Source organism: Balaenoptera ricei, chromosome 14 (genome assembly GCF_028023285.1).
Source record: "Balaenoptera ricei isolate mBalRic1 chromosome 14, mBalRic1.hap2, whole genome shotgun sequence".
Taxonomy (NCBI): Eukaryota; Metazoa; Chordata; class Mammalia; order Artiodactyla; family Balaenopteridae; genus Balaenoptera; species Balaenoptera ricei.
In genome coordinates this window covers 22,387,458-22,625,113 of record NC_082652.1, presented here as the reverse complement: position 1 = coordinate 22,625,113, position 237,656 = coordinate 22,387,458, and the positions used below count along the sequence as shown (strand labels likewise).

Below are 237,656 nucleotides of genomic sequence, written 5' to 3'. Positions count from 1 at the left end.
AAAATATGTATATATACATATATGTTTGTTTGTTTTACAGAAATGGAGTATCTAACCATAAGATACCTCCATCTCATGACCCTGCCTTCCCCCATTGAGTTATTCATCTTGAATCCCTGGCTTTCCTTTTATATACTTTAATTGCATTTATATATAATGCTGAGTTTTTTCCCAAATTAGTTACTTTTAACTTTATAAAAGGATATCACAATGAATATAATCTTTGGGGATCTTTTTTTCACTTAATATTATATTGCTAATATTCATCCATATTGTTCTAAGTCGTTGAAGTTTACTTGTTTTGACTGGTATAATATTTCATTGCATAGATATGTCAGAGTTTATTCATTTCGTTCTTATGTTGATGTGCATTTGGGCTATCTCCCAAGTTTTTGCTCTTGTGAGTAATGCTTCTCTTAACATAATTCATGTCACATTATACAATAGCCTATAGGTTATTTTCAAGGTCCTAGTTTTCATTTCATCCAAAATGAAATTCAGTGGGATCACGGGTAGTATTCTATTATTAAAACTAATTAGCTAACTAAATAAAAGTGGGCCATGTATGGACCAATAATGTGTCCAATAATGTGTGTGCTAAGGCTAATTTAATTCTATATACCTGAGGACCAGAGAGAAAAATAAATTGGGAAAATACTGTGTATGTTATAATGCACCCTGTATTTTGTATGTAACAATATGTCTGGGAACTCTTGCTGTATCAGTGCATATAGCACATCCTATATAATTTTTAACTGTTACAGAATATTCTGTTAATGGACATATCATAATTTAAATACTTAAAAATTTTCATCATGGAAAATTTCAAACATATACAAGAGAACAGCAAAAGGGAGTTCCATGTATCCAACACCCTGCTTCAGTAATTATCATCATCTGGCCAATCTTGTTTCATCTGTACCCCATCCCTGCTCCCTCCCCCAGTGCATTATTTTGAAGCAAATCTTGGCTATCTTATCATTTGTCCATAACTTGTGCTCTATTGGTGAACACAGGTTGTTTGCACTCTTTGGCTTCTATGAACAGTGCTACAGTGAATATCCTTATAAATAAATCTTTACAGCAAGTGTAAGGGAATCTGTAGAATAAGTTTACACTAGTGGACTTGTTTGATCCAAAGGGCAAATGAATTTTAAATTCTGATAGATTTTGCCAGATTGTCTCCTAAAGAGGTTGCCCCAGTTCCCACTCTGCATCATCAATTCTTTGGCATCTTTTTTTAAGAAAATATTTATTTATTTAACTGCACCAGGTCTTAGTTGTGGCATGCGGGATCCTTTAATTGCGGCATGAGGGATCTGGTTCCCTGACCAGGGATCAAACCCGGGCCCCCTGCGTTGGGAGCAGGGAGTCTTAACCGCTGGATCACCAGGGAAGTCCAGTTCTTTGGCATCTTTTAAACCTCTTTCTCATTCAATAATGAGAAATTCATTTCAGGTTGCTGTTTCTTGATTTTTCTCTTCTTCCTTCTATCTAAGATGAAAAAAGGAAAGATGCCCAGAGGCAGGAAAAAGTATAAAAGGCAGATGTAAGGCCACGCATAAAGCTGTTCTTGGGAGAGAACTGTCAGCTCCTTGGGGCCTGAGGGCTGTGGCTTCCAAGAGCCTCAAGGCTCCAGCTGACCAGGGTGGGAGAAAGTGGCACTGCTGCAAGCCAGTGCCCCAAACACACAAACAAATAAAGCAAAAGTGTGGGATTTCTCTCTTCCACAGCACTTCTGTGCCCAGTGTTTAATTGTTGCCAGACAGCACCTGTACATAAATGAGGAGATGTCGAAGGCTGGGGAAAGCTGTACTCTATAATTTGTGTCCATCTATTAGCTTGTTGTGGGTTCTAGGTCTTGGTTTTCTTATCTGTCAAACAAACAACACTTATATGATTTCTAAGGTGCCTTTCAGCAGTAAAATGGGAGGCCTCTCTGAATTCCATGTCACATTTTGGAGATTACAGTTTTGTTGTTTTCTATGTAGTGAGCTATTTCCGTTTTCTCAAATTGAAATGACATGAACTCTAGTCTGAGTATGTAGTCATTCATTCATTCATTCATTCATCCACTCAGTTAATATATTGACTACTTCTTTATTTTAGATCTTTTGTTTTGGAATTCTTTCTTTCATTTTTCTCGACTTGCAAAAATTTGGGGGGGGCGGTGATAGATACTAGAGATCTCAAGATGAAGCTGATTGACTCAATTGCTTTTAGCAAAATGTGGGTTTCTCGATCTACCTCAATCTCAGAGTTTCTTTGGTTTTATGGGTGTGTGTGTGTGTGTTTACTTCCTATTGCTGCTGCTGCAGCTATCATTGAACTAGGCGCCTTTTTTTACTGTTGTATTCGTCATGAGTCTTTTTTTTTAAAAATATTTATTTATTTATTTTGGCTGTACCGGGTCTTAGTTGCGGTACGTGGAATCTTTTTTTTTTTAGTTGCAGCATGTGTACTCTTAGTTGCAGCATGCATGTGGGATCTAGTTCCCTGACCAGGGATCGAACCCAGGCCCCCTGCATTGGGAGCGTGGAGTCTTACCCACTGGACCACCAGGAAAATCCCATGAGTCTTTTGTCATAGGGATGGATCCAGGGGATCAAAGGATGCAGCCAGTACCCTTCTTATTCTTGTTTGTCTCATCTCAGCTTGCCTCTGCTTCTCTTTCTTCTCCTACAGTAGCAGCATCTTCTCTGTGCTTGGGGAAAATGGCCACAAATACCTTAAATTTACATAATCCTTAGGGTTTGAGATCCCATGGGGGAAGACAGACCTTCTCTCCCTCAGTTTCCAAAAAGATCAAATTTTAGGGAAGACTCTGGTTGCCTCTGCTTTGGTCACATGCCTACCTCTGAACCAATCACTGTAGCTAGAGGAGTGGAGTACTCTGGCCATTCTGGGTCACATGCCCACCTAAGCTGGGGAACTGAGTCCTGTGTTTGACAGCCCCAGAGAGATGGTATGGGCCAGGAAGAGGTGGGTACCCACAGGAAGAGATGCTGAGTCAACAATTCCTGTTCATTACCACTTCTCTGCAAGCTGATGGGGCTTTCCAGCCAGGGTGAATGGAGTGTGCATTTCTGCATTCTCACCCCAAATCCCTCTTCTCTCTTATTGACTCACCTCTGTTCTAAGCCACCTTGTCCTATACAGTTGGAGAAAAGCAAGTGATTGGCCTTTACTTTCTTCTAGTGTTTTCACTCAATCCCTTTTTACCTTCAAATAGAGGTATAATCAATGTTAAAGCCACCTGACTCATCTATCTTTCAAAGCTCCAATGACCCCCTTATCTACTATCAGCCTTTGTCAAGTAGGTACGTGATTACATTTCCACCTAAATTAAATATTGCATCCTGAAGATAGGTTCCTCCTGTGGTCAGAGGTGCAGCCTGCACATACAGCTATCTCCTTTATATAGTGCAGTATTTATACTTCTCAGATATTGGGGTTTCTTCCTTTTCCTCTACCTTAGCAGCCTAGAAGCAACAGTTTTACGACCTGGCCCAATCAGCGTTTGCTTTGTCACTCGTCTGTGTCTTTTGGGCACAAAATATGTTGCTTTTTGGACCTGTAGGTGTGTTTATTTGGCCCCACACAGCAATATAAATATTTTAAATCTATTGTAAACATTTTAAAACCAAGAGACACTACAAATACATTTGGATTTTTGCTTGTTTTGAGCAACTCGGAAGATCTGTGAACCTGGGCCCACGTTCCCCAGAGCAATGATGTTCGGGAGTGGCCCTCTGGACTGGCCATGCGTTCCCAGGCCACCACTCCCAAGGGTGTTCCTGCCTGAGGCCCCTTTGCCATTTACCTTCTTACTTGCAGTTTATTTTTGCTTACACCTGGCCCACCTCACTCAGTCACATTCCCTGCCTGGCCCCTGGAGCATTGTTTGAGTTTGTGACTCCTGGTTGGGTGGCCATTGCAAATCAGGGACAGGTTGAAGCAGGGTTTAAACCACTGATGAATCGGGCCCAGATTGGCCTTCTGCCTCAAGGCTCAAAGTAGACGTAGATTGATGGTATACTTCAAAGGCGGAAGAGACACTTCTAAGAGTTTTGAAAGAACTGCCGCTACTTGTCCGTGTAACATCTATTGTACCTTTCAAGAGAATTATATGATCTTTAAATACAATAAATTAAAGTTTCCAGAAATAGATATAAATACTGTGGAAGAATGCTAGCATGTCTTAAATTTGAATCGCCTTAAAGAAACAAGATGAGATTCAAACTCTTAAAATTACTTTGTAAAATAAAGTAGACTTTATTGTAATCTTTTATGACTTCTCTAACTGCCCCATAGAGACATCAATGTTTGCAGAAGGATGGAAGGAGAGAAGAAAGGAAGGAAGGAAAAAGGAAAGAAGCTACTTGAATACGGGGACTTGCCAATTGATTTTTTTTTAAGATTTATTTTGATGTGGACCATTTTTTAAGTTTTATTGAATTTGTTAAAATATTGCTTCTGTTTTATGTTTTGGTTTTTTGGCCACGACGCATGTGGGATCTTAGCTCCCTGACCAGGGATCGAACCCGCACCCCCTGCATTGGAAGGTGAAGGCTTAACCACTGGACCACCAGGGAAGTGCCATGGCCAATCCATTATTAAAATTTTAATTTTTACTTGTAAATAACTAGAAGAAGAAGTTGCAAAAATAGTACAGAGAGGTCCCGTGTTCCCATTACTTAGATTCCACTAATGCTAACACCTTCCATAACTGTAGGCCAATCCCATTTCACATTCCAGTGGCACGTAGAAGGTGTTCAATATAGTTTTTTGAGGGGACTTCCCTGGTGGTCCAGTGGTTAAGACTTCGCCTTCCAATGCAGGGGGTACAGATTCGATCCCTGGTCAGGGAGCTAAGATCCCACATGCCTTGCGGCCAAAAGCCAAAACATAAAACAGAAGCAATATTTTAACAAATTCAGTAAAGACTTTCAAAAAAAATTTTTTAAAATAAGGTTTATTGAATGAATATGTTTGCATATGGAAAATGAATGTTATCTGTTGACTTAGCGGGTTGGTTGCTCTATTTTATTTTGTTACCTTTGAATAGGTAATATATGTGCAGGGAACAAATTCAATACGTTCAAAGGGTATACAGGGAAGAGTACGTCTCCCTCCTTTCCCTGACTCCCAGTCACCCAGATGCCTCCAGAGGCAACCATTTATTCATTTCTTATAGCTTCTTCCACACATTGTTCATGTTTGCAAGTTCATACCTCACGTATCTGTTGCCTCCTCACCACCCCCCTCCATTGTAGAATACCATATGCACATCTTCTTCACTGGGCAATATATATTGGAGATCATTCTATGTAAGTTCATAGAATGCTTCTTCATTCTTTTTAATGACTATTTAATATGTGTTCCATGATATAATAAATGGATGTATCATAAAAGAATTTATTTAACTAATCCCCTATTGATAAGCATTTAGACTGTTTCCTGTCTTTTATTATTAAAAGCAATATGGCTGTGGGACTTCCCGTGGTCCAGTGGTTAAGAATCTGTGCTTCCACTCTTCCACTGCAGGGGACGTGGGTTTGATCCCTGGTCCCTGGTTGTTGAACTAAGATCCCGCACGCCAAGGCTTGGGGTTAGGGGGAGGGGAGACAATACTGCTGTGAATATCCATGTCTGTTTTGATTTAAGCAGATACAGTCTCTCTCTTTTTTAAAAATTTTATTGAAGCATAGTTGATTTACAATGTTGTGTTAATTTCTTATGTACAGCAGTGACTCAGTAATATATACATATATATATTCTTTTTCATATTCTTTTCTATTATGGTTTGTCACAGGATATTGAATACAGTTCTCTGTGCTATACAGTAGGACCTTGTTGTTTATCCATCCCATATATAATAGTTTGCCTCTGCTAATCCCAAACTCCCATTCCTTCCCTCCCCTCCCCACCTCCCCCCTGGCAACCACAAGTCTGTTCTCTATAACAGATACAGTCTCTTTAGGTACTAAAGCATATGTTTTATGGATCTGAAATCCCCAAACTTCGCTATTTGGTCATGTAAATAGAACTTTGATGGCAGAAAATTTCCTGAAGCTTTGTGTGGTTTCTGGCCTAAGTCAGTGAGATTTGTTCAAGGTCTGGCTGGCAGCTTTAACTGATGCTGATGCACCTGTTCTCCGTTATTTTCATCTGAGCTGTGTCTGGTAAGTAGAGAAAGGAACAAGGTAAGTTATACTCGGGATGATTAGGGATGTGCCTTGAAGGATAGTGAATGTGCATTGCTTCTCTTCACTCCTATCATTCGATCCAGCTCGCTGATCCAGCCCTTGCTCCTGGCCTATGTGTCTTCCCTCTTATTTGAAGTTATCTTCTATCTTCCCTTACTGCCCAGCAGATTTTGGTGACATTTCATTACTCAGTAAACACCTCCATTTCTAAACAGCTTTACACTGCTGAGATGAATCATATTACCTCTGTGTTGATGATCTGTGTCTTATTAACTGTACCTTTCTTTAAGCAGATTTTTAAAAATCTAAACTGGTTTCTTTTTTGACCCTTCACTGGGTTTTCATCACAGTCCCTTAGGGAAAGACTGTTGCTCTTCTCCATGTTCAGAGTTTATTTTGGTTCCATGAAGCCCAGTGCTCCTCAACAGCTGTTAACAAGCTGCCCCAAATGCCTGCAAAATGAGAGGGTTACACAACAATGAGCTTATCACTCATTCATTTAGTCATTAATTCATGCAACAAATATTTATATTGAGTGTGGACTCTGGGCCAGGCAGCCTCAGCCTAAGTCAGTGAACAAGACAAGATCCTTGCCATTATAGAGTTTGTTCTCCAGCATGTGTGTTTATGGGGCATGGAGGAGAGACAAAAATAAATAAGCAAATTATTTAGTATGTTCGGAGGTGATAAATGCTACGGGGTGGGGGGATGAGCAGGCCAAAGGAGGTTGGGATTGGGGGGACAGGGGGCATACTGTTTTTGCTGAGGGTATGAGATTTGAACTAAGACTTCAAAGAACACAGAATATCCTTACATAGTATCTTCTGTGTTACGTGTATGTTTGCATGAAAAAGACCACTAATGACTTTGTATTTGTTGAACAACTGCAACTGTACTGAGATATAATGCTCATACCATTAAACTCATCCTTTTAAAGTGTACAATTCAGTAGTTTTTAGTGTATTTACAGAGTTGTGCAACCATCACCATTATCTAATTCTGGAACATTTTCATCACTCCCAGAAGAAACCCATTAGCAGTCACTACCCATTCCTGCCTCCCCCCGGTCCCTGGCAACCACTAATCTACTTTCTGTCTCTGTAGATTTGCCTATTTTGGACATTTCATATAAATGGAATCATGTACTATGTGGTCCTTTGTGACTGGCTTCTTTCACTCAGCATGTTTTCAAGGTTCATCCATGTTGTAGCATGCGTCAGTACTTCATTCCTTGAAGAATAATATGCCATTGTATGGATATACCACATTTTGTTTATCCATTCATCAGTTGATGGTGACCTTGAATTTTAAATATTGCAGAGTGTCATGGATGGGCTGTAGTGATGGACCTCCCTGTTAAGGACTGGACTGTGCCATGTAGAGGGAGCCCATTGTCAGGACTGATGTTGCCCAGTCCAGTCAGCACTGGTTAGGCTTGGTTCTGGAGAAACTAAAAAGCCACCATACTCAAAACCCTGCTTTTCCAGGTGCCTCCCTCCTGAGCAGTAGCTCTGGGTGGTCCAAATGTGGCAACACAGACCTGTGGGTTTTTTTCAAGTGTATTTTCTATTCCATATTTTTTCTACTTTAAATTGTAACCTTGGTAAGTTGTTTACCCAAGACAATTCGCAATGAGTTTTCTTTTCTTTTTAATATTTTGGGTGTGGTAGCAAGTAGAAGCAGATCATCCTAACCAATTATTTGCAAATATCTGAACAAAGTCATTCTGGTCATACAGGGAAGACTCCACGGAGGAAATGGGAATTGAATCTGGATTTTGAAAGAAGGTTCGATTCTCAGAGAGGAATAGATGAGGAAGGAAAAGGCATGTTCCAAAGAGAAATCAAAGTTTATCTTTTGGGTGACTGGGAACCCCTGGGCCCTGGAGCACGTGTCTTAGGTATGATAATTTAGCATCTATCCTCTGCGCATAAAGTGCGATGGTGTTGGAATCCTCTGGACTCCTGCACAGGAGACAATCAAAGTTTCAGAACTTCTGTCGAGGGGGATGTTTCAGTTACAGCCTCCGGGGCTGCAGATTATTTCCATCAGAGTCCAAATGACTTAATGGCTTTCTCACCCCCGCCCCGCTCCTACACACACAGTTGAGAGTAACTGTCTAAGCGACACCAGTGCAAGACCCGGACACGCCCCGTCATGGCCCAGCGGCACACCTCCCCAGACCGCCGGAGTCGTTCCCGTTCAATCCTGGGGGTGGGGGTGGGGATGGGCGTGGAGGACCAGGTGCGGTGGCTCCGCTCCCAGGAACTGCAGATTGGGGCGGGGGAGCCAGGAAGTACAAGAATCTAAATCTTGCATGGGAGCAGGAGGCGTGGGGTCTCCATAGAGGACGCACAACAGCCCAGAGCAGAATGCGCTCCCCATTCCCGCCGAACTTCAGCAACCGCGAGGAGAAATGTCTGCCGCGGAGGGCGGAGCTCGACCCAAGGGGTGGAGCTAGAGCGTGGGGGCGGAGCGAGGATGAGGGGGCGGAGCGAGACGGTGGGCGGTGGGCGGGGCTACAGCAAGGGGAGGAGCGCAGACGGCGGACGAGAGGCGGGGCTGGGGTGAGGGGCGGAGCGAACACGGGGGCGTGCCCGGCCATCCGGCCCCGCCCCCGCCGCAGGCGCGCCCGCCCCGCCTTCCCGCTCCCCCCGGCTGCAGAGGCGGTCGAGCGCTGAGAGGGAGGGGAGAGTGGGTCACGACGTTGCCGGGGCGGGGATAACCCCTCACGTGGAGCAGATGAAAGGGCCGCGGCGCGACGCCCGGGGGAGCCGAGCAGAGCCTGCGACCCACAAAGCCGCCGCTGCCGCCGCCGCAGCCGCGATGGGGCTGTGAGGCGTCCGCCCGCGCTCGGTCCTCCGCCGGCCCGCGACTATGCCCGGCCGCGCCCGCCCTCCGCGCCCTCCCGCCGCAGGACCATGAGGCCGCGCTCGGGCGGGCGCCCAGGGGCCCCGGGCCGCCGCCGCCTCCGCCGCCGCCCCCGCTGCCCCCGCGGCCGCCGCCTGCCGCCGCCGCCGCCGCTGCCGCTGCTGCTCGGGCTGTTGCTGGCGGCCGCGGGGCCCGGCGCGGCGCGGGCCAAGGAGACGGCGTTCGTGGAGGTGGTGCTGTTCGAGTCGAGCCCGAGCGGCGACTACACCACCTACACCACCGGCCTCACGGGCCGCTTCTCGCGGGCCGGGGCCACGCTCAGCGCGGAGGGCGAGATTGTGCAGGTAGCTGCCCGCCGCCCGGGCCCCGCGCCGCCGCCGCCACAAGATGGCTCCGGGGGCTGCGCCCGCCGACCCCGCCGCGGGCTGGCGGGCGGGCGGGCGGGAGGGGCGGCGAGGAGGCCAGCGGCATCCCTCCCTGGCTGGCGGGCGGGACGCGGCCTCCAGGGCGCCGCCGCGGGGGGCGAGCGCACGTGGGGGCTCGGCCTCCTGTGGGTCCGGGGAGCGGGAGGGGGACCCCGGGTCCGGGCACCCACGTTGGGGCAGCCGCCTCGGGCCGTTGGGGCTTTCGGTTTGCCTCAGGTGGAAGTCCCGGGAACTACCTGTTGAATGCCAACTTCGGAAAGATAAGTGATGAAGGATGGGGTGGCTTGTTCCAGGTCGCAGGCTGTCCTTCCCACCCGTGCATGTTCTTTTGGGGAGTAGCCAGCCTTGTCTGAGGGGCTGCACAGCATCAGGTTCTCCCCTGGAACCTGCCGCCAGCCTCACCTGGGCGCTGACCCTCCTGTGGGGTTCTGGACAAGCAGCGGCGGGAGGAGAGCAGCGGGAGCCCGCCGAGGACTGGGGATCGCGGGTGCCCTGGAGTGGACGAAGCAGGCAGCCCTCGCTGCATGCCTCAGATTACAGAGGGTGGGAGGGAGGCAGCCTGCCCGCACCTCGGCCAAGGACTTCTGCAGAGGGCCTGCAAATCGGGAGACGGGGTCGCTCACTGACAGGGCCTCCACCTTGCTCCAGATGAAAGAGGTGTGCATTCCAAAGGCTAGGGAGAGCTAGCTTTAAGCTGACCCCGCTCTTTCGAGGAGGAACTCTGAGCCCAAGCCTCTGCAGATGGTGAACTGGGTAGATGCCTTCCTGCTTCGGGGCTATGATTTTATCAACTTGTTAGTAGACAGCCAGCGCACTTACTGCGGTTAATATGCGTGCCTGGGAAGGGGGCGATTTGAAACGGTTGGCTTGTCTTTGAACCTTTTTGGGGGAGAAGAGTTGGCTGCAGGGCTCTAAGCTTTGGGCCTTCTGCACTTCACTCTTGGATGAGTTATGAATGAAGAGAGGGGGACCGAGTGGAATAACTGCAAGCAACCTTTCCTTTCCCCTCTCCTGGTGCAGACTCAAAGCCCTGCATGGTTAGGACAGGGAGCCCTGCAGCTTGGCCCTTAGAGGTGTGTCCTTACATCCCTATCTTAAACTTCTGCAGGATGAATAGAAGGGAAAACACATGTTGTTTGAGTTCTGTGACTACATATATGTTAAAGGATTTTGGACATTTTTTTTTGTATAATGTTATAATTACAGTCTTTATAAGATTTAAAGACCATGATGTGCTGAAGATTCCTACACATTTCATTCGCAACCTTCAAGCACAGTTTGAATCTTAAAACTTACTCGTTGTGACTCCTTGTTTCTCTTTGAGGCTTTCACTGTGGCCTGATGCCTGTAGAAAATATTTGATTTACAGCCTTCTAAGAGAAAAGATGTTTTAACGTGGCACTTCACTTTTTGAAGGAGACTTTTGAAGTTTGCGATTTTTATCTGCAGTGTTTTTTAACTTGTACTCTTTCTCCCTGGTAGTTTGTCTGGCGAGCTATCCGTTATGAGTAGTGCTGTGCTTTGGAGATAATCTGGGGTTCACCATTTAATACAAAATTAGCAGTTTAAACACACCATTTGTAACTATTTTATCCTTGTGAGTGGAGAGATAATGTGTGAATTTGGCAGAAGGAATCTATTCTCTTTTAAAACTTTTTGAAGTGCTTATCTAACTCCTTTGTAGTCCATTAGCCTCACCAAAAAAAAAAAAGTCAACAGTTGCTAAGTAAAGAAAGATGACTTAAATGGTATTTAATAAGTTTACCTGTTAAGCAATCACTAATAGGTGTCCTTAATTCCCTTATAACTGCAGTAAGGCTGGTGAGTTTATCTGAGCTGTCTGAATAGTCATTTCTTGGTGTTCTCACTCTATATCTTTGATAACTTTATTGTGAGGCCTACTTGCCAAACCTCTCCGTGTGCACAGAAGGAGCTCAGCGTGGCTTCTAGGGCTGTGTGTGTACAGAGGCTGGCATGCTTTTATTATTTCTTCGAATACGGTTGAGTGAAGGAACTGGTGTGGCCCGTCAGCCCTGAAGAAGGTTTTTGTAAGGAAAGCTGATGTTTTAGGACTGCTGAGAGGGAACGTCACATTTTGCGTGAGAAATGAGAATGTACAAGAAACAAATTGGTGTTCAGCTTCAGATTAATCAGGTTTTCTAAGTGCCCTTGTTGAACTTTTCAAGCCTCCTTCTATTTACTATCTTGAAAAAACTCTGCATAATTTGCTATTTAATATTTTATGGTTTTCAGAGCAGAGTTCATTTTCCTTTAACGGAACCTAAATAGTAGCCCTTATAGGATTGCTTTTGTTATTTCCCGTGGGATTCCGCAGCTCTGTTGTTCATGCTTTAGGGGAGAAAAGAACCGTTTTGGGAGACTCTCTCCTTTAAGAATTCTAAGATAGGAAATTGGTTTGTATCACTGATTTTTTCCCCTCCCTGTTGTATGCAATGGAAGTATGTGTGTGTGTATGTTTATAGAGTAGATACCTTATCATAGTCTGGTTTGCCCAGATACTCCTAATTAGAGTACCTGTTCATTCATCTGCATGAGTTGGAGTAGGGGGAGGCCTGGTTAAGAAGGGTGTGTGTGTGTGTTTGTGTGTGTGTGTCTGTCTGTGAGAGAGAGAGAGAGGTATTCAAACCTTGGGATTAGTCACAGGAGTCTTGGTTCTCTCCTTGTGCATTTTAGGCTTAAATAACTTTCCCAAGGTCATCAGTGTGCTCTGGAAAAAGAGAGATTTTTTTTTTGACATCTTCATCTGTGAAAGTTGTGGAAACAGTGTGTCGGTATGAAATGCTATTCATTACTTTTATTATCTTATTTATTCATACAGTATTAAAGCCCATTTGCTTTTAAGTGTCAAGCATACAGTGTGAATGATGGAGGAAGTAATTACACTTCTCCCATAGTTCTGAAGTGTGGAACTTTAAAGGGTTCTTAGACATATTGATACATATTTCATCTTTGAACCAATTTGTTGCTATTAATGAGATCCTTATCTGAAACTTCGAGACTTGGTTGTTCAACTCACATGGTTAGTGATGTTAAATAAAGGCCCAATTAAACACTGGCTAGGGGTATGTGGATTGGTTAAGCAAACAAAGAAAATTTGCATAGAGGTGAAAGATTGTTTCAAAGTGGAAATGCATCTTTTCCCCTCTTGAAGTCAGATATTTGGAAATGCTTGAGAAATTCATTTGTAGAAGAAATCTGAATGGTAGGTTTTGTGTAACTTTAAAATCGGCCTCTGTGGATCCTGGGTTAAGTGTTGAATGGTCTTGAAAGCAGAGCTTGCTGAGAACATTTAAGAACTAAGCCAGTGGGACTTCCCTGGTGCAGTGGTTAAGAATCCGCCTGCCAATGCAGGGGATGTGGGTTTGATCCCTGGTTCGTGAAGATCCCACATGCCACGGAGCAACTAAGCCCGTGCGCCACGACTACTGAGCCTGCGCTCTAGAGCCCGCGAGCCACAACTACTGAGCCTGCGTGCTACAACTACTGAAGCCCGTGCGCCTAGAGCCCGTGCTCTGCAACAAGAGAAGCCACTGCAGTGAGACGCCCACGCACTGCAAGGAAGAGTAGTCCCCGCTCGCTGCAACTAGAGAAAGCCCGCTCACAGCAACGAGGAGCCAAACGCAGCCAAAAATAAATACATTTATTAAAAAAAAAAAAAAATCACTAAGCCAGTGCCTTTAGCCGAGGGGTGAGAGGAGAGCTGAGTGGTGGGTTAGAAAGGCTGAGTGAGGTCCTTAAATAGCCAGTGTTAACTAAGGGTATCAGAGAGAATAATTTTAGGAAACTAATTCCTCTGCCTTGTTTCCCTGTCAGTTTGTTTCTGCAGTTTAGCGTTTGATCAAACACTTTCTTTTCATCTCCATTTTAAGTTAACAGGCCTGCCTCTAAAAATTGACTTGGCCTAATAGAACAATTGCGTGCTGACAGCTGACCTGGATTTACACAAAAAGGGACTGCTGACTGTCTTGTCAGAAGGGCCTTCATAGGTTAAAACCAAGCATTTGATTTTGGGAAAAACATTAGGGCTGTGTTTTGTGACCTTGTGAATTCTTAGGGGCTCTTATTTTCTGTCTTGTTCTCTGAGATGCCCTGGGGGTTACTAATACAGCTCTGTATGGAGATGAAAATGGGAGTGGGAGGTAAGTGTGGGGTCTGGAGACTAGAGAGGGTGGTGATGGCTTCCATTTAGGAGCATTTATTTTGTACCGGGCACTGTGCCAAGCATGTCATGTGTTTGCTCATCTAATCATTACTTTAACATGGAATCAACAACTGTTGTTAACCCATTTCACAGATGAGGAAACAGGTTGAGAAAGGTGATTTGACTTATTCAACCTCACACATCTGGCGCATGATAAAACCTGGGTTGAAACCCAGGTCTTTCTGGCCCCTTGCTTCCTATTATCGCCAAATAAATAGGACTTAGCTGGCTAGGTCTTGACATTAATTCAAGTCTAATTTTTTTTTAATTTTTAAAATTATTTATTTTATTTATTTAATTTTATTTTTTTGGCTGCATTGGTCTTAGTTGCAGCATGCGGGATCTTCGCTGAGGCATGCGGGATCTTTCATTGCGTTGCGGGCTCTTCATTGTGGTGTGTGGGCTTCTCTCCAGCTGTGGTGCTGGTTTCTCTCTAGTTGTGGCGCTGGGGCTCCAGGATGCACGGGCTCAGTAGTTGTGGCGCGGAGGCTTAGTTGCCCCATGGCATGTGGGATCTTAGTTCCCCGACTAGGGATTGAACCCGTGTCCCCTGCATTGGAAGGTGGATTCTTTACCACTGGACCGCCAGGGAAGTCCCAAGTCTAATTTTTAACAGTCTAGCATAGGGGTTCTTAACCCGAGGGACACAGACTTCCAGAGAGGGCCTGTGAACCCCTGAAATTATACATACAATCCCGTGTATGTGCACTTTAATTTTCCTGAGAAGATACATAATTTTTCCCCTTGGTGGGTTCTGTGATGCCCCTCCTCTCCAAGAGGAAAAAGAGAAGCACTCACCTAGTACCTGTCATCAAGTAGTGCATCACTGAGGATTTGAGTGGCGTGAGTTGTAGAGAGGTCTACAGGTTTATGTGTCTCCATCGAGCATGTTCATTTGATAGATTTCTACCAAAGCACTATTCTGTACCAGATACTGTATTGCTGTTGTCTTCTGGAGTTAACAGTCCCTTATAGAGCCAGACATGTGTGGATAAATGATAATTCTTCCCAACTGGGTTTCCCTACACAATAGAGCTCTTGGTCCTGAAGGCATCCATTGTCTCTAATGGATTAACTTCTCTCCTGTGCATCTATCTGATAGTAGTTAAATGCATCATCCTTGGGAGAAGTGAGAAGATAGTCACTCCAAGAATTTTGTGCATTTAATATCGAATCACTATGTTGTGTACCTGGAACTATACTTTATACTTAAGTTAAAAAAAGAATTTTCTGCATTTAGCTGGTGAAGGGCAAGAAGGTGAGGCTCAATGCAGGGTGTGAGAGTGTGAAGTGCAGATGTGTGTGCCTTTGCAGTAATTCACTGGAAGATGAAACGGAGTGTCCGTCGATGTTGAAATGCCTTAAGAGCAACTCCTTACATCTTCCTTGTGGACCTGGGCACAGGCCTGTTTGCTTTTGTTCATCCCTGGGTCCCCGGTGCTTGCTGCTTAGCAGACACTCACTATTAGTGAGTGAATGATGGATTCAGAGTGGACACCAGGCAGGCAGTGGGTCTTAATGGGCTTGGATTAATTGATGAGAACAACGTCATTTGCTTTGGCTATACATTCTGGGATTAGCTTTCCTTTTTGGTTGTTATTTACAGAAACTTGCTTGATTAGATGCAAAGAATGGTTCTGGTGGACCCACTGATACTATAATACCAGGTTGTATGAAAGTGACCTGTGTGTGTGCACATGTTCAGGGGCAGGGTACCTGACATAAAGGTCTGAAGGCGTGCTTTTCGTGGTAAAACACTGATTATTGAGAAAGCCCTAATGTGGACAGCTGTTACGGATGGACAGACACATGGAGAATAGTTCACAGCCAAGCCCTAGTGTCCCTGGGAATAACTATAAAGGTTTGGTATTCAGAATCATCATTAACCTGAATACATGTCATGTGAAAACTTTGCTTCTTGATGGCGTTTCCCACGTCTGGACGATGCGGATTTGCAGTTCATGACAAAAATGACTTTTAAATCCAACTTAATAATCTGAAGAACCAGACTCAGCCCTTTAATGTGTTCAGTAAGGAGACCAAGGTCCAAAGAAGTGAAGGGCCAGGGCCATGTGGTGAGGTAGAGATGACCTTGGAGAACTGTCTGGGTCTCCTGACTTCCAGGCTTGGGCCTTCATGTCATCCTCGGCTGCACCTCGGCTGAGTGTGCCAGGGAGAGCCAGTAGAGAAGCGTGCTTCATGATCAGGTGTATAATTGGGGAAAGCCAGACCTTCTGAATCTGCACATTGGGTTTAAGTGGTTGCTTTTCTCCTTTAATTTACATTTTGAGTAGCTCAGTTTTCCTCTGTCAGAGCTTTTAAAAATAGGTAGTAATGATCATATGCTTTTGCATGCCAGGCCTTGGGCACAGTGCTGTGCTTACACTTAACGGACGAGGTAAATGGGATGCCCCGGGTTTTCAGATGAAGAAACTAAGCTCAGAGAGGTAAAGTCACTGAGCAGGTCGGTAGCAGGGATCAGATTCAAACCCAGGTCTGTGTGATCTAAGCCATTTCTGTTTTTACAAGACTGCTTCACTTGGCACTTTCTTCTGCTTGGGATGAGATTATGGCAACTGATGGTGGAATTTAGAGTCAGTAATCCAGACTGATGGACCAAGAAATGAGTCTGTAACTTCAACTGAGAAAACCCTCCGCTCTTAGAGATCTCTTCTCTCCCTCTCTCCCTCTCTTCCTTCCTTCCTTCCTTCCCTCCCCTTTTCTCTCTTTCTTCTTTTTTTAATCACACAGTCTCATTCTACCTTGTTTTTTCCACAAAGAGCCATTCTGCCAAGGTTGGGAAGAGGGACCAGTGACTTGAGTACACAACTGTCGCTCTGTGGCACGTCCGTTGTTTTTTGGCTTTGGGAAAGTTGGAATGGCCATGGCGCTCTGGCATTTAAAGGGATTTCTGACGTGAGACACACCTCCTTCCTGTGGCCAGCTTTTTAGAGCCATTTCGGAGCCTGCATGGCTTTCTCCAAAGAGGCCCCATCCTGTGTCCATCGCCTTTCTTACTTTACAGTCTGTATGTTCCCTGTGATTTGAAATTTGATTTAAAAGATTGTAAGAACCTAAAGCTGTGGCTTCTCCCTGCTCATGCCATCCTCCTGGCTGTTAAACCTTCCCATAGGTCTGCATTTCCGCAGTGGACAGGCATTCATTGCTGCCTTCTGTCCCCCAGACCCTGTGCGGGGTGAGGCGGCAGGTGGGGATGAGTGAGACACTGGCCTTGCCTGCAGGCAGCTGAGTGGAGGGGGCAGACAGCGTGCCAACCACAGGTCCTCTGGTGGAACACACCTATGGGATACTGAGGGTACGCCTGGCCCAGGTGCTACGTGTAGGCCTGGGCAGCCCATTCTGAAGAAAAACGTCTGTAATGACACAGTACATGGATTTGCGCCTTCTGGCCCTTTCTGACTCATTTTTACCTACCTTTGAGGTTAAAGCTGATAACCCCTTCGTGGAGACGTGCCTTTATACCTGTCAAACAGGATGGGGAGGCCGTAAAGAGTAGAGGTTCTTTGTTCCATTTGCAGCTTGAATGAGATGTTTTAAAATCTGACTTTTAGCGGCTCTGTTGACTCATGATAGTGTGAAGAGAATGAGGTCAGCTGGCCTATTGTGGTTCAAGGGAGAGCGTTTTATTTTTATTACCCTTAAGATGTGTTGTAAGACTTGATATTAACCCCCTTCTTTCCCCAGCAGCCAGTCTGTTATGGTTGTTTAGAAACTCAGTGTGTAGAGCTGATTTGGTGAAAACAGACTTTGATGATTCTAGAAGTTTCACGGGGGAATTTATGTTGGAATGGGGACTTCTGGTCTCCTGGTGTAGAAGCTGCTGCATTTTAAAAATAGGAGAGTAGGGGTGGTGCTCGATTAGGTGTGTGTACGGGAAGCCATTCAGTGCTGTAAGAATTTAATTAAAACTTGATTTTCTACTTAAACTGAGTACCCTAACTTGTCAGCAGACATTTATTGAGTTCTTACCATGAATACAGCCTAGAGAAGAAACATATACACCCACAATACAGTTTGTGATTTACAGATGTCATTTTCATGATTTCTCCCATACATATTTGGGCAGTTGAATTAGCTGCACTTAACAGAGGAAACCAGGGCTGAGAGTGTAAGTAAGCTTCTCAAGGCCACAGAGCTGGGATTGAACTTGGGTCACTTGAAGACAAAGCTCAGTGATCCTCTTGCTTAAGGACCTGGGTGTATTTTGATACAATTTGGGCAAAAATGTTAGAATAGACTCGTTTTACATTACTTCTTGTCAGGGCCAAAATTTTCCTTTAAAAAAAAATCATCTAACTTATTTTTTAATCATAAAAATAATACATATTATAGAATACTTGGAAAATACAGAAAAGTATGAAAAAGAAAATCAGTCCCGCTGCCTACACATACCTCTGTTAACCTTTTGTGTTTTCGTATAGATTTCCTTTCTTTTTTTCCTATGAGCTTGGAGGGATTTTTAAGAAAATTGGAAAAAGCATTACATAGTGTTTATAACCCTTCATGTACCTTAATTATTTTCCTCTTACTAATAAATACTCTGAAACATTTTTAGTGTCTTGTTTTTCTTTATTATAAGTAATGCTGTGAGGAACATCTTTTCTCTGTCTCTTGATTGTCTTCAAAGAATCAAGTTCTAGAATTGGGACCACTGGGTCGAGAGGTATAAACGTTTTTCATGCTCTTGTTATGTATTGTCAGTTTGCTCTGCAGAAGAGTGGATCTAGTTTACACTCCCCAACCAGGTCAGCACACGTGTTTCCACACACCCCCACTCACAATGGGTAGTATCTGTTTCTTAAAAAAAAAAAAAAAAACCTACATCAGAAAACAATTTCATAAAAGTGAAAGGCTATATATTCCTATCACTTAGTAAGTGGTAAAGTACTGGCTTTTTCCCTCTGCCATGAGGATCTGAGTTATGACCAATGTCTGCATCGAAGGGAAGGTACCTGGCGTGGTACCTGGATCCCTCCCTTGTAGGCGTATCTGAGCACAATCCAGGAGCTGCTACCCTAGCATTCTGGGCAGGGTCATATCGGCTGGCCAGGCAGATGGCCATGCTCCGAGGCCTAGAGGCGGCCTCAGGGGAGGGACCACTGTGCTGTCGGCACACCCCGTGGCAACTGATTGTGGCCCAGGTGGGTGCTGCTGCACTTGATGTTTTCTGCCCTCTTTCCCTGTCCTCTCATTCAGAGTGACGCCGTCAGTTTGTGGTGGGCAGAGATGCATTAGAGCCAAGCACCAGACCGTCAGGGTGCCTCTAAACAGCAGGCCCATGGGCTGAAAATGGCTTCCTGCTATTTTGTTTGATCCCTGTTAAAAAATCTAGAAATTTTACATAATAATCTGGAGCTTTGGCTCTTCTTGAAAAATGAAAAGATCTGGCAACGTTGGGCCCACATTCCCACGTGGCGACAGCCTGCCCCAGTGGAATAACAGCTGCCCTCTTCAGATGGGACACAGGCCCCAGTTTATAAGCCTCTGTTGCAGTGCTGCGGCTTGCTGCGCACACTGTAACGATCCTGTGTCTACCAGTGCCTGGGCCCTGTGGGCATTGACGTTTGCCATCCATTCTATCGCTGGAAGTTCTGGAGCTGAAAGCTTTTAAGTTGCGCTTGGCAGGTCTCTGTTCTCTCCTTTCTCGGCCATCTGCGTGTCAGATGGCCATTAGTGGCTTTATGACACTTCACCAGACCATGTGAGCCTCAAGTTCTGCTACCGGGGAGGGCTGCACCGGCCCTAGGGTGACCAGAGTGTTCTCTTCACTTTGACACAGGGGCTTTCATTTTCTAGAGCCATTTGGCCTGTGCCTTCATTATGATCTTTGTCCCTTCTCTCTTTTTGCTCCTTGGTTTCTTTTGACTGCGAGAGTCCTTGATTGAGATGGAGGGCACCCTGGAATGCTGTGGCTCTGCTCTCCTTTTACAGTGAGGGCACTGTGGGAAGGTTCCTCAAGCCTTTGGTCACGAGAGGAGCTGGGGTTAGAACTCGGGTCTTGGTGTTCCCAGGTGCTGGTCTTTCTAGAGCGGCATCCCACTCTGATGCTCAGGTTCCAGCAAATCTTCCACATGCTTTAGGGGCCCCCATGAACTTCCACCCGTATTATCTTGTTTCATCCTCCCAGCTAGGAGCGCCTTCCCTGGATTCTACCCAGAAGGCTGTCTGCTGTTCAGGTTGTCTCGGTTGCCAAGGCTTGTCCCACACTTGACGTAGAATGCTTTTCTTTGTACCTATTGTATGCTTTTACTTAAATGCATTTGACATTGTGTGTTCAGCACCTTTATGCGATTTTTGGAACCATCAATGGGTACTCGGCGACTTGGCATCTTTTCAGAAAGTGCCTCAGTCTTGGAGTAGGTGGGAAGCAGGCAGCTAATGGCATGTAAACAATGTTGCAAGCTTGACTTGCAAAGCCATTTCAAAATTTAAATCAAGGTAGCTTGTGGCCAAGTCAGAGGAAATGAACTTGTTCTTTCCTTGCTGACCTTACTGCTTCATGCCAGGTGCTGCCTAAGCATCTCCCTGCCTCACAGTCTCACTCCTCCCAGCAGTTCTTCCCCTCCCCATCAGATTCATCTTTCCAAAGTAACCTCTGATCTTGTCATTCCCTTGATCAAAATCTTTCAGTGCCATCCTGTTTACTAGCGAGCTGAGCACAGAGATGGCCTGGGATGCGGGCCTGGGTCCTGTATGTTCCCGCCCTTATTTCCTGAATGGGTCCTGGGCTTTCTTCCCTTTGTGCCCTTCGTTTTGGATTGCCCTTCTGCGGGAATATGTTTCTACGCCTCCACGTTCCTGACCCCCACCTTTGCCCCCTACCCTCCTACCCTCTCTCCCAATGCTTTCACCTATGGTCAAACTTCCAGCTCTTCCCATCAAGTGTTTCAAAGTTCTACTGGTGGGTTCCTTAGACTGAAGCACTCCATTTTTCACTTCTCAGCTGGTCTTCAATACCTTATTCTTTGTTTTCTTTTCCCCACAAAATCACAGCTCCCAGCAGAGCGGGCTTGTGTCTTACTCATCCCCCTATTGCCCTGCAGTAAAACTCTTAAATATTTACTGAGCTGAAATTCCTCTAGATCATGATACTTTGGGATAGGGTAGTGATGGAGATGTTAGTGTAGCCAGAAGAAGACTTGGCTTTTTGAGGGAGAGCTTTCTGTGATTGTAGAAACAATTCACAAGACATGGGTATGTCCTAGGGCTATTCCAAGTAGTTGGGAATGGACCAGACTCTGAAAATAATTTCACCTTGCCTCTGTTCTCCAGGCCTGGAAAAAGGAGGTGGGATCAGGATGTAGCACCATCTGACTCCTCCCAGGCTGGCGTGTGGCTGCCTGGGTGCAGTGTTCAGAGCATGCTGGGGAAGAGACATCTCAGCCTGACAGTAGACTTTTAGGGGGTATGTTTTATTTAAATATGAACAATATTTTGGTGTCATTTAGAAAACTGGCATTTTGGGGAATAGTAAAAGTTACATGTAGTTCCAGAATGACCCATCCTTACTTAAATTTATACCATATTGTTTCCTCGATCCCCCTCCCTCCAGCCTTGGAAGTTCTGGCTGAGCCTGTGTTTAGGTGCTGGATGGGAAGCAGTTTTAAAGGACTACAGTAGTATTTCTAAAGAGACCAGCAGACTGCAAGTGGAAGAAATTTAGATTTCAGTTTAATGAATGTGATTTTCTACTCTTTAAGGGCCCCACTATAAGCATTTGGGAATTATTAAGTTATTGCTTCGTTATGTACATGTTGGCATGTTGAAATTTTTTTTGGTTATTGTTGCTGTTTGTTGTGGAACAGTGGTTATTATATGGGTGCTGGGGCCTCCAGGAATATTCCAGAGTCTATCCATGATGTGTTATAGTTCACTTGTACTAGAGGGTTGTCATGCCTTTTCACGGCCTGTCCACTCCGGAAATGTTCCAGTGCCCATCAGTAAATGTCACCCTCACTCAGGGAGTTAAATGAACAGCTAATGTGTAGTTTTGAAACTTTGGAGTTATTAGGTTTAAATCTCTAGGACACATTTGCTTGGCATTAAATGTACCGTATGAGTGATTCAAGTTCGAGAGGCAATTTTTGCATTTCCTGACTCTTGTGTTTAAATTTGCAGTCTCAACATTGCATCACCGTAGGATTTCACATTTAATGAATATTTATGTTGAGCCGAGTTCTATACGAATGCGATGGTTTCTGACTTGATTATAGCTTGCTGTGTGCTGTGGCCAGGAGTGCCCTACAGACAACAGAGCTGGCACACGTCTTAGCAAGCCAGGCCCTGGCGGATGTGGTTAGGGACCACAGTGACTGGTGCTCTGGTTGCCATGCCAACCTTGTTTTTGGAAGGGGGAGGCTCTGAAACAGCAATGGGATGGGGGTAGAATAGTTTTGAATATTCCAAGTGAAATTATTCCGTATATGTGTTCCTACAAGAAGATGTAGAAAACTCTAGAATTCTTACAACATGCTCAGATGACATTAATTTTCTTAATAATTAATTTTTAAAATTTACTTAGGCAAGGCTGTTTTAATTGTCCTCTTGCAAACTTGTCTAAGTTCACGTATGAATGTCTTCCCTACTTGCTGCAGGATAAATAAGGAATCTTCTGTGTCTTACTATTTACAAACCCTCCCACCTCCTGCCAACATCCCTTGCCCTCTGGTAACTCTGATCCAGTGATGGCTGATTGGGGGAGGGGAAGGGAAAGAACAGTAGGCGGGATGGTTGGGGGACTCCCCCTCCCCAGCTCCTTATCCTCATTCCTCCCTACTTCCCATTTCAAGAAGGCTTATCCTCTCCCCTCCCTGATCATGTATATTCAGCAAAGACCATGGTGGCAGGTGCCATCACCCATAAGTGGGATCTTAGGATGCCCAGCTCTCAAGGTTTGGCATTCAAGAGCTGAGAGAGGAAGAGGAGTGATGTGTCTTGGCATCCAGCACTGGAATTCTGTCGACCCCTTTGCATATGGTATCCCGCATAATTAATTCTGTGGTGCTTGGGGTTGTGCAGTGAAAGGTCCAGAAGGGAATTGATCAGGCCTGGTAAGCCAGATGGGAGCCCCGGATGGCAGGATGGGATGGGACGCTTGGGCACCATCCTCTGTCTTAGAGCCCCTCTACAGAAGGAGACCCGAGCCACTGGAGGCTGGGCTTGTGCAGCTTCAGTAGCTCAGGCAGTCCCATGATGTAGAGGGCCTGTCCTCAAGGCTCATCCCGCAGAAAAGAAAGCACCCCACCCCTTTGTAAATTTATTTATTTATTTATTTATGGCTGCGTTGGATCCTCGTTGCTGTGTGCGGGGGCTACTCTTCGTTGTGGTGCGCAGGCTTCTCACTGTGGTGGCTTCTCTCGTGGAGCACGGGCTCTAGGCATGTGAGCTTCAGTAGTTGTGTCACACAGGCTCAGTAGTTGTGGCCCGTGGGCTCTAGAGCGCAGGCTCAGTAGTTGTGGTGTACGGGCTTTGTTGCTCCGCAGCATGTGGGATCCTCCCAGACCAGGGCTCAAACCCGCGTCCCCTGCATTGGCAGGCGGATTCTTAACCACTGCGCCACCAGGGAAGTCCCTGCCTTTGATGAAAACTTACTATTTCAGAAGTAGATGCTGACCACACATCTAATCGTTGCTTGCTGACTTGGAGTCGCCTGTGTGACTTCCCAGTAGATTGTCTCATCTTCAGCACAGGGCTGGTGTCTCAACCTTTTAACATTTCCCCACTCCAACACAAAGGGTCCCTCTGTGTGAATTAGGAAAAGCTGTCCCTTCCTTAAGATACCTGACTTCTGTTTGCCATAATGTGGATCTAGGATGACTCCAGAAGTGGACGGTGCCCCCTAGAGTTGTGCAGGCTTGAGGCACCTCTCTGCAAGTCGTTCCCTCCTCTCCAGCGCTTCTCTCTCAGCAGTTGTGATTTGCCGCTTCTAATTTCTGTAGTCTATTCCTAGAACACCAGGGAACCACGTTTGCCAGAATTGAGTGTAACGTTAAAAAACAAGATACCAAGGTGAGTAAGGAGTTTAGTACACGGATTCTTGACATCTCCTTTGGCTGCTTTTTTGCTTTGTGCTGACTGGAGCGGGGTCCTCAGGCCTTGGGTGCATTACAATTAAATGGATAGGCCTTTTGTGGAGCAGAAATGGCACCACCATTTTATGGGAGAAGATACACATGTCTTCCTAGTAACCAACTTAAAAATTAACTTTCCGTCTATAACCTGATTTGGGTGTAAGTTCTCTTTAGTTCTGTGTTACAACCTTGAACCAACTGTATTTGGGAGGAGTTGGGACAGCACTTCCGTGTCATGGGACACTGGTGTGGCTATTAGAAGCAGGAGTCTGCACCTTTGCTATGGAGACACCCAAGGTTTGTCGGGTTCCTTAAACTGTGTTGTAAATTTTGCAGAACAGAGTGGTTCTGGATTTCCTTTGCTGATGGGAGAGGCAGCAGAGAACCAAGTCTGGAGCCAGACTGCCTTGGCTTGGACCCGACTCTGCCAGTTACCTGCTGTGGAAAGGTGACTTTGCCTCTCTGGGTCTTAGTTTCTTCATCTATACAATGGAGTTGTGTTACTCACACCACACTCTTTGTGTCTAGTGATGATAACGATGATGATGAAGAAAATAACATACAGAGTTACATAATGTTCGTCACATATACCAACACTTATGTTGTAGTTCCCAAATGGCTGGAAATTTTTATTCTAAAGTCGTAGTTTATCAAGGTTAAAGAATCCAAAGATGCTAGTCATTGACAAGAGGAGTGATCATATTGTAGGTATCATTTCCAACATGCTCAGTGCTGACCACTTGCATCTGTGTCCTTTCTCCCCTGGAAGCGCTCTGCGAGGGGCCGGGGCCGTTCACACCTTGCTGATCCCTGGTTCCCTCCTTCAGCTCTGTGTCCTGGGTGGGGGCGGGGGCGGGGGGGGTTGTGGGGGGTGTTTGCTGCAGCTCCGTCTGCTCATCCCTGCGCGCTACAGCTAGATCACCGTCCAGGCTCTGAGCTCTGTCACTTGGGCCCGTGTACACACACACACACACACACACACACACACACACACACACACGCGTGTGAACTGCAAGTCCAGTGCACAGGAGGCTGGGTTTCTAGGCCAGCCTGTCTGTTGTTCCTGAGGCCGCTTGGCTTGCACATGGGCGTGACTGCTCTGAAGGGAAGCAGCGTGGTGGCTTGCTTCTCTGGATCCAGCCAGGTCATGTGGAATGTTGTGATGTGCTAAGGCTGTGCTCTGGGGGCCTAATTATGTGGGACCTGTGGCAGGCACAGGTGACTTCAATGCTTGATTTGATCCGCTGTGCAATTAAGCCAATGCAAATACTGTATTAATCTTAACCCCCCAAGTTAGGCACATGGACTTTTTCTAAAAATGGGAATGATAGGAGTGCATTGTGGGTTTGTTTGTTTTTTTTATAACTCCCCCCACCCACTCTGCCAAGGCTGTGCAGTGCATTCCTCTCCTTGAATGGAGACGGTAGTTTCTATCTCTGTCTACCCCCTTCTCGCACATTCCTGAGACTGGGTGACGGAAAGATGCCCCTTTCCCTTCTGTGCAGGTGTGTTTTCTCCTTGCTTTCTCCAAGAGGTACCGCTTCTTTCTACTTCAAGGCCAAAGAATCTTGCTCCTCAAAGGATCTGCCGTCCTGATGGAACTTTCTTAAATGGGGACTCTTCTGGTTTCCTTAGGATCCTGTCCTGAATGTGTGTAGGGAAACTGCTCGGTGACTTCCTGCAGTGACCTTGAGTGTGCCTGGCGGGGCTCAGCTGTAATTTCTCGTGAGGCACTCGAGCGAGGTCAGGGCTTCCACTCGACACCCTCGCAGTGTCTTAGGTGAAGGGCCCACTCACAGGGTAAGTAGAATGCATCTGGTATCAGGAAGTGAGGTCGTTCTTACCCAGTCCAAACTGGAAAAAAGAAAAGCCTCTAAATAAGCAAGCAACCTAACCTCACCTTGAAAACGATTCTGGGCCAGCCTCCTCCCTTCTCTTCACTCAGCCTCTGAGCAGACCTGGTGGGATTTACCAGCTTTGAAGTCCTAAGGTGCTATTTTAATACTTTTCTTTTACACTGCAGGTTTCGAGACCGATTTAACTAGATTCTGGAGGGAGCTCACTTTACAGTATTCTTAAGAGCTCGGACAGTCTTGAAAGAGTTAAACTCTAATTAGCTCATTCCTAAGGTATTTAATGCCCTTATTAAAACTCAACTGCTCATTCGCTTTTTTCTTTAGTGAATCAGATTTCTCGAGGAGCTGAGCCCTCACTCCTCAGATCACAGGCTCACATGTTGAAGCTGGCAGTGCTAGAGGCTAGTTCCTATCTGTGTGACAGCATTTTTAATTTAACAGGACCGCCTTTGATGTTCCCAAATATTTATAGGCAGCTTTAGATCATTTCAGCGTGTGCTTTCTTTTTCTTTTCTTTTCTTCTCTCTCTCTCTCTCTTTTTTTTTTTCAAACTGGAGCAAAAGTTCTTCCTCATGCAACAGCCTTCCTTTTATCCTGTTAGTTTATTTTTGTTTCCTTTGCAGCTTTGGCGAAGGCTCTTTGGCTGCATTCACACACACAGGATTGACTCTTCCTTTTGCTCCTTTGGTAAAGGCTACCTCTGTGTATCATCTGCCTGCTTGAGATTGCTTAAGGCGCTTCTCTTTGTCCCTCGACTTTCTAGAGACTGAGGTTTTTTCTGATTTGTCTCAGGAATCTGCTCTCTGGCTGACCTGAAACCTTTTAGATCCATGCAGAGACCTGGGCAACGTGTGTGAAGGTGTCTCTTTATGGATGACCAGGCTGCGCTGTCCTACTCTGCCTGTGCGTCTTGACCGGGCCTCAGCAAGTTACGATTTATGATGTAACTTTGGCAGAGACTGTTGTAGCTGGGGCAGGAAATACAGATAGACAGAACTCTGTTCTGATCATTGCAGGCTTGCTCCATTTGGCTTTGCTGGACTTCCTGGCCGAAAGTAATAGAGAATCGTCGACTTCAGACTCAGGAATGGGAAAAACAGAGCTGTGATGTAGATTTGTTAAACCATTAAGGAAAAGGAAAAGGAAACTTTGTACCAATCAAATCAAATGACAGGACAGAGGACAGTGGTTTCTCCAGCCTGGACTCTGGGTAAACATTCTGCTTGTGAAACAATCTAAGCTTTTTTTATTACCTCTCAGCTGCTGTCACTTACCCGGGCCTGGAACCTTTCCGTGGCTGCCTTCATCGCTGCTGGCTCTGCCTCCTCCTATATGGAAGGTTTTTGGGGCTGAAGGTCACATAGGTGGTTGGTGAAATATTTGAATGAATGAATACTGTCAGACATTGTCCTTGGAGCTTTACATCGTTGGTCCTACTAGATCCTCAGGACCATTCTGAGCGATAAGAGGTTCCATCCCTGTGTTTCTAGATGAGGACACCAAGGTGCAGAGAGGTTTAACACAACTAGTGAGCGGAGAAGCTGGCCTGGAGCGCAGGACTGTGTTTCCAGCCTCGCCATAACGTAGTCTGAGGTGGGTAAATCCGATGGCGGTCTGCTGATCTCTTACGTCTAAAAACCTTTTACATCTAACATCAGCTGTGAGTTGCATTCTGAGAGTTCAGAGTTGACCAGACTCTTGCCACGTAAGGGGCACAGTAGTGGAGAGAAGGGTCCTGGAGTCAGGCCAGCATTTGCATCCCGGCTCTGCCACTGCCAGCTCTGTGACCTTGGCCAGGTCACCCAACCTCCCTGAACTACTGTTTCCTCATCTCTGACATGGGACAGTATAGCTTGTACCTCCAAAGGATTGTGAGGATTAAATGAGATAATATATGTAAGGCATCCAGTAAGTGTTTAATACATGTAGTACCCATGGCTTTGCTGCTATAGAATCGTCACCCTCAAGGAATTCACAGTCCTGCTGGAAGGACAGTCAGGTAAAGCAGGTGAACGTGGTAGCTGCAGCAGAGATGTGCTAGTGCTTAGCACGGGCCCAGGACAGAGCCACCGGCTTGGTTTTCTGTCTTCCTTTCATTCAGCAGATGCGGATTGAGTGCTTGCTCTGTGTGCGAGGCAGAGCTTTGAGTCACACTCCCCTCCCCCTCCTGAAATTTCCCTTTCCCTTGGGGGAATTTGAGTTAAAATGTTAATTGCTACCTGGAGAAAAATTTCCAGAAGTCATTTTCACATAAAATCCTAAGGTGCCAAATGGGCATTTGACAGTTTATCTCTTATGGCTTTGTGTTATCCTTCAACTGTTATTTTAACCTTATCTAATTTTCCCGGTCTCTCATACATGAAAACGGTACTGTCCTTGAGAATGTACAAGCGACTTGCCGAGGGAGCAGGTGGTGATCCTTTTGTTCCTCACAGTGCCCAGATGGTGTCCGTGCCTTCTCCAGGTCTGGTTCCGTGGGGATTTTGTTGATAAGATTTTGCTTTGATTTGGTGTTCCAACCCAGTGCCATATTCGGATTTGATTACCGGCACTGTAGCTTGTTTCTCTGCTTAGTTTCATTGTCTCTGTCATTGGCTGTCTGGAAACATAGGTCCCATTCTTCACCTCCCCACCCCTTCACAAGCCGCGGGGATGGTTGTGCAGGAGAACTTTTTAACTAACCACCGTGTGCATGGTCCAGAGTGGATGGTTCATAACTTTCATTTGTTGAGTTGATTGATAACATATTTAACCAAATATGTTAAATATTTTTAACAAGTAGTACAAGTGAACAAAAGATACAGTTGAAAGGCAGTTGGTATTGTCTTCTACATACTTTAAGAAACCAAATAAGCCTTTTTTCTAAAATAGATTTAAGGTCATTTCTGTGCCTTTCTCGTAGAGTTAGCGAGCTTTCAGTGGGAGGTGGGTGTTTTCTAAATACACTGTTGATTTGAAGCTAAGATGATGATCTAACTACTTTTGGACCATGAACATAATGTTAATTTTTTACCTGGCTCTGTTTGAAGGTACCACCAGGGTGGGTCAAATCTATTCAGCATTGTTGGTACCCATGCTTTCTTTAAATAGCATGCTTAACTTCACATTAAAGTAGCTTATATTCAGCTAAATCAAGCACTGATTGATTTAGGAGGAGGGTTTGGAAGAAGGGTGAATGAGAGAGAGAAGACAGCATGCGACTGAAATTTGCTGCAGGTCAGCTCCGTAGTGTCCATGAGAATTGAGCAAAGCCGATTTCTTTCCAAAGAACCCCCAACAACCCTCGATGTTTAGTTACCTTCTCTTGGGCATCTTGGTGGCGTCCTTTTGTCCTTGGTCCCCAGTACACTCCAGCCATGGATAAGGATAAGGCAGTAGTGTCTGGAAGCACATCTCCAAGCAGTGTTGGGTAGTGTGCAAGGCTGTTTTGGAGGGGAGACATGGGCATCACTAACACATTTGGACAGAAAGAAGTCCAAGAGGGTTGAATTAGTCCCCCTGGGGCCTGAATGTGGCGATGTTTATGTTTTCTAACAGTACTTATGGACCATCCACTTGCCCCATGTCCTATGGGGTGTGTCTGCCCCCACTCTGGTTGTCAAAACTAGGAGCAAAAGCCATTCCACATCGCACCCCTTCCTCCGGCTCAGTTGGACTGCCGCTTGCACAGTCAGTCGGATGCAGTGTGGTTTTGCTCAAGGAGGGGAAAGCCTGCATTGATGATACAGTGATAGGACCTGTGCTTGCAGTTTGGGTGTTTGTAATTGGGGATTAGAGCTGTCTGGGCAGGGAGCAAAGATGAAGGTAATGGTCGAGTAGAGACCACGGGTTCCCAGGCCAGGCCTCGTGTCTCAGTTGGGCTTTTTAGGCACCCTTGCCTGCAGAAGCTTTTTTGGTTTTGAACCACTTTCCCAAACTCTGAAGCCCTTCCTGGTCTTAAGTCTGTGGAAACTTGCCCTTTGGGGATGGGCAGCACCTAGGAGCTGACAGCCTCTTAGCCTCAACCGTCCTGGGGCCTTCCTGTTGGCCTTGTTCACTGCCCTGCTGTGGACTCTACCTCTAGACCAGGACGGTTTTCACTTGTACTGATTTTCTCAGAAAATAATCAAACTAAAATTTGCTCTTGCTGGTATAGGATGATTATGCAAATCAGGTCCATATGCTTATGTTCCTGGAAATGTTCAGCAAAACGAAGAAAAGGCCTTCCTCTGGCTCATGTACTTTCCTCATTTACGCAATGAATTTAATGAAATCTGGTTTGTGCCCGGGAGCCTCAGTTTCTCTGTTAGACTTTGGGTCTGAAAGGTAGTAAGGGGAAAGGTGAGGTAACGCAGTGCCGTCTTCTGTGGATTGGAGCAGCCCCAGTGTCTTCACCGAGGTCTGCCCTGTTCCTGTGTTCTTGGGTACGGCGGTGAGGAAGCCTCGGGTGTATAAAGGTGTGTCTGGCTGTGCTTAGTGCCCTCTTTCCTGGAGCGGTTTGATGGATGTGGGCTTGACATCTTCTGGATAGTGTTCACAGAATCACTGCCGGCCTCCTTCTGAGTGTCTGGGGGCAGGGGTGGAGGGGAGGGCTTATGGGCCAGTGGGAAAGCCAGCATGTGTCCCTGAGATGGTGACATGGCTGGACTGAGTACCACATGCCTGGGGTTGCGGGAAAGTGCCTAGAATTGCTGAGAAGCTCCTGGGGGCGGGCCTCCAGCTGGGTTCTTAAAGAAGGCTGCTGCTTGGATCTTAGCCCTGCCAGCCCGTGGGAGGGTGGGTGGGTAGGTGGGGGGCATTCCTTGCTGAGACCCAGGCTGGCGTGGCATCCGATGGGGCTTTCCCTAGCTTGTGGGGCTAACAAGTAGACCGGAGGCCGCCTGGCGTGGAACGTGCTCGTGGCAGAATGAGGCATGGTTAGGAGACAAGACGCCCGATCTGCTCCCCGATCTGTCACTTAAGTGAGACCCGAGGGGAGCCAGCCTCCCTGAGCCTCAGCCCACACATCCGTAAACTGGGTGAGATGCCTGGGGGCTTAGATCTGTGTGCCCGGGGGGTGGGGCAGGAGCAGGAAGGGGAAGAATCACCCAAACTGGAGAACCAGGGAGGGAAATGAACTTCAGAGGGTGAGTAGGGGATGGACAGGAGGGGCTCTCAATGCCAGGGAAGGTGTTTGACTTTTTTTGTAGAGACTGATGGGTCCCACAGCCATGTGCGGTAGATGAGGTCTATGTGCACGGCCAGATTTTTGATAACACGACCTCCCCCGGTCTGTGTTCCCCAGCAGCACAGTTTGTAATCACACCAGCCGGGAGGCTCAGCTGGGAGCTGTGCTCTCCTCTCCCGAGAACAGCCTGGAATGTAAGGGAGTAAGTGGCATTCAAGTGAAAACCTTGAATTCGCTTTATTAAAGATAAATAAATTGCATGCCAGCTTTGGCCTTTAACTGTTATTACTAACAAATTGCTCTCCACCCATACTCTCAACCATTCATGACACCCTGGGGAAATTTGCTGTTGTGGCTCTTTTTTCCGAGAGTTTTTTTTTTAATATACCATGAGTGCGTAGAAACTTCGGGAGGGCGATTCATCATCTGCCATTCAGGTTCTGCCCATAACCCATCAGTTGGGGCTCCATCTGTTGACAGTCCTGGGTTTCAGAGGAGAGATTTCGAGGTCCGTTAGGATTAGGCAATAGAGTGACAGTCTGGTTTGGACGTTTTTCTGGTTATTGACAGGCCTTACTGTGGCTTCTCCCAAATGAATGAGGAATATATTTTTCTAAATCCAGCCACTGAGCCAAATGAGCCACACTAGGATAAACTCTGTTTGTTTACAAATTATGTAAGAGAAGGGCCTGGCCATTAAATTCTTCTGGGCCAGAATTCCTACCCCTCTTCAAAGTTGTAATCAAACTAAACAAACACTTTCCACAGGAACTAACTCCCTCCTGAGAAACAGGAGCAGATGCTCCTGGGAGGCCTTTAGCAACTTTGGAATGTTTAAAGTAGAAATATGTAACCAAGGTGAAGTTGTTCCAGAAACGTTGCTTGCTCTAGCCAGGACCAAAGCACGCGTCAGCTTTTTAATTTAGGGCAGGAGGTGCAGAATGATCTGGGCCAGTCCAGGCGGAATTTTCTCTAGGATGTTTAATTTTCTATTTTCATCTTTCCCTGCTTCTCATAATTTCAGCTCTTTGTGACCTTTATTCCTTTCTGCTTAAGTAACTTTTTTTTTTTTTTTTTAGCTTGATCCTTATCTCTTAGCTATGCTGGATTACATCTGGGGATCAAGGAACCCTCCTTCTAACCAAAGCACTTAATTATTGCTTCTCTGTCCCTAGGAAAGATGTCAGGTGCAGAACAAACACTCCAGGGGAGGGAGACAGAGGCTGCCTTGCCTTTGTTGTTGTCCCATAAGATGTGCTTCTGGGGATAGGCAAAGACCATCAGGCTCAGGGACAGAGTTTCCCAGCTCTTACTGATTTGGGTCTTTACCGGCTGGCTTGATTTATTTTGGTTTGGGAATGCTGTGAATTTTTAGGGCCTCAGGCACACCTGTATTAAAATAGAGGTACAGTTTCTAATGCCAGATGCAGATTTCTCTGGATTATGCCTCAAAATGAGCTTTCTTCAAGGCGCCTTCTGAAGGATACGAGTCCTACAGAATGCTCTGGAAAGGGTTCCTTGGTGAGCTAACTTTGAGAATGCTGTTTATCATCATTGCCTCTTGGAGATTTAGACTGCACAGTAATAATGGCTCTGAGAAATGCTGCTGAAAAGGAATTTAAATGAACTCTATTCAAGCTGGCATTTCGCAAATATCCTTGATCCCAGAATTCCTTTCAAAGGCCCCAAGGTGCTGGGGAAACTCCACTCTCAAATAGCTGGTGTTAGGTTGGTTTAGGGGCCGCGCTTGTCCAGTTGGTGTCCCACTGGATTATGAGCGCGGAAGCCCAAGACTGTGTTGATTTCCAACTTCCCACAGGGCCCTGGGATACAGTTGTGCCCACCAAGAGCGGTCAGAATGCCTTTCAGCTGTGATGGGACCTTTTCTCCCATTTGGGCTTAGCAGGTTTGTGGTCTTCTCTGTACTTGGGTGATGGATGGGGTAGGGGTCGGAGTATAAAAGAACCAAGAAACAGCACCTCTCTTTGAAGAATTTAATTTCTACTAGGATGGGAAGATTCATGAAAGAGTTAAACAGAAATACCTTCCAAGCGGATAGGAAATGATACCAAAGCAAGCTTAGCACCGGGTCCAAGCAGGCTGTCCTCTGGGCGCTTGTCAGGGGTGGGAAGGAGTGCGTGTGTTGCAACTGAGCGAGCTGTGGGGAGATAAGATAGAGGAGCACCCTGGCAGCTGGGACGTCCTAAATGACTTGTTGTTAGACTCGGCCCTGTGTTTAGCACATGTTCACGCGGAACAGTCCCTTAGACTCCCCCAAGGTTGGCGTGTTAAGAGTTGGATGAAATGCAGCTCTGAGAGCTCTCTGGAAGGGAGCTGTCTCTGGCTGCTCTGCTGGATTTGGGGTTGGCCACCCTCCCCAACTCTGACTCTTAAGCTGTGAGTTTGGCTGCTGGGTTTTGGGGGCCAGCTGCCTTGGAGGCGCTGGGCTGAGGTGAATGGATGTGCATTTTTCAACTTTGTCTACCTTGGTTAATGCACAAAAAGATTAAATATGCTCTTCTGGCTCTAGTTGCCTTTAGGAAGAATGTGACGTGAGCAGGGCTGAGATGCTCCTCCCCCTGTGAGGTGCTAAGAGGAGACTCCAGATGAATTTAAATTCTTCTCCAACAACGTGTCACATTTCATAGAGTGTTGACATAGGGCTTTTTTTTTTTTTTAACTTTTTAAAGTTGGGTTGACCTACCTGATGGATATTGTCAGCAGCTAAGTTCTCTCCGTAGCCTTGGGCATCCAGCCCTTTGCCTCAGTGGCTTTTGATGAGGCCCCAGGCTCTGCTACTGCACTAAGGGTGGGGCTCAGCCCCTCCTCAGCTTCCCCCCTCAACACACACATACCCCTTAAGGAACCATCCCCTTCTTGCAGGGTGCTGATTGTCAGAAAGTTCTTCCTTATACTGAATCAGACTTCTGTGCCTTGGTTCTGGTTCTGCTTTCTAGAGTATATTAGTGTCCTAGGGCTGCCAGAACAAAGCACCACAGAGTAGGTGGCTTAAACAACAGAAATTAGTTTTCTCACAGTTCTGGAGGCTACCAGTCCAAGATCAAGGTGATGGCAGGGTTGATTTCTTTGGAGGCCTTTCCCTTTGGCTTGTAGACGGCCAACTGTCTTCTTCCTATGTCTTCACATGGTCTTCCCTCTGTAACTGTCTGTGTCCAAATTTCCTCCTCTTAAAAATGACACCAGTCATTATTGGATTAGAGCTCATCTTTAACTTAATTACCTCTTTAAAGACCCTGTCTCCAAATAGTCACACTCTGAGGTCCTGGGGGTTTGACCTTCAATATAGAGATTTGGGGAGACACAATTCAACCCATAACATAGAGCCACTAAGACATGATGGCCCTTCAGATCTTTGAAGGCGGTTATCCTGTCACCCCCTACCCACCACCACCACCAATGAAACCAATAACATTTGTTTTCTCCTTGCTGAGCACCCTGGTTCTTTTCATTATTCTTCACATGAGATGGTTTTGAGGTCCCTGACTGTTTTGGAGTCTTCTAGACTTGCTTTCAGTTAAGAAGAGACAAAGTCAAGCACCCTGGACTCCTTGCTGTATTCTAGATGGAATTCATCCCAATATCTGCTCCAGCAAATGGTTTTGATGATTTTTTTGAAAAATTTAAAAGACTAAAAATGGACCTGAGTTTCAGTGGCAACTTTTATATATTCATCTTTAATTGTGCCTGAATAGGTCTGACCATTGACACATGCACACGTGTATACACACACACACACACACACACACACACACTCACGAGAGCAGTGCTAACCATAAGTCTTCTGAGTCAGGCATTGATGTTTAGAGTTAAGGGCTCAGGGTCCAAGTTTATTCACCACTCTTGTCCTTCCTTATACTTCAGTTTTAGGAAAGCCAACGCGGGTAGTTATTTCAAAAGAACAAATAAATGTAGAGATGTGTTTGTTCTTTTGAAGTGTAATTGCTGTCTGGAGAGTCTAGAAGTAACTCAGTTACTTGAATATAACTCCTTTTAGGTACAGACTCTTATGCCAAGTTCTAGTGTAATTAGATTTAAAATTATAAGTTATCCTCTTCACTTTTGGAGATTGTTTTACTTCTTATTGCCCACATCTCCTCCACCAGAAATTAAGTGTCAAAAGGCTTATCTGTTTTGTTCTTCGTATTTTCAGCACTTGGCAGAACGAAGTTTAAAAAAAAAAAAAGTTTGTTGAATGACTAAATGAAGCCTCTGAATCATCTTGTGCTTATTTAATCAGGAGTGTCCTGTTGTGTCTCAGAGGCCTAAATGTGGCAGAAATATCAGCTTGGGGTTTGGGGGTTATTCTGGTTGCTTCCCCTTTTGCTGTTGAATTGTCGATCTTTCCACGAAGAGACCCTCAGTGCCATTCACTTTTCTGCTAAGTAGTGGTTTGTAAATCCTGATGGATAGTTCTGACAGACTTTCTCCCTCCACTGTAGTCTGTTCAGATGGAGTGCGGCACTCTTGGAGTTCCTTTCTTTGAAGATGCTTTGACTACACTACCCAGGGTTTCCAAATTGTAGCTCTGAGATGCCCAGAGCCCTGGCCCCACACAGCTGTTAGGCCCGACAACATCAAAAACACCAACTATTTATAGCATACTTTTCAGTGTCAGGAAATTACAGGATGCTCTTGCCAGTGGGACAGGGCAAACACCCACCTGCTCGCCACTCCACTGCTGCCCAGAAGCTTGCAGCCAGGTGGCAAGAGCTGAGTCCCACCTGAGTGCTGCGGGGGCCTCCCTGGGCTGAGGCCTGCTGGGACGCCAATTACACTTCAAAAGAATAAACACACCTCTACATTTATTTGTTCTTTTGAAATAAGTATCCCCACTGGCTTTCCTAAAACTGAAGTATAAGGAAGGACAAGACTGGTGAATAAACTTGGACCCTGAGCACTCTAAACATCAATGCCTGAGTCAGAAGACTTATGGTTAGCACTGCTCTAGTAGAGCCCAGGTCCTTGGAGATGGTGTGGCTGGGGGTAAAAGAACAAAGGATGCCGAGGTATGTGGACTCTTGAGAGAAGCCCACGCTGCTCTAACTGCCAGCCCCCAGGTAGCTGTGTCTTCAGTGGTCTGTGCAGAGAAGCTTGTTAGGTTAGATCAGGGTGCAGTGCAGTGTCTGTGTAATCGTCCCTGGAAGGATCCCTCAGATTTCAACCCAGGAACTGAAGATGCTGGCTTTGGATTTGGGTCGGTACAATCTCCGGAGGGTGAAGAATCTGGAGAGAATGTGAAAGCTCTGGAGAAGGCCTGATAGGGTCTCGGGTCTTAATCTTCCCTCACCTGCCCCTGTGGAAAGCTTTGCAGGCCGCCCTTGAGAGTCCAGGGGAAGGGGCAGCCCCCCTCAGGGCGCTGCTTTGAACGTTTAGAAAGGGCTCAGCTGCTAAGATGCTGCTGAGGGCGAGCTCTCCCCCGGCCTCCAGGCCTGAAGGGGTCGGACTTCGGGGGGCAGGTTTCACGGTGCTGGCTTTTGAGCCCTTCAGCCCCTCGGCGGCTCAGGGAGGGACTGGGCGTGAGAGAGAGGCCTGTTCTGTCAGTTGGAGTTGCCACTGAAGCGCTGGCTGCCGGAGCCTCTGAACCTCCAGCCGGAGGGGATTTATCACGGGCTGTTTGCGCGCTCGCGCTCGGAGGAAGCGGGGCGGCCTGGCTGTAGGGGGTGAGGAGCCGAGCCTCGGTGCCGGCTGCGCGGGCGTGGCTCCGCTCCCCGCGACCCCAGCAGGCCCCCACGGCCCTCTCAGGGTTAACGGCTCTGCTTTGGAAGCAGCTGGCCAGTTTACACTCCTCCCTGGGCTGTACAAAAATACTTCCTTTGAAGTGTGGGGAGAAGCGGTGAAGGGTAAAACCTGGTGGCGAACCGAACCTGGAGCGGGGCCTGCGCGCATGTCTCTCCCAGGAAGCTGCCGGGGGACCGAGCCCCCAGGCTTCCTGGTGACCCGCCGGCTGGTAGGGTCTCCCCACACATTTCACAGCTCACAGCCGGGTCGCAGCTGGCTTCCTCTGTGTGTTATGTGTGTATTTGTGTTTAAAGTCTCTGCGAAAGGAGTGTTTCTTCGCGAGAGAGATGGTTAGACTGCAGCTCCTGGCGCGGGCAGGAATCCCTTTGACCACACGGCTCCCTGGGGCTGCTCCAGTCGGGGTGGCGGGGTGGCGTCCTGGTTCATGGGAAGCCCTGGTATCTCTACTTGGTCCTCAAGCGGTGAGCGTGGCTCCTTGCCCCCCACACTGGGGTAGGACAGCCGCCACAGATCCTGCCTCTGATTCAGATCAGAGCAGCTCAGCCCAGACGACCCGTGGGCTCAGAGCAGGGAAGTTCTGGTTCTGACGCTTGGGACTACTTGCTGAGACCCAGCACGATGCTCTGACTCCTCTTAACCTTGGGGTCCCATTCTGTAAAGTGGGGCTGGCAGCTCCTGCCACCAGGATGTTGTAAGGATCTGTGGAAATAAAGGGTTGGGGGCACCCTGAGAAAGTACAAGACACTTCTCCAGTGCAGGGCCTGCTGTTGAGCAGAAATGGCATTTAGGAAAAAGGGGCCGAAGAGAAGAATGCCAGAGCAGAAATGAGACGGAACAAAGCTTGAATGTCTTCTTAATCCTTGAGTATTTGCAGCCGAGGAGGGGTCAGGGCGAGATGGGAGGAGAGGCAGCTGTTATATTCTAGAGAAGAATGCCAACCTGTTTCTCCCCACAGATGGGGCCACACAAGTTCTTTCTGAGCTGGGGTTTGCAGTCCTTTCTTCCTTGGGAGATGCCCTTATCATATGGATTTCTTACTTCTCATGACACTACTTCCTGTCTCTCTTAGACAAGGCGTGAGGGCCACAGATTTAAAATATCACAGGGCTAACATTTATTGCTGACTTGTGCCAGGCGTGACGTTAAGCACCCAACACAAACGATCATATTTAGTCCTCATAACAGTCTTGTGCTGTGAAGCACTTGTCCCCGTTTTATAGATGAAGAAACTGAGGCTTAAAGAAGTGAAATGACTTACCCAAGGTCTTACTACCTACTTATACAAGTATGGAAATACAGACCCACTCAAGCTGATTTTAGACCCTTTACTCTTCATAGCTCTAAATTACAGTAAGTGTTGAAGGATGAAATTTAATTCAGTGCCCCAAGCCCAGTCAGAAACTGTTTTTAGGGAAAGAAGCAGAATGTTGAACTCTTCGGACGGTTACGTTCATCTGTTGATTCTTGCTGATCAGTTGTATTTGAATAAACGTAAATGCTTTTTCCCCTTGTCGTTTCTGAAAAGGAACTTTTCTAATTTCTAACTCTCTGTGTTGTCTTTATAACATAAATGCTGTTTTCTTTCTCATTGGGAAGGAGGGACGATGGTTGTAGGGCTCTGTAGTCGTGGCTTTCCTATAGTTGAAGTTCTTGGTGTTAGGGATTGATGGTTAGTCTGTACCTCTAGGAATCTTAGCTTTAGGCTTTTGGTCTTTCCCCAGCCTAGATCCAGACTTGGCATTTACTGCAAGGGACTTGAGATCCCATCCTTGACCTTCCTCAGTTAAGGAGGGAGAGGGGGAGCGAGCTGGGAAAGCTTGAGTGATTTGCCCGCTATTGCACTTGGGGCCAGACCCAGGGCTGGCCAGCAGGCCACTGGCCACATGCTTCTCCTTTTCACCTGAATTTCAAACAGGAGGGAAGATGAAAGGAATAGAAATGACAAGTCAGAGGAGTAGGAGGGCTGTCGTTTGCAAACAGTTTCTTTTGATCTTCACCCCCTTGTTACACACACACACACACACACACACACACACACACACACACACACACACACACACACACACACCAAAAAAGCCACACTGGTAGTAGCCTGAGCAAATGATTCTCTCTGGTTCATTGAGTGAACAGTCATTTTTCTTTTAGCAGGAAGCCCCCCACCCTCCAGTGGTCTGTTTCAGTTAGGGCCCCACATCCCCTCTTCGATTCTGCTACTTGGCTGCCAGATGTCACGTTGCTCTTCACAAATCTTTAAGAGCTTTTTTACTCTTTATAGGATGGAGTCTAAACCCTGTCTTACCCTAATGTTAAAGCCCTTGGCATTTTGCTCCCCATCTGTCTCTGCAGTTTGATACTATACTGTAGAACCACTCGCCTCCTCCAAGCAGGCTCTGGCCTTTATTTGCCTCTTTGCTCACATTCTGCCCATCTTTCAAGGCTGCCACCTCCAGGAAGCTCTCTTGGACTACTACAGCACCCAGTCATCTCTGCTGCCTCTGAACTTGAGACAACCTGGTCTGGTCATGCATTTGACACTTCATAATATGTTATTTTTTGGTGTTTAATTTGTGGGTGTGTCTGTCTGCTCACAAGATTGCGGGCCTACTGAGGTCAGAGGCAGGCCTTCTGAACTGCTTTACATCACACCAGCACTCCATTGGGCCTAGGCTGGATGCTTCATAAGGATCTGGGACTGTAATGTTAACTTTTTTCTGTTAATAGGAACGAAAGACTTGATAAATGAGTTTCCAAAATAAAATAATTAGCAGAGAGATTTTTATGCCAGAAAGATCTTGAGATCTTGCTATGCCAGAATCAGTATGCTTTTAAATCAGGAGTCCTTGAATGAATCGGGGAGTTTGTGTACATTTTTTAATATGTGTGGTTTTACTGGGAAATGGTCTATAGTGGGGATTTTGGACCTAGACCCCTTCAGGATGAAAGCTAACAAATACGTGCAGTTTTAATCTGCTGTTGATGTTTTGCTCCCCAGTTAGTTGCCCTTTTATTTTTAGGCTTTTACTTCAGTGTTCTGATAACTTCTCCCCCAAACTCATTTCTTGGATCTCTTCTCACACTGTTATAGTTGTGTTCTTCTCTTAAAAATATCCCTAATCTTTTCTTTCTTTTTTTTTGCTACGTGGCATGGGGAATCTTAGTTCCCCGACCGGGGATCAAACCCTTGCCCCCTGCAGTGGAAGCATGGGGTCTTAACCACTGGACCACCAGTGGTTAGATTAGAAGTCCCCCTAATCTTAGCTATTATGATACTGTGTCTTGTTTCCTTGACCCTTTCCATAGTTTGTGGTTTTGCCCTCGACTCTGAGGGGTGCAGGTAGGTTGGTGGTCTTCACTGGATTTTTAGTTTGACCTCCCAAAGGTGGATCCACCTGTATGGGAAGGATATATTTTCCCTTCTCCGCCCCCTCCCATTCCTTCCCTCTGCCTTCTGGCCTGTGTGTATGAAATTCTGGCTTTGAACACACCTAACAGTCCTGGACCCTTCCTGCTTCTGAGTTAACTCTTTTGTGCCTGGTCTGCGTGTGGCTTGTTCAGCTGCAGCAGTGGCTAGAATCGTGTTTGCATCCCCATATACCTTTTCCTTCTTGGCATTTTTTCCACTTCTTACTCCCCAGTTAAGCGTGTAGTATAAGAGGTGGTGGCAACACAGGTCGTCATTAATAGCTCTCCATTTACAAAATGCAGGGACCGGCTGGGAGTGGTTCACGACTTACCCAAGGCCACAGGGCCAGTAAGGAGCAGAATTGGCCTTGTGAGGCAACTCAGAGATGTGCCATGCCCCATGACGGCCCTGTGTGGTGGCATTGGGAGGCCAGTGACTGGTTGGGTACCTGTAGCCCTTTGAGGGAGGGAGTTGTCCAAATGGAGCAACCTGGAGTGCTTACTCCAAGGGCCATTTCTAATCAGATTTCTATACATAATGGATTTTGAGGGTGGGTTTGGTATTTCCTCCAGGTTCTCCTGTGTTTATGGGTGTTTTTCTGGAGAGATGAGTTTTACAACATTCATCTTTCTGTTAAAGAGGGCTGAGATCCTTCAACCAGTGAAGAGCCCCCATGGGGGGGGTGCCATTTGTGCCCCTCCCCCTGCAGGGATTGCACTGGGGAAGCTGGCCATGTGGGCCTGCTGCGCCCTGGTAACTCCAGGGACTGCCCTGGGGGCACAGTTGGAAAGTCTGATGTGATCCACCCTCACCCCATCCAGTGTCAAACTGCTGTTTTCTTTCCTAAAATAAAAGTCTGTGAGGAATAACCTTTTAAAATAGCAAAGAGTTAGAGGTTGGTTTCTTTTTCAAGTTCTTATTATAGAAAATGTTACATGTATTCACAAGTAGACAGTAGGTGTCCTGTACACAGTGTACCTCCGATGTCACGCCCCACCCAGTCACCATCACCTGCTTTAGAAGTTGTCAACTCCTGGCCCCTCTTGTTTCATCTGCACCCCAACCTCTCGTGTTCTTTTGAAGCAAAGCCAGCATTATCATTTTTTAATCTGTAAATATTTATAAATCTGTAAATATCTCTGAGTTGTTTTTTTTTTAAACGTAATCTCAGTGCTATTCCCACAACAGGTTAACGCTAAGTTAGTGGTGTCCCCCCAAAGGGACAGTACCCCTTCCCCCCACTTCGTAAGCCGTCAAGTGTCCCTGGCACTGGCGCTCTGATCGGGCGGGCGCTGGCGCCCTGATCGGGCGGGCGCTGGCGGGTACGGAGAGCTGGTGGGGACAGAGGCGGGCGCGGGCCGGATGGTCCCGGCGTGGACGGTGGGTCCCTGCGTGGGCGCGCGATGGTATCAGCTTGGCCCCAGGGCTGGAACCTCAAGATCAAAAGGCGCCGCGCGCTCAGCGCTTCAAAGCCGCCGGAGCAGCCCGGATTGATGCAGAGAATGAGAGCGCTCTGCTGATGTAATCATAGCCTGTGAGACAGGTTCTTTTTTTTTTTTCTTTTTTTAAAAAATTTAAACAAAGACACCCCTTGTTTGTTTAGAGAGGTGAAGCGTGTGCCGCGGAGGGCAGGCGGCATCTGGAGGCTCTAAGCCGGGCTGGGGTGGGCGCGGGGGGTGGGAGCGGGGGCGGTAGGGCAGGAATGCCCCAAGCGGAGGGAGTTTTCTTAGATGGACTTGCAGATTTCTCCGTAAAAGACAAACTGTTTCTCTTAAGAGCAGTTGATTTTTGTCCCTTTCTTAGGGTGGTCGGGTTTGTTTCCAAGTGACCCTCCTGAGATTTTGAAAGCAGCCTCCTCTGGTGGGTGAGTCAGGCTTTGGAACACACCTGGTGAACCAGGTGGGAGACAAACCAGGAGTAGTCAGGCGGGGGTGTGGGCTGCCTGGGGTCGTTCCTGCTTATCTGTTCCTTCCCCAGTGGGTGTGAAAGGCTTGCCCGAGGCTGGTGAGCAGGGCTTTCTGTTGAGGGGGGGGGGGTCCCCAACAATATGGCAGAATGCCAGGATCTCCACCACCCCCAGCCTGAATATTTTCCAAGTCTTTATAAGAATCACAGACGGGTGGCTGATTTTCTAGGTCTTCCCAGCTTAAGCTGGTGTGTCTGCCTTAAGCCGTTTGTTCAGTACACACATTGGCGAAACCCTGTGCCATGCATACCTCCATGATAGCCATGCCCCATTGTCTTACAGACAAATCGTTGCACAGATAAAGCAGTCTTCCAAATTGAGCCAGCTTGCTGGCCCTTGAGCTCCTTCCCAGGATCTTTCTTACATCAGAGGTCGGGATCAGTGGGGTCTGAGGCACTCAACCAGGCTAAGTCATGGTGACTAACGTCCACCTCGTCATCTTATGGGCACACCGAGCAAACCAGCACCTGTAAAACCAGATTTCTCTTCTGTCCCCAAATCCTTTTCTCTTGGGTTCTTGCCTGTAACTCAAGCTCAAATCCTGCTGTCTGTCTAGACTGTCTCCTCTCTTCTGGCCCCAAAGATGCCTCTGTCCACGCATGTTGAATTGTCTGTAAGCTCCTTGACAGCCAGACTGGGAGGCTTTTTATCCTTTTTTAAACTATAAATCAGATTTCCCCCATCTTCTACACCCCCCCCCCCAGTATTTTATCATGAAAAATTTCAGACATATAGGAAAAGTAGAAGAATTTTATAGTGAACACCTATATACTCGTTGTCTGTATTCTACCATTAACATTTTACTATACTTGCTGTATCACATATCTATCCATCTGTTCATGTGATGTGTCTTTAATATTTGAAACCTGGGTACATGTATATGGTAGGTGCTCAGATGTTTTAATGGATATGACAGGGTTTTTTGAGGTTCCCTTTTTATTCTGGTTTTACAACTTTTAGATCCAAATATCTGTCTTTCTCTCTCTCTCTCTCTCTCTCAAGTTGGAGCAGCCCCAGGGATTTTGCTTCTTGATTTGGACACTCAAGGGAGAACCCAGAAGCTTGCAGTGGCCAGAGGACAACCTGGGGCATGGAGTTTGCCTTGGAGACCTGTTGTGTTTGAATGACTTGCCTCCTCATGCTTCTTGGAACGGAGCCCATTGCTCTTTCTCCATCTTGTCCCACCCTTTGCTGCCTGATGGTTGCAGGGCTCAGAGACTGTAGGTTTTCGTACAACAAGGGTGCTACTGTAGAGTGAACGGTTAGCCAGCTGGGTGGAACTTCTGGTAGGTTTTTAAACTGGTTTTAAAGATCTCTAGCTTGAAGAGTATTGTGTTTTTTATTTTTATTTTTGAGTAAGTAAAACAAGTCATGTTTCTTGAAATATCAGTATGAACATGTGCTTTGGAGGGAAATCTCATTGGAATTGGCAAAGTCAGCTTATTTGTATGACCCTTTCAGTTGAAAGGCTTTAGCTCTCACTTGTAAATCTGCTCAAAGGATCCTGGAATCCTAAAATATTTTGACTTATATGTAAAAACTTAGATGTAAAAAGCTTTGCAAAGTTTAGATGAACCACGGCTTGTTGCACTTAAACTGGCTTCCCGTGAGCTTTCCTTTTTCTTCGCTTTGCTCAGCTTTGTGTCTCCTCCGGAACAAGCCGATGGGATTGTGGGTGTGTGGAAAGTCTTCTAGAGCAGAAGCCCTTTCTTTCACTGTTATAAGCAGGAAATGGACCAGGTCTGCAAGCTTACCAGATTCTTTCTCTTCAAAGGATGGGTAAGCTCTTCAACTTGCGCATGGTGAGCATATTTTCATTCCAGCCTGTGGTTTCCTTGCTTAAGGGGTTGGGTTCAAAGAGGTTTCAGTTTTAGGGGTGAGTGTGTGTGTGTTTAGAAGAACGACCTGACTTTGCCATGGTCTCCATGGTGCCTCCAGGATGCCAAGAGGTCTGTGACATGGGTTGTGTTGTGAATCTGCTGGGTGTGCCTTTTTTTACTCCAGGGTTATACCTATTTTATTTTGCTGTAGCGGTAGAAGGCAGCTATGCAGCCTTTTAATAATGAAGCTAAGACCACCGTCTCCAGTTTGATTCTGTTTGGAGACCTTTTTTTTGTTTGGTCTAGATCCATGATCCAGCGGTACTTGTGATTTGATTGTCTCCCTAACCCCCGTCTTGGTCTGTGTTAATTTTTGCCTAGCTCTTTTATTTTGAAGTTTTTAAGCATTTAGAAAAGTTGAATGAATAGTTGAGTGTGGCAAAATGTTAACAGTGGCTCAGTTTATACTCTAACATATGCTCTGTGTGTGTGTGTGTGTGTGTGTGTGTATTTTTTTCTGTTTTGGCTAGACCATTTGAAAGATGCCAATACCATGACTTTTTACCCCTTAATACTCCAGCATACATCCAGCTAAGATTAAGGACATGCTCCTAACCACTGTGTCATCATCACGCCTGTGAAATTGACATGTTTAGATTTCTCTAAGTGTCTCAGACATGTCTGAAATAGCTGGCCTTAAAAAATCCAGGATGCATTCAGGCTTCTCTCATAGTATTCAACTTTTAAGTAGTTATATTGTGTTGATGCACAGATACTGTAATGCTAATGGGAAAGCAAAATAAAAGGAAAAGCTTCTTCCACAATCCTACTATCACAATAAACCAAACGAATTTCACTTTTCCATCTTCTTATATTTAAAAACGAAGCTCTGGACAAATTTTTTAGTTCATTTTTATCGTCATCCATGAGATAATTGGCGGTATTGTGGAATGTAAAAGAAAAAGAAAAAAGAAAACTGACCAGGACTCTTGCGCAGTTTCACCACATAACCAAAAATTGTGGTCTTTGAAAATTCTTGCTGAGAGATTGAGAGTTTTACTAAGAATGTCAGGAGGCCAGTGGCCTTTGAGTACTGTTTGAATCAAGAGGGAAGAAATCAGCTCTTCCTTTGGTTTGTTCAGAAGGCTGGTTTTTTCTGATGATGTAACAGTGTCTGTAGGTCTTGGATCTCCTTTTTCCAGAGTGGCTTCTCTACTCTTGGCACTTCAAGCTGGATCATTCTTTGTGGTGGGGGCACTGTCCCACGCATCAGAGGATGTCGAGCAGCATCCCAGGCCCCTACCCACTAGATGCCGGTAACAAGCTTCCCTCTCAGTTATGACAGCTAGAAACGTCTCCAGATATGTGTGTGTGTGTTGGGGGGCAGGGGCACAGCACAAAACTGCCCGTAGTTAAGAACCATTGTTCTAGAAACTCTTTAGGGTTAATTATTGAGTTGGGGTTAACTATGCTACTGATGAATTTCTGTGGAGAGACATTTCCTATTACAGTGAGAATTAAACTATGTTAAGCCCTATCCCTGTCTGAGAACCCAGAAATTTCTAGATGTCACTGGCATCTAGAAGGGATTGAAATCACTTGGCAGATGACAACAGAGTGTGTGCCTTTTGTGATTTTCACACTTTAGCCGGAGCTTGTTACCTGATATTATTGGGACCTGTGGATAGTTGGGTGATTGAAAAAGGTCAGTTCAGTTGAAGCTGGGAATGATTTAAAAAGTTTAAAATTATATTTTAATTAAAGTCTGTGAGCAGACGGTCAAACCCAGGCTTTTGTGAATGGGACCACTGAACTGTATTCCTTAGAGTCTTACTTTAGCCTTCCTCTTGATTTAGCACTTAAAATTCACAGTTCTGGGCTTTTTTTCAAAGTGAAGGGAAAACTTGCAAGCACTTGCAGACTATCAGGAGCCTTCCAGAAATTTGCCGTTTTCCCCCATTTTGTCTAGTCTTCAAAAGTTGCACTTAGTTCTCAGCCATTTTTAGTTGTCTTCGTTTAATCTTTCTTTCCAAATTATTTGACTTAGTTTTCCTAGGATAAAACTCAACTTTTTGCATCATTTAAGAGTTAGTTTTGTTCTAAATTTATATCAGATAGAGTTAGCATAAACAGATCTACAAACACTTACAGCCTGGCTGGTGGGAGCAGTGGCGTGTGGTGGTCCTGGTGATGGTTTCCTGGCCAGGCATCTGCAATGGGAGCAGGTACCGGCTCACGGCGTATTGGGCAGGTTTGTCAATAGCCCCTGCTCTGTTCTGAAGTAGCGGAGAGGCTCCAGACAAAGGCGGTGCCCTTTCTAAGTGTGGGCCTCCTCAGGAGTTGGCAGATCTGGGGGCAAGATCTGCCTTAGAGGCCCCAAGCTTCTCGTTGCTCATCTGTCAGGTGGGAGTGACAGTTATGCTAAACTACCAAGCAGGTTATCCTGCAGGTTCCACACAGGTCACCTAACGGACACACAGGATGTGCCTTTGCAAATGTGCTGTGGGCCCCTGGGGTGTTATTAATGAGTCAGCTTTTGCTGAGTCTGAGAGTGGATTGCTCTTCTGAGGATGTGTTGGCTGCTTCTTGCTCTCTGACCAGAGGACACTTGAACCCTCACACTGAGAGCTTTGGGCCAGAGTAGGAAACAAGCGACTTTGCTCAGTGCATGTTCATACCCATCCCTGAGGAAATCTCTCTGGGCTCCTACCATGCTGATGGCAAAGCCACATGGCGTGACTGAGTCTTTGTTGCAGGTCTTGCTTGAGCGGAGATTACTGGCTTCTCAGTGATGAACCCAGAGAGCAGGTGGGAGTGAGGGGGCAGGAGGTGGGAGGACAGGGGCTCGGCTGGGGTGTCGGAGGCTGGCAGGGTTCTCATCACAGGTCCTGTACCCGCGCTTTGATGCGCATGCAAAGCAGTGACTTGTGGATACTGCACCACCCCGGAGGAAAAGAAGTCATCGTTGCGGTGCAACATTCTAGGGTCTTCTGGACGGTAAAATTTATTTATTTTTGCCAGGATGCCACTTTCATTCTTTCATCATCAGGCTGACCAACGCTGGATATGTCAGCAGAGTCTTGTGCTGTTGAACGAATGGTTAGATAAATCTCACACTGATGCTCAGACCTTGAAGGACTGCTTGTTGTGGAGTGTCACCAGTTAGGGAAACTGAGCCCATCCAATTGCTCTTTTTGTAACCTTCCTCCTTCTCCCATCAAGGGAAGCTAGAATCTTCCCAGTAAGTGAAGATGTTACTTTATAAGTATGTTTGTAGCTTGAAGAATAGCGAAATTGTGTTGCAGTTAGCATTAGGGAAACCCTGGAATTATTGATGCAAATTGTTATTAATACAGCACAAATTCTGCCCTGAAGCTAGCACTAGTCTTTTGAAATGGGAAGTGACAAAAGGAGAATCAATCCAGGAGGCTACTATTGGTTAGGGAGCCCATCCATCCTTGCCAGGCACTAGGTCAGGCACTAGGAACACTGCAATGGAAAAGGCACGGATCCAACATCGCACTAGGGAACCTGTGTCCCAGTACAGTCATTCTGGAAACAGAGGGACTCTTCCTGTCCAGTTCCCCGGGGCTGTATGTGTAGTACATGTGTGATCGAGAAACAGCTAAGCTTTGGTCACATGGCAAAATACAGGTGAGGCTCCTGTGGTCAGAGAAGGCGTGATGGGGACATGCCGAGCTTGGTGATGCATCAGTGTGGAGAGCCTGGGAGACCCGAACTCGGTGACAAGTGTAGGCTGTCAGCCAGGCATGGGGCCAACTTGGAACAGAGGCTGTGGAAGGGACAGGGGTGTGTGCGGTACCTATAGCTGAGGCTCAGGTGATGACCTTACCCTGCTCAAGCTCAGAGAGGACGAGTTGAGCCACGCACACAGTCATCCCTGAGCACCTATTTGAAATCAAGGGTGAGAGCCTAGATCAGGGAGGTCTGCCTGGGGCAGTAGGGTGTGGAGGAGCTGATGCTTATCTTAGCTGGGGAGAGGCCTGACCCTCTCCTGAGCTTGGTTTCCTCACCTGTAAAACTAGGCCTACATCTCAAAGGTCTCTCCTGGTTTGATTAAAAAAAAAACAACAAAAAACAAAAAAAACTTAACATTGTTGAGTAAGAATGTAACCACTTGCCTCTTTGATCTTTGATCAGTGATCCGGGTGAGTGGAGGGGACCTGGCTTTTCCTGGCTCCCGCTACCTTTGGAGTGAATGCAAATCGTCTGTTTATAGATGGCCAGGCCCCTGTTGTCATGTACAGAAGCTCAGGCAGCGTGAGAGTGCAGGAGCCACACAGCAACACGGGGTCATTGTGTGCATGTACTCGTAGTCTGTCCCCGGGCCGCTCTGCCCGGCAGTGACTTGAGCTGAGAGGCAAGACTGAGCAGAGAAGTGGTTTCTGCAACTAGAGCCCTGAAAGCTGGTGCAGGGCTGATCCCTATTTACTTCAGTCCTTGTCTTGGGTGTCTCTGGCTGTGGTTGGCTCCCCTTAAGAACCTGCTTGGAGGAGGTTTACCCGGTGTCCGCCTTCTCTTTACCAGCAGTAGTGAATCTTCAGTTGCATCCTTTCTCAGATGTGCTGTTCCCTCTCGCCCCTCGTCTCCATGCCCCTTGCCTCTCCCTCCGTCTGCCTGAAAGACAGAAAGCAAAACTTCTAATTATATGGAAACAAAGATTGCCAAGGTTTATTAGAATGAAGTGTTGTGGGTGTGTGTTCCACCTATAATAACAGCCAAATCTTCCAAAGTACATCATCTGACATTTTAGAATATAGACCTTCTTCTCATGGCAAAGCTGTATTTTAATAGCTTATGGTTTTAAAATATCACCTAAACTTACGAACAAATGCATTCTTCTCAGCTATACCCTGATTCTACCATGATCTTCCCTTTCTTCTCCTTAATGTCTCTAGAAATTATTGGAATCTACTTATAAAAACTGGGGGATTGTACATTATAAGTCTTCAAAAATGAATCAGTTCGAGTCTGAGCAGTATGATAGTTAAAAGGAGTTTTAGGTGTTATTCTGATTCTCTTTTTTTAAGGAACATTCCAGAACTTGATTGAAGCCATCAGTGTTCCTGATGAGCCATGGGCCCGTGAAGCAAACGTTGGAGTCTTCTGGTGGGCATCATAACTGTTAAGGAGTTAGTGTTACCCCTGCCGTGTTTAAACATTAACCAGAGGGCTTCCTCTGCTGTTATCTGTTATCAACAATTATTTGGAACATTTTCTGGCAGTCGAGCTTTGTTTTTCCTCTGAGGAGATGCTAGAACAGGATGAGAATAGACATTAGGCCTCAACAAAGGAAGATTCTTGATTATATCCAGAGAAACAACTGGCTTTGCGGGTACATAGAGTTTGCCTTCTTAACATTTTGTAACCTCCTGTCAACACCCCCTGCCCCCCCAATACACAAACACACACACACACACACACACACACACAAACACGAGTTATCTGGATCCGGGGGAGAGGGCTGTAGTAATTATTTTATTGTATAAAAATGAATGGTACCTCTTTTCCTATTAGGGATACTCATTAAAATTGCTTCGTGGAGACAGAGTGATGGCAAGGTACAATGAGACACAGTCGAGTGCTCTCTGACATATTAATGCTCTGAGGCCACTGATATTTGGGGGGACACATAAAGGGGGTACTGCTCTATTGCAGATGTGTTCATTTGGTTATTAACAAAAGGCTGGGGTGACCCAGAAACTTAAACCCGGAGAAGAACAAAAGTACTTTCAAACTCACAAATGGGACGATGTTGGAGGCTCCTGAATAGCCCCTCTGGAGTGCTTTCTCTGCCACCTAGCTGCTTTGGAGCTGTGGCTTCTAATAGCTTCTCAGCCTAGAGGGCCCCATAAAATTTTAGCCTGTTTCTGTATAGAGTGCTTTGGAGTGGCCATTTCTCTCTGCCTCTTATTTACTCTCAAATACCCTCTGGAAAAAGAGCTGATGAGGTGCATTGAGAGTTGACATCAAAGGCCATTCATTGATCGCCATCGCTCAGTGCTCCTGTATTTTTGGCCTTAAATTTTGTTTTAAAAAATTGTTTTAAGGCATAACTCCTATAATTCAAGCAAGCATTAAAGTCTAATCAGTGAAAAAGTATATAGATTAAGAAAGGAGAAGCCTTCCCACCCTACTCTTCCTCCTGTAGATGCTGCCATGACCAGCTGGGTGCCTGGTTTTTCTTTTTGGCAGTTATCTGTGTGCCCTGTTCCTAGACTTGCTGACCCAGGGCTTCTCCGAATGGAGCAGGGGCACCGGAGCACCATAACCAAGCCTCAGCGTGGTGTGCAGTGCGGGTCGCGTGAAACAGGACACACTCGCAGGCATTTGTGGGGCAGTGGTGCTTACCTTACGCCCCTGGGTTTCATGTCTCTTCTGTACGCTTCAGATGTTGCCCCAGTTTCTGGGTATGGCTGTCAACGATTCTTGATTCTTCTGGTGTTGTTCTCCTAATAGGGCACTTCCAGAATGGAATTTCTGAATATCTCAATTCCTTCGATCTCAGATACAGGCACACAGACCGTCCCTGTACCCGTCCTTTGTCCTGAGAGGCATCTCTGCGGGAGCCCGTCAGAGGCAGCCCACCTTGGGTCACAGGTGATAAAGCCCCGTTGTTTTCAGGTTTCTAGTCACTCAGCCTCGACCTTGGCATTGCTTCTCTGTGCCTTGGGTTTCGGGTGCCCTGCCGGTGCCCTCGGTTCATCTGTCTTTATTCCGGGTTCTTTGCTTGGCGTACATTCACCAGGCTCCGCTCCCTGAGGGCAAGGCTGCTGTCTTTGCACCTCGGAGGCTGGCCTGTCCACTGTTGATCCCCTGTGTGGGTGAGGTACCCACCCCGACACCCCACACATCTGGCCAACTGCCCCGGGTCAGCCTGCCACCTCCTCCAAGGTTTGTTGGGTTCTGTCCTCCAGTGGCTGCAGAAAATGATTTTCTACAATTCCATCACAGTGATTTATGAGAGAATCCATTTTCCTAAACTGGATATGGGGGCCCTTCCACCAGCAACAGAGTATTCCCTGAGGGTCTCAAAAGAGGCTCCCCACCTGAATTCCCAACCACCTCACCAACCCCAGGAGTCTTGGGAAGATCCAAGATCTTTTTATTAGAAGAAGCACTGCTTGTACTTTTTGTCCTTCCCCACCGTGCACTGAACCCCACCAGGCCTTTCCTGGTCCCCTCCTCGGTGTGGGAGACTCTAGGGGTGTAGACCAAAGGCCCAGTTGAGGTGATTTAGGAAGCCAGACCCTCGCTTCTCTGGCCTAGGTTTCTCTGCATCTGTCAGGCTCTCCCAAGAGCTGTTTTGATTCACCCGGCACCTTTATTGCTGGTTTCCGCTCACTGGCTGGCCTGCTGCTCCCAGACTCATGTGAAGGTCTTTCAGCTGTAGGTCCCTAATGGGGAGGACAGTCTCCTGTCGGCTCTCCAGTGTCATTCTCCTTATCCTCTGGCTGAAAGTCCTGACCTGACCCAGCCATGACCCAGATTCGGACCCTAGGTGGTCTTTCTAGCTTGGTCGACCTCCCATCTCTACTTGTGCAACCTGGGTTTTGTGGCTGTCATGCCCACCCCGCACGCCACACCTGTGCAGTCTCCTGCCTTGAGGACGTGCTGTCTCTGAGCCCTGGAGTCCGTCAGCGGCAGGCACGACACCTTTCAGGTCCCAGTGCCTCGGCACCTCTCTTGGGTTCCCAGGGCCCTGGCAGAGCAGCAGGCTCAGTGCCTGGGAGTGTGGCCCTCGGTTCCTGGGCCTATGAAGTGCCCTGAGTGGCTGCTGGGTCGTGGGTGGCTCACTTCTGATGGCTGTGGTCTTGCTCATCTCTCATTCCTCCTCCCCCTTGGCTCTAGGAGGTAGTAATTTTTTTTTTAATTAATTAATTTATTATTTATCTTTGGCTGCATTGGGTCTTCGTTGCTGCGTGTGGGCTTTCTCTAGTTGTGGCAGGTGGGGGCTACTCTTCATTGCGGTGCGTGGGCTTCTCATTGTGGTGGCTTCTCGTTGCAGAGCACGGGCTCTAGGCGCACGGGCTTCAGTAGTTGTGGCTCGCAGGCTCTAGAGCACAGGCTCAGTAGTTGTGGCTCACGGGCTTAGTTGCTCTGCAGCACGTGGGATCTTCCTGGACCAGGGCTCGAACCTGTGTCCCCTGCATTGGCAGGCGGATTCTTAACCACTGCACCACCAGGGAAGCCCCTCTGTGCTTTTCTTTACCATGGCTTTCCAGTTTCTCTTTTTTACCTTTTAAAAATATTACTTTTTAGGAACATTTGGTATCATGTGCATAAAATTATTTACTGATTTATGGGCAAAATGATACAAATAGCATCTTTTTTTTTCATAAATTTATTTATTTTATTTTTGGCTGCACTGGTTCCTCGTTGCTGCGAGTGGGCTTTCTCTAGTTGTGGCGAGCTGGAGCTACTCTTCATTGTGGTGCGCAGGTTTCTCATTGTGGTGGCTTCTCTTGTTTCGGAGCATGGGCTCTAGGCGCGCGGGCTTCATGGGCTGTGGCACGCGGGCTCAGTAGTTGTGGCTCGCGGGCTCTAGAGCACAGGTTCAGTAGTTGTGGCACACGGGCTTAGCTGCTCCGCGGCACGTGGGATCTTCCCGGACCAGGGCTTGAACCTGTGTCCCCTGCATTGGCAGGTGGATTCCTAACCACTGCACCACCAGGGAAGCCACAAGTAGCATCTTGACTGAACATCATTTACCTCAGATATTCAACCAGCAGTACATTTTTTATGCAGTCTCAACCTATATCCTATTTGTTACCTCTCAAAATATTGGTAAACAATTATTTTAGCTTTATTCTGTATTTCGTGTCAGTGTTTTGGGCACAGGTTGTTGTGCTACTGTCAAATTTTACTTGTTTTTTCTGCAAGTATTTAACAAAAAGTTAAAAAAAGAAAAAAAGTCCCATAAAACCCCACCTTGGGTAAGTGATTAAGTATTGTACAAATAAAATGTATGCTATCCCCATTCCATTCCCAAGTTAAAAAAAAAAATTGTATGATTTGCATATGAAGTTTTTCTTCAGTTATATATTCTTAAAGAGGGGAACAGTAGCTTTATAATTTATAGTGAGGCTTACACCTTGAGATTTGCAAGAATGGGAATAGGTGAAAGGGAGGTTTGTCAATTGTGGCATTTCCCTCCTTTGTTGTATAAGCAGATTGTATTCCCACAAAAGTACGTATGTTGGCCCTGTCAATTTTAAAAGAGGCTAAATGGCATTAGTTATCTTGTCTTTTCATACAGAGATTTTTAAAAAGTGGCTTAGGAAATAGACATCAAAGATATAAACTACACTTCCCAGCTATAACTAGTTTAACAATTGAACGGAAGAATTCTGGTATTTTCACTTAGGGTAATCAGTAAGAGTGATCACCAAGGAAGCTAGCTTTCATTTACATTTTTAGTGTTGCAAATTCTTTCGTTTATCCCGTGACTTTCAAAGAAAATGGGGGTGGAGGAGCCCCACCTAGTCACATTGAGTGTCACAGTTCACACCAATGGATTCTCAATTTTTTTAGGGTAAAGGTGAAGGAAGGGGCAACACTTAGGTTATGGTGGTTTGAAAGAACCTGCGTTGTCTTCTAAAACCAAATGAAAATGCAAACCACAGTGGAATCAGCAAGGAATCTCTGCAGAAAGACCAAAACTGTTTCCAGAGTGCTGCTCTGCAAAACAGATTCTTCAGGAAGTTAATTGTATATAATCATCATATATAGCATTATGATGTGGTAAATTTGAACCAACAGCTCTTAATTCCTCAGAGCCATTCACATGCATGTCCACAGAATTGGAAAGACTTTTTGTTTTTGTTTTGTTTTTCTTAATAAGATCCTGTTTTTGGTAGGGCACTTGGAGGGATCACATGAGTGAAAACTGCACCAATGCCGCTAACATTCCTCCTCACCTGTTTTTCAATCTTTTGATTGTGCTGTTAACAGGCTACATTCCTCCTCTAGTAAATGAAAATATCTTTAAGCCGTATTTGTTTACATTATTCTCAAAAGTTTTTTGCTAGGGCTTTTTCAGATTTGGTTTTTATTTTATTGATGATGGTTTAAACAATTTAAGAGATGAAGTTAGGTTAAAAAATTTAAAGTACATTTTAGCTTCTCTGTATTAGGGAATATGGAAAGGGGAATTTCAACATTCCTTCTCTGAAAAAATGCCTTTGAAATGTAGGCACGTGCTTCATTTGTATGACTTTTGCTAACCTATTTTTTCTAGCTTGTTTTATAGCTCTTTCCCTGATGTTGATGGATTTTCTGTAGCTCTTGTGGAGCCAGGGAGGCAGATGAGCGCTCTTAACCTTTTAGTGGAATCTTAAGCTGATAAAAATTTGCAATCTTTTTTTAAAATATTTATTTATTTATTTATGGCTGTGTTGGGTCTTCGTTTCTGTGCGAGGGCTTTCTCTAGTTGCGGCAAGCGGGGGCCACTCTTCATCGCCGTGCGCGGGCCTCTCACTATCGCGGCCTCTCTTGTTGCGGAGCACAGGCTCCAGACGCGCAGGCTCAGTAGTTGTGGCTCACGGGCCCAGTTGCTCCGTGGCATGTGGAATTCTCCCAGACCAGGGCTCGAACCCGTGTCCCCTGCATTGGCAGGCAGATTCTCAACCACTGCGCCACCAGGGAAGCCCAAAATTTGCAATCTTCAAGCCAGTTCTTTAGGTACTTTTATGGTCAGTGCCTTTAAAGCAGAGGGTACTTCCCTAAAACAGTTCAGAAAAATTTTTAAAGGGACAATTTTAGCTCCAGTGCAAAATCCTTGCTTCTAGTAGTAGTGAATCTACCATGGTAAGTATTTTGGCAAACTGTCCCCTAAAAATCTATAGACTATTGCATAGAACCAGAATGCAAGCCTTAGCTTTCATGAGACACTGCTGAAAAGTAATTGACAGTGATCTGAAAACTTAGAATGCCTAAGTATGCAAAGAATAGGTTGCAACTACTGAAGAGCTATTTTTATGTGCAGAAATCTCATATTCCATTCTAAACGCAATACTTCTTAAAAACCAAGTAAATAATTTCTTAGAGTTTTAAAAATACATGGTAAGGAACATGTTACTGAGCTTTGGTGTCAACGAAATGAGTTGAATTCCAGGGTCTGTCAATCCTCTGGACAGGGCCACTACTGTGTTAGTTTTCTCACCTGTAAACAACAGTAACTAAATATCATAGGGTCTTTGACAGTTAAAAGGATTACAAACTGCACAAGTATAGGGACTCTCTCTTTTGTAAACCTTCCATGAAAATAATAGGCAATCAAATATTCTTGAATAAATGAAGTCACAACACTTAATGCTTATTAAATTTCACTTTAAACATATACCCGGGACTTCCCTGGTGGTCCAGTGGTTAAGAATCCGCCTTCCAGTGCAGGGGACACAGGTTCAATCCCTGGTCGGGCAACTAAGATCCCACACGCCTCAGGGCAACTAAGCCCACACGCCGCAACTACTGAACCTGCGCACTCGCCCGCAATGAAGATCCATTGCAGCCAAAATAAAAATAAATAAACAAACGAACAAACATATACCAGTATTAGTTCATGGATTCCTGAATTTATAAGGTGATGCTTTGACATTTCCACATTCCTCACAGGGGTCTACTTTTTGTTACAAATAGATTTAGTTAACACTGTCGTACACTTTCCATTATTTGTGGGAGTGGTTTTACAGGAATTTCCTACAGTGCCTGTTAGAAAGACAAATGCTAGTCCCTAGAAGAGGCCCAAAAATCTGTATTTAAAAGCCTCCTACAAGAGATTCTTCTGTAGATGGTATGAGTACCATATTTTAAGAAGTCTGGAAGAAAATGTTCAAACTTTTGGCTTTTTTCTTCCATGTGAACCATCTTCTAGCCAAACTGATCAGTCTCCTGAACTAGAAGACCTTGGTCTGGGACAGAAACCCAAATTTCCATGAATACAGAAAAACTGCAGCACCCCCCAATGGACCAAACGATTACTCATTACACCTCAACTCTTACCATTGTTTCTTTACTGTTTTAAGGATTGTTAAAACATCTGGCTGCTGGGTTGAAATGAACTCTTCAAATGTACCACATAAATACTTCACAAGTGTTAAATAAGCATGTGGTTCAATCCCTAAAATAGTCATGCTTATTTTTTTGAACAACTACTTACAAAATAATCTAAATCACTGGAATTATAAATCATGTAACTGCTCGTGATTCAAAGGCAAGGCACAGCCATGATACTGCATATGTAACAGTCTCCCATAAATACAAAAATACATCTTTATAAATATAGGAAAACATAGTAACATATCTTGTTAAAGGACAATAGCTTTTAGTTCTTTAGAGAAGTATGCCTGAAACTCCATAACTGAAGCCATGGTTATATTTATAACCAGTTTAGGGAGGATGTTGCCCACTGCCTAACATCTGTAGGACAGTTAGGGTATTTCTGCAAAGCATTCATAATTTGTGTATTATCCAGAAGTAGTTTCATCAGCTGGTACTCCCTCTGTGCATTTACTGATGTTCTTTCCAGGGGCCTTATTAATTCTAATTGTTGTAAGTATTCAAAAGCCTTCATGACAACAGGTTTCTCAAAATTATAAACAGAATAGGCCCTCCTTTGAACAAACTTCTGAAACTCATTATAAACCATTTGAAAATTAAAGGGCTTCTCTTCACAGATGTCATTTAAATGTTTCATTGCTATGATAAGACAGATTTCCAAGACCGACAGACCACGTACAATATTTGCTTTAGAGTCCACGCTACACTGCTGATTTGCCTCCATCAGATCTGCTGCAGTCATAAATGGTTGTGATGGTGTTACGCGATTTAAAGCAAGCCTCAATAGCATGTGTAATGACCGCAGGTTTTTGCTGACATTGAAATGCTTCTGCAGCACTTCTTGTACACTTCTATCTTCTGAGAGACTCTGAACCTTCTCATTCCGCTTCTCAGCGAAAATCTTGTCTGGAAATACTGCAGATAGAGATAATTGTTCTTTAAATATTTTAAGATACTGTGGAAAACCAAGTGAATTCATTAAGTGTATCTGCCAGTGGGAAAATCGTGACTTCACTCTTTTTTCTAAGAGTTCCAAAATATCCAATCTACGTGTAAGACCAATAACTGCTACTGGAGTCTGTGCAAACTGAGAAATGTCAAAAAGATTATAGAGGAGTGTTTGGTTTTTATGATGAGCAAAAAGATCAAATTCATCTAATATGAAGATCGCTGGGCAACTACTAGTCCAGTCACCTTTTTTTAAAGCTTCCAGAAGAAATGAAAGGTTTTCAGCAAAACTTCCAAAACTTTATCTCCAACTACAGTTTCCAGATTTAACTGCCTTTAGGGCAATTTTGTCCTCGATCTGCAGCAGTCCATTTAAGTGAACTTGTAATACATTTTCACTCCCTCTTCTCCTTCTATTAGTTCTTTCAAAGCATGGTTTATTAACATAGTCCTTCCTGATCCTTGGGGTCCAATAATGAGAGCAGAGTTACTTTCTCCATGGATAGCAGTTCTTTTCAGCAGCTCAATTAAGTGTTTATATTGTACTTGTACTCCAAATAGGTTACTATGTGGACTCTGAAGACAAAATCTTTCACATAAAATTCTTTGTACCCGCGAAAGGTATTCTGCTTGTATTAAGTTGTTACTCTTTGATTTACGACTGCTCATTTCAACAAATTGAAATCCAGGGCAGAGCAGGATTCTGGGGACCGCGGGAATCCCTTCACAGGCTCCTCTCGCCGCGTACTCTCCTCTGCCTCACCTGCTGCCGCTGCCAGCGATACACCCATACTCCCTTTACCAGGGCTCTCATGGAGCTGAGCCAGCAGGCAGAGCAGCCCCTTGAGGGCCTCTGAAAGCAGAGCTGAAGTACAGACTCCAAGGGTCTTCTGCACGAGGTGGAAGGAGTCTCAGGATGTAGCTGGAGGGAAGGAAGCCAGCCGGGCATTATAAATACTCCCGGGCCTCGGAGTAGGATGGCAGAGGACATCCGGGGCTATTCCAAAGGCAGGGCTGATAGGCTCACACCTTGTTCATTTGAGCTGCTACTACATTCATGTTTAGGAATTTTTTTTTTTTTTTTAAATTATGAAGATGAGTCTCTACCTCTTAAACTGTTAGTTGTCATGCCCTGGCTGGTGCTGTTAATATACAACCAAGACCGGAGGCCATAAATTTGAAGATGATGAGCTGGTGCCAACAAACTTTCCTCTTACAATAAAAAATTTTTTAAAAAAGAAACCCTCCCCCCATGCCAGATTTGTTTGTCTGAGACTTGTCTCTGTAGGTATCCCAGGGGCTCCCATGGAAGCTGGCCTGGGATGGTGGGGAGACAAGGGAAGGGACAGAGCGGGTCAGTCTGAGTTGGGACTGGCCTGTGCTTGCCTCCCGGTGCACGTGCTGTGTCAGGGCCTGCATCTGGGCTTAAAATGCTATTCATTCGTCAACATACCCCCTTTTCAAGTTTCATTGTTCTGTTGTTTTGACTATAAAAGTGACACTTTTTATAAAACCAGTTTCTGTGATCTGGAACAGGGTTCTCAAACTCTTGTGTGCATCAAAATCATCTGGCCCCCACCTCTAGAGAGTCTGATTCAGTGGCCCTGGGGTGGGGCCTGAGAATTTGCATTTCTAACAAGTTTCCAGATATCGCTGCTACGGCCGATCTGGCAACCACCCTTTGAGAACCACTGATCTAGAAGGTACAAGGAAATGAGCACCATCTTCAGTCTTACCACTCAGAACCATTGTTAACATTTGAAATGTAGTGAATATATACTTATGTATATGGACAGAGTTTTAAAAGCAAAGATGGTTCTGTGCTATACATATTATTGCTTTTTAAAAAAAAACTTTTTTTTTTTTTTTTGACTGTACCTTGCAGCATGTGGAACTTCCCCCACCAGGGATTGAACCTGCACCCCCTGCAGTGGAAACATGGAATCTTAACCACTGGACCGCCAGGGAAGTCCAAAACAAACTTTAAATTTTAGAATCGTTTTAGACTTACAGATAAGCTGCAAAGATAGAGAGTTCCTATATACCATTCACCCAGTTTCTCTTATTGTTAATGTCTTACATTATTGTGGTACATTTGTCACAACTAAGGAACCAACAGTGGTACATTACTGTTAACTCCACACTATTTTTGCTTTTAATGAAAATATTACTTTTAATGTTTTTTCATAATAAGATTCAAATATCAGAACTGCATAGTGACAGAAGGAAAAGACCTCTTTACTCCTCCCATCTCATTACCTATATATTTCAGAGTATTTTTCTGTGCACTTGCATACCCATGTAATCACACACACACACACACACACACACACACCTTTTTTTTTTTCATTTAATGTGTCTTGAAAGTTTTTCTTTATCAGTATATCTAGATCTGTCCCATTGTGTTTCAATGGATAACACACATTGTTTGGTACCCTTTTAAAACTTAATAATATCTTATCAGTTTCCAGAATTTAAATCTAGTGGATGAAAGGTGAGGTCTGGCATACCTCCCTTTTATCTTGCATTGGAAGTTAGACATTATTTGCCCGCCTCTGTGGAGTACTTAGCATGTTCCAGGCACTGCCAAGCCTTTAGCATACATTATCTAACACACTTATCAAAACAACCTTACGAAACAGGTATCATTATTGTCCTTATTAACAGATGAGGAAACAGGGTCAGGGAGGTTAAGCGAGCAAAACCCTTTGACGACTTTCTAGCTGAAGCAGGCTCTCTGGTGTTTTGAGTGTCGTGAGCCACTCAGTTTAGTGTGACCATGGCGTGTTTGTTCAGCTTTCCTGTGTGCCACACCCAGTGCTAGAATATGAAGGTGAAGGATGTCGTTAAGGAACTTGGGCTAGTTGGGAGGACATGCATGTAAACAAATAATTATAGGCTAAGAATCACACCGGAGGTTTTAAATTACTGGTGGGGTTTTGACACCTTAAAAAAATCCACTGGAGGAGGGGATGTGTGCTCGGAACTGTTGCATTGCAGAGGTGCAGAGGGAAGCGCAGCATCAGACTTGGCAATCTGACCTGAGTTCGAAGTCTAGTATTACTTTTCAGCTGAGTGACCGTAGGTAAGGCACTTAGCCTCTCTGAGTTTTTGTTATGAGTATCTTAAAAAATACTTCTTATGGTTGTAAGATTAAATAGATACATAGTAAGAGCTAGCTATTGTTATGCTCAATAAATACACAAATATATATTAAGTATTTTATATATTTAGTGGGCTTAATAAATATAAATGTGTAATCTCTGCCACATCAATTGCTGAGTGGAAACTTGGAGGACTTCCGTGGCGGTCCAGTGGTTGGGACTCAGCGCTTCCACTGCAGGGGGCACAGGTTTGATCCCTGGTTGGGGAACTAGGATCATGCATGCTACGCGGCGCGGCCTAAATTAAAAAAAAAAAAAAAATCCTTGAAAAGTTCTAGACAGAAATAAGTAAGGAACCAAATCTCACAGTCTTTTATCTCTCGAGACCAAATCCTGAAGGCCTCCCGGGATGCCTCATGCCCCCGTCTTGCCTTCTCTTGATGGGCCTCGCTCTTGGCACTTACCCCTCACTCCCACGTGCATTTTATTCTTTTCGTGCCTTCTCTCCTCTGTGTAACTGTAGTCTCTTTGAAGGACAGGATCCCTGCCTTTCATTCTTGTGTCCCCTGAAGTTAAATGGAAACACGTTGAACATCAGTTGCAGAACCAGGTGCTTTAGGAGGGGAGGCGCACGCTCTCCTTGCCAAGATGGTCGAGCTTAAACAGGGTGGTCTTGGAAGAGTTTTTTCATCTCTCCCAACCATTCTTCCCCCCTGGGTTTTTCAGACGTTGGCCTTTTACACCCAAACTTGAGTTTTTAACATGGATGGGTCACTCAACATTTTGTTCAAGATTTTTAATGAACTGTATCTTAATATATGAGTAGTCTGTGTTATGAGTTAACTTAATCCTCGGATCTTTCACTGGGAAGAAAGATTTATGTTGATATTCCCCGCCCCCCCCCCCCCCCAACTTAGAAAAGCAGAACAAAACCTCAGCAGGCCTGTGTCTTGTGTAGCCAGGACAATTCCGACCAGACTGCCATAGGTTAGATAAAATGCCTTTTTCGTTTTTCCTTTCCTACTTATGCTTGGGGTAAAGAACCTTCTGGCAAAGAGTCTGGACCAGCAAAGCTGGAATAATATTGTAAAGAAGCTTTGGTTGAAGATGAAGCTAAGTGAGTTGAAGGAAAGACTAGCTTCTTTGCTATGTAATGGCTTGGAGAAGTTTCTAAGTTTGTCTTGGGGGATTGGCGGTTAAAACATGGTCCATGTCAACCTGAACTGTCTAAATAGTAATCTTGAGAAGAAATAAGGCAGTGTTATTTTTTTTCTCCTTTCCCTTGAAAATTGGCTGAACCTCACACGTTGGTTGGAAAGTGGGCTTGACTTGAGTATGTGAAAATCCACTTTCCTAGATCCGAAGAGCAGGACTCCCATTTCTGAAGGGTAGTAACAGAGAGCCAGGCGAGGTTTCTGCCGTTTTCTGTTTTTTGTTTTTTTTTGAAGGAGTTTGCTCCCCCTAAGAGAGCCAACTATTCAGAAAACTTAATCACAGGTTCTTCCTCCATTCAGACTTAATCTGGTCATTCAGAGGCCCTTTCCCTCCCCTTCAGAGGCTGCTGGCACCTGACCTGGGGCCACAGAGGTCTTCCTCTGGGCCTTTGGAAGGCTGAGAGGGCAGGAGCAAGTTCGATTCTTTGGGTTAGGGGGTTGAGTTGGGTCTCTTAAACTTAATCTCCAGTTGTGAACTGTAAGGGAGACCAACCATCAGAGACCAACTCCCCTTTATCATTTACCATTGCAGCCAGAAGCTTCTAATGGTTTCAGCCAAAAATATTTATGAAAATGACCCAATATAACAAAAATGTATTTAACTGAGGTTGTTCATTTTATGGACAGTTGTTCCTTTTCAGGAACTTGAATCACCCTCATGAATTCCTTTTTTTTTTTTCCCCTCCTCTTTTTCTGTCTTCAATTCTCCAACATGTTCAGTGACAGTGGAAGGTACTGGAGAAGTCTTTCTTCATATAAATAAGTGCCTACATCTCTCCTCATACTTCTCTTTTGTTTTTTTTTTAAATTTTTATTGGAGTATAGTTGATTTACAATGTTGTGTTAGTTTCTGCTGTATAGCAAAGTGAATCAGTTATACATATACATATATCTACTCTTTTTTAGATTATTTTCCCATATAGACCATTACAGAGTACTGTACTTCTCTCTTTTCTTGACACTAAAAAACAAAACAAAACAAAAAACCCACAATAGTGGAAGTCGGGTTCTGAGAAGTCCTGTGTTAGTGGTAGCATTGGCAGCTGAGGACGAAAGTGATGAGACCCTGGCATGCTGATTAGGAGCACTCGCTTGTTTACTAGCTGGGTGGCAATAAAAGGTGTCTGGAGTACTGCAGATTTATTTTTGTTGATTTGAATTCAGAGTTTATTTCATTTTTATTTTTTTAATTTCATGTTTACTCTTTTCCACTTGGCTGAGGACAAATACAGATAGTCTTGGCCTATTGAAAGAGCCATTTAAATTTGTTTGATTTTTGTTTTTAACACAGCACATTTTATATCCACAAAATGTGGTGAAGACAGAGCCATTCATAAAAACAGATTGCACAAGTCTGTGACTTCTGAGTGTTTACCCTGGAAGAAATCACCCGTGCCATTTTAGCCTTGCCCTTTCACATGGGATATGGTTCTGTGATTGAGTTTCAGGCCTGAACCCTTTGTGTGTGTACATCTAGCCCCATGAACCTCTCACCTGTTTCAGGAAATCATTTTGAGCAAAATGATACCTTCTTTGAGAGTCTGAGCACTTTCTCAGCAGAGCCATGTGATACAGACACGGAGAGCAGGGTGAGGACATACAGATGTGTCCACCTGCCTGTGGGCCTGACTTCTGTGAAAACCCGCCAAAACCAACAGATGGACTGTTCTTTGGGAGCACTTTGTTTCAGAACTTTCATATAGCACATCAAGCCATTTAGTAGCAGCCAGAAACGAAGACGAAGCTTTAGCCCCTCTCCTTGTCCCTAGACCTTTATGGTTGTCGCCCATGACAACCAAGAACTTCAGCTTGGGAGTTGGGAGACCTGGCTTCCAGATGAGCTGGGGGAATGTCCCAAGGTCTGTCTTCATTCGGAGTGAAGGAATGGGACTTGATTCTCTAGCGGTCTCTTCCCCCTGAGTCCTGTGTGATTTCGGTGCACCAGTGCTACATCTGGGGTTGGAGAGCTCAAATGCAAAAGGGACTATTTGAGATGTCCACTTAGGGGCTGTGAAGCCTGTCGACTCTTGTGCTATTTACTTGGAAAAATGAGGGCAGCTTCTACCCAAAGTAAAGGCCGCCCTGAGATTCCCCTATTTGGATTCTGTGGACAAGTGGTTGGTCTACTCTTCTTTGTGGCTGCTGTTGCTGTATTGGGAAGGGGGCATTTGGACCAAGGATTTAGAAATTTTTCTGCCGGGAGATGATCACATTTGTACTGAGATGGTGCTTAAAGCTGGTACTTGCCGTTTTATCACTAATGGCTGTGTTTCTCTTTCCATAGACGTGGGTTTTATCTGGCCGTCTCTCAGGTACGCTGACAGTTTTGACTAGTGCTTAAAAAGGCAAGTTCAGGAAATGCTATTTTCTGTGTTTCTTCTTTCCCTACTTTCCCCCTCGTTGAGCAGCACAAAACTGCCAGGTTTTATGTTCCACTGGGCAGTTGCTGCTGGTCTGATGTTTTTCTATCCCCTCCTTCCTCCTCCTCCTGTGCCCCCTCCCCCGGAGACGCCCCTCCTGCATCCGTGCTCTGCTCCGAGGGGAGCTGTACCTTTGTGGTTCTTCTGCAGCTGCCGGACTTTGATGGGGACATGCTTGCTGCCTCTACACTTGCTTCCCGTAGCAACCGGCTCTTTGAAGATGACCTCTTGCTGTTTGCCTGTTGTCTCTTGTGTTGGATTATAGATGAGAGATTTACCAGGCTGGGGGTAGGAGCCTGCTGTTAGCACATTTCTTTTAGGGTTCCCAGCGTCCCTCAGCCTGTGCTTTCTCTTTCCAGAATATGAGGTTTTGCGGGGGTGGGGGTGTGGAGGGGATATTTGTGCTGAATCAAACACAGTTTTGAGTGTGTAGGATTGCCCTAGTTGTGAGATAATGTGGAAATAGTTGCTGCAGTGATTCCTTACTGAAGCTATTTGGTTTACTTTTCATTTTTATTATAATGTGATTAACACTCATTAGGAAGGGAGGGCACTCTTTGACCCCCCACTCCCCCCAGGTGTTGGTATGTTGGCACTAAACTTGCTTCCCCATATAATCTGAGTGCTGGGAATTGCCAAGTACCTAAATCTCCACACACTTGAACACCCGTGTTTTCCCCCAAAGCATCAAGTTTTCTCTTTCTTTACAGCAGCAGAATCCCCTGACATGTGGCCCCTGTCTTGCTTGGACAGCCCCTGATGTGCTGTGCACAGCTAGTGCGTGGATTTCTGTTCAGCTCTGTGAACTTGCCTTGGACAGAATGAGGACATTGTGGAACAGCAAGGATTCCAAAGGAACCCTGGATTAAAACAAAAACTAGCCTTTTTTTTTTTTAACCTATCGAAGTGACAACGGCTAAAATAATAGTAGCGCCCATTTTAGTAAAAAGGTACAAGAAAATAGACATTTTTATGCACTGCTGGTAGGAGGGTTGTTTGTAGCAGCGTATGTATCAAGAGCCTTAAAAATATTCATACTCCTTGACTCAACAGTTTTTCTTCTAGGAATTTATCCTAAAAAACAAAAAACAAAATCAGAGGTGCATATCAAGATTTTTGTGTGAGGATGTTCTCTAATATGTTATTTATGATAAAAATTGCCAACAATGAGAATATCTGGCTGGCAAAGTGATAGTACTTTTGTTCATATAGTAGAGTGCTTTACAGACATTAAAATTGTTTGAGAGTATTTAATGTCAAGGGAAAATGCTCATAAGTGGAAACAAAGCAGAATATAATAATGTAGTTTAGGGAATTCCCTGGCGGTCCAGTAGTTAGGGCTCTGTGCTTCCACTGCAGGGGTATGGGTTCGATCCCTGGTTGCGGAACTAAGATCCCGCATGCTGCGAGGTGCAGCAAAAAAAGTGTAGTATATCATATGATCCTACTTTTTTTTAATTAAAAAATAAGAAAAATTGTATGGCATACATAGAAAAAGACTATAATGAAATACTACCTCTCAGTTTTTTCTCCAGTAATGAGATTTTGGGGTGTGTTAATTTTCTTCATATTCTGAGTTCTTCAATGATCAGATAATTACTTTTATAAGCTGAGAAATTTAAAAAATTGATTCCCTACCGATTAACCCACAAAGTACATTGATAATGTTTTCTTTTAAAGCTAAGTATTTTTTAAATAGGTGAACCAAGATAATACATCTGTTCTTTGTTTTTTTATCGTTAGAATGTGCTTGTGTTTTTTTTTTTGTTTTTTTTTTTAATTGATACCACCATCATTCTTTGTGTGAGAGAAATGGCTTTGCAGCTTTAAGAAGTTGTGGTTTTATCCAAAAGGAAGTTCTATCCCTTAGCAGGAATTCAATAAAATAATATATCATCTTTTGTAATCATGCAATGATGCCTGACTTCAAAGTGACTTACTAGTTTATGGGCATTGGTGTTTGGATTGGTTGTTTTTGGCAAAGTCCAGGTGGACTGTCCATTTGTTAAAGGTGGATGCATGGCAGTGGGCTTTGGAAGCCCTTCTGTTTGTTAGTGGTTGAAATCACTAGTTATGGACCTTACCCTTATTTGGAAATATTTGTGATTTGGGGGAAGAATGAGAAGTATTCGCAGGTGATGGTTCTATGAGCAGGTTATCTAGGGGCATCAGGCTGGTGGGAGAGCGTTTTGGGGACCGGAGGGTGGGTTTCATTTGTGTTTGATAGTAGCAGATGGCGGCTGATGGTAGGAAGGTCTGCGCTGTCCGTTAAGGTGAACTTGACTGTGAGGTTGGTTGAGTTACTCAGCTATGCTACAAGCCTTATGCTTCTTCAACCCTCACTGTCACCAATTACTTGGGAAGCTCATAAAGCTGGGAGGAAGAGAAGTATAGCAGTCATTTCTTGGGAAGGCATTGAGAGGCAAGTCTAGAAGGCTGGAATATGGGTAAAACTAGCTTCTGTTGGGTTCATCTTGTGGGAGGGACTGGTGAAGTTAGGGTTGGCTCTCCTGAGAGGGTTTAGTTTTTTAATACTCTCTTCTATTTTGAATCCTTTAAATAGGCACATGTGGGAATCCACAGGTGTCTAGATGGAGTTTTCTTTTAACTGGTATCCTGTTATTAACCATAGATTACTGAATAATGTTACATTGTATGGACACCACATTTTGTTTATACATTCATCAGTTGATGATCATTTGGGTTGTTTCCACTCTTTGGTTATTATAAACAGTGCTGCTGTGAACATTCATGTTCACGTCCTTGTGTAGACATGTTTTCATTTCTCTTGGGTGTAAACGTACCAGTAGAATTGTTAGGTCATACGGTAACTCTGTGTTTCATATTTTCATGAACTACTAGACTATTTTCCAAGTGGTTGCACCATTTTACATTCTTATCAGCAGTGCATGAGGGTTCCAATTTCTCTCTGTCCTCATCAACACTTGTTGTTGTCTGTTTTTTTGATCATAGTCATCCTAGTAGATGTGAAGTAGTACCTCGTGTTCTGATTGCATTTCTCTGGGGCTAATGATGTTAAGCATCTTTCCGTATGCTTATTGGTCATTTGTATATCTTATTTGGAAAAATGTCTACTCAGATCCTTTGTCCACTTTAAGTGGGTAATTTTTTTTTTTTTTTTATTGTAAGAGTTCTTAACGCTCATAAAGTTTGTTTTTTTAATATTTATTTAGGTTGCACTGGGTCTTAGTTGCAGCACGCATGCTCCTTAGTTGTGGCATGTGGACTTATTGGTTGCAGCATGCGGACTCTTAGTTGTGGGATCTAGTTCCCCAGCCAGGAACGAACCTGGGCCCCCTGCCTTGGGAGTGCAGAGTCTTACCCACTGGACCACGAGGGAAGTCCCTCATAAAGTATTAAGGTGCACAAAGAGATTTTCTTTATGTGGGTTGTATCTACTGATATTTGCCAGGTGAGAAATTAAAACAAAAACTTTAAAAATATTTAACTTTAAAATATGCTTTAAAATAATAATAAACCCATTACATGTTAACATAGCTAATATTTTTTATGAACAATATTATGCTTTGGAAAATATAGTGAAGAGTGGTCTTTTTAATATTTTTGTCTCTTTAATATCTGGCTTAATAGAAGATAGTTGGATTCTCACATCTACTTCTGTACCCAGTTTGTTTTGATATGCTTTGGTTGAAGTATATGAAGAAAATCTGGCCTTACACAGATGTGTAGTTGGAAAAGGGAGAAGTATTTTATTAGTTTCTTAAGATAATTGTGGATATCTTTGATACTATATCAAAACTCAGCAAGAGGTAGTTTCTTGAAGGTTAATTGTAATGTGGAACCTGAAGCCATATAAATGAACTCTTCATACTCTTTTACGTTGAAATCCATTGGTCTTGCTTGCACTTTGAATGGGTCTGTTACTAATGGATGATTTTGTATTATCGTGCATTGGTTATTTAGAAAATACTGATTCACTGAGTCATACGGCTCTTTCAAATGCTGACACATTTCATTATACAGTATTAAAAAAATCACATTTATTAATATCCTCATCATCCTCAATAGGAAAGTCTTTAAGTAGTACTGGGATTCTGTCAAGCACATGGTGGTAGATACAAATTTCCCCAAATTCTAATTTTGCTTGGAAGCTCAAATTTTATTGTTGGCAACAAATATTGTCAATTGTTTTCCTTGAAGTGGCAGGCTCCCTTCATTCATTTGTGAGAAAATGTCTGCCCTATACTTATCTGTATAACCATACTTTGTCAGTGATTCTTTTAAGTAAAAATGGTGACCCATAAAAAAGTGGCTAGTTCAGCTTGCAACTCACAATTGCACAAGTACTTTATCATGAAGCAACCATGTGCTTTGGTATGCAGCAGAAGTGCTCTACGCATACTTCCTTTGTCACACAGAATAATAAAAAGTATGTACTCAGGAGTTGGGAGCTAATAAAATAAAAAATAATAAAATAAAAATAGTTTTTATTCATCAGTGTTCTTCATCAGTATTGCTTCGTCAACATTCTTAAGGAAACTCCTTTTTCTGATTGCAAGTATACAGTAGTCAGGAGTGCAGTCTGGCGCCACTGCCTTGATTCACTCAACAGTATTATCCCACTGTTACATTTACACAATCAGTGCAAATGTCGGCACAATGTAAAAGGCAGTTGTTGTCTTAGTATTATTACAAATATGGTATTGCCCTCGCAGATTCTCTTAAAAGGTTTAAGGACCACCCCCACTGCCGCCCCCACCAGGAGCTTATAGAGTGGACTTTGAGAACCCATGGGCTAGATGGCATTTAATGGAAATTGGGGTGAAATTGTTTTGAAGGCACTTGCCCCTCTGTTATCTCAGATGTTAGCACACATTTGCATGATGATAGTGACAGTGTTTGTGTGTGTATTATGCACCTTGTAGTTGGACATTCTTCCTAGTCTTCAGCAATATTCAGAATCACAAAGCTATTACCACTGAGGCTCCTTTGAAAATAAAATGCCTTCCCATTTTCTTTTCTTTTTTTTTCTTCCAAGAAAAGGCCTCTCTTCATCACCCACCTTTGCCAGATGTGATGTTTCCTTATTTCATGTTTTGAGTTTGAGAAAGCAGGGGCCCTTTAGGGCCTTCCTGCATATGTCCGTTTCTCAGGACACTCCTTACTCTGAAAACCCTAGATGGGTGTCTAGCTCAAGTCCAGGCCAGTGGCTGGCAATGACCTGATCCTTGCCATGTAAATCCTCACTGAATGGCATGAGACTCAAAGTTAGCAGTTCACGGAATTGTAAGGTGAGCCCCGTTTCCCAGCCAGTTATGACCCCGATCTAAAGCCATAGCTGGACCATTAATGTATTTTGGGCCTTGTCCTCTTTTATATCTTGCCAAACTCGGAGAGTCTACTGTATAGCTACTGGCAACAGGCCTCTGCCAAAACTGTTTATGAATGTATCATTTTACACCTCATTTTTCCTGTTTCCCCTTGTGATGGCACCTTGCCTATGTTTCTCTCCCACATCTTTCTCCCCACTTAAAAAATTATTCATTTAACTTATTCCTGCATTGTGATACAGACTTTTGGCTTCTGTAGTTACTTACTGTGCAAGAGATGCTAAAGAATGAAAATGCGGATTTCTTACAGGACCCTTTCTTTTTCAACTACCAGTGATTCTCCAAGGGCCTTCTTACGGGGTTGAATTATGTCCCTTCCCCAAAATTCATGTGTTGAAGTTTTAACCCCCAGTACCTCAGAATGTGACCATTTTTGGAGATAGATTCTTTACAGAGGTAATCAAGTTAAAATGAGATCATTAGGGTGGGTCCTGATCAAATATGGCTGGTGTCCTTATAAAATGGGGAAATCTGGACACAGACACGAACACAGGGAGAACCATGTGAAGATGGGAAGCAGTGATGGGGTGATGATTCTACAAACCACGGAACGCCAAGGATTGCCAGCAGCCCCCCCAGAAGCGAAGGGAGAGGCGGGAACAGAGTCTCCCTCAGCCCTCGGACACCTTGATCTCTGACTTCTGGCCTCCTGCACTGTGAGACAGTGCATTGGTGTTGAAGCCACCCAGTCTGTGGCATTTGTTAGGACAGCCCTAGGACACTGATCCTGGTTTCAAGGCTGACTGCTCTCCCTCGTGGCCCCGTGGTTCTGTTATTCACCTTGGACCTTTGTTCCATAGGTCACACCATGGATGGTCTCCCAGGGCAACCTGTGCCGCCCCCCCGTGTGAGGGTCCTGCTCAGAGCAATGCTCCCTTAGTGCTCACACTGATGAGGCATGCAAGGTTGAGGATGGCATCTTCTGGAAGGATGGAGAGAGATGGTATTGGACCCCGAGGCAGGCAGCTTCACGCATCTGCACCCATCCTTTCCCCGGCACTGATGAGAGATGTTGAAATCTGCCTGGCCTCCTCTTGCTCCCCTTTCCTGCGGAGCAAGGAGTGTTGAGCCAGAATGGGTATATTTGGCTTTATTTTCTCCAAGTGCTTTCTCCCTGCGACCCTCCTGTGGGTTCCCAGCTGACTGCCTGTTTGCACCACACTGCAAGGAGAGGTGGCCAAGAAAAGCGAGCTGCTGGAATGCTCGGGGCCCCGAAACATTGCTCTTCATGGTAGTTTGGTTCTTGCCAGGATGTCCTTGTAAAACTTCTATGAAGATGTTGTTGTACTTGCATTGGAGGTTGAGAATTGCTGTTAACTTTGCTAAGTCCCGTGTCCCCCAGGAATGTGGGCCACTGAGGAAATGCCTCCGGCCCTCCCTTCTGGACGGGCGCTGCGCTGTGGCAGCTGCCTGCGTAGAAAGTTGAGCTGGATGGATGGATTAAGGGACATCAGCTAGGCCTTTGTTTAAAAATATTTAAAATATGTTTGAACCTCCCTTTATCAACAAAGAACAGTTCCTTTCGGCAGAGAGAAGTTTTTCATTTCCATGTTTTTTTTGCGATTTTGTTTGGTCCTTTTGTATATTCGTGACTTTGGAAAAGTGTTCCCATTCACATTTTGAAAGCCGAGTACAAAAGGCGCTGCATAATGTTCTATTTTGCTTAAGGGAAAAGAGCAGTTTACTTCTATTAAGAACATAATGTTTATGAAGATAATCTTCTCTGGCTTGAGTTAATTTTTTCTGGTGCTGAGCTTTGACGATTAAAAAAAAAAAAGAACATGTTTGAGAATGTATGTATTTTAAACTTCTCTGGAATTAGGAGTTAATGGAGGCATATCAGTAATGAGAGTGAGCTTTGCAAGTTACAAAGAAATAAAAATGAAAGAGGTTCCTATGTCGGGGTCTGTGCTGCTCTTAGAACCAGGAGTATTAACTAGCTCAGAGTCCTTGACTATTAAGGTATTTTGAGTTAAATGTCAGAATAAAGTATTTTCCTAAAATAAGATCCAGGTTTTTCCTTGCCTTCCTCCGTGATGATCCCAGTTTTGTGTATCAGGTTTCTGCTTTAGATCTTCTCTGGGCATTTGCCCAGAGTTATTAGAAACCTGAGCTCCTTCTCTACATATGTGCAGGAAGGGCCAGCATGTTGCACAACTCTAGGGGCCCCATTCATCTGAGTAGATGAGACCAGGGTGTGAAGGGTGCCGGCTGGAGCCGGCTGCGTGCAGCCCTGAGTGCAGGTGCTGACAGGAAAGGCATGGTGGGTGGGGGCCCTTGCTTTTGGGGTCATTTATTACATAATTACTTTTAGAAACAGACCCTGGGCATAACCTTTGATATTCTGTGCCCTTGATGAACCAAATCATTCATCTCGAGAAGTATTTGGCTAACCCTGGCTTATGGCTTTTGCCCTCCAGCTACTAGCTTAGCCACAGCTTGACAGGGGTGAGGCCACAGCTTGTGAAAGATCAATCCAGAGAATTATCAGTTGTCTCTTAAGGTTGTCCTGAAATTGCTTGCAGGCCAGCCCTGAAGTTTAGGAACAGAACGTACTTGCATTTCTCCTTTTTATACCTTTCTCCTGCAAGTATTCCTTCCTGTCCTTCAATTGATTCTGGAGACTGGAATCCAAGTGAAGAAAATGAAAGGGGCTTTAGGTAAACATTCTAGAATGTTTCAAAAGTTTCAGGGTTTTGGATTGAGGTTAGGGATGCGCCGCCCACGACCGAGGTTCCACTCTGCCCTGAAAGGAATTCTCTCTAGTCAGTCACGTTTCAGCCGTTAATCAGACATTTAACAAATGGCTGGTGCAGCTATTAGGTTGAATCCTTTGAACTTGCCAGTTTTGTAAGTCAGAAATAGTTGAATATTGGCGATTTCCCATGATCCTACCCGGAGTTCTCTGGAGAGGCTCAGAAGAGCAGGGAGCTGGGACCCACATGCCTGGTGCTGGGCTGGGCTTCTCACCTCGGCACCACCTGTGTGTGACATTGGGCAGGTCACCACCCCCATCGTTCTGCAGTTCGCTGCTCTGAAGACAGGCATGATGTGGTACCTCGTCGTGGAGTTGTTTTAAAGATTAAATATGTTCAGTTCTATAAAGCACTTAGAGCAGGACCCGGCACACGGCTTGCTCTGTGTGCTCTTGTTATATAATGTAGTCGTTCTTGTAACACCTTCACAGTTCCTCCCATATCTGTGTGCCACAGTCATTTAATATTTCTCTTTAAAGTGACTATAATTCTAAAAACTGAAATAACTTATTTTGTTGATTCTTAGATGCTTTGCTTTTTTTGTGTCTTATCATTTCTGACATTGGAATGTCTTAAAATCCATTGTGTGTCCTCGTTTAATTTTTTCCTTGCGACTCAAAGATGTTTGGTTTATGGTGTCTTAGCTTTGGTGAAAAAGGAGATTTTATCAAGAACTTGTGCTTGTCTCTTCTAATTCATGGTAAAATGAACATATGTATATTTATGTATATGAACATAAAATATATGTTTTAAAAAGTCCACCTGTCCACCACCTAGAATCCTCTGTGGATTTACTTAAGGGTGGGTTGATAGAAAGGACTTCCTGGGGCTTCCCTGGTGGCGCAGTGGTTAAGAATCCGCCTGCTAATGCAGGGGACACGGGTTCAAGCCCTGGTCCGGGAAGATCCCACATGTCGCGGAGCAACTAAGCCCGTGTGCCGCAACTACTGAGTCTGCTCTCTAGAGCCCGTGAGCCACAACTACTGAGCCCACATGCCACAACTACTGAAGCCCATGCGCCTAGAGCCCGTGCTTCTCAACAAGAGAAACCACCGCAATGAGAAGCCCACGCACTGCAATGAAGAGTAAGTAGCCCCTGCTCGCCACAACTAGAGAAAGCCCACGTGCAGCAACGAAGACCCGACGCAGCCAAAAATAAATTAATTAATTAATAATTTAAAAAAAGAAAAAGAAAGGACTTCCTGTACTATACATGGCTTGGAAACCAGCAATAAGCCATCCTTTCATTTGCCCCACTGACTGCCTGCTGAGGTCCTGAAGGCCGGGCAGGATGGGGTGCAAAGTGTTCTCTTCATCCCTGGGACAGGAAAAGCACGTTGGCCCACCTGGCTGATGGGTGGTGGCTCTGTCCATTGTTGGAGCATATCAAGTACCACAGAGATGGTCAGAGACAGGGATGTCCGCCTTGGCCAATAGTGCCTTCAAGTAGGGGGTGTGTTCTCTGCAGGCTGCTTTCTGGGATGGAAATGGGCTGGTAAAGTGATGTGGGAGGCCAACCCTGAAATACAAGGGACCGGACAGGTGTGTAGTACAGATAAGGTGGGGAGGGGTGAGGGATAGTTCCTGCTAATACCTGTAGATCTTCCTGCTAGCCATAAGTGTCTGATGACATATTTTAGATTTTCTGAGCAGCCTTTGATTTCTGTTTCCTTGATTTTTTTTTTCTTTTTTTAGCAGCAGCTTCTTGCATTGGATGAAATCCCGAGCTTCCTAGAAACAAAGGGACCTCCTGATCTTCTTTCCTTCCCTTTTCTGGGGCTGGTGTTTTCTTCATGACCGAGTGTGTAGCATGGAGAATTTGGGGAAGCTGATTTTGCCTTTTCTCCTCCAGGAAGAGAGGCATGTCTACAAAGCATGGGGCCTGTCTTTCAGTCCTTTGAAGTCATCTGCTCTGACTGAGACCGTTTCCCCACTAGCTTCTTGAACCTTGAGCGGAGCAAAAAATTACTTAATCGCCCCCAAAGCAGTACATGAGGTGTGTGCGGAGGGCTTCATGCGTTCCTGCTTTAACTTTATCTGCCAGAGAGCTGAGAACTGAGTAGGGCACTCCTGCTTCTTAGACCTCTGGGCATCACAGGCCTCCTGTAGAGGGGGGTCTGTAGACCTGCCTTCAGGCCTGGGGGATGAATAGTCCCAGAAGGCTTTGGAATCATGCTGGGTCCGTTCTGGAGGAAAAATAGAGCCTAACAGCCATGACTGCTTTTCACCCCACAGTGTATTTAGCCCTGAGGGTCTCAGCAGCCAAGTGGGGTCCAGGGGCGCCAGGAGTCCTGAGTGGCACTTCCCCCTCCCAGCACATCTTGATTTGTTAACAAGGAAGATTTGAATTAGGTCTAGAAAGGTAATATGCATATTGGGCAGACCACAGGGCTTTTTGTTCAAGGCTGTCTGCATTTGGAAGAGAATTGTAGAGCAGTGTAGATTTGTGTGTAGTGTCTTTGGTTTATGACAATTTTTGGTTTATTACAGTGTTATGGTTTGGAGCCAGGACAGTGCTTTCAAAATTCCATCTTTGGAGCCAGGACAGTGCTTTCCAAATTCTGTCTTTGTCGAGGGGCTTTGCAGTTCTGACATTCTGCTCTGTTGGCACCGGTTACAAGATAAGACTGACAGTCACAGAATTCCAAGCCGATTATCATCTGGAGCCCCTCCAGCATGGGATCCTTGGTCTGACTCTTCACTGTGTCACTCACAGCACCTGTCACAGTGCATGACACCCAGAGGGTGCTCAGTAAATTTAGTGAACGGGTTTATATATATATTTTTAATAAATTTATTTATTTATTTTTGGTTGCATTGGGTCTTCGTTGCTGAGCATGGGCTTTCTCTAGTTGTGGTGAGCGGGGGCTACTCTTCGTTGTGCGCGGGCTTCTCACTGCAGTGGCTTCTCTTGTTGCGGAGCATGGGCTCTAGGCACGTGGGCTTCAGTAGTTGTGGCTTGTGAGCTCTAGAGCGCAGGCTCAGTAGTTGTGACGCACTGGCTTAGTTGCTCCATGGCATGTGGGATCTTCCTGGACCAGGGCTCGAACCCGTGTCCCCTGCATTGGCAGGTGATTCTTAACCACTGCGCCACCAGAGAAACCCTGAACGGGTTTATAAACTTACAGATTGCTTTCTTTTTTTAAAAATTTTATTTATTTATTTATTTATGGCTGTGTCGGGTCTTCGTTTCTGTGCGAGGGCTCTCTCTAGTTGCGGCAAGTGGGGGCCACTCTTCATCGCGGTGCGCGGGCCTCTCACTATCGCGGCCTCTCTTGTTGCGGAGCACAGGCTCCAGACGCGCAGGCTCAGCAATTGTGGCTCACGGGCCCAGTCGCTCCGCGGCATGTGGGATCCTCCCAGACCAGGGCTCGAACCCGTGTGCCCTGCACTGGCAGGCAGACTCTCAACCACTGCGCCACCAGGGAAGCCCACAGATTGCTTTCTGATTGGATGATAATGCTTACTGTTTCTGAGACCTCGTCCATTGCGCTGCATCCAGCAAGATCGCATACTGCCTCCCCCAGGTTGCACCACGTTTAGAGGCGGGAACCAATGTTTGTTCTCGGTCTGGCAGTGTGAAGAACTTTGGGATATGGGGTGGGGGAGCGGAGTGCAGAAGGATGCTTTGAAAAGCAAGTGACTCTTCTGTCTAGTTGTTAATAAGAACTGAGGCTCCAAGTCACTGGAATCAGTTTGGTCTTTGCTGAAACCAGTTGATCTACCAACAACTACTTGAGTGCCTACTATGCAGGCAATAAATCAGTAACTGATTGATTTGGCGATGGGTAAAAGTTGGTTTTACTTTTGTCTCTCTCAAATCCAAAGAATGACTAAAAAGTCATTTATTTTTCCTGTTGGGGAAGGTGTATGACCCAGTGACTCAGGGGCCTAGTTGGCAGAGGGGATCAGAGTGGCTGGTTTGAACGTGGGTCCAGCTGCCTCCGTGTCTGTTTGGATGTGTCGCCTCCTGAGTGCAGGCTCTTCCTCAACACACAGGGACAGTAATCTCTGTCATGCACACCTGCAGCGAAGGAGTAGATATGACCTTCATTAAGGGTTGTAAAGACTGGGTACCCAACGTGGTTGCCACTCACGGGGGGAGAGGATGAAAGAGTGGCCCTTGTGGGGCACAGAGACTCCAGGAGCCTCAGGCTTGTGACGGGCTGCATTTGGTGGGTACCGACTCATCCAGTTTCCTTCATTTGGCCCATTTCCCAGTTTGGCTTCTCTCTTAGCTCTAGGTAAACAAGTTACCGTGTTCAAAACTGAATGACTTGCACCTGGTACATTTTGTCCTCGCATCTTATAGCAAGAGCTAAATGGTACCCTGGCAGCTTGGCAGAGTGAGTGCCGACTTCATCAGCAGAGAAGAACGCAGTCTCGTGGGAAGGCGAGGCCCTGGAGGAGAGTGCCCTTTCTGGTCTGGAATTTCTCACCAGTCACAAGTGCTCATGAAAATTACCTTTTGGTACTCACTCTCCCATCCTTCCCAAGGGAAGCTGAGTAGCTTCTCAAGTATGTCTTACAACCACAGGGATGAGAATCCCAGTTTTGTTGAAAAACTAGACCTCAGAAACAGGAAGATACAAGCTGGTCTTTTTGGAGGACGAAGGAGATTCAGCTTACACAAGGCTCTGGCCCAGCAGCTCCGTGGCTCCCACATGGGAAGTGATCCCTTAGCTGTGGAACCGGGCAGCTGGAGGGATGCCATGCCCGCGGACTGCCACACACCCTGGCTGGTGCCACCTCCCCTCTCCTAGGGGAGCAGTGCAGTTCACAATGGAGACAAACCTCTGGCCTGAGTGGACCTCTTATATTGACAAATTAAGGTTATCCTCTTCTATGGATAAGAAGATGCCCATTCGCCAAGGTGCATGCTTGCATCTAGAAGTAATAGTACCTTATTACCATATGCAAGTGCAAGTTTTGTAAATAAAGAACTTGGCAAACAGTGGCCATTTCATATCATTTTTTCCACTACTTGGAAGCATTGAGTTATGATTTCTGTCACGTAGTCAGTTTCAGGTAGAAATGGGAAGCCTAATTTGAATTAACTTCCTCGTCTACACTTGACCTGTTTTCTTTGGCCTAGGCAAGTAATTTTCAAAGTGTTCTCAGAAGTTCACCTTCATCAGAATCATGTTAAAATCCCTAAGTCTGTGTCCCAGCACTAGAGATTCTGATTGGCGTTCTGTGTATGGCTGGACCGTGCAATTTCTGTTTCTTTACAGTTCTTTCTTTGAGGTTAAACTTTGCATGGAATGAAATATACAAATCTTAAGTATTCTACCCTGTGGGTTTTGACAAATGTGTCCCCTTATGTAACTCAACCTTTATCTTTTTTGTCAAGATAAAGAACAATATGACCATCAGTCCAGAAGATTCCCTTGTGCCCCTTCCCAGTCAGTCCCCACTGGACTGTGCATCTAGCAGTGCCCCAGGGCTTCTTGTTAGTAGTGGCTGAGGCCAGAGAGCCACTGGTAATTAATGAACTACAGCACGGAGTTGGAAGTTTGATCTAGCAGGAAGGGCTGGGGATTGGAGTTACCATCTGAATTCAACGTTCTTGAATTCTGTAGATCTTGGATCCTATTGATAAGGACTATATTTTAAAAAGACATATTTTGGCAACTTGCTTAGGAGTTGCAGGCAACCTCTGGGCCTGCCTTGCTTCTCCCTTCCGAAATCAGGGTGTTTTCAGTTCCAGATGTGGCGTCTACATTGTTGCTTGGACTTTCAACTCCTTTGGGCTGTTTTAACAAAATACTACGGACTGGGTAGCTTATAAACAACCGAAATTTATCATTCACTGTCCTGGAGGCTGGAAGTCTGAGCTGTGGGTGCCAGCATGGTCGAGCGAGGACCCTCTCCTGGGTTGCAGACTTCTCATATCCTCACATGGCAGAGGAGGCCAGGGAGCTCTGTGGAGCCTCTTTCATGAGGCACTGATCCCATATGTGACTTTAAGCACCTCCCAGAGGCCCCACCTACTTAATACCATCACCTTTGGGGGTTAGGATTGCAACATAGGAATTCTGTGGGGAGACAAGCATTCAGACCATAGCAGAGCGCATCGCCTGTCAGGCTCCTGCAGGCTCCAACCCCTTCTTGGCGGGGTCCCCTGCAATTCCATGGTTAGTGTTTCCCAGCTACTGGTTCTTCTGTGGCTGTTCCCAGTCATCCTAAGTGTAGAAGACCAATGCCATTCTTGGCTTCTTCTTGGTGACTCACTTGAGTGCATCAGCTCCCTTTCCTTTATGATGTTGCTGTTTATTTTTCATAATATCAAGGTTTGTCATTTGATCCAGAGCCAGTGATTGACAACCCCCTCCCCTCTCCATGGGGAGAGAATATACATGCAATAGTTAAGCTTAGAAGAGTCCAAACAGGGTAGGCATTCAGAAGTGGGAGCAGTAATAGTGAGTGGAGGGGTTCTGGAAAGATCAAACAGAGGCAGTGGGGTTAGAGCTGGACCATGAAGAGTGGATGGAGCCAAGGAATGGGGCATAAGGACCTCCAAGTCACTTAGGTGAATTTACGGTAACATCTTGCTTTTAGGTAGCATTTGGTACTCTTCGGTACTCATTACTTTTTCTTCTCCTTTCTAACAGCTCTGTGAATTAGATGTATGTATGTGAATCCTATGTATTGCTGAGAAACTGAGGTCCAGAGAGAAGAAGTGATTTGCCCAGGACTACCCAGTGAGATCACTGGCAGCCTGAGCTCTCCCTCTTGCTATCTTAAGTTTCCTGTGTCACCTGACCTCCCACTGGTCTCTGACCCCAGAACACCTTCACTGCTCATTTCCTGTGGTGTTTTGTTTTATTTTGCATTGCCCGGTGCTGCCAAAACAAAATCTTTTTAAAACAACATTTCCCCTGTTAACCTGTAGCATCAAACACATTTCTTTATCTTCTAGATTTGAGCCAGTCCTGATTTTAATTTGATACTTTTAAGATAACTGGAGGTGGACAGGGTAAGAGTATGTTTGGACTTTTGTTTTCCTTTCTTTCTTGAGATTGTAGGGGAGTGTTAGATTTCAGAATCTAAAGTTAAGATTTCAGAGTCTAAAGTTAACATAGCAGTCACTAGCCAGATTTGGCTTCTTAAATTTGAATTAATTAAAATTAAGTAAAACTTAAAGTCCAGTTCCCTGCCTCCAACAGCCACACCTGGCTCACGGCTCCTGCATTGTCAGTGCAGGAACAGAGCTTGCCCATCGCCGCGGAAGGTGCTGTTGTTTGCCAGCCCTGATCCACAGCTGCAGCCCCCACTGAGTGACTTCCCATGACCTCTGACCTTACGAGGAAGGCTCGGAACACAGAAGGTGTGATAAAGCTGTCCGTGGCACTGACACATGTTCAGGCCATGTTCTAGCACTCTCTGGTTCAGCTCCCTAAAAGACACAAGCAGTCGCTTGTTCTTCACAGAGAGGGAAGACCTCTGACCTGAGTTGTACTGACTCCGGTACAAGTGCTCCTGTGGTTGGGCAGCATCCCACGATAGAATCTAGAACCAGTGTCCGTCGGCCCAGTGTAACCACAGGTTCCACATCCATGGATTCAACCAACCGTAGATTGAAAATGTTCAGTTGGGAAACAAAATTCCAGGAAGTTCCAGAAAGCAAAAAGTGAATTTGCCTCATTATGGCGACTATTTAGCATTTACATTGTATTTACAACTGTTTACATTGTACTGAGTATTATAAGTAATCTAGAGATGATTTAAAGTATACGGGAGGATGTGTGTAGGTTATATGCAAATACTGCACCATTTCGTGTAAGGGACTTGAGCATCCTCGGATTTTGGTATCCGCAGGGGTCCCAGAACCAGTCACCCGTGGAGACTGAGGGACAACCGTATTATCGTTTGTCCCATGTTTATATGTGGCCATATTACATGTGCTGTTAGTGGTGCGTATTTACACGGTTGTGTGTGGGTGGATGAATGCATACGTGTGAAGATATCTGCCTGTGTTGGGAGAGGTATGGTGGGGAGAACAGCTGTAGCCAGAAAAGCTCCTGTGCAGAGGAACGAGCTGCCATGTTGCCGCCTCCACCCTTAAGAATGTTCTTTGTTGCCGGTCTCCGACTGGAATTTGGTTTGTACATACTTTGGGTTTGCAAGAATAAAAACCTGAATGCAGAGTTACAGGTAAGGGGCTGGTCTTAGTTCAAGTGCATCGAGGTGAGTCGTTTTACGCACAGTGGCTTACACTGGGAGTGTCCTTTTGGAAGAGGGAGGCAAAGAGGGCTCTTGTGTGTCTCAGCATGTACACTGCCTCTGACGGGGTGGTTAGACATCCCAAGGGCCCTGCTCTGAGTTTTAGTCTTTATTCTACCAAGACTAGGGTTTACGAAGCATGAGGAGCCAAATCCATACTAGCTGTCTAAAAAAGACGTTGTCTCATATTGGTTTTCATGGCCGATTCTGAGCTAGACCTGAATCAGAAAAGGAAAGTTTTCTTTTTTCTTCCCTGGGTCATCATGTGTTTATGAATTAAAGCCCACTTACATAACTGAGTGTTGACGCTGGGATGCTTGTTACTTTGGGTTGGGTTGGAGAGCTCCATGGTAGAGTTGTTGACTCTCTTTTTAGAACGCTGTCTTTGTTTTTACACCGAATTCAGCAATTTCCTTAAAAAAAAAACAAAAACCCTTTTAATTGAAGTATTTATTTACCATAAACTAACCATTTAAAGATGCAATGTAGGGTTTTTTAAAAAATTAATTGATTAATTTATTTATTTTTGGCTGCATTGGGTCTTTGTTGCTGCACGCGGTCTTTCTCTAGTTGCAGCGAGTGGGGACTACTCTTTGTTGCGGTGCGTGGGCTTCTCATCGTGGTGGATTCTCTTGTTGCGGAGCACGGGCTCTAGGCGTGCAGGCTTCAGTAGTTGTGGCTCACGGGCTCTAGAGCGCAGGCTCAGTAGTTGTGGTGCACGGGCTTAGTTACTCCACAGCATGTGGGATCTTCCCGGACCAGGCCTCGAACCCGTGTCTCCTGCATTGGCAGGCGGATTCTTAACCACTGCACCACCAGGGAAGCCCCCATTAGGGAATTCTGATAGATGTATACACCTGTGAAACCAACACCACAACCAACATTTTCATCACCCCTTAATGTTTCTTGTCCCTTGGCAGTCCATCCCTTCCTCTGCCCCAGACAATCACTGCATTCTGTCACTGTAGATAACCTTTATTTTCTAGAATTTTATATTAATGGAAACATGCATTATGTACCCTTTTTTGGGGGAGGGGAGTAAGTCTGGGTTATTTTATTCAATGTGTTGATTTTGGGGTTCATCTATGTTGTAGCATGCATCAATGTTTTGTTGCTTTTTATGGCCGGGTAGTATTCCATTGTATGGATGCACCACATTTTATGTATTCATTTACTTTGTTGATGGACGTTGGGTTGTTTCCACTTTTTGGCTTTTACAAACAAAGCTGCTATGGCTATGTGAGTACAAGATTTGTGTGGAAAAATGTTTTCATTTCTCTTGTATAAATAACTAGGAGTAGAATGGCTGGGTCACCTGCTAGGTGTATGTTTTACTTTATAAGAAACTGCCAAACTGTTTTCCAGAGTGTCTGTGGCACTTTGCATTCCTGAAAGCGGTGCATGAGAGTTCCCGTTGCTCCACATTGTCACCAACGCTTCGTATTATCAGTCTTTTAATTTCAGCCATTCTAGTGGGTATGTAGCAGTATCTTGTGTTTACTTTGCATTTCTCTGATGACTAAGGATGTTGAGCATCTTTTCGTGTGCTTGTTTGTCACCCCTATCTCTCCTTTGTGAAGTCTTTATTCAAATCCTTTGCCCGTTTTTAATTGGATTGTTTTGTGTTTCTATTATTGAGTTTTAAGAGTTCTTTATATATTCCGGATAGTAGTCCTCAGTCTTCTTTTGAGTCTCACAGTAATTTTGGTGTCTTTGTAGTAAGACAAGGCCCAACTTTCATTTTAGTGTTTAAAACTGAACTCCTTCCAAAACAAACCTATTCTGTCATTCTTTCTCATCTCAGCTAATAGCATTTCTATCCTTGGAGTCATTCTTGACTCCTGTCTTTCTCCCCCGCCCACATCCAGCCCATCAACAATTTCTGCTGCTCTACCTTCAAATTATATTCAGAATCCATCCACTATCACCACCTCTACCCTGTTCTCACCCACCCTCATTTATCCTCTGGGTTCTTGCAGGAGCCTCCTAACTGGTCTCCCTTCATCTAACCTCCCACTTCCTGCCACTCTCCCCTACCCCATATTTTCCCAAGTGTAGCAGCCAGAACAATCCTGTTAAAATCTAAGTCCAACCTTCTTGCTACTCTGTTGAGAGTTTCCCATTGACTTATGAGGGCTCGTAACCCTCCGTGGTTTGGCCTCCTGTCCCCTCTCTCCCCTTTCTCTGCTGCGCTCCATCCCCTGTGCTCACTCTGTTCTTCAAACATTCCAGACCTGCCTCAGGCTTTTTGCACTTGCTGTTGTTCCCTTTGTCTGGAATAATTTTCTTCCTCCAGGCGTGACTCTCTCCCTTACTTCCCTTTACGTCTTTGTTTAAATATCACCTTCTGTTCAGTGTATATGTTTAATTTTGGATCACTTCCATTTGCCCCCCAGTTGCAAACACCAAACAAAGTTAAAGATGTAATTATGCTCAAAAACAAGATAAACATATCTGTAAAAAACAAATACAAAGCAAAGATTGATGCTGAAGCCACAGCCCCGCTCTGCTGTGAGTCTGGAAATAGGCGGTGGAGCTGGGAGCTCCGCTCTGCTGGGGCAGAGGGAACTAAAAGTAGCCCATGAGCCAGACTCACTGCTGAAAACAAGGTTTGGGCTGGGCTGCTCCAGCTATGGAAGGAGGCTAAAAACATCCAAGACAATTACTGCTCAGGGTGAAGTCTAGGGCGGCCGGAAGAAACAGACACAAGCTTGCAGCCCACTCATGGGCCAACATCACCTGGAGGCATGACTGAAGTTTACCTGTGTCACTGTGTGTGAGGGGTCCTGGTCTGTCAACACGAGACTTGTTCTAGGCTTGCAGATCCTGGGAGTAGTGACCACAAAACTGTGGGGGAGGGGTGGTACGGAGAAGACGTCCCCTCCCCCCACCCTACCTCGCCCCACTCCACCTCCTCCTGACCAACTCTGACCGTATGAATTTGCAAACCAAAATTCCAGAACACCTAAACTACTAAAGATAGCCAACAAAATCAACAGTGAGAGATTAATTTGTTCAGGATTAAATGAAAATAGAGGCCTCTGATACCAAGTGTAAAATGCGTGTTTAGAATTATCAGAGATGAAAGGCCTTATTACAGCTAAAAGAGAATATGAAACACAACAGGCAGAAAGGAAATATTAATAGGTAGATATGAACAAAAACCTGTAAATGCTGGAAATGAAAAATAAGCATCGAAATTTAAATCTTAATAAATGAAGCTCCACACTGGCCAAAGATGAAGATAGGATTAGTGAATTGGAAGATATGCAGAATGCAGGCGGAGGAGTAGAAATGTTTTGACAGAGTAGTTGGGTCACGTGGAGGGCAGACCTACGCCTCCAACCCTGGTCTGATAGATGTTCTAGAGGAAGAGAGATGGGGCAGTGGCAGACAAGCACTGTTCAGAAAGATGAAGGCTGAGAATTTTCCAGAAGCAAAATAAGGCATGAGTTTTCAAATTGAAAACACACACAGTGCTTTGTTTAACAAGGTGAATTAAAATAAACCCACAAGTCCACCCCTAGGCATGTTGCAGTGAAATAGCCCAATGTAGGGATAAAGCAAAAATCTCCCAAACCACCGAAAGAGAGAAGGCAGGTAATCTACCAAGGAGCGGCAGTTTTAAGGTAGTCTTTTTTTCTGACCACATCCTACTTCATCGCAAGCCTCGATCCTAAATGCTAAGGCAGTAGGTTATTGTTTATGCCCTTAAGCAGCCACAGATTGCCTCGTTGAGCGGGAAGGGGACCTGTGCTCAAGTGGCCACCCTCTGCTACACACTGTATCCGAAGATGTACGAGCTGGGGTGTTTCTTGCCATGTTTTATAGACGCAGAACCTCGAGGCCCAGAGGGGCTAAATGACAATGACATGTTCAAGGCCATGGCTGTAAGAGACCGAGTTGAGGCTGTGACCCAGAGTCCGTGCTCTGTCCGCCTCTCCTCAGGGTGGTAAATCAGCTAAGCAGACGTCCCGGGCGATCTGGAATTATTTAGTTCTCCAGGCTAAGGTGTAAGTTAAAGTTCTCTCGCTGGGCTCCTGTTGTGGCAGGTGATCTTTCTCGCCAGGGCTTCTGGCTGTGGGTCCGCTGCATCCTGGTGAAGGAGAAGGGCAGACTGGCTGCTTACCCTCCTGTGCCGACACACAGACTAAATACCTGGTGCAGTCCCTGCTGCTTTGGCCGCCTCCCAGTGTTCTTTTTTCTTTAAATGACCTATTTCCTTTATTAACTTGTTGCTGGACCAAGTTGGTACACTTAACGATTTGCTATTATGTGTTACTTTTTTCTTCAGGTTAGGAAAGTTGACACAGATTGGTAGTTTTCTTCCTGCCAAGGTATTTTTGGTACCCTGTTGAATTTCAGACGTTTAATTTTTTTACACCTTTCCCCTTCATTTAGATAAGGACCTAAGAGCTTTAAAGAGGTAGGAATTAGGCTTTTGCCACTCAGGGCTTTGGGAAAAATATCTGAAAGTAGACAGGAGACATACTAGGGAGATCACTGATTTATGGAGTGGGTAGAATGTGCTTGAGATGGGGGTGCTATGGGTGGATTTCTTACGTAATAATGTCATTCGGTTTATGCTTTCGTAAGAAATCAAGGGATTGAGATGTGAAACAATATATCAGATACTTGGGTATTTCTTGGAACAAGCCCAAGAAATAGTATTTCCCTCTCCTTTCCTGCAAAATGTGACCCCATCTTGAATTTGGTATTTTTACTTCCATTGCTACAGCTATCTTACATGGGTCCAGTGTTTGGCTGAATTATTATGGATGCTTGCATATTCCTAGATTTGGACCTTTGGTTTGTGCAGGCAGAGGGTCATGAAGCTCAGTTTGTCCTTCTTAACTGGGAACCTATTTGATTCTGCTCTGCTCCCCCCTCCCCAATCACTTATCACTTCTACAGTCTCTTGTTATCTACATCCCTGCCAAGCCTTCTCTTTTTCTCATTGTTTGTTTGTTTGTTTAAACTCAAGGTTAATCAAATAACTAAGAGGGTATCAGGGCAGGCACCATTCTTAGCACTTGGATTAGATAAAACATGTTACTTTCTTTTCAGCACCAAGAAGGTAATGGGAGTATATTTCATGTCTACTATGGCAGGGTGGTAAAGGCTACCCGGGTTTAAATCCCAGCTCTGCCACTGACTTGGGTGTGACCTTGAGCAAATCACTGAACCTCTGTCTTGGTTTCCTCATCTATAAAACGAGAATACTAAGAATACCTACCTCAAGGCTGTTAGGATCAAATGGGTTGACACCTATAAAACTAGAAAACCAGTGCCCAGAACATGGCAAACACAAAATAAGTGTTAGCGGCTATTATAATCACCGCTCTGGAAGTTTAACATATGTTATCGCTAATCTTCACAACACCCTTATAATATCAGTTCACCAAACTGGATAGAGACCCTTGAAGACAGAGACCCACATCAAGTTTTTTGTGTCAATTTTGCACACACACACAATTTTACACATGGCCTTGCCCTCGCTTTGAAACACCGTAAATGCAGGTTTCTTTGTATGTGAACTCAGAGTCCACCTGGTTTCGTTAGTTGGTAGCCTTGAACTTAAAACCTGCAAAAACCTGTTCGTGAGCCTGACATCCAGGAACAGAGTAGTTCAGTACTCCAGGAGCTTGTTCCTGCTCCCCTCCCCAGCCTGGCAGTCACTCCGCTAGGGCCCTAAATGTTGGGGTGTGAGGGCGGTAACACGAAGCAAAGGGTCTCAATTAAAACCCAGAAGTCCAGAGAGCCTTTTTAACCATCCGTCTCTGGCATCAAATGCTGGGCGCTGTGCTGAATGTTCAAGGTACCCTGTTGCTGATGAGCAAGGTGTAGGGAGTGGCGTTAACAAGGTTGCCCAGGCAGAGCAGACCCAGCCTGGGTTATGATCTCCCTGGTCCACTCTTTGAGAGAGAACTTCAATAGCAGACGTAATAAAGCACAGGTGGCATAATGAGGTGAGGAATGGGCAAGAAACTGTCCTAGCTTGTGCTAATAGTGCCTGAGACCTAGTAATGTCTCCAGGGAGCCCAAAGCACAGCTCAGACATTATCTCATTAATCCTCCCAAAACCCCCATGGGGTAGGCAGGTGGCAGGCATTCCCCTTGCTCTCAGGATCAGAGAGAATGTGGCCCTTATATGACTCACCCAAGGTCGGGTGAGGGTGGCAAAGCACAGCATATAATTTATTGCTTTTAACGCTGTGGTTTCCTCTTCTCCCTAGCCCCCTGCCCCTGTTATTAACAGCGATTTTCATCAAGTGACCCTTTCTGAAGCGCTCTGGTTTGGAAACTCACCAGTGCAATTACAGAGAAGCGAGGATGGGATGGGGGTGAATCTGTAGCCTGTGGGTGTAGCTAGCGAGTCCTCAAGGAACTTGAGGTGCCCTTCCCCTCCCCGCGGGCTCTTGCCCCCATTCTGGATCTATCACTGGTGTCCTGCTTTCCTGCATTCTTGCGATAGGTTTCTTGCTTGGGTCCATGGTCTTGGGCATGGTGAATAGGAGTAGTTCTATTTCCACCTCACTCTGCTCTCACCGATCTCCTGTTGTCACTCTTTTCATGGTGACACTGCCCTGGCTGGAGCCCTTTCCCTCTTAGGCACTGTGCCCTAATACAGTCCCCTCACCCCCAACCTTGGAATCCTAATTTACCGAGTGCATTGGCTTGTGCCGTCTAACTCGGGTGATGCAGGCGCTGTTCTTATTTTACACACGAGGAAACTGGACCTTGGGGCTGTGTTCTTTTCAACATGCCATACCGTTGCTCATAATTAGAGTCTTGCCCTACTATTTATTTTTTCTTTTCTAACTTGCCCTTTATTTGCATTAACTCTTTCAATAACAGCTTTGTTGAGATATAATTCACACACCATGCAATTCACCTGTATGAAGTGTACAGTTTAGTGGGTTTTAGTATATTCACAGAGTTGTAGACCATCACCACAATCAATTTTAGAACATATAAATCATATCAAAAAACAAACCCTGTACCTTTTAGCTCCTACTTCCCTATCCTTTCATTCCTCAACCCTCCAGCCTTATGCAACCACTAATCTATTTTCTGTCTTTATAGATTTCCCTATGCCGGACTTTCATATGAATAGAGAATAGAAGATGTGGACTTTGACTGGCTTCTTTCACTCAGCTTAATATTTTCCAGGTTCATCCGTGTTGTAGCATGCATCAATATTGTTCCTTTGTGTAGCCAAATGATATTCCATTGTTTGGGTATACCACATTTTGTTTACCTATTCACCCGTTGATGGACGTTTGGGTTATTTCCACTTTTTTGGCTGCTATGAATAATGTTACCATAAACTTTCAGGTACAAGTTTTTGTGTGTGGGGAGGGAGTGTATTTTCTAGCAGATGGTAAAAGGATTTTTAGCTTTGTTTTTGTTTTGAGTGTTTTTCTCCATCTGTTTTGCGTGTGTCAAAGGAAGGAACCAAAACCATGGTGTAACTTCATAAAGTATTTCTGTGATCAGGTGGCCTCTGGCTCAAGCTCATCGTGTCGGGACGACCGACGCTAAACTGCTGTCATCATCCATTAGGATGGTGTTTATTGTTGATTCCACACTGCATGCCGGTTTATCATACTTTCCCCTCATGTTTTCTTGCTGAGCCCTTGCAGGCAGCCTGTGCTGCTTGGCCAGCGCAGGCTCCAGTGCCTGGCTGTCCTGTCCAGCACCCACGGAACGCTCTCTCCAGGGTGCGCTCAGCTGCTGGACCATTCTGTGGTGGCGTGTTGCTGTGGGGAGGAGCACATCTGTTTGCGGATGCGTGTCACTACCTAGTAATGCCGTTTGTTACTTTTAAACTGTGTTGTACATAGAGCTGATTTATAGGAAAAAGCCCTGGTGAGCTTCAAATTTCCGTCACCTGTTGTGTCAACAAATGCACATACATTTTAGATTTTTTTTTTTTTTCAAATTACTGATCAAACAACAATGGGTCTTAATTACCTTTTCTTGTCCACAGTGTCCGGCACAGGGTCAGTGCTCAGCAAATATTGGTTTGGATGAACACTAGAATCCAAAAAAGGAAAGTCTCCAGCTACCCTTACTCTCTAAACCCATCAACTTTTAAAATTCTTTGTTTTCTTGTGGTTTTCGCCCATCTGCAGATGGTATTTTTAAATAGGTGTTGTTTTGCACATATGCTTTTCTTAAAATTTCATACATGGTACTTTTTATACCATGTTATCTTCATCATTATCCTCTTATAATTACATAATATCTCATAAATTATGCACATTGTTTTGTTTGATTATATAGTCTTTGGGAAGACATTTTCTTTTTTCTTTCTACATTTTCATAGTTTGGAGAAGGACTGCTTGAAGATTTTATCATGGAAAGTTACTTCTTTGTTTTATTTATTTATTTCATTTGTTTTTGACTTAGTTTTAGGTTACTTCCTCAGGATCTGCTCTAAAAATGGAATTATGGGGGAAAGAAAGTCATAGGATCTTGGGTTTGTTGTATATTGATAGACAGATTACCCCAAATTGAGCCGATTTGCAGCATGGCCAGCCAGTTGTGTCCACATACACCCAGCAGCCCATACACCCAGTAGCATTGAGTTACGTTGGTGATTTTACTGTGCATTCATCAGCAACAAGGTTGATGGTCTTTCTGTTTTCTTACTATAAACTATTTATATATATCCCGTAACTGTCACTTCATTCCTTTCTGTTACTGATAATATGGAGAAGTTTTAAAAATATATTGCTCTTTCCGCCTCCTTTCTCACTGTCTAGCTTGTTAATTGTCCTAAAGGACTTCCCTTAACTCGAGTTGCCTCACTGATTCTCAGAATAACTTATGGACGGCCAAACTGAGCTTTTCTCTGCATTGCTATCCACCTGTCCCAACAGAATGTATTAAGTGAGTCCTTTCTGCATCCTTATGTTGTCCTGGTTTGCATCATAAGATCTTTTAAGAATTTAAATGTGTTTTTAGAATTTCTTTTCCACTTGTTTTGTTTGTCTAGTTTCAGACTGGCATCATGTAGTTTTATTGATTTTGTGGTTTTATAGTATTCTTTTTAAATCTGGAAGAATGAGAAGCCTTCTTTACCCTTTCCCCTCCAATACATTTCTTCTTGATTTAATAACTGTTTTGTGTGTACACGTACCAAATCCTTACCTTTTTATAATAAGAACAATCAAGTGTCCTTTATGATGTTGCCTTGTAATTTAAAATAAAACTATGTCTGTGAATTTCTATGTAGAGCTCAATACTTGTCATCTGGTAGCTGTATGTGTCACTTTGAGTCATTTAAAGAATAGATTTAGAATTAAATTTTGCTTAACATTTTCAGATCGTTTCCTATCGGCTATTGGATACTTTTTTTTTTTTTTTTTTTTTTTTTTTTTACAAAATTTAACCTATGAAACATCTCTTTACCTACTTGGAATTGGAAGTTCTAAGTGAAGGTCTGTAAAGTCAGACATGCGATATACACAGGGCCGTATCTAAGTTTCAACGTGATTATCTGACAAAATGCAATTCAGGGGATGGGAGATATTCAGGTGAGAAGGTAGATTTGAAATACTTGCTGCTTTGCCCAGATTCCGACAGGCAGCTTCTCAGTTGTTCTTTTGGTACCAAGAACAAGAGGAACCAAACAGGGTAGAGGCTGTTCTTGGTTTTTCTCTAAAAAGTGACACTCACTGCAGAAGACAGTGTTCGGAAAACCAGACCCCTCAGCGAAGAAATGCCGGTTTTAATCCTCAGGCAATTCCCATTTGGAAGTTTCCAACAAACAGCAGCAACAGCCAGCTCCTTTTCTGTGTCTGGGGTCCTTTCCGTTCCCATTGCTATGACAACGGGGGGAAAAAACTGTGTTCGGGTACCTCTGGATTCTAGATCCAGAAAAAGGTTCAGGCTGTTTGTTCAAAGAGCAAAAGAGAGTTGTCTGTTTCCTTGTACATAGAAGAGAAAAAATAATCCTTATGATTCAAGAGAAAAATGGGTGGAGCTGTCCTTTTCCATTCTTTCACGTAAATTATAAGTCTTGATTCCAGCCACCACACCTTTTAAGAAAAGGTCCAGGGCTGTTGTTTCAGGTGAAACTCTGTACCACAGTGACACCCTAGCCTGGTCTGCGGCGGCAAAAGGACAAAAGGAAGGAAGTTTCCCTTTTAAATCCCCAGGAATTTTTTGATGAGATAATATTACAGAGTGAAATGTCTCTCCTCCTATTCGTTCCGTGTTTGGCTCCAGTGTAACAGTAACCCACTTAGAAGCAGGCGGCCCTTTTGAAGTTATTTTAAACTTCCAGCAGAGTGTGGAGATATTGTAGCCTTGGATAAGAGTACCACCAGCCCCGGTTTCAGTTTTGCCCTTTCAGACGTGTGGAAAGTGCCCCAGTATATCTCAAGGATTTTGTACTGAAAGCTTCTTAAAGAGCTGGTCTTGGTTTCAAAGCTTGGCTTGATGTCCTGTACCCAAGGGAACGTAGTTCTATTTCTCCAGATACTTAACCTTGTCTGACATAGTCTTTGGGCTTTGAAGTTCCCGTAGAGTCTTTGTCCATTAACAAAACAGTGAAACCATGATAGCCAACCTCATCGGGCTCCGAGAAATTTGAAGAAGGTCCATCTTCATGTTTCAGCATAAAACCAGATGCTCGATACCTGGCACTGATGGTGGCCAGGACTCTGCCCTGCTTATTGTTAGCCATTTTGCCCGAGCAGCTCCTTGTTTGGAAATGCAAGTGGGATGTTCAGCACCCCTTGCAGAGGTTATAGGATCTGTCTGTGTCTGGGAGAAAACTGGGGCTCCCTAGAACAACCACCCTGGTTGTTGTGTCTGCCACCTCTGTAACACCCAAATCCACATCACACTCTGGTGCCCCCTGGAAGTTATTTGGCTTATGGGGGTGGTGAGGGCTGCTGGTTCCTTCTGCACCATTCTCCCTGAATCATCCGTGTGCTGTGTTCCAGCCGTCCCCAGCCCAGGGCCTGGGGGCTCCCGAGCGTCGTCCCAGGCAGTCCTCCAAGTCCATAGTCCTGTGCAGGTTGCCTGTTGGGGTCTCTCTTTGGCCTGATGGAATGCTTCCCTGCAGGACCCAGAGAATCGACTGCAACACCTGGAGGAAGGGGACATCTGTCCAGCAGTGCCTACGAAGATCTTAACCAAAATAAAGCACGTATACGTTTACAGAAGGGAAAGAGTGCTTCATGGCTTTTAATTAAAAGAGCGTTCCTCTGGTGTACCCTTTGCCATCCCTGATTGCTATTCTCAGAGGCAACTACTTTCAATTATTTAGTGGTTTCTTCTGCCGTTCACCTCTGGGAATATTTCTAAATTTCTGTCAATAATTTCTAAACCTGCTTATACTGTCTCATATTTTTAGCCCATTTGTACATTTTTCAACTTCCTACTCTGGAAGATGGCAATTTTGTTCTCTTACCCCCCTCATCCCTTCCCCTGCCCTGCCTTTCCACCTCCCCACCCCCATACACACATTTCCCATCTCTGCATTTTCCCAGTGTAGTTATATCACAATCAATGTTTAGATCAGGATTTACGTTATTATGGCTGTCACTGTTCCCAGCCAGGCCATACATGCCATACCCTGCTTATGGTTTACAATTCTGGTGTGACTTTTTGGTTTTTTTCTGGAGTTAATAACTGTCCCCCCCGCCCCATTACTTTAGTTTGCTATCTGATTATCACATTTCATTCTCTTGTTCGGGACTGTAACACTCTTCTCAGTACTGTCAGTCCCACCGGGTGATGACTCAGGTTGTTGTTGTTTGTTTGCTTATTTTGGGAGCTCTCCTGCAGCCCTCATCCTTCTGACCCCATCTGGGCTGGTCGCCTGGCAGGCTGGTGGCATAGCTGTCCTCCTGGGATTTCTGTCTATTTTTCTTCTCTGTTGGATTCTCTGTGCCCTGGATCCCATGCCTGCCTCTTCCTCGGTTTATTCCCTTGTTTTCTCGGAGCTGACAGCAGCTTCTGAGATCAGACAGGGGCCGGGAATTTTGAGGTTTTGCTTTTTAGGGGAGGAATCCTCTATTCCTCTTCCCCCTCCATCACCCTCATAAAGCACTGTGGTGGGCCTGCCTGAGTGAAGGGCAGCGGCATTGTGTTTTCTGCACGTGGAGAGTGCTACCTGCCTCTGCAAGCCCAGCTGCTGAGACCAAGAAGGAACAGCCTTTGCTCCTGTGCCATTCCCAGTAAATCTTGAGATTGCCGGTAAAGTCCTGGGAATGTGTTTGGTGACTTGGGGATCAATGACTCTAAGAGCCGGATCTTTTAAAGTTCCGGCAGCAATTTGTTGAAATCCTGACCTCTTTGTCCTGTTCCCTCACTTAGCCGAACAGAGACGCAAATGGCTTCCCCAAACAGAGCTGAGATGCGGAAGCAGGCCTGTCTCCAGGCTGAGGGCTGGAGACACCCAGCGGTCATTTATTGAGCACCTATTGGGCACAAGGCTCTGGGTGGGGTGAAAGGGGACCTCTGAGAAAGACTCCTTGTAGGAGCAGGTACCCATCCCAGAGGAGAGGCTGAAGGAACTGTGCTAAGCACCATGTAAAGCATTTGGGAATGTAGAGGTGGAAGCAACTAGCTATATTGGTGCATTCAAGAAAGCTCCATGGAAGGGCTGACATTTAAACTGGTCTTGAAGGACAGAGAATTCTAGGCAAATGCATGAAGGGCAAGCAAACGTGACATGTCAAGAGAAAGTGAAGAAGGAGAGGGCTTTCCCACTGATTGAGCATCTACTGTGCAACTAAGATTATATATTTTATCTCATTTAATCTGCACAGCACCCTGTTGAAGTGGATGGTACTGTCCCCATTTTACAGATGAGAAAATAGAGGTTTATAGAAATCGAGTCGTCTGCTCAAGGAGGTATGCCTCATAAGAGGCAGGTTTCAAAATATGGTTACATGATTCCAAAGCTCTCATCCTCTCCATCCCCCAAACACCCCTCAGAACAAAATCAGGAGTAAGGCAGCCAGAGTCACCGCTTCTTAATGTCAAACCTCCCGATAGAGGACTAACTGGGAATTTGCCTTCAATTGACTTAAGCCAGGGTGTTGACATCCCGAAGTTATTCTGAGAGCACAAGACCAAAGTTATAACTCAGGACATATCTTCTGTTAAATCCTCACACTTTAGTGTGGCTTGTTAATTATTGGCATTTTTCTTCTCCGAACCTGCCCCAGGAGTTTTGCTTATCTTCTCATTTCAGGCTGTCCTTCTCCTCCTTCAGTATTCTCTATCCAGTGAGTTTTTGTCAAGTTCCATTCTAGGTTTCTGAGTTTATTTGGTTTTTCCTTTATGTTTTCATTAGTGGTTCTTTCTGACAACCCTGAGTTCTTATACACGATTTAGCCATTTTTTTTCTTCCAGTTTTGTTTGACATACAGCACTGTATAAGTTTAGGATGTAGAGCATCATGATTTGACTTACATACATCATGAAATGATTATCACAAGAAGTCTAGTGAACGTCCATCGTCTCGTATAGATACAACATTAAAGAGAGAAAAATATATTTTTTCCTTGTGATGAGAACTCAGGATTTACTCTCTTAACCATTTCATATGTAACATACAGCAGTGTTCATTATATTTATCATGATGTACATTACATCCCTGGTACTTATTTATCTTATGTCCTGGAAATTTGTACCTTCTGACTACCTTCATCCAGTTCTCCCCACCCCCAATTCAGCTATTTTTAACCTTCTTAAAAATATGAAGGCAAAAACTTCTTAACTTTCAAACATCTGATCAGGTAAACCCCACACACCCAAACATTTTAAGAAAATAAACTCAGAAATTCCTATAATTGTTAAATGCTTATGTGCCACATTAAGTTCAAAGTTAACATGCTTGAACATCATTCGTTGAAATCTCCTAAGATTAATTTTGCACACACAGGTCTTATGTGTTGTCACTGCCTGTATGTCACTGGCTGGTGTCAGCATGTACGAATTCACAAGCGTGGTTTTCATGTGATGACAGCCTGGAGCAATAGTGTGGCAGCAATGTCTCACTGAATATTTAGAATATATGTGTTTCCTATGTTGGAGGTCCTCATTCTCCATAGATGACTGTGATCCAGAAAAGGACTTTGGGATCTTTTTAAGTTAAGGGCTACTGTTTCTCAGAAGACAGTAGAAAGATTTGGTTGGGGCTTTATCTTGAAACGTGGAACAGAAAATAAGTTTGTATTTGAATTTAACAAGTTAAATTATAATTGCAACTTTGTTCTGATTCTGAGAACAAAGAGCGAATCCCCTGTTGGCAGTGTTGGGATATTTCCAGCAAAACTGTCTGAGAATGTGGATGTGACATCCTTCGCTTACGTTTGACTCCAGCAGCAGGATCACCCAAAGTCATTTTTCCAAAAACGTTAGAGAACTCTCTCTTTTCCCGAAGTTCTGTCTTAATCCTTTGATCATTCTCTGTGGAAGCCCCCATGTGGATTTCTTCTTTAATCCTTAGCTAGATTGTTTGCCATTTGCTTTGAGTGGATCCTGTTGCTGACTAATATGACTTTGGTGGACTCTGTTATATTTGCATCATTGGCTGATTTGCGGTTCTAGCTTGCAATTTATCGACATGGTCTAGTCACTCTATCATCTGATAGACCAATTAGCAAGAGGTTGCTGTAAGGATTAAACAAGATAAAATACATAAACAGAGTAATATAGTTGGTGCTCAATTAACAAGAAAACCCTCTCCTTCACTTTCCCCAGACTTGGCATATTCGTTTGCATTTTATGCCTTTGCCTAGAATATTCCATCCTTTCACACAGGTCAGTTTATGAGGGAATATTTTCATGTTATGGCTTCCCTATAAAACATTCTGCTGAGCTCATAACTTGGAGCCCTTGGGAAAAGAGAACCCCAGGGCGTAGATGTTTGGAGACCTAGGGTGGTGGGCATTTCTGGAAGCTGATGCTGTCATCAGGGGTGAGCTGAAAGAGACCTGAATTGTACAATATTGGCAGGTGAGTCAAAGAGGCCAGTTACACTTGAGACGTAGCTGAGGTTGAATTCACAGCCCCAGTAGTTTGGGCCTCTGGAGATACAGACTAGAATAAGGAACTCAGAAGAGAAGAAACTCCGGAGTGGAGCTGGGAAGGGGGAGGATGGTGAGGTTGGTTTTGGATGCTCTGAGATGTGATTTTGGTGGCCCTTTACCCTCCCTGGGAAAATAAACCACCCACGCCAACCGATTACACCCACCAGCACTTGAGAAAAAATTCCTTTTGGTTTTTAAATCTTTGATCCCTGTGCAGAAGTCAACACCCTTGACAAGGCTGACACTTTGAGCTGCTCACAGTCACCCCAGTGACAGCAGATGCTTTGTAAAGGAGTCTTGGGCCCAAGGAGGGGGACGGCCCCACATGGGGTGCGGCCCAGGGTGCCAGGGGGACCTCAGCGTGTGTGAGGCTCACGCAGTTGGGATGTCCAAGTGCTCCGGACGCCCTCTTGCCATGCCTCCCGTGGCCACGTGTCCTGCCCCACAGCTCGAGCCTCAGCCTGGTCTGTTAAGGGCCTCAGCTTCTGCTCCTGCTTCTGCTGCTCTGGGTTCACAGTCCCGCCTTCCTCCTTCTCCCGCCCTCCCAGGCCCCCCCTTCTCTCCAGCCGCCCCCCACCGTCCCTCCATCTCCTCCCACTGCAGGCTTTGCTCTTCGCATCATGCGTGTCAGCGTTTGGCTCGGATCACATCTACTTTAGGTTCGTTTCTTCTCACGCATGTACCTGTGCTCTCCCTAACTTGGCATTTCTCGGAGTGTGTCCCATGAAACAGTGTGAGCATATTAAACACAAAATGGGTTAATCATCAACGGGTAGGAAATGCTGGTTTTAGCAAAGGTTAAAACCCTTTTAAGTTATTTAAACCTTAGGCCTCTGCAGAGCTTTAATTTCGAAATGTAGATCCCGAATCCCTATGTCCTGTTCCTCAGCATTAGTTGCGTGGGCAGGAACCCATTTATCATCGTGCAGGGCTAGTATTCTGCAGGACACAGTTTCCCGAAGGGCTCTGGTGCTTGGTTTAGGCTCTGGAAGGGTGGAAACCACATCGTCCTACATTGTGGATTCCCATGTTGGCTGAGGGCAGTCATTTCTGAGTAAACTCTTAGGACTTTTTTTTTTTAATTTATTTTTTATTTTTATTTATTTATTTATTTATAATTTATTTTGGCTGCACTGGCTCTTAGTTGTGGCATGCAGGATCTTTTAGTTGCAGCGTGCGTGCGGGATCTAGTTCCCCAACCAGGGATCGAACCCGGGCCCCCTGCGTTGGGAGCGTGGAGTCTTACCCACTGGACCACCAGGGAAGTCCCTGACTCTTGGGACTTTTTTTAAAAACTTATTTATTGTGGTAAAATTGATACAGAATTTACCACTTAAGCCATTTGAAAGTATACAATTCAGAGGCATTTAGTACATTCACGGTGATCACCCATCCATTACTATCTTCTGATGCCAGAACATTTTTATCACCGTAAAAGGACTCCTGTACCTAATAAGCAGTCACTCTCCGTTTCCCCCTCCCCCAGGCAGGCATCCACTAATCTGCTGCTTTCTGTTTCTATGGATTTGCCTGTTCTGGATATTTCATATCAGTGGAATTATACAATATATGGCCTTTTATATCTGGCTTCTTCAGTAAAGTTTTAATACACATACAAAGTCTTAGACCTGCATGATTCCTCTGCTTCCCTCGATGCAGCTCTCTATCACTGACCAAACCCTATACAGGTGTAAGTAACAAAAAGCACCTTTCCCCCTGGAAACCTCCAAGGCACATGGCCAGGTTAAAAATATCATGGAACACTGTAGAAAAGTGTCAGTAGTGGGGCTGCCGTTGACGTGACTTGACCTGGGATGTCAGGAAGCTGACTTGAGCCCGGCTGGGAGCCACTTCCTGGAGGGTCAGAAGTGCCTGGCTCTTGGCACAACTGGCTTATTGCCCTTGCCCGTCCTCTCCAGTTGGAGATCTGCATTTCAAGCCGCTCATCATTTAATAACCATCGAACATCCTAGAGTGGGCTGAGTTTTTCAGGGGCAGCTGGAGGGAAGCTGTGCCGTCCACTGCACTGCAGGACCCTCCTTGGTCCTTTGGGCAGACTCTTCGAGTCTGAGGGCTGGTGCAAAAATCATATGTCGCAGGCTTCCCCATCTCAGGTCCTGCAATTCCCAGGGCAGGGTTATCCTGTGCCCGCTATGAAGACAGCCGCTGGCCACCCCTTAAGCTCGCGGCGCTCACCCTTCCTTGTGGTTCCATCCACTTGCCAAGGATCTCTGCCCTCTGGGCTGCTCCCTCCCCTCCTCCACTCACTCATCCTCTCCAGTCCAGGGCCACCATTGCCAGAAGGTGCAACCCGCCTGCCTCAAATTACTGTTCTCGGTGCGCCGCTTTTCCGAAGAACCTGTGGTGCTGTCCTGGTGTCCACACGCCTTCCTGATTTTTGAGCCCGTCTCTTTCTTCTTGGTGTCGGCTGTGGCCTCCCATGCTGCTCAGGTAGCCTCTCCTCTCCCCCTGAATCCCTCAGCTCCTCGTCCCCGGGAGTGGATGGCTGCCCGTCCTCTCCCCTGCCCCGGACCCGTCCAGCTCTCCCTGTGGAAGCTCAGCTGCAACTCTGGCCACCTGCACCAAACTCACATTACACTCCCACACCACCCAGTTCAGAGCTGGCAGGCAACATTTCTTTACAGAGATTTTACCTCTTAGTCTTTTCTCCCCAGTCAGGTGACCAGCTCTCAGAAGAAGGGACAATAAAGTTAAGCAAGTGGAGTTGGAAGGTACTGGACTGTGAATTCAAGGGCCAGGCCACCCCTGGGGCAGCCACTTGCTGGCTGCGTTGTCTTGGAAAAGCTGTTTATCTTGAACTTCTCATCCATAAAATGAGTGGGGGATAAGGAGAGTGTATTAGTTTCCTATTTGCTACTATAACAAGTGACTACAAACTTAGTGGCTTAAAGCAACACAAACTTATTCTCTCATAGTTCTGGAGGTCAGAAGTCAAAAATGGGCCGGCAGGGCTACGTTCCTTGTGGAGGGTCTAGAGAGAATCCTTTTCCTTGTCTTTTCCAGCTTCTGGAGGCAGGCCGCCTGCATTCCTTGGCTCATGGCTCCCACCTCCATCTTCTGAGCACATCACTCCAACCTCTGCTTCCCTGGTCACATCTCCTCTGTTTCCACGATTCCCTTTTTTACTTGTAAGGACCTTTGCGATTACATTGGGCTGACCCAGGTAATCCAAGATATCAAACTTAATCACGTCTATAAAGTTTCTGGTGCCTTGTAAAGTAACGTATTCACAGGTTCTGAGGTTTAGGACATAGATGTCTCATGGGCCATTATTCTGGCTAACACAGTAGATTCTTCAGTCTCTTGTATCTCTAACATGCCATGACTCTAAAGACATATTTCTTCCAATTATTTAAAGAGCTTAGCACCGTGCTAGACTCCTTCACGTCTCGGTAAGTTAGGTTTATCCACAAGGACTTCCTCTTCTCAGATGGTTATTAGGGATTCTAGGGTCTGATAAAGCTCAATACTAGAACTGTGAGCGCAAGCCATAGTATCATTCTGTGTTCAGGCTTCCACTAAATGCACTTTTACTAGTAAAAATTTGACAGTGCTCTCCTACCTATCTTTGATTTTGTGTTTTGCAAATTTTGAAGAAACCTCAAAGCATTTCATCTGTTTTCCAGTAACCAGGGGTAGCCTTTAAACAGCCTGTTAGTTATCCTGGTGATTCTGCCGTATGTCTAGTGGTCTCTCCATAAATTCCTGAATGTGTTTCGAGGTCCTCTTGTGTCAGTTGAAGTAGATGTGTTGTTAAGGTCTGGAAGCCAAATAGTTTTGGATGCTGACCTAGCTCGTCTCCTCTGTAGCTGCCACTGAATGTTATGGTATTTCACAGCCATCTAGACCGGCATTTATGTGGGAGTTACACTGTCTCTCTTTTCCTACATCCCACTGGGTGGTGTCCACCTTGGGTGACCACTGCTTACAAAGCAGTGAGAAAGCATCTGTGAAGTCTATTTGTAGTGGCTCTATTGTGTTCTCCCCAGGGCTCACCTCATTGTACTGAAATAGGATCCACTCAATGGGTTGAAAAATGCATCCTCCCCATATAACTTTAAGTTTTGAGGTTGCTTTTGACTGTCGAGTCTGAGACGTGCACACCGGGAGTCAAGCAGGTCTGCAGCCTGCCTACTGAAATTTTCTTTCCATTTGTTTCCTAGATGCACCCACTGGGCCTGTGTAATAACAATGATGAAGAGGACTTGTATGAATATGGCTGGGTAGGAGTGGTGAAGCTAGAACAGCCAGAACTGGACCCGAAACCATGCCTCACTGTCCTCGGCAAGGTAAGCACCAGGCCCTCCGAATTGCTCCCGTTTTGATTGGTGTTCTCCACACCCTCATTTCCCCAATTCCTCAAATAGCCGGTTACGGAGAAGAGCCTTGCTGGCACAGCACTCTTTCCTGGCTGAAGTCATGTCTTGGAGCAGCCCCCCATGGTACCCAGAAGCTTGGACTCTGATGGCAGCTGCCAGCCTCAGAGTGGGCTCCACCCTGCCCACTGTGTGGCCTTGGGCAGGTCACTTCCCCTCGAGGAGTCTCAGTTTCTTCTCTGTGAACTGGGTTGATGATAGAGATTCACAATCCCTATCTTACACCCTTGGGGCCAGATATTTCAGAATTCTGAGATTTGAGGCATTTAGAAAGGTATTAAGATGCACATATTTTATATTAAGGAACCCCCAGGAGATGTGGGGCCGTCCTCAGGAACCAAACACATGCATATTTGTGTAGCAAACTACATGGATATTCACATTAAGTGGGACAACTAAAATCTAAATAGCCCCGTGTTAGTTCAGGGCAGCTGTGCCTCCAAATGAGTTCAGGGCCATTAAGTTTCGCTGCCAAGTAAGTTCTGAAAAGACGTTGGGGTTGTAGAGCTTTTTTGGTTTCAGAATGGCAGACAGCAATTATGGTCCTGTATTAGACCTTACCTCATAGGATGGTTAGCAGGTGAGATGAGATACAAACGTCTAGCAGAGGAAGCTCTCCAGAAATGTTTACTGCCATTGGCTATTGTTATTCCGTTTAGAAGTACTAAAAAAAAAACTTTCTTAGCCTCAAGGGTCAGCATTACCTCTGGCTGCAGTATAAGATAAAAGACAGAAATACATGTACTTTGGAAAACCATCTGTCAGTGATCTTAAAATATGACAGATAGCAACCTGTTTTGTTTTGTTTTTTAATTATTTATTTTTGGCTGCATTGGGTCTTCGTTGCCGCGCACAGGCTTTCTCTGGTTGCAGTGAGCGGGGGCTGCTCTTCGTTGTGGTGTGCGGGCTTCTCACTCTGGTTGCTTCTTTTGTTGCGGAGCACCGGCTCTAGGCGCGGGCTTCAGTAGTTGCAGCACGCGGGCTCAGTAGTTGTGGCACACGGGCTTAGTTGCTCCGCAACATGTGGGATCTTCCTGGACCAGGGCTTGAACCCGTGTCCCCTGCATTGGCAGGTGGATTCTTAACCACTGTGCCCCCAGGGAAGTCCCAACCACCTGTTTTAAACTGGATCATTTTGTTAAAGGGAAAGGTTTGGAGAAAGTTGTTAGAATTTTGGTTGGAGGAAAGATAGTATATCCTAAGGGTAGTGTTATTGCCTGGGTATTTTTTATATTCTCAGAAGCTGCTGTTCTAAGTATCATGGAGAGACAGCTGGGAGGAAAACAGTCCTGGTTCTGACCTCTTGAGGAGATTCAGGCCAGAGAAGAGGTGGTTTTGATGTTGGGAGCCTTTCCCACAGTCAAAGCTGTCCCAGCCGGTGTCTCCTGAAAGGGTTTTGGCCCAGGAGACCCTCATGGATCTAATCTGTGATGTTTGTGTCCCACTTGTCTTCTGAGTAGCTTCCCACCACTTCTCAAGTTCCCCTGCCCTTTTACAGAAGGAGAAGAAAAAAAAAAACAAGACAAAAACAAAAAACAAAAAACCACAGGGACTATTACCTGTTTGGTTTATAATTCCCAAAGTTGAATCAACGTGTTTTAGGCAGCCCAGGCCCCGATACGTCATCATTTAAATAGTTGGCCAGAGCTGCCTAATGATGCTCAGAGAGCAGTGACCCCCTTGAGAATACGTTAGTGTTTTCCTAGGAGAAATGCCAGCTCCATCCAAAGATTAGGAACAGTGCTTTCCTTGTAGGTAGCACTCTCCTGATAGAATATTTTCTCCTGTACTTAAGCTGCTGCTACGCAGGGCTCAGCAGCTTGGCTTAATTTTGCTTTGCCCCAGTCCAGTGGGTCTCCACCTACGCGTCTGTCATGTCTGTAAATGGGTTGGAACAGGGCCCCTCGGGGACACCCCCTGTTCTCCCATGGCCTAGTGGTGTTGAAGTCCCTCAGAGAACCCAAATGCTCCTCCTCCGCCTGGGACAACCATGTAGTGGTTTGACTTGAAGAGTTCTGTATGGTTTGGCCTGCTGGCCTGTGAAGCCAGGGGGAATAAAGACCCTCAACATATATTGCCTCATTAAGTATTTCTTGAGTTTATTCATTCACCAAATGTTTATTGAATGCAGGGGCCCGGGAGCTAAGCACATGGTTGTATCTGCTAAGAAGCAGCACCCTGCTCCATGTTTCTCCGTGTTTGGAGAAACATGTTTCTGTTTGGAGAGGCTGTGGTGGTGGCCAGGCCGTATTTGCACGTGGTTAATTACTGAAATTTGGCTTAACACCTGAATAAAATCATTAACCAACCCGCTTGGGCCAGACGAAGCAAGACGGTTTAGCTTTTGCTTAAAACCTGGGTTGGTACAGGAGGAACAAAGAGTCAGGCATCTCTCCCTCTCCCTCTCCTTCCTCTTCCTCTTTCTCCCTCCCTCTCTTCTGCTCTCTCACCTCGTTCTTAAGTGCAGTTGTTTCCAGCTTCAATTTTATTAACTTCGCTAACTGTGTTTTCTTTCTTTCTGAGCCCCCAAGTGCAGTGGCAAGAGGCTAGGGTAGGAAGAGCAAAGTGGCCCTCATGGGCGGCCTGCTCGCCTGCAGACACACAGCATGGTTTTCTACCCTTTCTTTGCCCTTAGTGGTGAAGGCAAGAAGGAGGTGGGCAGCTAAGAGAAGCACAAAAGTAAGACGCAAAAAAAAAAAAAAAAAAAAAAAAAAAAAAAAAAGTAAGACGCTACAGCCAAGTCCCCGTGGGGGTGGGGGAGGGACTCCTCCTCCGTGTAGATGTTGAGACTTGTTGAAAACCATAGACGGGGGGAGGGGGAGGATGCTGTCAGGCGTTTGGAGGAGCCTGGGGGAGAAGGGGGAGGGCCAGACGCAGACCCCTCTCCCTCCCCCATCACCTACCCCCATCACCCACCTGCCCACAGAAAGTGCCATGGGGTGAAATGTTGAAAATAACAGAGGAATGTCCTAAATTAAGAAAACGTAAATGCCTCTCCAGGAGTTCAAATAAAGTTTCATTTTAAAAGGGAAAGACATAAACTCATCACCTCGGTTTATTACTGAGTGCTTTTGAACTCCTCAAAAAAGGAACACTATAAACTCATGAGAGAAAAATGATTTATGATCCCCTCCTTATAATCTTTTTGATTCTGGAGGAGGCAGGGCAGACAGTCGGATCAGCTAGGGGGGCAGAGTTGGGGTGGGGGTGAGCTCCCCCAGAACATAGCAGGCCAGGGCACCAGGCCAGGCCCCGGGCAAATCCCTTCTGCTTTCTGGGCCTTTCTTTTCCACTTCATGTGAAGAGGCTGTTCTGGGCTCCTTGATTGTCTAACATTTTGAACTTCTGTATCATATTAAGAATCTCCCCTTGATATTCTAGTTTTCGGGGATTTCTAGGTGCAGCCTTGAAAGGCTCTGTTAACCTGCAACAGTTTACGTCCTCGGAGACTGAAACAGAAAAAAATAGACATTACTGAGCAGCTTGCTATTGAAAGTAAGGGTCTTAAACCATCCCCAAAGTGCAGGAGTCTGTTTATGCCTCAGGCATTTTAACCCTTCAGTTCAAACAGTGTTTATTATTTAAGCATCTTACGGGATTGGTAAGACATTGGAAGGTCGACTTTAATAGCCGTGGTTCTTATGACTCTTCCACCTCATGGAGAGCCTCGTGGCAGGGAACACACAAGACGTGCTCAGATCTAACACAGCCCGCCTGGCCCAGATTCACCAAACGTGGAAGAAAACCAGCCTCCCTCCCTCACACCCCACGCTGGAGTGGACTCGTAGGGAGGGTTTTGAAGGGCAGGATGGACAACAGGCATGAAATTGGCTCTTGCCAGTCCTTAGGAGGAGAGCAGAAAGTTAGTAGAAAGACAAGAAAAACAAGGGATTTAGGTCAAAGAGATGCAGCTTTGGCTGAGTGACCTCGGGAAGGTCACTTCAGTTCTTGGGGCTCATGCTGCCCTTGTAACTGTGTTGGGGGGTACTGCGAGGGGCCCTGAACACAGAGCCTGGCTCTCAGGGGACGCCGGCAAGAGTGTAAGAGCAGCCCTCGTGCGGTGGGTGCTCGCCGAATGCCGAGAGCTTTCCGAGCAGCGTCTCCTCTCGTAGTCAGGCCAACTCTGGGACCGTGTCCAGATTCCCATCTTACGATGAGGAGATCTCAACCTAACCTGAGATCCAATGGCTCCCAATTGCTGAGCCGAAATCTGAGATCAGGACTGTCATGCCGCCGCATCAGCACTGGTTTCTTCCTCCTGCCTCCTTTTGCCTTTGCCGGTTTTTCTAGATAAAAATCGGATGCGTTTCAGTAGTCACTGGCTGGGCAAGGACCGTTGGTCGCATTGAATAGAAACCGTGCTTGAGCTGTGCTGAGCCGAAAGGGGAATCCGCTCTGGAAGCTCCTGAGTGTCGTCAGGGAGCCCGTGATGGGGGCGCTGCTGCTCCTCTGGAACCGCCGACCGCAGGGCTTAGGTCTTCTGGGAATCTGCGTTATTCCCCACCCCCCCAACACCTCCTTGGTCGGGGACAGCACCCCAATATCCCTTGGCCTGTCACTCTTGGTTTCAAGTCTAAAGGATTCCAGAAAAGGGATTTAGTGGCCCATCTTGGATCAGGTGCTCACCTGTAGTCTGGTCAGCTGTGATCCGGGGCTGGGAGCACACTGCAACTGCCCAGCCGTGTGTGCGGCATGGGTGGAAGGTGTGCCTTCCAGAAGGAAGCTGGTGGGGACAGTGCTGGCCTACCGTCCCCAAGCAGCCCCCTCAGTCACCCAGTCACGTGTGCACTCACAAGCCGCTGGGCGATGGCCTCAGTTTATCCCAGGTCGGTCAGAGAGGCGCCACTTGGAAGGGCCTGCTCTGGTTCCTGTGTGCTGGCAAGAGTCACTTCCTCTTGCCCTGAACCGAGGGCCAGTCCCTGGCACAGACGGTGGTTGTTGTGAGTGAGGAGAAGCACGTCCCCGGGGCCGGAGGGGTTGGGGCTATGAGGCAGGCGCGTAACCTCCAGGAAGAGGGCGGGAAGAACGGGAGCAAGTTCCTCAGGGGGGTGTTGAAAGTTGCTGGGGCAGGAAGAGGGTTTCGGATGCAGGAGTTTCATCTTCATCCCCCAGGAAGCTGGGAGCCACTGAAGGTTGTGGGGATGTTCATTGGGTAGTGTGTCTAGGCTGGGGGAGAGGGGAGGGTCAGGTTACTCTGCTGGTGGGTGCTTCTGGAGCTGAACGGGCCCAGACGTCAAGTCTCTTGAACGCTTTGGTGAGGCTCTAGCCAGTGACGTTGCCAAGGACACCTCGCGTTCGCCTTCAGATTTCCCGGCTCTTCATCTCGCCTCTCCTGTTTCCACCTGCGGCAGCAGCCTGGCCGAGCGCACGGCAGGTGGACACTGCCGGGAACCGCCGTGCCTGTGAGGCGGGGAGCAGCTCGGCAGTCCTGGCTCTTCTGATGAGCAGTGCGCAACCCGGTGGCGGGTGGGGGGGTGGTCGGTGGAGAACTGAACCCTTGCATTCACTCCACCGACCCACATCCAGCCCTCGGAGTGCCTAGGTAACTTCTTCAAAGAGAACAAAGACCTTAGTGACCGAAGTGACCGCAAGGCAGAAAACAGAATCAAAGGAATTTAATTTTTTCAGGATGGTTGGGAGGAGAGGGAACACATAATGGTTAAGACTGGGGTTTAGTCATCAAACTAACCTGAACTTAAACCCCAGTTCCAGCCCTTTAATCCATGTGACCTGGGATGGTCCCTGAACCCCTCTGCCCATTTCCACCTCTGGAGACAGGAACCTCGAGGCACCTCAGGGAGAGAGTGTGTGTCAGGTTCACGCGTGGCTGGAAACACAAATTAGCAGCTCTTGGTGCCCATCCTCTCTCCCTCCCTCCCTCCCTCCCTCCCTCCCTTATTATCCTTCAGTTTCTTTCAGCACTCACAGTGCTGTTACTTAAGTAGTCAGATCCTTAGAGACAGAAAATAGAGTGGTGGTTGCCAGGGCTGCGGGAAGGGGAGAATGAGGAATTAGAGTTTAACGGGGCCGGAGTTTCAGGAGGAGGTGGAAAAGTTCTGGAGATGGGCGGTGGTGGAGGGAGCGGGGGGGCTCGTCGTGCAGGGTTTGGTCACAGATGGGTGTTTCCTACAGTATTGGGTCCCCCAGCCCCTAGGCCGAGCCCAGCCTAGCGCTCCTGAGAATGAGATTCCCCGCTCTGTCTCAAGAGCGATGATGGGACTAAAATCTTAGGGTCTGACTTGAAAGGAAGGTGGTGGCTGACTGGAGCAGGGTCTCAGAGCAGCTGCCCCCGTCACAGGCATTGGCCTCTTGAGGCAGGGAAGTGAGTGTGATATTTGCCACACACCTGAGCTCAGGGTACTGTGGCTACCCGCAGCTCATTGCCGTGGTATCCTTGGGAGCACCCGTGCTTGGGACACTTAACTGTGTCACACCTGCCCAGAGCATGTTACCCGAGGCGTCTTATTGCAGCGGTTCTCAACTGGGGGCGTACATAGCGCGCACACACACACACACACACACACACACACACACACACACACACTGCCCCAGGGGACATTTGGCAATATCTGGAGACATTTTTGGTTTTCAGACAAAAATATCCAGGAGAGGATGGGGGTGGGGCTGCTGCTCAACACCCTACAAGGCACAGGCCAGCCCCCCCACAACAAAGAACATTCTGGCCCCAATGTCAGTAGTGTCACCATTGAGAATCCCTGTCTTTCTGTGACACGTTTTCTCTCCCTAAGAAGACCTTAAATTCCACTTCCTCCTTCATCCTTTGCTTCTCTGCCCTGCTGGCCTCCAGTACAGAGACAGGTTCACTGTGTCCTGTGGTGTGTTCGTTGAAGTGCATGATCAATGTTAGAGCGCGTTTGTGTTTCCACATGAGGAGTGCAGGGAGCACAGTTTGCAACTATGCCGCGTGGCTTCACGATCTGGGCTCCCTGCAGTCCTCTGCGCTCCTCTCTTTAGGCCAGTTAACCTCTCTTTGTCTTCGTTTCTCCATATTGCCCTCTGTAAAGATAGTTGTGACAATTAAAAAAATGATGTGTGTAGAGTTCTCGGAGTGTGTGAATACTCAACAAATATCAATTTCCTCCCTTCTCTAAACATACTCCTGAGGTGAGGTGGGTTTCTGGTTGGAGAGGAAGTTTGGAAGGCTCTTCAGATTTATTTTAAGGAGTACTTGGGTAAATAACTCCCATATTTGGTTAAAAAGGAAAGCAAGAAAGGAACTTAGTGAAAGAAATCAGATCAGGAGGAAAAGATTGACATGATATGAATGGAAAAAGGAAAAACTCGGGGAATACCACTTTTCTTCTAAGGTCATGTGTCTGATTTGAAAGTCACAAACTTTTAATCTGATGCTTTTCTTCTATGCCTAAATCTTCCAAGAACCTCTTGGTTAAAAGGCTATATTAAGCCCAAGACTTTCTTAAACTAGGTCTGAGACATTTTCAGGTATAAAACGCTAACTGAAACCATTATTTGAAATCCTCTGAAAGACTTAAGGGAGTTTTGAAGATAGAGCGAGTGAATAGAACAAATAATGTTTCTGCCAACCCAAGGAGCACAGGCTGATGGCCATCTCCCCAGACTAGGGGAAGTCTGGCTCACAACACTCCTTCTGGCCATTGTCCCCTCTGATTGAGCCAGGCTCTCAATAGAGCAGGGGCCACAAATGAGGCTGTCCTAGGAGACTAGGACTGGTGTGACCGGCCAGCAGAAAGACCATCAAAAACAGCTGATGACCTTGTCGACTTTTGAGAGGCCATTTTGAATAATAAATGAAGTTAAAACCTAACATATTAAGTCATGATAATATGCATAGTACCAGTCCCAAGTCAGGTGACCTGAATCTCTCATACCTGGAGATAAGCCCCAAAGTCCCACCTGCTCAAGGTTCTCAGAGAGAGGGGTCTTGCACACACCTGGCTGTGTGCGTGAATTAACCCAAATAAGCAGCAGCGGGCTGCCCCTCGAGTGCGTTTCTGGCCACGTCCAGGGGCATTTCAGATTTGGCGGGGGGCTGTCTTGACAGTGACTGCATGTAACTGGTTAACGATCTACGTGGAGAACCTGTGCACGAGGTTTAACCAGCTCACAGTATAGGGCGCTTGAGCTGCACCTGTGCAGGAGGGCGCCTGGGTGCCCAACCTGGGCAGAGAGACCCATTGGGTGAAGACGTGGAGGAACGGGAATACTGGCCAGATCTTGTCTGCTAACCTTGGTCACAAGACCTTCTCAGACTGCGGACAAAAGCCACTTCTTTGCCTCGTCCTCTGTCTTTCGTGTTTGTTCCCCTTACAGAAAGCACCATATTTCATATGATAAAAGGTAGCATTCAGCTTTGGTGATCTTATTTTCCAAATCAGACCTCGGGCTGTGTGTTCTAATACTTTCTGTGCCGTTTTAAGTTCAAGGCAGTCTAAACAATTGGGATACTGAAATCCTTTAAATTCTGCATCATTTTTGCTAGTTATAAAAATAATAAGAGTATCAACACATTCCAGTAGTTCTATGCACTGCTGGATGCAATAAAATTCTAGTCAGCCTGAAGAACTTTGGCTGTTTCTTGGCATGTATAAAGCCCTTGGCCTTCACTATTACACCTTACCCGGTTGCTGATAGATGTTCACAAATGTATCAACTCTTAACTGAACCTCAGAGAAAAGAATGTGGAATATGCAAGGAACTTTTGTTACCTTGGCTTGCTCTTAATCAAATTTTAAAGTGTTTAGCTTCAAAAGCTTTCTTTTTCATCTATTTGTAAGCATAGTAGATTGGTGTTTTTTTTTTTTTTTAAAGGGAATGCTATTTATTTATTTATTTTATTATTTATGGCTGTGTTGGGTCTTCGTTTCTGTGCGAGGGCTTTCTCTAGTTGCGGCAAGCGGGGGCCACTCTTCATCGTGGTGCGCGGGCCTCTCAGTATCGCGGCCTCTCTTGTTGCGGAGCGCAGGCTCCAGACGCGCAGGCTCAGTAATTGTGGCTCACGGGCCCAGTTGCTACGCGGCATGTGGGATCTTCCCAGACCAGGACTCGAGCCCGTGTCCCCTGCATTGGCAGGCAGACTCAACCACTGCGCCACCAGGGAAGCCCAGTAGATTGGTTTTTTAAGTGAGTTATTTTCTTAGTGTTTTTCCTTTTTTTAGAGTTTCAGTTGCTAGAATCTTAACATTTTTTATAACCCCTAATTTTAAAGGTATACCCAAAATTTATAGCATTAACTTATTTTACTGTTTTTGTAACTAACAAATTTTCTGGTCCCTTTGTCTTTTTTTTTTTTTTTTTTTTAAGTGTGTAATTCTCATATTCCTAGTGTCAGGAACAGTGCCTGGTACATATAGTGGGCACTCGGTAGATATTTGTTGCATGAAACAATTAATTATGGAGAATTTAAAAGTAGAAGGAAAAAACCCAACTTTAATTTTGCTCCTTTAACACATGTACTGTCAATCTTGGTTTATTCCCTTCCAGTCTTCCAGGGAACCCGAGTCTGATTTTTAACGTAATTATTATGAAGGTATGAACATCTGTTCTGCCTTTTCAAACTTAATAACATATGCTAGTCATTTTACCAGTTTGCTATTATCTTCGTAACCTATCATTTTATTGGTTGCATAACATGACAATAGAACATACCATGATATAGTTGACCATTCCCCCGGGTTCTGTAATTAGATTGCTTCTGTTTTATTTTTAATCCTTACAAAGAAACCAAACTGAAAGCTTTCTTTATGTAAGATGGGTTTTTGGGGGTTTTTTCCCTCTTTGAATTATTCTCTCATGGTAATATTCCAGGAGGAGATTATAGATCAAAGGATATGAACATTTTTTAAATGATTCTTGGTAGAGACAGTTACAAATTGCTTTTCAGGAAAGTTCCCTCAGTTTACCTTGCCACTAGTGAAGTAAGAGTGAACCATTTTCCACAGAAACAATGCTAACATTGACTGTTATCGTTAATGTTTCTTTACTAGTTTGAAAGATAAAAATAGTACTTCATTGTTTTCATTCGCATTTCTTTGATTATTAGCAAGTATTAAGCGCCAAGCATTTTTCCATCTGCTAATTAAATTTCCTCTCTTGTGAATTGTCTATTCTGGTCCCTTGCTCGTTTATGGGTGGATCTTAATGTAGGGTTTTTTTTTTATAGCAATGCATTAATTCCTTGTCATTTTGGAATATTTTTAAACTGGCCCTTTTATTTACTAATTTTTTTTTGTTTTAGCTCTCTTGGCATGCAGAAGTTTAAAATTTTTACACAGTCATCACTCCTTCATGATTTCTTCTATTGCTTTTAAACTTAATTATTTTCTTCCCTCCCTTGCAAGCTTAGAATCATTTTTGCCTTTTCTGCATTTTCTGTGACCACTGGTTTTAATATATTACACCTTTAAGTCACTCAATTTATTTTGATGTGTAATATCAGGGAGTGGCTAAGTAGAGTCTCTCTCTTTCTCAAAGTTGTCATTGCCTTCATTTTATGTATCTTCCTCCTTTTAAAAATAATATATTCTGTTCTACTGAATTCTGTAACAGAATCACATCCTGTGTTATCTACTGTCAAGTTCTGTATCCCTTTTTGGGCCAATACCACACTGTTTTAATTTTTGTTGTTTTAGAACACAGTCCCAGAGTTAAGTGAAATATGCTTGCGAACACATTTAAAAGAATTAATCCATCGGTAAATCAACAAAGCAAATGCCTGTTTGTGGTATTCTTTAGAGCAGGGAATCCTAGTTAATCCTCATCCTCTCCCACTTAGTGAGTATATCATAACCCTGCCCCAACTCTGTCAGCATGGGGAGCTGCTTTCAGAATCTGTTCATTATTGTAAATGCCATATTCAAGTTTCACTCCATTCCAGCACGCACACAAAATTTTTATTAGGAAATGTATACTGTGGTTAAAACCAACTATTAAGCCTATTTCAACTTTCAGTTACCCAAGATTGTTTCACCACCAAAACTTTTCTACCCATTTCTGTTCAAGAAATAGATGATTGGACTCTATACAGAAATAGAACAGAGATGACTGATCAGATTGTTCCCACACGAAGGCTTCTTTTTTTCTAAGTGTCCAGTGGTTTTTAGTATATTCATAGAATTGTGCAACTACCACCCACAATCAATTTTAGTATTTTCATGTTCTTTATATATTATAGATACAAGTCCCTTTTCAGATGTCTGAACATTTCCATCAACCCAAAAAGAAACCCCTTACCACTGAGCCGTCATCTCCCTTCCATACTGGACATTCCGTATAAATGGAATCATGCAGAACGTGGTCTTTTGTATCTGTTTCCTTTTGTTTACCATTATGTTTTCAGGGTTCATCTGTGTTGCAGCAAGCAACAGTACATCGTTTCTTCTTATTGCCAAATAATAGTTCATTGTTTGTTTACTGCTTGTTTATCAGTTGATGGACATTTTGGTTACTAAGAATGATCTGTGAACATTTGTGTACATGATTTCTTTTTTAAGATTTCTTTTTTATTTATTTATTTTAGGCTGCATCAGGTCTTAGTTGCAGCATGCGGGACATTTGTGGCAGCATGCGGGACATTCGTTGAGGTGCGCGGGCTCTTCATGGTGGCGCACGGGCTTCTCTCTAGTTGTGGCATGTGGGTTTTCTCTTCTCTAGTTGTGGCGCGTGGGCTCCAGGGCACATGGGCTCTGTAGTTGTGGCGTGTGGGCTCTCTAGTTGAGGCGCACGAGCTCAGTAGTTGTGGTGTGCGGGCTTCGTTGCCCCATGGCATGTGGGATCCTAGTTCCCTGACCAGGGATCGAACCCGTTTCCCCTGCATTGTAAGGTGGATTCTTTACCACCGGACCACCAGGGAAGTCCCTGTGTACATGATTTTGTGTAGGTATAGGTTTTCACTTCTCTTGGGTAAATAACTAAGAGTGGAATTGCTAGGTCATATGGTAACTGTTTAACCTTTGAAGAACTGCCAGACTGTTTTCCAAAGTGGCCACACATTCTACATTACCGCCAGCAGTGTATGATTTCTCCACATTCTAGCCAACACTTGTTATTATCTGTCTTTTTGATTACAGCCATCCTAGTGGGTATGAAGTGGTATCTCATTATGGTTTTGATTTGCATTTCCCTGATGGCTAATGATGTTGAACATCTTTTCCATGTGCTTATTGAAGGGTTGTATATCTTCTTTGGAGAAATATCTCTTCAGATCCTTTGCCCATTTTTTAATTGGTAATTTATCTCTTTATTATTGAGTTATAAGTGTTCTTTATGTATCCTAGATACATGTCCCTTATCAGACACATGATTTGCAAATATTTTCTCCTATTCTGTGGGGTTTCTTTCACTTTGTTGATAGTGTCCTTTGAAGCATAAAAGTTTAAATTTCAGCAAAGTTCAGTTGATCTATTTTCTTTTGGTGTCATGCCTAAGAAACCATTGGAAAACTCATTCTTTTTTTTTTTTAATTTTATTGAAGTATAGTTGATTTACAATGTTGTATCAATTTCTGTTGTACAGCAAAGTGATTGAGTTATACATATATATATATATATATTCTTTTTCATATTCTTTTCCATTGTGGTTTATCGCAGGATGGAAAGCTCATTCTTTCACTGAGACCCACTAGTCATCCTTAGTGTGGTATTTTACATGGTCGTATATTTAAGGCCCTTCTGGGATTTGTAATAAAGAATTTATTCTCTTTCCCTCCAGAAGCTTAAAGCTAACAGAGGGCCAGGAAGCACTGGTCTCTCTTCATCGCCAGTCCTTGTCTTGAGCTGCCCTCCAGATCCCTTGATTTCACCGGGGTCATCTGAGCCACTACAGTCTCCACGTATCCTATGGCAGGTGGCTGGTCCAGCACGGGGCATGCAGTGGTCAAGACTCCTTCAGTTCCAGCTCAGTAGCTGAATGGCTGGGTTAAATATATGGAAAGGCAGCAGAGCTACTGCCCAGCCTTCTCCTTTTTTTAGCTAATGATGGTTCTGGAAGAGACTGGCCTGCTACTTCCTAGCATCCCCAGCAAACGCCCATGAACGTGGGTACTCCTGCTGACCAGATTTAGGGACCCGATTTCTGTAGGGTTTAAGGTTATATTCTGTCAGGTTTAAGTAGGGGAGACAAGACAGTCTACCAAAATAAAGGGAAAAGAAAAGCCAATTTTGAAATGCTACAGAAAGGACGTAGGCGAGTGACAGCTGTCAGTAAGGCTCCCACCTCCGCTGTGCTATTAGTGCCTTTGAAAAGACAATAGCCCAAAGGTCCCATTTTAGAACACTCAAGATCTTGAAATGTTTCCAAAATAATTTTTCTCTCAAAGGTTTACTGATGAGCACCAGACTGTGAAAATAATTCCCCCTAACTGATGGCCACGCCCCTGTTCTCAGAAGAGGGTGTAGCTACAGTCTTCAGGGTTCAGGGTCATCGACCAGGATGCTGTGCTCCTAAGAGCACACCAACAGGCAGTGCAGGGACCTTCCGTTGAGTTCTAGCCGTAACCCGCAGCCTGTCTGGAAGGCCTGACTTCAGGGGAGCTGGTGGTGCAGTGACTTCATGCCTGCTAGACCTGAGACTTTTCCCAAGTTCTTTCTCATGAGGCCAGAAGCACCGAGAAAAGGGAAAAAAGTTCTTGTAGTTATTTCTGTGTCATTTATAGCATCTGAAATTCATCTAAGACCCTGCAAATACTGTTTGCTGTTCAAGCACCCCATTTTTCCTGTTATATAGTCTTGAGTTCCTCTGCTCATATTACAGTGCAGTTAGCCTTTATATCATGATTATGTTAAGATGGATAGATCTATCGATCGATAGATAGGAGACTGGATGCAATTGGCTACCACACAGAATGTTTACTTGACATGGAAATGGACTCTTCCCTAAAGGTCAAAGTAGAATCAGTTTGTTTTGCAAAAGGATTACTTGTAGAATTGCTTTCAGCTATCCACACTGCCCTGCAAACGAACCCCACCCCACCACCAAAAAAAAAGACAAATGCAGTATACACCCATCTCTTAAGCATTGTATTATGTTAAGAAGGTGGTATTCTATAAAGCTGCATCTCTTACCAGGCCCCCACCCTCTTTATCCCCCTCTGCTATTGTCATCTCTGCTTAGGTTGGGTTCTCTTCTATGAATGAGAGAAAATAAGAAAATTGCCTGTTTTAGGCAATGCAGGTGTGTTTCAGAGATTTAGAGTTAAGAAGTCAAGTAAATATTTTGGCAGCCCAACAAAGGTAAGCAAGGGAGAACGCACCTCATGGGCTTTTCAAATTACAGGCCTGTCCAAACACTGCCTTCCTCAAGAGCTGCTGGTCAGGGCCAAAGCCTTCCCTGCTCGGTGGTGGCGACAAGGCCTGGCCGAGAAGTGGGCTCGCTTCTCTCACTGACCCTGGCCCTGTGCCCAGTAGGACGCTGTTGGACTTTGATCCATCTGACCCGAGAGGAAAGATACTTATCAGTAAGGGAGAGATCTTTCCTCCTTAACAGATTCTAATCACATAGCTTCCTCTTCCTTGCTGAAAAAATCCCGGATAGCTTTTTCTCCCCTTTTAAATTGGAACGCTGAAGAGACGGGGCATAGCATCTCAGATAACTTTTTCGGTGTAACTTCATCCATCTCGAGGGTTAGGAGGTGGACAGCTATAAAAGAGGACCCGGAAGTAGCATGTCTCAGGGGGGCTGGGCATCCAGGTGCACCCCAAGTGCATCAGTCTAGGTGGCTTCTGGGTCTCCTGGTTTAAGAGCAGAGACATCCCAGAAGGAGGTTGCTCTGACCTGCTAGTGGCATGTCTCCTCCATTCAAGCTGTGCTTTGTGTCTCTTCTAACAGAACGGCAGACGTGAAAACTCCCTCTCTTCCTTGCCCTCCCCCAGTGGCTTCCAGTGGATCACCTTGGCAGGGCCTCATCCGAAGAGGGCGGGAGGGCTGGCGGGAGGAGGGTGGTAGCTGCACCAGCGGCCCCTTTGATCACCTCCCTCCCGGTTCCAGGCCCCGCCGCCAGCAGGCCAGCCAAAGGCCCGGCTCTACTGATCTGATGAGGTGCTGAATAGGACCCGAGGGGCAGTGACGGGAGCGAGAAGAAAGCCTCGGGAATGAAAAGGAAACCCTGTGAACCTGCTTGGCTTCACTGGCCAGATTTTCCTACCAGGGAGCCGCTCAGTTCCTGCCAGCCCAGCCGCCTGCCCCTCACCCCAGCCCCTCCTGTCTGCTTTTCAGACCCAGTGTGTGTTTTGTGTTTGAATCATGGCTGCTCTCCCTGGTTCTCAGGCTGGGAACCCACTGCGCCTGTTTCCATGGTCACTGGGAAGCGCTCAGCGCCATGTGCTTCAAAGGGAACCTTTCCCCTCCCGGCGCTTGAGCTGCCCGCCCCAGGCGGCCACACAATAAGCAGCTCCTCCGAGCCAGGCCTCTGACCCTCGCTTGCCAGGAGGAAAACCTTGCCTCTGCCGAGTGAGGCTGTGCAGCCTCGCAGAAATACCCTCAGCAGAGCGTGTGGATGTGCACAGGGCAGGCGAGTGCACATGCACGCCCGTCTCACGTGCCCCTGCTAGATTTGGATGGGATGTAGAGATTACAGGTGGTGAGCTTTTGGGAGCCTTTCTGAAGTTGAAGGAAAGAACAAAGCCTAAGCCCCTTATAACTGGAAGAGAGGTGGCCTCGTTGGGGGTAGGAGAGGGGAAGGAAGAGGAGGCTTGGACTGAGGAAGGTTGTGGGACTGGCCGGCCATGTGGGACTTTCTCCGTTAGCCTTTGGGGTCAGCAGAGAATGGAGTCAAGGCAGGTGGCACTGGCTTCCTGTCCCCAGAGCCAGGGTGAGGGGGTATCTGCTCACTCCTCCAGGACCACGATGCCGGAGCAGTCACCCTACCCCCCACCTCCAGGTTTGACTTTCATCTTTGCTTGTTTGTTGAATAATGCAGAGGAGTGGAGCCTCTCACGTTGTTTGGAGAGACAGAATCAATGTTAACCATCTGGGAGGGCTGCTGTACAGTGATGCTGGAAGTAAAATGTGAATGTCCTCTGAGAGCTCACCTTTCAAATGTCAAGCCTGCCCCCCTCGCTTGGAGCCCAAGATGTTAATTTCTGCCTTGAGCTTCCTGAGCATGTGTGGGAAATTGGATGTTTCTCCAGCTGTTAATTTGCTACCTATCTTTACCTTTTGTAATATTTTGATCGTACCTCCTCTTTTTCTCTTGCTCATTTGCCCCTTCTATAAAAACTGTATCTCTTTCCTTTTTACAAAACTATCTGAAATGGTACTTCTCTCATTTGCACACTCAGATGATGAGGAAGGACATGCAAGGATGGCACAAGTTCTGTGTATTAAAAAATGTCATCATCACCATGTCCTGTTTGGTGGGCAGAGTACATGCTCCAAATTGTATTCTTACTAGTGGGAGTTGGAGACTTTGAGCTGTTCAGAGTCTGGCCCGTGGCCATGCGGTCCGGGGATAGCTGTTCACCCGAGTGCATGCTCCTGGAGGTGATGGCTTCCCTCATTCCAGGTTCTGAGCCAACTCTCTCGAGATTCTTTATCTACCTCGACATGCAGAAATTAATGGTGGTGTGATTTACTTTGGTCCTTTTAGGTGTCAGGCACGTGTCTTGAAGAAACTAGGAAAGAGAGGTTAGGGTTCTTGATTCATTTGAACCTTTTGGGTTTTCTGTCTTTCCTTTCTCCCCAGTGTCAGGCCTAACTTGGGCGTAGTACTTCAAGGCTGAATGAATGAGTACCGTTTTCTTTCTCTGTGTTCTCAGGACAGAACTAAATGGGACGGGCGTGGGATGGCAGGTGGAGAGTGCATTGGTGATGGCTCTTGACTTGAATTTAGCAGTTCTTCAGAAGAAGGTTATTGGTTTTTCACCAGTTATGCTAACGACTATCCTTGTTGGCAGCTTTAGTAGAAGGATTAGGAGAATTGCATGTGTCTCACCACTCGAAATTGATTCTCCAATTCAGTTCTGTTGTTTGTCCAAGTTCTGTGGCTGTGATAGTATAGGGAGCCAATTAATCTTTTTTGTTACCAAGAAGGTTTATTCAGTTATTGGGCCAGGGTTTGTCATTTAAGGTGTGGATGTGTACAGGATGTTAAATTTACCTGATGGCTCAGAACTACAGCTTCCCACATACTCCTGTGCCCTGGTTGCCGTGGTCCCTTGATCTACAGAGGTAGCTTCGGGGTGTCCACAGGACTCCAACCACCCTCTGGGCACTACAAGGCCATCATGGGGAGAAAATCAGGATGGACTCCTTCAGGTCTTTGCTTATACATTGCTTTCTCTTAAAAGTCTTTCTGGGTTCGTGGTGTGTTAGCAAGGGAAGGCTTCACAGAAGAGGTGAAACTGAACTTTCAAGAATGGGTTTGGGGTAAGAAAGGGATGCAGGAGGAAACGCCAGGAGTGGGGCCAGCAGGAGTAGCAATAACCCTTGGTGTGTCCCAGGGTGGGTCAGAAAGAGCGACTTGACCCAGCCGCGTGGTTTTAGTAGACAGGAGATCCCCTTGGTAGGGAAGGCATTTCTAGGGAGTGTGTCAAGAGGTATGCAAAAGAGGAACACAGAGTGGAGGGGAGGGGCACATGGTCCCAGCAGAGGGAACCAGGATGTGATTAGGCCTAGAAATAGATTCCCAATTTGGACATTTCTATGATGTTGCTGTAAATTGCTATTCTGTGGCAATTTAAGTAAAAGAGAGGAATAAAACAACGTATCAGAGGCCTTAAAATGTAAAATCCCAGAGAAGTTTTACATGATTAAACTAAAGTGGTACTTGGTAGAACTTGCCCGGCCAACATAAAACACAAACAGGGCTCTAATTTCCCTGCCCTGTGGCGCTAATTCTTTTTACCCTGAATCTTCTCTCTCTCTCTCTAAATTGTGGTTCAATATATACATAACATAAAGTTACCATTTTAGGCATTTTCAAGCGTACAATTCTGTGGCATTACGTGCATTCACATTTTGTGCCACCATCACCACCATCCATCTCCAGAACTTTCTCATTTTCTACAGTTGAAACTCCGTACTCGTTAAATACTAACTCCACGTTCATCCCTCTCCCCAGCCCCTGGCAGCCACCATTCTACTTTCTGTCTCTATGAATTTGACTACTCCAGGTGCCTCATGTAAGTGGAATCATATAATATTTGTCCTTTTATATGCTTTTTACTTAGCATAATGTCTTTAAGGTTCATCCATGCTGTAGCACGTATCAGAATTTCCTTCCTTTTTATGGTTGAGTAATATCCCACTATATGTATACACCATGTCTGTTTATGCATTCATCCCTCGATGGACATTTGGGTTGTTTCCATCTTTTGGGTATTGTGAATAATGTTACTATGAACACATATACAAATGTCTCGTTAAGACCCTACTTTTTGTTCTTTTGGGTATATACCCAGAAGTGGAATTGCTGGGTCATATGGTAATTCCATTTTCTACAACAGTTGCACCATTTTGCATTCCCACCAGTAATGTACAAGGGTTCAATTTCTCCACATCCTATCAACACTTCTTGTTTTCTGTTTTGTTTTGTAGAATAGTCATCTTAAGAGGTGTGAGGTGGTTTTTCACTGTGATTTTGACTTGCATTTTCCTAATGATTAGTGATGCTGAGCATCTTTTCATGTGCTTATTGGCTATTTGTGTATCTGCTTTGGAGAAGGACTATTCAAGTCCTTTGCCCATTTTTTAATTGAATTGAAATCCAGATTCTCCAGTTTTTTTTTCCTTTTGTGGCCTGCGCTTTTGGTGTCTCTTCTCTCTCTTTTGCACTTGCTCCTTAATTCATCATCAGCTAACATTTTCTTACACATAGAAAGTTATACAAGCATATCTTACTACTTGGTCTTGGTTTAGAATTTACTGTTGTCCTGAGAATTCCAGAAAGGAAGAGAAATTTTGCTTCCTGGGCCAGGCTCTCGGGGACTCGATATGTTGGAAGATGTGCTGTTGTGGATACAAAGAATAATACGGAACTGCACAGAAGGTTCCAAGGCTGTTCCTAGGCTGGCCACAGGGGTCCAGCAAGCTGGCTACACTATTCTGTGGTTGACCCCTTGCAAGTGGGGAGCTCCTGTCCGCCTCCGTGGCCAGCTGCCACCAGCCCCATGGTGTGAATGGCGAGGAAGTGGGGGCTGGCGGCTGGCCGGGCTCCAGGATGCAGACTTTGCTGGCGGAGAACCAAGGCGGAGGGGGAAAACACTCTTGTGTATGAGAGAAGTAGTGCCAGTTCCAAAACCTATAATTCCCAAGTTTAGAAAAGAAAAAAAGATTTTTCAACCAAACTGTGCTTTTATCTTTGGATTCTGAATGGGAGATTGTTCACACAGCTAAGCTGGCTGCAGAAGCCAGGCCAGTTAAAACAATATGCAGGCAGCTCTCCTCCAAGTAACCAGAAACTGTTGGCTCAAAGGACCCTGAACCGAGGAACCAACCTGCTGGGAGACGTTTTCCAAGTAACTCCAAGCAACGGCCTGAATGTAAATTCTCCTGCTGGGGAATGGCACTTTGGCAAATGAAGACCCTAATTAGAGATGGAAGGGTTTCTATTTTGTTTTTCTTTAATCCTTACCCTGGGGCCTTTGCAGGGCCGCCATGTCTCTGCTTGTGTGCAAAGAAATTTCCAGCTTCTCTTTGTAACAAGATCCTCTTTTGGGAAAGAAGCAACAAGCTGACAATGTGGGCCCACCGCAGCCAGGGGACCCCACCACCAGCCTAACCCAAAACAAAGAGCTCGGTCTGGGCCAAGAGCTGGGTCACCTGGATTGGCCGGTCGTTTGAAGCTGTTGGCCAAGTTGGATCCCAGGCTGCCTCCCCGCACCATGAGATGCTCAAATCCATGCTTAGACTGCAAGTGAAGTTTCTTAAGTCCTGAAGGAGAACAGTGAGAACAAAATGCAAAGCAGTGAGGGGGAACTGCAGCTCTGAGGTGCCAAGGCCAAGGTCGAATTGGCACTGGGTGGTGGGACCCTCTTATGTCTTCAGCCTTGCACATGAGTCTGTGCTTCTCGATCTTAACCATGAAGCAGAGGGGCTATGCTCCTTTCAGACTGATCACCTCTTAGTTCTTGATTATCCGGAAGTATCGTGTGTGTAGAGAATCCACATACACCCGTTTTGTTTTGTTGTGGGTACATCATTGACTTGCCCAGGGACCCTCAGGGGCTAGAACAGATGATCTCTCTCATTTTTACTCTTTTGTCCTAAAAAGGCAAATGAGCAGTGTTCTCTGGGCCCGAAGTATAAGGCTGTTGGTAAATGATAGAATCAATTTAAGACAATTCTAGATAATTACCATGAGCACGGGTGATGTGCCTTTTCCTAGCTGATCTTTGAGGCACCCTTCGTCCTTCACGTTGGTAAGTGTGTGAAGGGCGTGTGAGAACTTTGTGTGCCTGAGCATTTTTTGCACAATTGAGGGCTGTTACCTTATTCATCGTTAAGTTCACTGGATGCTTGTGCCTGAGTGACTTTAAAAGTTCATAAGGGGAAATTACACTTTTTGGAGTCAAATGTGTGAAGCACGCTTCTCCTGAGCTGCTGTTCCGTGCTGAGCCCTGGGCCGCACTCTGTCCAGATAGAGCGTCCTCTGGTGTTCACAGCTCCGGGAGCCAGTTGATACCCGCCTTTAAGATGAATACACTCAGTCTTGGGGAGGAGACTTACCCACAGCCACCTCCTGGCTCTGTCCAGGTCCTGAGGTAACTTCAGACCTGCTCTTTCTAGGCCACCCCAGCTCCTCTTTGCCCGTTAGTTCTGTCCTTTGAATTAGAAGCTGAGCCTACAGACGGCAGTTCTTCTTCCACTTGTGCATGTGTAACAGGACAGACAGACAGATTCCTGACCGACAGTCCACGCCCCCCACTGGGGAGGAGCCCAGCCCTGCCACCCATTCCTGGTTGTCATGTGCCAGAGGGACGTGTCCGCTGCGTCTGTTTCCCACAAGCCCTCAGCTTGCTCAGACTGTCTGAAGTGAGGTTTCAGGGAACCCTAGGACGTCTGTCTTACCGCGCCATGCCTGTGGTTAGGCCGCTGTAGCTCATCCGCTGCCTGGCAAGATGATGCCGGTGGAGAGTATCCTGTCAGTGCCAGCAACTGGCCCTGTTCCAACCTCGCATTCGTGCTTCAGTTTTCATTGGGGCTTGTAGAAAATACTTAAAGTCATTGGGAAACGGGTAGATCCAGAAATAAAAAGACAACTAAGTTTTTAGAGGCCAAGTTGATCCTTTTAAAGAGATAAGACAAAAGAAAACCTTCCCACCATGGCCTCGATTTATCCTGTCGCTCTCTGGGGAGTATGGTGCTTAGGTGACAGAATGTGGTAGCAACTTGACCCTTGTTGTTATAGAAAATCTTGGCCATGTTACACACTCACAGCTAATTTAAAGCTGTATCAGACCGAAAGGAGGGTATATGATCATTTGCATGTCAACTTGTACCTAATGAACAGCTTAAACCGTTGCCTGCTAAACTTGTGATGACAGTGGGCTTGGGAAGGGATTCACATGTCAGGAACCGAATTCTATCACAGATTTTCAATTGCCGGTGTAGCTATGACACGGAGAAAACTGAACAATAGTGGATTTACGGCAATGATGCTTCACTCCATTAGCATGAGGAACTGGGTGAGGTGGGTCTGGGTTGGAGTGGGTACTGTTATCTAACATAAGCAACCACAGGCGTCACAGAATATTGGTGATGGTCTTTCCCAGAACAGCCTAGCATTGTTAATAATGTTAAAATATCTCCATGCTCAGAAGAGAAAAAAAAAACAGAACAAAACAGTGCAAAAGTCTGCATAGTCTTAATATTGTTCCCTAAATATCTTTCCCTGTATTTTTCCTCTTGCCCTGGTTATTTCCATGTTGCCAGAAAGTCACACAGACGTGCGAGGGCTGAAACAACAGTGAGGATCCTCGCCCAAATCTTGCCCCTAGGAAGAGCTGAGAAATGTCACTCGAATTACCACTGTTGTTTTTCTTGCTTTGTGCTCCCCCCTCCCCGCCACTTTTTTTAATTGTTTTTGTTTGTTTGTTTGTTTTTTTCACAAGGCAGTTTAATAGTAGTGGCATCTTTGGTGTCACTCAGTCATCTGAAGTCATTTGTTAATGCCCTACATGCCCTCAGCCCTTTCCTCCAGGAGCAGTAGCCCCGTGGGCTGCTTGAGCTGTCGGGCAGGCTTGGGTGATGTGATTTCTCATGTCTGTGGGATCCCTGAGCCAGGGCAGCTCAGCAGCGCACTGCACAGAAGCCAGGATGGGGACAAAAGCTTGTGGACCATTTTACTGCAACCCCCTCATGTGACCAGAAGCAAAGACACCCAAGGCTCCCAGCAGTGGTGAAAGGATGCAACGAGCTTGACTCTAAGCGGCTCCCTTTTGTAGCTCAATGTAGAAGAACCGACTGCATCTTTAGATTTCATTCCTCTGTTTATTAAGTACCTCCTATATCCCAGGTCTTCTGCTAAACGCTGCTGATACAGTGGTGACTCAGATAGACAAGTCCCCTGCCCACAGGGGGCTCACAGGCAGTGGAGGGATGCAGAGGACACCAGCAAGTACACACACACACAACAGGCTGAGTGCAGCCTGTGACGTGCGTCGCAAGACCAATAAACAGGGGTGGGAGGGTGAGTGGGATGTCTCTCCACATAGGCTGCCTTGAGCTGAGAGCCCAGGTTCAAGGTTCCTGGAAAAAAAGGGAAACATTCCCACACCCCTCACCACGTCAAAGTGTGCCTGCCTCCGCACCTACCTGCTCCGGCACCTGCTCTTCAGCACGTCTGCCGCGTGAGGTGTGAGCTCTTGATTCCTGTGATTCCTGTCACTTTCTAACCATCAAACGGCACTTCGCTACCATATATGTCCTATCTGCCAAGTAATAAAACAAGAGCACTCAAGTCTTGCAGAAAGTTAACGGTTTATTTTAGGTATCTTGTTAAATATTATCTACTTGACTATTTGGTGACAACTGCTTTCAAATCCTCTAAAAGTTATATAATGTGCTATGTGATGTAAAAGGATGTACTATATGCAAAATCTTTATTCTAATAATTGCCAAAAACTTACCGTGTGGGTTTTTTTTTTTTTTTTTTTTTTTTTTTTAATGCTAAGTTGTAGCCTAAGAAACCCAAAGTTTAATTGAAACTTAGTCCAGTTTTGGTGTATTGCTTCGAGTTAACATCCTTCCTTCCAGACTTATTGCCCTCTCCCAGTGGCTTTAAGAAGGGAAGGAAGGAAAAGGGAAAAAAACAACCCAAAACTGATTAACATGCAGACTGGCTTGGCTGATGAGACTTGTATCTTCTATTCTGAATTAAATAATGTTGCAAGAGGTCAGCTGATCATCCCTGTGTCTGTGGTCCTGGCAAAGGCCGCGGTCACAGTTCATGCAGAGCTTCCCGGTGCGTTGACCTTGCTTTCGCTTCAGAATCTAGAGACCAGACCACCCAAGTGCCCTCTCAGCCCGCGATCAGTGCATTTGGGAAGGTGAAGCGGTGTCTGACCACCTACAGAAGACTCAAGTGTGGAGACAGGTTGCAATGAGCTAGAGAACTTTCTCTTTAGAAAAAAGTGAATGGGAAGCAAGGCTTTGCCAGGGCAAGGGGTGGGAGCTCTAGCAAATAAAAGGTTATACTAGAACCCACTTCCTTTGTTTGTTCTACTAAGTAAAGTCTTGCTAACACTGAATAATTATAGTAGGAAAAGCCTGAATGAGGCCATCCTTTCACTTGTTCAATGAAGGTTAATTTAAGGAACTTAAATTCAAGGGTTAATTTAATGAGACTTGAGGTAAAGCTTGAATTTAGGGATTTTTGCAAATTACCTGTTAGAGGCAGTGGAAACAGAAGTGTATTTGTTCCTTAATACGTGAGTGACCTCTTAGTATTTAAGTGATTACTGATTAACCAAGGAGTTTCAAATAAGACTTTTCATATTCTGATTTAAAGTACTTGCCCCGGCTGAGAGAGAGCTGGCTTACGTTGGGGTGGGCTGGGAGCAGTGGGGGGCTGCTGTACCTCACAGAAACGTGACTTCAGCTGGAGAAACATCCCTCCCCTCTGGGTGAGGCTCCCCCATGTCCTCGGGCGTGTGCACAGCAGTGCACAAAGCCACCTCTGCAACTCATTTTCATCCAGGAGACTTGAAATGGGAGAGAAACGTAACGCTTGCCTAGAGAGAAAGGTGGTCTGGTCCCTGTATTCTAGATAAACTGAGACAGCGGTGCTCTGCCCCCACAAATGGTCTTTGGGGGCAGAGCTGGTGAGTGGCAGAGACGGACTCGGCCCAGCTCAGGAGCCTGCTCGTTTATTTCCTTTCCCGAAGTGGGGCGTTTTCCAGGCAGAAATCTGAGGGTTTGTTGAAGGCCAAAGGTGTAAGGCACTGGCCACTCAAGGTGCACCTGCACAGTGCTTTAAGTATAAATTAGGTGTCAACATTTCGGTTGGAAGATTTTAATATAAAAACCTGCATTTCTACCTTCTCTTGAAAAATGAGAAGGTCCGGCAATGCTGATGCCCCATCCCTGCTGATCAGGATCACCTGAGCTGCACGGCCCCTGCCCCCATCAGACGGACGTGCCCCGACCAGTCTGCCGCTGTGCCCACCACTCGGCTGCTCTCCTCTCACCGTGGCAGCATATGTGCTGCCGTCAGCCTTCTACCTGGCCCTGTGGGCAGCTGAGTTTGTGATCTCCATTGCGTGATTTTTAAACTGCCAGGGAAATACCATCAAGGTTGTCTGCAGAAGGTTTAGTGAATCAAGTGTGAACACAGACCAATATTTTCTGATGGTCAAACAGTGAGTATGAAGAAGAATCCAAGATGGGTTGGATTTGCCAAATTCTTTTATGCCTCTGATTTGTGTCAAGCACTATAAGACCAATGTAGGGCGACCACGTCATTTGTCATCCATGCTAGAACACTTTTGAGAATGGAAGGGGATGCTGTCACTACTCATTATGGTGGGAAGACAAGTGTAAATCATGGCTGTCCCAGGCATGCTGGGGACAGGACATATGACTGTGCTAGGCCTATATGACATGAAAACAGGAAGCTTACATTCCATCAACCAGTGTGAGTGAAGTAAAGGTTCATAAGAGGGGCTCACACGGAGGCTACAGTGGTATAGAGATGGTTCTGGAAAAAATGGGCAAGACTTTGCAGAGAAAGGAGGCTTTTGGGTAGGTCCTTGAGCGTGAGGAGGGCTTTGAGAGGTAGAGAAGGATCCAGGAGAGCCATTCAGGGAAAAGGAATAGCCTAAGCAAGAAGGTGTTTGTGTGTCTTAATTTTTCAGAATTGGGGCCACCATATGTCAGGAGCACACAGTGCTTTGGAGGCAGACAGCGGGAGAGGGTTTCTGGATTCACGTGATGGTGGTTTCATTAATCTGAGACAAGTAATGTAGGTTTGAGAGAAACTTGGTGGCTGATTTTGGCTGTATTGAATAGGAGCCCTGGAATCTAAGAAAGGGGTGGGGGCTGGAGGTTGGGAAGTCATTAGGGGGGGAGTGTGTTTTCAAACCAAGAGTCTGAATGAGCTTGTCCAGGAAGAAAATAGAGATCAGGAAGAGAAAAGGGGCCAGCACAGGATTCCAAGGAAAACTTGGAATAAGGGATGATGGAGGGGAAAGCCAATAAAAGAGATTGAGGAGGAGTTGAGGAGAGCGGTATGTCCAGAGGAGATTAGTGTTTGGAAATTTCCAGAGGCAAGCAGGCAGTGAGTGGGACCACGTAAGAGTCATCAAGGGGAACCTGAACGTGTGAGAGAGGAGAGAGGCCAGCCCGTGAGCACAGAGCAATGTTCACAGGGTTGTGGACCAGCACAGAGGACAACCCAGGCGAGGGAGCATGACCTTGTCGTGCATTCAGTTAACACATGTGTATCCATTAGTTTTTGCTGCATAACAAACTACCCTGAAACCTAGTATCTTAAAAAACAGCAGTTGTTCTCATTTGTTCATGATTCTATGGGTCAGCTGAGCAGTTTTGGTCAGGGCCAGCTTGGCTGATCCCTGTGGTCTGCTGGCGGTTCTTTGGGGCCTCCTCGCTCGGAACAGTGGTACCTTCTCAGTCCGTGCTCTCATCATCCAGGAGGCTGGCCCAGGCTTCTTCATATGGTCGTCTCAGGGTTCCCAGCAGCAGAAGAGGGCAAGCCCAGTGCACAGGCACTTACCAAGCCTCTGCAGGCATCATATGTGCTAATGACCCACTGGCCAAAGCAAGTAACATGACCAAGCTCAAGTTCAAGGGCTGTAGAAATAAACTCTACCTCTTGATGGGAGGAGCCACAAAGTATTGTGGCCATTTTTTCCCCATCTACCCTGACAGGTGTGAATTTCTCGTAACAGTTGGCCAAAGGAGCTATTTGATGCTTTGGGTCAATCGTGTAATTCTCAACTGAGCCAGGAAGGATTGAAGATCACAGTGGAGCAATTTAAATTCTGAAGACTCATCTAATTGTGGACATAGTTTCAGTTCTGCTCCAAATGAAAACTGAAGGTGGTGCAGGGGAAAACAATGCCACTCGTATTCATGAGAGCAAGCTAAAGTGATTACTAAAGACATTGATATACCTCGTTGAAAACTCAAACCCAAGTTCCTTTCTCTCAAGGCAGCATTGTCCAATTTGCAGCAATCAACACTTCTTAGCGCCGTGACTCATTTAAGACTAGGTCATAGCTGCCATTAATTGGTGCCTTCAGTGTGCCCAAACCGTGGCAAGCACTTTACGCCCATGAACTGTCTGATCCCTTGAACAACCTTACGGAGTCCTGTCACTGGCCCATTTCTACAGATGAGGCGCCTGAGGATCAGAAGTGACTCGACAATGGGCACCTATTTAGGAAGTAATAGAATCGGGAATTTTTAAAAATCCCTCAGGCCACTGGGCTCCCAGGACTACGGGCAGCAGGAGCCAAGTGCACAGGGACACGCACCCCCCTCGCTGCCCCCTCCAGTCCTGGCCATCCTCACGTTGATGTGATCTCCTGCGTGACCTGGGAGTCACCGTGGGCTCCCTACTGCTGGTCCAGCTTTACCATTCACCCAGATTCATTGAGAGTGGATTTGTTTTAGGATGCTGGGACACTTTTACATATCAGAAGGAGGTCTTACCTTGCTCAGTCTGGATAAGTTTTAAAACCAGCTTTAGAATTTTCCTATATTAACTAGAATTAACAGCATTCACATGATGAAAGCTATTTGTGTCATAAAAATTTCGCTTTTAAACAATAAGAGCAATAATGGGAAAAGAATGTTTGTACATTCTGCCCCCACCCCTAATTTTTTAAAGTTCTTTATTGAAGTATAGTAGACATAATAAACAGTATGTATTTAAAGTGTACAATTTGATAAGTTTTGACCTACGCACACACACACACACGTCCATGAAACCATGACCACCATCAAAATAATGAACTTCCCATCGCTCCAAAAAGTTCCCTCATGCCCCTTTGAAGCCCTTCCTCCCCCTTCTCTCTCTGTCCCTTGCCAATCCCCACACAACCATTATCTGCTTTCTTCTCTCTAGATTAGTTTGACTTTATATGAATGAAATCATACAATATGTACTCTTTAATCCGACTTCTTTCACTCAGCATAATTACTGTGAGATTCATCCATGCTGATTGTATCAGCAGTTTATTCCTTTTTATTCCTTTTTAAATTTTAAACGAGAAAAGGGAACACTGCTTTTTTTAACTGAACTTGGCCCAGGACTATTGAAGTTACCTACAAAATTGTACATTAACCAACTAATGCCAGTGATGAGTTAATCTATAACTTCATCTGTTAGCTGTTAACATGACCCCCAAACCTAACCTCCTCTTGACTGTCAGACCCTGATCCTGGGCACCCTTTCTCTCGGGGCTAAAACTGAAGTCGGGCTGTGGGGCTTGGGGAACCCAGTACTTGTGAGTCTTGGTTGGTCCCTGCCCAGCATTGTATCTGAATGTAGCACATCTTCATGCTCTCATGACAGTGGGACTTTGGGCTTTATGGTGGTGTGACCAGCAGAATAGGAGGAGCTGGGTGCTCAGTGAAAAGCTTGGGCTTCAGTCAACTCTCTTTTATTTATATACCTGAGCTATGCAAATGCCCAGTAAAAGCAAACTCAGTATATGGGCAGAAATTAGGGGACTTCTGTATTGTTTCAAAAGTACTCACTTTAGGATTTATTTTTTTTATAGTGAACTCAATTGGTATATTTGAAATTATTTTCATTTATACTTCTTTTCAAGACTCCATCCCCTTTTAAGGCTAACATACACTTGTCTGCTAGCAAGTTCATTACAGTCAACCTTCTTCCTTTCACAAATCAGTTTTTAATAAACTCTTTCCTTAAATGCTTGGTTTCAGACCTCTTAGTATAGGAATGTTCTAGTAAACGATTGCTTAAAATAATATGCAAAATACTTATATTCTTACTAATAGGTGCTGGTTAAATATATCTTTCAGTTATTTTTGGAAAACTAACATTGGATTTCCCTAAGTTTTGATTTTCTCCAAAAGGGAAAACTCAGACATGACAAAACGTAAGGGACTATAAAGAAGTTGGGGGGCGGGGCTGACAGGATGCAGTCAGCTCTGAGTTGAACACCCTCCCCTGCTGCCAGCGGCTCTGACCTCGGGAAGTCACCGCATCCTTTGCAAATCTGGGACGTGGGACTAGGTGCTCTTTAATCCCATTCCAGGACTGAGAGGCACTTAATCGATTCCGATGGACCATAGTCAAGGTCATTGTTGCCTAAGAGGCCCCCTTTGTCCCTCTGCATGAGGACTGCAGTGACTCTTCAGCTGGGCCATGCTGGTGCCCGGGGTTGGGGAAAGCAGGCTCAGTCTCTCCTCTGGATTTGGCTCACTGGTCCTTCCAAATGTCCAGCCTCCTGCAGGGTACACAATTTGACTTGTTTAGCCTCAAAATGATGCCAGCCAGCACCCCCACACACACCTGCCTGATAGTTGGGTGCCTCTTGAACCAACCTTGGCATATTCTACAATTGTCTGCTTGTTTGCGGGGGGGAGTCCCATGGCACTTTCTAGTTTCAGCTCTCTCCACTTACCACAAACCAGACTGCCAAGCTCCTAGATCGTGAAACAAAGCGTAAGCACCTGGATCATGACCCAGCTCTTTTCCTGTTCTTCTTTTGAGACTTCCCCAACAGGAAAGGCTCTGGGTAATTGATAGAGATTATCCCTGATTCCCTTAATGTAACCTTCTTACTCTTTCCTTTTCCTGGGATTAAGCTGTTCCTTTGCAAGAAGTCCTTTTCTTAATGACACAGTCATCGACCTATTATTGACCAAAGGAAGTGATCCAGCCCAACTCCACCTTTCTGTGGTTCATAGTCCCTTTAGTCTGTTTCATTATAATGACTTTCAAAGTTATTAACTGGTTTTTTCAATTTTTGGCACAGTTAAAGGCTATCAAACTGTACTTTAAGATTAATCTGCCTTCTTGAAGCAATAATTGCCCGTATATTTGTTGTTGGATAAGAGAGATGTTTTAATATTTGCGGAGTGAGGGTTCCGTGCACAGGATGATGAGTTGAGGTCTGATGTAAAGGGAAGACACGTGAGCCCTGTCAGCAGGCACCTTTCTTCCCCCCCCTGCCACCCCCGCCTTCCCTTCATTCAAGGAAGTATTTCTTGCTGTGCACGCAGGGCCCCTAGTGTGACTACTGGAGCTCCAAGTTAAGAGGGACTAAATCTTCTAGGACTGAGCCTGTTCAGCATACGATTGTACCATCATGGTAGGCGTTCAAGAAATAGGTGTTAAATTAACTCCTGGGGAAGACAGTCACTTAGAATTACACGTTTCCCTGTAAGCACATAGTGAGCAGAGTGAGCTTGTGTAGGGGTCAGAGAACCCTTTTCCAGAGAAAATAAAATTTCAGTTAGTGACCCAAAAATGTCAGTAAACTATAGGGGCTGCTTGGACACTGTGTCACAAACTAACCTGTGGGTGTGCTGCCTGCTACTGAGAGAAAAAGAGTCAGTAAGCAGTAGTCAGTGTTTATATGACGGCCTTGGGAGTGGACTGTAATGCGTAATCACCATGCAACTGAGCACCGCCTCTTCCCTTCATGTGACTTGATGTGTTTGCAGGGTCTGTGGCCTCAGCCAGCGCCTTGTGTGTCCAGCTCCTGGCCAGCCTTCCCTTCCTCTTCATCCGGGCGTCTTGGTCTCCATGAAGCCCTTCCCGACCACGCCAGCCCATAGCACACACCACCCCCATCCAAGCTCATCTGTTCCCGACCTGTTTGGAGCCTCCCTCAGGGTGGTCCCACACAGTTGGGCTCTTGATCCATTTGTTTTCCTTGTTGGTCCAGCTCCCTCTCTCTAAGTCAGGAGATTGCAAGCTCTGCACAGGCGAGCTCTCATTCCCGACTGCTTTTGCAGCCCAGGTGGAGGGGCAGGATGGGACTGTGAACCCAGGAGCAGGAAGTACCATTGCCTGACACCGGGCAGAGATGCCCGAGAGCATCTTTTTCCTCCAGCTCAGGTCCTTTCTCGGCCTGAGGAAGGCCTGTTTGGTGCCTATTCAGCTTTTCTCCTTCCCCTTCCGTCATCACCACCATTGTTGTGACTGTTTATTGAGCGCCAGGCCTGGAATGCATTCGGAAAAAAATAAGAGTGTACTTTCAATGTGGCCTTCAGCTTGTTGGCCTATAGAAATGGGATTCTAAGGCTTGTTCTTTGAATTAGACACTAAAGTATGGCCTTTCTGGGTTTAACTCACATTATGTTTTATAGCCTAAAACATCTGAGCTGCTGCAGCCTGTATCCCCCCTCCACACGCACAGTCCCGTCACCAGAATCACTCCTAACGGCAAAGCAGTCATGACTTTTTGCAGGGAAGTGGAGATTAGGTGGGCAGTTGGCATCCAAGTTCTGTGACTTGGTTAACTCAGCTCAGTGTGTGTTTGGAGACTTCATTCAGGAAAGCATGTGTTTTAGGGACTTCCCTGGTGGCGCAGTGGTTAAGAATCCACCTGCCAATGCAGGGCACACGGGTTTGAGCCCTGGTCCGCAAAGATCCCACATGCCACGGAGCAACTAAGCCCATGCACCACAACTACTGAGCCTGCACTCTAGAGCCCACGAGCCACAACTACTGAGCCTGTGTGCCACAACTACTGAAGCCCACGTGCCTAGAGCCCGTGCTCCGCAACAAGAGAAGCCACGGCAATGAGAAGCCCGCGCACCGCAACGAAGAGAAGCCCCGGTTCGCTGTAACTAGAGAAAGCCCACGCGCAGCAACAAAGACCCAACGCAGCCAAAAATAGATAAATAAATAAATTAAATAAATAAATTTATTTTTTTAAAAAAGCATGTGTTTTGTGAAGAAAAATGGGACTTAAACTTGAAAATGGCGTTCTTGAAATTCTTGCCTTTCTGAATTTCATCATCCTATTATCACAGAAGACTCTTTTGGAACTTACATTCTATTGCTCTGTCCAGTCAGGGGGTGGAGGGCCCTGGACTCAGGGAGGTCCTAAGCTGTGAACCCCAAAGCCTGCCCTGTAAGGGATAGATAGTTGCTCTTATGCCACAGCACCTCCCCCCAGCATCTATGCCCCGTGGCATTTGCTGCCTGCTGGGTTCCAGGTACCCTGCCTGCTGGGGGCCTGGTGACCGGAGGATGCCTGGGATAGTGGCTGCCCACCCCCAGACCTTTGACTGTGAGAGCCCCAGGCTTCTGCTTGGGGTTGGGGGCGGGGAGGTGTATCATTCCCACAGCCAGACATGCCAAGAAGCTCAACTGCTTATTGCCTTGAAGCACATTTTTCTGAGAGCTTTCCTTAAGTCTGAGTTACAGTAGCCTAAGTGGGTTTCTAGAAACCAAATAGTCTGAGAAAGGAATCTGGCAGTTCCGGAGGGGAGGAACAAGGGATGGGTGAACTGGGCTTGAGAAGCACACTCCCACCACCTTGTCCTCTGACCTCCTTAAGGTCTTTGTCTGGTGGGTCCCTATCTTGGCTGTGCCCAAGGATCAAGCCGGGGAGCTTTCAGGCCTACAGAGGCCGGGTCCACTTCTAGCCCAGTGCCCCCCAGTCTCCAGGGAGGGGTCTGCCCCTGTTTTTAATATTTATTTATTTATTTGGCTGCCTCGGGTCTTAGTTGCAGCATGTGGGATCTTAGTTCCCTGAGCAGGGATCGAACCTGGGCCCCCTGCATTGGGAGCACGGAGTCTTAGCCACTGGACCACCAGGGAAGTCCCTGCCCCTGTATTGTTAAAAAGCTCCCCAGAACATTCCGATGTGCCACTCTGACAGCCACTGACCACCTTCTGCCGGTTTTGGTGCCTAAACCGTGAGGTTCCTGTGTGTATATGGTGTGCAGTACACTCAGGTCGACTTCCAGAACCTTCCGAAGGTACAGGCACCGTGAGTCCCAAGTGCCTGCCACTCTGTGTGGGAACTGGACCTGCAGGAGGGTTCAGACAGGGTGCCTCAGCTCTCCTTCCTGGAGAGGAGAGGAACCCTGTATGCAGATGGTCAAGGGGAGGGCCGGGCGCCCCAAGGAAACACTCATAGTGTATGTGCTGTGTCGAGATGGAGATCCGGCCAAAGTGCTTACCGTGTGCCAGGCATCTTCTCTTCTTGCCTGTTAGCATTATCCCCATTGTGCAGGTGAACAAATGGGAGCTGAGAAAGGTCGTCACGTCTACTCACGGCCAGAGCTGGGGAGATGAGCCCGAATTTTGACGCAAGCAGTGTGAGGTGACAGCTCCACCCCCTGCCCTTCCCCCATGGCAGTGCTAAAAAGAACCTGGGTTGGCCCGCCCATTCACAAGTCACCTTCAGGCTGTGTTCTTCCTCAGGGCCACTGTGGTTGGGGGCCAGATAAGAATAGCTAGGCTGAGGGGGACCCAGCTGGTAACACTGCCCAAGGTAAGTGTGGGGAGAGATTTGGTTCTGTTGCTGTTACAAATGATTTTGGTGTGAAGTTGAGATAATGAAACTATATCATTCTTAAATTCTAATACAAGTCACAGATACAAGGAATCAATACAATAGGGTATGCCGAGGACCATATTGAAACAAGCTTCGTAGATCCTTAAGAAGTATACAGGGTGAAGGTTGTACTGTTTGTGAACTTGCATTGGCTAAAGAGCAATGGCTATAACTCCTCTGAATGAAAGAGCCTCTGATGAAACAGACATGAGCTTTCAAAGCAGCTAACCTTGTACAGAAGTAGAACTTTCCACCCTGCCATCCCTCCTTATGTTGACTATATGAGCTGCTTGACATTTGTAAAGGGAGTTTTAAAGATGGAGTCCGTGGGACTTCCCTGGAGGTCCAGTGGTTAAGACTCTGTGTTTCCAATGCAGGGGGCATGGGTTCGATCCCTGGTTGGAGAACAAAGATCCCACATGCTGTGTGGCATGCCCCCCCCCTACGCTCCCAAAAAAAGATGGAGGGAGTCCAGATGGGTTAGGATAAGAGATATCTGGAATTTCCTTGTGGGGTTGGGAAATACAATACTTACATAAGCTGTTAATGGACTACCTGAGTTTCAGCATTCATGTTTATACTTGTGCACATACCTCCATCATGCTTGATTTTTGGAAGCCCCTAGGATAACATGAGTATTTCTGTAGCCTGGGATTATGGAGAGAGGCTGATGTCAAATTGTCAGCTCTCTACTACTCCATGGCTGTGTGATGTAACTTCTGAGCCTCCAGCTGTAAAATGGGAATCAGCCCCACCTCGCCTGCAGATGCTGTGCAGATTTAGTGCTATTTGAAAGCGCTCATTGCCTTGCCCCATACATAATAAGTACTTTCCTTACTTTTCCCTCTTGGAGTCTGATGCTTTGGGGCAGTAACGTCCCAAGACCAGGCAAGGGAGCCCCTGCTTCTAAAGCTTCTGGCCACCTGGTGACGAGTCCAAGAGGAAGTCCCCTTCTAAATCATTTCCGGGATCCCCACATTGCCCCAAGATGACCCTGTGCTGGCTTCCAGGACCTTGCAGACCTCTTCTCCAAGACCCTCCTCCTGGGCGCAGACTATCCTAGCAGCACACCCGTCTTCCCAAGGAGGGTGGACAGACCTTGGCCTCAAGGCTGGGGTGTCCACTCGCATGTATGTAAGCCCCCCTCAAAATGCACAGTGGGCCAGGGGTGAGCTTTCTCCACACTGACACATTCTGATAAGGAGTTAGAGAAATCTCGGTTGGAACCTGACCTTTCACGTCTTTAGGAAGGTGTATATGTCAAGATAGAGAGTAGCATAGATTTTATTTAATGGTTTTTTAGCTTTGTCCCAAGCCCCAGAAATGTTAGGAGCAAGCCTGCTTCGGGCATGCAGGAATTCTTTCATCCAGATTCCTTTCCTCTTAATAAAAATAAGAAAGTCATATAATCAAAATATCTTGGGTTTTTGTTTTGTTTTGTTTTTTCAGTTTGCCACCTGATTCAGGAATTCTCTACCATGTTCCTTTGCCTCATCACAAGTTTTGCCTGGGGTGCTGGGTAGGCAGCTTCTGGACCTCTGCGAGTCCAGCTGAACCAGGAGAGGGTCTGGAATGTGCATCTGACAGGCATCCCAGAGGCTTCGTGCAGTTTGGGGCTCAGTGGTACTCAGCCCTACCTGAATTTTAAAACTAACTGGGAAACTTTGAGAAAAATACTTCTGTGGGGCTCCATTCCACATAGATGAAATAGGCATCTCGAGGGGTGGGCGGGGCCCAGTTGCCTCCCCAGTGGGCCAAGGTTGAGAAGCAAGTCCACCCAGCTCAGCCTCAACAAGAGCCCGGCCTCCACTCTCCTGGTGGAAGGGAGACTGTAGGGTCTTCAGACTTTGCAGGCACTGTTGTTCCTTGTTAAGCCCCATTCCGCCACCTAATTAACACTTGTTTATAAACAAGTGTTCGCTGCCATATGCAGAGAAGGGGGTGGTCCTTTTCGAAGTTTCTAGTCGCTGACTTTGTAAGATTTGGCCTTAAGTGGGACTTCTGGAAACTCAACCCGGAATAGCTAGTAGCTAACAGGTTCTTCCGGAAGTTTCTCTTGCAGCCATAGACATCTCACAAAACAAGCCAACTGCCGACGTTTTTCCATAACACCCCCTGACCCGGCAGTGGCGACGGAGCGGAGGGTGTGGACAGCTTCCTGGGTTTTGGTGCTCCTTGTCAGGTGTTAAAACAAAGAGGATCATTGTGTTTCTTGGAACTGGCCTAAATGTCTATGTTTAAGATTAAGATCTAGGGAAACGCATTTCCGTTTGAGACCCAGTATTTTCTGATTGTGAAGGGCACCAACCTGGTAATGGCGCCGTGACACGGCCGCGGCCTCCAGTCTCTTCTGCCGGTTCCTTTAATTAGGAGAAATTAAGTGGGGCTGCTACATATTTTGAGAATAAATAACGCTAAACTTAGGCAGCCTTAACCACTAACTTAACCGCTGAGTTCTCGCTGCTACATGTCTCCTAAATAGATGAGCATAATCTTCACTAGGACTTAAAATGCATCACCTTCGTTCCGGAGCTCAGAACCAGCAGCCGACAGACTTTGGAGGCTTAATGACTTTAATTATGGCGAGGAGTACCTTCTCCGGGTGGGAGGGGCCCGGCCGGCGAGCTAGGGTCGGAGGAGGCCGGATGGGAGCCCGCCCCCGCCCCCCCCCCGAAGGCGGCCCCACCGGGTGGGGGGAGGGGCTGGGGGTGTGGGGAAGCCGAAGGGGAGGGACCGGGGACGGGGGTGGCCGCGGGGCCTCGGAGTTCTGAGCTGTGTTTGTGGCTCTGGCGCTTTGATCTCCGGCCAGGGAAACCTGGAAGGTCAGGCCCGGCTGCAGCCAAGCCCCGGAGCCAGGAGCCGGTGGAGTGGGCCGGGCTGCGCCACCCACCTCCACCCCCCCACCCGCCTCCTCCCGCCGCGGAAAGTGAGCCCGCCTGGCTGCGCGGCACCCCGACCTCCGCTCCGTGGGGGCTGCTTTGTGTTGGTCTGCCTTAGGCAGTGGGTTAGGGGCTCCAAGTCGTGACAGTAAACTAGCCAAATGCCCTGCACGTTTGGTTTGCAAAGATCGTGTTTGTTGTACATACTGTAAAAGAAACCAGGTTATTTTTTAAGCTATGTGCCCCCCTTCCTGCCTACCCCCTACAGATTCCCCCAGAGCTGCAGGTGATTCCCCTGACGGTTTGTGCAAGTTAAGGTGTTAGGGTCGGTTTTTTCTGGCCACTTCTTCTGATGCCCCGCCCCCTTCTTGGCACCAGGATTTTCTCACCAGTTACCCATGTGCGCTGGTGTGTGACCTCATTTCCTATGGAATGAAAGGTTTCTGTAGGAAAACAGGGCTCTTGGTGAGACGGGCCTTGCAAGCCCCCTTGCCTGGCAAGAGTGTCCCCTGTCGTGCAGTGACTCATGCTTCAGGGCACAGCAGCTGACCAGAATGCTCAAGAGCCCGGTGCCTGGGTGGTCACTACTCAGTGAAGAACACGGGGGAGGAGGAAAGGAAAAAGTGAGGAGGGCAGCTTTAAAATCCACTTAGTGGCCTCCAGAGGGAGGGGCATAAAGGGACATGGTGAGCTCTGGCTTGTTTGCACTGGGGTGGGAGCAGCCAAGAGAGACTGGTGGCCGTCAGGCGGGGTGTCTCTGGGTCTGGCTGGTGGGTCTCTGTCGTGTTGACAGGCCCTTGCCCCTCCCTGGCCACAGGAGCAGGCCCTGTGGCAGTGGCAGCCTAAGCAGGACTTGTTACCGGCCCTGGGTTCCTGGCAGTGGCGTGCTTGAAGCTCAGGCCTCAGGTGGATGAGCCTCGCAAGCCTGTGCTTTTAGTCTCTCATTGCTCCACCTGAGGCCACCACTGAGTTTAGAGTTTGGAATCTCCGGCCAGTTCCCAGGATCTTCACAGCAGGTGGGGAGGGCAGGCCAGTGTCCACACACTGTCTCCTGTGTGGTGCAGGCCATCTTTTTCCATCAGTCTTTTAGGCTGAAGAAAAGCAAAGTTCCCCTAAGTGATATCGGGAGAAAACTGAAAATCCACATCTCCTGCCGTTTGTCCCTGTGGATATGCCCGAAGCTGATCGTTTGGTCAGCTTTCCTTTGGTGAGAGTTCTCAGGGAGGCTTGCATTCCTCCCTCGAGTAGAAAGGGCAGACTCTGCAAGTGCACAGGCTCGTTTTCTGAGAGCTCTGACATCGGAGATGTGTTCACAAGAGGCCTGGGGCCCCATAAAGATCCACCACGAGGCAGAGCCACTTTCAGTGACTGGGGTCGAGGTTGCCCAGGGAGAATAATTCCTACATCAGAACCAACCACCAATAAAAGACCCATCAGCAAGCGCTACAGCAGAAGACATGCATGCGGTTAATAAGAAACCAAATCCAGAACATCTGCAGTGCGGAGAATCTTGAGTTCCAAGAAGATATGGTAGAGAATTGGACCTTCCACAATTCAAGAGTCAAAAGAAACAGGAGATCAGGTGGCCTGGAGCGAGCTACAGCCTGTGTTTGGAGTAGCAGGGCCCAGGGTGTTTGATGCTAACCCCAAGGGCAAAAGCTCATCCTTTTTAGGTTAAGCAACAGACACTTCTTGGTCTTTTACCCTGTGCCAGGCTCTTTGTGGGATTCTGGGCATTGAGCAGGAAAGAAGTCTGAGGCCTTGGCTGCCCTCTAGTGAGGGAGGCACTTTAAGTAAACAGTTACAGTGTGATGTCACAAGAGCTGCACCCATGGGGCTCAGAGGCAGGCAGCAGGCCAGGCAGTGCGGAGGGAGTGACACCCAAGGCAGTGAGAGTTAGAGGAGGTAAGGCGGGCTGTGGGGAGATGCAGTGTGTTTCCGCAGCAGGTGGGCAGGCTCACCTATAGAGGCTCCTCCTAGTCAGGCTCTGGGGGCTGGAGTGTTGAGTTTGCTAAAAGCCAGGGAAGTCACATCATATTCTAAGAGCAGACACAGAGTCGTTCAGGGAGAGTGGGGCAGGTCAGATCTGTGGTTTATTGACTAGAAAAGTCCCTCTTATGCTGCGTGGAGACCCTACCAGGGGCAGGCGGGGTGGACTAAGGAACCCCCAGGGGGGGAGTGTTTTGTGACTCACGTGGGAAGTCTGGTGTCCTGTACAGGGTGGCAGCAGTGGAGATGGAAAAACAGTGGATGGATTTGGAAGATGGAATCAGCAAAACTTAGTAAGCAGTTGAGTGTAGGAGTGAGGGCAAAGGGTTGTAGTTTAGCTTGGCCCCCTGGGGGGCGCTAGCGGGGCACCTCCCTAAGGAGGGAGCCCTGGTTGTAGGAATGTGAGGACTGCATGGAGGGTAGGCCCATGCACCTGTATCAGCCTGAGCAAGAACAGTGAGCTCTGCCCTGGGAACAGCGGCAGAAGGAGCTTGGGGACCCTGCTGAAGCAGAAAGCTGATGCCAGGTTGTGGAAACTAAGCCCTGGGACTCTGGTGCCATTTTGGATTCTCCATGATCATGGTTTCTGCCACCTTGGGTCATACTGCCAGAGGAGAGCTGCAAGAGAACACTCTCTCGGGTAAGAAAGGAAGAGACCTCAGCGCCCTCACCCTGCTCCTTGCTAAGCAAGATCTCTTCCCCCAGGACACCAGCAAGTGTGTAGAGACAGACACTTCTAGGAGGTCCTGGCTTGTATCTTTCTTGGGGCTCCTGGCACACAGTTGGCCCTCTTAAGTAGTTGTCAAATTGAACTGTATACAGTTGACCCTTGAACAACACAGGTTTGAACCATGCATCCCACTTATACACGGGGGTTTTTTCGGTAGTAAATATTACAGTGCTACACATCCCAGTTGGTTGAATCTGTGGATGCAGACTGCGGGTACGGAGGACCTTGGAGACAGAGGAACCGAGATTACGGAGGGTGACTGAGTTACACACGGATTTTCCTTCAACTGCGCAGAGGGTTAGCACCCTAACCCCCACGTCGTTCAAGGGTCAACTGTAATTGAATATACCAGGAACCATCTCATTTAAACTGCAGTGTGTGTATTCCTTAGTAATCATTTTCCAGATCAAAACGTTGATCTGTGGCCCATCCCTCACCCTCTTACGTGAGTTAGAGCCAGGGAGTGGTTAGGGGGTGAGATTCCTGTCACGTGAGCGTGCCATGTGCACGGAGCCTTGGGTCCCAAAATTTCTCCCGTGGAAGGGAGGGTAGGGTGTGGACAGGAGTTGCTGCAAAAAGGGTCCTGTGTCAAAAAAACCTGGGGATGCCAGGTAGCTAAGAGCCTTATCACACGCAGCATTTCTCAAAGGACACTGACTGGGACAGTCTCTCCTCCCCTGACACCTACTACAGGGATGTGGGATAAGTGACTCCTGGTTGGTAGTTTCTTACTCATTGGCCCTCAGAACCAAATGCTCGGACCTTTCCTGATGACTCCCCCAGCCTCTTCAGAGAGGCCTGTGCCAGCACTGCTGGCAGAATGGACGCTCCGTGAGGACGCGCGGCCACCATTCTGCTCACTGTGTGTACCCTCCAGGCCTGGCACACGTAGTAACTGGTTAATTACTACCGTTGAACAAATAAAGTAATAAATGGCACCTCAAATAGAATTAAACTCTACTGCCACCTACTATGTTAATTTGTGGAGTATGGGCCGCGCCCAGGGCAGTCTGCTCTGTTAGGCTTTACGGGGCACAGACAGCGGTCAGAGATGTACCTCCTGGCTCCATAGACCCCGGGGCAGGTTAGCCTGGTACCCAGTCAAGACATTTACATGTGAGATGTTAGTGCCATTCGACTCCGCAGGGCCACTTGTAGCGATTTAAAGGATAGATTCCACCAGAATGCTAGTACAAGAAGATAAATACAGCACTGTTCATAATAGAGAAAATGAAGAAATCCCCTGAATGCCTGTCAGAGGGACAGTCTTAAGCTCCATATAATGGAAGAATATATGTAGCTGGTAAGAAGAATGGACATTTTTCTGCATCACTGCATATAATGTTGAGTAAATGGTTGAGTTAAGGGGGAAAATGGCAGAGTTGAGAACGTTATATACATCCAATTTATTTTTAAGTATATTTTGGTATATGAGTGTATATAAACATAAGCATTTTATTGCTACTAATATATGAGTTTAAAAAAAATGGAAAGATATAAACCACACTATTATAAAGCTGGGATATAGGGAGGTAATAGGTAGATTATCTTTTGCTTTCAATTTCTCAATTATTTTAAAATTTTCATGTCAAGCTCATATTAGTTTTATTAATAGCAAAAATACTAAAGATGGTCACACTTGCGGGGAAAAATGCATCCCAGAAAGTGATAAGTGGCAGAGGAGAATCTTGACCAGTATTAGAACTAAGAGAGGGATAAGAGCTGCTTTTCACTAAAGAGAGGCACTTACCAGTCTTATGCGGCAGGCTTTGCACATGAACTTGACCTTGAAGAATCAGTAGGCTAGGTAAGATCAACTCATTATAGTTCACTCTGGAGACCTTTGTGCACAGGAAGGATCACGCAGAGAGTTACTCTGAGACTGCCTGCCTCCTCCTAGCCAGCTCACCAATGGGCCACTTTATCCAGAAGTTAAATCTGTTGACAGATTTGTCTTTTACTGTCTGTGTCATCTTATCTTGTCATTACTGCAGATAAATTAAGAGTTGAGTGGGTTTATAAGGAGGGGCATTAAAATCCTATGTGGATTGTATTAAGATTCTTAATAATCTTCATATTCTTTGGCCCTGGGCCTCCATCCTAAGAAAATTGGAAATGTAAGCCAAGATTCATTCAACGTGGCATTAATTACAAGAATAAAGAAAAAACTGGAATAGCCCAAATATCAAAAAGATATGAGTAGCATATCTGAAGGGATATATCACAGCCTTAAACATATTAACAAAAAAATTTAAATGACTTGTTAGAAGCTTACGATAAGTACAAAAAGACCAGAATGGGAAATTATATTCAATAGAGGCAAAAAAAAAAAAAAAAAAAAAAGTCTGCTTGAAGCCCCCATATGTCAGAACTTCCTGTGAGAGGTTGAAGACACAAGCCTCCATATCAGTGCTAACAGTCCAGCTTCCTGGGTTATCCTCTGGTCAGGCGTTTGGGACAAAGGAGATTTGGGGCCATCTTTTGGGTTATTTCCGATTAAGGTTGTATACTATCGAAAGTTTTCCTACAATAAAGATTAGGCACTGGGGACGCCACGTCCAGTGCTTGACGAAGAAACGGATAAACGGGGAAATGGAATCTGTTCCCAGGGGCTCTGTGGAGTAGCTATGGGGTGGGACCAAGCCCCGAACCAAGTCTGGGTGTAACTGCACACACCGGGGAGAGCACCAGGTCCATTCCTGATTGGAATTCCTGAATTTAATTGAAACCCAAACAGACTCTAGGCTGTAGGTTTTCTCACCCACAAGGTGGTAATGGGACTATTCTTATCAGAATGCCCCCCATGCATCCAGAAATTCACAAGCCCCCTGCATTGAGAGTGTGGAGTCTTAACCACTGGACCGCCAGGGAAGTCCCAAGACTCAAACATATTGATAGAAGCGCTTTCTTAGGGGAAAACCACATCCACATTCAGGGAGCAGTAACCCAAGAGTATGGTCCAGGCAGGTTTGCTTTCAATTAGAATAAACGTTTAGTGAATAACCATAGGAGTCTCGCATTGCGATAAGTGCCAGCCACGTAAGATCCTGTCTTCTAGAGCTTGACCTTTTGTACTTTGCAAGATGTAAGTCTGCAGATGTTTGTGCTTTTGCTACGTGTCTCAGTGGCTGTGACAACTGTCTAGCCTCAGGTCTCACAGCCCTGGAAAGGTAAATGAGAGACCATGACAACCTTTTTTTTTTTTTTTAAGAATTTCACTTTTTTATCTATTTATTTATTTATTTTTGGCTGTGTTGGGTCTTCGTTTCTGTGCGAGGGCTTTCTCTAGTTGCGGCAAGCGGGGGCCACTCTTCATCGCGGTGCGAGGGCCTCTCACTATCGTGGCCTCTCTCGTCGCAGAGCACAGGCTCCAGACACGCAGGCTCAGTAGTTGTGGCTCACGGGCCCAGTTGCTCCACGGCATGTGGGATCTTCCCAGACCAGGGCTCGAACCCATGTCCGCTGCATTGGCAGGCAGATTCTTAACCACTGCGCCACCAGGGAAGCCCCCATGACAACCTTTTATTCCTCATTCTGCTGCGGGGCTTGTGGTCACCTGCTGGCTGGTGCCAACCTGTCCTGGCCTGATGGAAGCAGCAGCGGTGATGAAGGGTGGGGAACACCTGTGTGAGTGGGGTGAGGGGAAGGGCGAGCAGAGGTCAGTAGGCAAGGCCTTCAGCTGCTTCTGGGAGGCCTTGCCAGGACATCCCACCTGCTTTCTGCTGCTCACACCCTTCTCATGCTCTTCTTCCCAATCCGGTCTGTGCACAGGTCAAGGGTAACTGCCCTCTCCAACTGAAGCCCAGTGACCAGTGACCTTCATCTAGCAACAGGCACCAGGCTGCATCTTTCTCAGCCTTTTGTTGAAACAGCCTTATTCTGAGAAATTTGGACATTGGGTGTGTGCCTTTATAAAGATAAGGTTTTGAAATAATATTCCAGCCCAAGCTTGACTGGAGAAAACAGTGAAAGATCTAACATATGAAGACATGTTCAAGGATGCCTCATCAATTTTTAAACTGAAAATGTGTGGCAAGGGGGAAAGTATGACCAAGTAGTGTTCTGTGTTTTCATTTGTTTTGGGAATAGTGTGATCAACGTGTCGTTCATGGCGAGGAGCTCCCAAGCAAGAGGGAGCTGCACGCACAGTTCCCTCAGGTGCTGTTTGATGTGCTCAAGCAAGGAACAAAAGCCAAATAAAGGAACGAGAAGTTCTGTTTATTTCCTCGTTTGTGGTGCTGTCCCTCAGGGCCCTCTGCGTCCCTGAATTTGTGAACACGGCTGGGCTACCCCGTGAGACTGGCACCCACTTGCTGTTAGTTAACTCTGGAGCCCCCGAGGGCCTGTTGACCTCAGGCAAAGGGGTCTGTGCCCCTAAAGAGCTTTATGGAGGAAAGTGACACCACCTGGCCCTGAACTTTCTCACTGGGCCATCATGTCCTCTCTTGCTGGAGGCAAGTGACAGCTGTTGCAGCTCTTTCTGCGTCGCTCTGGACAGTCCCTTGCCTCCTTGAGTGGCCAAGACTGGGAACTGGAAGGGACCCTAGTCCTCATGACACAGGCTCCCTCCTCCTTTTACAGATGGGGAAACTGAGGCTGGGGCTGAAAGAGACTCTGACTCGCCCACCACTGGCAGCTTGTCTGGCAGAGATGGAGACAGCACCCAGGGGCCCCTCCTGATGCAGCGTGCTGGCGGGGAAACGGGGTGGGACGGGCAAGCGGCAGAGCAGACTAAATACATTGAATCTCAGTTCAACAGGAAAGGGTCCCCAGCAGAACAAGGACAGCTTCTGCAGCACAGCACTCAGGTGTCTGAGCTTGTTCAGTTGCGGAGGACTTTGCTGCATCCCTGACAATCCACCGTCCTGCTTATTTAGTACCAAGTACAGGGAGCTGTCTTGTTGTAGAAGCTGTGAGGTAAGACCGCCCTCTGGTGGCTGATGGAGCCATTGCTCTAGCCACATTCTGGTCTAAGGCTCAGTGTTGCTTTCCTGTGCGGAAGGAATTCAGATTTTATTCCTTCTCAAGCACTCTGGCTCACAGAGACTTTCTTGATCTCTGAGTACTAGCCATCATTTGCCCATCTTATAGGGGGTTTGGTTTTTGTTTTGAGCCCTCCCCCCACCCGTTAGAGGTGTCTCGCTTCCCTAACGAGATTCAGGTTCCTATAAGCAAGGATTATGTCTTACGTCTTGTTCTTCCTCAGCTTCTACCTGTTGTCCCCTTAGCTGGACATGAAATTAGAAGGTTCACTGGGGTGGAAAGGAATCCTTTCCTCCAAAAGAGAATCCCACCCCTTCTCATTTGTTCCTAAAACGTTCTAATCTCATCTCTGATCAGTAGTTCCCCAAGTGGTTGAATCATCAGAATCCCTCAGAAAACCTTCAGAACTCAGTTTCCTGGGCCTTACTCCAGCCCTGCTGAATCAGTCTCTGTGGTTTGAGCCAGGAAATCTGCTTTACAAACTTCCCAAGTGGTTTCTGATGTGCAGCCAGGTTTGGCAGCCAACTGCTCTAAATCCCCACTTACAATTATTTCTCGTAGCTTTTCCCCCGACAGCATGTCCAAAGGTCTTTAGCTTATGTCACTTATTAAAATTGACCGTTTTGAGATTCCTTCGGAAATATTCAGTACGCTCCTCTAACTGCGGTGCTGGATGATGTGGGGAGGAAGCAGGACCGCAAGAGAAGGACCAAAGGCATTTGCTTTAGCTGCCAACGGCCCTGTGTTCATAGCAGAAAATACTGAAACCAATACCTTTATGCTGACTGGGCAGGTTGCTGATTTGTAGTTTGATTTTAAGATTTAGGCTGGATAGGGAGACAAAGGTTAATTGAGTACCCAGCTATTTATTTTCACCATTTCTAACTCATTTGGTTCCCAGGATAACTGTACAAGGTGCTATTGCCCACCCCCACCCCCCTTTTTTTTAAACAGATGGGCAAGTTGAGGCTTAGGAAAGTTAGTAACTCACCCAGTCACATAAATTGGTGACTGTCAGATTCTGCATTCGAATACAGGTCTGATTTCCAAGTCCAGCTTCGGAAAGGTAAGGACCAGGGTGCCAACCTGCTCTTTTTCACTCTGCCAGGCCAAGCGAGCCGTGCAGCGGGGAGCCACTGCAGTCATCTTCGATGTGTCTGAAAACCCAGAAGCTATCGACCAGGTAAGCTCCTCGGGCCAGGCCAATGCTGCAGTGTCCCTGAGAGAAGCACCTCCTTTACTTAGCCTGGCTTCTCACGGTCATGTCACCCTCATCCTCAGGGCCCTTGCACTTGTCTGCCCTCGTTAGTTATCCGTGTTTGCACATCACACTCCAAGGCAAGTGTATCAAGAGGGGTAAGAGCCAAGAAGTTGAGGGTTGGTGAGGCATTTTCAAAGACCCTTCTGGGGTCCCGCTCCATCCTAAAAGGGGCATCATCCTCAGCCTCGTCCTTCTGGGAGCTCCAAGCCTATGATGCTTGAGGAGTTTGAGGATTTCCAAAAGGGTATTTCGTGTTCTTTTCCTCCAGCCTTTCTTTCTCTTTCCTGCTTCTTGAAGTAATTATGTCTTCTAACCAGGACCTCCTCTCCTTCCTTAGCTAAACCAGGGGTCAGAAGACCCACTCAAGAGGCCAGTGGTGTACGTGAAGGGCGCAGACGCCATCAAGCTGATGAACATTGTCAACAAGCAGAAAGTGGCTCGAGCAAGGATCCAGCACCGCCCTCCTCGAGTGAGCCTCCGCTGGCCACGCCGCCACCTTCCCTGCTACCGCCTGTGCCTTAATCCCCTTTGGGCTTTGGCCTTTTGCTCCTGCCTTCTTTCCATCTACAATGCTGATGCGCCCCAGGTTCCTGCAGGTTTAGATCAGACGTAAGGCTGGAGGCCAGGGAGAAAGTTCACCCGGCTCCTCTAGAGGGGATTTGAAAAGTCCTTCCAGAGATAGGTGATTTGTGACCAAATGTCTCTTCCACCCGGCATCCCCTCTGGGTAACCTCCTGTCCTTTTTTCTCTTCTGTCCCATCTCCCTGTGAAAGGCTAACTGAGGAGCACTGAAGGGAAGGACACCCCGCACTCAGCTTCCTGTATCTCCCTCCTTCTGTCTGGCCTAGACTAGAGGATAAGGCCTGTGCTTCCTTCTTCCTATGGGGCAAATGCATTACTGAAACCCCCTAACTTGTATTTGATTCTGGAAAAGTAAGCTTTCAACAGGCATTGGGGCTCACGACTTCCAGGTGGTTAATGAATAGCTTCATTTTTTAGGCTTCTCTTAGGTGTATTAAAGGGACACTGCTGGCATCTTTTGCCCAACCTCAGGCTGAAGATTCTAGGAACCTGGGACAGGTGCCCCACAGATGGTTTATTTCCTCCTCACGAATGTTGTAATATTCACATAGAGGATGGGTCTTTTGCACAAAATATCCGGATACCCATAGTGTTGAATTAGCAAAACTCCATTCCTGTTGGCTAAACACGTCCCAGATGAGGTAACTTTAAGGTTTTAGGAGGCAGTGTGCCATGAGGAAAAGGTAAGAACTAAAACTAGAGGGAGTTTGCAAAAGAACTGACTTGCTGGCTGCTTTTTAAAGGAAAAAAGAGCGCTTTGGTAAATATGACTCATTGTAGTGGAAGCTGATATTTGTGGAAGCAGCATACAATTTTCTGAGTTGTTGTAAACCATTAATTATATGGTTAGTAATCACTGTTCCCTCAAAACATGACACTCACTCCTTTGTCCCATAAATGTGATATTTGTGTTTATTTGGAAGGGCCGCTCCTACCGGTTACGGTGAACTTTGCGCTATTCTGCAGGGAGCGAGGCTCTGTGAACAGAGTTCTCTTGGCTGTTAGGAGGCCTGGCTGAGACCGCTGCGGCCTCCCCGGGCCACACTGCGGGGCACTACCTGGGCCTGGATAGCACACTGTGTGTGTGTTAGCAGAACCCCACATGTGCCCTGCAAAGGAAGGGAAATGCAGCCCGGTGGCCCCATCCTTCTCCCGACCAGGGCTGACCCAGCCCATGTGCCAATCCCCAGGCTGAAGAGAGCTGTGACTCACTGTGTCTGTGTTCTGTTCCAGCAACCCACGGAATACTTTGATATGGGGATCTTCCTGGCCTTCTTCGTCGTGGTCTCCTTGGTCTGCCTCATCCTCCTTGTCAAAATCAAGCTGAAGCAGCGACGCAGTCAGGTAACTCAGAGAAGCCTGTGAGTGTTCATCCCTGCTGCCCCTTTGCCGGTGCAAACCTGGTCCTGAGCCCTGCAGCCTGTTCCCAGTGGCCTAGAACCAACAAAGATGGAGAAAAACCAGAGCAAAGCTTATAGCACTGTGTCATCTCTATTCCGAAAGGGCCAGTCCTACAAAGCCCGAGCCCTGGGGCCGTTTCCAGCCAGGGGTTTTTCCAAAGAAATGTTTAAATGTCAACCTGGAGCCCTAGAGCCCTGCTCCTCAAATATGATCTTGGGACCAGCAGCATCAGCATCACCTGGGAGCTTTTGGCAGAAATGCAGAATCTCAGGCCCCACCTCAGACCTGCTTCATCCGACTCTGCATCTACCAAGCTCTCCAGGCGATTCTCAATAAACAGAGTAGCCGCCCTAGTGCCCCAGCCGGCACACCACTGTGTGCTTGTAGGAAGGAAGGATTTGGGGGTAGAGGGCAATGGGAGGATACTCGGGAATCTAGATCCTCAGAGGTGTAGCAGTGTGATGTCCACAGCGAGAGACGGTGGACCTGGGCGCTGAGTTCTCTCGAGGATGGGTGGCCATCACCAACGGAACAGCAGCTGACGTTTGTCGAGTGGGCCTGGTTTGCCAAGTGCTGGGCGCCCGCATGCATGGTCTCATTTGCCCTCAGACCATTCTCCAATGAAGGGAGGAACCCTTAGCACAGAGCAGAGTTGGCCAAATAATTAGAGTAGACCTCTGCTGGTACTGCTGCTTAGGCTGATGTGGTGGACACTTGGGAGTCTAGAAGATCTGTGCTCTTGTGCTGTGGCCTCTGAATCTTTAGTGATTTCTCAGAAGTCCGTCCTGGCCTGATGGAGACTAGTGTTTGGCCGACCATGGCCCCAGGGGTGACTACTGCTGTTAACGTGTCCCAGACCCTAACATGGACCACGTTCTGCTGTGCAGAATTCCATGAACAGACTGGCCGTGCAGGCCCTGGAGAAGATGGAAACCAGGAAGTTCAACTCCAAGAGCAAGGGGCGCCGGGAGGGGAGCTGCGGGGCCCTGGACACGCTCAGCAGCAGCTCCACGTCCGACTGTGCCATCTGCCTGGAGAAGTACATCGATGGAGAGGTAACGGCAGAGGCGGGGCCAGTCCTGGTGGGGATGAGGTAGACGGGCCCGCAAATGGAAGGGGAAGGGCTTTTCCCACAGGGGAAGGGCCGAGCCGCCTAGGTCTCCAGGGGACGTCCTGAGACCTTCAAACTGCTATTCCCTCCCTCCCCCCCGGAAGGGGGTGGCCACACACACAGACACTCTCTCCAGGGGACCGAGCTGAACATAGGTGATTTCGGAAGTTGATCGGAAATACATAATGGGCCAGAAAACGTCTAGTTTTAAGAACATTTACACTTAATTTCAGAATTGCTCTTCTGAAAACTCTGGCACTTGACTTGATACAAACCTCTCTTACAAAGCTGTATGGAACGTTTACGTTTTTAAAGAGAGAAGGGATGTGATGTCCCCTTTTTCGTTCTAGCTTTTTTCTGAAAATTTCAAACTTTCAGAAAAGTTGCAAGAATCAGACAATGAATGCTGCATCATTCACCTAGAATCACCCATTGTTAACATTTTGCCACATTTGCTTCATCTCCTTCTGGATAGAGGCGTGCATATACACACACATTTTGGGGAGTGGGGAGCAAACCACTTCAGAATTAGTTGCAGGCATTTGATGCCCCTTTGATGAACGTGTCCCGCCGCTGTGTAGACTGTTGGATGAAAAAAGAGGTTTTGCAGAGGCCTTCAGATGAATAGTCTCACATAGTCTCTACCTGCAGACTGCCTGAGTTCTCATCTGGGCCCAGGAGGGTTCTAGCTTTGTGATCTTGGGCAAGTGACTTTATTCTCTGTGCCTATGCTTGTGACATGGGCCCGAGACTGACCTGTACTCCAGGTGATCACAAAGGTTACACGAGAAAATCCAGGTAGGACTCTTGCCACGGTCAGGCACAGCCTTAGGTGTTAGTTTGAATGTTACTGCATTGAGCTGGTCAGAGAATGGAAAATCAAAGTAAAATTAGCAAGTTTGGAGGGTGCTTTGGGCTCAGGAACTTTAGAGGTGGTTCTGCCTGCCTCAGAACCCCATTACCTCCTCTCCACGTCGGGTGCTTTGTTATTAACTGTGTGCCCCCAGGTGAGTGCTGAGGGTCCAGTGAAGGGGAGGACGGGAGAACTTTGCCCCCTTGCTGCCCCACCTGTCAATCATGAGTCCCGGGCATCTTCCTTTCTACCCGCCGCATTTTGGGTATCTGGAGCCAGCCACCATCCCAGAAGTGCAGAAGGTTTTGGGGTGTATGTAGCCATCCTTCCATACCCCCAGGCTCACCATTTGCACTAGCATACAGCTCTGGCGGTCCCGTGTGTGTGGTGTGGGTGTGAGTGCCCTCCTCACAAGAAAGGAGCTTGCTTCCTCCCTCAACACCAAGCACCGTGGTTGGAGCTGGCTGATGGTCCGTGTCTTTCTCCCTAGAATCCGTGTGTGGGCCCTGACTCCAGGGAACGGAGCCCACTTGTAGCTAGAGATGGGGAGGGGGAGCCTCTGGGCACTGCCACAGTGAACTGGGCTCCGTGGTCCACTCCAGGCTCCACGGGAAGAAGCACGTGCAGGGCTGAAGACAGCACCGCCCTCTGCCTGTGCCCTCCCTTCAGGCTGTGTGTCCTCTCTCCCTCCCAGGAGCTGCGGGTCATCCCCTGTACTCACCGCTTTCACAGGAAGTGCGTGGACCCGTGGCTGCTGCAGCACCACACCTGCCCCCACTGTCGACACAACATCATAGGTAATTCTCCGCTGCCTCTGTTGTTGCTGGAGTGTCACTGTCTTTACCGAGTACCCAGCAGGAGCAGGACACGTGCTGGGGAGCGAGCAAACCACCGCAGCATTGCCGCCTGGACTTGGAGGCGTGGGGGCTTGGGGTTTGGAGGCCTCTGAAGAATCACCCTGAGTTTGGGTTCTGGCTTTGACATGAACTGGCTTCCTGACCTTGGGCCAGGCACCCGGCCTCTCCAGGCCCTGGGCCCACAATCTCTTCAGCGGGATGACAGCGGTGACGCTTGCTATGCCTGGTACCTCGGGGTTGTGATGCTGCTGCTGCCTCCCTGTGGTGGTGGATGAGGGCCCGGAAGCCAGGGTGCCCTCCAGGTAGCTGCTCTCCCAAGAGGGAAAATGCCTTTCCTCTCCGTGTCCCTGTTGCTCTCTCGAGCCTTATGCCGTGCAGAGCAGCTGGGAGGTGGGAGATGGACCCTGACAGGAGTGACCACCTTTCCAGTGGAGAAGCACGAGGCCTCTACCCGCGTGGCCGGGTTTGGTGGCAGCTTAGAATGGGCCATGGTCGTGAGACTGGGCACCTTGGCGCCGGCCGCCTCAGTCTGTGCCCGCATCCGCCCCTCGAGCCCTTGGCCCCAGCGTGCTCGCCCCCCTGACCGCGTTTCCTCCGCCTCTCCCCAGAACAAAAGGGAAACCCGAGCGCCGTGTGCTTGGAGACCGGCAGCCTGGCGCGCGGCCGGCAGCAGAGGGTGATCTTGCCGGTGCACTACCCCGGCCGCGTACACAGGGCCAGCGCCATCCCCGCCTACCCCACGAGGACGAGCATGGACGCCCACGGGAACCCTGTCACGCTGCTGACCGTGGACCGGCGCGGGGAGCAGGGCCTCTTCCCGCCGCAGACCCCCACCTACATCCGCGGCTACCCGCCCCTCCACCTGGACCACAGCCTGGCCCCTCACCGCTGCGGCCTGGAGCACCGGCCCTACTCGCCGGCCCCCCCCTTCCGCAGGCCCAAGTTCGGCGGCCGCAGCTTCTCCAAGGCAGCTTGCTTCTCCCAGTATGAGACCATGTACCAGCACTACTACTTCCGGGGCCTCAGCTACCCCGAGCAGGAGGGGCAGCCCCCTCCCGGCCTCGCCCCCGGGGGCCCGGCTCGGGCCTTCCCCCCGGGCGGCGGGGGCGGCGGCGGCAGCGGCCTGCTCTTCGCCCCCGCGGTGCACGCGGCCCCGGCGTCGCACCTGGAGAGCGGCAGCGCGTCCAGCTTCAGCTGCTACCACGGCCACCGCTCGGTGTGCAGCGGCTACCTGGCCGACGGCCCGGGCAGCGACAGCAGCAGCAGCAGCGGCAGCTCGGGCCAGTGCCGCTGCTCCTCCAGCGACTCGGTGGTGGACTGCACGGAGGTCAGCAACCAGGGCGTGTACGGGAGCTGTTCCACCTTCCGCAGCTCTCTCAGCAGCGACTACGACCCCTTCGTCTACCGCAGCCGCAGCCCCTGTCGCGCCGGAGACGTGGGGGGCTCAGGCCGGGGGCCCGTGGTGCGCCTCGAGGGCTCCCCGCCCCCCGAGGAGCTCCGGGCTGCGGCCCGAGGCCCAGGTGCGGGGCGGGGAGAGCCCTGGCCCGGGCCCGCCTCTCCCTCGGGGGACCAGCTGTCCACCTGCAGCCTGGAGATGAACTACAGCAGTAGCTCCTCCCTGGAGCCCCGGGGGCCCAACAGCTCTACCTCAGAAGGGGGGCTCGAGGCCTCTCCCGGGGCCGCCCCGGACCTCAGGAGGACCTGGAAGGGGGCCCGGGAGGGGCCGATGTGTGCCTGCTGCTGTGAGCCCCAGACCCCCGCCCCAGACCCCGGAGCGGCAGCGGCTGGGGGCGGCCTCTTGTTCCTGGGCCCCCCGCCCTGTGAGGGCTGCAGTCCCCAGGGTGGGGAGTCACAGCCGGGGAGCTCCCAGGGCCGCTATGGCCTTCACCCGGACCATTTGCCCAGGACAGATGGGGTGAAGTACGAGGGCCTGCCCTGCTGCTTCTATGAAGAGAAGCAGGTGGCCCATGGCGGGGGCGGGGGCAGGGGCGGCGGCTGCTACACTGAGGACTGCTCGGTTCGCGTGCAGTACACGCTGGCCCAGGAGCTCCCGCCCAGCTGCCACCCCGGGGCCCGGGACCTGAGCCAGCGCATCCCCATCATTCCGGAGGATGTGGACTGTGACTTGGGCTTGCCCTCCGAATGCCAAGGGACCCGGGGCCTCGGCCCCTGGGGTGGGACGCTGCCAGGTCCGGATGCCCTGTGGCCCCACAGGGGCCTGGGAGCAGCCCAGCAAGAAGAGCGGGTTCCGTGCTGCCTGGCCAGGGCACCGCTGTCACCTCCCTGCCCTCCAGAGGATGTGGGGGCCCCTGGGGCCAGCTCCCCCAGCGCCCCCCAGGACACTCAGGACTCCAGCGCCACAGCCGCTGAGGCTGCAGGTGAGAGCGGGCGGTGACAGTAGGCCAGGATCTGGGTCTTCTCTCCACACAGTCACTTTCTGAGTGACTTTCTTGGTGCCCTTGGCTTTAAACACCATCCATACCTGATGATCTCCAAGTGTTACTCCCCAGTCCAGCCCTTCCTCTGGGCTCCAGACCTGCTGGGCCCTCTGCTTCCATGAGCTCTCCCCCAGATGCTGCAGAAGCATCCCACTTGATCCTGCCACAGCAGCGTCTCGAGTTCCTCCCTCTGCACCCCCTTCTCCAAGGCTCCCTACCCAGATGCTCAGACCAAAAGCCCAGGCCCCAGCCCTGAGCCTGCCCTGCCCCTCACGCTCCAGGGTCCTGGGCTTCTCAGCCTGTCTGTGAGAACCACATGTGCTGGTTTTCCCCTGGTCCAGAAAATTGAATCCCCAGAAAAATGAAACTTAGCAAAAGACATGCAAAACCCAAGTCCAGATTTTTTATTATTAGATTCAGCAGACATCATCAAATTGTGATAAAGTTGCCAAACCTTTTGTCTTCAGTAGTGAACAGTGTGCAGTCTAGCACCTTTGAGTAGCACTGGGACAATTCCATCTCCAAAGTAAACCCCACATGGATCTGCTCTGCTCCCCGCCTGCTGTCCGCAGCTGGGCCCGTTTCCTCTCTCCAGGGCGAGGGCAGTAGCCTTCTGACTGGTCTCCTGTGGCTGGTCTTGCCTTCTGTTCCACGTGGGCACCAGAGTCGTCTTTTTTAAAACATAAGTCTGTGTCTTTACACCAGAAAACTCTTCACTGACTTGCCATTACCTTCCAAATTTTAGAAATGTACACCCCTCACCCAGGTCTGTATGATCAGGCCCTGCCACCGCCCCCAACCTCCTCCCGTGTCCCTCCTTGTTCACGACGTCAGCCGCCTTGCCCCCGTCCTGTTCCTCCAACGTGCCAGGCTCATTCCAGCCTCCAGGCCTCTCTACCGCTTCTCTCCTGCAGATCTTGGCTTAAGAGCCGCCCTCCAGCCCCCTCCGAGCTCACTCTCACACCCTCTGTTTACTTCCCAGGTTTTCACGATCTGAAATTACTTTGTTGTGAGGTGTGAGAGCTCCACGATGGGGGTCTTCCCAGTGCCTGCAACAGGGCCCGAGGCACATCTTTTGTACATTGTGTTTTCATGCTGCCTAAGGGTTTCCAGAAGGCTCTCCACACCCCGATGAGGGAGGCCGGGTCCCTAGAAGGCCCCCGTGCCCTCAGAAAGGGGGCTCCACTTCAGCCCTTTAGCATATACACAGTCCATCCAGTATCCAGAGCTGTCACTTCTGAGAGCCCACCACACGCTGGGATGGGCCCCCAGGTCCCTTGCCTCATCCCTGCATGTGGTGCCCAAAGCCTGCGGGGCCAGCCCCCTTCCCTGACGATTGTTCTCTGTCTCCCAGGACCGAGATCTCGCCCGGCCGACAGTGGCAGCCCTGGAGCCTGAGCTCAGAAGGAACTCTTCCGTGGAAATGGGAACTGTACGGAGACTCCAAACTCTGACTTCCTACAGAAAAAAAAAGAAAAAAAAAAAAGATTTTTTTAGCTTTGACAAACACAAAAGTGGTAAAAAAGAGAGCCCTCCTCAACCCAAAATGTGAGCCACGTGTGGCAACCCCTCCTCCCAATTAACAAACCAACAGACAAAATTCTCTTAGTCTTTTGCCTCTTGATAACATGTTACTCTTCTGTTTTGTAAAGTGTGTGTGCTTGGGGTTCGAGGTGTGTGGGATTGACTTCTCTGCTTTGTTTTTTAAGATATTATATGTAAATGTAAAAAGTTATTTAAATATATATTTTAAAGAACCCTAACCGCCAACTTTTGCTGAAAAAAAAAATCACTGCTGCATTAATTGAACCACATCATGTGTAGATACTGTTGTCTCCCTGGAGGGAGCTCAGGCCTTTGAAAAGCTCAGGGCTACACCTGCCTTAGAAAATGAACCAGAAACTTGAAGTAAAGCTAGTTGATATGGGTACAAACTCTGAGAACAATGCAATGCTGCCTCTTACTTTCTCGTGGCAAATCCCAACGTACAAAATGTCAGGCCTTCTCGGAAGCCATGCCTCTCCAGCCCGCACCTTCAGGCAGCTGATGGAAACAGCTTGGGGTCGGGTGGAAGGTCTGCAGCACTGCGGAGCCGGGACAAGCCATTGCTACGTAAGCCCCAGGGTGACAGGGACGATTCTGCGTAGTGTCCTCAGTCTGTCCCCTCTGGTCATCGTCCTAACTAGAAGGACAGAGTTTACAGTCCTGATTTTAGGCTTCCTGCCACTGGCTGCAGAGACGGCTCGACGGGGTGTGGGGGGAGAGACACCCAGGAGGAATGTACGTGCTTTTTGCAGCCTTGGTGTCTGCCCCAGCTGGGGGAGAGTGGGAATGGAGGGCGCCCCCGAGCGGGCCTGTGCGCATGCGTCCGTGTGCGCCCGGCCACACCCCCCCGGCTGCTTCCCGCGTTGGGCTGTCTTCCTGGGTGCGCGTCGCCGGGACCGATAGGGTCTGAGCTCCCTTTGAATGACAACGTTTCCCATCCCATTGCTTCAGGGTTGTTCAGCCCTCTGCCTCGTGGCTGAAATTGCTCATCTCGCCTGCAAATGTCTACTATCCTTTCTACCTAGTGCACTATTCTGTATTGATTCTCCATGAGACAGAGTGAAAGAGACTATCAGATAGTTTAGACCCAAAGGGTAGGTTTTTGTATACTGTTCCAACCTTTTGTTGTTTGTTGTTGCTGTTGTTGTTGTTTTAAGAGGGAAGAAGAGTTTAAAAACCCAAACCATTTTTAAAAAGATGTTTCCGTTTTAAAAGGGAGAATCTAAAGCTATTTCAGATCAGGGATCGTTATCCTTTTTGTTCAGTGTATTTCTTGTTATTAAAAAATATTTTTAGAAGAAACTAATCACATTAGCCCTTGAGTTCGCTAACTCTTCTGGTCACTTCTGTTTATTCATTTATTCAGCAGGTGTTTGTTGTCATCTGAAATGCTCATTTGCTGAATAGGAACCTTGAGTCCTGGCACCCTGTAGGTGGGGAAGCAGAGACCCGCCCTGGGCTGCCAGGGGACTGTGACGGCTCTTCTCCAGTCAGGCCCAGGGAAGGTCAGCCCAGGGTCCACATTACAACGTTTTGAATGAGAATCTTACTGAATCCCTTTTTCTTAAAAGCCCCAGCCTGTGATGAGGAAATTTACTTACTTCCAGCCAGGATTTGTCAGAAAGAAATTCCAGCATCAAACGATTGAGCCATTTGCCATTAAGGAGCTCACTGTGGTGAGATTTGTCGTCCAGCCTCTGAGGTGCAGTCCCTTGGGGGCTGCCCCCACCCCCAGCCCCGCCTGTGCCCAGCACACCTGTTGGCGAGGGTGTGCGAAATGCCTGAGCCTGTGACACGTGATCTGGGCCGCCTTTATTCCTTGGGCCAGGAGTAGCAGCTGCTGAGGACAGCAGCTTGCATCTTGTGGTTTTAGGGAAGGGGTGGGGGGTATGGCTTCTAACGTGAACTACAAAAAGCAGCTTCTCATTGTTGAGTTTTTGTTTGTTTGTTTGTGGCTCTGTGTTTGTTTGTTTGTTTTTAATGCCTTTGAGTGCATATTATCTTCCTTGTCTGAAATCATACCCCCAAAGTGGCTTTCTTTAGCCCTGGCTGGAAAACCACTCCTCAGCAGCCTTAAGCAATAAATAGATGAGGAGAGCATGTGGCTTCAACTGGGCTTATTAAAATAAATGAGCCCAATTTTCATTTGAAAGAGCAGTAACTACAGATGGCCAAAAAAACCACATTTAATTTTCATAGTTTATAGGGTGGTAGAAACAGAAAAGTGAAACTTTCAGACTTTAAACCTCAGCCGTTGTCTTAAATTTGTGTTGGGTCACCAGAGTATGGTGACCAACTATATCGCCTCACCATTCAAATCAAAAGAAATGTCTTCTTTGAAGTCATAAGACTCCAATAATGATGACAAGTACCTTTTCTCGGTGGCCTCTCAGTGGCATGTGGGAGTTATATAGCTATGGAAACTGGGAGCATCACATCTTCCATTGAGAGAGACACACACACACACACACACACACGCAGGAATGTGACTGTTGGGCGTGGTCCCGTGGCCCAGCCTCGGGTGTAGGACAGCCATGTAGACTGAAGAGTGCTAGAACCAGTTAAAAATGGGGGTTTGGGAGTTCTGGTCCACCAGGTACCTCTTTGTAGTAGACACAGCCCCAGGATGCTGGCCTTAACTCTCCGTCTCTTTGCCTCTCCCTAACCCTAACCCTAATCCTGACCCTAACCCTAACCCTAATCCTGACCCTAACCCTAACCCACGCCGTTTTATGACATGTCCACCACTCTGCTGTCCGCCACTCACACCCTTCCTTACGTGCTGCTAGTTCCTACTCAAAGCTCATACAGGACTAATGCTTTTAAAATGAGGTCTAAAAAATAATTACTAATCAAGAGTATTATTTTTTAAACAGAACTGCCTTTTTCTATTCTTTATATAAACTCTATTGTGTTGGTCTAACAAGGCACTATTTTAAAATGTTTTTTTTTAAATTTCTCCCATAGCACTTAAAAGATATTTTGTAAAGACTTTGCTGTAAAGATTTTGTAATAAAGTGGTCTAAGGGCTCCTTCTCCAACATTACCATTTAAAAAAAAAAATGTTTTAAAGGCTAGAAAACAACTTATGTATATTCTGTATATGTATAGCAGCACATTTCATTTATGGAAATATGTCCTCAGAATATTTATTTACTAATATATTTATCTTAAGCCATGTCTTATGTTGAGAGTGTGACGTTGGAATAATCATTGAAAATGACTAACATGAGGCCCTGTAAATACATGATAATTGCACACAGATTTTACATATTTGCCGACCAAAAATGATTTAAAACAAGTTGTAGTCTTCTATGGTTTTGTAACAAATTGTACAAATGACTGTAAAAAAAAATACAATTTTATCAAGTACATGTTATATATTGTCATTGCTCTATTTGGTAAAGGTCTACAGATTCCACAAAGGAGAGGTCTGCGTGAAGCAGGGCCTCATAATACCAGCTCGCTCATGGGAGCATCTGTGTAATTTCCTCTCCTGTTAACACTGAGTTCAGGTCATTAAGGATCCAGGTGGTGTCTGGGCAAGCATCCGAGAGACAGCGTTTGAGATTATGTCCCTGAGGTGGTGATAGGTTTTCTGCTCAGCCCTATGGGGGGAATGGTGGTCAATCCCAGCAGTCCACTTTTCGAACATAGGGACCGTAAACTGGGTATAACCATCGACTTCATCTGCCAAGCCTTTTCCTATCTGGAAGACTGAGGCCCTCCAGCCCCTCTCTAAGGAAAAGGGATTTGTAGGAAAAAAGCTTAAGCATCCAGCCTGGAAATGACCAAATCATGAAGGTGGAGAGGGGCCCTGAGTCTAAAGTGAATCTCGTACCCATCTGTCTTGTTTCCCGGGGAGGGTAGTCACTGATCTGTAAAGTGCTCTGAGATCGCATGGAAGGTGCAAAGTGGTGTTTATTCTTCAGACATCTAGCAGAGAATACCCTAATCCAGTGAGCTCCTGTCCCTATTTCTTGCTCCTTAACTTGGGCCATTTCTTGGGAGCAGCCTCCTCGTGGACCTCCGGCCTCTTCCTGCCTGGCAGTGGGTCCTTCTGAGCACCTTCAGGGGTGGCAGCCTGGCTGCAAAGAGCCTCCCAGGGCTTTTTCTTGATGGCCTTGCCCAGCTCCAAACCGGACCTCTCGGGGGTCCCTGAAGGATTCCACAGCATTGGCTCCACCACCATGTGGTGCAGAGCCCGGTGGCCGTCTGTGTGGAGGCCATGGATGGTGAATGCGTCCTCCGACAACTGCTGTCTCTTCCTGGTTTCCGGAAGTGAGGCTCGGCCCTTCCAGGACACTGTCCCAATGTCCCGGGGTAGCACTTGGGTGGCAGCCACATGTTCAGCATATCTGCTCTCAAGATCTTGGCAGAGTGTTACTTTTTTCTCCTTTGAACTTTCTTTACTCTAGCCAGGAAGAAAGCAGAGAAGTCAAAGCTAAAACTTGAGAAGGGAGCTCAGGATAATTATCTGGGATTTGTGTCCCCAAGTCTTGGTTACAGCCACAACCAACATTTGTCTAGCATGTTCTAGTTTACCGAATTCCTTCAGGGATACCGCTGCGAGCGTTTCCCCACAGCCCTGTAAGGTCAGCAGGAGACAGCTTTAAAGGCAAGGAAATTGGAATGGGTTTGCCCAAGGCCACACAGCCAGAAGGTGGACCATGGCTGTCACCTACTGAGTGCCACCCAGGACCCTAAGCATCTACTCTGTGCCAGGCTCTGCTCAAAAGCCCTTTGCATGCATTAACTCATTTCATCCTCGTGAAACCCTGTGAAGGAAGGGCTGTTTCTCCACATCTTATAGATGACAAAAACCAAGGTAGAAAGAGACTGAGCCCACAGTCCCCCACAATTACGGTCAGAGATGGGATTTGAACACTGACCACCTAGCTCCAGGGTGCATTCTGAGCTCTGCTGGCCACCATGGACTAATGGAGCTGGACTCAGATCAGGCCTCTGGACGCCAAGTTCTCCATGTGGAAGTTCATGGCCAGGTCTGTGGCTCAGCTCTGGGGTTCAAGCATGTGCATCTGAGCCTTTCCCATCCTCATTTTCGCTTCACATCAAGTTTCTTTTGTCTCCACTTCTGAAAGCCACTTTATCCTCCTCTCAAACTGAGCAAAGGAGAAATATGCATGACCCCAGATCTGTCCTCTCTCCACTAAATCACGCCCCCACCCCCATCCTGACACCCCACAATCCTGTCTTTAACTTCAGGGTTTCCTTCTCTTGGCATGAAGCCCTAGCTTACCTTTCCCTCTCCCTACCCCATCACATTTTCTCCACCACCAGCCATCACCTACCTCGTTGACGCCTCCTGCAGGCCTCCTGTGCCTGGGTGAGCCTGGCCACGGCCCCACTGGCCGCTTGCTCTTGGAACTGATGGAGTTTCTTATCCAGCCCTGCTGGGCGGCTTTCGTTGCTGAATCGTCCTTGGGCTTTAATCTCTTTGAGGGTTTCGCATCTCCAAACTTGCGTGGTACTGGGCAGCATTTCTCCTTCAGTTGTCGCCTGAGCAACAGTTTAACCAGGGAGAAGGAACTGGCAATTAATGGGTTCTTTACAACTTCCCAAGTAGAGGTGGTACCTGGTATGGGAGCATTGGTGTTCTGCTTTGCACACGTTCTGGTTGTCCAGATGTTGGTGAGAGCTGGCGAGTCCACACAGCAGTCCTGAAGCCTGGTGTTCAGTAAGATAGACTGTCGGAGTCCATAGGTGGGGTTACTGGGATCTCGTCTCACAGAGATTGGATGCTAGAATTATAAGGGGGAGAAAAGGAATAAAAAAGACCAATTCTCAAGCAGAGACTAGAAGGTCTATGTTGGAGGTAAAGTATTAACATTTTTTTATAGACCATTCCTTCCACACAGCTCTTAGAAATCTTTCTGCACAACCTCTCTCCTGCTCACCAAAACCTTTTGTACCAAGTAGGGAAGCAGTAGAACTTCACAAGGTCACAGTGATGGTCAGGTTCTCAAAGAACATAGCATGCTTGGGCTGGAAGCGGAGGGAGGGTCAGGGAGCATTTATAAGGAATTAAAAACCATTTCTGTCCCCTGGAAAGCTAAGGGAACCCATGACAGGAAAGGAATGGGAGATGGGATCACTCAAGCTTCCTATAGGAGCTGTAGCCACTCCTCAACTATGCTGCAACCCAGAAATGACAGCAGGTAAAATCCTGCCAAGCCCTGAAATCACTTTCTAACCAGACTGCCATGAGCCAAGAAAAGCTGCTAAGCAGGGAAATATACACTGGGGTCTAAAAAGGCAAAAGCACAATGTAAATGATGCTGGCCTCCATTTCTCGGGACCAGCCAAGAACAAGAGAACAATTTGGATAGATTAGAATCACACACTTAAAGAGACCTGGCTTTCTAAGAAATGTCATCTGTAATAAAATAAAATCACCTTACCATATTTCGGTTGCCTTAAATTTTATTTTAGTTAGCTTAGTAGGGGGAAGAAATATGTATTTTCTTTTCCCTTTTTCTCTTTTTTTTTTTTTGTTTTGTTTTGTTTTAATATTTCTATCACCTGTCTTTCTCTGCCTCAGTCATGTATGGGCAAATTGCTGTTTGTTTAGATTTTGGCTCTCATGCAGTTTTGAACCATTATCTCTAGTATTTGTGATGTCACTTTCGTTTGTGATGTGGGTGTGGGTGGGTGTTACATCATCAGATTTTTATAGTTAAATTATGTTGGAAGAAGTTCTATTTTCTTGTGCTTACAGCCTCAGGAACTTCTCAAGCCCTCATTTTCCCCAATATGGCACAGGTGAATTTTGAAGGTTCTGACATTCTTAAGAAGCACACTTTGCACGCAATGTAGTCAAATATGCAGACCAGATTTTTGGATACACGTAGCAAGATGCATCCTTACAGGTGCGAAAGGGCCCTTCTCCGTGCGCATAAAGAAGGTACTGTTAAGTTCTCAGAATAGCTGCCAAGGTTAGGGACCAGAAATGAAAGAACACGTTCCTGCAGCCCTGGGCACCTCTGCCTGCCATGTCTCTCCCTGGGAGAATACATGGTTTCTGGAATGTGGTTTTATTTTACATCCCATGGCAAATGCAGTAATTAGAGCTGTTAGCAGTGTCAAGGGCTTGAAACAAGAACAAAGACGCCTCTTCCTGGGAACTCTTGGGCAATGCCTATCTCCTTATCAGGTGCCTGCCCTGTTGGTGGTTTTGATTTTTCATGTGCAAAATGCCAAAGGAGGCTCCCTCTCCGGGGGGGAGGAGAGCGAAATGGTGGAAAAACAGAGTATGAGTCTGGCAGGAGTTCCTGGAATCACATGCGTTGCCTGTTTGATTTTTTTGTCCCTGGAGTGAATCAAAGTCGCAGGCAGACCGCACCGCAGGCCGCCGTGGAACCACCACCAGGCCGCCGGCATCTGGACCCACAGACGCTTGGGAGGACAATAGGGTCCATTCAGTGGCAAGCTCTGGCCTCACCTCCCGAGAGGTGGGTCAGTTTTAGAGCTGGGCGTTGGAAAGTGTTTGTCTTTGGGAAGGGTTTGCAAACGTCTGGAGACCGGGCAGGCAGGCATCCTTTCAAAGCCAGTGAACCCTGGAGAAGTGCCACCAGGCTCTGGGGCTACGGTCTGCCTTTACTCCGCATGGCAGGGACAGAAGGGCAAGAATGGCACATGGAGCTGCTCTTCTGCTTTCCTTCTCTCCTTCCCCATCTTGAGGTTGGCTTTCCCACACCACCTCTTTCCAGACACTCAAATGTATTTACTTTCCTAGGCCTTTGACTCAAGGAGCACTCAGTATCTCCTAACACAGAGCTGTTCACACAGGTGGCAGCTGATACAGACTCTTCAAGTTCTATCAAATTCTACCTTCTCTCCCTTCTGTGTAACTCCCTTCAATTGACCCTGCCCTAGTAGTAAGCCTCACGTTCCTTAGAAATAACTCAGGGTAATTTGGCCTGTGCTATTTCTCCTATTTCAGTAAAATCTGTGTTGATTGAATACTCACTGTAGTCCAAACATGGTTCTAGACAACACTTTACCAACATCATCTCACCAAATGCTACCAACAGTCTTCTGCATGAGTTTGGGTGCTGCTGCCATCCCTACTTTATAGATGAAGAAACTGAAGGTCAGGGACTTCCCTGGTGGTCCAGTGGTAAAGAATCTGCCTTCCAATGCAGGGGACGTGGGTTCAATCCCTGGCTGGGGAACTAAGGTCCCACATGCTGCGGGGCAACTAAGCCCGCACGCCACAACTACTGAGCTCTTGCGTCTCAGCTAGAGAGCCCGAATGCCGCAAACTGCGGAGCCCACGTGCTCTGGAGCCCGCGTGCCACAACTCTAGAGAGAGAAAACCCACATGCCACAACTAGAGAGAAGCCCACATCGCAACGAAGAGCCTGCGTGCTGCAACTAAGACCCGACGCAGCCATAAATAAATACATTAATTCATTAATTAATTAAAATTTTTAAAAAAGAAAAGGAACTGAAGGTCCAGTTGCTCAAGGACCATGCCTCAGGCCCAAAAGCTAGTAACCAACAAAGGCTGGACTCAACCCAACCAGGGTCTACACCACCTTTGCTCTTATCCACTCAGAGCTACGCTGTGACACTTTGCCTTGCATCTGGTTGGCCCATCCACGTACCACACCTGGGCACGGACCACATCAAGTCCTATTGATGGATCCCAGATCCATTTCTCAATGGGCAAGTGAATTCACATCTCTGGGCCTTACTTTCCTCATCTGTGAAATGCGGATAATAGGAGTGCCTACCCCAGGGTCACTATGAGGAGGAAATCGGACAACGCATGCGAAGCACTTGGCATGGCTCCTGGCAGAGAGTAAGTGCTCAGTAAATAAAGTTCTAATTAATGTTGGTTTTTTTTTTTTTTTTTTGGCTGTGCTGTGAGGCATGCGGGACCTTAGTTCCTGAACCAAAGATTGAACCCACGCCCCCTGTGGTGGAAGCACAGAGTCTTAACCACTGGACCACCAGGGAAGTCCCTAATGTTATTAATATTATGGCCCATTCACTCATCTGACCCCTTCTTGAGCTCCTGTTGCTCATGGTCGGAGTGACTTAACCCAACATTTTATAGGAACTTCATCCCAGGTCCTTAGTTGTGTGCCCATCTGGTTTATGAGGCCAAGCAATGAGCCTCTTTTTTTTTTTAATTGAAGTATGGTCTTTCAGATTCTTTTCCATTATAGGTTATTACAAGATATTGAATATAGTTCCCTGTGCCACACAGTAAATCCTTGTTGTCAAGCAATCAGCCTCTTGAAACGGGGGATGATTCTGATCTGACTTGGGTATCATGACATTTCTTTTCCCACGATCCATCTTCACTAAACATTTGTCAGATTCATCAACCTTACAGAGGTGATGTATCTACAAGAGCTACATTTCCCCCTGGTTTTAGAAGTTGTCCCGCCCGAATATCCCTGCTTTGTTAGATGGAAAGGGAAGCGGGTACCTGAGGATACACTAAGGAAAGTAACTAGTCTTTAACAGAGGTTGTTCTGTTGAAGGTTGTTCAGAAGTATAAAGTCAGGATGGAAAGACTCTATTTGATCCAGGGTCCTGAAACCATGGCAAGAGTTTCCATTGTTGGTGCCAACACTCAATCCAGAGACCTTGGGGCTGAGGCCGTAGGGCTTCCATGTTGCTGAAAGTCCTGTTCCTGAGTTTGGTTCGCCAATGAACCTTTTTCATTCTGCTGAGCTCAGTCTAAATAACCTTTATTTTCCACCCATCCTTTGGAGCTGTTCTTCCTGACATATCTAAACCACCGCTTCTATCTGGAAACACATCTGCCCTTGTCTGATGCTTAGCCAGTCTCTACTGACTGTATTTTTAGCTCCAATAATCTTTCTTCTTTCTTTTTCTCCTCTACTACCACTCTTCTCTTTAATTTCTCTGAGCTCCTGTTCTCTTTCCGGAGGGTCAGTGAATAAAGATGAAATTGAGCTGGGCTTCCCTGGTGGAGCAGTGGTTAAGAATCCGCCTGCCAATGCAGGGAACATGGGTTTGAGCCCTGGTTAGGGAAGATCCCTCATGCCGCAAAGCAACTAAGCCCGTGCGCCACAACTACTGAGCCTGTGCTCTAGAGCCGGCGAGCCACAACTACTGAGTCCACGTGCCGCAGCTACTGAAGTCTGTGCACCTGGAGCCCATGCTCCGCAAGGAGAGAAGCCACCGTGATGAGAAGCCCGCACACTCACCGAAGAGCAGCCCCGCTCTCCACAACTAGAGAAAGCCTGCGTGCAGCAATGAAGACCCAACACAGGCAAAAAGTTTAAAAAAAAAAAAAAAAGTTAAAAAAAAAGAGGAAATTGAGCCAATTTATATGAATTCTCATCTTCCTCCTTCATGCCCCACCCCCAAATTCTAGTGGAATTTAGTTGTGTTTAATTTCCTCAGAAGATGTTTTTATTTTAACACCCAAGCAAGTAAACTTCCACACCCATATGGGAACACGTCTGAGGTTTGTGATGTAGAAGTTTTAGGAGAGAAGAGAAAAACTTTGGATGAGAGAACTTGAAAAGATTCCTGAACCATGATGCAAACCCGGAGGACGAGTGATTTAGACCACATGTGCTGAATACACACCTATCACGGGCCAAGTATGTGAAATGAGGGTGCCCTGCCCATCCTGCCACCCCTTCTCACCTGGCTCTGAGTTCTCAGATGTGTCCACCTGGATGCCCCACAGACATTGCTAACTCGTTATGTTCAAAACCAAATTCTTTTTCTCCCTTCACCCCCATCAGAACAGACTAACTACTGCTTCTCTTGAATTTTCCATCACTAGTTGCCTGACCCAGAACCTGGGAGACAGGATCAGTGCTGAGATGAGCCTGAGGCTAAAGGAAAATCAGGAATCTAGATCCTGTTTTTATTTAAAGTTTTGAGATTCTGTTCATCATTAATTTTTTAACATTCATTTAGAGTTTTAAAAGATATTGCATTAAAACACTGTCCATTAAATATATTTAATATATTTAAAAAATTGATTAAATATTTGTCTTGATTACTGAGTTTTGGGGGGCACCCTTAAATCTTGTGCCTGAGGCCAATGCCTCACTTGCCTCACCCTAATCCCAGCCCTGGACCACTCAGTAGGCATTGGTTGCTAGAACCCCATAAAGATAATAAGGCAATTCACCACGGTGATGAGGAGTAGGGTCCTGAAGTCCCACTGCCTGGGGTCATAGCCCAGCTCCACCACTAGGCAACCTTTGGGCAAGCCATTTAACCTCTCTGTATGAGGGGGCTCGTAAGAGCGCCTCCCTCATAGGGCTACCGTCATATGAGAAATGTGATGACAAACATTGCACACTGCTGAAAGCTTATTAAAATCCTCAGTAAAGGTTTGCTATTCTTGTTATTATAATCAGACTCCTCATCCAGTGCTCTCTCTACAACATGACTGCCCTTTGAGCAGAAATTACCCCAGCTGGAGTTTCAAAGATACCAGGATCGCCCAAACTCCACCAGCTGAGATCTCTCAGCTTCTTGGCAAATCCTGCTGCCCTCGGGAGGAATCCAAGGGCCTGACTGCAGAGCCGGCAGACAGACAGACAGACACCAATATCTTCCTGGAGGCCCAGGGGCTATAGTCAATGCCCTCACTCTTTCCATGAAATAAAGCTGCTGAAGGACTGAGGCATGTGAAGCATTGAAATGAATATCTCAGGCAGCTCCTTGCCAGGGCCAGGGACCACATAACTGAGCAAAGACCTTGAGCCATTACGTGCCCTGACCTAGACCTGCTCGGTTGTATTTTTAGCCTCTGTGTGCTGTTTCCATCACCTGTGCTGGGCTTTATGCTGGAAAAGAGGGGAGGGGGGGGACTGGGGACAGCTAGAGAGATGTTTCTCATGGCAGCCAGTGGGGGCAGGAGCTTGCACACTATTTCTGAGCTCTGTTGTACAAGCCAGCTTTCATGGGCTTGCAACATTTCAGGGGTGTGTGTAGTTAATGACACAGGCCCCCGAGCTTAGAAGGACCTCAGGCTTGGTTTAATGCTCTGTTGTCACCATCTTGAAATTCTTAAAAATTTTGAACACGGGGCCCCACATTTTCATTTTTCACTGTAGCCCATTCTGGTTACACAAGGCCAAGAGAGCAGAATAAAGGAAGGGGGCTGGTACCCAGTCAACAGGGGTGCCTTTCTGCAGGGCAGTAAGACAGATGGGACCTACTACCATGAGGCATAAATCCCCAAACTTGGCCAAATAAACCTGATTTCGACTCCCCCCCCCCCCCATCTGCCTCTTCTTATTTCCTCCTCTGAAACTAGGATGAGATATGAAAGGACCTTGTAAACTGTAGACAGCTGTGTCCCGCTTTGCTAAAACCTTTCCCCGGCACTCTATTTAAAACAGCCCACAGAGCACCCTCTGTCAATATCATTTTCTTGTTTTTGTAGTACATTTTGCTCTCTGAAATTCACATTGTTTTCCTGTTGGTTGACTGGCCTCTCCGCTCTGTTTGGGTTCAGTTCTAGGAGCGTAAGTTCTTGTCTTGCTGGTGCTCTTGACAGGTTCCTCACTGAATGTTTGTTGAATGGAGGAAGGATCACCCTTACTGAGTACTTGCTTTGTGCTGATGGTTTTACCTGCATCTCCCCATTTTATTCTCCTTCTAGGGCCTCCTGCCTGGGAGGGTGCAAGTTAAGAGTTGAAGCATTCCCAGGTTATGTTGGAGGAGGTGATTTTGGAGGTGGGGAAGGGCCCAAAATGGTGCAGGAGAAGGTAAGCAAGAGTGGGAGACACCAGGTGGGATGTGGAGGGCATCCCTCTGCTCCAATAAGAAGCCCAGAGGATTCTCGACCTTGGTAATGACCCAGGGAAAACAGTGATTGAACAAGCGCACTCTTACCGTGGCACTGGGTCGTGTGGGTGGTGTGACGGAGCCCAGAAGCCTCGTGGGAGTAGTTGCGCCTTTGGGGCCCAGCTCTGGGAGCAGCTGGGATGAGGGGATGGTTGGGGGCGAGGTGGCGGGTCTTGGGACCGGGCGAGGGGGATGGCTAGGGGGCCGGTGCACCTAAGGCGGGCCGGGGATAGCCCAGCCCCGCTCAGGGCGCGGCGAGTCAGCACAGGAGGGCTGAGGTTCCCGCCGCCGCGCCGGGCACAGGCCCGCACTTGCAAGTCTGGGACCAGGGACTTAAAAGCGCCCGGCGCACCGCCCGGACCTGCCCCGCGGGGCGTCACCGCGGCGGTTTAGGCTGGAGCCGAAGGAAAATCTCTGCCTGGGGGAGTGCGGGGGAGGAGAGAGGCCCATCACAGACCCCGGGGGCGGGAGGGGAAGACCATGTTGGGGAGTGAGGCCACGCGGGGCCGAGAGTTTAAGCGAGCCACGCGCTCTCTGCGTCCCGGGATCGCAGTGTCTAAGAAAGCACCATTGCCCCACCCACTTCTGGACTTTCTTGGTGTCGGGCGCTTTACTTGCGTCTATGTAATCTAATCTAATCTAATCTTGTGAAGGCCTTTTAATATTCCTATTTTGCAGATGACAAAGAGCAGGAAACTTGCCCCAGCTGACAAAAAATGTGCGATAGGATTCGGAACCGGGGCTCAGTATGCTGCCTCTTTTTTTTTTTTTTTAGTTAATTTTTATTTATTTATTTATGGCTGTGTTGGGTCTTCGTTTCTGTGCGAGGGCTTTCTCTAGTTGTGGCAAGCGGGGGCCACCCTTCCTCGCGGTGCGCGGGCCTCTCATTACCGCGGCCTCTCCTGTTGCGGAGCACAGGCTCCAGACGCGCAGGCTCAGTAATTGTGGCCCACGGGCCCAGTTGCTCCGCGGCATGTGGGATCCTCCCAGACGAGGGCTCGAACCCTTGTCCCCTGCACCGGCAGGCAGACTCTCAACCACTGCGCCACCAGGGAAGCCGTATGCTGCCTCTTTTGTGGCTGCAAAAATTGGGATGGTGAAAGGAACTCAACATTTTCTAAGCTCCTACTGTGTGTGTGTAAAAGTTTCCACGCATTGTCTCATTTAGTACAACCTCTTTGGGAGTAATTGCTATCAACGTCCCCATTTAACAGATAAGGAAATTGAAGTAAGAGAGCTATTTTTCCTTTAAATCCGCCCAAGATTTTACAGGTGATCAAGTGGGATATGAACCCGGACAGGCTGACTCCAGAGCACCCTTTTTAAAACCGCTGCGAAGAGCCAAGCAGGGAAAAGCGGTTTGCAGACTGCTGTTCTGACTATTACGGCTGCGGCTGAGCCCGCGTGTGGGTCACGACCCCAGTGAGGGTGGAGCAGGGGTCACTGGGCGCCTGGCCCGGTCCAGCCGGGTCAAACCTCTGCTTGTGGACTCAGAGGCTGTGCCCCAGGCCCCGCCCCTCACCTGCTGGCCCCACCCCTCGAACCAACCAAGAAAGTGGTCCGCGGGTGGGCGGGCCCAGGTGCAGGGGGGATGTGGGCGGGGCCTGGAGCGTGAGTGGCAGGCGCGGGTGGGGCGAGGCGGGCGTGCGCAGTCGGCTCCGCCCCTCGGGCCTCGCGGCGGAGCCTGGCGGGCCTCTGGCGGCAGGGGCGGTGGCGGCGCTGGGGAGGGCGGGCCGGGGCGGGGCGGCTGGGCGGCCGGGGCGGGGCCACGCTCGAGCCTAGCGTCCCGCTCCCATGGCCGCCCCCGGCTCCCTGCGTTGCCCCTTCTCCCCCGGGCCGCGCCCCGGGGCCCCGCACTGACGGCCCATGGCGCCGCCCGCCGCCCGCCTCGCCCTGCTCTCCGCCGCCGCGCTTACGCTGGCCGCCCGCCCCGCGCCCAGCCCCGGCCTCGGCCCCGGACCCGGTGAGTGACCGACTCCCCCCACCCCCCGCTCCGCCCGTTCTGCGCGGAGCCCGCCCGGGGGGCCCAACTCCCTCGCCCCTGCCTTCTGGGACTCCTTCTCCAGCCCCTCAGCGACGCCCCTCAGACGGGGCGGCCCCTCTCCTCAGGACCTGGGACTCCCCCAGACCCCTCAGCTACGCCCTCGGTCGGCGCCCAGTCTGCCTCAGTACCTCCCAGACTCTTTCGCCAGGCTCCTCAGCGACGTCTCCCCGGCCGGGATGTCGCCTCTGTCTCAGGACCCGGCACCCCCAGCTCAAGTCCCTCAGCGACTCCCCCCGGGGCCGGGACGCTCCCCCACCCCGCCTCAAGACGCTGCCCCCCCTCCCCAAGCCCCTCAGCGACACCCCGGGCCAGGATCCCCTCCGCAAGCCTCACAACGACGCCCCCAGTACCCCCTCCCACCCACGCCCGCGAACCCTGCGCCTACCCGCTCACGACCGGGTGCGGAGGCGACGGGAGCGGGCGCCCGGCCCCTCTGCCCGGTCCCGGCTGCACCCGCTTGCCCAACACTAATTTTTGAGTACAAGTCGTGAAAAGTAAAGTTGACCTGCCCGCCCTGCTAGAGGTAGACCTGGGTCCGGAGACGACCGGCTCTACCCAGCCAGAACGTTCCCTCCCTAGCCACCCCCCACCCCACCGGGGCCGCTTTGAACTTCCCCGTGACTCGGTGCAGGTCCAGCGTGGAGAGGGGAAGAAAGGAAGGGGTGATGGGAAACTTCTCCCCTACAGAGCTTAGGGTGCTTATCCTGACTTTAAACAGGGTAACCCGCTCCCCAGGCCAAGGTCAAGGCCAGGTCTTCCCAAGTGGGGCCCTAGACCAGGATGGAAGCTGGGACTTTGCTTAGCTTGCCCGAACACCCTTCCTTGCAGCAGAACGCTCCAAGTTGAAGAGCAGGCAAGGGGGCGTTGTCTGGCCCAGGTACATTTGTCCGCAGGTTGTTCAGGTGTTGAGAATTAGGCATTAATGGAAGGGACGGGAAAAGTGCATTACAGGTTTGCTGAAGTAAGAAAACCGGCCTCTGGGTTCTCCACCCAAAGTCGCAGACTGTGATATTGGAGAGATGGATTTTGCTGATGAAAGAAAACTCCAAGTTGCTTTGTTTACTTACCAGCTTGGATTTGTGATAAAGATAAGGATTTAGTGTTGTCACTTACTATGTGACTTTGGGTTGTGCCTTCAGCTCTCTGAGCCTCAGTTTCCTCATCTGTAAAGGAGGGATGATGATAACTCCCTTGCAGGGTGTTGTGAAGATTAAATGACGTACTGCAGGTAACACACCCACGTATAGCAGGCAGTCACTAAACATATTTAATACTTCTTTTTATAGTGCTTTATGGTTCACCAAGTGCTGGACACCTCCTTTGCCCTGGGAATGCTATGAGCTTCCAGTCTCATTAATCCCTGTAAAAGGCAAAGCTTGGCTTTAGAGTGGTAGAAGGGGGCTCTCCAAGTGCTATAAACCTTAGGCTCAGGAAGTGGTTTCTGAGTGATCAGTGGCCTTCTAGGGGACAACTGCAAAAACTTGTGCAGAAGTTTGATCACTTCTACTGTTTGCTGTATGTGGGGAATGAAGGAGGGACTTTCTGAGAGCCAGGATATGTCAACATAACTGTAACCTAGTAACCCCTTAGCTCCACTTTGCCATATGTGTGGTCAGGATTTAATGTCCTCTATGGAGAGAGAGGTATGGGTGGAAATAAACTGTTTCCTCTCCTGGAAAGGGCAGAGTAATAGCTCTGAAAAGTGTTCAGTGAACCAGCTGTGTGCTTATGCTTGTTGGAAGGTGGCACCCTCTCCTCAGGCACCTTTGCTTTGCTTGGAAGGGTCAAATGCAGCAGCTCTTATGTAGTTTGAACCTCAAACCTTGGTGTGTGTTTTTATTGGAGTCTGGGGTAGGGACAAATAAATAACCATTGTGAAATGATTTATGATAAGTGGCCCACGTTCCCAATTCAGTGAGCCTCACCAGCTTTTTTCCCTCCCATCCTAGTACATCAGTGCCTTTGTGATTTCTCCTCTTTAGTTCCAGAGGCAGTTTTAGGGAGATACCACATGGTCTTCAGCATCACATCCTGTCTAGAGCCTACCCACTAGTTTTTAAAAATCCTTTCCAATAAAAAACACGTTTTACTCTGAGGATATGCCAAACTTGACATTTCATATTTTTGATACTGTAATTTTCTCTAAAATTTTGTGGATGGAAAAAATTATTTCAATACTTATATTCTGCATAATTTTGTAATATTTAAATTACTGGTGGTTTGCATTTTTGAATGCTGACTTTATAAAAAGTTAGCTCATTCCCTATCAGTGCTACTTCTAATTACAGTGTGTAGCCAACCCCAGATGACCTCCCTTCTCTTCATTCTTTGAGATTCTCTCCCTTCCTTCACAACTGATAAGGAGGAAGGTAGAGGTTAGTGAAACCTAGAGGTTAGTGAAATTCTAGGTTAGGAATCTAGACTCCCTTTTCAAGGAGGAAGGCAGCCAGGGCCGTGGGCTGATGGGCTCTCTGAAGTGAACTCCCATCTGGAATTTACTGACCTGCAGGGGACAGCCGAGAGGTAGGAAGAGCAGAGAAGGCTGAGTGGACTTCTGCTGTGAGTTTTCCGCCTAAGGCATATACCTGCTTGGGTGTTTCACCACATTTAGGGGCTTTCGGGTGTGCGTCAACTCTGGCTATGTTTGCTGTGAACAGCCTTTTATGCTCATCCTCCTCCAGCTCCTCATGTAGAATTTGTCCCATTAGACAGCAGTGTGTCTTGCCATAAAACCTATGAGTTCAGTTAACAGTGAGAGTTTCATACTGTACAGGGCCTTATCCCTCTTGGGGACTGCATCAATGTTGTATAGAATTACCTGTATACAACCCAGGGGCAGATAGGAGTAAAGGGGACTAATGTGCATGCCAGTTACTTTTATGTATTTTTAAGAAACAGGAAACTGTCAAAACTGACCTGGCATCAAAGAACTCTGATCTTTTTGTGAAAATTTTTGGCCCCTCGACAAAGCTGTTTAAGTGTTTGAGATATGCAGTGAGACCTTTTATAAATCTTAGAGCAAAAAGAAGTTCAATTTAGGCTCACTGCTAATAAACAGCAAGTTGGTACACTTAATATAGATATTATTGATACACTTACTTATGATTTAGCATATTTGGATCAAAAGCAATAAATGATGAAGGTAAAATATATTGCTTTAAATTGCTTCACAATATACAGATTAGGAATTTTGGGTGATGGGCACTATACCATCTTTAGTTTAGAATTTTTGAGCCTATAATGCCATCTTAGGCTCTAGGTCAGGTAGGTGTCAGCAAACATTTTTTGTAAAGGGCTAGACAGTAAATAAGTTGGGCTTTGTGGGCCATGTACTGTCTGTTGCAGTACAACAGCTGCAGAATCTCAAAGAATGAAGAGAAGGGAGGTCATGTTTGTAGAGCAAAGCAGCCATAGACAAACTGTGAATGGATAGGTGTGGCTGTCTTCCAAGAAAACTTACATGGACACCGATATTTGAATTTCATGTGATTTCTTTTTAACAGTTTTTTAAAAATTTTATTTATTTTTGGCTGTGTTGGGTCTTCATTGTTGTACACGCGGGCGTTCTCTAGTTGCAGCGAGTGGGGGCAACTCTTTGTTGTGGTGAGCGGGCTTCTCATTGCGGTGGCTTCTCTAATTGCGGAGCACGGGCTGTAGGCGTGTGGGCTTCAGTAGTTGTGGCACGTGGGCTCAGTAGTTGTGGCTTGCAGGCTCTAGAGCGCAGACTCAGTAGTTGTGGCACACGGGCTTAGTTGCTCCGTGGCACGTGGGATCTTCCTGGACCAGGGCTCGAACCCGTGTCCCCTGCATTGGCAGGTAGATTCTTAACCACCAGGGAAGTCTAATGTGGTTTTTATATGTCACAAAATATTGTTCTTTTGGTTGTTTTCAATCATTTAAAAAGCATTTTTAGTCATGGGCCATACAAAAATGGGCAGTGGGCCAGAGTTGGCCTGCAGGCTGGACTTGACCAAGTCCTTCTCTAGGTCCATATGTGTTGATTTTTTCCAGTGTTCACTGGTCTGGAAAAGTGACAAGGAGGCTTGCTGATTGAACCTTTTACCTTTTACTATAAACTAACTTTAAGAGGCATGGGAGAAATGGTTAAAAAGGTAAATTTTGTGTTAGGTATATTTTACCACAATTTAAAAAAAAACATATCGAGGGAGGGAAATTTCATACACATACATTTGGATCTTTAATAAGACTTTAAAAAATACTTTAAAAAGAAATTCAGTATGGTTCAGGGTGCACTACATAAAGAAACTAGAGCCTTCCTCGGAACCAGCCCATTGTTTGTTCAGCTATACAGATGTTGCTTGGATCAAACTGTTGAGAGATTTGTTTCTCAGAGGAAAGCCCAGGCAGCAGGTGGCACCGGCCCTGAGACATTTAAAAAAAAAAAAAAAAAACAGGAGAAAAAAAAGAAGAAAACAAACTTCTGTCACTTTCCTAAACAGTTGAATGGTTCTATTGTCATTTTTAAAATGGCCTTTAAAAAACAACAGTGTGCTTAGCATGGATGATTATTTTGTTTTAATTAAAACATTTTCGAAAAAACAAAATGAAACACTCAAACATACCAAATTGATTGTGTTTGTACTGTGGAACAGTTAATGCAAAACACTTGCGAGAGGCTGTAAGTTTGGATCTGTAGTTTTTTCTTAGTTTTTGCCTCCTGAATAAGGATAACAGAGGAGGAAGTGAATGTGTTCCTTAGCAAACTACCTGTGCAGGTTTTGAGGTGAGGTCTCCTCCAGTCCCCTTTTGTCACCTGGCAGGTTAGTTTCTGGCTGGCTCACAGTGAATGGGTGAGAACGGTGACTGACATTCTTCCACATTCATTTTGACCTTGAGTATCCAGGTGGAACCCGGAAGCATTAGTCTAGGAGAGGAGCCTGAGGTCACTCTGTTTTGTCCCCCTCTCTGTTGTCTTCAGTGTCATTCTCTCAAGATGGCAGTGCTTCTTCCCCAGACGTCGCCTCTGGGACATTATCCTCTATTCGGATTAAACAGGGAAAGGAAAGAGGCCGTTGTAGAAATATTAGAAGGGTGTCCATACTCCTCAAAAATAGCCACTCCACAGAAACCTGCCTTCTCGTCCTCTAAGGAAATTCCTTCCATCCTCCTTTTAATCCTCTTTCTAGGTAAGCACCTCCCTCTCCTGGACTTGCACCAGTTTGAAGAGGAATGAGGTTGGGGCTAGGAAGTACTTTACAGACAAAAGATTTGAGGCCACCTCACACGCAAGGCTGCCTCTCCCTCCTGCAGTTATGAGAGGGTACTTAATAACAGTACCCTCTCGGGGCTGCCCCTCTGCTGGGCCTAGCTTCTAGTTTCTCTTGCCACTGATTTAATTCCTGGCAAGTAGCCAAAGCATTAAACTTTTATTGTTCAATTTACCACGAGGGCGGGGCCCTGCTTCTAGTGGGCTGAGGAGGCTTCCAAACCCCAGTGTCACACCACATTAGCAACTTCAGACTTTGAGGGCTGGATTTCTTTCAGTTTGGTTAGATTCTTGGTTAGAACCAGAGCAGTATATTCACACTCAAAGTTTGAAAGCTCGGAAATAATAAAAACAGCATAGGCAACTTTTAAAGATGATACAAAACAGTTGTGGCATTGACTTATAGGACTAACTCTAAACAGAGTTAGAGTTTATTCTTTTAAACAGAAATGTTAAATGGCTGTCCACGTTCCTTGGTGTCCTAAAGTTGGATGAAAACATGGCGACCAAGTAGTTCTAGAACAGTAGGGATTGTTAACCAATGTCATCACAGTATGTAAATTACTTGCTGCTGTTCAGTCTATAAAAATTCATCTTCAAAGAAAATTATTGGGCTGGTAAAAATATTTTTAATAATGACCACAGAAGCCATATTTGTTTTTCTTTGATGTTCTTCTGAAGACTTCTTCTGGTTTTAATCAGATTGTTCCCACATAAAATACAGTGGAAATTTACAATAATAAAATCCCTATTCCTATGTCTATGGGGAAATAAACAGGATGGGGACTGTCCTTTTAAGGGGCTTTCCCCTTCCTTTTCCCCAGACTCAAAGCCTCTATTACTGGTGGGTGTTTTGGCATCAGTTAAGGGCCTTCAATCCTTCCCTCCCTCCATGTTTTGCTCTTTCATTAAAGTGTTTCTGTTGTCTAATTATATCCTTTCAATCAAATTAGAGACTGCAGCATCTGGTGAGGGCCGTAACTGCTGCCATCTGCACCTCGTATATACAGGCCTTTTCAGCTGAGAATCACTCAACTTCCAAATGGCAGGAAGAGATTTGGAAAAAGCTTAGTTGGAAGGGAGGTTAACTTAAAAGGAACATCTTCAAAGGCTGGTGCGATGCCCTGCTTGCTGTGATGTGTGCACTGCCATGCAGAGCTTCATCGGCTTGGCTCACCGAAGATTCTTCTCTAGTGCTTCTGGCAGATGAAGGGTTTCTGATTGTCTTAGCTGAAATGACTAGTCCTCTCATCCTTGTTATGGGCTTGAGGCAGCCCCGGGGCGAGCTGAAAATTTCTCCCTTGAGAAGAGTCTTTTGTTATGTGACCACCGGTTGGTTAATGAATCTGACACTTTCTGTTTATTTGACCATTTCTTCTAATTCAGTGGTTTCAACTAGAGGAGATTTTTTTGCCCCCAAGGGACACTTGGCAATATCTGGAGACATTTTTGCTTGTCACAACTCACTGTACTGTGGGGAGGGGTGTGCTACTGGCATCTAGCAGGTAGAGAGGCCAGGGATGCTGCTTACGATCCTGGAATGCACAGGACAGTGGCCCCCTTCCCCCCCAGAATTATCCAACCTGAAACGTCAGTAGTGCTGAGGTTGAGAAACTGTGTCCTAATTATATTATTCTTTTACCCTTCCCTTCACTGTGGCCTCGAAGTAGGCAACTCTGATCAGCATCTTTTTTCACTCTTAAGAAAATAGATTCTTCATTGTCCATTTCTAAACTCCTTAAGCATTTCCGTGAACAGTGTTTCAAAAATCTTAATGGAGTAAGGTCTGTGGGTCACCATATGTTTCCACTCTGGTAAGAGTGCCAGATTAAATACAGGACACTCAATTAAATTTGAATTTCAGATAAACAGTAATTTTTTGTGTTTGTCTCATGCAATATTTGGGAATACTTATCTTTAAAAATCATTCGTTGTTTATCTGAAATTCAAATTTAACTGGGCATTCTGTACTTTCATTTGCTAAATCTGACAACCCTACTCTAGATCCATGAAACATTACATGAAACTTTAAACCTTTGACTAGCAAATCAGTCTGTTGGCCACCATCTGCCCTTATTGTTCTGGGTGACTAGAGGGTGACAGCAACGCTTGTTGTTGTTTTTAAGTCAGTGCTACACTGAGACTTTCCTTCTGCCTCAAGCTGTCTCCATGGCCAGAACTTCTGAAACTTGTCACTTGAGTCATATTTTTATCTTGGGACCAACCAACAAACGCTTATCAAATGCCTACTGTATGCCCAGCATCTCCGACTAGGACTCGTCCCTGTACCAATTCTTAGAAGACGACAACTTTGTTGCTTCGGGTTTTACTTTAAAGATGTGCTCTAGAGATACGCTGTCTACCTGGCAGTCAGCTAGCTCCCCATTCAAGGACTGTTGTATTATTTGCCCATCCCACGTCAGCCAAGGGAAGCTGAATAGCCCAGAGCCTGGCTTCCATGGAGCATTGGCTGCCCTCCAGGGCTCCATTATTGGGGAACTTTCTCGCCCTCTGAAATTAAAAATAGGGTACAGGCAATACTGATGAAAGTTGTCCAAAAACTGGATTATATTAGTTTATTTTATCTCCTTTTTAGTCTGACTGAGAGCTTCAGACAGCGTGAAATAGTGTTGCTCAAGTGATGGTGAGGCAAGGTGTAGATTTGAGCCAGGTGTCTCCCATTGAAAGCAAACTCAATATCAACATGAGTATTCATTACAAAGGGGGTCGCTTATTCCCTATTACAAATAGCTCTACCATGGATTCCATTTAAATAGCAGACTCCCCTGGTTTAAATAGCAAGCATTTGATTTTCAAATACTTGATTTATATAAGCTTTCCTGGAACTTCTCCCAGGTCATTGCTAGGTAGGGCATGATAGCTAGCCTGGAGGCACAAATTGGTGAGGAAACCAGGGCACTCTGAACATGTCTGTCATGGGTTTTTCCCCCTAGCCCTCCATACATCTGCTTCCCTCATTCAACAAAAGTTTGCCAGGCACGTTCTGTGTGGTCTGTAGTTGCTGAGAATACAAAGATGAGTGAAGAAACTTACGGGCTAGTGGAAGCAGGGCCAGGTGCTTCTTGAGCAATTATAGGTCAAGCTGATCAAGTCCTAGAAGAGCTGGGGCAGCAGATGCTGTGGGACTTGTTTTAGAGCCTCTGGTTTCCATAGGAGTATAGTGCTATCTCTAGACCCTGAGCTTTCAAATAGTTCTCCATCTTTTGTCTTTTTTGTTTCCTTTAGAGTTGATTTATAATGTACTAAGTTATTGCCCATCAGAGAACTGGACTTTGAGCTTTAAAACATCTTATTGTGCTTCCCTTTTCCTTATGTGAAAACTCTAGTGTGAAATTTTATATCAAGATTGAAGAGGATATTTATAAATAAACATCTAAAGTAGATCCATTTATACTCAAACATTACACCGAGAGAGGTGCCATCACCACACCGTGATAGAATATGTTCTGTTGGTATTGGCAGTAAAGTCCATGGTTAATTAATGAAATGTTTTTCTTAGAGTTCTGCTGAGCTAGTGACTTCTAACTGAGTGAGTCCATGCTTTCACTGAGGCTTGGCCTAATCTCTCTGTATATGTTACAGAACTAGATGTTGATAGGTTAATGGTCATTCTTTCTTAAGAACTATCTCCTGGTCTTCAATTTGATGAGTGTACTTGTATATAATATCCTAAATGATGAATGTAAGTTCCTCAAGCACTACTGCATGTTCATGGTGACTCCTCCTGGCAAAAACACATGTCCTTCACAGTGACAGCCACGGCATGCTTTCCAGTGGGTCCTGCCTGGGTAGGAGTGGAACATATTCAAGATGAGAGCCAGATGGGAAGAGTGGTACCCAAGCAGCATTGCATTCTGGGCCTGCTCTGCCTCAAGAATTATCTATTTTTCCAATTTTTATATAACAAATAGAAGGACCCCTCTCTGAAGTGTTTTCATGGGTCTTTTGAATTTAAACCTATTGTCTATTGCTTACGATATGTTCAGTTTTTCTTAAAATAGTCTTTTAATTAAGTATTTATCTGTTAATAGAGATGAATAAACTGGAGATTCAAATAGAAGACCTCAGGTCTCCTTCCAAAAGTATGAATTCTTTAGTTAAAATAACTTTGAGAGGTATGGTCTTTTCTTCTGACATTGTTCCCATGAATGAAAAGGAAGATCTAAAAGATATTTTAATGGAAAAGCTACTGATAAATAATTGCAGTGATTATTTTTGTGGTAATTCTACTTTGGGCAAAAGTACAAAAGTACTTTGTCCTCTGGTCATTTGAACTGTGAATACGTAGTCCAGGAACATGGTAGGTGAATGTCTGTCTTGATTTTAGATGACTGAATTTATGGCTGATTGAGTTTGTTTATCGTTCTTGAAAAGAAACTAAGGTAGATTAATTGTAAAACAACATGTTAGTAAGTATTTTCCAGATGTCCTTTCAAAAAATTTTGCTTTGGGAAATTTAGAACATATTCAAAAATAAAAGTGTAAGGAAGTCGTGTGTATCCATCTTCCAGCTTCCAGAATCATAAACCAAGGCCAAAGTATTTCATCTCTACCTCTTTCATCCCCCCAACTAGATTATTTCATAACAAATCTCAGATATCATATCATCTTATCTGTAAATATTTCAGTATGTATTCCCAAAGGATAAGAACTCCTTTCAAAAACATAGCAACAGAGACTTCACTGGTGGTCCACTGGGTAAGACTCCGTGCTCCCAACGCGGGGCTGGGGGGGGCCTGGGTTTGATCCCTGCTCGGGGAACTAGATCCAGCATGCATGCTGCAAGTAAGAGTCCGTGTGCCACAACTAAGAAGTCCACACACCGCAACTAAAAAAAAAAAAAAGGATCCCACATGCTGCAACGAAGCTCCCACGTGCCACAACTAAGATCCGGTGCAACCTAAATAAATGAATAAATATTTTAAAAAACCAAACATAGTAACAGTACCACTACCATTATCACAACTAAAATTTTAACAATAATTTCTTAATATCGTCAAATATCCAGTCAGTAATCAGTTTTCAGATATCCCTGGTTGTCTCATTGGTGTTTTTATCATTCAAAGCAGGACCCAAGCCAGGTACAGTTAGGTGATGTGACTTTTGAGTCTCTATTAACCTAGAGGTTTCTCCTCTTTTTCTTTTTTTTCTTGAAATTTATTTGTTGAAGATGTAGTTTCTTCTAAACAAAAAGAGTGCTTAAGTGCCTCTTTCAGAGGGAGGGCCCACATGGAAGGTGAGTTATTTTTTTCCATAGAATTCTCACTTCCATTAGAGAAATGGGTAGAATTAGAGAATTTTAAGCCTGGGAGAGATTTTAGCCATCAATCCTTTCCTGTCACACTCCCTCAGACTTTTGAGCCTCAGTTCTATTTTGTTAGAATCTTGAAATTAGAGTTTAGAGTGAAGGGATATTGAGACCACCTGTCTCAAATCCTCTTGTTTCACCAGTGAAGAAATGGAGCCCCAAATCCAGGTGATTTCTTCAAACCCCGCAGTGTCAGCTACTCATCTGGTGTTATTTCCCCTTTCTTCCAGTGATTCTCAATATGTACCATGTGTATAGAAGGCCCCTTCCTCCTACCCTCTCTCTAAGTAATCTAGGTGATCTAGACCTGATCACCTGCCTCCATGTAATCATGGGAATCTCTTCCCTTGGGGAGCTATCGGCGTTAAAGACGCAGAGTGTCTTCTCACAGGCTCAGCTGTGTTAGGATGGGAAAGTCTGGGAACCCCTGCCTTCCCAAGGCCACGTGCTTCTTTACCATGGGGTTCCACATAACTGAAATAAGCATTCCTGAAGTGCTTTTGAGTGTCTGAGGGCAAAAGGTGATTTTGCCAGGGACCATAGGCTTTGAAGACCTACCCATGAGTTCCCACTGGACACCAGTCTGTATTGGAAACCCAACAGAGCAGCAAGTGTGCTGTGCAAACATCTGACAACACTCTTGTGTTGCCCTCTAAATATTAAAAGGAGCTTTTTCCACCTAAGCCTTGTATTTCTATAATCTACCCACCTACCAAATTTTATAGATGTCTTTAAAAGAACAGATGTTCCCACTGGAAAATGTTTTCTGCCTTCTTATTTTAAGATGCCATAATTCAATTTAATGCTTATTGATTCATGTTGATTTCAAACTAGGCTAAAACCAGCCAGATTCTTCCAACATAGGATCAATAGAGATGCTGAGTAGTCCTACATTGATGGAACAGAAAGTCAGCTTTGATGGATTAAAAACAGTGACTCTCACAAACATCATATAATAGAGATCTAACTAGTAATTAGCTACCAGAAAACCAGGAAAATTCAAGACTCAATATGAGAAAAACCTCAATAGTGTGGTTTCAGGCAAACAGTGTAGTTAGGAATGACCTAGTTATAGAGCTTCATTGAGAACTTATTCTTCAACTTTATTAAATGTTATCAAGGAATAGAATGTCTTTTGCTTTCCTACCACCATCTCATATATGTCAAGTTTTAATTATTTTAAAACACATCGTTATATTTTTAAACATGAACTTTAAAAACGCAGTGCACATACAACCTGTCAGGAGTTAAATTGCCTGGTTCTCTTAACTTAGCATTTTCCTCACTTATAATAAGTACAGATATTGACTTATGTGATTTCAGTAGCATATATAAACAAAGATGTGTTTCATCCCACAGTTCAAATTTTGATTAAGAAAAACATGTACCTTTTTTCCCTTACTTTTTATCCACTGAATGCTGGGATTCAACATAGGGTTCAAACCATATATATTTTTCCTATCCTGATGGTAGCCTGATAACTGCCCATTAAATCACTAGGTAGACAGACTTTGGGAATTGTATTGTGGAAAATGTATCTGGGAATATTTCTAGGTCCTCTACAGGTCATGCCTCTAAATCAACTGAAATCTTCAAATAATGTTACATACAGCATGCGAGTATGAGAGCCTATGGAATTTGAGGGATAAATATCAAAGTTTTGAATATATATGCCATCAAGTCAATCAGTCTTTATACCAACCCTTCTAAATTCCAAACATAATAAACAATAATAGTTTTATGAGAGAAAACTCAAGCTTGCTTTTATTAGCAATGGGGAATATTGAACTTTCACCCAGACATGGTCTTTGTCCTCAGATCTTCCTACCATGGGGATGACCTCCAGGCCTTCATGCAGCAGCAGGTCCTGCAGAAAACAGTTGGTCTGCCCAAAACCATTTGCTCAGAGATCCTCACCCAAGATTTGTATACCCTAATGTGATTCCATATATCTCAAGAGAATTTCAATGAAATTAGCATCTCCAGTTGTTTTTTTTTAATACATTTATTTATTTTATTTATTTATTTTTGGTTGCGTTTGGTCTTCCTTGCTGGGCACGGGCTTTCTCTAGTTGAGGCGAGCGGGGGCTACTCTTTGTTGCCGTGCACGGGCTTCTCATTGCGGTGGCTTCTCTTGTTGCGGAGCACGGGCTCTAGACGCGTGGGCTCAGTAGTTGTGACTCGTGGCTTCTAGAGCGCAGACTCAGTAGTTGTGGTGCACGGGCTTATTTACTCCGTGGCATGCGGATTCTTAACCACTGCACCACCAGGGAAGCCCGCATCTCCAGTTTTTAAAAATAAATGCCATATGCCATATTTTGGAGGGTTTTGGTGCTGGAGAAAAATATAAGGAATCGCCAACTTAGAAAAGTAGAATTAATCCCGAGTGCTTTGATGCCAGCCTTGGAAGTTTTTATTAAGGAGTTTTCTTCTGTATTTACTAAGTTTTTGTCAGGCTTGTGTCTAACTTAACAGCTGTTTTCATTCAATCCCCAAAGCAAAAGATTTGCAGTTTTCTGATGGAGAGGAAGGTCCAAGCAGAGATGAATGGAATGGGTTCCAACTGGAGAAGACAGGGAGGAAATAAAAGTGCTTTCACAGCTTATTATTCCTCTCTTTTCAAAACACCTTCTCCCTTACCTTCTGAGACCCACATGCTTCCTTAGCTTTTCTCCCACCTCCCAGGCTGCACATCACTGCTGGGCCCCTCTCTTTCCAGGCCTGAAACATTGCAGGGCCCCAGGGCTCAGCCCCAGATGTCTTCTCTCTCCACACAGGTGCTGTTACCTCCACACTGTGGATCTAGCCTTGGCTTCTTTCCTCAACTCTAGGCTCATCTAGCCATCTGCTTACTCTGTATCTCCATCCAATTTTCCTATCCAAAACCAAAGCCTTGATTCCACCCCAAGATATTCTGTGCCTCTTGGGTCCTCCCCATTGTAGTAAATGGCAGCACCGCTCATCCAGCTGCTCGGTGTTGTACCTAACTCCTCTTTCTCTGGGACCCCAGCAAATACTACTGGTTCTACCTTCAGAATATGTCCGGAATCCGGCACTTCTTCCTATCCTTCAGCTACCAGCCTGGCCCAAGCCATCCTTCTTTCCAGCTCATCCTTCTGCAGTAGGCACCTAACTGGTCTCCCTGCTGAGTGCTTAGCCGTCTCTACATAGCTCTTCCTCCACCCAGCAGCTACAGTTCTACTAAAAGATAAGTCAGATCGTGTCATTTCTCTGCTCAAAGCCCTTCAATGACGTCCTGTCACTCTTAGAACAAAAGCCAAAATCTAATTTATACGACCCTCAAGACTTTACATGTCCTGGCCTTGCCTGCCTCCTCCTCCTCTTCATTTCCCACCACCCTCCCCTGCACTCACCCTACCTGGTCGGATCAGAGGAGCTGCCTCACAGTTCCCCAAACCTTCCCCAGCACATTGCTGCTTGCGGGGGGGGGGGGGGGGGGGGGGGCGGGGCGGGTTTGCACTGGCTGTGCCCTCTGCCCGGAAAGCCCTTCCCGTGTCCTTTACGTTGTTCGCTTCCTCCCCTTGTCCACATCTCCCCTTGTCCTCCCCTTGTCTCCTCTCCAGGCCTTTCCTGACCCACCTCTTCTAAAAGAGAACCCCCACCCTTCCATCTCTGTCCCCTAACTCCATTTTCCCTTGTAGCACTTCTCACTGGCTAGTGTTAATTTTGATTGGTGTATTATGAGCGTGAAGCCCTGTGAGCATGTGAGCTCTAGGAACACAGAGTGTTCACCACTGCCGTCCCAGTGCTGTGAACAGTGCCAGACGCATAGTAAGTGTTGAGTAAATATTTGTTGAAGTAATGAATAATATCGTAGACATTAGATTTATCACCTTTGCTTGTTCTCTTTCACTGAATGCATAAATATTACAACCAGCCATGTGATATTTTATTTTTTATTGGTTTAAGCCACACCTTGCTTGTCTAGCCAAAGCTTAGGCCAGTTTCATAGTGGTAGGAAACAAGGGAGGCAGGGTCCTCATCACCTAGTGCACACCCCAGTATTCTGATGAAATCAAGATGCACACATAACTTTAATCCAGAACGTTCAAGTTTGTTTTTTTTTCCCCCCACCACAATTGACATGCACTGGACAAGTCTGTTAAAAAATAATTGTCAAATCTGGTAACACTGCCTCCATTTCCCTAGCATAGCTAAGAACAAGACTGGGTCTAGGAGGAATAGACTAAAGCAAACAGGCCTGCTGTTACCCCCTCCCTCTCTCAGATGCCACCTCATTCCATTCCTGAGGGCTGACACTTGTGTGTATGGCTACCACATTCTTTTGTGTTACAAATCAAGTCATCTGAGTCTCTGGGAACACCGACCCCACTGCCCTGCAGGTTGCTGTCTATTGCTAAGGCTTTCCAGTGGTCGGCCAGCATTTCTGGCTCCCAAGCCACTCCTTTGTTGAATTAATGAATAATATCTCCTACTACTTTTGATAGGAGAAAAAGAAGTATTAACACATAGCAATTAAAATTCTAGCAAATTGGCAAAGATTGGCTTGATGTTCTTAGAATCATCACTTGGGCAGCTTTCTAGAAATATAGGTTCCCAGGTCCCACTCTAACCTTGGGATTGGGTAGGGCTCTGGTGTGGTACACACACACACACACACCCACCCACCCACCACGTGAGTCTCTCTCTCCCTCTTTCTCTCTAGCAGATCATATATATTCCTAGTGATAATAAGTGCTATGAAGCAAGCAAATGAAGGGCAGAAAAACAGGAGTGGAGATGGTGGGGAAGGGTTTTCTGAGGAGGTAATATTTAGTCTGTGATGGGAAGTATTAGGGAAAGAACGTTTCGGGCAGGAAATAGCGTGGTGTGTTTACAGAATTAAAAGCAGACGAGTGTGGCTGGAGCACAGCACGTGATGAGGGGAAGAGCTCGGGCCGGTGGAGGGAGGGCCTGGGGCCACATCGAGGGGGCTTCACAGACAAGGATGACGGCTTTGGGTTTTGTTCCCAGTGCTCACGTTTTCCTGGGAACTTTGAGCCCTGTGCAGAGAATGCGTTGCGGGAGCACGAAAGTCGAAGCTGTGAGACCTGAACAGGACCGTATTGTCCTCCGATGGTGAACAGGAAGAAGGTGGCAGCACCCAAGATGGAGAGGAGAGTGGGGTTTCAGGGAACATATTTGAAGAAAGTCAACAGGACTTGCTGATGAGCAGAAAGGGGGTGAGGAAGAGCATGGGGAAAGCAAGGATGATGCCGAAGCGTTCTATCGGAGGCAGTATAGGGTGTGATCGAGTGCCCCAGGTGCCTCATCTGTGAAATGGGAGTATTAAGGGACCTCCCCACTGGGTTGGTGGTGAGTTGATGTAAAGCACTTAGCGCAGAGCTTGGCACACGGTAGAACACTCTAAACATCAGTTACCTTTGAACTTTTTTATTTATGCAGACTCTTGGTGGAGGGCTCAGTTGTCTTGGAACATGATGAGTTGCACTTCTCGTAACATGTAAATGTCACACCAGGCACGATAAAGTGCTACGGTGTCCTGTGCCGCCTGGGAGTCCAGGTTATTTTGGCTGTCCATAAAACCGGACTGTTCCAGACAAAACGCAGGGCCCAGATAGGGAGAGGAAGGGGGTACAGGAAGAGAGATGGTTAGCAGGTAGATTTCAAATAGTAAAAGGAATATCTTTCAGAATATAGGTGTGCTTGTGTTGTGCACATGCTTAGGCCAGAGGAGGCACATGCACTGCACCAGGAGCCGGCAGTGAGAGTCCTTCATACCGGAAGTCGTGGGTCAGCACATGCCAGGAGAGGGAAAGAAATAAAGCTAAGAATGTTAGTGTAACTCCCCCAGATTGTCAGGTTCCTAGTGATACATCTTAAAAAAGTGTCTGAAGTGCTTCTATCTGTCAGTTTCAACTAAGCTAATTTTTAAAAATTGCTCTTTGTACTGTGCCTTTCTCATGAACCTCTGTGAATGTAATGCATGCAACATGTGGGGGGAAATCCTCTCAGCTAAAGTTCCCATCCCCCCCCCAAAGTCTGAGAGGCAGATTTGATTTGACTTGATTTGATTTGATTTGGCTGCGTTGGGTCTTCGTTGCTATGTGCGGGCTTTCTCTAGTTGTGGCGAGCAGGGGCTGCTCTTTGTTGCGGTGCGCGGGCTTCTCATTGCGGTGGCTTCTCTTGTTGTGGAGCACGGGCTTGAGGCATGCGGGCTTCAGTAGTTGCAGCACGCGGGCTCTAGAGAGCAGGCTCAGTAGTAGAGTGGCGCATGGGCTTAGTTGCTCCGCGGCATGTGGGTCTTCCCGGACCAGGGCTCGAACCCGTGTCCCCTGCATTGGCAGGTGGATTCTTAACCACTGCACCACCAGGGAAGTCCCTGAGAGGCAGATTTTAGAAGCACATTGCTGCACCTGCAAGGATTTTGTCATTTTATTAAACGGACCTCAGACTATGTTGAATGTGTCCTATAGGAACGAATTTTAGAAAGAGGTGAGAGAAAATGCCAACTCAGCCCCTGCTCCCTCCTGTTGACTGTCTGTTTTGTGGCACCTCTATCTCAAACAGCGTGGGGAGGACTGTTCTTCATTACCAGGGAATGTGAGTCATTCCCAGACTTGTGTGATTGGGATTCCAAAACGTTGCTGTATCTGATGGTCTTATTAAATCCAAGTGTCAGTGCAGCCTTTCAGACTGTAGGGGAGAGCTCAGTTACAGCTGGTGACCTGGTTCTAGTTACCACACAGAGATGCTGGCAAGAGCAGTGACCCCCTCCGAGCACCCAGAGTTCCTCACGGATGGCTGTTACCAACTCTTCCCAGATTTGGGGGTTTCCCGGTTCACTCCATAGGCTTCATTACAGTTCAGCTCCGTGTTTATATCCTAGTTGGGATCTGTATACTTTAGGGGAAAATGTCCTAGTGTCTGTAGACAAGCGAGTGCCAAGATGAGCCTAGCATTTGGAGGGTACCTCGTTTCAGATTTCCTCAGCCCTACCAATGTTAAATCTACTGTGTCCAGGATCTAGCAAGACACTATCCATTTCTAGCTTGGTCCAAACAAAACAAATAAAACATCAAGCAAAGAGGGAGGAAGCTATAGATGTTGCCAGAAAATTAGTTTGCTCTGTCTTTTCTTTCTCCTAGAATGTTTCACAGCCAATGGTGCAGATTATAGGGGAACGCAGAACTGGACAGCACTGCAAGGCGGGAAGCCATGTCTGTTCTGGAACGAGACTTTCCAGCATCCATACAACACTCTGAAATACCCCAACGGGGAGGGGGGCCTGGGCGAACATAACTACTGCAGGTAAGATGGGGTTGCACAGTACTTAAAAAAAGCTCTGGTCTCCTCTTCCCATTTCTTCTGGCCTTGCTCACAACAGGGAAAGCTTCTTGGTCTTCTTTTGCCCAACTCACAAGGCCTTTCTTGTTACTGTTTTAAAAATCTTTCTCCCAAAACTGCGCTCGCACACACACAATCTACCCGCTCTTTTCAACTTGGGTTGCTTTGATACTGGTTTTCAGAGCTCTGCTTTCCTGTCTGATAGCTTCCATGTCTCTTTGGGAGGGTTTTCTTAGTTGGCCCCGAAGACAGTGCACAAACAGCGGAGCTTCTTAAGCTGCTGTGAATGTCATGGGCAAGCAGAGCACCATCTGTGACCCAAACCTCCCTCTGCTTCTGAGCAAAGGAAGCTGCCCTGCGTTGTACCACCTCCTGCCAGCCCAGGACCACCTTGCTCTGGGAGCAGCTGTAGCCATCAGATTTGTGCTGTTTCCTTCTTTTCAACAGACTAAGGTGTTCCTTTGCTCTTTCACCTCCTGTCTGACCCTCGCAGGGGCTGAGATCCATGGTGCTTCAAGCATGTACTTGTGACTGGGGAGATGATCCATGGCTTTGATCAGATTCTCAAAGTTGTCAGTGATCCAAAACAAGTTGAGAATCACTGGTCAGTAGGGACCAGAGCACCCTTGGTTATAGCTACGTTTTAGCTATTTATACCCAGGATCCTGGTAACATGACTCATGGGTCAGCCATGTGTTGAATTTAATTATTAATAGGACAGGTGCAAAGGCAGCCTCTTGAGCCATTGGGACAGGGAAAAATGATCACCGAGCTACTCTTTGAGCTACACACTGTGCCCCCAGTGCTACCAGAATGTTGGAATCTCAACCATGGCACTGTTGACCCAGCTGAGACAACATATTTATACCTGCATTGCATGGGCCACAGTGTTTACCTACTGCCCTTTCCAGGTACCTTTGCTAACACCCTAGGACCCTTGTGCTTATCTTGAAGTCTCAAGGCCTGTAGTCCATGTTTATCCCTGTGCCTTCAGCTCTTTGCTTCACCTTGGTTCTAATGTGTACCAACTGGCCATTCCCCCATCGTTGCTGTTGCACTATTTTTTTAGTTTGTTATTTGATTGCTATATTTTGTATGTTACATTTTATTATTTGTTTGCTATAAAAGTATTAAAAGTTTTTCCAAAAAAAAAGTTCTCAAACACAACAGATATATATATTGTTTAAATAAAAGTCCCCATTTTTGGGCTTCCCTGGTGGCGCAGTGGTTGAGAATCTGCCTGCCAATGCAGGGGACACGGGTTCGAGCCCTGGTCTGGGAAGATCCCACATGCCGCGGAGCAACTAGGCCCGTGAGCCACAACTACTGAGCCTGCGTGTCTGGAGCCTGTGCTCGGCAACAAGAGAGGCCACGATAGTGAGAGGCCTGCGCACCGCGATGAAGAGTGGCCCCCGCTTGCCGCAACCAGAGAAAGCTCTCACACAGAAACGAAGACCCAACACAGCCAAAAAATAAATAATTAAATAAATTTATTTTAAAAAAAAAAGTCCCCATTTTACCTCTTTCCTCCCAAATCCTCTCCAACAAGGCCTACTTCCCAGAGGTAACAATTTGTATACATGCTATTTCACATTTCTCTATCATTTGTATTTTATTGTTAACATTACACATGCTCATTAAAGAATTCTTTGTTGTTTTATTTTCAAAGTTATACATGTTCATTATTTTTTTTCTTGCATAATTAAAAAAATTAACCCCACTCCACTTCTGGCTTATTTCCTTCCCCTAGTTTTCCTATTCATGGGAATAGTTGGCTTGGGTTGGGAAGAGTATTTAGGAAGAGAAACCAGTGTTTGTTTTTTATTTTTACATAGTTACTTATCTTATTGTTCTAAAGTGTCTCTTGGTATTAGGCTGTTGGTTTATTCAGTTATATTATTGTGTTATTCTGTTATATTATTCTGTTGCCTTCTATCAAGCAAGCCTTCTCAGACATGCTCCTGACTTTAAGGTAAATTTTAAATTTCCAATGAGTTTTAATTTATCTGAAAATAAAATCTTTTCTTATAGATTAGTACCCAGTTCTACCACTAGGCTCTCAGAAATGCACCAGTAAATATCCATTAAGAAAACTGAGAGCAGGGGGACCACCTTCCTCCTGAGCCTTGGCTGGCTGCGGTCCTCTCCTTTGATTTGATGGAATGTACCAGACCTGAACTAACAATTTATCCTTCAAAAAAAGGGATACTGAAATTGTCGATTATTATCACATCAGGGAGCTGGGGCCTTTCATTTTAGCACTGCAGCAGAGTCAAAGATGAATTTGCTTGTTCTTTTTTTAACCTATTCCGATGCTTTTCAAAACGGTTTTGACATTGATAACAAACAGTTGTTTTCGAAAGCCTTTACCAAATACTACATCAAAGCCGAACACTGAATAGAGGGAGGAAAATGACAGTGAAACTGTTTAAAGAAGGGCTTTGTACAAATTCTCCGACTTTGATTTCTCAGCTGACATCCGACACCCTGTTTGTCTTATGCGATGTTTCCAGACCCATCCCAGTTGAGATGTCTGTGAGATGGCGAGTGATGGGAACGCACTTCTCTGGCTCCACATATCTGGACTGGGGGGAGGCAGAGAGGCCGGGACAGCAGGGTTGGCACTGGTACCTGCCTTTGGGCACAAAAAATAAAAGGACCCTTTGTGCTTCAGGGCAGCTTATCTTCTGGGCCACACAATAGGCTGATCCCTCCCAGGCCTGATAGGGGCTGCTCCAAAGCTCCGGCTGCAGGGTCTTTATGCCCATTTCCGGCCTAACCGGAGTGTCAGGTTTCCAGTGTTCTGAGTCCAAATAAAAGGAGCTTGAAAAGCAGCAAAGAGAGGCGAGGCTTTTCTGTGTGTCCAGTAACCCCTGCCATCTTTTGCTCTGTTTCAGCAGCGCTGCCCATTATTGTCGTGGCATCTCTGAGTTGAAAAGACCTTAAAGGCATTTATTCCAAGCCACTCATTTAGAAATGTGGAGTAAGTCTTTTGCAATTATTATTGCCATATCAGAAGTTGGTACCAGGATTATAGGACTGTATGTTCTGAGTGAAACTCTTTGGCATAGTTTTTTTCAGAATTCTCTGAGAAGTTAGTGTTTTGACGTGGAAATAGGACCCATTTCTATCAAACATGAGTTGACTGGCCTGATCCTGGTGAAAGCTTGTCAGTGCAGTCTACGTGATGTGAATTTTACTTTATTGCTTAAAAATTACACAGTGTTCATTGTAGAAGAAATGAGAAAATAAAGAGAATTGGAAAAGAAAAAAATTAAAATTACCAGTAGTCCCATCATCCAGTGATAAATACTTTCAAGAGTCTGGTGCGTATCCTTCCCTAAATATATCTTTTCAAAAATGGGATTGTTGTCATCCATCATATACCATCATATCCATCCATCATGTTTTAGAGCTGCCTTTTAAAAAAACCTAACAAGACATTGTGAATATCTTTCCATATTAATAAATGTGTCTCTACACCACATTTTTACCAGCTGCCTAGCATTCCCTTATATGGACATATTTGTTTAACCAATCCTTAATTGTTGTTTCTAACTTTTTTGCATTATGAAAATGCTGTGGTGAACATCTTTGTAAATAAAGATTTCCTTAGAATATAGCACTAAAGGAGAAATTGCCAAGTAAAGGGGGTTTGCGCGTATCTTCAGGGCCTTTGACTCTAATCACCAAGTTTCCATCCTGACCGTTTGCTCCATTCACATTATTATTATTATTTTTAAAATTTATTTATTTATTTTGGCTGCGTTGGGTCTTCGTTGCTGTGCGTGGGCTTTCTCTAGTTGCGGCGAACAGGGGCTGCTCTTCATTGCGGTGCGCGGGCTTCTCATTGCGGTGGCTTCTCTTGTTGCGAAGCACGGGTTCTAGGTGCGTGGGCTTCAGTAGTTGTGGCATGCGGCTCAGTAGTTGTGGCTCACGGGGTCTAGAGCACAAGCTCAGTAGTTGTGGCTCACGGGCTTAGTTGCTGCACGGCATGTGGGATCTTCCCGGACCAGGGCTCAAACCTGTGTCCCCTGCATTGGCAGGTGGATTCTTTATTTTATTTTATTTTATTTTATTTTATTTTATTTATTTTTATACAGCAGGTTCTTATTAGTTATCTATTTTATACATATTAGTGTATATATATCAGTCCCAATCTCCCAATTCATCCCACCACCACCACGCCCCCCCCCCAACCATTTTCCCCCCTTGGTGTCCATACGTTTGTTCTCTATATCTGTGTCTCAATTTCTGCTTTGCAGACCAGTTCATCTGCACCATTTTTCTAGATTCCACATATATGCATTAATATACGATATTTGTTTTTCTCTTTCTGTATTAACTTCTCTCTGTATGACAGTCTCTAGGTCCATGCACGTCTCTACAAATGACCCAGTTTCGTTCCTTTTAATGGCTGAGTAATATTCCATTGTATATATGTACCACATCTTCTTTATCCGTTCATCTGTCGATGGGCATTTAGGTTATTTCCATGACCTGGCTATTGTAAATAGTGCTGCAGTGAACCTTGGGGTGCATGTGTCTTTCTGAATTATGGTTTTCTCTGGGTATATGCCCAGTAGTGGGATTGCTGGGCCATATGGTAATTCTATTTTTAGTTTTTTAAGGAACCTCCATACTGTTCTCCATAGTGGTTGTATCAATTTACATTCCCACCAACAGTGCAGGAGGGTTCCCTTTTCTCCACGGCAGGTGGATTCTTAACCACTGTGCCACCAGGGAAGTCCCTGCTCCATTCACATTCTTATCCGTAGTTTTGCAAGCACCTGTGTTCTCCCAGCCATGGGACCACCGTGTTCATGGTTAAGGTGCCAGTGCTGTTTGGCATCATCTGTTCAGTGGTTAGTTGTCCCGGTTACACTGCAGTGAATTTGTGTAAACATATTTCACCTTTGCTCACTCCCTACCCCCGCCCTCAAACTCTGAAGTTTCTGTTGGAGTGGATAGCTTTGTTCTTGTAGTATTACCACTTTTTTCTTCCTCATAAGAGGTGGCATTAAGATATATACGAATTATTAGAAACAACACAGAAGCCGAAGTGTTTTTTTGGTTTTTTTTGTTTGTTTTTGGTGAGGGGCGTTTGGTAAAACTGAAAAGCAATGAGCCAGTTGACTTAAAACAATGGGAGTGTTACCAGGTGTGTCCTTTTCCCTCCACAGAAACCCAGACGGCGATGTGAGCCCCTGGTGCTACGTGGCGGAGCATGAGGATGGTGTCTACTGGAAGTACTGTGAGATTCCCGCCTGCCAGAGTAAGGCTCTAATGCACCCATGGCAGGTTTCGGGACCCTGAGCGCTAGGCGTGCAGAGTGGAAGCCACTGCCGGGGGCAGGTAGTGCAGGCAGGTGGGTTTCCTGAAGCAGGTGAAAGGAGGAGCCACCTGGCTGAGGATTTTCACTTCTCTTATGGAGGCTTTTCAGAAACGGGACTCTCAGGTTCTCTCAGGACCCCATTCCCTTGATGGATAAGCCCAACCATAATTTCTGCTTCTGCTTGATTTCCTCATGCTGATTCTTTCATGGATAGAGATGGCACCAGCTCAGTAGCAGTCCAGAAAAAAAAAAGTACCTTGCACTTTGGGGAATTAATTTTTTCGAATGAGGGAATTCCCTGGCAGTCCAGTGGTTAGGGCTCAGCACTCTCACTGCTGGGGCCCAGGTTCAGTCCCTAGTCGGGGAACTAAGATCTCTCAGGCCACATGGTGCCGCCAAAAAAAAAATTTTTTTTTTAGGATGAATGAATAGCCCTTTATAGACAGTAAAACTAAGTTACGACACTGCTTACTGTTTAGATTTGGTGTGGTATGTCTCCTGAAAAATGGTGTTCAGTAAATATCTAACTAGATACCCTCCAAAGCCAATGTGATAGTCCCTTTCCTCACATTAGCATAAATATGTTCTATTGTTATTTTATGATAACTCACAACTTGTCACTCTCTACTACTGGAAAACCCACTTTCTTCTGTCTTTTAGCACAAGACCTGTTTTCTAACTGGTTCATTCATTCATTCCCGCATTCAGTGTTTATTATCTGTAAGGTACAAAGGCAGAAAGATACCCTGACCCTCAGGGAATATGTGATGTGGCAGGGGATCTTAGAAAGATACTTTAAAACAAGGTGGAAACTGTTGTGGGAAGATTTAGAGTACAGGAACCAAAATCAAACATGGTACTGTAAAGCGTTTACTAATGCAGTGTTTATAGTATCTTCTTAAATATGCCAAAGGAACAGGATTTTTCAGTTCCTAGAGCTGAAGAAAAGGACAGCTCATTCATAATAATTCTACCTGTTTTTGTTTTCTTTTTCCTTATGATTTAAACCTACCCCTCGCCCTGCCTCCTCTCCCATTCCTCAGGGCAGGAGGGTGTGTGTGGAGAGGGTATGGAGGTCCACGTGGGACCCGCGACCCTCTCCCTCCTGCCCACCACAGCGGTCTGAATTCTGCTGCCTCAAGGGGACCAGTGCTCACCTTTCATGAACTAAACTTCCACATGTCACCACTGTCTGGCAGTCATGCCCTCACTTTGCTATCCTTCCAACCTGATATACCTTGATTCAGTCCCCCAAATTGAGAAAACAGTAAAGACCAGAAGAATAGGCTTTTGCCCAGGCTGCTTAATCAAATTTTTAAAGTGAAAAACATCTCATTTGGCTCTAGTTATGTAAAAAAGGAAGGGGCAGGGGGAGAGGAAAGCAGATTTTCCTCGGTCCATTTGTTCTACACAAAGATAGTCTTTTAGTACCAGCCTATGTCATTCTCTCAGGAATGGCAAAGAGGGGATTTCAATCCGGTCGCTTTTATTTGGAAAGATAATCCTCAACTCGCATTTATAAAATATAATTTGGGCCAATGGGAGTGGACTCATGTGGTCACTGAGACTAAGTTCCAGAGGAGAGAATTATAGCAAAACAGTATGAACCACCTAATTCCCCTCTAATTTGTAATATTTGTCAGATGTACCTCACTGTCCCAAAAAAGAAAAATTAAATATCATTTTCCTTAAGGCCCTTTGGTAACCCTCTCAAAGCTTCTAAAGCCAACCTTGAAATGGTCAGGGTAGGGAGACATACAGAAGTTGGGAATGAGAACTGGGGAGCCCCTGGTTTGGGGGTGTGGGAGGAGTGAGCAATGTCTGGCTTTGGTTCTTTGGAAAACCCTTCTGTTCACCCTGTGGGCACCAGCGCTTCCCATGAAGCTGAGCCTCAGACCTTGAGTCTGGAAGGACATTGTGCTTCTAATGTGTCAGATTAACATAGTTGAGAAAAACTCCTGTGCTGTTTGCAGCAAGGGACCTTGGTAATTGCCTGGTGGACTCAACTGAGATCCAGCCTGCCTATTTTAGGCCAGTTTTGCCCTATTTCTGGATGTGGAGTCATCATTTTCATGAATAATACTAACCCTCTGTGTGAAGCCTGCTATTCATGATTAGCATTGAACTTGTCATACAGGAAAAGGCCTGTGACATGATCAGATCCCTGGAAAGTTCATATCTGAATATAACAGACCCAGCAGGAGCCAGGGGGAGTGAATGTTTAGGGACAAAGCTGAGCGTGGTTGAATGGTGGACCATTGTGTGGAGACCGGAATCTCTGTTACGTACAGAGCTAAAAGGAGCAGGGAGGCAGAGACAAGCCTGATTCAGAAGGGGGCAAAGAGAGGTTTGAACTGTGCTCTTGACCTACGGAACACGGATCAGAACTTACTGTTAAAAGGAGAACAACTCCGAGGTAATTGGATTTGCTATTTAAACTGCTTCTGCCAGTATGTTTCTCAGAAACCTCGTTCTTATTGCAGAGAGAAGAAATACAGATTTTTAAAAAGAAATTTCAACAGCATCAAGTTTACCACTCCTCTGTGTCCCGCCTTCTAAATCTCTAAGTCCTATTGGTTTGGCTACTGAGGGAGAAATCATTTGACTTAATGTCCACCCCTTGTGTATCTGTCTGTTGTTAAATAATCATCCTCACCAGTCCAATTCCTCTTTATTTTATTGCTTTTGAGGGACATGCTGTGTAATACTCAGCATGGCTTTTGTTTTGTTCTCTTTTACCTATAGATTCTTATAAAAGTTTTGTACAGTTTTTTAAAGTAAGTAATCTAGTTGAGGGGGAGCAGAACCTGCAAATGGCACTTAAAGGCAAATATAATTTTTTTCACATACCTGATTAGGGCCTGAGGCCACAGGCATGAGATATTTACCATTTTGGCTCCGAGAGCTATTTTTGGTTTGCTGTTAAATATTCACCTGATTTCTACAAACTCAACTATAAAAATTCATCTTTGAAATAGGGAAATTTGAATACAGGCTGAGTATTAGATTATATTAAGAAATCACTCTTGGGCTTCCCTGGTGGCGCAGTGGTTGAGAATCTGCCTGCCAATGCAGGGGACATGGGTTCGAGCCCTGGTCTGGGAAGATCCCACATGCCACGGAGCAACTAGGCCCGTGAGCCACAACTACTGAGCCTGCGCGTCTGGAGCCTGTGCTCCACAACTAGAGAGGCCGCGATAGTGAGAGGCCCGCGCACCGTGATTAAGAGTGGCCCCCACTTGCCGCAACTAGAGAGAAAGCCCTCACACAGAAACGAAGACCCAACACAGCCAAAAATAAATAAATAAATAAATAAATTTTTAAAAAAAGAAAAAAAAGAAATCACTCTTAATTTTATTAGGTACAATAATGGCATGGTTGTTTACATATACAGAGAGTCCTTTTAAATTACAGATACATACTGAAATATTTGTAGTTGAAGTTATATTATATCTGGGATTTGTTTTAAAGTGATCTAGCCTTCCAAAGAGTGAGTTGGGAGGGGGGAGGGAAATAGATGAAATAAGAATGGTTTTTTAAAAAGTGGCTATTTGTTGATGCTCGGTAAGGGCCTCATATTCTTTCCTACTTTTGTGTATACTTGAAAGTTTCAATTATAAAAATAATTTTTGTAATATTAAAAAATTTTAAAAATTTAAAAGTGTAAATGTGTAAATACATTCAAAGTATCTGGATTCAAATGTGTAACATGACTAAGCTAAACTGTAGTACTTTTAAAATATAGCTCACAGGTATTTGAGTTATTTATTAAGGTTATTAAAGTTTTAGTTATTAAACTTGTTAAAACTTAGTTATTTAAAGTTATTAAAACTATTAGTTATTAGAGTTAGTTATTTAAAATTAGTTATTAGAGTTTAAAATCACAAGGACTTTAGAAGTCATTAGCTGTGACAAATGACATTATTTAAGCTCTAACCATATACCAGACCTTGTACAAAGTAGGGGACACAGGGTGGCATGGTCTGCAGCCTGTGGGGAGCCCCTAGTTTAGGACTGAAGGCCGACATATAAACAGATCAGCAAATGCGAGATACTCTGTAATAAGTGAGATGAGCAAAAGGATGGGAGCACTGAAGGGGGGCATCTGCCCTGGCACAGTGGGTGGCAGGGCTGCTCTTTGTCAGAGGGCTTCTGGAAGAAGTGGGGTCTTAGTTCAGGGCTTCTCCCACTGTAAGGTACATACCATCACCAAGGATCTTATTAAAGTGCAGATTCCGATTCAGTAGTTCTGGGACAGACCTGGGACTCTGCATTTCTAACACACCCCTGGGATGCTGGCACTGCAGGACCATACTTTAAGCAGCCAGATTCTAGATGTTAGGGTTGGGCAGAGGGAACTGTTTACATGCGTATACACACACACACACACACACACACACACACACACACACGTGAATTCCCAAGCAAAATCAGTGTTGCTGAGATATCAGTTTTAAGAAGGAAGGACAGGAGATGAGGTCCGAGAAGAATTAGATGGGGCCAGATAATGTTCTGGGTACAGACTTGACCCAAGAAGATAGTGATGAGGCTGAGGGGAGTGTGGAGGGTCAGAAGGAAACATTTCTCCATAACTTCTTAAGCCTCTGTATTAGGGATATGGGGTGAGGTTTCTCCCTCCTAATCTGTGAGAAGTTCTCTAGTGATTGTATCATATTCTCCCAGACCAGCCCTAAGAGGATGCCAGCAATAGCACCTCTGCCATATGGGACCTTCGGTCAGTCTCAGCTAGTGACCTCACTGGCTCAATTCCCTTTTATTTAAATGATACCCTGACTTTGTTAAAACAGATTTGTTGTTCCTTACAAAAGTGCAACCCCCAAAACAGGATTTGAAACCTTCCGAATGTGATCCCTAATAAGAGTTTTTCAAGTTCAGACTTTGAGTTTTAAAGTTCAGACTTTGAGTTTTTCAAGTTCAGACTTTGAGTAAAAAGCCAAGAGTACTTTGGCAATGGTGGTCAAAGCAGTCTCTCAATTATAGAAAATGTTTTGTTTTTGTAAGCACTTTCTGCATTTTAATGTCAGCACTGATTTTTAAACATTTTAGCTTTTATTTCAGTTATTATTGAGTACCTAGTACGTGTAAAACACTTATATTCACATTATCTTATTAACCTTTTCAACAATTCTATGAAGCAGGTGGTATGTCCTCTCCCGCCTGCCCCCCTTGGTCAGATGAGAAAATGAAGCTGGAGTGGTTAAGTGATTTGATGAGGATTACCCTCTGAGCCAAATAGGATTTGAATCTAGGACTCCTAATGGCAAGACCAGTGCCCTTTCTGTCCAGTACTTGAGAACAGCCCCATTTCCTTTATTTCCTTAAAAGCGGGAGCCTTGAGATGGATCCAGGCTACTGTTGAGGTCATTCTTGAGAATTTTTCTTTGTGGATTGTTTGGGAATTAGAGTTTGAAATTCTGATAGTATGCTGAATTATTAGGATTGCCTTTTTGACATTGTAGAAACCAAAGGATTAACTCAGTGGCGACAGAGGGTCTGCAGTTCAAGCTGTTAGCTCCAAGTCATTTTCTTTTCTTCTTTGAGTTTGGGAAATCCCAAGCCCCGGGAGTAAGCAGGCTGCGATGGTATCCAGGAAGCATTTGTTGCAGGCAGAGCCAGCTCTGGAGACTGTTGGGCCCATCTCCGCGTGTGTTCCCGGCCCAGCTGTTGTCAGCTGGGAAGGGGCTCCCCAGAAGTGGACCTTTTGTTTGAAACCCTGCATCAGCAGCCTTGTCCAGGCCTCAGGGTCTCTCCCAACACCGTGTTTCCATTGCACTGGCTGAACCTCACCTTGAAAAAGACACATCTCAGCACGTCACTAACACTTTACAGCTAAAATGAAACCTTAAACTTTAGCTGGTAGCCAAAGAAAAGATGAACATTAATAATATGAATTATGCTGACTCATTTTTTACCTTTTCTCTCTTTCCACTACAATTATTTAACGTTTTTGTCTAATCGAACCCTTTTAGACTACCCAAATTAGCATGGTCAGAATCCTGTTTTTGATTGTTTGTTCTTGCGTGACGTGAGCAGTTTTGTTTTCCCAACTGGACTAAGCTGTTCAAATATCGGCACAGGGGTAGCTCTGGAATCTCTGTGAAGGAGAGACTTAAGGTGGAGGGGTACTCCAGGGTTTCTCTGAAAGCTGTGTTTGCTCAGCCGGCCCCCTCGTTTTACTTGGACTGTATGTTTATTTACAGAGGGGTACTGATGGTATTTATTGGGGCTTTCCCTCCTCGAGCCATATATTTTAACAATCTTCCACAACATCTAGTACTGTGGAGACTGTAACAGGTGCTCACCAAATATTCTTGCTGATGTGATGTCATATCTCTCCCAAAAAGAGAGACAACACAATCTAGTGGAAAGAATGTGGCCTCCAGAGTCATACCGGCTTAGGTTGTAATCATTACTCGCTTAATAGCTCACGGCCAAATGACTCTCCTCTGAGCCTTGGTTTCCACATCTCTACCTTTCAGGGTTATTTTGAAGATTAGATGAGTAAGATACACATGACTCTGAGTCCAGGACCTAGCAGAGGGAAGGCATGAAAGTAACAGCATGGATTGTGGTGGCCTCTGCTTTCTCCAAGGCATAAACCACCATTGGCATGCTCCTGTCATCTAATTCCTAAACAGGTTATTCCTAACCTGCATTTTATTTCTGTCTGTTCCTGCTTTATATGATTGGCCCCGGGGCCCCGGAGCTGTGCCTCAGCTGCTCGGAGGCCATTCCCCTGGGGCCTGATGTGACACTGCACTCGGGGAGCACAGGAGGCCCCACATTCGTTGTGACAGTGCAGTTTTATGGTTTCAGATCTGGCATATACTCGATTACTCATTGTTTTTGGCAGTGGATATTATTTAATTTTTCACTAAAAAAATACAGACTTTCTGAACCAAATGGACATTTTCCTCAGTGACAGTTATATATATCACATTTCCAAAATGTTCTAAAGCAAAGTTGTGTAAAGCATACTAATAACTTAAAAAGGGAAAATCATTCAGATCAATAAGGACAATTTTACTGAAAATCTTTACACCAGCACTTGCCTGTAAGGAGTATACATAAACATAAGAAATAGTCCCTACCCTCAATCTTATGATGTAATTAGGAATCTGAGTTATAAACACAGGAGAAAATTGGAGACCAGCCCACCAATTATATAAATAAGATTGAATTATGAGGTAGAGAGCTGTGAGTTTTTGAAGATGAGAGGGCTCCGTGAGGGTTGGGGAGCTGGAGGCATCATTATGGAGTAAGGCTGGCGGGGCTGGACGGGTCAGGGCACAGCAGGTCAGGGAACAGCTGGACAGAGACTTGGAGGAAGGACACGGGATTGCCATGCACGCTGATGGGAGCCAAGATGCCTGAGGAAAGGAGCGGACAGAGAGGAACCGGGTCAGAACCTTGAAAGCCAGGGCTGATTAGTTGGCAGCTGACACGCTGAAAGCCCTCGTTCAGGAAGATGAGCCCAGTGTCCCTTAGAGGATAGATCGGGGGAGGGACGTTTGGGGAGGAGAGAATGGGTGTAGATATCTAAACGCAGGGGATGAGGGCCTGGGCGGTGGTGGCAGCAGTGAGATCGTGCAGGAAGGGTTAATCCAAGATGCGTTTAGGAAGAGGTCAGAACTTGACAAGTGGAATATATAAGGGATGAAACAGCAGGAAGAGTAAAAGATGCCTCTGTGGTTCTTTGCCTGGGATATTTGTGGTGTCCCAGAAAAAAAGTTCAAGTCAAACTGAGCTCTTCTTCCCAGAGACACAGCTATATCATTCCTCTTGAACTTGGACTGAACTTTTGTCGAGTAAGGTGTTTCAGTTGTCTGTTACTGCATCAGAAGCCACCCCATACCCCAGTGGCTTAAAACAACAACAACTTGTCATTTCTCCTGACTCTGTGGGTTGGCTGAGTTTCAGCTCGGCCGCGCTTCTACTGCTCTCATCTGGGCTCAATCGGGTGGCTGCATCCACCTGGGGGCTCTCCTGGGGCTGGGGCATCCAAGACAGCTTCAGGCCTCTACCTGGGCAACCTCTCTTTCCAACAGCATACTTAGACCTCTTATAGGGTGGCTGGCTTCCAAGAGAAGCTTCCAGTCCCCTTAAGAAGTGAACTCAGAAGTCCACCATATTCTGTTAATCAAAGCAAGTCACAAGGTCAGTCCAGATTCAAGAGGAGAAGAAATTGATTCCAAGTTTAAAGTGGGGAGTCACACACATGTATGACATGAGTGGGGAGGGGAGAAAAGATTAGACCCTCCTTTGGAGACTGTCTACTGCATTATATCACCAGAAATTAAGTTTCAAAGAAGGAACTCCTGCCAGAGGAGAACTATCTCTGTGATACATCAGGGTTATATGGGGGTCAGGATCCTTAGGAACTCTTACTACCTTCCCCTAAAGGTAAAATTTCAAAGGGGAAGAAAAAGTGGTGTTTACTTATTTATTTGGGTGAGTCGATAATGAGACTCAGAGACATAAGTAGGGCTGCTTGAAGAATCAGAGTGACTGAAAACGAGAATTGATGTTTAGAAATAAAGTTATAGAGGCAGAGGGATTCCCTGGTGGTCCAGTGGTTAAGACTCCATGCTTCCACTGCAGGGGGCACAGGTTCAGTCCCTGGTGGGGGAACTAAGATCTCGCATGCCGCACAGCATGACCAAAAAAAGAAAAAAAAAAAAAACTAAAAAAAAAAAAAAAAGCTGTAGTGGTAGAAAGGGGCCATATTATGATAGGACTTGGACCAAACTGGTGGCTGTCAGGTTTGGAATGGAAGTTATAGATGGACAGGATGGGGTAGAGTGTGCTCATAGTCATGGGCCGAGAGTGTGGAATAATCCACGCTTAACCTATTGAGGCTCTGAAGGAGGTATTTGAATTGACTGGTCCTCTGATAGGACACCAGTGGTATCATCTCATGTGTACTTAGTCCTTATTCCCACGGAAGGGAGAATTCAGCTACTGAGGCACCAATGTGGAGTCCCTGAGGCAGAAGATAGTCTCTGCCACACAAGGTTAAAATGACATTTAAAATAAGCAGTCACCGCCCCCTCCTTCTGTAGCAGGAAACAAATTGCTTGTTCTTGAGAACTTTCCCATCAAGAATTTAATAGAAGCAGGTATACTTATATCATTTTGATGTTTTTGTCAATGTTTCCAAACTTTGAAATCAGATCACTTCTTATTCATTTTTATATAATTCTCCTGATGCTCTTCATCACACATTAGTGATCAGAAATAAGATGCAATTCCCCAATCCCTGCCTGCAAGACCTGAGTAGGATCTTACTGTAAGTTGAAGGAAGTTTTGCCTTAACTCATGGATTGTGCAAGAATGAACTGCTGTTGGGTTTGACTGATTGTATATGGGTTGTGGTGTGGTGTATCTGAAGGCTATTGAATGCAACTTACAATGCTTAATAAAAATCTTTATTCTTGTAGTATAAAAAAATAAAATAAGCAGTCACTGCATGGTTTCTGAAGAACCAGATTTTTATTTGTAAGAAAAAGTAAGAGGAGTTCTGTACAGCCAGAGAAGAGTTTTCTAAAATGTAGAACTTTGCTTCTGGTTTCTTAAACAAATATCTCAGATTTGGTCAGAGCACTGGAATAGAAAACACAGTAATGGGTCAGGACTTCTTCTTAAGCAAATTACCATCTGAAGATTTTTATTCAGATTGAGCTTTTACAATAAAAGCCATGTTTTCTGTGTTTGTCAGGAATTGTTAGATTGCGAGGAATAGAACTCACTCAGGCTAACTTGAGCAAAAGAGATTTATTGGAAGGACACCGGGAGTATATCGCAGAAGCCAATACCTGTGTCCCAAGAACCTGGGAAGGAAGTACCCACTCTTGCCATTTCTCTTTGGGGCCACATGGCCTCCCGTCTCTGCCTCTCTCTCAGTATGGTGTCCATTCTTCTTCCTCTTTGTGGACCAAGAGAATCACCTCACTCATCCACTCACGTGCTCCAAACGTGGCTGGTTGCCTTAATCCCTACTTGACTGAACCCTACAAGTCCAGTGCATGTAATTCACTTACGGGAATCCTGGTTCCACCTTCTTGGGAGAGAGTATCTGGTGGCCCCAGTGGGAGTCAGCTGTGGCCAGAGGATGGGTGGGGTTCTTTGGCCTGTCCCCACCCAGCAGCAGTTATGGTGGCAGGTAGCAGGTCCTCTGAGACGGTGGTTCTCAGAAAAGGGCTGTTGGCTGTGGAGGCCCCCATGGAGGTGTGCTTAGCACCTTCACAATGAGGCCACAGTTATATCCAAATGTAATGGCTATTTAGGAAGCCTGCCTGGTTGTTTCCCAACAGTTCCTTGTGGTAGTAAAAGAACGATAGTTCCTGGATTAATCCGAAGAGAGAACCATCTTCCCTCAGCCACCTCTAAAACTTTTATCTCTGTCAGGAACTCTGAACATCTGAAGAGGTTGTTGGTAATTAACTGTCATGTTTTAAAGCATCAAGTATGATAAACAAGGGGTCCATTTATATTTTAAGATGATTTTTAAAAATTGAATGTGTTGGAGCCTCTTTGGTAAGAAAAAAATGCATGACCAAGCAACAGGACTTTAAAGTGGTCTTGAAAGTAAAAAGGAATCTGAGGACAAATATCCTTTTTCAAATTGACTTTTCCTCCCTGCTTCTGGGAAGAGCTAAGGGTGGGACACAGTCTGGAAATCCACTCAGTTGACCAGTCATGCTTTTGAAGACGACAATGACGTGTCTTCTCTGGCGAGACTTCGAGCCACACTTTCCAGTGCGAGTCAGAGGCAGCGACAGCCCTCAGAGGCCGGCCTTGTGGGACACAGGGCGCTGAGGGACTGCGTGTTTGCAGATTCAGTCTTTATTCTCAGGAAGTCACTTTCATTTAGCTCCCAGACTGTCCCCATGAGGAAAGGGGGGTGCAGGGACACCAAGAAAAATACCGTGGAGTGAGAATCTGCCACTCTAGAGCTGACCTCTGCTGTCCAGTTAGTTCCATCTTGTGTGTCTCTGCTCAAGGTCCTTAACCTTGCTGAACTGCGGCTTCTTCTCAGTCACCTAGGAAGCACATCACCTGTCCCACCTTCTTGAAAGGGACCTGAGTTTCATGTGAAAGGCTCGCATGGCAGTGCACTGTATCTAGCCAGATGTAAGAGGTTAATATTTTAATATCTAGAATCAAACCCAGTTTTCCAAGGTGGCTGCCTTTGACTTTATCTTTTAATTCAATGCTATTTTACTCCTTTTTTTTTTTTTAATTTATTTATTTTTGGCTGTGTTGGGTCTTCGTTGCTGCACGCAGGCTTTCTCTAGTTGTGACGAGCGGGGGCTACTCTTCGTTGCGGTGCGTGGGCTTTTCATTGTGGTGGCTTCTCTTGTTGCGGAGCATGGGCTCTAGGCGCACCAGCTTCCGTAGTTGTGGTATGGAGGCTCAGTAGTTGTGGCTTGCGGGCTCCAGAGCGCAGGCTCAGTAGTCGTGGCACCGGGGCTTAGTTGCTCCACGGCATGTGGGATCTCCCAGACCAGGGCTTGAACTCGTGTCCCCTGCATTGGCAGGCAGGTTCTTAACCACTGCACCACTAGGGAAGTCCTATTTTACTCTTCTATTAACTGAGCAGGTTATTCTCGTTGGTGTGGTAAATGATGAAAGCCTTGTTGTATATAATGATAACAAACACTTTATTCAGCACATACTATGTTGCCAGGCCTTGTGGTGTTTACTTTATTTACATTATCTAATTTTAATTCTCACAAGAACCCTTTGAGGCCCATATTGTTCCTCATTCCACTGTGGACGAACCTCAGCTTAGAAAGGCCGTGGTGGAGGGGCCAGAGTTCAGCCTGGGGTCCTTCTGACTCGAAAGCCCACATTTGTGAATGATGCAAAATGCTGGCTGCTTCTGGACAGGTGATGGTAGCACCAGTGCTCTTCAGAACGTTGCCAAGAACTGGGAAGTGAGCAAGCAAAAAACAACCCCTGAGCTACAGTATGGACGGCCGAAAGTGGGAAGTGGTAAAAGCCTTCCCTCTTTCAGAAACTATTATTTTCCACACAGTTCTAATAAGCTCGATAGTTTTCTTCTAAGTCTAAGAAGCAGAAAATTAAGAAGAGGATAAGCAAAGACCACAGGCACGAACAGTAGCAAGTAGACGCTAAGACTCCTTCCAGTTCTAATGTTCTGAGGGTTCAGCTGCCCCAACAGTAACCACGGAGACAGATTAACTATTAAAGTCAGACACAGGAACACAGAAGAGCACACCAGTCCGGGACCATTTGGTGACGTACATCTGGTGACCTCAAGCCACCAAGAAAAACTTAAAGTACGTAAATTAAACTAAGTTTTTTTTAAAAAAATAGCTAATGCATTTTAGAAAAGTTTCATCCAAAATGATAAAGATAGAATTTTAAGTTTTAAAGTTAACCTTTAATGGAGAACTTGGTTATCTGGAATGGTGTTTCTAGATAGTCAAAGAGGACAGTGAGGAGTCAAAACCAGTGGGTACTGGCTGTAAGTGGACGTCGTGATGCAGATCAGCTCTGCCTTTCACTCTGCTCTGCTCTCTCGACTCCCTGCTGCCTAAGAGGTACCTCTCCCTCTCCATGAGTTCAGCTGGCAATGTGGGACACATTTGTTCATTCAGCACACAGTTTTAGAGCACCTGCTGTATGGCTAGGACCATGCCAGGCCCTGGGAATACAAGTGGGCAGAAGGTACAGTCCTACCCTTAAGTTGTTCATGGTTAATTGGGGAGAGAGACACATAAACAAGTGTTTAGAATCAAGCTTAGCATAGGCTGCTGTAGGATTACACAGCAGGGGGCGTATAACCTGTTTTGTGGGATGGGAGGATGATGGGAGGCCCATGGGGCTTCCCAAGGGAAATGATGCTCAGGCTGCAATCTTAAGCAGGGAAGAACATTCTAAGCAGAAGAAACAGACTTTTGTAAGAAAGTCCAGAGGCCATACAGCAATGTGCAGGTGGGAAACTTGCAGATGCACTATAATTTATCTTGGCTTTCATATAGAATGTGAGCCAAGGGATAGAGAGAGGGGTCATGCTGATGAGGGTGGGGTAGGGGAACAGCACAGATCAGGCAGGGCCTTGTGTACCATGTGAGAGAGTTTGGACTTTATCCTGAAGGGCAGTCTGGGAGCTTTGAGGGTTTTAGGCAGGGCTCCTGCATACCTCTGCAGCTCCTGCTGCTTTTCCCTCTCTTTCACTGGTCATACTCACTTCTTTGTGTTCCTTGCAAAGGCCAAGGTTGTTCTTGCCTTAGGCCTTTGCCCTTGGCCTTCCTCTGCCTGGAAAGTACTGTAAAGATTACTCTACTTGCAGTGTACTAACTAGATTAGAATAGGGTGAGCCTAGGAGCAGGGAAATAGAATAGTCTGAGTGGGAGGGAACGGTGGCCTAAACAGGGGAAATGGCAGGCTGGATAGAGACGTGGACAGGTGTCTGCAATATTTTAGGAGGTAGAAATGACAGTGTCTGGCAAGCGATTGACTTGGGTGTCAAGGATGATACCTAAGGCCGTGAGTATTCAGAGGGGTGGAGCAGCAGCAGCATGGTGTGGTCTGATTTCCAGTGATCTACCTCCCGGTGTGTTTTGCGACCTTACTGCCCCACTAGAACATGAGCTGCCTGGATTTGCTCACCGAATTATTGTGAATAAAGCTTATAGGTTCCAGCTGCATCAATGCAAACTACGACCCTGTTTATGTCTAATCTTAACATTTATGATTATGTGCCTTGGGCTGTCTATAAATGAATACATAATATCATGCTTATTTGTGAGTATAATGGAATAAATGAGAGAGAAATCAGAGTAAATGACCAAGACGATCATGATCAAGTAGCTCTTATTAAAAACCATTAAATGCATGGCTCAGGTTTCCATATGTAAAGCCCCTTTAACAAACTTGGCTTATATGATATGCCTCCGACTAGAGATGCTTACTTAACTCACTGCATTTGTTTAAACTCTAAAATCCAGCCATTCCCAAGCTAGGCCCCCACTGAACACTGTGAACTCCTACTGCCTAGAGCTTTTCTGTTTACATTTGCTTCTATAGAGATTTGGTTTTTTTCCGAAAGATGCATTTTAACATTTGTGTGGTGAGCCACATTTGTTATATTTGAACCATGTGTGATGCAAAGGAGAAGGGTAACCACTTGGCTTAGGGGGGGAAGGGTGACTCTTTGGGTTAACTTCCTGCCAATTTAAAATGAACTGGTTAGATGTAGATGGTGACAGAAATTAAAAAGTGTGTATGTGTACATATATATATTATGCACACATATACCTATATACATATATAAGTATATATATGTATATTTTTATATGCCAAAAACTAGTTTGGATATAAAGCTTACTAAACTGGACCATGCTGTTCTCCAGTCTTAAACATAAAGGAAAAGTGCTTCCTAAGAATCTATATGTCTCACTTTGGAATTGGATAATGTATAACTCTTGACTGACCTAGAAGTGCTTCTAGGACCAGGCCTCATTCATATCTTATTATAGCTGTAGTTATGTAAACTGTGAGGAGCCAAACAGAGAAAGTAGGGAAAGGGCTTCATCTGATGGTGAAGTGATTCATAAATTAATAACACAGATGGAAAACTAAGGGGCAGAGAGGTTGATTTGTCCATGGCTCACAATAAATTCATTCCTTCATTCAATGAGCATGTATTTAGTATGTGTTATATAGGTGTGTTAGTTGTCTATTGCTATATGACAGATTACTCTAAAATTTAATGAATTAAAACAACACATTTTTAAATGACTTTTTAAAAAATTATTATTTTTTATTTATTTATTTGGCTGCGTTGGGTCTTCGTTGCTGCACGTGGGCTTTCTCTAGTTGCGGCGAGCGGGGGCTACTCGTTGTTGCGGCGCACGGGCTTCTCATTGTGGTGGCTTCTCTTGTTGCGGAGCACTGGCTCTAGGCGCACGGGCTTCAGTGGTTGCGGCACGCGGGCTCAGTAGTTGTGGCTCGCAGGCTATAGAGCACAGGTTCAGTAGCTGTGGCGCACGGGCGTAGTTGCTCCATGGCATGTGGGATCTTCCGGACCAGGGCTCGAACCCATGTCCCCTGCATTGGCAGGTGGATTCTTAACCACTGCACCACCAGGAAAGCCCCAACACACATTTATTATCTCACACTTTCTGTGGGTCAGGAAATCTGGGCATGACTTAGCTGGGTCCTCTGCTTCAAGGTCTGTCATGTGTCTGCCAGGGCCGGGATCTCCTCTGAAGGTTCCCCTGGGGAAGGATCTACTTCAAGCATACATAGTTGTTGGTGGGATTTAGCCTTTGCAGAAACTGAAAGTCTCAATTCCTTGCTGGCTGTTGGCTGAAGGCCATTCTCAGTTCCTTGCCACATGACATCTCGGACATGATATGTTGCTTTATCAAAGTATATAAGCTGAGAGGGCGATAGACAGAGTCTACTAGCAAGACCGAAGTCACAGTCTCTTGTAACCCAATCACAGAAGTGGCATCCCATCAACTTTGCCACGTTCTGTCGGACGAAAGCAAGTCACTCTTCCAGCCCACACTCAAGGGGAGGGGATCACACAAGGGCATGAACACCAGGAGGTAGGGGTCATGGAGGGCCGTCTTTGAAAGCTGTCTACCACAGTTGGTATATATATTTAGGTTTCCTTATTCTCAGTTGCAGCTTTTTCTATAGACCAGACCATCTGATTGTGTGGTTGTGAAACACTAATATGTTCACTGTGGTAAACAGAATACTCCTTCCTCAAAATGTCTACTTTGTAACCCCCGGAATCTTTAAATATGTTACCTTACATGGCACATGTGATCAAGTTAAGAATTTTGAGATGGGGAGGATTATCCTGAATTACCCAGGTGGGCCAGTGTAACCACACAGGTCCTTATAACAGAGAGGCAGGAGGATTAGAGTCAGAGAAGGTGATGTGATGATAGAAGCAGAGGGGGGCAAGCAGAGGCTGGGATGGGGCAGCCACAAGCCAAGGAATAGGGGCAGCTTCTAGGAGACGGAAAAGGCAAGGAACAGGTTGTCCCCTCGAGCCTGCGAAGGAACACAGCTCTGCTGACACCTTGATTTTAGCCCCAAAAGACCCATTTAGTACATCTGACCTCCAGAACAGTTAAGATAATGAATTTATGCTACTTTAAGCCACTAGATTTGTGGTCATTTATTCCAGTAGAATAGGAAACGAATACATTCAGCAAAGGACCTGGTTAAACCAACTTGTGGGGCTTTTTAAGGGACAAGGGAAGGCACAAGGCATAGCATGGTGGGCTTCCAAGGGCTTTTCTTGCTGTCCAGTGACTCTGAAACATAATTTACATATTGTAGCTTCTCTGTTTTTAGAAAGTTATTCCTAGTTCTCGTCAATACTAAATTCTATCAGTATTGAACAGGTGAAAAATTCCTTAGGCTTAGTTATATGGGCCTCACTCGTCAAAATAAAACAAAAACATAGCAGCTAGCAGAGGACACTAAGGCTTCCATTTTTAAAGCTTGTTGCTTGTTATTCATTTGCACCTTAGGAGTGGAAATGTTGGCTGAGATGAGAGTACCCTGGCAAAACACGCTTTTCCCTCTTGGTGTTCACAGCCAGATGTTGTAAAGTTCTTTTGTTTTTCTTTTTTCTTCAGTGCCTGGAAACCTTGGCTGCTACAAGGATCATGGAAACCCACCTCCTCTAACTGGCGCCAGTAAAACGTCTAACAGACTTACCATACAAACCTGCATCAGTTTTTGTCGGAGTCAAAGGTTCAAGGTAACAGTTCTGTGGCTATGTATCTATAGAAAAAGATAAAGGTGTAAGTGCATTCTGCTAAGATACCTTTAAAACATATAAATTTTAAAAAACAACCTGTGAGGCTATATGACTGTATACTTTTCTGCCAAGGAGAAGTTGGAGGAAGAGTGAGGCTTGGGATTCAGGGGCGTGAGGCAGCACTCTGTCCAAAGACTGCGAGAAAAGGGGAGGAAAAGCACCAATATCTGCATCCCAGTTTGACCTCCAACACAGTTACATGTGTCCTTGAGCCCCTGCATGTTATGAGCAAAGACATCTCTGGCTCCGTGGGGGATCTGGGAATAAGCCAAGGTAGTGGTTACTTCTTTGATACATTAGGGGGCCCTAGCCTGGACACCAGTCCAAAATATTTTCTTTCCTTCCTATCCATTCTTCTATCTGAAACTCATTCGTCGGCCGTTAAGGTTCAATAATGCTGTTGTTTATTGTATCAAAAAAAAGAAAGAAAAGTCTTTCCCTCCCTCCCTCCCTCCCTTCCTTCCTTCCTTCCTACCTTCCTTCTTCAGTCAAAAGATCATTAATCAGGCCCAAGCGAGGAGAATAGACTGGCAGGGTTCAGGGCCTCTGTGGGCCAGGTAGCTGAGCAAGGCAGTTGGCCCAACGTGATCAAGCGATTGGTTGCTTGCAAAAGATTGAGCATATAAGTAACTATATTGAGGATAATGGGAGCCAGGTTTCTCACTATTAGAGAAGAAAGCCAGGGAAAACTGGAATGAAGTCTATAGTGTTGGACAGGGATTGAAGTTATTAGTGTAGTGCATGGTTTCTGATACATATAGAGAGAGATAGAAATAAATTTAAGTATAAAAGTGTGTGTGTATGTATGTATGTACATGTATATTTCCTAGCTCTGTCCACTGAGAAGGCCTGGGAACAGTGACACACTGGTAGTAAAGGTCACATTTAGCACTCATATCTTGGTTTATAAATACTGTTCTCCATTAAAAAGAACTAGGGCTCCTTGGACAAAATTGCTGATTCTAGAGAAATCGCAAGATAAGGTTGTTTTTTTTTTTCTTTTCTGAGAAAGCACAAGATGATCCTGAAACATCTTGTACAAGAAAGTAAGGAATGTGAGGGACTTGTCTAAAGGACACAGGAACCTGCTTGGAGGGACTCCCACTGGCTAAATCTAACATAATTTGAGCTTCAAAACAAATAATAAGAATAATAAATATACTCCATTAAATAAAATAAGAATCTGCAAATTCACGCTGATATAAAAAAATAACTGAATACTACCAAATGTAAAATAGATAGCTAGTGGGAAGCAGCCACATAGCACAGGGAGATCAGCTCGGTGCTTTGTGACCACCTAAAGGGGGTGGGATAGGGAGGGTGGGAAGGAGATGCAAGAGGGAGGAGATATGGGGATATATGTATATGTATAGCTGATTCACTTTGTTATAGAGCAGAAACTAACACACCATTGTAAAGCAGTTATACTCCAATAAAGATGTTAAAAAAAAAAAAGTGAATAAATAAATGAGGAGAAGAAAAGGATTTCCTTACAGGAGAATGCCAACTAATAAATGTAGAAGAAATGATGGAATTAGAAAATTCACCATTTGGCCACCATCATAGTAATAATTGATTCAGAGAACAAATATGAAGGTATGTAAATATTCCACATCCTCATGGATGGTGAGTAAGTTTTACTAGTGAGTGAAAGTTGCGTGAGGCACAGGATATTTATATAGCTTCAGAGATCTCCTCACAAAATACTACCATAAAGGGAAAACAGGTAATTCTACAGTGAAGAAAACTGGCATACACTACCGTACACAGGTGATCAAAGTTAGCATCACCAGTGATGGGACCACTAGACATTGTGTCCCGCCTGACCTGTCAAGAGCATAACATCACTTTGGTGATTGTCTGCCAAAAATGCATAATATGAATCTAAGCATGAAACACTAGGTAAATCTGAAACGAGGGACATTCCACAAAATAGGCTTTATTCTTCAAAAATGTTAAGGTCACAAAGGTCAAGGAAGGCCTGCAGCTATTCCAGATTGAAGGAGACTGAGGAGACCTGACAGCTAAGTATGTCTGTGATGCTGGATTGGATCCTTTTCTACAAAGGATACAGTGCAGGCAGTTGCCAACTTGAATGTGGGTCTCTAGGTGAGAGGGAAAGGGCAGTTCTTTGTATTATTCTTGCAATTTTTCTGTAGGTTTGGAATTATTTCAAAATGAAAATATAGCATAAGTATTTGAGAAAACACAACACCCATTAATGAGAAAAGTCATAAGCAAACTAGGAAGAGAAGGGAACTTCCTCAATTTGATTACGAGCATCTACCAAAAACCCTAAAGCTAAATTTATATTCAGTGGTGAAAGGTTCAGTGCTTTACATGTATGATCAGGAACAAACAGTGAGGCCCACTGCCACCTCTTCTGATGAGCATTGTACTGGAGGTCCTTGCCAATAAAATAAGGAAAGAAAAGTAAATAAAAGGCATGTAGGTTGGAAAGGGAGAAGTAAAATTTTCTTTCTTTATGGACAAGATGATCATGTATGTAGACATAAGGAATCTATGAAAAAGCTATTAGAACTAATAAGTAGATTTAGCAGGGTTGCAGTTTATAAGGTCATATACAAAAATTAGTTGCATTTCTATATACTAAAAGTGAACAATTAAATATAAATTTTCAATTTAAAAATTAATTTTGAAAATAATTTTTAATTAAAGTTTTATTTTAAAAATTAAAACAAAAATTTAAATGCCATTTACAGTAGCATAAATAACAGAAATAAATTTAACAAAAGATATTGAAGACCTATACACTGAATACTACTAACATGGCAAGGGAAAATTAAAGACGACCTAAATGAATGGAGACATAGACATTGTTCATAGATCGGAAGGCTCAATATTGTTTTTTTTTTTTTGTTTTTTTTTTTTTGTTTTTTTTTTTTCACACACACACTGTATTTTATTTTTACAAGAGATAAATCGACTGACACCAAGCATTGTACATGGATGACCACAACAAAAGCAACAATGATTGCAATTACCAAACATGAAACACACTCATACTATGTCATAGTTCAATATTGTTATAATGTCAGTTTTCCCCAAATTGATCTATAGATTCAATACAATCCTAATCAAAATCATAGCAGATTTTTTTAAATTGACAAGCTGATCCTAGAATTTATATGGAAAGGCAAAGAACTTAGAATAACCAAAATAATTTTTAAAGAGATCATCCTAGGAGGACTTGCCCTGCATGATCTCAAGACTTTCTGTAAAACTACAGTAATCAAGACAGTAGTATTGGCATACGAATAGTCACATAGATCATGAGTCAGATTTGGCGTGTGGGCCAAATCCTACCACCCACATATTTCTGTAAAAAAAAAAAAAAAAGTTTTATTGACACACAGCCACACCCATTCCTGTATATATTGTCCAGGCCTGCTTTCATGTTGAGTCGTTGAGAAGAGACCATGTGACCCACAAAGCTGAAAACATTTACTGTATGACCTTTTATAGAAGGAGTTTTCCAACCTTTGTTATAGATCAATGGAACTGGATAGAGAGTCCAGAAATAGACCTGCACTTAGATGGACAATTGATTTTCAACAGAGATGCCAAGGTAATTCAGTGGGAGAGAGGATAGTCTTTCAACAAATGGTTCTGGAGAACTGGAGCTCTTTATGAAAAAAATGAACCCCTGTCCTTACATCACATCATAACCTTAAATTATACTACTGAAAAAATAGCTATAGTACTGACATAAAGATGGACATGTAAGCCAATGGAATAGAATTTAGAGTCCAGAGATAAACCCATACATTTATTTAAGGCCAGTTGATATTTTTTTAAAAAGTTTTTTTTTATGTGGACCATTTTTTTAAAGTCTTTATTAAATTTGTTACAATATTGCTTCTGTTTTATGTTTTGGTTTTTTGGCCCTGAGGCGTGTGGGATCTTAGCTCCCCAAACAGGGATCGAACCCACACCCCCTGCATTGGAAGGCAAAGTCTTAGCCACTGGGCTGCCAGGGAAGTCCCAAGGCCAACTGATATTTGACAAGGGTGCCATATCATTCAATGGGGAAAGAATAGTCTTTTCAACAAATAGTGCTGGGACAACTGGATATCCACATGGAAAAGAATGAATTTGGACCCCTACCTCATATTACATATGAAAATTAATTAAAAATGGATCACAGGCCTACATGTAATAGCTAAGACTATAAAAGTTTAGAAAGAAGTATGGGTACAAATATACATGACCTGGGATCAGGCACTGGTTTTTTTAGTTATGATACCAAAAGCACAAACAATCAAAGAAAAAATAAGTAAATTGGACTTCATCAAAATTTAAAACTTCTATGTATCAGGGACACTATTAAGAAAGTGAAAAAACAACTCACAGAATAGAGAAAATATTTGCAAAACATATATCTGAATAAAAATCTAATGCCCAGAATATATAAAGAACTCTTACAATGTGACAATAAAAAGACAAACAACCCAACTAAAAAATGAGCAAACGACTTGTAGATTTTTTTTTTAATTTTTATTTATTTATTTATTTATTTTTGGCTGCATTGGGTCTTTGTTGCTGCGCATGGGCTTTCTCTAGTTGCGGCGAGCAGGGGCTACTCTTCGTTGCCGGTGCACAGGCTTCTCATTGCGGTGGCTTCTCTTGTTGTGGAGCACGGGCTGTAGGCATGCGGGCTTCAGTAGTTGTGGCATGCGGGCTCAGTAGTTGTGGCTCGCAGGCTGTAGAGTGCAGGCTCAGTAGTTGTGGTGCACAGGCTTAGTTGCTCCACGGCATAGTTGTGGCTAGCAGGGGCTGCTCTTCGTTGCGGTGCACAGGCTTCTCATTGCGGTGGCTTCTCGTGTTGCGGAGCACAGGCTCTAGGCACGCAGGCTTCAGTAGTTGTGGCACGCGGGCTCAGTAGTTGTGGCTCGCAGGCTGTAGAGCGCAGGCTCAGTAGTTGTGGCTCACGGGCTTAGTTGCTCCACGGCATGTGGGATCTTCCCAGACCAAGGCTCAAACCCTTGTCCCCTACATTGGCAGGCGGATTCTTAACCACTGTGCCACCAGGGAAGCCCTGATGAGCAATGGATTTGAATAGACGTTTCTCCATAGAAGATGTACAAATGGCCAATAAGCACATGAAAAGATGCTGAATATTACTAGTCTTTAGGGAAATGCAAATCAAAACCTATGAGATACCACTTCATACAATAAATAACCTAGGACAGCTGTAATTTTTTTTAAACGACAAAAGCAAGTGTTAGGTTGTAGAGAAATTACAACCCAGAAATCCCATTTCTAGGTATTTACCCTAGAGAAAGGAAAACTTATGTTCACACAAAAATCTACACAAATGTTTATAGCAGCTCTATTTTATAATTATGAAAAACTAAAAACAACCCAATGGATTAACAAACTGTGGTACATTCATACAACAGACTACTACTCAGCAAATTATAAAATACATTCATCAATTTGGATGAACCTCAGAGACATTATGCTGAGTGAAAGAAGCCAGTCTCAAAACATAACATACTATATGATTCCATGTACAGTATACAATGTCTTAGTCCATTCCGGCTGCTGTACAAAATGGTTGGCTTAAACCAAGCATTCATTTCTCATGGTTCTAAAGGCTGAGGAGTCCAAGATCAAGGCTTTGGCAGATTTGGTGTCTGGTGATGGCCCATTTCCTGGTTCATAGACGGCCATCTTCTCACTGTGTCCTCACATGGCAGAAGGGGCAAGGGGGTCTCTTTTATAAAGGCTCTAATCGCATTCATGAGAGCGAGCCCTCACTTCCCAAAGGTCTCACCAGTAAGTACCATCACATTGGGAATTAGCTTTCAACATATAAATTTCGGGGGTTCGGGGGGACACAGGCATTCAGTCTATAGCATATGACATACGCGAAAAGATAAAACTATAGTATAGAAAACTAATTAGTGGTTGCCAGGGGTTATAGAGGGAGAACTATTATATAAAGTGATAGCACAAGGAAGGTTCCTGGGGTGATGCACCTGTTCTGTATCCTGATTGTAGTGGTGGGTGTACAAATCTATACGTGGATTAAAATTCATAGGACTGTGTACCATATAAATAGTTGTACTGTATGGTAATATATAAAAAAAAAGTTAAATGGGGCCTACAGTAAGTTTTCTGTGAGGACTAACTTTAAAGCATTTACCACCTGGCACATAGTAAACATTCAATAAAATGTTTAGCTGTTATTATTATTAAAGTTTCAAGTTAATGAGATTCCCCCCTGCCTTTAACTTACTTAAATACAGTAGAAATACAAACATTAATAAGGGATGCTTACTGAAGGGGAAGCACCGTGGTGGTGTGTAGTTACCGGTCTGCATGTCATGAAGTGTGGTGAGGGTGGGATGAGGCAGAAGTCCCCGGGGAACGTGGGCTGGGAAGACGAAGTGCTTGCTTGCTGGGGGCCGAACGTGCCAGGCTCCTTCAGGCCACCGACACCCCTGACTGACGCTTACCAAGTGCTGCTTCTCTGTCGTGGCAGTTTGCCGGGATGGAGTCAGGCTATGCTTGCTTCTGTGGAAACAGTCCTGATTACTGGAAGTACGGGGAGGCAGCCAGTACGGAGTGCAACAGCGTCTGCTTCGGAGATCACACCCAGCCCTGTGGGGGCGATGGCAGGATCATCGTCTTTGACAGTGAGTATGCCCTGTGCCCGGCACTGTCCAAGGCACGGGAACCCTGGGCCTGGGGAACTGGCCTGCCTCTGCTTCCTCCCTCCCCGTTATCCATTCATTCACTTGGCAGTATTTATTAAGCACCTACTGCAGGCCAGGCAGTCACTGACCAGACCCTGGAGATACAGCACTGAACCAGAAGACTCTAGAAGGGAGCACAGACCTTTAAACAAGTAATTACTTACAGTTGTGCCCTGACCTATTGTGAGATGCTCAGACAACCTAGAAAAGGTAATAGGGACACTGATGTAATGGTTCAGTATCAGCTTTAAGATCCTCTTGTTTAATGTAATTTGCAAGTCCTTTTAGTGTTTTCTGAGGCATCTGAGATTTATATCTTACTGTGATAGAGCAGAGAAGAGATGCAAAGCTTCGAGTTGTCTTTCCAGGCCTGGTACTGAGTGTGCCCTGACCCGTCTCCTCCCTGACCCGCCACGCCTGTGAGATGCTGGCCAGGGCAGAGCATCTAAACGGGGTATGGCCTGGGGCCTTGACCTCTTCAACCTCTGGGCCACTTGATCCCCCGTAATCCACCCACATCTAGCAGTGGTAATGAGACTTTGCAAGCGCCCTCGTACCAATGCAGCGCCAGATTTTAAGATGGCAGAAAGGAGATAGTCACAGATGAGGCAGATGAAGGGAAAGGCTTGAGCTTACTGAGATACACTGTAGAGTCTACAGTGTTGTTAGTCCCCAGGCTAGAGTAGATGCTGACATCTTGACTAGGCTGAGTGGCTCAGTTTTAAGCCAGAATGTCATGTGGTGCGTCAGTGTCCTGGGGCTGCTGCCATAGCAAATTATCACCAACTGGGTGGCTTCAAACAACAGAAATTTCTTCTCTCATAGTTTGGAAGCCTAGAAGTCCAAAATCAAGGCATTGTCAGGGCCATGTTCCCTATGAAGGCTCCAGGGAAGAATCTTCCTTTGCCTCTTCCTACTTTCCAGTCATTGCTGGCAGTCTTCGGCATTCCTTGACTGGTAGCTGCATCACTCCAGTCTCTGTCTTCCTTACGTGGCTGACTTCCCTCTGTGCCTCTTACAAGGACACTAGTCATTGGATTAGGCCTACCCTAATCTAGTACAGCCTCAGTTAACGTGTTTTCAAATAAGGTCACCATCACAGACACCAGGCATTAGGACTTAAACATATCTTTTTGGAGAACATGATTCAGCCACTACACATGGTGTCTGTAAAACCCAGCCCGAGTTTATAACTGATGCTTTCGCAGGTTACAGCTTAGACACTGTCAAAAATGTGTTTTTTGTGGGGGGAGGACAGCGGGAGGATTGGTGAGCAAAACTCACGTGGTTAATTGTTGGTCTTTTTAGTTGTGTGCCCATTGGAGACTGCCAGTGGCTTCCTATACATCCTGTTTTGCTCAGTGTTAGTACCTCTGTTAAAGGCTGCACCTTAGCTAATGTTTAAGGGAGAATAGTTGGCAAATAATATGTGCTGCACGTCCATTTAGCCTTTCATCTCCAGAGTTCATTGTTATAAAATCCTCTGCCTCAACACCCCAACCCAGGAGAGTATGTTGGCTGACTTTACAGAGTGCCTGGTATACTCTTAAGTAAAAAAAATAAGGAGATAAACACTGAGTCCCTAGTATGTAAGGCTTTATAAGAATTGTCACATTGGGCCCTCCTGGCAGCCATCTGAGGAAGGCATTATTATTATCCCTCTCATTTTATGGAAGGAGAGTCCTAGGTTGTGGAGAGGAAGAGAGTCCTAGGTTGTGGAGAGGAAGAGAGTCCTAGGTTGTGGAAAGGATAAATAACTTGCCAGGACTCACACCACCAACAAACCGTGGGCGTAGACAGTAAACAGAAGCAGGGTGTGTGGGTTCACTACCTATTTTTCTACTTTAAACAGAATATAGTGTTAATTTTTTTTAATGGAAAATAAGTGTTGGTGAGAATATGGAGAAACTGAAACCCTGTACGTTGCTGGTATTAATGTTAATGGTGCAGCTCCTTTGAAGCAGTCTGGCAGTTCCTCAAAACGTGAAACAGAATCATCTTATGACCCAGTAATTCCACTCCTAAGTATATACCCGAGAGAGCTGAAAACATATGTTCACACAAAAGCTTGTACATGAATGTTCATAGCAGCATTATTCGTAACAGCCAAAAAGTAGCAACGACCCAGATGTCCATCACCTGACGAATGGATGAACAAAATGTGGTGTGTCCATACAAGGGAATATAATTTAGCCCCAAAAAGAAATGAATTACCGACCCCTGCCACAACATGAGGAACCTTGAAAACATGATGCTCGGTGAAAGAAACCAGACACACGGGGCGCATATTTAATGATTCCATTGATAAGAAATGTCCAGAATAGGCAAATCCATACAGACAGAAAACAGATTAATGGTTGCGAAGGGCTGGGGAAAGGGGAGGAATGAGAAGTGATTGCTTAGGAGATATGGGTTTTCTTTTTGGGGTGATGAAAATATCCTGGAATTAGATAGTAGTGGTGGATGCACAACATTGTGACAGTACTAAATACCACTGAATTGTACTCTTTTAAATGGTTAAAATGGTGAATTTCATATCAATAAAAATGTGTAGTTTTTATATGATACTCTTTCATTCATTTAGCACATTTTTATTGGGTATCTGCAGTGTGGCAGATAAATTATGTTTTATTTGCACAGTGCCTCTACTGGAGTATCAAATGGAAATAATTTGGTTTAAAGTCAGTCATCTTTGTACCAAGTATCATCTTTGGTACTAGAAATATATCTAGGAGATAGTACTGGGCCTCACACAAAAGTGCCCTAAGACAAATTAATTATGATGAAAATAATTGCTCTCTATTGAGTGCTTGCTTCATGCTAGACTTGATACTGGGGCACTTGTTTATTTTGTTATTTAATCCTTGCAACAGCCCAGTTGATAAGGAAGCTGTGGATCAAAAGATTAAATAATTTGTCCAAGCTAATAAGTGCCAGAGCCAGGATTCAAACTCAGGTTTGCCACAGTTTTTTATTTTTCTAGTTTCAGCAGCTAAAAATCCCTTTTATTAACAATAACAAAATAGATCATAATACCAGATCCAGTTTAATGCTTTAAAAGTATGTGAACAAAGTTTGCCCGGTTGTTCAGATTATGATCAAACTGGCCCCTTCCGCAGTTCTCTAGAAGCTGCCCCCTCTGGCTTCCATGCCCTTGAGGACTAAAAACAATGGCACTGAGAGGCTGCCCATTCCAGTCTTCAGAGGCCCTGATGTGTGTTGACTGGCAGGGGCCCCTGACAGCAGCCAACTCATAATTCACACCCCACAGCTTTGTAAAGAAAGGTACAAAATGCAGCACTGTAGAAATAATCTGTAAAGTTTCATCTGTTAGGAGTAAAATAGTTTAAAGAGCTTAAGTACTGCCTCATGGAGATCCTTATGATCCACTGGATGAGGCTGAGCATTTCAGAGATGGTGACTGCAGACTATCCCGTAATTTGGGAGGGCAAAGGTGCCTCTCCAAAGAGATTGGAGGAGAGTTAGATGTGAGAAAGGGACCAGGTTGCAGTCTCTGTGTCCCAGAACAACAACCTCGGGAGAGAGACTACTCAGGCAGCGGGTGGAAGCTGTCTGCTCAGTGGTTGTTGCCACATCCAGTGATTTGTCACAGGCTCTGTGGCTGATTTTCCAGCAAGCTCTCATGAGCTTAGGGAGGTTGCTGAAGTAGGTTGTGTTCTGTGTGTAAATGTGGCGCTGATGAAGGCTTCAGAGCCTCTGCTGCCCCCAGAGTTAAATGTATTGAATTAACAGAACCAAACAGAAGAGCAGATAGGCCGGCGTCAGCAACAGGTCACAGGGACTACCCAAGCAACCCTCTTGGCCTCCCTCATCTTCTAGGCACTGAAGGGAGAAGTGAGTCATATAGGTTGGGTCATACTTGGTAACATTAGTGGAGCACTTATATTTACAGGGCACTGTGCTATCCATTTCCCAGGCATTCTCTTCCTTAATTCTCATAATACTGTGAAGCAGGTACTGTTATCCTTACTTGCCCCACAAGAAAACTGAGGCTCATAAAAGTTTAGTAACTTGCCCAGAGTCCCACAGATAGAGATCCTGCCCTCATGGAACTTACATTTTGGTGGGAAGGGAGGAGATTAATGGTGAAAAAGATTGAGGGCCTAAGGACAGGTAGGATCTGACAGCTGGGACTATATTAGTAATTGTATTTCATAGATTCCAAGATGCCATCAGTTGTGAGATGCAACATTATTTTATATGCCACTGAAGGGAAAAAAATGCTTCCAATTAAACAATGACATGCACGGACTGAAAGACACACCCTAGGTTGTGTGTCAGGTCAATGTCCCCTTCAAAAAATAAGATCTTGAATATATTCGTAAGTTTTAAGTTTCCTTATTATCCGAAGTGTAAGTTTCCTTTTTTCCTGAATTATCACTGAACTTTAATAGTCCATCATAGATGTCACGTGCTTATTCTCAAAATTGCTGAATTGGATGTACTGTCAGCACGGCACGCATCTAGGAATCGAAATTTCTGAGTTTGTCTGCCTTTGCTGTTGAAATATCAGTTTAACCTGGACACATTTTTCTTTTCAAATAATAATAATAATAATAAAATAACTAACACGTAACTGAGCTTGTACTCTGTGCCAGATCTCATAGTAAACACTTTACATGCATCAACTCATTTTGATTCTTATAACCTCATGAGGGAGAAACTATTACTAATTTCATTCTATAGATGAGGAAACTGAGGTATACAGAAGATAAGTGTCTTGCTCAAATTCATAGTTAGTACATGGTAAAGTCAAGATTAGAACCCAGGAATCTTTATTTTTTTAATTTAGATTTATTGAGGTGAAATTACATACAGTAAAATCACCCTTTTAGTTGCATAGTCCAATAAGATTCGACAAATATGTACACAGTCGAAATATAGGACATTTTTGTCACGTCAGAAAGCTCTCTTGTGCCCCTTTGTGGTCACCACCCCCAGCCCTCAGCAGCCACTGATCCCGTGTTCCATCTGTATGGTTTTGTGTTCTGAACAAAGTCATATAAATGGAATTATACAGTACTTAAACATTTGCGTCTGGCTTCTTTCACTTAGAAAAATACTTTTGAGATTCACTTGTGTTGTTTCAGTAGTTCCTTTTTATTGCTAAGAAGCATGCCTTTGTACAGATGTATCACAACTCATCATTTACCAATCGATAAATATCAGTCTGTGATAAAGATGCTGTACACACACATGTACAGGTGTTTGTGTGAGCATGTGTTTGTATTTCTCTTGGGTGAGTACCTAGGAGTTACAGCATTTCTGGGCCATACACTAAGTGCATATTCAGCATTTATAAGACACTGCCAGCTGTTCTTTGAAGTGGTTATACCATTTTGCACTCTGGCTGACAAGATATAAGATTTGCAGTTGCTCCTCATCCTCACCTGCACTTTTGTATTGTCTGTTTTTCAATGTTAACCATTCTATCATGTGTGTCGTGGTAACTCATGGTTTTACTTTGCATTTCCATAATTTCTAATGATGTTGAACATCTTTTCATGTTCTTATTTGCCATCTGGTATCATATTCTTTCGGCCTAAAGAAGTTCCTTTAGCATCTTCTCTAATGCAGGTGTGCTGTCAATGGCTTCTCTCAGCTTTTGTTTGAGAAAGCCTTACTTCACCTTCTTTTTTTTTTTTTTGGCCATGCCACACGGCATGTGGGATCTTAGTTCCCCCACCAGGGATGAACCTGGGCCCTCGACAGTGAAAGCGCCGAGTCCTAACTACTGGACCGCCTGGGAATTCCCTTTGTTTTTTAAATTTTTGTTTTATTTGCCTGAAGATTGCTGAGATTCTTAAATAACCTTTCATCAACTTTGGAGCATTCTTAGCCATTATCTCTTCAACTATTTCTCCTATCTTATTCTCTTTTTCTTCTCTTTCTGGGACTCCAATTATATATTGTTAGACCGTTTGATATTGTGCCCCAGCTGTTGGATGCTCTGTTCTGCTTTTTTCATTTATTTTTTTCTCTGTGTTTCATTTTGGATAATTTCTACTCACCTATTTTCAAACGTGTTGATTCTTTCCTCAGTGTGTGTAATCTGTTTCTAAGCCCATCAAAGGAATCCTTCATCTCTAATATTGTTTATTTATAGCATTTACATCTGACTCTTTTTTGTAGTTTCCATATCTCTGCTGAAATTTCCAACCTGTTCAAGCATGTTGTCCATCTTTTCCCCTAGATATTTTCTGTCTGGTAGTTCTAATGTCTGGGTCATTATTGAGTCTGGTTCTGTGGATTGTTTTATCTCCTTTTTTAAAAATTGAGATATAATTGACGTATAACACTGTATTAGTTTTAGGTGTACAACATAATCACTCGGTATGTATATACATTGTGATATGATTACCAGATGTTTTATCGCTTGACAGTGTCTTTTTTTTTTAATATAAATCTATTTATTTATTTATTTTTGGCTGCGTTGGGTCTTCGTTGCGGCGCGTGGGCTTCTCATTGCGCTGGCTTCTCTTGTTGTGGAGCACGGGCTCTAGGCGCATGGGCTTCAGTGGTTGTGGCACGCAGGCTCAGTAGTTGTGGCTTGCAAGCTCTAGAGCGCAGGCTCAGTAGCTGTGGCGCACGGGCTTAGTTGCTTCGCGGCATGTGGGATCTTCCCCGACCAGGGATTGAACCCGTGTCCACTGCATTGGCAGGCGGATTCTTAACTATTGCACCACCAGGGAAGTCCCGACAGTGTCTTTTATTTTCCTTTCTTTCTTGCTTGCTTGCTTTTATGTTTTGTGTGTTGTAATATTGTATTGGATACCGTACACTATATGTAGAAGGATAGTAGAGGCTGAGGAAGTGTATTTACACCTGGAAATGGGCAGGCCTGCTCGGTGTGGGGATTGATTGAGCCTTTCTGTCAGTGGTCGAGCTGGGTTTGGGTTTCCCTGTTCCTATCATCACCTGCAGTGCATGTCAGCCTTCAGTTTCCTCCCATGATGGCTGCTGTTACCTCGTGCTTAGTGTGGAGCCTGGGATGCCAGTGGGGTTTTTTCATTGTTCCCATTCCACCCTCAGCTTTGAGCAGTTCCTCCATGCCCGTGACCTTTCCCCTCCCTCGATGGTAGACTTCTGCTGCTTGTTACTTGGTGCTGTGCTCGTCGTGTGGTTGGGGGTTCTTGGTTCTCCTGCCCCATCCTCCATCTCAGACACGTCGTGTCACTGGGCCTCAGGGATGGGGTCTTTCCAGCATCCCCAAATACCCCTCTCCTGGCAGCCGAGCACTGCCTTGTATCTGCGGGGGCTCCCAGGAAGAAGAGGGTCTCCTGCCCCTCCACTGGGTAGCAGACCTCTGCTTTGCATTGGTGCAGGATCCTGGGGCTCAAGGCAACCAGGGGCTGATGGCTTTTGCCTCTGCTCTTCCCCCAGAAGCAATGAGTCTTTGTCTGGTTACTTTGACAGGAACGAGAGAGTCTCCTGCTCCCTCCCCAGGGGCTTCTACCCTGGCCCTGGGAGCAGGAGGGTTTGCTGCCCCTCCCCTTGCAGCTTAAGGCTTTTGTTTCCTTTGAGAGGAGGGTCCTGGAAGAGGGCAGGGTTTCAGGCCTGTCCCCCAGCAGTGGCTCATCACCTCCTACCCATCACCTCCTGCTCACTGGTGCCACCAATGGGGACCTTTTGATCTCCTGCCCTACCCTGGTCATTCTCGTGGGCCCTGGGTGGAGGCCTGCACAGAATTGCTTGCAAGCGAGTGCAGACTCCTCTTGTGTCTGGGGTCCCCGGACATCCTGGACTGAGAGGCTAGCCCACATTCAGCCTTTAGAAATTTGTTAAAATTTTAGCTGCTTTCTTCTTATTTACTTTCATGGCGAAGCCCTCTTCCTCTTGTGCTCCGTCGACGATGAAACACTTTGTGTGGCCTGACTCTGCTCAGAGGAGCTTCTTACTTTTCAGGATTAAATTGCCTTGGTTGTCTTGAGATCTCAGCTTTCTAATGGGTTGAAGAAAAGTTCTGAGCTTTTTCTCATTGTTAGGATGAAAGCAGCTTTCTACATCCTAAAGGGAAGCAGAACTCCCCCAAAGCCTGCTTTTTAAATCCCGGCCCTACCCTCCCTCTTGAGGACTTTCATTTCCAGGATCTTATTTGCACTTCAGCACGTAAGATACAGTGAAGTGTATCTGCCACTCAGAACCGGGAGTCCAGAGACATCAAATGTGTTGCTGCAGAGTGATCAGTGAGCTTACCCTCTGAGAAAGTCATTTCTTGTGCCACAGTTTCCCACTTGAAAAACAAGTGTGGCCCCTCAAATGAACCTCGCACCCCTAAGGTACTTGGGATGCCCTCGGCTTTTTACTACCTTACCTCATTGAGTGCCCCCTGCAGAGAGGTCCTGTGTTTTCGTGTGCTTTGTCTCATCTGTCCTCACACATTTATGTGATATGAGAGCAGGTAGGTGGTGGTCTCTCCACCCTCAAAGCTGTGAGAAGCTAGAGGCCTGGATGTGAAGTATGGCCCCTGGGATCAATGGCCCAGCTGGTTCTGAACCCAGACTCTCTGACTCCAGCCTGGCCCCCACCAGGGCCGCACTGCTGTGCTGTGTGCTAACTTTAAGGTCTCCTGGGAAAAAAATAAAAAGCCTCCAGTCATTTGTTCAGGGTTTAAGTGATTCATTCTGTGATTCAATCCTGAAACATAAGACAGTCCGGTTTTGCAGACAAAAAACAACATCCCAAACTGGATCTCATCAGCTAGGAAGTTTTGTTTGTAACAGGTTGAAAAGCGAGCCCTGTGGCCGAGCCCCAGCCTGAGGGCTGGTGTCCTTTTGTCTCCTGCAGCTCTGGTCGGTGCCTGTGGTGGGAATTACTCGGCCATGACTTCCGTGGTCTATTCCCCCGACTTTCCTGACGCGTATGCCACAGGGAGGGTCTGCTACTGGACCATCCGGGTCCCGGGAGCCTCCCACATCTACTTCAACTTCGCCTTGTTTGACATCCGGGATTCCGCAGACATGGTAGAGCTGCTGGATGGCTACACCCACCGTGTCCTGGTCCGTTTCAACGGGAGGAACCGCCCACCTTCGTCCTTTAACATCTCTCTGGACTTTGTCATCTTGTATTTCTTCTCTGATCGCATCAATCAGGCCCAGGGATTTGCTGTCTTGTACCAAGGTAAGACCCCGGCCTCCTCGGGCTCCCCTTGAACCTCATTGTGACGTGTGGACCTCGGGTGCTTCTTGCCGGAAGGACTGTGCGTCAGGATCTGCCCACTCAACTTGCAGGTTTTCCTGCCTCCCATTTTATAACTTGTACCCACTTCATGATACAGAAACGAGGTGCCACTGTTCTGTGTGAGTTCTGCTGTGAGTTCTGCTGTTTTAGTCGTTCTCATGACAGTTTTCATGGGAGAGTTAAAAGACTAACTAAAAGAAAGAGCTGAGATAGGTAGAATTGGAAGGTTCTAGAGAGGTCATTTGGTCCATCCTCCTGCCTCTGAACATCCCAGCCAATCCCCAAAGCCTGGTTTACCATCTTCAGACCCTCCTAACATGGAGCTGCACTCCTGCCCCTGTAATGTGAACACACGTGTGCTAGGCACACCTCCTTGCCCGCACATGAGAACACAGCAGGTGTCCACGACCTAGTCTCTGTCCTGGACGTCAAGGGCCTCAAGAAGAGTTCAGTCAGTGTGCAGCTACAGGAAGGAGGAGGAGGCCTCCTCACGGGTGGGACAGGCTGAAAGAACAGGTAGGATTGGGGAGGACAGATAGGAAGGAAGAGGGCCTTCGGGGCAGAGGGACCATAGCTGCAGAGGCACAAGGGAAGGAAAACCCTAAAGCATGTTCAGGTGTCCATGCAGAGACACGTCAAATGGCTCCTTCGGAGCCAGAGCCTGGCAGGTTCTGCTTTGGGGCCAGCGGGGCCAAGAATTGCCCCCAGCACTGAACCATAGAAAACTGCCTTCTCTTCATGACCAGTGCCTCATCCTCTTCGTTGTCTCCACCAGCTTTCCCCCAGCTAATTCCTTTTGATCTTCCAGCCGTCAAGGAAGACCCGCCGCAGGAGAGGCCCACTGCCAACCAGACGCTGGCTGAGGTGATCACGGAGCAGGCCAACCTCAGTGTCAGCGCTGCCCGGTCCTCCAAAGTCCTCTACGTCATCACCACCAGCCCCAGCCACCCACCCCAGACCGTGCCAGGTAGCAGTTCCCAGACACCATCAAAGGGGTGGGAGCCACAGAGCTTGGGGGTAGTGCCCTTGGCGGTTACAGAAACAGAGCTCTCTCAGGTGTTTCTCTTTCCGAGGCGGGCTGGGGGTCCTGGCTTCATGACTCTGTTTGTCCTGGCCTTGGAGGGACATTTTCTCTTTAGCTTGATTCCTTAGTCCTTACCTCCAAGATCCAACACGGCTGCCTTTAGTACATGGTGATTAATCAGCTAACCCAGTGTTTCCTACGGCCCCAAGTTGTAGCTCTCTGATTGCATCGGCAGTTGCCAGAGCTGTGTTTATTCAGTCATTCGGAAGATGTGTAAGTGCTTTAATGCTGTCAGGCTCTGTCTTAGGCACTGGATTGTACAGCGAACCACACAAAATCCCTGCCCTCCTGTGGCTGACAAGTGGAAGGAGAAAGACAAAAAGCAAAAGAAGAGGGCTTCCCTGGTGGCGCAGTGGTTGAGAATCTGCCTGCCAATGCAGGGGACACGGGTTCGAGCCCTGGTCTGGGAAGATCCCACATGCCACGGAGCAACTGGGCCCGTGAGCCACAATTACTGAGCCTGCGCGTCTGGAGCCTGTGCTCCGCAACAAGAGAGGCCGCGATGGTGAGAGGCCTGCGCACCGCGATGAAGAGTCGTCCCCACTTGCCACAACTAGAGAAAGCCCTCGCACAGAAACGAAGACCCAACACAGTCAAAAATAAATAAATAAAAGAACGTGAATTTCTTTAAAAAAAAAAAAAAAAAAAAAGCAAAAGAAGAAGTCAGATAGTCACCAGAGCTGTGAAGGCAGGTCCTGCAGGAGACGGGTGGAGAGAGGGTGGTGATCTTATGGTTCAAGCTGGCTAACTTGGTCGGGTACGGACTGTCACTCTCTCTTTTCTGCCAAGGAAGTTGGAGCCTTTACAAGCTGGTAGAGCTGCAGATACCATTCGCGATTCCCTGGACTAGAGGTTTTCCCCTGTAGGACTCACAGCAGGAAGTCAGGGAGGAGAGCCCCTTCCTGTGTATCCTATTGTTTGTGTATCTGTAGGATTTCACAAGTCACACATCCCATTCCTCAGATGAGGAAGTGAGGCCCAGAGAGTTTATGTAATTTGTCTGCGGTCGCACAGTGATTCCAGTGGTAGGGACAGAATGTGCACCACCCCTTTCAACTCCAAGTTGAGTGTGCTTTGGACCACGCTGCCTGCTTCTCTCCAGGAGGTAGTCTAGAGCAAGGCGAGGTGCTCAGAAGGCCTGGGACTCCGGGCCAGCCCAGCTCGAGCTGCGTTGCGTGGCTACCCCCACCTGCAGGGAGCTCCTCAGCCAGGCCTGCTTCTCTGAGCCGCCAGGGCTCACTCAGACCTCCTTCTGAAAAGTGAGCTCACACACACAGTCCGATCACCCCTGTCTTTTGCACTTGCAGGATGGACAGTGTATGGCCTGGCAACGCTCCTTATCCTCACAGTCACAGCCATCATAGCAAAGATACTTCTGCACATTACTTTCAAGTGAGTATGAGAGCCGCCCGACTCCAGGAGGGGAAGGCTTAGGGCTCCTTTTCTACTACGCTTCAGTTGTCTGAGAACACTTGTAATATCGGAACATGATTCCAGAGTCCTCAGTGCTGGGCAGCGTGAGGCCATAGACATTCCTCATTCCCTGTAGAGTGAAATGTACAACTGGACAAATCTCACTAGGTTTGAGGGATTGTGTGTGCTCCTGGGTCTAAAGGATACGATTTCAAGGAGGATTGAAATAGCCTGGGCATAAAACAGGACAATTTCCATTTTTTGGCTCGTGCTGGCCCCTTGAAGAGATCTTTACGTAAGAGCAAAGATTCCTAGGACAATACCAGGCATATTTCCTGATGCCTTCTAGAAACTGTGAGACATTCTTAGGAAGAGAATTCCAACATTTTATTAACTATTGCTTAATAATTATTTTAAAACAATTATTTAAGAAGCTTTTAAAAGCTTCATCCTTCAGTTCTGACCAATTTGGAAAAAAATATTTCCTCCCCTTACTTCCGCTGTTCAGGTTTAACTGTTCTGCCTTCCAAGAAAGGGGCGATTGTTCATGCACTGATGTTTGTGTGCCTACAGAGGGGGGGTGCTAATTTTCCTAGCCCTCTGCTCTGTCTTTCCTGTGGTTCCCAGTCTAGGCTCTCTCCATTTCTTTTTTTTCCTCAATAAAACTTTTTTCTCAGTTTTACTGAGATATAATTGACATAAGGGCTCTCTCCATTTCAAGGCCTTCCTGAGCATTGGTGTCCTGTAAAAGCTACCTTTTCCCTGACCTTCTGGCTTGCTCTCTACCACAGACTTCTTTGTACATTAAATGCCGGCTCCTCCATTGCCCTGTAAAGGCTGCCCTTGGCCACTTCGGCACCACCCATAGGCCTCTCCACCCTGCACTTTACATTTTTCAGTGGAAACAATGTCCTTGTTATTGTTTACTGAGCTTCTATATCTGTGTTTCTCTTTTTTTTTTTTTTAAGTCCCAGTTTACACGTTCTGGGGAAGCCTCTCAGGCACAGTCCCGTCTGCATGTCCCCCACAGCAGGGAGAACGCAGGACACTCTCTGTAGGGCCCAGCACTTCACCGCACGCTGAGGCCCCAAAGCCCGTGTCTGACGTGCATCTGACACCGAGCCCCTCTGCAGCTTCCCTGTCAAGCAGTGCCGGGGGCTGGCACGGGGGCAGGGCAGGCGTGGGTAGAAAGGCAGGTCCTAGTCCAAGAAGAGCAGGCTTGCCTTCATCCTGTTTAGCTAGGTGGGCTTCTGAATAAGTGTCATTTGAAAAGAGTTCTTCTGCTTAAAAAGAAAGAAGTATTTTGAAAACTCATAATCTCTCAGGCCAGCCCTTTCCAGATTTGAATAATCCTGCCAGCTAGAAGGTTCTTCATTACACTGAGCTGGAACCTGCCCCACTGCACTGCTATCCCACAGGGCGCAGGTCATCCACAAGGCGGTCCCTTGGGTCTCTAAAGGCTGCTATGAGGTTTCCTGAGGCCTCGCCTCACCGAATGTCCCATTTTATAGGTGCAGGTATCTCATGAGATGGTAGGTTGTTTTGGACGCTTTGTTCTATTCTACTTGAAAAATTAAGTTATTTTTGTTTGACAGATCCCATCGTGTTCCTGCCTTAGGGGACCTTAGGGACTGTCGTCAACCAGGGACGTCGGGGGAAATCTGGAGCATTTTTTATAAGCCTTCTACTTCGATTTCCATCTTTAAGAAGAAGCTCAAGGGTCAGAGTCAACAAGATGACCGTAATCCTCTTGTGAGTGACTAAAACCTCCCCACTCCGTGCCCAGGACACGAGATCCCTCTGAGCTCGAGGCCCCTGGGGACCACTTCTCCCATGGTTTCGTTTGACTGACTCTTCCTGCCTCTCCCTCAGCCTCTTCTGGGGCACCGGCCATAGGGGCAGCATAGCCTGGATTCGACCTGCTTCATCACTGCACTTAGGAGAGAGACTCACGGTCCCACGGTCCGTGCCTCCTGCATCTCTCTCTCTCTGATCTAGGAACAGGGTGTCGGGACAGTGGGGCTGAGATGACAGAGATGGTTGTGTCCAGCACTGGGCTCAGGTACGTTCTAGACGACTGTCAGGTAGTGGGTAGGTAGTGCTTCTTCTCAGTTTTGTCCACACACAGATCGCTTTCTCCTGGTCTTTATGGTTTGGAACAAGCCAGGCATAGAGAGTTCTGAGGCTGTCCTGGGGGTTGGCCCCCCCAAAGCATGACGGAAACCCACGTTCTGTGCTGACTCTGGGGCTCCAGGCGAGAATGGGCCGCCTCCAGCCTGGGAGGGCCTGTCATGTCAAACCTGACGCCTTCACCGATGGGCTTCTTTCTCTGGCTTCTTCTGCAGCTTGGTGACCAGCAGACAAGTTTGAGGGGTGGTCATAGGAAACATCCATTCATTTATTCATGCAGTAGACTTTACCGAAAGCTTTTCTAGGTGCTCAGTAGCTCCTTGTTGGGCTGGATTTGGTGACCTCTCCCCCAAGCAGCTCGTCCTGTGGAGCCTGAGCCAGGCCCCGTCTCGGGATTCCTAAGCTGACTCTCAGTTCAGAACAGGGAGTGTAAACGTGGTTGAGCATCCAGGAAGCAACGTGTGACACAGGGTGCCAGCAGTCCGTCCTTTAAGTGTCCCTTATTTTAAAAGAGGATGAAAAATTCCCAATGGCCTGTGCTTTCTGCGGCCTCCCTGCCTCTTCTTATGGGGACAGGGTGGGCTTCGGAATGGCTCAGTGGGGAAGGAGAGGCCTCTTGTCCCTGCTCCCACACCCTCTGCCCCCCAGAAGGGGAGGGGAGCCACAGAGAGTGGCATGTGGAGTGGGGAGGGAGGGTGTGGGAACGGGAGCCCCACTGAGGAAAGGCCTCTGAAGATTGAGAGCTGCAGCTGCAGCGGCCGCGGGCGGTGGGAGTCAGTGCCATCCCGTCCAGAAGCCCCGCCGACCCGTCCAGGAGCAGCCTCGTCCACAGCAGCCGGGAGGAGCACCTGGGACCCCGAAGGCCGGGCCTGGCCTCTGTCGGAGTGTGGCTCTCCCGCAGGCACTCGAGCCTTGGGCCTCGTTGTGCCTCTGGCCTCACAGGTTCCTTGTTTGGGGCACTTTGCCCCCCTCGCTGAGCCCCTGAGCTACTGCCTGCTGTGGCCTTCCCTAGGGTTCTCCACACCGGCAGACGTCTGCGCCCGGCTCCCAGAAAGACAGAGGGCCGCGTGGGGCCAGCTGGGAGGCGACACCGGCAACCAGGAGAGACGCTGGGAGCTGGCAGGGTGGGCGAGGGCCGTTTGGAGAGGGAAATGCCACGTGTCCACGGGAGAGTGGGGGCGCTGCCCCAGGCACCGGGTGAGGCTTTGATCTAGAAAGGGCGGTTACCCTGAGCAGCTGTCTGCCGGCCCCAGGGTCTGGAGACAGGCCTGCTGAGTGCAAGGACCACTGGAATATACTGACGTGTGCAGTCTCCCCTCCAAGCTATTCCTGGCCTTTATGGAATCTCCTCACAAACACAAGTGTCAGGTGTGTGCAGTCACAGAGGGCCCTGTGCTGTGAATAGGTCCACGCAGCACAGAGGGAATGTGGAATCCCACCCAGGAGGCCGGGGGCAGTTGCTCGCAGCCGTGGGCTCCCTCTGATCACTGGCCTTGGTGCATCCTGTGGGCCCGCCTGCCCTCTTCACACTTCGTGACTTCAGGTCACGGTGTGTCTGAGCATCTGGAGCAGCCCTTTTTCAGAGACCCCGGAAGGGCTGTGACCCCAGTGTTGTCCTTCTTGCCACCCCAGGCACAGCCCAGCACCCTGGGACCCACTTACCATCCTGGGAGCAGCCCCGGGAATCCCAAACCGGCCTCAGGACAGCATGGGGGGAGAGGGCCATAAATTGTCCCAGGCCGACCTCTGTAAGTGTGATCCCCCAGAGGGCCCCCTGTGGCTAAGTAAACACCGGAGATGTAAATTGTCCCAGAAGAGCGGAGACACACACCCAGGAGCACCGAAGGAGGAAGCACTTGATCTGCTAAGAAACCACTTTAGAGGCGAGAAAGTGGGGGTTGGAGGGGACTGGAAAGGGGTGACCCTGAGAAAAGGGTGAGGCCCCCCCTTTCTGGGCATGAGCGAGGTAACCAGGTTGCTGTAACTTCTGAAGTGTGGGCTCTGGCTCAAGACTCCAGTCGACCAGAAACTGGCAACGCAACAATCAAAGCACTCGCAAGCACAGCTGTCCTGGCCCTTAGGCTGAACGCATGGATGGGCACGCCTGGGCACGGCCCCACCCACATGGCCCATCGTCAGCCCCAGGCAGGAGTGGCCTGACCTGCTCAGTGTCCGGCCAGGTCGTCCTGACACCAGCAGGGCATGCAGCCTGTCACCAAGCCCCCATGCTTCCTGGCACTTCATATTCCCTAGCACTTACAGGGGAACGGCCTCCGAGGTCCCATCCCCTTGTCTGATGAGCACCCCAGGCCTCCCGCAGAGCCGGGTGGCCCCCACTCTGTAGCCCGGTCAACTGCTGCCCTCTTGGGTGTCCAGTCTTCTCCTTGCTGTTTGATGTCTGCTTTTGCTACCACCTTGGGAATGTTTAACCTTTTGATTGTTTTCCTCTGGTGTCTTTGTTTACCCTCCTCACTGTTCTACCTCCTGGCCAGGGCTCTCAGCTTAGCTACCCTGGCGCAGGGTGTTTTTCAGACCTTCCAGCCGCAGCTGCCTCCCCTCAGGCTGGCTGGCCTGGGGGATGGGCCTCACCCTCTGTTTGCAGACCCCAGGGGGCCCATCTCCCAGGTTCCCGCTTACCAAGTTGAACATATTTAACGAGGCAGCAGTGGGGTGTGGAGAAAAGTCTGAGGTCAATCTACTGCTTCAGAAAGGACGTATCGTCAGGAGCACACGGTTGGGGGGCTGCCGCCGAGGGGTCCACACGGCGTCAGCACCTGCCCACATCCAGACTCACCTTCCCGCAGGGATCCTGACTTTGGATGACAAGGCTTTATTTGTAAATATGCTCTTAATACACAACTTTGAGAATAAAATAGAAACATCATGTATTTTAAAATATAAGATGAAGTGTGACGCACTGTATACAATTTAATATATATTTTTAGGATTGTTATTTAAGAAAATGGAATGTAATGGTACTTAACTTTTACAAAAGAGAGAAAAATGTTATTTTTACCGTCTGGAAAAAATAAATATTCTCATTGTTGTAGAAATCGAGATGGGCCCTAGGTTGTCGTGTTTACGGGAGGCTCCCAAGCCCGAGGCCAGGAAGGTGTCGCGCTGGGAGGACCTCGGGCTCTCCCTGGGTCAGCATCTTCCAGTCGCTCAGCTCTCATCACATCTCTGACCCACAGCCGATCTCCGGCCGGTAAGGTCTGAAGAGTTGGGATTCCAAACTCACATGGTGCACGGTGGACACAGGGTGGCCACGGGCAAGGGCACAGGGCTCTGCACTCAGAAAACCTGGGTCCGAAGTGGCCTCAGGTCAGTCGGTCCAGCTTCCCCTCCTGTAAGATGCACGGCATCTACGTCTCAGAAGGTCGAGAAGGCTAGCATGCTGCATGATTATCGTCCACATGGGTTTCCCTGCCTTTCAGAGCAGCCAGCTCTTCCTCTCCCCTTTCCCCCCACCCCTTCCTTTTTATAACACGGAAGAAGCTCGGCTGTGAGTTGCCCTCTCTCGTGAGGAGCCGTGCACCCCAGTGGCCCTTTCAGTGGGTCCTGTGGTCCCTGTTTTGACGATGAGGAAGCTGAGGCTCAGATAGGAGTGCGGGGCAGTAAACTAAGAGCACGGCTGAGTCAGCCTGCAGGATTCAGCTCCCACCATAGGTTCGCTGTGAGGCCGAGGGTGTAAAACAGGGAGCCTTTGAGGGGTTTCAGTGGAGGAGCAATGCCAGATTCCCAGTGAGAAGGATTTCCTACTTGCATTTGGAAAACAGGTCGGAGTGGGTTAAGACCGAGGGCGAGGAGGCCAGTTGGGAGATGCCGAGGCCCCCACACCAGCGCCGTGGAGGGAGGGGAGGGCCTGACAGAGAGCTGGCCACCGCCACAGGCCAGGGGCCTGGCTCATCCCCCAACCCCACCACCATGTGACCTCGGGCGTGGCGGGTGGGGGGGGGCGCCCAGGTGCCTGTTTTCTCACCTGTCAGGTGAGGGCAATTACAGTACTTATTTACCTCATCGAGTTGTGATGAGTTATTACCTGTGGTATGTTTTCAGTAAGTGGTGGCTGTTCCTTGTTATTTTAGAATGGAGCTGGGGGGTGAAGAACAAGGGAGTGTCTAGGGTGATGCCCAAGTATCCTGACTTGGGTGCTGGGGAGAGAGAGAGGCCAGTCTTTTCGATAAAGGACGTAAAAGGCACTGGAAGAGAGAGAAGATACACTGAGTTCTGTTTGGGCTGAGTCGAGTGAGGTCCCGTGGGACATGGAGGCAGAGCTGTCAGGCCCGGACAGGCAGCCTGAGACCCAGGGAGGGTCAGGCCTGGGTTCTACAGCCCATTGAAATGGGGACACAGATGACATCTCCGGGGTGTGTCTGGGGCCACCCAGGAGGCTGCCGAGGACAGTGTCACGGACACACTCAGGCAGATGAGGGGGAGCCTGGGCAGGACTGGGGCGGGGGGAGCTGGCTTGTGGGGAATGAGAGGGGGCAGCCCCGGAAGCCAAGCTTTTGACCTGCCTGGTTCAGTCACACAGCCACTGCTGGTTCTGTGAGCCCCAGGTCCAAATTCTCAGGAGGCAGTTTGCTGGGGGAGGTCTCCCTGCTCCAGCCGGTTATGGCAAGGAGAAAAGGGGGCACGTTACCACCGCCTCAGATGCAGACGTGTTCCTCAGAGCGGTGCCTGGACCACTTGTCTCAGAATCCCTGGTGTGCTTGTTCGAAATGCAGGTTCCTGGGCCCCACCCCAGACCCGCCAGAATCCCTGGGAAGCTTCTGAGTGATGCCGACGCTCACTGAACTGTGACAGCCCTCTTGTCTGAGACGTTTGGTTGGTAGTCACCTTTTCCTCTAAAACGAATCATCCACTCATAGGCAGTGGCCTTAAGTTCCACTGGCTGCTTCCTCCGCCATCCACAGTGTATTGGTTACTCGACTTTGAAGGCCGTAGCACTCTAGAGATTCATTGCGGAACAGAGAGGGGCAGGGGAGGAGAGCTACGCAGCACAGCAGTCATTCCAGACACTTCTCCAGAAAGCGCTGCCTTGACGTGGGGTTTGTGCCCCCCTCCCGCTGTCCCCTCCCTTCCTGACCTCGGCCTGCGCCCAGGCAGTCAGCCCTAACCTGCTGTGGCCGTTGCCACATGATGGCAGCTCACAGGCCAGCTTCACTTGAGTGTTTATCTTCTCTGAGCTCTCCTCTCTTTCCCATAAGCGCTTTCCTTCCCTGAAGGAAAATATTTTTAATGGCTGGTGGAAGACAAATGGGGCGGCCTAGCTGGTGAACTTCTTAGAGATGGATCCGCCTGCAACAGAAAAATAAATACACGCAGCCAGGATGCACACCACTGTCCTGCCTAAAGCAGCGCCAGGAGGAGCCCCCAAAACCCATCTGAGTGGACTCTGGGGATTGCTGGCCTTGACCTCATCTCCTTGTTCCGAACCTGCAAGATGGGACACTAAAACCCGCCCACCCGGGAGCCAGCACCAGGGCAGCATCAGCACCATCCTCGGTCAGGCAACCAAGGCCCTTCTTCCTATGGAGACGAAAGGGCTGGACAAGGGTGACCTTGTCTCCAAGCTTGGGGGTCACGTGATCATCCCCTCTCCCCACTGGGCTGTGCGTGCCTGAAACTGCAGACGGTCTCTGGGACGCAGAGAACTGGGAAGCTTTTGTTCCTCTGGCGGGGTCGGGTCCCCATGGGGGATTGTTTTCGCTTGGCTGAAAGGGACACTTTGGGGATAGAATATTTCAACCTCAAGAAGCAGCAACATTTGCTTGTAGCTGGAAGTCTCCCGTCCTGGTCTCCAGCTGTTGTCTGGAGCCACCAGATCCCTGCTGAATGGGACTACACCCGGCAACTGGGCGCAGACAGCACTGGGCTGGGCTGGCCGTGGACCAGCCTGTGTCCGGGAGGCCCGTCTCCAGGACAGCCCGGTGGCAGGGATGCCCTCAGCCCTCTCAGTGGTGGTTACCGGGCTCTGGAATGAACCTGCCCACTGTGGATGACTGGGCTGGGGAACCAGGCTCCACAGAGAAACATTTTAGGGGGAAAACAGATCCAGGCTTGAGGTCCAGAGTAACTCCTTGGGGAAAAAAAGATGGCAGGATTTGAAACAGCCAAGGTTCTTGCAACAGAGAAGCTTCAGATCTCTTATTTAGCTCTCAGGAACGTTTACCATTGTCCCTGTTCAAGTGAAGCCACTGAACTTCTAAAAACTTAATTGGGGACCTGCTGTTTTACACACTGATCGTGAGAATATGTGTAATGAACTCGCCTTAGTTGCTGGTACCAAAGATAAAATCGGATCAAGAGCACTCAGTGGGAATTCAAACCTCATATTAGCCAAATGTGGGGCAGCTTTTTTATAGGTCCCAGGTGAGCTGAGGAAATCTGAATGTGCAAGGATGCTGATGATGATGATAATAATAATAGCTACCATTTCTGCGGTACCTACGTGTGCCAGACACTGTGCTCAACCCTCAAAGTCATCCCTGGGTCAACCCAGCCTGGGAACCAAGGCTCGGGGAAGCAGTCCGGCTGGTGGAGGGCAAGGCCAGGACTGAGCCCAAGTCTGCTGGCTCCAAAGCCAGGACTCCTGGTTCCTGTTGCTCTGCAAGCCCCTCCCACTTGGGCAGGGGGTTGGGCTCTGAGGGGAAACCCTGTGGCCCCCAAATATCTCCCCCAAATATCATCCCTGTTGCCTCCAGACAGCCCAGGGAAAATACAGATCAATTTGCCTAGGGTGAGGAAGGCATCAAACCTACACTTCTTTACCTATTTGGCAACCCAGACTCCTTTGGGAATCAGAGGAATGTCACGAAGCCTGTCCCCAAAAGACCTCACCTGCAAAAGCTACATAGAAATTCTGGAGATTCAGAGACGCTCCCCACCCAGCCCCAGAAACCCTTCCATGGACTTCAGGTACAGAATCTCTCCATTAAGCCAAAACAGGGGTACCTGAAAGTTAAAACTAGACCAAAAGAGTAATAATAATAATAGTAACCATGCATACATTTTACTGATCACTTATCCAGTGTCAGGTACTCACACCAGGAGTTAGCGAACTTTTTCTGCAAAGGGCTAAATAGTAACTATTTTACCTTTTGTGGGTCCTGTGGTCTCCAGTCTCTGTCACAACCTCTCAACTCTGCCTGCACTGGTTGGGGGCAGCATCCACTCGAACCACAGCCCATTCCCAGGGACCCCCAGGGACCCCCCCCATCACCTCAAGTCCTCAAGCCTTTGGGTGACTGTGAGGGGGTGGGGATTGGCAGTGGGAGGCGGGCACCAAGGCCCACCCCTAAACAGCCACAGACAATATATAAACACATGGCAGCTTGTATGCCAATAAAACATTTATGGACACTGAAACCTGGATTTTGTATAACTTTCACATGTCACCAAAATATTCTTCCTCTTTTGACTCTCCCCCAATAATTAAAACATGTAAATACCATTCTTAGCTCACGGGCTGTAGGAAAACAGGCAGCAAGCCCACAGGCCAGCCCCTGCACCCTGGCAACCGCTTTTCGTCCTTTTGAATGCTCACAACAGCTGGATGAGTTAGGCCTCGTTATTATCCCCATGTGTCAGATGAGGACACTGAGGCTCAGAGAGGTTAAATAACTCACTCAAGAAGCACAGGAATCAGGACTTGAACCCGCCCCCAAGCCTGTTCGCTTTCCTGAGAGACAAGCCGGGTGAGTTTAAATTGTGGAGAAAGGGAAGGAAAAGGTGCTGGTGGGGCAGAAAGGGAGACCCTAACGCACAGCAGCACTTGCCCCCTGGGAGCACAAGGGAGGGCAGGGGGGGGAGGCTCTTTGCTTGAATGGGCTGCACTGCAGGGGTGGCGGCTGGTTTCCTCCAGAGGCCCCAGATCCAGGACAGCTGGTGTCTCTCACATTGTTTTGCGTCTCCCAGGTTCTCTTAATTATAACTAATTTGCCACCCTCAGCAATGCCTTGTTCTCCTTTGCTAATACCCATGAGTTGGAACCATGAGCCAGACTCCCAGCCAAATGTTGGGCAAAAATCACTTCCCTTTCCCACGTAGGGAGCCCCAGTCTCTTAGAAACTGGCCTTCTCAGTGCCGCAAGGCGGGCAGCACGGCCCTTTTGCATGTGGCCGTGCTTGGCTGAGATTTGCCGTCAAATCTCTCAGCAAAGGGTCTTAGCAAAGAATCTGCTTAACTTTCTCCAATCCCTTGCCTCCCTGGCTGACTCTCGGGGCAGGAGACTGACTGCTCGGGTGGCCTTTCTCTTTAGTGCTGTTCGCCTTTTCTCCATTCCCACTGAGTCATTTGCAACTTGGGCCCAAGTCTTGGGAACCCTCTACCCCAGAAACACTCCGGGCTGTGCCTCTGTCTTGTTTGGGGTGACAGGGACCGGAGGCTGGGGCTGAGGAAGGCAGCCGCTGCTGAGGGGTGGGGGAAGGAGGCGGGCTTGCCAACACACCTGTGTAGGTAACCCTAGCCAAGCCACCTGGCTTCACTGAGGAAGCCTTGATTCCTCATCAGAGGAGCATTAATACCGTGAGCTCTGAACTTGTGGGGACCGGGTTTAATGCAGGCTCTGCTGTCACCAGCTCCCAGACCTCAGGCAAGTTATTTTACCTTTCTATCCTCAGTTGACTCATCTATAAAACAGGTCTAACAGTAGTTTTCTCACAGAGTTGTTGTGAAGATTAAATAACATAATAAAGGTAAAGTGTTCAGCTCTGGCACTGGCATTTTAATGATTTTCATCAGTAAACTAAGGGTGGTGACGCTCTAACCACACAGGTCTGGAGAGGTCAGCATGTCAAGGGTCTGGTCCATAGTCCCAAACGGGAGCGGAATCACACGGTTCTGCAGCCAGACCTCCCGGGGACCACCAAGAGAATGGGACCTCAGATGCGCCCTGCCTTTGGGATTGAAACTCTGTTTATCAAATTCCAAGCACACAATGCACAAAGGGCAGTTCGCTCCTTAGAAAAATAATTCCTGACTCGGTTCCTTTAAGTAGCTGATTTCCCCCAATATGTTCAATATATGGCCCTATTTTATAAAAATACCTACTGACCATCACCTTCTCAGCAACGTTATCTGTTGGGTGAAAATACCCTTCTCTGCTGACCTCCTGCCTGCAGTGGATTTCTTTATCTGTTGCTTCAGGTCAGGAACAAATGCAGAATTTGGATGTCCTTTTATTTCCCTCCTGGCCCCAGGTGGGCAAACAGGCAGGCTAAAACCCCAGGCCC

General features: G+C 46.4%; 2 protein-coding genes and 1 pseudogene across 4 annotated transcripts; 2 read left to right on the top strand and 1 right to left on the bottom strand.

Moving 5' to 3' along the window:
• Positions 1-8,907: 8,907 nt before the first annotated feature.
• On the top strand, positions 8,908-153,150 carry ZNRF3 (zinc and ring finger 3). 2 transcript variants are annotated; one of them, XM_059894277.1, is made up of 9 exons: positions 8,908-9,424; positions 99,140-99,265; positions 143,993-144,067; positions 144,483-144,614; positions 145,961-146,071; positions 147,016-147,183; positions 148,787-148,889; positions 149,558-151,327; positions 152,742-153,150. In XM_059894277.1, exons 1-9 carry the CDS (start codon positions 9,131-9,133, stop codon positions 152,783-152,785), a joined length of 2,823 nt encoding a protein of 940 aa, XP_059750260.1. In that variant the 5' UTR covers positions 8,908-9,130; the 3' UTR covers positions 152,786-153,150. The 2 variants fall into 2 exon arrangements, with proteins under 2 accessions (XP_059750260.1, XP_059750261.1); XM_059894278.1 differs by lacking the exon at positions 8,908-9,424 and adding an exon at positions 43,216-43,235.
• Positions 56,170-57,467, bottom strand: LOC132347759 (origin recognition complex subunit 4-like; annotated as a pseudogene).
• A 14,360-nt stretch (positions 153,151-167,510) lies between the features above and the next one.
• Positions 167,511-231,474, top strand: KREMEN1 (kringle containing transmembrane protein 1). Of its 2 annotated transcripts, none has more exons than XM_059894286.1 (9): positions 167,511-167,720; positions 185,488-185,650; positions 190,870-190,961; positions 207,680-207,804; positions 214,376-214,529; positions 223,398-223,730; positions 224,599-224,757; positions 226,182-226,266; positions 227,883-231,474. In XM_059894286.1, the coding sequence occupies exons 1-9, from the start codon at positions 167,624-167,626 to the stop codon at positions 228,049-228,051; spliced, it is 1,377 nt and encodes a 458-aa protein (XP_059750269.1). In that variant the 5' UTR covers positions 167,511-167,623; the 3' UTR covers positions 228,052-231,474. The 2 variants fall into 2 exon arrangements, with proteins under 2 accessions (XP_059750269.1, XP_059750268.1); XM_059894285.1 differs by having other exon boundaries at positions 224,599-224,760.
• The last annotated feature ends 6,182 nt before the right edge of the window (positions 231,475-237,656 follow it).

Bases quoted from the DNA above. Each gene is read 5' to 3' on its own strand.
- ZNRF3 (XM_059894277.1), top strand. From the start codon at position 9,131: ATGAGGCCGCGCTCGGGCGGGCGCCCAGGGGCCCCGGGCCGCCGCCGC. The intron at 9,425-99,139 runs GTAGCTGCCCGC...TTTGTTTCCTAG, and splicing joins CGGAGGGCGAGATTGTGCAG to ATGCACCCACTGGGCCTGTG. The intron at 99,266-143,992 runs GTAAGCACCAGG...TCACTCTGCCAG, and splicing joins GCCTCACTGTCCTCGGCAAG to GCCAAGCGAGCCGTGCAGCG.
- KREMEN1 (XM_059894285.1), top strand. From the start codon at position 167,624: ATGGCGCCGCCCGCCGCCCGCCTCGCCCTGCTCTCCGCCGCCGCGCTT. The intron at 190,962-207,679 runs GTAAGGCTCTAA...TTTTTTCTTCAG, and splicing joins TGAGATTCCCGCCTGCCAGA to TGCCTGGAAACCTTGGCTGC. The intron at 226,267-227,882 runs GTGAGTATGAGA...TTTGTTTGACAG, and splicing joins CTTCTGCACATTACTTTCAA to ATCCCATCGTGTTCCTGCCT.